Source organism: Parasteatoda tepidariorum, chromosome 11 (genome assembly GCF_982258835.1).
Source record: "Parasteatoda tepidariorum strain Cologne lab strain chromosome 11, Ptep-v5.0, whole genome shotgun sequence".
In the NCBI taxonomy this organism is placed as follows: domain Eukaryota; kingdom Metazoa; phylum Arthropoda; class Arachnida; order Araneae; family Theridiidae; genus Parasteatoda; species Parasteatoda tepidariorum.
The window spans coordinates 62332489-62581465 of record NC_141765.1 but is presented as its reverse complement, the minus strand read 5'-3'; the positions used below and the strand labels follow the sequence as shown (position 1 = coordinate 62581465).

Here is a 248977-nt window from a genome sequence, read left to right as displayed (position 1 = left end):
TAAAGTATGTAGAAAATCAATTTGATAGCTGCAATCATATGGCACCGCTTTTCTCACTTTACGAGCTGCTTTAAGGGTTTCGGATGAATTGATGGCCAATGGTAATGATTAATATAAAGCAACGTTTCAAAATCGATAAATATTTATTCTGGCATCTTTATACGTTATAAATAATGCATATGAAGAAAATACATATAGAATGTATAAGTCAATAAAATATCGACTTTGAAATTTCTTTTTTCAATACGAAAAAAGCTATACATATATTTTATATAATATTACATATAACAAATTCTACTAGAAAACTTCGGTTGTTTATACACTTACGTCGTATAAACAAAAAATTTGAAAGAGGTTGGATACATTGAAAAGGAAAAAAATAAGTATTTAATATTTTTGAAATATCTATGACTTAACAAGCAATAAGAATAAAATACAAGTATAATAAGAATTGAAACATATTAGCTATTAAAAAAAAAACATTTCGTAAAAAAAAGAAAAAACGCAGTCGGTTTATCAAAAAAAAAAAATCCGTGTCATAACACTAATAACATTTGAAGCCAAAGATTGCACAAGCACAGATCAAAGTAACTGCTCTCACCAAAATCTGATGCTTAAACTAATAACAGCCTCTCATGAGTGTTATCAATTAACTACTACATAAAAGAAGATCCTTTAACTGTTCTTGTTAGATTTAATTACAATTTTCAGACATTTTATTTCATTTATCAATTCTCAATTCGATCCAGCCATTTCGCGTAACAGTAAGTTCCAAACTTTCCCCAGAACCAGGCCTCACGATAAGTCCCACAGTAAGACACAGCTCGCAGAAGATCACCAAAGTCAAGCTTCATTTACAGCAGTGAGAGGGTGAGTAACCACTTTGATCAGACTGCGAAGGGACCGAGAGCGTGCGGAATGGGTCCTCGTTAAACTTTTATACCGAAAAGTGCTCGACATCACGCACTAGTCATCAGGCTACTAAAACGAAGGGATCCACCACAATTATTAGCGATGATCTCGGAATGTTGTTGTTGTAGTTCATTTACGTTCCACTAGAGCTGCACAATAGGCTATTGGCGACGGTCTGGGAAGCATCCCTGAGGATGATCCGAAGACATGCCATCACAATTTTGATCCTCTGCAGAGGGGATGGCACCCCCGCTTCGGCAGCCCAACGACCTGCACGCGAAGTTGAGCACTTTACGGTAGCACAGTTTAACGAGGACCAATACCGCACACCCTCGGTTCTTACGCAGACTGATCCAAGTGGGCCACTCACCTGCACACTGACCGCAGCCAGTGATGCTTGATTTCGGTGATCTGCTGGGAACCGTGTCTTAACGATCAGTCTGCGAGACCGATGGTCTCGGAATGCTTACCAGACCATCGCTAATAGTCAATAGCACAGCTCTATTGCGACATAAATAAAGTATTACTAGCCCGATAAGTTATTTTTAATCCGATTAGCATTTATACTAAGTTTCTACTGTTCACATATATTTTTAATAAAAATTTTTTAATCTTCATAAAAGTGATTATCAAATTCGGGGGCATTTTTAAAACTAAAACTTCTCGAAATTAAATTGTCCATTTAAAGCAATTAACTTTTAGTTCTCTAAATAATACATACAATAAGCTCGCTCACAAAAATATCATTGATTTGCTCGGAATAAATTATGGTGAATTTCATATTCTTGTAAAATCAGATTCCAACTTTTCTGAACTGAATAGAAAACTCTGCTAAGCCATAATGGAAAGGCTAATTGATCTACTCTGTTACGTATTTTTAAAACATTTTTCTTTAATGTTAGATTAGAGCTTTTAGGATTTTTAAAAGGAATCATTTTTTTAAAAATTCTACTTCAATTCAAATCTTTGATCGTTAAATAAATGACTTTAATGCATATTTAATTTTTTTCTTACTTCTTCCGGATCATTGTGTCTTAAATTGATTTTCCTAGTATCAGAGGAGTCGGTACTTTTATTCTAGTGGACAATTGGAAAAGTTGTAAAAAATAATGAACTATCGTAACATTCAACTATCGAAAAATAACAACAAAAACGATGTCTTTGGCTTTTTAGATTTTAAAGTAGATTTTAAAGAAAACAAATTACTATCGATTGTCGAGTGTACTTTGCTGTTCTTTTCCCTTCTGATGAGAAAATAAGTGAAATTATATTCTTAACTAATACTAGCGGTGGAAATAGTAAGCATATTTTGAGAATACTTTTACCGACAGAGTAATTAAATAAATCAAAGTTTTAAAAAATACCTTTAACTTATACAGTAAACTGTTAAAAGATACAAAACAAACTGCGATACAAAACAAAATGATGGCTGTTTTTTTTTTTTTAATTTTTATTGAAAACTTTTTATATATTTATTTATTTATTTTGGAAAGGTATATGACCAAACCAGTGACACCCATGATTTTCAAGTGAGGATAAAAAAATGTATTTTTTTAAGATGTATAACAATGGTTGCAAAACTGCATAGGACTTTCCTTAACAATTTTTTTGCAAAAATGGCTCATTTTTTAAAAAATTGAAGTTCTCCAAAAATGGCCTAAGAACTATTTGTAGCAAAAGAAATGTAATAAAATAAAATAATCCAACACATTCCCGTTAAAAAATGTATTTTTAAATATGCTGTTTAAATTTAAAGTCTATGTCTAGAATGTAACCGGACTTTAGATTGCTTTTGGCATTTTTTAACTTTAAAATACTTCAGCAGCATTAAATCTTAATCAATTTTCTTAGCACTTGAAGAATCATTATCATATACAGGGGTTTTCGTTAGCCACAAGAAAAACATTGGCTATTCTCTTAAAAAAAAAGAAGGTAAAAAAAGGTTTGAACTCCAAACAGTAGTAAAAATTGGACATTGAGAGATATGTATCAAATCAAGACTGTTGTTCTTCCCTTTAGTCTGCCCCAGAAGTCTTTCCCTTCAGTGATAGTTTATCAGCATGAAAATAATTAGGCTATAAAGTGACTTGAGCAAGTAATTTCAGCATCTTAATGACGTCCATCCGTGAAAATGATAAGAATAGCTGCTAAGTTCTACACATTATTTTCTATTTGGAATGAATGAAAAAAATCAGCATATTTTGATAATTTTCGAACGAGAAAAGGAATCAGACTTCTGAAAAAGTTACTTTTTATTTTACAACTAGTGAATTATAAAAAAATTCATCCTAAGCGCTACAGAACAAAATAGTGGTGTAAAACTTTTCTTCGATGAAGCCTTTCTTTTTTGAGGGTGTATGGTCAAACCAGCAGCACCTGCACTTTTAAGTCACGTTGAAAAATGCATGAAAAATAAGTTTTCGGATATGTAAGTAAATAACTATATAAATAACTACGACATGTGGGATTCTTTTTTTTTTACAGGTAGAGCATTTAAAAATGAATGTCCCCACAAAAATGTTAGAAAAAAAACTATCCAATAAAATGGTACGTTCATTTGTATTGAATGTAGTTTTAAATATAAAGTTCAAATTTGACGTAAATTGGTGCAAATTTCTTCAAATTATGAATTTGGACTTCTTAAAAAGCGTTTAAATACACTGCTTGATAACTGCTAAGAAACAGTCACATTTTTCGGAATAATGAATAATAGACTTTGATTGAAAAAATGAAGATGAGTACATATTTGGTGGAGACATAATGTACATATTATGTGCATTTATTCTGTTGCAAAATGGTACAAATATCACATCGAAAATTAAGAAAATTAAATGTAAAAAATATGCTAATTAGATGATTTCCAAACAGCCACGAAAAATAAATCTTCTTGCTAGAATGAAACAGGTATGCGGGCCTCTCAGTAAGATGTATGATTACCTTGGACACTTATGCATGTTTTGCATCTGTTATTTATGCTGCCCACTAAACTATCGGGGTGTCCTTGGGGATATGGTCCCACACCACCCTCAAGGCGGTTATCAGCTCTTATACAGTTCGGGAAGGACGTGTTCCTTGTGAAACAAGGTCATCCTAGGTAGGCTACATGGGAATCATGCCTGGGGAGTACGCAGTCTATTACATACGGACAATACCTTCACTTTCTAGTGTGTCCGATACTTCAGTACTCTTGTATGGTAGCGCATTGCCATTTATAGACAAAAATTCTGAATTTATCACACCCCTAAAAAGACGAACTTGGTCCAGACTAATCTCTCTGCAATACCGCTGGTATGCAGCACTATCTCACTCAAAGATGTGAAGCGGTATTCTACCAATGTGCATTATGCTTGTTCACACCAGGACGCCTGGGCCACACCGATTACGTTCATGAACATACTGTCGTACACAACGTGTTCCCCTATTTCTTCACAGTAACAGGTGGTCAGAATAATTTGTCACGGTGAAACGGGATTCGTCGTAGAACATAACTCTGGGCCACTGTTAGTGACCCCAACCAATACATTCTTTATACCAGCGTGGTTGAAGCGAGCTGCATCTAACAGGCTTCCGTGTATGCAAAGCAACTTGATTTAATCGCCGTGAATTTGTTCTGGCAGAAATCTGTGTACCGGTAGTTGTTGCAAGGTCTGCAGCTATCCTACTAGGGGTGATATATCTGTTCCTTTTTGCCACTAGGAATGCATATCGATCCTCTTGAGGTGCGGTGTCTTTACCATGTCACTGGGATGCTTTCGCATAGTATTTCCAGCTTCAGCTGCCTTTTTTAATCGCGAGAGGTCACTTTCTGACACTCTCATTACTGTGGCCACAGTGGAGACACTTTGACATGCTGTCAGTCGTCAAACTGCTCGTTCATGATCGTAAGCACTCACATGATGTCTTGCTAAAATTTTGAACTTAATTACCGCAAGATCACCTTGAACTTCACAGAAATAAGTTCAAGAACCTACGTTGCTATATTATTTAAACACATAACAGCACGAGTTTTCGAATGAATAAAGAGCTTGTATACACTGTCCTTTACACAGGTAAAAGGCCCTCCTCTACCACGCCCTCTGTGCTGTAAATTACGGTTATTGGTGGGCTTTCGAGAACCCAACTTTGCATAAATAATTTGTTCCTTAGCTATTATCAAGCAGTGTACGTTTTGGCCGTTATCGTAACTTAATTAGGGGATCGTGAAGAGAAGAAAGTGTTTTCAGATATTTTTTCAGATCTTAAAACTTTGAATACACCAATTTTAACACATATCAATCAGGCTTATTTTGACAATCAATAAATTAGAGCACTTATGCCAATGAAGAAATTTTGTAGTTCGACTACTGGTGATTGATTGTGAAATGATTGCCCAATTTTTGTCAAGTGGATGGCTATGTGTTAAGGTAATAAAACAACTTTTAAGAAATAAGGAAAACAATTTTTACAAAATTTTACATTTACCGTAATTCTCAAAAACTTGTGCCTCATCATGTTTAATTACATGGAATTTCTCCACTCATATATCCTATCAAATAAATCATTAAATAAAAAAATCATAAAATTAGAAAGTTCTACACAGCTTACAAACTGTTTCTGAAGAATAACCTAAAAATTTTAAAGTTTCAAAACAAAAAGGGTTGCTAAAATTAGAGAATTTAACTTTGATGTTATCTGAATAAATTCTTAATGCATGTTTCTATCTTAATAGATCCTTTTTATATCAATAAATTCTTTAGACTACCACGTTGATAGATATATAGTATAACCACCTGCACTCGGCTAACAGTGACCTTCCATTGAGGTGACTCATGTTCGAATCCCAGCAATGACTGGTCGATTCAGATTCTGCTTCTGGCTCGCACTGCCCATAGTGCTGACATAAAATATCCTAAGTGATAGATAAATCATAGGTAAAAATTTTATTGCTGTTGGGGTAACCGTGGTAGGTCTTAATCTCTGCGTATTGCAAATGCCGGATAGTTCCATCAAAAAGTCCTATAAGAAGGAAAGTTTGTTCGGCTGTTCCCACTGGTTATGAAATAAAGAACATTGTTTTTCATTAGTAAGCTTTTATTTATATCACTAGTATTTATCTAAGCTGGACAAAACCTTAGAACATTTTGTACGGAAGGACTTTCCTTCGGACAGGCTTTCTCTGAAAGACTCTAACGAAATACTTAAGGAGATGCTAGCGCAGACTGACGCCATCCCTGGTGGTGAAAGGATGCCTGAGATCTACAGTAACAACCTTTTCAGAGGAGCGTTGGTACTGCAGTGTAATGAGTACACTGTAGAGTGGATTAAAGGCCACTTTAATAACAGACCCTTGGGCAAGCTCATGCTTAAAGTCTTAAGAGCTGATGAGCTACCCAAGCCTGAGAAGGTGGCCTTCAAGACCAGAGAACAATTCTCTGAGCAAAGCACTTTCTTGTGGCATCTTCAGAGACTAAACCCAGGGTTGAAGTCTATGAGGTGGAAGATTCTGCAAAGTGCTGCGGGACTGGGCACCTCTAGATGGATCTTTGAGGTGGAGCCTGAAGACGTGGAAGATATTGCGAGGGCCAACTTTTGTGCACTCACTGGCGTAGATCGTGGTTATATAAGATCATCCACGATCCTAACAAGAAAAAGGCAGTAGAGGCTCCAACAACATCGGACCTCTCTGTTGAACCTGATGACCAGAAGGATATGGATCAGGAGGATGAACCTTGGAATGCTAATTTCCCTGATTCCAAGGTAAGTTCACTCGGGGCTCTTGATTTTTCAGAGCTAGGGCTGGACTCCGAGTCAAACGTCACCGTATGACCTGACTCGCCAGCTTCTATGCTTTGTGTTGACGAAGCATTAGAGTTGTTAAAAGAAGAAATGTCTTCTAATAATAACCAGGATAGGTAGGTCCCTTTCTGGTTTAACTCATACTACTAACCAATGGTGACAACAATAAAGGTTGGTCAAATTAATCTCCATCATAGCATTGCTGCCTCTAGCCTTATGTCTAAAAGGTTAAATGATGGAGAACTAGATATTGCTCTTATACAAGAGCCTTGGATCCGAAAGGGTAGAATAATGGGTCTCAATGTTAAGGGTTTTAATATCTTTTATGATACCCGTTGTGAGCTTCCCAGGGCCTACATAGTGGCTAGGTCTAATCTAAATGCCCTTAAGCTTGTTAACTTTCTTAACAGGGATTTAGTTGCTGTAAAGCTAAAATTCTATGACAATGAGACAATCTCAGACTTTGTCATAGTTTCAGCCTATCTCCCGTATAAGGAGAAGGGCCCATTAGCTGATATTACTAGGGTTTTAATTAGCCACTTTAGTTCAAGCAGCAGATTCATCTTCGGCTGTGATGCAAATGCTCACCACACAGTGTGGAGTAGCAGTAATTGTACTTATGGAACTTATGGAACATATTTTATATTTTAATTTGTATGTCCTTAATAAAGGCAATGAACCTACCTTTAGTACTAGTAACAGAAGGGAAGTCATTGACCTCACTTTATGTAACTTCATTTGTGTAGATTACGTTACTGATTGGAAAGTATCTGGGGCAGTTACTGCTTCAGATCACCAACTAATTACTTTTCCTATTAAAGGCCTCTCAGGACTGAAGGTCGTAAGGAGGAACCCCAGAACAGCTGATTGGGGCTCCGTTAGAGCAGCTCTGGAGAGGAAGATGGGGAGCTTCTCTGGTAAGTACAAGAATTTTAATGATGTGGAGTGGACTGTTGACCAAGTGCAACAGATCATACTCGATTCATATCATGTTTCATGTAATATTACGTCTACTAGCTCCCCAAGGCGAGTTCCTTGGTGGTTCTCTGAGCTTAGTAAATTACGTAAGAAATGTAAGAAGTTATTTAACAGAGCAAAGAAATCTGGAGCGTGGCAGTCCTACAGAAACGCTCTAACTGCCTATAATAAAGCTATCAGAGCATCTAAACGTCGCTCTTGGCAAACTTTCTGCGATGGCATTAACACTAGTTCTGCCACCGCAAAGATCGCAAAAATTCTTACTAAAGACTTTAACTGCAATTTAAATGCCATCCGTCTTACAAACGGAAGATACAGTGAATCAGGGGAAGAGGCTCTTGGAGAACTACTTGAAGCACACTTCCCTGGATCTCATCATGTGGAAAATGAACATCTGCATATTATTCCCACAACTACTTGTAGTAAGAATGACTGGGAGGCCGCCAAGATGGTGGTCTCCTATGAGAAGGTTGTATGAGCCATAAAGTCATTTAAGCCCTACAAGTCACCAGGCGTGGATGACATCATACCAATGATGCTTATTCAGGGGGTAAATATACTAGCCCCTATTCAATGTAGGATTTTTCGATCCTGTATAGCATTTGAGTATATACCTCACTCTTGGAGGAATACCAAGGTGGTTTTCATATCAAAACCAGGTAAGGAAAATTACTTTGAGGCTAAATCATTCAGACCAATCAGCCTCACTTCCTGTCTGTTGAAAGCTATCGAAAAGCTAATTGACAGATACTTCAGAGACACTGTGCTCATAGATAGGCCACTGTCCTCCACACAGCATAACTATCAACCAGGCAAGTCAACAGACACTGATACGAGCTCTCCTACCTGTTTGAGAAATCAATCACAAATAAGGAGGTGGCTCTTACACTATTCATTGATATTGAAGGTGCGTTTGATAAAGTCCCTCTTGAGACTATCATCAATGCACTTACGAACAGAGGCATAAACTCAATAATTACCATGTGGATAGCTAATTTGCTATCCTCTAGGTATGTTTGTTTCTCTTTATTGGGTGCAAGCATGAAAGTGCTTGCAACCGCAGGGTGCCCCCAGGGAGGGGTTTTGTCCCCTATCCTATAGTGTATAGTAATGGACTCCTTGTTAGTTCAGTAAACTGATCTTGGCATACCCTGTATCGGGCACGCTGATGACGGTGTCATTATTGTCAGATGTAAACATGGTACAACAATCTCTGATATCATGAATAATGCACTTCTAGAAGAAGCTAGATGGTGCTCTGAATCAGGTTTATCTGTCAATCCATCTAAGATAAGCTATATAGCCTTCACACGAAAAAGGCATCTTGATCTAGGTAATGTATACTACCTGGACCATAAATTGGAACTCACGGAGAAAGTCAAATTTCTCGGGGTTCATTTTGACTCCAAAAGTAAACTGGGGTTATCATCTTGAATACTGTACCAACAGGGCAAGAAAGATTTTCTGGTCTTGCAGAAATGCTATTGGTAGAACCTAGGGATTATCCCCCAAAGTAGTTTACTGGATATACTCAATGATTATCAGTCCTATCATCACTTATGGCACAGTTGTCTGGTGGTCAAGGACTAGATTGAGCTCCGCTAAGTCTAATCTTAATAGATTACAAAGAATGGTCTGTGTAGCCTTGTCAGGCTGTCTCAGGACCACTCCTACAGCTGCACTAGAGAGTTTACTTGGGCGTCTTCCATTGAACTTACGCATTGCAGTTGAAGCTCAGACAGGCATAAAGCATCTTATGTACCTAGGCCTATGGAGAGTATTCCAAACACTTGTCATGGGGACATCTTGTTTCACAAGTGATGGATATACCCTCTTTAATTATGCCTAGTGACTATATGTCACTAAGATATGCTTTTCACAAGCCTTTCAATATCCATTTTCCTACTAGAGATGAATGGTTTAATTCTCCACGGTGGCTTAAAAGCAAATATCTAATATGGTACACTGATGGTTCAAAGATTGGTGCCAAATCAGGAGCAGGAATTTACTGCTCCAATGACAGTACCAAACTTCACTTTTCCCTGGGACACTATGCCACCGTTTTTCACGCTGATGTCTATGCCATTATCTTGTGCTGCAAGATATGCTTAGACAAAGGACATCAAAATATGACTATCCGCATCTGTTCCGACAGTCAGGCTGCTCTCCTATCACTGTCAAGGTGTAAATTCACCTCTTTGTTAGTGTGGGAATGCTTCTCGGTCCTCTGCGACCTATCCACCCATAACAGGGTATCCCTGCACTGGGTACCTGGACATATGGGTATCGGTGGTAATGAGCTAGCTGATGAAGCGGCATGGGCTGGCTCTAATGCAATTTTCCGGGGCCCTGAACCGGCACTGGGAATCTCTTTCACCTCATTTACTAAAACTAACTCAGTGGCGCGACAGCCCATTAAGAGGGCCAAGGCCGACTGTGCCCATCTCAGTTTTCTTGACCTTGGGCTCTGGGGTGCAGGAGCATATGTTCCGGTCAGGTGGTCAGCCGAACGCGGAACCCCCAGTGTTAGTTCCCAAGCATGCTTGGTACTCATTTTATCGACCCACTGAAGGGATGAAAGGCTGAGTCGGCCTTGCCCGGCCCAAGGATCGAACCAAGGACCTGTGGCACGACAGCGCGAAGCGCTACCGCTCAGCCACCGGGCGTCTTCATCTCATTTAGGGCATCCATATTCAAGCTCTATGGCAAAATTGCTCATAAGCAATGGCACGCTGCTGACGGTCAGAGAGAAGCTAAGGAGCTAAATCATGACTGTCCTAGTGTACGCCCAAAAGGAGCTTTTAAAGCTTAATAGAAACAGTGTAAGGAAAATCATTGGTCTTCTTACAGGACACTGCATTCTCAGAAAACACCTATACATAATGTGAATAGAATACAATTCTCTTTGTAGGGGTTGCCAACTTGAAGAAGAGACATCACGACACATACTCTGTGATTGTGAGGTCTATTCTGCTCAAAGATTTGAGCATTTAGGGCATCAATAGCATCAATGCCTGTGAACTGCAAGATGTTCCTGTAAGGTGCTTGCTGAACTTAATTTCAGCTATAGGGCTTTCATGCTAATCATAATTTTAGGGTTTGGGTACAATAGACTTCTGCCCTGCTCATCAGAGCTGCCCAACCTCTAAGTCTGAAATCGATCCAGAAGATAAGGGAACTCCTGGATCAACTATTGGGAGATATTTGCTTTCGTGGAGGACTTTTGGAGGAAACTAACACGCATTTGCGTTACATGAAGTAGAAAACTACACTAACATCCAGCAATTAGCCTGACAGCAAGGGGACTCTAATCCATGATTCTGTCCAAAACTGAGGATATTTTACGTCAGCACTGTGGTGAGAACATGATGAGCTCAGATTTCCAATCAACCAGGGATTTGAAACTGGGTCACCTACTTGGAAGGAGAGCATTCTATCTCCTGAGCCACCACAGTTTGAGCGAAACATTAGATAACCCTCTTTGAACCGCCGACCCAATTTTTGGTTCACAACTACTAATGTTCAACGCCCTAACGTTGTAAAGTTGAACCCAATTCCAGAAGACGAGGGAACTCTAGGATCAATTTTAATCATTAAGAGAAATTTTGTCTTCGTTGAGAACTTTTTGATGGAATTATTGCGTTATATGGAAAGGAACACTATGAAGTCCTCCCACAATTTGCTGGACGGCCAGGGAACTCCAACCCATGATCTGTCTACCACCAAGGCTATTTTATGTCAGTCCTGTAATCGGTGCCACCCGGGTGCGGAATTCGTATCGGCCAGCCATTGCTGGGTTTCGAACCTGGTCACCTTATTGGAAGGTGAACGTTTTATTCCGTGAACCACCACGGCTAGCGAATATGTTGCAACCAGCTTCTAGCGGAGTTAGGGTACAGCATCAGAGTTAAATTTGCTTAGGAACCCATCCCCTGAAATGTCTGCATTCGCAGTTAGAGGCGCTTCCCTATTATGACCTGTTCAAAAGCCTACGTAGAAACAGTTTCAGAACAGCACATATAGAGCTATTTACGTGACCTCCTGTTACTTATAATGTTCTTCTTTCGTGTACAATTCAAGACACTTTTAATTTTAACGACAATAAAAACAAAATTATTTTGCATTTGTGCATTGTTTTATGCTACATTTGTGTCTTCTCTACAACAAACAATTTTTATAGTGATATCACATTATAAGCAGCATGAAAATTATAACAGCAAAACAGAATTTCCAATAAATTAAATTTTATTTCATAACAACAAATATGACAAAGTATTTCAAAAATTTACCCTCAAATAACACAATTGTATTCAAAAATATAAACAGTAGCTTCAATAAAAGAATACTCTTATTTTAGTTTAAAACATTTTGTAAAATGCCATCTAAAGAGATAAATAACATTGACATAATTAGACACATAGAGGAATGTGTAGTAAAACATAACTTCATAAACAAAAAAAAGCAGAATTTTCAATTAGAAATTTTATGTTGAAATAGAAATTATGTAAATTAATAAATTAAGTACAGTTTCTAGAAAAATTTTCAAAGCAAGAGAAACTGGAGAACTTTCTCTTGGTGTCAACTGTAAAATTTGATCAAATTGCAAAGATTTAAATAAGTAATAAATATTGAAGTAATCATCACAGATGAGAACAAGTTAGCAAGTAACACTAGTGGCAAGATTTTAAGGTAAAATACTATATCAATATCTACCACGAAAAGTTTTACTAGTTTTAAAACATTGCAAAGTAAAAATATTCAACCATAAAATTTGAACTTTTTATGGCAATTCCAAAGGACTAAAAATATAATATTAATAGATGAAAACTAAACAATCAAGCTTTATAGTTTGAAAGTGACCATAGAAACCATATGCATGCATTAATAATATGTAAAAGAAATTTATAAAATAATTCTGATAAAAAAGAAGCTATCGTAACAGACAAACAGAAATTGTATTTAGATACCTTTATATTTAAACACATAACATTTAAATTAATGCATATTTTATAGTAAAAAGATGTTTAATAGAAAGTCAGAAATAATACTTTCTTAAAATTTAACTGCTGTCACATTTTAAATAAAAGAGTTCTTCCCTGTAACAGACTAACAACTGGAAAAACTGTGTAGTGCTACAACACATTTTTGTACCCCTGAGAGCACTGTGGTAATTGCACATATAGCTAGTACTGTGGTCATCATTAATCATTTACCTCAACTGCCAGTATTAGCAAAATTTTCGATTTTGATGCCTTTGATTGCGGATAAATAGAAGGTATTTGCTGCAAGGGCCATTCACTTCCTAAAAGCATGAGAGCTAAAATTTTCAATGTTACATTTTTTGGTTTGAATGTTGTTTTTTTGTGCTTTAATGTCAAGGTTTGACTTGTATTAAGGCATAGTAAATATAAAAATACAATTATAATGATAAAGATTTTCTCACTATTACATGATGTTGCTGTTAAAATTTTTGTGAATTCAATAAAAAAATAAGATTTGTGATTTTGCAAGAATGATAAATGATGCTTTAAAACTAAGGAGGATTTATACTATGTGAAAGAATGTTAACATAAAATGTACTGCATCTCTGCAAAATAGTTTGAATTATAACATAAACTTTCAGAAATCAGAATATATTAAATTCGTGAAAAAATTTTAAAAAATTTATAATAGTAGTGAAAAATTAAATTTCAAAATGGATATTTTAGGTTGTGGAACCTAAAATATTATTTCATAAAAAGATAAGAGTCAGTGCTTATAACAAACTAATTTAACAAAGAAGCTGAAATTTCAGAAGCAATAAGTGGCAATTATTCACCATCACTTATTTCTCAACCAATCTTGAATTTCTTATATATTCATGACATTCTTTCTAAAAAGCAATTGCTTGATGTTAATGAAAATTAATTCCCAAACAAAAAACAGCAATTTAAAGTTTCACTCTGAGCTTATTTAGGTTTAAATTTGCCTGAAAACCAATATGAGCAATAGAGGAACCAAAAGAAATTTTTTGATTAACTGATAAAAAAATTCTGACACTCTAAACAATGAGTAACATTTTTGAGAAATTTCTCTGCTCTGCACTACTTTTTGCTGAATATCATAGAGAATACCCATTTTTTATTTCAGAAAAACCACAAACTTTAAGTTCACAAAAAGCTAACTGAAGAGTTAAAAATTCAAACAAACATAGCAACAATATAACAGTAATTTGTTAAGACACATGAAAATTTACTCAGCAAGTGATGATGTAGACAACAAAAATATTTAGAAGATTGCTTATTTCTTATTTCAATTGAAATAAGATTCCTAGATCTTAAACAGTAACTTAGGCATACATATACTTTCTATATAAGATATTGCAACAACAAAAAAATAAAACAAAGAATTTCAAAAATATAAATAATTAAGATATAAAGACAAAGTAAATGCATTAAAAATAATATATGAAAAGCATTTGAGTTTCAAAAAAAATCTTATATACTTTTTAAAAAAACTCCATCACTAATGAAAAACTGTGCTCTTTTTCCAGATCACTCACTATTTATATATAGCGCAAAAATCCAAAATTTTATGTATTTCATATGAATTAAATATACTGTCAAAGCTGAGACAAATAAAACTAATGATAAGATTATTATGACTTATCTGATGGCAAAGTTTCATTCAAATCCATGCCATTTTGACTCATTCAGTATTATTAACTGAATGAATCAAAATGACACACATAGTAAATTTGAAGAATTAGTAAATCAGCTTTCATCATAATATTCAGGGAACTTGATTTTAAGCATAAGATAAAAGAGCCCCTACAGGCAAGTTTCTCATTGATTTATAGCAATGTAGTGTGATGTAGATAGCAAGGGGTATAGTAAACAAATATAAGCATTCAAGATGCTGAATCAAATGTGCAGTTCAAAGTCCCACATCATGACACATGTTTTCTGAAAATGCCTGTTTTCCAAAAACTTTATAAAAATCAAAATTAACTAACTTCTTTCCCTTCCCCCCCCCCCAAAAAAATTTCCCCCCTTTTTTTCGCTCTTGATCTGTTTCGAAATCATATGTATAAAAAGAAAATTGTTTTTATTTTTCCCTTACTGTATTACGGATTGCAAAACATTTATACTGCTTTAATGAGTAAGTTGTTGAAAAGACAAGAACAGTTGAAGGAAAACAAACTACAGTTAAAGGAATGAAGTATACATATTAATGAAGCTGAATATTAACATTATTTGAAAGAAACACACGCGAATAGACTATGTTAGGATTTAAATAATAGATATTTTCATTTAAAAATCTACTTAATTCTGTTCCCCATTTCATAATATTCCTTTTCATTTTATTGAACAGAATAATTTTTTTTTGAATTGAAGCCATTTTTTATAATTATTTTTATCGGAATATCTTTGCTACTAATTCTGCATATCAAATGAACAAAAAGAGAAAAATGTATCTTTATTCAAGAAAGACAATTCTTATCCTCTGCTTACTTCATATTTCTTATATATATATATATATATATTGTTAGGGTGATTAGTTTTATTATTTTCAATACTCCTAAGTTAATTAACTTAGTTAATAACAAACTGTTATGGTATAAAAATAGACATTAATTATCATTCAGATAATTTTTTTCATTAAAAAATTTATGTCTTTATCTTTGGTTGTCTTAAAAGCCTATTATCTGGAAAAATGTATTTCCCGGATTTTCCAAAATACCAACAGTTCCAGGTACAGGACAAGAGCAGCAATTGTATTCAAAAACACCATACATAAATGAAAATTTTTAAATATATGACTAGAATTGCATAAAATAGGGAAGAACCTTTTTGGTTCCAATGTGATAATAAAAGTAATGCATAGTCTTTTCCTATCATAAAAAACCGGTTGTTTGATTCAAAATCTATGGTGAAACCATCATGAATATTTACTATAATGAAATCGAAATTAACTTAAAATGCAATATTATTAACATCATATAATTAAATTTTTCTACCACTTTAGAACTTTACTTCAAAAAATTCTATTTAGAACAAAATTTAAAATTAACCAATCAGTTTAACATATAGAACAATTTTAGCAAGATCTATCAAATTAAAAATAAAAAATACACATAATATACTGCATGGAATAAATGCACACATTCTAGAGCATTCAAGGGAATTTTTTTTCTTTAAAAAATAAGTCAAACTCACTTATAATGAGCCCTGATTTAATGTGAACTCCAATTCAATAAAGAAATTGGAAATACTTAGTTGACACAATACAAAGTCTCCTGGAGCATAGCTCACTTTTAACAACCAATATTTTGGGGATTCATAAAATTACTCTCAACTTCCACCTCTCTAACTCAACTAATCTATTCTTGAAATAATTTCTTTAACACTCAGAAGGCAACTGAAATTTAGTGATGAATCATAAATTCATCAGAATTTTGTATAATTTTTAATGACTTTCTCCCGAACACATTTTTTTAAACACTTGGTAATAAGCATATATTACAGTCAATTTAAATCATTATAAGCAGGTTTAGCTGAATAAGGCATATAAATATTAACTGGATAGGAAAATACAAAATAAAACATTTTATTTAAAAAATAACGTATTTTACCGTGTTTCATTGTCATAGGAAACACGTATTAAAAATTTAAGAAGAATATTAAGTCTTAAATGTCCTTGATATTTTTTCTATATACATTATGAAATCTTTCTGAAGAACGAAATTTCAAAAAATGAGACTTATTCAATCCGAGATAAAGAAAAATTATTTATCAAGAAAGTTAAACCCCAATGAATTTTTGAAACAAAGAAAATCTGACTTTATTATAAAAATAGAAAATCAAATGAAATTTTATTTAAGCGATATTTAGTTTGATGGTGAGGATGATCTAGAAGAGATGTTTATTCTAAAAGAACAACTCATTCCTAAACTAGGTTTAAAAAAAGTAATAATAGTTAAAAAATTTACAATGGCTAGATAAACACTTTTTTCCTATCAAATTTTATATTAAATTTTAAAAAATTCTATCACTCGCTCCTCAAAAATATTTTAAGGAAACTAAATTGAAAACTTTTATTTGATTTACCATTTAAGATTTTAAAAAAATAAAAGAAAATTGCAAATTGCTCTTATTTTTCTTTTAAAAAAAACTCTTACACAAAAGATAGCATGCTATTATTATTTGCTTGAGAGAATCAAAACAAGTGCTAAAAAAAATATTGAAATTTTTTTTGCCTCTTTATTAAAAACCCTTTTTTCGCCCCTTAAAAACAAAAAGATATTTTCTTTTGATAATATGCCCAATATACACAAAACTGAAATATTTAAGCATACACAATTTTCTTATTATATATTTTTTATATAATTATTGCTGTAGTTATTTGAACTAGATAATGTGCAGTTGATATTTTTTGAACGTCAAAACAAATCAGAACTTTAAATATGTAAGCATTGTTCAATATATAAGAAAAAACAGTTTTAACAAAATATAAATTAACTACTATTTGTGTAATGAATGTTTATCACAAGAAAATATAGATTCACTGTAAATGTGAATTCATATAGAATGTACCACTTTCAGACTCTTTGTATTAGCAGTGATGGTTGGAGCTACCTGTTTAGCTTTATTGTATCCAAAAACTCCCACAATTACAATTGTTGTTCCTAAACCACCAAGAAAAGTTACCTTGTTTCCAAAAGTTATCACAGACAGCCATATCAATAGTGCCCTCTTAGCAGTGTTAGCAACACTAAAAATAATAATAATTAAGTATGCATGTTGAAAACTAGATTATTACACTACACATAAAAAAAAGTACTAGCAACAAATTATTTAACTAAGTCATTATCGTGTTATTAGAAATTATCATATATATTTATATGTTTACATAGATATTACTACGACTACAATTATTTTTAACGTAAGGTAAATGACAAATATTAAAATTCTTGCATATACATCATACAGTTACAGTGTTTAATTAAATTTTAAAGCTCAACTAATTTATTTGCAAATCTAGATATACATAGTAAACTGTTCCAGAAATGCTTTATGTTAATTTTTTGAAAATAATCTATACCAGCTAATATTGTTTCAAAATGATCTTTAATAACTAAATTCAGGTTTCATAGATGTTCAAAATAAAAATCAGGATAACATTTCACAAAAAAAGCAGGACAACATTTTATTAAAAAAATCAGGTCATTTGATACCATACAAACATTCTAAATAACCATTTCAATAAATTTCGTACTGTGCATTTCTTTTATTATATGCAATCTTAAAAAATATAAAAACAAGGCGCAACATTTAAAGCTTTGAAATAAAAGATTAAGATAGGAACAAGTTCATCAGCAATGATTCTAAAAACTATGCAATTTTGAGGAAATATACATAAGGAAAGAAATCAGGGAATCCGAATTTTTTTTTCTTTGAAAATAGATTCTTCAATAAAAAAATAGATCAAAGTAAGCGTTAAAAAAATTATACTTATAGTTTATTACATACAATAATAAATAACTCCAAAACTGAATCGCATGTAATTTACACATTAAAGAATAAATGCATATTAAACTATATTAATAATAAAACATAATACATAGTAATCTGAAAAATACCAATGTGCCAAGTTCATCAAAATAAAAAGTGTTTAGTGTTCGTGATATATTGAGCTATAAAGTAGCGGACTGTAACAAACATAAACATTTATTTACAAACTTAATAACATAAAATTGACAAGATCATTTTGAGTAACAGGAGATGTTCTCTGTTCTAGAGTTGAATGGCAACTGAATAATAATGTGTTATATGATGAGAGCGCCGCCTCGTGGCAATTCTTAACACTCCCCGCCGATTGGATGTTTAAATCCAATCATTATTAATTACAATGCTTATTACATAATAAAATAAAATGAAAAATTGACAATATTCATACAAAACATCAAATATACATACACGTAATTTCAACTTTACAATTATAATGAAAATTTTAACACAAGAATTAATATATAGGTAAAATACAAATGTTGCGTACTGATCTTTTAAGTATATTGCCTTGTGGCAAACGTATATTTACAACTCTTACCTTCCCATCACTTCCCTTAAATATTTCCTCAATTCTTCCTGTTAACCATTTAGTTGCTGGCAAATTCTCTTCTTTCACCAACACTAAAGTTCCAATTTTAACATTATCTTTACTGAACTGCCATTTGTGGCGTTCTTGGAGATTACTTAAATAATCTCTCTTCCAAAGTCTCCAAATTTTTTGAGAAATTTTAGAAATCTTTTCCCATTTACTGAGTCTATTTTCATTGATATCTGCAAGTTGAGGTTCTGTAATGGAAGTGATGGGTCTCCCAATAAGAAAATGCCCAGGTGTTAGGGTATCAAAGTTTTCGAAATCAGCTGACAATGGAGTCAATGGCCTGGAGTTTAATACTCCTTCAATCTCTGCTAAAACTGTAATGAATTCTTCCAAAGTAAAATTGGAGTTTCCCGCTATCCGTTTTAGATGGAATTTAAAAGATTTAACGCCGGCTTCATATAATCCTCCAAAATTTGGTGATCTTGGGGGGTTATAATGCCAATCAATTTTTTCCTCGGCAAAATATTGAGCCAAAGGTTCATCTGGTGAATTAATAATTTTGAAAAGCCGTTTCAGTTCAGCGTCTGCACCCACGAAATTTCGTCCATTGTCAGTGAAAATTTTAGAGGCCTTACCTCTTCTAGAAAAAAATCTTTTCAAGCTAGCTATAAACCCAGTTGATGTTAAGTCACTTACAAAATCTAAATGTATTGATTTAGTACAGAAACATACATAAATTGCAACATATATCTTATTTAAAACACCTTTCCTTTGTCCTTTAAATTTTATATAAAATGGTCCACAAAAATCAATACCTGTTATGGTAAATGGAGGAGAAGGTTCGATTCGTTCTTTAGGTAACTGACCCATTAATTGTTGCTCTAAAACTGGTTTGTTTTTTGTGCACGTAACACAATTGTGTATTACCAACCTGCACAAATTTCTGCCGTTCACAGGCCAATATTTTTGACGTATTAAGTACAATAAAGTTTGTGCTCCGACATGTAAATATTTCAAATGAAAATAATGTACAATCATATAGGTTAAGGGATGTTTTGCTGGAAGGACAATTGGATGTTTAGTACAATCATTAACACTTGAATTTACAATTCGACCTCCAACACGTATAAGACCCTTTTTATCAATAAAACAATTAAGAGAAGACAATTTACTTTTACCTTTCACATTCTCACCTTTCATTAAAGCATTCAATTCTTCTAAATATTCACTTTGGGCAAATTTTAAGAGAAAAGTTTCGGATTTGTTCAATTCTTCAGAATCTAAATACCTACCTGCCTTGTTCTTTGGATTTTTACAGTTATAGATAAATCTAAAAATATATGAAACTATACGAACAAGTTTAGAAAAATTATTGGTAATTTTAAGTAGGTAATTATAAAACATAACATTTTGATTAGTTAAAGCAAAACACATATCCTCTTCAACAGAGGAACCTTTTTTTAACTCTGAAAGGTAAGAGTTTTCAGCAATAGAATTAGTGCACTCAAACACTGAAATCTCATTTTTTCTTAAAAACTCGGGACCTGACCACCAGGCCTCATTTTTCAGAAGAACTTCTGCACTAACTCCTCTCGTAAGAATGTCAGCAATGTTAAGTTTACCGGGAACGTGTGACCAAGATTCAGGATTGCTAAGGGCTTGAATCTCTTTCACTCGATTGGAAACAAACTGTTTCCATTTATGATGAGATCCTTTGATCCAGAACAATGCGATCTGGGAATCTGTCCAAAAATGAACTGTGGGGGATCCTTTTCGTTTTACAATCTGTTCTATTTCTTTTGCGAGTCTGGTTGCAAGTAATGCACCCATTAGTTCTAGCTTTGGAAGAGTCAGTTTCTTTAATGGAGCAACACGACTCTTTGATGCTATAAGATTAACTGTGATTTTGTCACAGTACTTCACTCTTAGGTACACTGCTGTTCCGTATGCTTTTTGGCTGGCATCCGAAAATACATGAATTTGAAGTACCTTGGCATCATCTAGACTGGAGTCTAGAATCATTCTAGGAACTTGTAATTTAGAAATGACAGCTAACTCAGACCTCCACTGAATAAATTGTTGGCGAATGTCTGGTGGAAGTTCCGTATCCCACGGACACTTTCTAAGCCACAAGTCTTGGAGTAAACACTTGAGTCTTATTGTGTACGGACTAAGAAAACCCAATATGTCGAACAGTTTTCCGATAGTTCTTAAAACAATTCTTTTAGTAATGCTTTCTTTTCCATCGAATTTAAGCAAGTCTTTCAGTTCTACAGAGATGTAGTCTTCATGCACATGCCATGGCAGTCCTAGAACTTTGTGTAAATTGGCTGTAGGATTGGCTTCCGAATGAATGGGATGGGTTTCGAACCCGCAATCCTTCCATAATTGTACTAGTTCCTTGCTGTTTGAACTCCATTTACACAGATTCATGCTTGCTTCTGCCATAATTTTCTTGGCTTCGTCCGACATCTGAAAGGCAGATTTCACGTCGTCGAGAGCTCCTATGAAATCGTCGACATATAGACATTCATTGAGCATACTCGTCGTAGCGGGATGCAACTCTTGATATTTTTTGATATGTTCCTTAATTGTGGCAGAAAGCAAGAAGGGACTGGCGTTGACACCAAAAAGAACTCTGCAAAATCTAAAAATATTTATGTCATACTGCTCACTTGTGGCCGGGTTCGAACTTGGAAAAAGAAATCTCACTGCATTTCGATCTGTCTCATTCAACGATATTTGAAGGAACGCTTTTTCGATATCTGCTAAGATCACCACAGCATTCAAACGAAAAAATATAAGCATGTTAAATATCAGGGGATTTAGGCTAAGTCCTGCGTATAAACAGTCATTTAAGGAAAGTTCACCTTCTTCATGTGAGCTGGCATCAAAAACTATTCGTTTACTAGAACTGACTGATTCTCTGTAAACCATGGAAAATGGTAGATAAAATAGCGGTTTATCTGTTTGTACTTTGTCTTTTGGGACCTTCTCTATGATGCCTTGATTTTCATAGTCTTTCAGAATTTCACGATAATCTTCATACAGTTCTGAGCGTCTCTCAAATTTTCTAATCAAATGATCTAGCCGTCCTCTGGCTACAGTTAAGTTATCGTTTAATTCCCTAAAATCATGTTTCCATGGTAGCCCAACTTGATACCTCCCTTCTTTGTAATCTACAGAATTTTTAAAGAGAGCTAAAGCAGTACTTTCCTCATCTGTATTATTATTTGGAACTATCCCAATTGACTCTAATTCCCAAAATTTATTTAACCCTTCATCAACATTGTCCTGTATGAAATAACATTTGGAATCATGTGGGTGCGTAGAGGGGATCGAACCTGTAACCATCCACCCGAAAACTGTTTCAATTAAAATAATAGAATTACCCCTTAATCGAATTTGATTTCCTTTTAACAATTCATAAAATACGTCTCCTCCTAAAAGAATCGATATTTTTTGCGGTAAATAAAAATTAGGATTAGCGTACTTTACGTTTTCGGGTAAATTCAAATTAGAAATATTTATTTCTTCCGAAGGAACATTTCCGGCTATTTCTGGCAAAATTAACAATTCGAGTTCCTTACTAAATGATTCCTCATCATTACTTATACGCGAATAAATCTTCTCAGTTATCGGAAATACTGTATTTTTTAATCCTATTAAATTTGATCTACAACGCGATCTTTTTAAACCCAATAAATTAGCTGCCTCTTCTGTAATAAGAGATTTCATACTTCCAGAATCGCATAGCCCTGTCAAATGCAAATATTTTCCGTTCGATTGCAATATTTTAACTTTTACTGTAGAAAGAAGAACGTTTTTATTTACATTAAAAGAATATAAACATGGTGCCTCTTGCGGTTTGTTATTAATTTCATTTTGCATTTGTGATTGCGTAACTTCTTGTTCCGAAACTGAATTATTTCTTTCTTCCCTGCTCATTGGCGCCACACCCGCATTTTTGTTTTGATTTTGTCTATCGAAGAAAAAGTTCGCTCCGTGTAACATTGTACTATGATTCTTGTTACAAGATTTACATTTTAAATGAATTTTCTTACATTTAGACATTGTGTGAAATCCGAGACAATTAAAGCATAATTTATTCCTTACAACACATTTTAATCTATCATCTGCGTTAGAATCGATAAACTTTTTACATCTGAAAATAGGGTGGGATTCCATGCATCCTAATAAACAATTATTTTTGTTTTCGTTTTTCACCATTAGAGTTTTGAATTTCGGGGTTGGTTCCCGTTTAAATTCGCCTGAATTTCTGTTTACATTTTCTAGTGCTTGACATCTTTTAGTTAAGAATTCCGTAAATTTTTCCCAACTCGGTAATTCCGAACCCAATTCCATTTCGTATAATTTACGTGAGTCAATATCAATTCTTTGAATAATTATATAAATTAATATTGCTTCGCAAAGCGGGTTCGTTTCTAATTCTAGTTGTTTTAATGATCGCAAATTACTTTCAATTTTATCGAGCATCTGTCTTAAACTAGACGCAGATTCACATTTAACTTTAGAAAAATTAAATATTTCACCAATATGACTCATAATTAGCAACCGTGTATTTTCAAATCGTTTTTTCAATGCTTCGAATAAACTGTTGTACGTATCATTTACCGTAATTAATTGTTTAGCGTTACCCTTAAGTGCCGACTGAAGGTAAAACAATTTTTGTTGTTCTGACAACTGTTTGTTATCGTCAATTAAAGACATAAATTGCGTTTTGAATGACAACCATTCGACATATAAACCTGAAAATTCGGGAAGATTAATTGACGGTAATTTTAGTTTACAGTTACCAGAGGACGAACTATTTTCATTTGAATTAGAATTTGGATTTAAAAGTTTTTGAAAGCTTACCTCGCATGTTTCGAGGTCAATTTGCAGCCCATCTAAACTTTCTTCAAAATCTGGCAAATCCTCATCCGACAAAGTAGAATAGCATTCGCTGCGTAGATCCTCTAACTTTGTTCTAAGTTTATCCAAAGTTGATAATTTTTTAGTGATGTCCGTATTGTCCACAGGTAAATCAGTATTTTGTTGAAGTGCATTTTCAATCCTTGTCAATTGTCCTCGTATATAACCCCGTTTTCGGTTAAATACTGTTATTTGCTCCAAAGCCATTGTTCGTTTCGATTTCGTACTCAATTTCCACAAGCGTTCGGTTTGTCTTCGTGCTCGGCGATGACCACTTTTTGTTTAGTGTTCGTGATATATTGAGCTATAAAGTAGCGGACTGTAACAAACATAAACATTTATTTACAAACTTAATAACATAAAATTGACAAGATCATTTTGAGTAACAGGAGATGTTCTCTGTTCTAGAGTTGAATGGCAACTGAATAATAATGTGTTATATGATGAGAGCGCCGCCTCGTGGCAATTCTTAACAAAAAGAAAACTAAAATTCATTAAACCATTACTTAAAGTAAATGGATATTTGCAGTACAATTGAAGTACTTTGGATCGCAATAAATGAAATGAAAAGTATAAAGAATAAAAAAACAATATTTTCACTGCGATTTCATGAACAGGAGGAAAAAAATTTACTACTTAAAAATGTGAATAAGTTCATCTTTTACTACACTTTTTAATTAGCAATCATACATATAAAGTAAAACATTAAGACAGCAAAAATGCTAAGATTAATTTTTTTAAGATAAAAAAAGCCTGAAACAAAATTATAAATCTTAATGATGAATAATTAGTGGAGGCTCCCTAAGTTCAAAAGATTGAATTTTTACTATTTTTAAAAATTTATAGTTCGTAAGTAAAATAAGAAAGTGAGATAAGCATTCCAAATAACAGATTTGAAGTGCTTTAAAACCATTCTATCAAAAACTGGTGAATGACCCCCAAAATTTAATGATTCAATATAACTGTTTCCATGATTTATAAAAATAAAATAATAGTCGTTAATTGGATTCTCTACAATCAGAAAATAAAGTGTGGCATAACATTATTACTTCACTTTTTAGACGAAGTCCAATTAGTTAAAATTAAGAATTTTTATTTTAAATCAAAATCATGCAAAATTAAAGGCATAGAGGGAAAAAAAAACTTTTTCATTAAGCAAAAATTCCTCACTCTGATGGAAATGAGGCTTTTTCTTTAAGAAATGAGAAGGGAAAAAATCAGCGATGAACTTTAAATTCATCTTTGTCAAAAAAACATAAGAAAACGTCTATAATAGAAAGTAACATATATTGTTAGGTTTTTTAAATAACTTCGGTAGTCACAGATCATTTACAAAATAATAGTTAATTTATAATAGACAATAAATTTAAAAATTAATAAATAAAATTACACAATTTTCTAAAATAGGAGCCATAACATGATTAACATTGCCGTATTTAACTTTTATATCAGGAATAATTAGGAGTTCCACAAGCGCACAGTAAGATTCCTCTATTTTTTAAAAAGAATGAAATATTAATAAAAAAAGGTTTTATTTATTGATTTATTTCAATTCCTTTAGTAGGGTCAGATTTAATACAAAAATTTTTGTTCAAAAACAGATTCAGCAATAATTCGATCTGAGAAAAATAGAGCGTTTTAGTTTTTCACACTACCTACTTTTTATATAATACACATTTAACTTCTTAAACAAAAACATACTGCTTTTTGCATTGATAGGTCTAGTTTTTCTTACTTCTTTTCTACTGAAAGAAAGATTTTTTTTAAAAAATCCAAATAATTCTCTTTTAGACAAAACGAAACATTTTGGAGAAACAAAAAAAAAAACAGGAATATCAGGACAATATGCTAAAAATCATGACAAATAAGGACAAAATATTTTTAATCAGGAATATTAGAACAACTGCAAACCTTGCTAAATTAATAACAAACTGTTCGCAAGCATGAAAGTTTCTTAAATAACACTTAACAATAAACTTACATAACAACACTGTGCAATTTCAAAAAATTATAAATTGGCAACATTTGATAACTATTTCAGTCCTAAAATATTGTACCTTAGAAAATATTTATGTGTTATACAATATGATTTTATCACATTTTTGATTAATTTTTGGAACTAAATATTATTTGAATGTGACATATGATTGATTTAATTTACTTTGTTATGCTATACATTATTCAGTACTTAAACAGAGTACAGCTCAACTAAATCTAGCAAGAGAAAAATAAGTGTATAAGTTACGATATTGTGAAACCTTAAGCCATCACTTGCTGTACCGACTGTATTATTATTCAAGTGTTGAAATATTAATCGTGTAAAAGTACATAAGCATTCTAGAATATGATTTTATCCTTTTATGACTTAGCATTTTAATAGTGCTTACCTATGTGTAACAGGTGATATATAAGTTAGCAAAGAATATTCAGTGATGCTCTGGCAATGAAATGAAATGCCATTAATTATGAGAAGTAAAAGCATTTGAAGAGTAAAAGTTGCTTGAAGAGTAGGAATATCTATCAATAAGACTAAGGCAGGAACTTGAACACACATAGATGCCAAACTTGTGTAAAATTGTAGCTCTGGTGGACTACAAGTAAAAATAATAAAAAGCTTAAAACGTGCGCAAAATATAAAGGAACATTTATCTAATTCATTTCACTAAACAATACACAAATAATATACACAACTGAATATTAAATTTTTAAATTCATACATTTTAGTTATAATTTATAAGTTTATTTATGTATATATAAACTATTATTTTTTCTTTAACAGCAGGCATTGAACTTCTCATTCTTTGCCTCAGAAAATGCTGGTAGTGTTGTTCATTTAATAATATCCAATGAACACCGGTGAATGGAGGCGAGCAACAGAACACAATTTATTAACATATTATGATAAACATTGTACACATATTATCTTTAATTTAAAAATATCTATTGGAACATTCTAAAATCTGTTTCTTTTACTTATAAATCCCAGTTATAGTAAAATTGAGGTAAATTTCTGAGGTGCTTTCCTTAGAATTGCAATAACAAACCACTCAGAAGCACAACATTAGACTTCAAATGAACTAACAAGCAGGATTATTTTTTTTTAGTCAAGATGAGTTTTGGTTTTTAACAATACTAAAAATTGAATTGAATTGAAATAATATTCAAGCGGATTTAAAAGAAGCTTAAGCAATCCTAATTTAAAAGCATTAAAGTAGTTTATTTTTTAAAAAATTAAAAGAAATAACATATGGTTTAATATTCCGATTGTGGAATTACATTTATCTAATAAATTGTGTTTCTTACCTGTAACAATACTTTTCACTACTAATGAGCTTCTTAGAATAGACATTCTGCATACTGAAAAATAGAATAGAATTGTGAAGGTTTATAAGTAATTAAAAAAAAAATTTATGATGTTTGAATAGTAAATGAATATCTGAATTTCAAAAAAAAAAAAAAAGAAAAAAAAAAGAAAAGAAAGAAAGAAAGGAAAAAAGTCAAAGACTAAGCAATCCCACAAATCACTTAGTGCTGTTTGGTTCTTTAATACAGATATGTTTTTTAACTCATTTACATAAATTTGGCATTTTAAAAAAGTACTGACTTACAAAACCAAAGTGACCCCAACTAGTATGGATTCTTCATAGTTCCAGAAAATACCTTTGCTAGTGGTGGTAAGGGGAGTATTTATATTTTAATAAATTAGAATTAAAAAAATTTTCCCCTACTAAACACAAGTAATTTAAACACATATATATAACATCATATAGAAGAATGCTTAAGTTTTTAAGTTCTAATAATTTTTTTAATAAAATTGGTTTGTTTCAAAAATATTCTGCCTTCGCTCACTACCACTGAAAAATTCACAACAGCCTCAAATAGTTAGAGTCTTTAAGTTCTTTGAAAAATATCTTAGTGGGTGTAAAAGAAGATTTTTTTTTTCAATAATCATTTAAATTTGAATAGTAAAGAGGTTTGTTATTTGTAAGAAAAATATGTATAATGTTCTTTAATATCCAAACATAAATCAGGCTTAATATATACTACATGCTAAATGACAGAAGTTATCGTCAACACCATTTTTTGAGGCCCTAAAATACCCACAAAATATATTTTGGTGAAAAACATACTTGGTATGGGGTGGTTAAATGGAACTAATTGTAAGTAGCAATCAGGTTCCTCCATTGGCTAATCTTGATGAAATTACAAAATCAACATGTTGAATATTAAAAAAATCAAAGACATTAATAAAAATAATTAAAAGGTATGAAAACAATGTATAAAATTAAAATATTTAATTAGACAGATTTCAGAAATAATAAAGAAACAGTTATCAGAAATGTATTTTATTTCGGATGATTTTTAAGGATTGCATTTATATTTTTTTAAGAAATTTTTTTTCACAATCACAACAAAAATAAAATTATGAAAATAAGTCAAAAATTAAAAAGAATTAATAAAAATTTTCAAAGAAGTTTCAAAACCATCAAAAGAAGACTCGGATTGTTGGAATTCCTATCGAAACAATATCTAAACACTTATCATTTGCCCTGGATGCAACTCTGATAAATTTTTAATGACGAGAGATGATAGTAAGAAGAGGTATTTGAGGTATCTGGTGTTCGTGAATTTGACAACACAAAAATTTTAACAAATTCAAAGTTGACAAATATAAATGATCCTGTTCTTGAAAACTGGATGACAAAAAAAGACTGATTTTACTAATCTCAGTCTGGGCATTGTATAGAAATTGAAAAAAAATTAAATTCTATCAGTAAAAAATTGGTTAAAGACTTGAATATTCATCTGCAATGTAACTCTTAACAGGAGCAGGCCAGCCTCAAGCATACTTTATGTTATGAATTAGCAATTATTTAATAAGTAAAAATTATTTAAATGTTATTTAAAGTGACAAAAAAACCTGTGAATTGTTTGGAAAAAAATTATAAATGCATACCATTCAGATAAATTTGTTGCCATTGCAGCAACAAATCCATACATGTTAAAACTAAGCTCATTAATACTACATAGAGCTAATCCACCCATAATAGGTAATAGGGACAAACAAACCAGCCAGCTAGTTTGCTCATTCATCAATAACCATGCTAAGAGTACAGTAAAAACAGGAGCAGAACTCTTAACAGTTTCTGCGAATGAAACAGGCACAAACCACAAGGCTATCAAACCCATTAATAAAGTAGAAAACCTGTAAGAAAAAAATAAATAGTTTAATGTTTAATAGAATATATTTAAAAAATTATAAAATTATTGCTCTTGAAACATATAAAATCATAAATACTCTGTATTTTTAAAAATTTATTCAACTAAAAACAGTTATTAAAGAAAAAAATTATGTTATTAAAGAAAAAAATTGCAAACAATGAAACAGGCACTAAATTATTTCTATAGAGGTTTTTTTTTTAACATACATCACAAACAAAATATTTTTCGTTGTTTCGAATCTTTAACCAAGTTTAGACTAGGTAATCATGTGACTAACAACATATTTTAATCATTAAAATCTAAATCAGATACTCAATTTTTTTTTTAACTATTTAAAAGAGAAAATAATAGCTGAAATTATAAGCAATTCTGGTCACATTTTTCGTGACTGACATGATTTAATAAATTTTTGGAGCAAAAGTATTTTGCATTTAACTTTTTTATGGCTACTTTAATAAAAGGATACGAACTGAAAAGCATCTAAAATTGTGAGGAAACAGGACTTTTTTTAAAAACGATACCAGACAAAACTTTAGCAGTTATGGGAGAATCATACTAAGGCTGAAAAAAAAAAGTAAAGAAAGACTAATGATCTTGCTCTGTTTCAATGGTGAGGGTTCAGAAAAACTCCCACTATTAATCATTGGAAGATCAAACTAAAATGTTTTACGAATGTGAAGAAACTTCTCATTTATAAGAGAAACAAGATGGAATGACATATTTTTTTAGATTTCCTACATGAATTTGGCAGGAAAATGGAAAAAGAAAAGTTCTGTTATTCATGGATTGCTGCTCTGCTCACACACAAGATCTACCAACATGAAACTATTTTTTCCCCTTGGAATTGGACTAACAAAATTAAACCTTTTGATCTGAGCATCATTCGTTGTGGGAAAATACTCTATTGCAAAACTTTAATTTTCGACATTTGGCTGTTATAGAAACAAAACTTTAGATGGAAGATAAGCTGAAACAAATAACTGTCCTTGATGCAATTCACATGCTGTGCTGATCACGGGGAAGCATTATGGACAAATGCATCAAAAGTTGCCTTAAAAAAAATTAAAAAAAAGATTTATTTCCAGAAAAGCTAATGTGAGGAGCCAAAAAACGAAAGTGAAAATGAGCTAAGCAAAGGTGAGTGAAATACTGCATCTGGTGGACTCACTAATTGTACTTAAAATGAATCTGTTGACATAGGTAAAAATTTTAATAACAGCTCAAAGGCAGAAAATTGAAGTTGAAATAAAAGGAGGTTACCAGGGGTCTGTCCAGACATTTTGTGAAAGGTCCGGTTTTTGTGAAATAGCGAAAAAATTACTCACATTCTTTCAACCAGGGTCCTGCTTTTATGAACTTGTACAAATAGGGTACGGTTATTGCAAAAACCTTTTTAAAAGAGTTTTTAAACTGTAAATAGATACAAGATTATGCTCAGCACCGTAAAATTATCATAAAAAAAATTTTAATTTTCAAAAGTAAACAGCAATTGCTGCTTCTAAATTAGAGATGCATCATACAAATATTTGGTATTTAGCCTATACTGCTGAAGGCAGAATATTAATTTCGGACGAATAATGGAAGAATCATCGGCCAAAGACAAAACTTAATTTGTTTACATCCATCTTTGTTGTTTTCTGCCCTGGGAAGGGTTTATTCAATTAACAAAACATTAATGAAGATAAACAAATTTATGAAGGGTCCGATTAAAAGAAAAATCATTTTGTGAAGGGTCTGTTTTTAAGTTAAAATATTTCGTGAAGGGTCCGTTTTTATGAAAAGATATTTTGTGAAGGGTCCGTAAATAGACCCAAATTTCTCCTAAACAGACCCCTGGTTACTAAGATGAAAAGAAGGACAACAATGATGTAGAAGATGCTACAAAAGTTCCCCCAACTCAAACAGCCACTTTAGAAACACTAGAAACTCTTCATGATTATTGTAAATTTCATTATTGAAGTGAAGGCACTCTTTCACACTTTGATGAATCTAAAAAGATTTTCTGAAAAATCCCAAAAACAAACTTTGATTGTAAATTATGTCATGAGAAATTAGTAATAGGAATAAAAACAAAATTTGGGAATGAAAACATTCTGATTTTCTTTGTTTTTTTTTAAAAATTGTAATTCATTTTAAAATTAATTCATCACATTTTGAACCTTATTTAAATTTTTCAATCTAGTATACATAGTATTAATTAACAATATAATGTAGTGAAATATATTGATGTTCTATTTTTAAGCTCTTTATTATGACTTTTAACTTGTGTGCATATCTCACTTATACCAATTTTTCCCATTGTTCCCAGCCTCAACCCCTAAATTAAAAGTCACTGTAATTGAATAATGTTTCCTAATTCATCAAGTTAGAAAATTCTACAGTTAATAATTCTGTAATATAAATGTCAAGTGCTCAACAAAACTACTAAAAAAAAGCTTACCTGAGACTTCCAACAAAAAGCATGTTGCGGAAAAACTTTGGGGGTGTTCTCTCCCATTTAACAGTTTTGTATAAGCCACATGGAAAACGTAAATGAAAATAGCCACAAACTCCACACATTAAAAGTTGAGCAGAGCCTATATACAAGCATAAAAACTAGATTCAAAATTATGTACAATGAGTATTTTAAACATTCAATGTTTTCAAAACCGTTCTTAAAAAAGAACAACAAAATAAATATAATTCATTTATCAAACAAAAGAACATTAAATTCAATGTAATTCATTAATTAAAACGAAACAAAAATAAAACATTTCTATTAGTTACTGAAAAAGAAATTTTAGTGAAAACCATTAAAGCTTTCCATTATAAATTATTGATTTGAAAGGATTGATTTGTTAAGCTAATAAGTTATAAATTTAATGTTATTATAATAATTAAGTTTTTTTTAATATATTTAGAATTGTATGCAGATATATGGGAGGTGAGTACATAACAAATTCAGAACCAAACTCTGTAGGCTTGAGAAAAATATCTAATTTTTGGAACTAATAAACCCCCAATAACAAAGGTTTCAATTTTGAATGAAAGAAATTAAGAGTTTTCTCCAAAAACATTACAAAAATAAAAAAATGAGTTAAATTGAAAACAATCATGCATCAAGAAATAAGGAAAACATAAAAATAAAAATTAGTATTTTCTTTAATTTCAAAAGCTTTTTCTTATCCTATAACTGGAACTAAAATCCTTAGAAATTACATAAAATATTAAATATTTGGCATCATTAACAATAGATATATAAAAATATTTTACAAAGATAAAAACATACCTAGAAGAGTTGGATCACCATGTTCATAAGATAATATATACTTATTTAAAAATAAAGTTGTAAAGCTGAAAAAATACCACAGGGCAATACAATAAAAGGCTTCAGATGATAAAAATACTTTGTAATCTTCAAATTTAAAATTATAGTTGGAATGTATCTTTTCATCGTCTTTTTCCTTCACATTTTGTTTCAATTCAGAACAGCCATCTTCACTGACAAAAGAAACTCTGTCATGTATAATCTCATATTGCTCAAGTTCTCGCATTTGATTGGATAAAACTTCAGGATTCATTTATTTTTTATACTTTAATAAATTTTGAAACCTAGAAAAACATTGAGAACATATAAAACTATGCTTATTAATAAAAGCTTTGCAAGAAAAAAAACAGCAACAAAAATAAAAGGAAATAAGGACAATTTTGCAATATTTTTTCTTTACTTATACATTTTCCACATTTAAATTTTCAAAAAAAAAAAATAATAATAATAAATCAATTATAATTATTCATTTATTTCAGTTTTATACAGAATTTCACAATCTATTTAGCTTATAATTATAATTTATTTCTGAAATCCTTATTTCCCTAAATAAACATATACTACACTTAAATCAAGATGTATTATGCGTATTTAAATAACTTTTAGTTTTTATAGCATATTCTATATCAAAAAAAAATTAGTATTAGCTATGTAAAAATAATAATGTACAAAAAAACAAAATCAGCGTTACAAATTTTGATACAGAAATACCTTTAGAATATTATCTAAAAGTAATTTTGTGTATTCATACAGCTGATTTGCATTTTTTCTATTATTAATTCAAAACCTTTTTGTATTACTATTTATTTGTATACTCATTATTAAGTAAAGTCCTCAAAATTTTTCAATAATGTATTTGATTATGAAAATAAGTCTTTGAACAATGTGTGAAAACAATGCGGAATTTATTAGTTGAATTGTATTTTAACATGCCTTTTTTTTTTTTTTTTTTTAAAAAAAAAACTTTTAAATCAGGTTTTATTTTATAATGATGACAAAAGATTGAGATCACTTGTTAATTCATAAAATAGATTTTATTAAAACCAATTGGTACTATAATACCTTTTTAAAAGAATATATAAGACTCATTAACACGTTCGCTGCCACCGACACACTAGCGCGTCAGAGTGGCACCTCCTCGTATGCCGACGACGCGCTAGCGCGTCGATCGACTATGATAAGCTATAAGCTCTGTCTTTAGTGTGGCTTTGGGAGTTGAGCGGAGAGATTGTTTCGGCACGGTGAAGCATTATTTTTTCATTTTTTGTGGTTGGTTCTCAAAACTTTTGTTTGAATTTTTTTATGTGCGTGACTGCCAATATCTGTATATTGTGCTTATTATTTGTAAATATTTCCAGTATTGTTTCATAAATGGTAAAACATATACTTGAATAATATTCCGATTTATTCCTTTTAAGCTGCTATTTTATGCAATATGCCAGTAATTTCTGAGAATATTGATCAGACGCACTGGAGCGTCAGTGGCACTCACGAAGAGAGGTTGAGTCTGTGTGCCACTGACGCTAAAGAGTGTAGGGAAAAAAAACGCTCTCTAAACAGGAAAATATGTTTCTTCGTTTTTCTGGTTTGCCTAGTAAAATATAAGGAACATTTAAACAATTAAAACCCTGTTTTGTAATCCGGCTTCTGAGGATGGAAATATCATTTTTAGTGGCAGCGAATGTGTTAATATAAAATATTTTTTTACCATAATTTAATAATTTTTAAATTTATACAATTCATATTTTTAACACTGTTTTAAAAATAGGCATTGAGAACATTACAGTACCATTAACAAACTTAGTTACATTGCAATCAAAATATTGTAGACTGTTAAATTATTGTGACACTGATGTTAATATTATTATAAGATATATGGTGAGATAAATTTAAACATTATTATGAATAAAGAAAATCTAATCTTCTAATTTAAAAATAAAAATTCGTGAAAGACTTATGTATTGGTACCAGCTCTAAAACAATTGCTACATTTTGATAACAATCCAGCAGAAGCAAGCAACAAATTAAAAAAAAAAGACAACCATATTGGAGGGATCCTGAATGGGGCAAGTCTTTACATATTTTGTTAAAAAAAATTCTAACCATAAGAACACCCTTGTACAAATGTTGTTGTGAACAAGTACAAATATGGGAATATTTGTCATTTTCAATCAAACTTAATAATTCTTAAAATAAAAAATTATATAAAAATTCATTACGTTTTTTTTTTTTTTTTTCAAACCCAGCTATAGTTATTTATATAATTTTGATTACAATAATTTTAATTAGAATAGAAATTTGGCCTTGAGCTATATTTGGAACAATGTTTTGAAAATTAAAAAAACTTTGTTTAGATTTCTGTACTAGAACCTACACTACAATAATCACCAAAGTTTGGCAACTTTCAGAAAGTTCCAAAAAGTCACTAAGAAAAACATCACAGAATGTGGCAAATTTAAAAGGTAAAACCTGCAATCACCCTTGGGCCAATCACTATTTTTCTTCATATTAGAAGTTAAACAACCAGGAAATTTAATTTTTGGCTTGGCAATTTCAATTGGCTCAAACATGTACCAATATGAATATATATTAAGATATTTAAGATTGTGTCACTTGAACTACAATCACCAAGGTGCCAAATAGATTTAAAACTTGTCAATTTGAAAAGAAAGAAAAAAAACTTTTTAAGAGGTTTGTTCAGGGTAGCTACAAGTTACAACCTTCAAATTGGTCCCTTTCTGAGTTTTAATTTTATTTTTTTCATTTCTTAAGGCCACTGCCCAAAAATAGCTAAGACTCGGCAATTCATTTGGTGTAAATTACAGCAAGGAAAACTTCCAAAATAGCTTCTTTTTATTTCTTGTGCTAAATTAAACAGCTTGTTAAAATTTCATTGCAATAATCACATAACATACAATGGAGCCTATTTATAGTGAAAACTAATATGAGATTCCTAGTAGCAAAAAGTCTTCATTTTGAAAATTTTGGTCAAATCAGACTTTACGAGGCTCCTGATTTAAAGAACATATTGCATAAGCTTCTATCTTCTCTTTCATAAAGAGTTTAACTGTAACAGTAAAAAATTATAATTAGAAGCTACCATGAATAACAGCGTTTACTAACATGTACATTAAAAAAAATAATAATAAAATTGAGAGAAAGTCAACACAAACGGTAAAAAAATTCATTTTAAACTCACATATCGATAACTTATTTTAGTATTTTTTAAGAACAATTTGATATCGTCTCTCACGCCAGCAGCAAACACCAAGGAGACAATAAATTTAAACTTTAAAAAAAAAAAAAAAAAAAACCTGTAAAGGTTTACCCATGGGTGGCTTCGAATTATACCTCTAGAGATGGTACCCTTATGCAGTGTTTTCACTACAGCGCGAGAACGCGAGAATCTCGCATATTTTTTTCTTTTCTCGCATTAAAAAATGATAACCGCGAGAAATTCGCGTATTCTATAAACCAATTTCAAAATTGGCGAATTTCTCGCATTTTGAAAAAAATTTCTCATTTGCACCATTTAGAATAAAATCCGTTTCACTTTTCTTCCTGAATCTTTTATTATTTTCCACATCTGCCCCATTATCTAGCTTCCCTATTTACCAGTATTGTTCAGAACCTTTAAGAACACCAGAACACCATCCTTCCGAGCCACGGAACCTCTTTCAGAGCGCATTTCTCTGCAACCACGTGTTTACATGAAGGTAAGGTTTCTTCATGTGAGATGCTCAAATTTTTTGCTCGTTAATGTAAGATGGACAAATACCTTGTAAAGCCAATATCTTCTACTCCGAAACAGACAAATGAAAATGAAACAAATGTAGGTAGAAACGATCAAAACGAAACAAATACGCATTTGAGCAACCTAATGAGAATAGCTGATGAAAAAGTGGATGTAGAACATTTTCCATATGATGATGCTGCAAAAATATTCAATGCTTTAAAAATTAGAAGATATTAAAAATGCATTATGATTAAAGAAATGATTTTTTTTTTCAAGTCTCTTGGTGTTTTTTTTTTTTTTTTTAATTTTTGAAGTCTCACTTAACTTTTTGAAATCTCACCCTGTTTTTGAGAAAGGGTGAGAAATTCTCACCCATTTTTTTTCTGAGATGAAAACACTGCCTTATGTGATGATTTTCTTTTAGAATCTGACTGGAAGTTGCCAAAACTTGGCAAATTATTCTGCCGCAGATCACAAAACGGGTATCTACCCCTTTCTTTTTTAATGTTAATCATTTAGAATTGATATCTAATTTAGTAATATTTTCAACTGTTCCGCGTAGCTTTGAACTTGAAGATAATTAGTTAAATTTTAAACCCAGAACCCCATCAAGTTGGTGCCTGTAGTGAATCCCTTAGCACGTAACTCATTAAAATAAATTTTCTCCTATTGAAAATTGCAAACTTGACTTGTATCGCGGTAGAAATTATGAAGTTTACGGCAGAAAGCTTGCTCCATGTATGCCACTGTTTAAAACATAGCTCCTATGAAATCTTATAATAAAAAATAAAAACAGATATGAAATAGAATTAATTACTGAGAGAAAGTCAGTAACTAAGTTAAATGTAAAAATGTCAATGAGATAATAGCAATGATATTGTGAAAAGGAAATTTGATTCAATAATCGATATTTACAGTAATACATACTTAAAATTGGAAATCAAAAAACTGTATTCTAATTTGTTTTCGTGTGACATCAATGCGAAACCGACAAACAACAACTACCTGCTGAATCGAATTTTATGCTTTGTTGACATAACAAAACTCGTCTCCTACTAAAAAGAGCGAAAGAGTGACAGTTACAAGTTGGTCCTTACTTAAAAATTCTACTAATACCATTACGAGACCATTTTAAGGACCATTCTTGCTGCATACTATTTACACTAGCACACCTCCAGTCTACGTCTAAAAATATCAGAAACTGATTGATTGATTTTATTGAAATTACATACATTTGCTGACTTGTGTGCTCAATATAGGCTTATAAGTCATTGTCAAGTAGAAAACACAGATAGAACAATTCAGAGAAAGACATCACAAAGAATACATCCAGGGTTACGGCGGGATTCGAACCCGCTACCTCCACGCTTAGCAGAGCGTTTGGACCGGCGATACCGCTCGGCCAGGGAGGCCCCTCAAAAACTGTTTCATGAAATATGAATAGGTATTTCAATAAAGAGGTAAGCATAAGCAAACGCCCGGAAATAGATCGAGAATGGTTTCGGTATGAAAGTTGCCACTAGTTTATTGGTGTGATATTTTATAAGTTTTTTTTTTCCGAACATTGTTGTTGTTGTTGATTTACGTCGCACTAGAGCTGCACAATGGGCTATTGGCGACGGTCTGGGAAACATCCCTGAGGATGATCCGAAGACATGCCATCACAATTTTGATCCTCTGCAGAGGGGATGGCACCCCCGCTTCGGTAGCCCAACGACCTGCGCGCGAAGTCGAGCACTTTACGGTAGCACAGTTTAACGAGGACCAATACCGCACACCCTCGGTCCCTACGCAGACTGATCCAAGTGGGTCACCCACCCGCACACTGACCGCAGCCAGTGATGCTTGACTTCGGTGATCTCATGAGAACCGTGTCTTAACGATCAGTCCACTGCGGGACTTCCGAACATAGAAGAAATTATGATTTGGATTTCAAACTTTTTTACCAACATGTGTCAAGCATCACTGCCTGCGGTCAATGTGCAGGTGAGTGTGAACTTTGATCAGCCAGCGATAGGACCAAGGGTGGGCGGTATTGGTCCTCGTTAAACTGTTCTACCGTAAAGTGCTCGACTTCGCGCTCTGGTCATCGGGCTACCGAAGTGGGGGTGACATCCCCTTTGCAAAGTATCAAAGTTGTTATAACTTGTCTTCGGATCATCCATAGGGATGCTTCTCAGACTGTCTCCAATAGCCTGTTGAGCAGATCTAGTGCGACATAAATAAAATAGAACAACTACAACAAACTTTTTTACCATTCATAATATATTTACTGTATCACTTGATAAGTCCCCCAGTGGACGGATCATAAGGTAACGGCTGAGATCAGAAAGCGCGGTTGCCTGCAGATCACCAATGTCAAGCAACAGTGGCTGCAGTCAGTGTGCGGGTGGGTGACCACTTGGATCAGCCTGCGTAGAGATAGAGGGTGTGCGGTATTGATCCTCGTTAAACTGTTCTACCGTAAAGAGCTCGACTTCGTGTGCAGATCGTCGGACTACCGAAGCGAAGGTGCCATCCCCTCTGTGGTGGATCAAAATTGTGGTGGCATGTCTTCGGATCATCCTCAAGGATGTTTCCCAGACCGTCGCCAATGGCCCTTTGTACAGCTCTAGTGCGACGTAAATGAACCACATGAGCTACATTAACATCAGAAAGCGGGTGAATGACCACATTGATCAACCTACGTAAGGACCATGGTTGCAGGAAATCGGTCATCGCAAAGTGCTCGATTTCGCGTGCAGGTCGTGGGGCTGCAAAAGCAGGGAGCCATTCCCTTTGCAAAAAATCAAAATTAAGATGGCATGTCTTAGGATCATCCTCGGGAAATTTTCTCAGACCGTCGTTATATTGAAGATTTGTTAATATTAAAAAATATAATTTATTTTTATTGGTGAGTAAGTGAGTTCTGCCTCTCTTTACTGATGCTGTTTATTATGATTCATCTAAGAAATAATTGTTAATTTTTCACTTTAGATATTGATTAAGTATAACACCTGCATCATAAACAGAGCAAACCAATTTTTTTTTACTGTTAAAATTACTCTTTTATTTTGTTAATAAACTCCTTTGTGGCAGAGCTTCTAATGTAAGGTATTTGTTAATATTTTTACAAATACACATTACTATTAAGGTATTTTGTCTAATAAGAGTAAACTTTATTTATTTTCACATATTTGTTAAACTTTTTGAAATGTTTAAGTCAGGTTTTGATAATATTCTTTTTTTTCTTCTTTTCTTTGAGTCTTATTTTTTTGGGTGAGTCTGCTCTCTCTTTAAAGATAATATTTGTTATAATTTATATCAGAAATTCTTGATTTTTTACTTTAGATATTAAATAAGTATGATGCCTGTTTCATAAACAGAGAAGAAAAATAAACTGAAATTTCTTAATGTACATTAAAATTTAGTAGTGTCTGTTAATAAATTTCTGGGTGGCAGAGTTTCGAATATTAGGATTAAGCTAATATTTTCACAAATACACATTATTTTTTCATAATTTTGTCTATTTAGAGTAGAATTAATTTATTTCATGCATATTTACAATGCATATTTTTTCAAATGTTTTAGTTAGGTTTTGATAATATTTGTGTAAAAATGTCTTGTATTCTGCGGTTAAACGTGCTTCTCTTTAGCAATAATGTTAACAATGCTTCTCTTTAGCAATAATGTATTAAATGAAGTAATTATTTCATTTACTACTCAGAGCATCGATATACGTAAGTATAAGTATATCAATTATCAATAAATGTCAAGTTTACTACTAAGTATTGCATATTTATTCAATTTCTTTTATTCATTATGTAAGTCAATTTCATCAAATTTTGAGAAAATTTTTGTACAAGTATAAATTGAGACTGTTTAAAGATTTAAAAAAATCTTTGCATGCATTTACAGATGTATAAAACCAGTTTTCGGAGAATGTAAACGAAATTTTTTAAAAGTACTTTGGATACGCAGGTATTTGATAACTCCTTTAATTTTTACCTGATTTAGCTATAAATTTGTTATATACAGTAACTATAAATCATAGATTTTTTAAAATTACATTACTTTTTTAGACTAATTAAATTATAGTCCCAAAATACATTTTTTTGATAGCTTCTTAAATATAATTTTTTAGAATATATTTAGTGTGACTAAAACTAATATATATCACGTCATGCTTTAAAATTAAGTCTTTAGGCAGAAGTTAATAAGCTGACCAGTTAATATCTGCTGAAAGGTGTGTCTTCGAATTATTGACTTTGTTTCAAATAATATACTTTCACATCTAGTCAAAAAAATTTAGAGAAGTGCAACAAGAAAAATAAATAAATAAAAATTATGTAATTAAGAAATTTACTACGGAAAAGCAATCCATATCAAGAAATTTATAAAGTAAAAATAAACTGTTTATTGAATCAGGTGTTCATTTTCTCAACTAGACTGCTGTTATCATTAATTTAAAAGATATTTCCCTATAAAATTGTTCCGCAATTAATAATTGTTAACAATTTTAAATTATTTATAATACTAATGATTAACAACACAGAAAATCACGAAAGAAACGATTTGTCCCCTTGCTTTCTAGTATCACTTGGAAACAATCATCTCACAAAGAGTATTTCAATGGATAATGTGATGATCATCCATGGCAAACTGACCATGGACTTAGAACCCATGCTGAAAGTAATAGATCTTTTACTAAATCCATGGAAATATGTTATCAATGTACACCGCGAAGATACGAATAGCTTAATAGTTTGTATTTGTGATAAGATTTTCTAAACACATATATGTGATAGTAACTTTTAGTATTAAATGTGTGACAGAACTTCAGATGTACTTTCGACACTTTATATATTTGATTTACATTTTAATGTGAATAAAGATTTATTCTGATACAATTCGCAATTATTGATTTCAGAAAAGTTTTAAACACCAATGTAAATTAACCCTTAAATAGATTTAAAACATAAAAACACTTTTGTATTAATTCAAAAAAACACTTTTGTATTAATTCAAAAAAACACTTTTGTATTAATTCTGTTTTAATGACTTAAAAACACAAACAGGACAAAATCTTTAATAACATTCATTTTGATATATGTACACTATTTTGATCTATGTATACTAGAGTAGCAAAATCAACATAAATAAGATGTAAGTAAACAACATAAATAACATTGTGATCCCAGCGAAATCCACAATTTACTGAATAAAAATGGAATTAGTGAATCATATCTATCCCGATTCAAAGTTCAGAAGACCAGTTTTCTAACAAAATAATACCATTCAAAATAAAAAGTTCATTAAGATATGCAACGGAATATAAAAAGATTGATTGACTATGATATACTCAAAACTATGTTTAATATATATATATATATATATATATATATATATATATCGGGCCCTTAGAGAGCCTGAAGTTGTCAAGTACGTAAAAATTCAAAGAATTAAATGGGCTGGTCACATCATTCGAATGAACAGAGAGCGTCCGACAAACATAATCTTTTCGGCTCAGCCCATCGGATCAAGGCAAAGAGGTCGACCAAAGCTGAGATGGGCCGACTGCGTGGAAAGAGACTTTTCAGTCCTAAAAGTCTTAAACTGGAAGACAACTGCCAGGCAGAGGCAGGCTTGGAGGAAGTTGATTGAGAAGGCCAGGGCCCACCCGGGGCTGTCGTGCCATTGAGGAAGGAAGGATATATATATATATATATATATATATATATATATATATATATATATATATATATATATATATATATATATATATATGCTTTAAAATATAAATCTTATGCTTTGAAATAAATCAAAACACACAAGCATAAATAAAACACTAAATCTTAAGTAATATTAATCATTTTAATGCAGGTATTAAATAAACATTCATTTCTAATCACGTGGTGACATGACATTACAAATCACACGAAATACTCTTACAGAGATCCCGCAGTGGACTGATCGTTAAGACACGGTTCCCAGCAGATGACCGAAGTCAAGCATCACTGGCTGCGGTCAGTGTGCTGGTGGGTGACCCACTTGGATCTGTCTGCGTAGGGACCGAGGGTATGCGGTATTGGTCCTCGTTAAACTGTGCTACCGCAAAGTGCTAGACTTCGCGTGCAGGTCGTTGGGCTACCGAAGCAGGGGGTGCCACTCCCTCTGCTGAGGATCAAAATTGTGATGGCATGTCTTCGGATCATCCTCAGGGATGCTTCCCAGACCGTCGCCAATAGCCCATTGTGCAGCTCTAGTGCGACGTAAATGAAACTACAACTACAACAACTACGTTTACAGAGTGATCAAATAGATCACATATTAATCCTTAAATTGCAATATTGTAAAGTAAATTTTTAATTAAAACCGCGTCACAATTTTGAGTTTAGCACACCATCTTTCGCAATCTGTATGTAATATTCGAAATAAATTTAGAATATTAGTTAAAAACACTATTTTAAAAATTCGCTATTTTAAATTTGTTGGACCCTTGCCTCCCAGACTCCAACCATTGATTGTTTGTTTACAATCAATGCCTGTGCCCCATAAAGAACTCAAAACTGCGTTTAAACATATTTCTTAAGAAAAGCGACCTGAATATTTTAGAAATTATTTTTGACGGTTAAATACAAAAATTATATGGAAGAGGAAAATGTCGTTGCACATTCTCATAAAACTGGAAAGAGGAGGAGAGTTAAGGGCGGAGGGTCAAAACATGGAACTGATCTTCGGATGAGGCATTCGAGCGTTGCGATCGCTTGAAGTAATAATGCTACTTAAAGGGGTGTTCCCACTAGATGCAAAACACTCGTGGAAGTGAATTTGGAGATGTGAGCGAGAGCCCGATTGGCATGTTTTGCGCAGTTAAATATATTTCATTGAAAGAATTCGCATCCGCTACTTTTTTGCATTCTTTGTGAATGGTCCTAAGAGGGGAGGCAGAGTGGTAAAAGATGATGAAAGGAAATAGCACTACTTTGTCATTACGAAAACTAAAAAGTTCAAAAAATTATAACTAGCACTTTTATAATTTTCTGTTCGATTAAAATATTTCGATGTATGAATTAAATTGCATTGGGGGCCATAAATTTTTTTATTTTTCTTAGCAAAAAAATTCTCAGCATCGAAGTTCCACTATACAATTTCAGAAATAAAACTGAATTTTAGATAAATTGCTGTATTCAAGTGTTTCATACACGCATAGCTTTTAAATTTAGTTTCTTTTCATGCCTGCTTGCAAGATTTGATTGCGTGAATATATTTTAAAAGAAAGCATAGTTTTTTGAAGGATGAAAATCTTCGAGAAAATCTACCTTGCATCCGATGATGACCCACGGAAATTGGTCGCTATGCTGGAAAAAAGTTTAATTGAGCGCCGAAATAAATTGCAGTATTTTATTTACGTCGTACTAGAGAAGTGTGATAGGTCACTGGCGCTAATCTGAAAAACATCCCTGAGGATGATCCAAAAACCTACAATCACAATTTTTATCATCTGCAGAGGGGATTGTTCCTCCATTTCAGTAGCTCGGTGACCTGCGCGTGAAGTTCAGCACTTTATTGTAGAATAGTCTAAGAGATACCGTGCACCGTCAGTCCCGTCACCCACCCGCTCACTGACTGCATCCATTGATAGTTGGGTTTCGGTGACCTACTGTGAACGCATTTCCTTTCTATCGCATATGCGAATAGTAGGCAGTGAGAAAACTCCCTAAGGATCATATCAATTTATTTCGTGTCGCACAAGTCCCGCAGTGGACTGATCGTTTAGACACGGTTTCCAGCAGATCACCGAAGTCAAGCATCACTGGCTGCGGTCAGTATGAGGGTGGGTGACCACTTGGATTAGTCTGCGCAGGGACTGAGAGTGTGCAGTATAGGTCCTCGTTAAACTGTTCCACCGTAAAGTACTCGACTGCGCATGCAGGTCGTCGGGCTACCGAAGCGGGGGTGCCATTCCCTCTGCGGAGGATCAAAATTGTGATGGCAAGTCTTCGGATTATCCTCAGGGATGCTTCCTAGACCGTCGCCAAAAGCCCATTGTGCAGCTCTAGTGCGACGTAAATGAACAAATCGAACAAATCAATCGTGTCGCACATTGAATTGATCGTTAGACGCGGTTCCCAGTAGAAAATCAAATTAAAGCATCACTGCTAAAAAATGCTGGACTTTTAATTTTTACTCACACTTTTATTGAAGTAGTTTCACGTAGCAAAATATTACACCAAGAAATTTCTGCAAGCATTTTTTTGTGCATACATTACTTGTTTTAAGAGCCTTAGATATATCTAAAAAACTTGCATGTCAACTAATTTTAAATTTCTCAAAGGGAAACTTGTTTGAAACAATACCACTAGTCAATATTCATATTTAGTAAAATGAAACAATAAATAAAATGCATCATTTTACTTACTGTCGAAAACGTTTCGACGATCATTGTATTCACAAATAAAATAAAATCGCAACTATAACCGAATGAAATAATTCTCTCCATTCAAAACAAACAGATAAAATCTTTATTTAAAATCTAAAAATAAACTCAAAAGTAGTTTGTTTCTCAAGAATTCCATACACCAGATACACATTTGTTACCACATCCGTCATTGCAGCACAAAAGAGGACTTTTGCAATCTGAATGATTTATACATTCATCAACAGGGCTCCACTGAGTGAAAAAACTGCAGAGTCTATTTGGAACTGGAGGACAAGAGCGAACTAGGATGGAAAAGAAACTATTAATAATTAAAAATCATTGAAATTGAATTCAATGTAGAATTTTATGGCAAAAGCAACTATAATATGAACTAGAAGGAAAAGAAATTGAACTCCTTTGAAATGCAAGACTTTCGAAGTGTTTTTACACTTATATGTTGTTCTATAAAATTATTTTAAAATAAAAGTATACACAATAGAAGTCTCAAATGCATATTTATGTAAGGAAAAAATTATTACGCTCTCAAATTATAACGAATCTCTACTGAGGCAAGGACTGAAATTATCAAAATCAGGTGACCGGATTAAACAGGGGAATTGTAGAACTTATTAGAAACTATCTTTCATCATTCACCAGGCAAATAAACTAGTTTTGATATTTCCCCTTTCACCTTCCTAAACAGCGATCCCTAAATTCACTACCGTTTTATTCTTTAGAATAAATAGTAATTTGAGATCCTTATTGCACACTTTTTTTAAATCATTAAAAAGGATCTAAAAATGTCCATTAAGGGTGATGGTTAAGGAACCCCCTGTATATTTGATGCTTATATAGTTTGACAAACACACTTTAGAATATTTTTGTAAAATATGTTAATCATAATTTTTTTGAGGGGAGGGTGGATCTGGAAAGAACCTTAAGGGCCCTTCTCTAATAGTCTTGGATTTTAGCTTTTAAATTTCCTTATATTACGTTTTTTTCCTTCCCTTTTAAGCTTTATGATCGAATATGATTCGGTAGAAAAATGCTTTTAATCACTATATTTTTTCATTTAAACATACGAAAACAGATTTGATGCTGGAAAATTCTAAACGTGAATTATTTAAACTTGCAAGCGTATGATTCGTAATCTTTCTAAAACTGCTGATTTTAGAATTTTATATTTGTTAGAAGAAAAAAAAAATCAGTTTTTTATTCATTTTTAGAAGAGTGTTTATAAAAAGTGGTAACTTATATTTTACGGGAATTTTCTGATAGCTGCGAATTCTCTTAAAATATAGTTTGATCAGATTACTAAATCTATTTTTAATTTCTATTAGATGGTGAGTCACGGGTACATTAATTCATTTAACATCAGACAAATCAATTCAATTACCACCAAATTTAATTTTTAAAAAGCATTCTAAAAAGTTTAGAACTCAGACCTCTGAAAATATCGGAAATTTCTAGAATAACACCAGATTATCCTCTTTTTTTTTTACACGCCTCATAGGTAATTTCTGAGTTGAGTATCTATCAATCATTTATTTGTTGTGTAGATGAGAAATAATATCTCCCCATTTGGCAATTTAGTTAGCTTACAAGCGAAGATGCCTTACAAATTTAACCAAATGAGCAAATTAGTTTTATGAGCCATTCCGTAAAAAGATAAATTTAGTTAAATCGTTTGAACTAAATTTCGTTTTATTATTCAGGGTAACCGTAATTCAAGTATTTGTTACCACTTTGCTTCAAAAACTATGCAGTAAAATTTGATGAAAATTTGGTAGTGGCATGTAGAAACAATGGTAATTATATTCAACAAAATTTTAAAAAAAACATTGGTTGCTAGTTTTAGTTGTGGTGATCCCATCACATTTTACATTGAAACTAAAATAGTATAGCACTCCATGTGCGTACTATTTCCGTGCTACACTACTTTCCGGCTATAACGACCAAACAACTTCCAGATAACAGCGGGAAGTGGTAACCACCAAGCTGAATGTATTTTGAAAACACAAAATTAAAATTTACATATTTTTTATTTCCACGACCTCTTTGTAAAGCCATTATGGGTGGTGTTAGAATCCAATTTTTTTTGCTAGACGAAATTCCCAGAATTATATAACATTTTCCGATTTTCATGACATTGCATAGATTTTGACAAAGACAGCTCAAAATTCCAACTTTAATTGTCCATTTCTGTACTGTATTTGCTCTTTATTCATGTTCTTTTTATCAAGTCTAAACACACCGTACAATAAAGTAAATAAAAAAATTAATCTAAGAATACAGTCACTTACCCTTGCGCTGTACATCATTGCAATCATTCTCTACAAAACATTGGTGAACACATTTTTGCAGTTTTTCATAACAATTACTGCAGGAAGTGCTCATATTCGCCATCAAATCAAATGCTGTTTGTCTTTTTTGGCCCACATTTGAGATCTTTTCAGGTGGTGCAACTATTCCTTGACGTTTTGTTAATACAGTTGGTTCTGTTGAAGCCACTAAATCTTTTGTTGGCAAAGTAGTTAAGGTAGTTTCTTCAATTCGATTGATCAACATTGTTGTAGCTTCCCATAAGCCATGTTCAATAGCTTTCACAACATGCTCTGTATTTTCATTTATGGCCCCTTCTGACAACGGATCTTTTGGATCAAGAAGGCCTGTTTTGGCATGAGCCCAAAAATTACGTAATGCTGATAATATTGGGGTGCCTTCAGCGCTACTCCAATTAATACCTACTTCCGGTGCTGTTTCGTTTGTTTCATCTTCCAAATGTATCAATTGTTCAAAAACTTCGGAAAACAATGTAGTCATTGCAGTAACCTCTTCTATACTGGTAACATTTTCCTCTATATCTGATGTATTAAACAGAAAAGGAAACTCTAGAAGAAAAAAAAATATTAAATTCATACTTCATGGAGTTCCTTATAACTAAAGATTTTACCCATTGGAACAATAACGTCTGAAGTTTGCATTTCTGGGTTAATAATTTTAACTTTAAACGACTTTTGACCACTCCAATATTTAAAAAAACGTAACCTTATAGACTTTAAAGAATGAATAATAAACTTAATGCTAAAAAGTGAAAGCCAAGTTAGTTCTAACTCATGTAAAATTAATTCAATTTCAGTTCACTACCTCTAAGAAATATATTCCACATATTAGTGTAAAATTTACCACTTACAGTTTAATCAATTTTAAAGCCAGATGCAGGTATCAAAGAAAGTTTAAATTTTCATTTCTCTAGATCAGTTTAAGAGATTCTATTCAAATTCTGTTTTATGTAAAATTTTAAAGTTTCATAATTATGTACAATTTTGAAGCTTAACTAAATTTTTTTTGATAAATAAATTAAAAATAGATTTTTTCTGTAGAACTACTTTTGATAAACAAGCTTTATAATTGGGTAAATAGTTAAGTTTTAACACTTAAATAGTTCAAGAGATGTGGCAAAAAAAGCCAAAATAAAATCAGTATTGAGGGGTTCAAACTTACGATCGCTCTCCACATTGAAGTATTGGGACCATATTTTACAGTAGATAAAAAATCAGATAGAGGATAAAAAAACAGAGCTCATCGGAAAGAGTAAAAGCTTATTCAAAAGAGTCATTTTGCGCACAAAAAAATATATCGCATGCGTTTAATTAACATATTTAAGGTCTACTCTGAACAATTTAGCACTTGACAATCTGATTACTAGGAAAATTTATTCAGTATGTTCCGGTCTTTAAATTTTAGCTTTTTATTTGAATTGCTTCTGATTTTTCAAAAATTCGAATTTACAGAATTCATTTTTCGGGAACTATGCCAATTTCATTTAAATTTTCGAAAATTTAAAGTTATTTTTTTAAAAAAAACATTTGAAATTTGTACTTAATAATTCAGGAATCATCAAATTAAAAACGATGCAACTAAGAATTTAAAAATACGTATTTTGTTTATGGTCATCTTGGGATAAATTTTTTTTTTTTTTAAACTGCATTAGAAAATTGTCAAAATAGTTCCTAAGATATGGAAAAATAAACAAAAAGTGTAAATTGACATAAAAATACGCCAAACATGGTTACTCTCTTCATATTTTGAAGTTGTTTAACATACCAAAAACAAATCAAACATACCATTTTGAAACATACCAAAATTCCATGTTCATCTTTTGAAAAAAAATATTTGTCAAATTTGGAGAAAATAGCTAGAAAAAATTAAGTTGCAGTTAATACCAAAAATCTTTTTCTAGGAGTATCTTAATGTTACAGTTGAAAAAATATAGGTTTATGTTTACTTTTATAGAGAAATTGAGCATTAATAGCCATGAACCAGAGTTTAGAATTTCTTTGATCTCAATGATCAAATTATCAATCAATGATCAAATTATCAATGACTAAATTATCAATTTGGAGTTTCCAACCGATATTTCTAAAGAAATACGAGTTTAAAGATCGATAAATCAAATATATTTAAATTTTGAGAATTCTGAAAACTTTCCTGCTTTATAGATTTGTAGCCCTGCAAATTTATTTTTGTTTTGAATAAAACATTTTAAAATGAGACGTTATATAATTTCTACCACAAATTACAGATAGTTCAAATTTAATTTAAAATTAATAAAATCTAGAAAATTTTCATCATTTTTTTAAAAATTCTAATTTTTAAACAAAATTTTATTGTGAAATTGTATATGAAAGTGAGTGCTTTTTTCAGAATACAATGCATTAGCCATATGAGAGTTTAGTAAAAATAAGAGAAAAATTTCTGAAAATTTAGGAGTGCAAATTTTGATATTATCCTAAGCTATTTTGAGTGACTGACTACATTGAAACTAACTTTTTTAAAAATACAAAACTAAAAATATTGTTTAATGAAAAGTATTATTCAACTAAGTATCAGTAAGTGAAAACCTAAGGAAATTGTAGCAAAACTGATTTCAATTTCTTTAAATCTTTTCTCCACGATCTGGGAACTATGGTCTCCATAGTTTTGTCAGGAGAGAGGTCTTAAGTTTGCGTTCTTTAATAATAATTTTACTTTTTGCGTATTTCATCATATATCGAGAACGTTTTAAGTGAATTTAAAATTTTTTATACAGAATTATAAAATTAGTTTATCCAGAGATAATTCTATGCTAACTTTTAGTAGATAAGTATTTTTTTAATAGCCGAAAAACCTTTAATTGTAGGGTGTATTATTTTTTTGCAACAATTTAAAGTGCAGTTTTAAATGGAAAGTGCAAAATTTGAGCGAAATCGGTTGAATGGTTTGGAAATCAAATTTTCAATATACGATATTTTTAAAAGAAAGTCATATATTTGAAATTTGATTTCTCAGGAACTGTTAAATAGATTTCGTTCAAATTTTGTTTTTTACCACTTAAAATTTCATTCTATAAAATTATGTAAAAAAATGTGTACCTTATTATGTACCTTACAATTAAAATTATGTACCTTACAATTTAAAATTTTTCGACTGTTATTGAAAAAATTATAAATATTCAAATTTATTTTTTGCATAGAATAATCTTTTGACAAACGAATTTTATAATTTTGTGCAAAAAATTTTCAATTCACTTAAAAAGTTCGAGATATGGCGAAATACGCAAAAAGTAAAATTAACATTAAAGGGCCCAAACTTTGGATCGCTCTCATGATCCAAACTATGGGAACAATTTCCCAGATTGCAACTATCCCCATTATTTTAGGGGTCAGAAATCCGAATGCATCGAAAAAAAGGTATGTTTATTCTGAGAAAGTATGTGATTTTGCAACTCAAAATGTCGTCTGCACTTATTAATTAGCATATTTGAGGTCACCACTTTGAGTCATTAAGATGAAGTCTCAGAAAGTGAAGATCCGATCATTAGATCAAAAGTTATTCATTGTGGTCCGGTTTTTTTTTGGCGCACTTCACAATAACACCCTTATGAAACTGAAACACGCTAAGATAAAATAAAATATTTGCTATAAGTTATATTCTGCATGGAATTATGTTGGAATAAACTGATTTCATAATTATGCAAAAATTTTTCAATCATCTTTAAAAGTTCGATGATAGGGTGAAATACGCGAAAGATAAATTTAAGGGTTCCAAACTTTCGACAGGTCTACTGACCAAATTAGTGGGGCCATATTTCGGAGATTGCGGCTACCCGCTATATTTTGGGAGTTAGAAATTCGAATCCATCGAATAAAGGTATGTTTATGCAAAGAAAGCAAGGGAAAAAAAATTAAGCACTTTAATGACGTTTTATCAGAGCACCTTAATCGATTTATCTTGCACTAAAGATGCAATTTTAATGGTTCAAATCAATATGTTCCTCAAATATGCTAAATATTTTGTGTAGACGATATTCAAAGTTACTAAACCAGACGCAAAAATGTATTTTCTCTTAAGAAACATACCTTATTTTTCGACGGAAAATAATTTCTGACTTAAAATATGAAGGGGGATATAGCCGCAATCGGGAAAACTTGTTAAAAAAAATTTAGTCAAGAAAGTGGACGAAGATTTTACCTATTTTATTTTTCGTGCATTTTTCATACCTAGAAAAATTCAAGCGAATCGAAAACATTAGTTCTAAGATGAAAGTAATTATATTTTGCAATTGCTAATTTTCGTTATTTAATTTAATAGTCCAAAAGATAAAGTTTTAAGGAAGAGTTTTAAATTACAAAATCCAAAATATAGACGAAATTAGTCAAATAGTGTCTTCGTAGTAAAATTTCAAAAATAGAATTTTGAAAGACTTTCTTGAGAACCATAGTTTGTTCAAATTTGGAATTTGTAGTTTAAAATTATATAGTTAAGAAAACTTTAAAAATATGTAATACAATTTAATTTTTTTAAAGTGAAAAAAAATATTTTATTTACATGGAAATTTTTTGGGAAAAATTAGTTTTGCAATTGTGTACAAAGTTTTTTTTTTTATTTTTTATATTAGTTTGAATAGTTTCAGAGTTAGGGCAAAATACGAAAAATGTATATCAAGGGAACTAAACTTTCGAACGAATTCCTGACTAAACTACTGGGATCATATTTTCTAGATTATGACTATTCCCTAATTTTGAACGTTTGAAATTAGAATCTAAATTAATATATTTAAGTTTCTCAAACAATTTAACGCAGAAATTTCTGCTTATTAGTTCAAAAGTTTAAGAATTTTTTTTCACTTTGCACATTGTACAAGTTATTTATTTAAAGAAGCGAGTGTAATCAAAGAAATCTTCTATACGAAAGCAAATTGCGTGAAGCTATAAATATTCCTTTCTGAAAAGTTTCGAAACTTTTTGTAAACCAAGGAGCACTGCACTTAAAAATTCAACACATGTACTGAATACTAAATATGCCTTATACTGTACTGTCTGTTTCATTTTATCAGAGTACACATACCTCTTATTACAATGATAACAACAACGGCTGAGAAAGCAATGAAAACAAAATGGACGTATCGCATTTTCATTCAATAATTTACGTTATATTCTATTATTCCAAATCGTATGAAGTCTACAAATGCAGAACAACGTCAGGAAGTTGCGTACATACCTCGAACCATAGCACTAAACACCGTAGTTTGAGGAAACACAAATAGTATTATTAAAAAATTCATTTTGATTAAATTTTACAATAACTTTCTTTTAAAACTACTAACGCGGAGTATCATAAACCACCTTCGCTAAAACCGAAACAACTAAATGAATTTTAGTGAAGAAATGTAGTTGTCTATTCGTGTTATTACTGATTGGTTTAGTGCATTATTGCATGTTTTCCGGTGCCTTATTTCTGCCTTACGGGCTTTTTCCGTTGCGGAAGTTTTGAGCTATCGAACAAAAAGGCGTAAGTTCGTACCTCCAATTCACCGAAGAATAATGACACTTCAATAAAAATAGTTGTTGTTGTTGTTAATTTACGTCGCACTAGAGCTGCACAATGGGCTATTTGCGACGGTCTGGGAAAACATCCCGGAGGATGATCCGAAAACATGCCATCACAATTTTGTTCCTCTGCGGAGGGGATGGCACCTCCGCTTCGGTAGCCCGACAACCTGCGCGTGAAGTCGAGCACTTTACGGTAGCATAGTTTAACGAGGACCAATACCGCACACCCTCGGTCCCTACGCAGACTGATCCAAGTGGTCACCCACCCGCACACTGACCGCAGTCAGTGATGCTTGACTTCGGTGATCTGCTGGGAACCGTGTCTTAACGATCAGTCCACTGCGGGACTCAATGCAAATAGAGAGCATAGGCATTAACATGAAGAACTGTAGAATTTGTACTGATTTTATTCAGAATTAGATGCCGGCAAGAACTCTTCCCTAGATTCAAGTAAGCATTTAGCATGAACATCCAACATTAGAATTTCATCGTTAAAGTTACACCACCAACACGTTGTTAACATGTTCTGCTCTCTTAGTTCTGCAATCAAACACTTGTATGCTATTCCCTTGTAAGCGCTGGTTTTTAAAACAAGCTTTTGTGCTTTATATAAACCCACCATATGTACCAAACCCACCGTATGCATCAAACCCACCGTATTTTTAGTCTGTTAACCATAAAATGAATACTGGGCTAGTTTGCAGGTCGCTTTCGGGAACTAATCTTTTGGGGGACAGGCCATACATTATGACATTAATACTACTAGGCAAGCACTTTTTTTGTGTCTTTAGTACGCAAACCTGCAGATTTATGATTTAATAAATAAAAAGTTTAAGTTTTCATAACACACACTCTTATGTTAATTTATTGGGTCCCGCAGTAGACTGATCGTTAAGACACGGTTCCCAGCAGATCACCGAAGTCAAGCATCACTGGCTGCGGTCAGTGTGCGGGTGGGTGATCACTTGGATCAGTCTGCGTAGGGACCGAGTGTGTGCGGTATAGGTCCTCGTTAAACTGTGCTACCGTAAAGTGTTCGATTTCGCGCGAAAGGTCGTCGGGCTACCGAAGCGGGGGTGCCATCCCATCCGCAGAGGATCAAAATTGTGATGGCATGTCTTCGGATCATCCTTAGGGATGTTTCCCAGACCGTCGCCAATAGCCCATTGTGCAGCTCTAGTGCGACGTAAATGAACCACAACAACAACAACAATTAGTCACATTGATTGATTTATAGCAGTTTATTTGAATAATTATGATATCTAGAATCTTAATCTAAATAATAATTAAAGTAATAAATTTGATGGAACTTATCATATTAACCATTCGTTTGTATGTGTTTATTTATTTTTATTTATGGAAGCACATTCATATAAAGTCTAGTATTTCATTATAAAGTACGGCTTATAAGCTCGTGTAAAGTTGAAGAACAGATAGCATAATTCAGAGAAGAACACACAAATATACAAACTAGGTTACGACGACATTCGAATCCGCTACCCTTGCGCTACAGTGCGTAAGGGCTAAAATTACTAATATACTCCCATAAGGGCTAAAATTACCAATTTGTTTATGTTTTCTGGTGATATTAGTCTCCTTTTCCTGAACAATGAGTCTTCAGGTTTCAAAAACTTTTATTTTTCTCTTTGCATAAACATGATTTTGCTAATCTAAATAAGTCCAACCGTGGACTGATATCGGACTTCAGTCCAGCGGGGCAGGAGTTTGATTCTCTACTCCGTTAAGACTTAGCGGAGTAGAGAATCAAACGGATCGGGGTCTTAACGGACAGTCTTAACGCATATGCAGCACGCGTGCTCGTAAAATCAGTGGAATCGAAAGTCCAGTGGTCGGTCACTGATTTGTACCATGAGTACAGTGACCAGGAGAAAAATATCCTTCCTCTTCAGATCTATGTCTAAATTGAGAAGGTGACATCATGAAAATTGCGATAGCATGTTTTCGGATCATCCTCATAGATGCTTCCTAGATCCTCGCCAATAGCCCATTGTACAGCTATAGTGCTAATCAAATAAAGTACCTACTTACCGTGGATCGATCGTAAGACTAGTAAAATATCGGAGTTAAGCCAGTGAGCGAGTGGGCGACTACTTTTGATCAGACTGAGTAGGGACGAAGGGTGCGTGCTATCGGTCCTCATTAATCTGTTTTACCGTCAAATGATCGACGTCGCGAGCAGGTCACCGGGATACCATACAGGTATAGCCATCTCCTCTGAAGAAAATCGAAATTGTGATGATGGTATGTCTTCAGTATTTTGTATTCGTACTTTGGAAAGAAATTTGAACACAAAATTACATATATATATATATATATATACACTGATGTGCAAAACTTAAGAACAAGTGGTTTTTCGGCCACAGCTCCCCAACAAAGTATAAGATAGACATGAAATTGCAGTATAATATGCACGTAATTCAGTAGAAAGATTATTTGTATGCAAATTTTAGAAATAAAACGTCGTAGGTGATGTAAGTGTACGTAAACCTTGTGGGTCGGCGCGCGCAGGTCAAAGCTGTGATAAAAGGATGAAGAGCATCGTAGTTAAAGACATTCGCTGCAAGTGATTTGTTTTGTAAAACATGTCTTCAAGAAATCATTTAGACGACTTTTCTCGAGGAAAAATGATTGGGAAGCTTGAGGAGGGGCGTAGTGTGACCAGTGTCGCCGAAGAGTTCGGGATCACCAAAAGTAATGTTTCTCGTGCTTGGAATGCCTTTAAAACTACTGGTACAGCTGTTCGGAAGGTTGATGGTGGCCGTCCAAGGAAAACAACAGCAAGAGATGACCGTTACATTGTCCTCCAGGCGAAAAGAAACCGTTTTCAGTCAGCGAGCGCCATATCTCAGCAACTATGCACAGCCACAGGACAAGTATCAAGATTTACAGTGGCCAGACGCCTCCACAAAGGTGGCTTATTTGCCAGACGTCCTGAACGCTGCATACCTTTAAAAGTTAGCCATCGGCGGCACCGTTTAGAGTGGTGCAGAGAACACGAAAACTGGACACCTCATCAATGGAGTCGCGTCCTCTTCACAGATGAGAGTCATTTTAGTGCTACAAGCGATTCTCAACGTCAGTTGATCTGGAGAGAGGTTGGAGCTCGATTTCATCCCAATAACATCGCGAAAAGAGATCGTTACGGTGGTCCTGGAGTTGTCGTCTGGGGTGGCATTATGTTGAACGGGCGGACTGAGCTTCAGATCTTCGACCGAGGTTCTGTAACTGGAGACTGCTACTGCAATGAGGTAATCCTACCCCATGTGCGTCTGTTCCGAGGGGCCATTGGACCAGACTTCATTTTTATGGATGACAATGCCAGGTCACACCGTACTGCTAATGTTCAAGAGCTACTGGAAAGTGAAGATATCACACGAATGGATTTGCCAGCTTACTCTCCAGATCTAAATCCCATAGAGTATGTGTGTGATGCATTAGGGAGACGTCTTGCGACACGACAGTATCCTCCTGGTAACACCCATCAGCTGAAAGATGCGTTAAAGGAGGAATGGAGACGTTTACCCCAAGAACTCCTGGATAATCTGGTGCTTAGCATGGAGAGACGATGCCAAGCAACAATTACAGTAGGGGGAGGGCATATCCATCTGCCAGTTGTACTTGCGCTTCTTCAGGCAATCATGTGTAACGCCACTATATGCCAAATAAAGCCTTTTTTCGTTCCATACCCTACTTTCACCTTTATATTCATTTCTGCTCTATTATTCTTTTACCATCGTTTAAGTACAAAATAATGTACATCATATTCAAATTTCATGCCAATCGGATGATTTCTTGTAGAGTTAAGACAAAAAACGCACTTGTTGCTTAAGATTTGCACACCAGTGTATATATATATATATATATATATATTCGGTGTATAGCATATAATTTTGAAATCCATATCAAAAATGAATACAAAAAAAGTATGAAGTTTAGGGGATCACAAATGAATACTTAAGCAAAGAAAAAGCAAAAACGCTACCGAAATCTATCGAATCAATATATTTAGGAATATTAATTAATACAATATCAAAGTTGAAGAAAGCGAATGCAGCAAACAATAAAACTCGTTTCACAGCTGCAGGAAACAGAGAGAAGTTGAAAGACGAAGATTGGAAACGGCTTCAAGCTTCAAATTACAATTAAACAGTTTTTGATGTACTGTACACCAACCCTCCTTAATTTGTCAGATTTCAATAGCATTTTTTTATTTCTCGTTTAGCATTAATAGGTGATCAAAAGCATGTAAACTTTCATTTCTGCTAAAGTGTTCTTTAAATACACAGTTACTTTGGTCTTTTCGGAACACTTTGCACATAATGATAGAAAAATTTACACACACTATTTGAAAGTGAGACTTAATTTAATTGAGTATACCCCGTCTGGAAAGAGAAAAGCATATTAAAACTTATTAAATGATAAAGGAAGTGGCAATAATAAACTTTCAAGAATGTAATTTAGAGCATGAAAATGCCCTTTCTTCCTTGTTGACATTTAATGATATAAGAATATACATAATGTCAAAAGATCATTCCTAATTGGAAGCTATGAGCAAGGCATTCTCGATCGATAAGATTTCTCAGCCCTTTCGGAAAATCCCCTCTTACTGGACTAGATCCAAATTTTCCAGGGAAGCAAGATCCACTACAAATGCTCCCGGATCTCTTCCATCTGTTTATTTATTCCATAAAACGTGTCTGAAATAATAGTATCTATATCTTAAAGGTAAATTTTTCTGTATGTATATTTGATATTTAAGTGTTAAGTTGACATCTTTTTTCTTTCGCATATAAGTGAAGCATACTGTCACATGTTTTTATTTCCTCTTTTATGATAAGTATTAGGTTTATTTTGTTATAATTTATTAATTGTCAAATAATAGTTTCTTTTGTCTTTAAAGATTATAAGATATTAATTCCTTGAAAAGGTAAAAGGTGTTGTTGCATTTTATTTTCTTCAGATTCGATCAATAATCATTGATTTTTTATCTTTTTTCTCGCCAACTTGACTAGCTGAAGACGTTTATTTTAAGATACTAACGAATTACAGTAGTGATATCAGTAGGATTTGTGTGAGTATTTTAAGCTATTGAATACTGAAGTATATCTATTGTAGCGTAAGTTACAGAGTATCAAAGTATCAAAGTTAATATAACACGTTGTTTGAGACTAATTGAAAACACGTTTTTAGTTTTTTTTAAAGACATTTGATACATTTAATCCATATGCTTATTGAATTATAAAAGAAATCATAGTATTTTACATTTCGGTTCAGACTAAATTTAAAAAAAATTGAGACAGCATTGAAAGTTTTTTCGGATCCAATAGAATAAATTTAAATTCATAAAAAAGAGAAAAAACAGTGAACAAAATAAGAAAGTTCAATTCAAACATGACTTCTCTTGAAGTCATATTTAAAGAGTTTTTTATGTATATAATTCTATTACCTGCAAAAATAAGAGTGAATATTTTTGTTTTCTAATTCATTTACTTTTTAATAATATGTGTCATACTATTATTAGCTACTAAAGAAATCAAAAAGAAGACAGGAATTATAGAAAAATATCAGTTGAAGTGTAGAGAAAGTAGAAGGATTATACTTTGAATTTCGGCAATCAAACTGGTTTCAATTTATGCAATCCTACCTTTCTCAATAGTGATGAACCAGGTTTTCATGAAGTTCATGCTTTTATTTCTTCAGTATTAACTTGCGACTTCTGATGCGTATATAATTTTGACTTCATTTTTGACAGGGATTCTAAAAACATATATTAATTGCGGTGAGTAAAGAGCACACTGTGCATTGCATATACCTAGTAACAGTTTTGCAGTATAAGCCATAAGCCTGTTGCTGGTTTCTGTCCTTGTGAACAATTTATTTCATCTTTGTATAATAAATATTTTTAAAGCATTTCTTGTCATTTAATAACAGAATAGACAGTTTATTTTTCATATAAATTTATTTTTAGAATCACAGAAAGATTAAGAAAAGATAATTAAAACGGTTGTTTAAAATATTCAAAAATGTTACGATGTACAAAAATTCTTTAATATGAACGCTCTCACAAGCTCACACAAGTCCCCCAAAATTGAATTTTTCTTTTTCGTTTTTGTACAAATAATAATAAAAAAAAAATTATTACTGATATAAAGAATGAGCAAATTGCTTTGCTACATCGGGTAGAACAGAATATTTTTGGAACTTTGGGTAGAAATTAAGTTTCGACAATGCTAAAATTCTTTCAACTTTTGTTACATCAGCTCGTTTTAATGCTCAGGAATCTTGTTCTATTCATATACATACCGATTCCCCATTTGACAACACAAGTTCGTCACCCTCACTATAGAGCTTGAAATGCATTTTGTCCCGATTTGCCTCTCTTGGCTTCCGTGGTTTTTCTTGTTTCATCGTTCTCCTTCATTTATTTCCATTTTTTTTGTTAGCAACCGTGCTCTTTATATTTCAATTCTGTTTTGTTTTCCAATTCACGTTTGGTGAAACTTGAGAATAGGCACCTAATTGTGACTGTTCGAGCACTCTTTTCATTATCAAATATAAAGAAATAACTTTCATTTGACTGTAGGCAAAATGGTAACTCAAGAACGTCATAAAAGTATTGCTATTTTTTGATACTTTTGTAAAGACTAAATTTTTAGCTAAAAGTATTTGATCAGTATTGATAAATCTTTTAAACATGGCATTTATTTATAGATGAAAGATATTTCTCTAATGAAAAGAAAATAATAATAAATAAGCATTGTATGCACAAAAGAAGGTGAATTTAGGGCTTCTTTTAATGGATGGTGGACTAAATATAGAAACTAAATAAATATAGACAAAAATAGTGGACGAAGTCAGAACTTTTGTTCACAATATTTTCTAAGGTTTCGATGAAATATTTTCTAAGTGAATATCTTTTCTGATAACAGAAAAAAAAGAGAATTTATGTGCGGAAACGCAATAAATATAAAATATATTTATTATTTCTTTTATGTGTAATTAAACATAACATTTTATCTTTTATTAGGTTTTGATTCTTTTACCTTGTTTTAATCTTCTTAAATGAATTCTACATGGTATGAGTTTACTTTTAAGTAAAATTAAAAATTAAAAAAAAAAGATTTTATGAAACAATTTTTGTTTTAGGTACCCTTCCAATGAATTATAATGCCTTTAATACTCACCATAACAAAAAATACGGCTTTGTTGACCCCTAATTTTTAAAGTGGGTTAAAGCTAATATGAGTAAGTACCATTTTAAACTTAAGTTATATAATATTTGTTGTTAAAAAGCGTTTATATTTCTTCACTATTTCTCCTGGAACATTATTTTTTATTTTATTTATTATACATATTATTTTTATTTACACGATTTTTTTAAATGCATTTTTTCATTTCTGTCCCGTATTATTAACGTTGAAGATCTCAGAATATTGCTTATTTCTTAACATTTAATGGAAGTAGAATAAGAAGTATTCAAATACGCTATAAATTTATAAATTCCTTACTCATTACCTAACTTGATTAGACAAAATAAAAAGTCGTGCTTAATAAAATAAAATGGCTAAATTATAATAATGCCAATAATAATAACTTTTTGGGCTTTCCCATTTATTTGTTTTAAGAAATGGCATTTGTTAGATTTTGGATCTAAATTTATTTTTTGTATCAATAAAGGTTAAAAGCTACAATTTTTTATACACTTGATATTATTGGGAATTGTATCACGATTGTATTATATTCATTGCTTTACGCCATTCTCAAATAAGCAAAAATAACCTCTAGAAAAAAATAGATCCTTATTTATAATTAAGTCTATACAAGTAGCTTTGTTTGGGTTTTCCATTTACTTATTTAAAAAAAAGACAATTGTAAAATTTTAAATCAAAATTTATTTTGTGCCTTAATAAAGACTAGAAGTAGCAAATTTTTTATATACTTGATACTTTTTAGGAGAGGTATTACGGTAGTCATTGCTTTATGTCATAACATAACCGGAAAAATTAAAAAGTAGTGCTTTAAGAAAATAAAAGTCACTGGATACTTTACGATTAAGTTTGTAAAAATTATTTTATATTAGTTTTCTATTTTCTTTCAAAAGAAAAAGCACAGTCAGTAGATTTTAGATTTAAATTTATATTTTTGATGCGTCAGCCGAGAGAATGTTTTGTTTTCTAATTAAGGGCAGTTAACTAAATAGTGAAACCAATTATTCTTACTTTCATGGACATAAAGAAAAAAAGAATCTTTACTTTAAGAATTTGTTATTTTAATACAGGTCAAAAACTGAGTTAATTTCATTTGAATATTTCAGAAAATCATGCAAATCTGATATGAAAAAGAGAAACGCAATGGTTCACGTATTTGCTTTTATGGTTTCATTTATGATGCAAAGGATATATCAAGGTAAATCTTAATTTCAATATCAATGATTGACTGAACTTCATAGAACGTAAGTTATATAAAAATAATAATTAATTCTATATTGTTAATATTGACTGAACTTCATAGAAAGTAAGTTATATAAAAATAATAATTAATTCTATATTGTTAATATTGACTGAACTTCATAGAAAATAAGTTATATAAAAATAATAATTAATTCTATATTGTTAATATTGACTGAACTTCATAGAACGTAAGTTATATAAAAATAATAATTAATTCTATATTGTTATAAGAAAAATCGCTAAAATCACAGTTTTTGAGGGGTAAGGAATGAAATGACTTCACATGAGTGTTAACTGGTTTGGTTCTTTATTACTATTGGGTGTTTCGTAATAATCGTCTCTTAAATATACTTTTAAATTTCTGGTAAAAAAAAAGAATTTTAAAAAGTTTTCCTCATTAGAGATCTCAAATTAATATTTAAAGGAAGGAAAACAAAAGACATTTTCAATCACTACTGATGTAAATAAGATCAAAGGAGCCAAATAAAGAAAGTGATTTTGTGCTATGTTAGAATATAGCTAAATAAGGCAAAAAAAGGAGAAAATAATGTTATACAAATAGACATACTATAATGTTAGTTTAAAAGAGAAGAACCTCACACTTTTAAAAATTTAAACAATGGTTGAGAGGTGAATTAGAAAAGTACAGACAAGTTGCATCAAGTAATCCAATAGTTTCGGATGATGGAAGAGCGTTTAGTACTTTAGTTTGGAACATATATTTCATATTCTTCAAGTCAAATATTAAAAGTACGTTTAATTTGTCTAATATACACAAGATCACTCTGACAAGAAATTTGGTAAGCAACCCAGCAATAAGATGTTAATGTCTATCGTAGGATGTTAATGTTTGGTGATATTTAGTTTGTTAACATGAGAGAGAAAACAACTTTGAACTTAAACTAATTCAAAATTTTAGCAATTTTTGATTGATACTGTGATATTAAAGTAAGACAACATGCTTAAGTTTGATGAATTAGGACTGCGTGGTTAATTTTCTAAAGATACACTATACGATCAAAAGTATCCAGATACCCAATGCTACGGACTCGAAGAGTCCTGATGCATATATGAATATGCTGTTGGTCATCTTTTTGCGTTGAGAAAAGCCCGCACACATCTGGAGAGATTTCTCCTAGTTCTTGATACGTGACTAAAAAATTGTCTTTCAAGCGTCTATTTTAGCTGAAAGTTAGCAGTGATAATTTACATATCCTGCATTCGCTTAAGGCGTTCCATTGTATTTAGATCGGGATTCTGAGAAGACCAATTCAGTTTTTTAACACCCATTTCATCAAACCATGGCTGCGCAAGTCCCGACGTAGGAATAAAGCAGTTATCTTGCTGGAAGTGACATGGGATTTCCCCATAGTATTGTCATAGAGTTGAGCGGGCCAAATTGCCTAGATTGTCCAGTGTCCTAACAAATCTCAGAGTCCATGCTTCTAAATACAGAAATTAAAAAATCCTGGTCAAGTCATGATCAGCCTTCTACACCATGATGCTTTAGGTGAGTGCGCAGATACTACTGAGCAGATAGAGTAGAACAAATAGTATTAGTACGAAATTCGCGTTCCAGAGAATTGCTTTTAGATTAAGAAGTTCTTCATTGAGGTGATTATCATTCAAACAAATTTTAGCTGGGGAAAGTATGATATAAGTAATTAATACTTGTTTTAAATTTAATTAAAATCTCGTGTTTATTTTATGGGTACTTTAAATAATCATGGTATACTAAATTACCTGGCATAAGGAATTATTTGATATCTATAGAACAACTTTGTAAAAATTGTTTCGATAAATTCAGCTTTCATTTTCAGTCAAATGGGTTCAACTGGCAATAGCATTAGTCGTATTTTAAGTAAGTGTGAAAAAACTATGATTTTTGAACCCTCTTTTTGTTTGTCGTAAAGTTAAAAGAGAATCTGAGAATTTCCGTTGTTTTGTCCGAAATCCGTAGCTTTGTGGCATGTTGTTTAAAGCATTTTCATTATTATAGGAGAAGCTATAAGCTGTTACACCTGCAGTTCAAGAAATGGAACAGATCGTAATTGCCATGATCCTTTTCATCCTGCTATGAGCACATACACAGAGGGTTGTAAAGTGCCTAAAGAAGGACACATTGGACAGTTTCCAGCAAATTTCTGCATTAAAGTAATTGGAAAAACAGGTACAATGATTTTTCCGCGATGTGTTTTTCTGGCACAAACTAGCAAAAATGTTAATTCTACAAAAATTGAATAATACATACGGTTACAAATTAGCATGCGTCAACAAAATAATTTGGTACGCATACGTTTAACTTTTCAATGCTCAAGCAAAAAAAAAAAAAAAAAAAAAGACGGGATATTTTAATTTTTGATTTAGTGATTCTACTGTCTCGTACAATACTGTCAAGGGGCTAACATTAAACATGCGAATTTTCTGGTACTGATGATATCTTGTCCCGTAGTGGACTGATCGTTAAGACACGGTTCCCAGCAGATCACCGAAGTCAAGCATCACTGGCTGCGGTCAGTGTGCGGGTGGGTGACCACTTGGATCAGTCTGCGTAGGGACAGAGGGTGTGCGGCATTGGTCCTCGTTAGACTGTGCTACCGTAAAGTGCTCGACTTCGCGCCCAGGCCGTCGGGCTACCGAAGCAGGGGTGCCATCCCCTCCGCAGAGAATCAAAATTTTGATGGCATGTCTTTGGATCATCCTCCGGGATGTTTCCCAGACCGTCGCCAATAGCCCATTGTGCAGCTCTAGTGCGACGCAAATTAACAACAACAACTGATGATATCTTAAGTTATAAAATCACGCACAAAAACGTACCTTCTTTGGATAAATGTGTCTTTTTTCCCAACAAATCTGGAGTTTTGACTCTCCAAATAGGGGGAGGAGGTTACCACAGTCTGGTAAACATAGCTCCAACAGTTTAAAAAGTGGTTAAAAGTTTGGTCCTCCTTAATGTTAATTTCAATTTTTGCATATTTTGCGCTGTTTTAGAAACTGTTTTGTAGAAATTAAACCTCAGGGATAAGAATACAGGAAAAGAACGGTTTATGTCAATTAAACATAATTTGAGGAAGAACGGTTTTGCGGGCGGAAAAGAAGAGTTTTTCCATAGTACGACTCATCTTCACTGCATAATAACTTTCGAGGAGAACTGATTTCCTCCTATTATTTATTTTTCAACACTTACAGAAACTCAAAATGCAATAGATGGTGATAAAATTGTCATTTTTGTAAGATATTGGCATGAACCGTTCTTCCCCTTTGGTCTTCATTTGTTAATCTCGTTATATAAAAAATAATTTACGTTCTTTTTTATTATTTTTTAATTGTTTAATTCAATAAACGTTTATGTTGTAAGTGGTGAAAATCTTCATATAATTTTAACTGTGCAATTTCAAATAAAAATATCTATAATTTGGTCAAAATAGGCTGAATAGCTTTTATGAAATAAAGATTTGAAATTACTAATTTTAAGAAATAACAATTTGAAAGTTTTCCTGCCCCAAAAACTTGTTTAAATTTTTAATTTAGTCACTTGAAATTATGCAGATTAAAATGAAGTAAAATTTCGAGTGCCTGACAATTCAAAATTAAACCGTTAATAAATAAAACAATGAATAACTATAATTGATTTTTTAAACTTGCATTTTACTTGAAATTTTCTTTTTATGAACCAGTATTATAATTGTAAGCAAAATTCTTCTGATTCATTTATATACTTTAAGAGATATTACGGAATACTCAAAAAGTGATATTAACATTGAGGGACTCAAAATTCCGGCATTCGTCTTGCCTCAACTTTTTTTCAGATTGTAGTTAACCCCATGTTTTGAGAATCAAAAATTTAAATCCGTCAGAAACGGGTATGAAAAAGGGTACAAAGTACGTTTTTGTGTCTCATTCCATATTTTAATAGCTATCACAGCATATTTAAAATCACTCTTTTGAACCATTAGCTTGAGCTTTTATGTATGTATATATATATATATATATATATATATATATATATATATATATATATATTTGTTTTTTTTTTTGCTCTTAGTACTCACAGCTTCACAAAAGGTTTTTCTGTGAATTTTTTTTTTTATTGTCATTGGACAAAAATTTCTTTTAATCTGATTTCACCGCTTTAAGCTGATTTCTTGTTAATTTATTAATAAAAATTAGGGATGATTCAAGTACATTTGAGTTTATCTCGAATTATATTTTGATTTCATTATGCTCACTATAAAAACGTATGGTGATCCAAATCTAACCGAAAAATATCTGACAGTAAAATTTTCTAAATTCTGATAATTGCTTACTGATAAAATTTTGAAGTATTCGTTTTAGTTCGAGTATTTTTCTTTTTCTTTCTTTCTTCTTTTTTTTTTTTTTTTTTTTTTTTTTTTTTTTTTTTTTTTTTTACTACAGATTTTAAGGAAATTTTCGAGGGTGACACTATTAATTTTTCATTAGGTTGTCACCTACAACTATTAAAACGTGAAGTGGGTTCACCATCCTGTACATTTTCTTCTGAGAAAAAAATGATATGAAGAAATTTTTTAACATTAAAATTTGTAATAAGAAGGGAGATTTGGAGAAATTTGTCCAGTAAATTTTATTTGGAGTCATTTAAGAGTATACTTTTTTTTCTATTTTTTTCCAATTTTGAATAAAATTCAGCTTCTTTCTAACTTTTTTAATCCGAAGATTGCTATGTATTATGTAATATACGATTGTAATGTATTATATTTTATATTATTCATAGTTCAACTAATTTTTATCTTAAATTAATCGATAAAATAATTCCTCATTTCAAATCAAATTCATGACCATAAAATAGCCACAAAAGAAGTAACGAGACTCAAATTTGGATTCAGTAGGTCATTTTGCGTAAAAACGAGCAAGAATAATGTCAGTACTAGAAAATGAAATTTTTTGCAAATTTAAATGCAAGCGACAAAAAAAAAAATTTCTTTCAAAAAATATGTTACTGTCATAGTAATGAAATGATTTTATATTTTTAGTTCAAACAGAAGAAGAGCATGTAATACGTACTTGCGTATTAGAAAACATGGACAATCAGTGTGGAGTCTTCCGATTTGAAAGTGATACTTTACAAGGTTGCATTTTAACGTGTGATTATGATGGTTGCAATGCCACTAATAAACTAAATGAAAATTGGATTCTGATTTTAATCTTCTTATCTCTTTTCGCCAAATGGTATCGTTAATAATATATAATGTGTTCAAATCAGGAATATAATTTGTTCCATGCAATATTGAGCAATATTTTTTATCGTGTGTGTAATTTTACAATGTTTAAATACGGCATCTGGGTTTAACACTAGCTCGATCTTTCATTATTTTTTTCAGATTAAAGAAAAGTACTAAACTTTATCTTTCTTGAGTTATTTTAATGAAATATTGCTGAAGGAAGAAGAGAGGAGTTTAAAGGTGATTATTATGGAAACACCTTCAAATCTCATCAAGCCTTCAATCTGGGTTGGAGGTTTAGAATCTCGCTTTCCTCTGTAGTGATTTATAAGATTTCAACAATATTGTAATTTTTTTCTTTGTTCTATATATAATTTGCTATCCTTAATATGTAAACATTTATTACCAAGGATTCTAAAAAATATACAGGGTATTTTCGAAGTGTCATCGTATGCCACTAGGAGTATCTCCCCATTATGAACTAGCTGTATGAGAGTATTTGAATCACTATTTTTATTTATCTCAGTTAAATCAAATTTATTTTTCTCTTTTTATTACCAAAAGTTGCATTCAAATAGGCTTAGAAACAACTGCTTTTTTTGTAATTTACTGACTCGACCAACTTGGAAAATTAGTGATAATGTTCGGTAAAAATTCCAGAAAGGGTTAGAGCTGGTTTTAAGACCAAACGTCTCAAATTTTTCTCAAACTCTATTTAAAACTTCTCATTCCTCAAAGAAAGTTGATTGTTAAATGTTAAATATTTATTATCAAACATTTATTATCAAATATTATGAATGTGTAATGACTGTACTATTTTATTTCTCGAATTTTTAAAATATTCTATTTTAGAAATATCTATATAAAGAACTTTTTACTGCCAAGTTCTTTACAATTCAATTGGTTTTCTATGAATTTATTTCAAATGCTCAAAGTGTGAAACTATATCATTTATTTAAAAAATTATAAAAAAAGCGTACAATGTTATATTTAATGATAAGATTTATCTGTGTTTAGAATGTTCCTCGTAATATATATTTATTGTAACACTTATTTTAAAGAAAATATTTCTTTAAGCATGAGAGTTATATAATACTTATTGTTCTTCCTGTTAAAGTAAATAAAAAATTTTCTTCATTTTTATCAATTTCTGATTTCTGCTTCCATTTTTTAATACAAGAATTTTTACATTATTTAATTACATAAAGTACTTTTGTATTTGAAAAAAATAATTACTTAAGTACAATGCCATTAATACAGATTTAATTGGGTTATTGTATTTTAATGATTATAATTTTGGAAGTTTGAATAACTAAATTAGCAACTATAGTAGTTTTATAACTAAAGTATGAAAAATAGTAGTTTTAACATAATAATATTATGACAGTCGATGAACAGCCGACCCAATTTTAAGTTTATGAATACCAATGTTCAACTCCATAGCCTTGTAATTTTGTTGAATCCAATCCAGAAGACACGAGAGCTCCAGCATTAAGTATTGGGAGAAATTTTGCCTTCGTGGAGGATTTTCTGGTTGAACTAACTGGCATTTGCGTTACAAGGAGAGGAAAATCTCGAAAACACAACATGGTTAGTCTGATGGCAAGGGGACTTTTACCCATGATACGTCTACCACTGAGCATATTTTACGTCAGCACTAAGATCGGATCCTGGTGCAGAATTCGCATCAACCTGTCATTGTTGGGATTCGAACCCGGCTCACCTCATTGGCAGGCAAACGATCTATCCCCTGCGCCACCACGGCTTATAGTTGTTTTAATTGTTAAAATCAAGCGATCTCGCTCGCTAAATCGTCTGTAACATGAACGTATCAAGTTCAAATCCCACTGTAACCCTGGTTGCATCGCCGTGATATTTTTCTGCAACTTGTGCTATTAGTTCTAGGGCTTATAAGCTGCACATTGCAATGAGCACACAAGCCTGCATATGTATGCGTAACAATAAGTAAATAAATAAACATATTCAAACTTGTGGGCTAATTACAGATATAGCTTATAAGCGCTTGTCAATTTGAAAAACAGATTGTACAAGTGTATGCGTAACAATAAGTAAATAAATAAACATATTCAAACTTGTGGGCTAATTACAGATATAGCTTATAAGCGCTTGTCAATTTGAAAAACAGATTGTACAAGTTGGAGAAGGACATCACAAACATAACTCCTGCTTTCTGGTGGGATCCGAATACGTTAACTCCATGGTATAGGACGTTTCATGGAACGGTAAAACGGTAATGTAGCTGACTTTATTTACTTTGGGAACTAAGTCGTTGAAGAGTTTGAGATTTGGTTCAATAATTTTTCTTTTAGTTTTTCCTTTGAAAGGCTTTCTAATAATCAGGAGAGAGGATTTGGAAGCATTGATAGCGATCTTCCTCTTCGCGCACTATTCTTCGATAGAAGGAATAATTTCGGTGATGTTGCTAACAGCTTTATTTGGATTGAGAGATTTTATTAGGATGGCCGTGTCATCCTCATAGAATGCTGAAGAAATATTATTTATATTATCAAATTTAGGAAAGCCGGATGAATTGATTAAGTATGCCACAGGTCCCAAGATCGAGCCCTGTGGTACAAACGTCTTGATAATTCTGCTTGTTGAGGTAGCGTTATTAATTTTAACATGAAAAGTTCTGTTGTTGAGATAGTTGTCTAATAAACGAATAAGATTGCATGGGATATTGTTAATACAAAGCTAATAGATGAGACCCTGGTGCCAGACGTGGTCAAAAGCTTTGGTCATTTCTAGCATCAGGAGAGCAGTAAATTCTCTTTTGAAGAATCCCTGGGTAATACTCTCAATGATTCTAACTAGTTGCTTTGTGGTAGAAAGCCTTTCTCTGAAGCCAAACTGTTCGTCTGCTAGAAATCCGAGAAAACATTTCAGTCTTTGAAGAATAACGTTTTCGTAAATTTTTCTGTAAGGAGGCTGATAGGCCTGTGACTTTCCGGGTTTAATAGATTTTTTCCATGCTTCAGGAAAAGAATTATCAGAGCATGTTTCCATTTTTGACGGAAGTAATGAATTTTGATACACGCGCTTGATCTCTTTGAGTTGATCAATGATGTTGGATCGGGAGATTTTTAAGCATAACATTATTTATTTCATCCGTCCCAGGGGCCTTGTTTTTAAGAAATTTGGTAATTATATTGCTTATTTCTTCCAGAGTGGTAGGTTCTAAGGTGTCTTGGTGATTGTCCGAAGAACGAAATTTGTTATAGTAATCTAGGATTTCCATCTCAGTTGTCTTGTCATAAGGTTTGTCGTCAGGTGAAAATTGATTTTCCATAGCATCTGCAAAAATTTTTAAATTTGTCGATAACGGAGTAGGTCTTTCTCCAATGTCTGATCAAGGGCATGTTAGTTGTTCTAAAAGCTTTGAGTGAACGCACCATGTTCTATGCTGACTTGTCCTGTATTGTAAGTCCCCTATATCTTTCCCCCTATATCTTTTATGTATGTCCCCTATATCCTTTTTTAATTCATCAATTTGTCTTTTGATACATTTGATGAAGTTATTGACTTGGATTTTAATAGTTGGATAGCGAGTCCATTCTATTCTTTACTGAGTTCTTTCTTCATTTTAATTTGGCATTTAATAAATAGACAACACTTGGTGATCGAAGCTTTTTAGCTGTTTTGCTTTCAATATCAACTTTCTCCACAACTAAACAAGAGAAGAGGTTTAACCGGTAAAATTACATAATGATTGTTCTTGTATCAGAAAGGAAATCTAGAGAATTGAAAAAAGCTTTTAATACTACGCGCCTCACCGTGTAAGATTTACTTCTTAGAGTATTCGTCACATTTCTAGTTAATTTTGTTTAGATCTAAACAAAATTAAATTGTAACTTTTTGTATTATTTTTCAAACGTGTTTGCAATTAAATCATATCTGATTTAATTGCAAACAAACAATTTTGCAATTAAATCATCTCTTATTTTAGAACACTATAAAAATTCAGAAGTCTCAGTTGAATCTTAGATGAGTCAAAAGATTTTATTCATGGATGCTTTCTCGGTGAAATAAATACTACCTAGATTTCCTCAAAGACAGCACTTTTGGACATGATTTGTGCTTTCTCACTTTAACATTAGTTTGGTGAGGATTCGGTTGATAACTATTTACCACATTTAATTAGAGTATATATGGAAAGGAAGACTAAATTATTATAGTTTTTGTTAGTCTGATTGAATAAAGTAAATGGTAAGGAGTGCTAGGTGTGTACTTTTATTACCAATTACTTTTATTGTAATGCTTTTGATACAATGGGCATTGCAATGAAATTAATTTCTGTAATAGTAATAAATATAATCCGACAATTTTCAGAAATACAATTATGCATTCAAAATTCTTGTTGTTTTTTATTATGTCTTTGCGTTTTCGAAGAATCTTTGTTTTCAAGTAACTAAACTTGACTGACTATTCAATATAAAGATTTTTTTTAACTGAAGCATAAATTTAAGTCATACTACGTTTAAACAATGCAGTATCAAAATGCATATCTAAAAACATCCGGTGGATTATATTTATTTTTAAATTTTTAGGGAATATATATTTTTCTTTTTAAACTGAAACACACAATCTTTAATCTGAACTATATACTAAATTAAATCAGATATATATATTTTTTAATAACGTTTTGATATCGACTCTATTTTATAAATTACTTATTATATCTAATACAAGGAGAAAATTTAATCCCAGATATTCATAATTTCGAATACAGAACTTGTTAGATGCAAGATAAATAGTTTATTAAATGAGTTTCATATTAATCATTTTATGAGACATAGAAGATGACTCGTTATCTACAATCAAAAACTTTCATTGAATGATACTCTTAAATTTCGATATTTGTGTTAAAACACAGTTAAAAGGCAGGTTTTAAAAATAGAACTAGTAATTAATTTAATTTCTTATCTGAATAATAACTATTCACCTGTATGACGATGAATGATGAAAAAAAGTGTGATTGTACATTTATAGCCACATTAGGGGGCAGCTATAGCTTCAGGTAGAAACTGATATTAACCATATAGTCCATTTACAATTCTTAAAGGATATAATTAGCATTTCAGCGAACTCACAAAAAGTGCGCATTAAATTTCATATTTAATACCATGGCTTTAAAATTTATATGGCATTAAAATTTCAAACAGATCACAGTACATTTTATTACTTCTACTAAAAAAAATAATCAACTTTTCATGCGGAGAGAGCTCAATTCAGCTAGTATTTTATATATATATATATATATATATATATATATATATATATATATATATATATATATATATATATATATATATATATATATATATATATATATATATATATATATATATATATATATATATATATATATATATATATATATATATATATATATATATATATATATATATATATATATATATATATATATATATATATATATATATATATATATATATATATATATATATATATATATATATATATATATATATATATATTTATATGTATGTATGTATGTAAAATGCGGATCAAATTGAGGTAAAAATACTGACACTCTGGGTGCCGGAATTTTTTACTGTAAAATCCATTTTTACCGGAACATGTTTAAGAACAAAAATCTGATATACCGTAATTAGTGTAAAACACTGAATCACTCTAATCAAATAAATATTACTGTAAAATTTACGGTATTATATTTACGGTAAAAATGGATTTTAAGAAAGATGTACCCAAAGCTCCTGTAGTTTCTACCTGAATTTTTTTACAGTATAGAGAGGAGAGCAATCTCATTTTTGAAATGCTTCTTTCCATCATAATTCAGAGTCATCTCTTCACTTGAGACGTTATGTCCACTCCTCTTTTTCTTTCCTTGATGAATCAGACTTAGTAATGTTATGGAATAACCACATAGGAGTAGATGTAATAAGTGCACATATTTTTTATCTGTGTCCTAATTTTTACAGTAATAATTATCGTAAAAACACTTAATTACTCTAATTAAGAAAATATTACTGCAAAAATTATGGCATAATATTTTACGGTAAAATAGAATTTACTGTAAAAAGATTTTTGGGATGATTCCCCCAAAGTGCTGGTACTTTACACCGTAATTTCTTCCTGAATATTTTACAAGGTAGAACAACCTAATTTTAAATGCTATTCTAGTATTTCAATGACTCAGTGTCATCCTCTAACGTGAAACGTTATGCTTTATTCATAACTTCATGGATTAGTAGGGTCATGGAATTACCGTATAGGAGTAAATGTTATAAGTGTATAAATGTTTAATTTATGTCAATGGAATAAAAATGTAGTTCAAAATAAAGTCACACAAAGACATTTCAAAGTGATGAATACGAAAATTTAATTTAGTTTAGTAGAATAACTGTAATAATCGATGTAGTAGCATGCATTATTGATATGATGTTTATAACATAATAATCATAATTATTAAAACATATCATTAACATACTTTTTAAAATGTAAGCGTATAACAAACTTCTGAAGAGAACAGCCAAAAAAGCTGCTTTAACAGATGCAGCAACCTCAGTTGCGTTATATATAATCTGAATGAAAAAAATGTAACATGATATGATACTGTAATCACCATGAGCTTAAAGTGTATTCACAGTTAAAAGTTAAATTTCATATTTATCATTTTTGGCTTTCCTATACTTACTCTTAATATTTCAGAATGCTCAAGGTGCAATTCTTAGCTCTTGAATCAACCAGTTTTACAAAATGTAAATCTTTAAAACACAACAATGATGTTAAAAATCATTTTTATATATATAAAAATCTACCTATCATGAGTGTGTAAATAAAACATTTTCATTTTAATTAACACAAGCTAGAAGAATATCTATGTATTTCACATTAAATCATAATATACAGAGTTAAATTAAGACTTCTTCGAATGTTAAAGAACAGGTATATTTTACATTAGCATTCTTAAAAACAAATATGTTAAAATTAGTTTTCAAAGATAATTGCAAAATTGTTATTTTGAAGCATCAATATTTGCAACACAAAAACTTAACAATGATAAAATAATATCGAAAAATTCAATGTTCCGAATAACATTTTATCAAAACAATTTATTTATTTTCCCTCTATTTAGCCCTCTGAACGTTAATTCCAGCTTTTTCCAAACTATCAGATGCAAGCTTTTCCTTATCGAAAAACCGATTTCCTCATGTTATTGAATGGTAAAATAATGCATAACAGGCAAATTCCTATACAAGTTTATCCTGAAGCTCAACGCCTGGAGGGTTAAAGTAGTGTGTTCTTAATGTTTTCGCAATATAGTTTTAAAAAATTATTTAACATAAATTTGTTAATTATTTTATAATCCTTCGATTTGTCAAGTTTTTCATTTTGCTATGAAAAATGCTAGATATTAAATTTATGTCTTTTCATGCAAAGAAGTTGAAAGTAAACTACATTTTTGGACATTATTTTTAGATAATAATTATCTAGTATTTAAATGGTAATTACATAAATACCGCATAAATACCAACCTTATTCTCATAAGGAATTAAATAAACTAGATTTTAGAAAGATAATCTCCATAAATAATAATAGGGTTTGACAAATCCAAGAATTCTGTAAATTAAAAAGCATTCCTGTACATGAAATTAAAATATTTTTTAAGTTTAGCAATGTTTATAGTAGAAAGGCCTTGAAGCTATTCCAGTTGATTTTTATTCAAAATCACCTCTTGAATCTCAATATGACTTCAATTTTTTTCTAGCATTCATTATGTTCTGCATTGATTTTCAATTGATTACAACTTCTTTCCACCCCTAATAATTCTAAACACTAAAAATATGTCATCATAATTTTGTGGAGAAGGATTCTACAACAAGGGAGAGAGATTCAGAAGCCCTTGTTAGAATGTTTAGAAAGGATTATTACATTTCATATTTTATATTATTTATTATAAATTTAACCTTCATTTTTAAATTAATGCCTAAAATAATCTTTTCCCATATCCAAGTCCTACTTTTGGTCATAAAATTATAGAAAAATTATCATGGGTGGAAATTTTCTCAAAAATCAGAGGGTTGAGGAAAAAAGTGGGTGACATATTCGGATTCAGAAGATTATTTTTTTATTAAAATCAACAGGAATGCTGCCAGGACTGATATTCATGGAAAGCAGTGTCATTAGCATTAAAATAGTTTTTCTTTATTCAAATTCTGAGTACGAAAATATTTAGGACACACATTATCATTTTTTTAACAAAATAAAGTAGTAAAAGATTCTTAACAAACATCATCATTTGGAAAGTATATTGTAAAAAATTATTTAAATAAACATAAAGAAACGTCAACATTTTTTTAACAAAATAAAGTACTAAAAGATTCTTAACAAACATCATTATTTTGAAAGCATATTGTAAAAAATAATTTAAATAAATGTAATAAAAACGCTAACATAAATAAAATATCAAGATTCATAACAAACAATTTCAGTTTGAAAATATATTGTAAACAGTATTATATATAGCATTTATAATAAAACATCAGACATCATCAATTTTAGGAATTTCTTTATAACTTTCATGAAATTTTAAGGCTAATTTTAACGTATTTCTAAACTAAGTTTAAATGTAAAGCTACCCTGAACTTTAACGTTAAAGGAAGATAGTCTTAATAAATAAGATATTAATTTTTATTTCTTTCCCTAACTTTGATACAAAAGTAATAATACTATCTAGAGAAAAAACTCGAATTTTTCTCAAACTAAATTCCTTCCATTTCTATAACTCAAGTGATCAATCTTTATATGAACGTTGATATAGTAATATTTACTATGTATATCTCACTGTTTATTCAAGAAAATATGAAGCTTTGTGAAAAGATAATTTACAGTTTTTTTCGTATTTTTCTTTGAAGTATGATAAAAAGATTAATATCCTTTTTTTCAGATTACTATTGTGTTTCATCTTCTATTTTCTCTTTTAATACTAGCAAACAGTATCTTGATATACAGAAGTATATAAAAAGGGGGAAAAGAAAATAGAGGAAAAATTGTTTTCTTCATTTAATCTCTAGTGTTATAATACTAAGTCACAAAATGTCTGCATAGAAACAGTGGTCTTATGAATTGGTAACATTACCAAGATCATTGTTCAAAACAATGAACAAGACCGTTTATCTGGAGTGAGTGACGCAACTTTGTTCTTTTGGCATTTTTTTCCGGAACCAATTTATTGTTTGATGAATTCCAGATGCTGAAGTCCTGAGTGATGATAAACAGTAAAAGTGCTCAAGAAGTTGACACTGTGAAACAGGATATAAAATATTCTTGAAGGAAAGTCAATGAGAATTAGTTCTAATAAACAGGCACTCTTCCCATTAGAAAATGACGGTTTTCTGTGCTTTGACTTCATTGTTAAACTGCTTTCATTAGGCAGCAGCACAAATGGCACTTTGAATCAACAAATCTGTACTAGAAAAGACTAAGAAATGCTGTAGTCAGCCGAAACTATCTACTGATATCATGGAATTTTGTGGCACGCTAGCTGGAAGGTTGATCAATGAAGAATGATGAAAGAGTTTATACCAACTGATCACAAAATTTGATAAGTCTAACTCATCGAGCATTATTTGAGCTACTCCCATAAATACTTTTTTCTCAATTCTTCCATAATCACCCCATACTGTAACCTGAAAAGCAATTAAAGGAGTTAAAGAGAAACATGGAAGAGTTGAATTTGTCTAATTTTAAAAAATATATTTTCTGTTTTTTAGTATAAAAAAGTTAACATTTGTTAAGAGCCTAAAATATATGCTATATGCTAACATTATTATTACTTTTTTATACGTAAAGTTCATTTTTTACTGATGGTCATACTAGGAAACAAATTCTTTGTTGCATTTATACAAATACTTGACCTTGAACGTGGGAATTTCAAATCTGAAATTATTTTTGCTCCTAAAGCTACAGTTTTTCTTTGTTTGTTTAAAGATTACTTTTTTAGTCCATTTTTTGCCGAAATGTGCTAGTTTAAGAACGTCATACATAGCGAGGGGTCATTTAAATGCTGCAGCAAACTTGGAGGGAAGTTAGACCATATCATCAAGATAAAAATTATCTGGAACCCATGACCGGAAATATCACCGCACGCGGCTAGGGGCTCTTTCCTATCTTAACCTGTTCAGAAGCACATTAAGAAGCAGTTCTTAATAGGGAAGCCACCCTAGCGGTTTGTGATGACGTTTCCGTGCATGGGTTCCTATACAGTTTCAATCTTGATTGTGTGTCCTAACTCTCCTAGAAGTTTATCGCCATATTTATGCGACTCCCAGTCATGTATAACGCTTTCAGATTTGCATACATCGATAAAAATAGCCTAAAAATTCTATTAAAAAACTGTAGCTAGGAAAGATAAACTGGCTGCAGATTTGAAATCAGCGATACGAACGTGTGTAGAAATGGTTGAAAAAATCTCATGCAAGAAAAATAAAATAAATTGTTCTTCAGTGTTATTCAATTATATAAAAAATTATTCAAAACCATTTTACTTGAGAGTGATTTGACCCAATGTGAGGAAAGTTTCACCCATGCGAAATTAAAAAAAAAATGTTAAAACCTTTAAGTTATAATTAAATCTCTAAAAAGAAATGTTACAGCTAATTATTTTGACTGTCAAATACTGATGACTAAATAGCAAATCTGTATTGAAACTTCTAAATGTATAAATAAAGACTGAACTATCTGAAGACAATTCGATTATTTATTTATTTTTTGTTTGTTTGTTCTTGGTTTTCTACTAATTTTGAAAAGTTTACTATGGTTTCTTTTATTTAGTGTGTCTAATGGTTTTCCTCTTTGATACAGGTATATTTCAAAATCCTGTACTTGGTAAAAGGAGAAAAACATTCCTTATTTTTGTTGATCATTTCTTTTCATTTAAGAGAAAAAATTTCATATTAGGAAAATTAGCCGCAACACAATTAAAAGGATTACTGTGAGATTGTGATAAGTTACAAAGTTTTTCAAGTAATTAGGCTACTAATTATTTAACTAATTTTAGGTAATTATTTTTTACTAATATAAGTTGAACTTTTCTTGTGAGGGGACACAACACGTTTCCTGCTTAATGACAAGCTACATTAAAATGGCAATAAGAAGTAAAAATTAAGTGATTAGTTCTTCAAATTATGTTTGTGTTTCAGTTAAATTGCGAAACTGAGTCAACATTAGATGACTCAGTTTCTTTTAAATACGATTCCCTATACATTTTTGTAAAAGCTTTATATAAACACTGACAAAAGTTAGTGCTTACTAACTAAAATGCCCAATTTTGGACAGCTATACTGTTAGCTGAGCTAATACAGCATAAAGAAAATGAATTTTTTTAAAGTTTCTAGATGTTTACAAATATAAATAACAGAATGCGGTGTCAATAAAATGAATTACTTTTAAAAATTGCAACAATAGACAAATTATATTTTCCAGTGTAAAAGAATTTTTTTTATTATAAAAATTTAATGGTGCTTGTTCATGTCCGAGTCTAAAGACTGAAACAGCGCTATAGTTTTCACAGAAAGCAGATTGAATGAAATACTAATTAAGTACTTATTTTTCATCCTCAAAATAATTTTCAATTATTTTACAGTATTTTTTATGTTCTTATTAAATATTTCTGTTACAAAATGCCATTTTCTTGCACATAAAATAGCAAAACAATCGTTACATCGAATTAACCCCCCCCCCCATAAATTTACTTTTTAAGATATTTTGATGTCCTTGGATGCAACAGAAATAAATCATTATCGTGTTATTTTTTAAAATAAAAGGTATTTTACGTAAGTAGTGAATATTTAGTGCATATTAATGAAATAATTTAGAATTAACTATAGTTAATATTATTTTACCCACCGTTTGAAAGGTTCTCATATAGTTATGTAAAAAAAAGTTTGCAAGTATTAATCAGAACCCTATTACAAATTAATTATACATTAGATTATTGACAAATTAATTTTTTATCAAGGAAATGAAAAGAAATCTAAATCGAACGTATTATTACTGTGGAAGATGGGACTGAAGGCATGAAACTTGATTCCTGCAGATAACAGAGGGATTTTAAAGGCAATTATTGGAAACACTTCAAAGCTTCGTTAAGCAATAAAACGAGCTTTGATGTTTTCCTTCCCTCCTTCCTAGATAATGATTAGATAGATTTTGATTGCATGTTTGTTTTTACTTCTCTAAAATTTCAACTGTGACGCATGTGCATAATTTTTTGACAAGGATTCAAAAAATTTATATTAAGGGTGGTCATTACGGAACACAATGTATATTTTTATCCATCTATTCTGTATATTAGTATACTATCGGAAGACAAATACTGAAACATCTACAAAACATTTATCAGAATTTGCTAAGTTTTGGAAAAGCAATTCCTTTTAGAGTGATAAATTTTTTTAGCTCATTCACACAATGGCCTTAAATTTCATATAGGGTTGCAATTGTTGAAAATAACATTCTTACTTGTAATATACAGTTTCTGTAGTCCTCTTGGAAAACTAATTGCTGTTGGTATAAAGGATCAAGCGTTTTTCTTGCACTTGCAGTTTTTCGTTTTGCAACACACTTCCTGCCTTTAACAAGATAAACCTTGACATATGGTGCTAAAGTTGGAATGAAATGTTGTTAGAGAAATGTTTTAAGCTTAAATTTTAAAATGAATGCAAAGCAATCTGGAAATTTTAGTTTTGAATTAATTTAATACCACGCATATCTATTTCAATATTGTCGTATACTGTCGTGCAATTGAAAAATCAACGCAAGCGACAAAAAATTCAAAATTGAGATTTTTATATATTTGGTATATTATTATGGTAAGCTACATATTGCAAAAAAATTTTTTTTTCTGAAATAAATTTTGTTTTATCAGTTTTTTGAAATTCTATTTTGGCGTTCGTAGCATTAGCAATATAAGGAAAATAGTTGTCAAGCCACTTTTCACGGAATTAATCACATTGTTATTATCAATTGCACGGTAGTATACCATACCATTTTTAATTAATACAGTGCACAATAGACCTTTAAAATAACAAGAAAATAACCCCAATCGTATCATTAATCCTTCATATAAAATACAACTTTTTTTAAATTCTTCCTGGGGATATGAAATGGAATTTGTTACATATTTTTAAAAATTGAATCCATGCTTTGAATTTTTCTTTGAATGCTGTGAAATTAACGGCAAATAAAATTTTTCATGGGATAAGCTATGTGACTTATTAAATGCGATTTTAAATGACACCATGACTTGTTTAAAATTAAGTAAAAATTTGTATACTGTACGATTTGAAATATTTTTCAATTGTTCATTTGTGTTACAATGAAAAAATGGATTAATATTAAAAATTATCTTATAGGTGGGATTATTTTTAAATAAACAGGTTCTTTTGTTGTTGTTAATACTTTGTTGATACTTTGAAAATCGAAAATCTAACGAAAAAGCTCATTTTTGTGTCTGATTCCATAGTTTAATAAAAAGTTAGCTTCGATTTAATTAGCATATTTGAAATCAACATTTTAAACCATTAAAATTGGTGCCTACTACTTGAAAGGCTGATCATTACAACAAAAGTTATACTGGATATTTTTTTTACTCACTGTTGAGTTTTAAAATGAGGTAGTTTCTTAATTTACAGTAGTTTCTTGGATAAAAGAGAGAGTGGATTCAACCGTAACAATTTAAAAGACGATAGTAAAAAAATGACAGTAAACGAATTTTTGCAGAAGACGAGAAGATTTGAAGATGACAGTAGAAAAACAGAAGCCTTTTATTCGCTGTTGTGCTAGCATGGATATAATTTGAGAAACATTACTTTGCTCGACTTTTTGAGTTTGTCCTTAAAGTGTATTATTTTTAGTCAAATGCGAGATAATACTTTATTTACTTCATAAATTTTTTTTTTGTCACAAAAGTGATCAAACCATGGTCTAAGATTGTAATAATTAGAGCTTACGCATTAATGTGTTATGCTACTATGTTATGATACTATCCCTTATTAGAACATAATTTCTAGATTTTGTAGACTTGTTAACATTTTTGCTTAAGATAACACTGTGGTGCTATTGTGTTTTGCTCATTTGGCCGATATTTAATGATTTAGAAAGGTCACATGTAAAATAGATATAATAATAATGAACTTTTTCGAAATTAAGTTCTAATCTAAATTTTTTTTTCAAAAGTCTCATGTTAGGAACCCTTTCGCTTCAAACTCGTAATTTACAGGTAAGGTGGTCCTGTTTATTTTGTTTATATATTTATGAAGTACCAAGTATAATGTAAAAGCACATTTAAAATAAAATTTTGTTTAATTTTCTCGAAAAAGAGTACCTTTTAGTTTTCCAACATTTCACTATTTCATTTTTTATGTAAATCTGCTTCTCCTTTATAGCAGATGGTAAAAGAGATAACTACTTTTACAGCATTTAAAATGTATTACAGCGCATTGAAAAAAAGTATTAACCATCATTAACTAAGAATGCGAAAGAAGATCAAAAAGTGTTATTTTCTGAAATTAGATATTTTAAAGCTAATATATTTTGCATTTATTCTCATAATGATTTTTAAAGCAATAATTTAAGAAGAAACTGCACGTTTATCCCTGTTATTTAATCAAAACTTAATATGTACTGTATAGTAAAAAAAGTAACATGTGCATTATTAATTAAAAATTTAACGTTTGGTTCTACACTAGTACAATTTTATTAATAAAACAAAATATATTTCAGTACTATTATGAGAATAGTTCTTGATATATTACATAATTATTCGATTGTAGCTATAAAAAATAATTATGTATTTTAGTAAAAAGTACAACAATAGTTTTCATGTTACACACCTGGAACTACCTTTCCTGATTTGGGCTGAAGCCCTCTTGCTCGTATTACTTCAACTTCTAAATTGCCTTTTCTATCAGCAAGACTTAGTTGGATATCACCTAAGCTTGGTGATGCCAAAACTTGCCTTCCAACAAGTTGACCAGCACCTAAACCTTCAACAAAGTTCGAAAATTCACCTTCAGGCACCAGCCTGATTGATGGTAACCACCTGTTTAAAAATATTATTATATGGTATTATTTATGTAACAAATTTTATGTGGTAACATTACTTATTTCAAACATATGTTCATAACATGAGCCCTTTAGAGTATCCTCTTCTTCTCAAACGCTTGTTTATAACAACATTTGCTTGAAAGGGAGTGAATGGGAGCACATATATAATATGCAACTCTACTAAATTATGAGCCTGTTCAAATTTCACCCTGTAAAGAATATTAAGGCAGAGACATGCACAAAAAGTTTTCTGGATTTAGTTCGGTTTTCAAGAAATTTGTTATTGTTTGCTCTGAGTTACTCCTCCATAATTGTTTGCTTACAAAAACTTAAACTCGAAGTATTTAAATATATTCATTATTTAACAAACTTTTAAAAAATGGGTATTAATAAATTACTGACATCTGCCCTCCACCTTATTTTATTGTTAAGTGAATCCTTCTACCAATATTTTTAACATTTACAAAACTATATTTTTTATTGAAGTAAAGAAGAAATATTTTTTTTAAATTTCTTTATCATAAATGACAATGAAATATTCAACTTTAAAATTCCTGGTGTGATTTTTCACTTCTAAATTTGAAAATATATGATGATATGACAGCTCATAAAACATACATACTATCCCGTTTAACGAATCCCTACAAAAAATTCAAATAAGAGATGATGTTATAATTTATTTTTGAAAGGGGAACAAGTAAATATGAAAGTTTCAATTATGTGCGAATTTAAACGGAAGAACATCATTGTGCATATGAGTAAAATTATTATTCAAGTTCATTGGCTTCAGAAGTTTTCAGTATAATTTTAAAACCAAACAGCGTTATATAATAAGCCTGAATTATATAATTGTTAATCAAACTATTCTGCATTGTTTCTACATGTTTCTTGGCTAACTAAAAATTGTTCGAAGCCTAGGAAAGCATTTTGTTTAAAACTCTACGTGGTTGCCTAAATTGAGCCTCATGTGGGGTACAGAATAATACCGATACGATTTGAGAACAACTTATCGATTTTAACTACAGAACAAGTTGTTCTTCAAGGAACTACTAAAGATATTTCCAAAACTGCTAAAGAAGGGTTGAGATCTTTTCTCAAACTAACTATCAAAAATGCCAGTTTTCTCACTTTGTAGGTGAATCCCTGAAAATTGAGAACTTGTTAAAGAAATTAACTTCTCTGGTGCGTGATTCATCACTTTATAAGTCTTTAATTAAACGGAATTTTTGCCTTTTGCTAAAAAACCTCATTCTGGGTGGAAATTACTCGGAAAGATGCAAAATGATTTCAGCAAGTTCAGAGACATTTAGTCTCGCAATGAACTAGGAACAGAAAATAACTTAAAAACATTCCAAGTCATAAACCTCCAGGTGATGCAAGTAATGATCTGTCAGCTAGTTATTAGGCAAACCAATTTGTAGAAACAAGATGTTTCGTGAACAGCGCTTTGATGTTTTGTACATTTAAAGTTAGTTTTTTCGAAATCATTAATGGGTTTTTTAGCATGTTACTTCACAGACAGAGAACACTTCATGGCGTTTAAAGGAAACTTCTGTCAAGTATCCACTGTTGTAGAAAAAAATTATCAAAATCCACAACGTTGTTAGCTGTCTTAAAAAGGTAATATTCCAAGATATTTTATTCACTTTCACTTAAAATATAATCATTTTTTAATCTGTCATAATACTCCTCTATATATAATTTAAATGAAGTCACACCCATGTGTTATTACCAAAAATATTCTATTTTTAAGACTTTAAACCATTTAGTCCAACTTTAAACAATAACAGCTTTACATTTTGGCTAATTGATGTATTTCAAATTCAAAATTATAATTCTTAATTGCGCCTTGCACCAAAATCTAATCATAACCGGACTTTCATGGAGCCATTTCACACTACTAAGCCAATTTTTAAGACGAATGACAACTTGGCTGAAAACATTTTTGTAAAGATTATTTTAAAATTCAATTTCCATTACCTCCAAACTCTGTCTCCGATCAAAATAGAATGAAAGAAGATGATATTATATTTAACTAATTTATCAATTTCTGTTTAAGAAAAAAATTATTTCTTTACTATAATCTTTTAATATTTTATCACTATGTAGAACTTTACATCACTATATATATGGCCATGCAATAAACCGAAAAACATTTTTTTTTTGTTTTCGCTGTCGATACGATAGATTTTGCAATAAAAGGCATTCAATAACGGACTTGATTGAGGGATAAAATTTCCATTAAAAACTATTAAGTGTTGCTCCTTGATAAGTTCTCAATTTAAACACAAAATTAAGACATCCCCGTTACATTAAACATTTGCACTCGACATTTTTTTGATTCATATTAAAATCAATTCAAATAAAAGTAACATGATAATAATAGTGCAGAGATAGCAATAATAATAGACCCCATGAGCTCAGGTTAAAAAATAAAGGTTGAATTATTAGGAAGACTAAATTATCTATTCAATCATTGATATTTCTTTAAAAAATGTATTAAAATTTGACTTATAAAATTGAAAGATTTGTACACATTATCTGACTTACACTGAGCTATCGCCACTTAAACTTCCTTCGCCATCTGAGGAAACACTACTAGCTTGTTTAACAAGATGTCGACATTCCAATGGGGCTACTTCTTCGCTTCGGTGGACGTTGATGGTTGATGATTTCTTCCGACGAAAGCCCATTCTTTTTTTGTGGCCTACAAAAATAAACAGAGTTAAGAACTTTTCTTTAAATAATTTTGATATTAGGCAATCTTATTCCAGTTATATTAAGTGATTTGTCCCTCAAATTAGATAGGGGTCGTAGCAACTACTTTTAAGTATGTGAAGAGTATTACGGCTAATAATTAAAACCGGACCTGGCTATCCGCTAAACCCAATACGAATCGGGAAAGGGCTCGTGATTTCAGAGGAGAAACAAAAGGTCATTAAAATTATTACTATTTCTAATATTTTTTCAAATTTTCTTTTAAAATGAAAAGAAAAATCTTCCCAAGAAAGCAGTATTTGTTTTCCACTTTCTTCGCATCATGATAAATCCAAGCATCCCCCGAAAACAGCACTAATTAGAAATACAGCTTTAAAATACTCTGACAAAAGGCAATAATGGCACTTTTTTATGGTCACGTATGCTTTGAGTCCTTAACTATTTTTATTCACTCATACCTTCGTTTCCTTGCTTTATGTTCAGCTTTAATGTATGTAACTTTAATATGTAGAACAGAAAAAAAATAACATTCAACAGCCTGCTTTCAGAATTTCTAAAAATGCCTTGATTAATTAAAAAAAATTGCTAAAAACTATTGGATAAAAAAAAATCGTTAAAAGAAAGCAGATCAAGAGGTCTTTTTTTTCATGCAGACTGCACTTATTTGAAGTATTTAGTATAATAATTTCCATATATTTAGTGAGGGGCACAGAAAACTTGTAAGGGACTTATATTTGTCTTGGTTGGTCCTTGTAAAAAATATGTATGTTATAAATATGTCTTCTTGCTCGTTTGGGGAGGGTTGTTCAGTATTAAAACACTTCTGTATTGGCAAGTTTAAAAGTTGTTTGTTCTTTCTTCTGATTGGTTCTCTAATATCAGTGATATAATTAAAACATCTCTGATCTTTAAATTAAAAGTAATGATCATAACTAATGTTCTTAATTTGTGAACACAGGATCAAATCTTTTGTTTACATTTTTATTGGGTGATCATCGATATTGTCATTTATATTCTTATAAAACTCGTTGCTAACAATGAGCAATACGAGCACCGTTGATCGTTGCTTTCAAACCATGAGAATAACGACGAGAAGTCAGAACTGTATTAATATCCTGCGATTATGATTTGGTTTATAAGATGAAGCAACCAATGGTTTTCACTACAAATCAGTTAGCAGTAGCGGTACATGAACATTTGAAACCAAACTGTTCAAACATGTAACAACAATACTGCTTCAGAACTACCTGACTGACAAAACATTTTTATCAAATTTAATAAATTAATTAAATAAATATTTGATCTTAATTATTTTTAAGGCATAAATCTGAGTAGACATTTAAATGATATATATGCTATATTAGGATTAATTTTTAGTTTTAAGATTGCTTATAAAATATGACTCTATGGAGTTTGTGTTCATGGCTGGGGTTTAATGGCGTACTGCATTCTCTTATTGAAAAACGATATCCTATTTAGGAAATTTGGCACCTTTCACCAATAGGATTTTTTTTTATTCATTTATGCCCTAAACTATCTTTAGAATCATTTAATCAGCTAAGTGGTTTGAAACAATTGATAACCCACGACAACTGTTACCACTAGCGGGGATTTTCTAACTTCTACTTGTCGTTATGAATGACGTGCCTTACCAGTTACACTTAGCTGGGACGTGCTGTTACTTCTTTTGGCAGATAGACCCCCGAATTGAGTGATCTTACCACCAGTACTTGTTCCTTGTTGTCCTTGTTTGGTCGATTTCTCAGAAGTTCCAGCAAGAGCTGTATCAGATAGGCTACCGTTGTTGGTCTTTTCGTTCTGAGCCCCATCACTGTTACTTCTATTTAGAGAACCTCGAGACGGCCTGGGAGGATGAACTGGTCCATATCCTGGAGTAGGTGAAGTGAACTCTCTGCAAGTAAACAAATATTAAGAATTATTTGAGTGGTAAAACAAATGGTTTACATCATAGAGAAGCAGGCAAAATGTAATTGTGTCAGTATATAATAAAAGAAGGAGATAGACCAGAAAATTGAGCAAAGTCTGAGAAGAAAATGAAGGATTAAGTTACTGGAAATCAAAATTAATCATAGGGCAGATTTACAGATATTTCAGCTTTCTATTGTGAGAATTTTTATTCAGTCGCAAACGACTGCTGTGAAAATTTGAAATGAGATCAATTTTTGTTGTTCTTTTAGGTTTTGATGATAGATATAGAACTATTATTTTAAATAAAAGATTTTTGTATTTATAGCCCAAAATGCAGATAATGAATTATTAGTTTGTAAAACAAAGGCTGTTTGTTTTAAAAATAATGAACTTTTGATCATCATATAAAAGTAAAGAAGATTGAAAAACGGAGCTAACAATACACTAAAGGAATGAAAATTAAGCTTAAAAATTTGGTTTTCGATGATTATAGTTTCTAAGATAGTGAATATTGCTATAATCTCAATTACTTTTTCTTTCTTCAGTTTACGGCTATTATTCACATAACACCAAAAAGTGCACTAATTTGTTGAAACTGAAATTGATACTTTGAATATTTGTGACAAGCATCCACTTCTTTATAAAACGTCCTATGTGAGAAAGTGACGAGAACTTTAATCATATTTTATTTAAATATTAGTTCTACTTCTATTACAAAAGGCATACATCTTATACCTTTTGGCACTCAAGTCAAGTATAGATCGTGTGGGACAACAAACAACGCTCCTATTTTAACTTTGGAAAACGAACTTTCACCCACTTTAATCATGTGAAATTTCTCGTTTCCGTATTCGTAAAATATGTTTGGTTATTTTTGCTCATTACTAGGAACAGTTTTTAAGTCCTTCTGAAATTAAAGATTTGTAATGGCTGTCAAAAGATGGCATCATGAACAACGAGAGGAGCTTTAGCGTCATCAAAATCTTGAAATATACTTGTGAAGCATATTCGCTTGAAACATACTGCTAATGTACGATTTCGGGGGCCCAGCTCTATTGTAATTTATTTTAAGTAATCTATAAATTATAATTTATTGTATGATATCAATTTTATCTCTTCAATAAAGTTAAATCTTTTCAGATTCATAGCAAAAACTATGATAGTTCATAACAAAAATTAAGTGATACATCGAGTAATGTATCTTTTGATCATGTAAGAGCTGTTCTGATGAAGTTACTTTGGAGTCTGTCAGAACTGTTCTCTTGACAACTCAAGACTTAATTAAAGTGGTCAGACATTAATAAAATAAACTGTAAAATGACAATACTTACTTCAAAGTTCTACTGCCCCTAGGATGTTCTGACTGTGAAGAAAAGGCACTGGTGACACTGTATTTGGAAACAGAACTGGTTTCGGATTCGTCACTTTCCAGAGCAGGTACCGTTGTTCCGTCTTTTTCTGTTGCGCCCGGTGTGGCTCGCACTTTACCGGTAGCTTCTGGAGGATGAGGAGATAACCGAGAATTTCTGGCTGGTGGATGAGGATGGACATTAAATTGTTTATCTAAACTATGGCGAGGAGAGACTTCGCTGTCTGAAACTATCATTGTTGACACACCTAAAATAATTTTACAAAGTTAAACATACCTAAAGAAGTTGTTTTTTTGTACATACGTGAGCAATAGAGAACTTCAATGTATTCACACATTACATAAAGTTGTAACAACCTATTGCGAGTTACGTTTATAATGTTATCTGTAATCTTGTAGTATTTGATTGTCCTCAGAAGACAAACTATTGCTTGAATCAAGTACGGGTGCAAAAGCAGAACTTGAGAGAAAGTAACCCATATTTTCATTGTATCTACTCACCACTCACCAGTGTTTTTTTCCTTTCCCAAAATAATTTACAATAAATGTTATAGAAATCACAATTAACAAATTCTTAAATGTGGTCAATAGCATAATACATCAAGGCAGTCTTTCCCAAACTTATGATTTTTGAGTACCCTTTTTAATTTTTTCGTAACGCTGTGTACCACTAATAAAAAAATAAATGCATTTTTTTCAAAAATATATTTATTTTTCTCTTTTGATACTAAGTTTTGTTAATAAGTTTATTTGCATCAGTGAGAAGGATGATATTGTTTTTGCTGCGATAACAGCTGATGTGATAAAAAAAATTGCACAAAAGGTAAAAATTACAACAGGCTGTTCGCGCCACTAATTATTGACTGTTAACTCTGCAAAAAATAGCCAACAGTAAGATACGTAATCTTAGATTTTCATAACTAGCTTTGTTCTTAAATAAAATGCTTTGAAATTTTTATTGTTGCAAGATATTTCGCATAAGAAAGCGTACCCCCACTAAACTGTTCCCGTACCCCTGGGAGTACGCGTACCACACTTTGGGAAACATTGCATCAAGGAAAAGATATTTTTCTCAATTCACAACATGTGACTCAATTCAATTTACATCTCTTTAAGTGTAGAGGAACTTCTTGAACTTTTGGATCTATGTCCATTCTGAATTTCAAAGCATGTATTTAAATAAAAGTAACACACTATGCTCCTTAGAAACGCTAGAAACTATACATGGCTGCAACTTAATATTTACTGAGTTCAATAAAAGCAAATAAAGGATTAAAATTATGTAACAGTCCTTAAAAAATGAAATAAGTAGATTTCTAGTGAAAGCATTTCAGTTACATTTGACCAATAAGGTGACATTTGAGCACGATTTGTGATGATCTTAATTTTTTCTGTGCTCTTTTTGAGCTTCATAATGGTTAGTCGGTTAGTCAGTTGCTATTAAATTTTTTTCCCACTTAAATTCGCGTAACATTTCGTAGGTTTTTTTAAAATTTCCTTTAGCAAATTAAGGGTAATCGTTACAGAACACCCTATATAATTAATATAAAATATTTACCATCTGGTTTTCTTTGCATTTTTAATTTCATTTGTCTAGCTCTTTCTTCTAATTCCAGTGTCATTTGGTCTCTTGTAGCTCTCTTTGGTGGAATTTGTGGAAGTTGGCGTTTCTTTGGAGAAGAAGTACCAGATGGCTGTCTAGGAGTTGTTCCAACACTAGTTAAAAAATAGATATAGTTGAAATCCTTTAATAATTTAACCATAATCCTTATTATTATTAACAAATGCTAGAGTAAAATTATAAATATACCTTGCTTTCAAACTGATATTTTTAAGGATAAATTTCCTTACTCACAAAGTCTATAAAATATCATTTACTATTTTTGCATATTCTTAAGGTGGCTGTCTGAAGTATAGAAGTTCAATGCAATAACAAAATGAGCCTAATTTTTTTAACATTTTCTTGTATTTTAACTGTTGTCAATACATCTGTTTTTGTTAGCGCAGGAAACGGGGGGGGGATATAAAGAAAATAACTCTTTAAACTTCATTTAGCTCTCACCGACAATTGTGCTTTTGTATTTAGTAATTGCAGCAATCCCTGTAATAGGATGTACTGTAGTACTTCAAGTAATCACTTGAAGAACTTTTAAGGGGTGCAAATGATTACTTAAATAAAAAAATTAAAAACTTCTTAAAAATCCTAAATCTAGATCCTTTACTACAAATGTCAGCTAAAAAAATTTAAAAGCTGCTATCTTAGAGAAATGAATCAAAAGGTGTCTTTATTATTTTATATTTATTAGAATAATTAGAAAGGATCAGACATACATACATATATATATATATATATATATATATATATATATATATATATATATATATATATATATATATATATATATATATATATATATATATATATATATATATATATATATATATATATATATATATATATATATATATATATATATATATATATATATTATTGCTAATTAGTTTTTAACTACGTACGAAGCTAATTTTATTTAACTTAGATTTAGCTTTAATCTGAAGGCTGATTTAGTTCAAATTTTGAATTTCACTGCTAAATATTTCATTGAAATTAATCATGTTATTTACATATTTCATGTTAAGTGAAAGATTACAGATCTGTTTACAGCAAATAATATAAAAATATAAGGCAAGGCGATGTTTAGAACGATGCAGCCATATAAATTTAGCATCACTTTCTCCATTGTTTTGTAATTAATGGATATTTCGTTTTACGTAGATGGAAAAGGTATTAAATAGCTATAATACAAAAAAAAAAAAAAAGAATTTTCTTCTCAGTTTTGAAATCAAACTTTTATATTTTTTAGACCTACTGTCGCAGAAATTATTGATTTAATTTTTTTAGGGTGTTGAAAAAACAATATTGTAATTAAATGAAGCAAAATCAACTAGTGCTCTTTGATATTCTGAGAAACATTTTCTAAGAAAAACGCTATTCAGAGAAAACTTTGACAAATTTTATCAAAGGAGAAGAAAGAAAATTACTTTTTAACATTTCGCTTTACTACTTGTAAATTAATGTTTACTACTCTTGAAACCATTATATTAACTAATTAGGTTTTTTAAATTGCGAATAATATTTACACCAATACATAAATTTAATATTTAAGGCTTTTGACGCAGGTGATTTAAAGTGACATCTTATCCACGGTTTAAACCATCAAAAACAAACAAATGACAAAAAATTGCTCACAATGCTTTAAGCACTAAAAGCTTTCAGATATTTTTAATGTTTGGGGGGCGGTATCCACACTCTCAGCAAAAACACCTGTTAGTTACTTTTAGGAAAATTTTGTCTATTCTAACACTAAAAAAGAAGGGCATTCAATCTTCGATTTAAAAAGGGAAAAAAATGAATGTTTTCCCAGATTATTTTAAGTTATCAAGATCTTTATCCAGTTAAAGAAAATACCTTTGATCAGGTGGAGAAGGTGGTCGGTGAACATTGGCTTCTATTACTCTTCTTGGAGGAGATCTAGATCTGGACATTGAACCATCGTCTGGAACAACAGACCGAGATCTAACTCTGCTAGACATTCTATATGGATAATCTAATCCTGAAACAGGTTCTCTTCTTTCAAATTTTTCATAAGAATACATATCTCTGGGATTTACTGGAATTAAAAATATTTATTACTTGACCAGAAATAAAAATATAAATTTTGAAGTTCTGAATGATTGGCAGAAAATAATAGAAATGAAGAAATAAAATTTTGACAAAATGACAGAAATAAAATTTTGCATGGACACAGTTTGGAGTACTATGCGTTGATCAGAGAGTATTAGATAAAATAAATTGTAGAGTCTTAGAAATGAAATGAGAGTAATGAATTTGTAGACTAACGTAATTTACGTGTAGTGATTCATTTTTTTTAATTCTTGGTGTTCTAAATAGATAAACAAATCTCAGTTCTATTAAACTTCTCTCAAAAAATAACTTTACAAAATTAACTTTAAAAAAAAAATAATGAATCATTATTTTAAAATCATTTCTTCGATTAGTTCTATTAAACAATGCTCTAAATGCTTATTTAATTAAATAAAAATTGCATGAATCTGATTCTGGAAAAGTTTCACCAGAAAATGTAAAGTTTTGTTCGTTTTTGCCAAATCGTCAATCAGAAAGTTCTGCTTAGGAAACCAACTATTTTTTCTCAAAAAAAATGCCATAATTAGTAACAAAATTCATCAAAAGATGGCGCTGTCTACTCATAAACACAGTAAAAATAATTGTTAAAAACATCCATCTTTTACATTACTATCATAGTGTAACAAGAGAGACAAAATTAGCAGAGGCTCGTACGAATGTTTCTATTAAAACAGCCTGACATTCAACAAAAAAGCATTGTTTTGTTACATTTGTAGTCAACAGCGCCATCCGTTAATAATTCCAAAATTGGTTTGTCAATTAGTATTAATCTTAATTATTCAATAATCTAATTAGATTACCTGTACTAGATCTTCTTCGATCATCCGGCCAGAGATCTCTTCGAGACCTTCTTTCTCCGGCAGTTATAATATCTTCACCTACAAGTGTTGGACTGCTTCCGACAGAACTTAAACTGCTTCCACCTATGTCGGGATACCTCGACGTTCGTTCTAAAAATATATGAAATTTCGATTATTAATTTGAATGAAATGTAAATAAATACGATATGATGGAACACTTTTATCATTACTACACTGTAAGAAATTCTGGATTAAATTTTGATACCGGCACTTAGGCTAATTGGCATCCATAAATTCCATTTTTATCCTTAAATAATATGCCGAAATTTTTACGGTAATATTTATTTAATCAAAATTTTTTGAATGATTTTACGGAAATTACTACTGTAAAAATTAGGGTAAATTAGTTTTTTTTTAATTCCGCAACGTGTTTCGGTAAAAATAGATTTTACGGTAGAAAGTACCGGCACTCAGGGTGCCTTACTTTTTTCCGGAATTTGATACGGAATTTTTTACAGTGTACAGGGTGTTACAAAACTTATGGTTGTGAAGTGTTTCATCAGAGTTAAGAGCAGTAAACTTGTTTTAATAAAAACTAGATATTGTTTAACAGAAATTGTGAATCAATTAAATTTGTATATAACTAACAGAACAGAATTGTGTACAGCAGAATTTGAGCATAACTAAATCATTACTATTTTAGAAAAAGGAGACAAACTTCGAATTTTTTTTAATAGGAACTACATATTGTCAAAAATGTATAAATTGTAAAAATGAATCTTACCTATTCTAGTAAGAGGAAGTGTTTCATCATAGTCAAGCTCAGAAATATCACTGTCCGATAATCGGGATATGGAAATGGAAGAAGAAGGAGATAGTCGATCAACGGAATTTAAAGAGCCTGATAGCTCTGCTTCAAGAAACATACTGTTTCTTTGCTAGAATCAAAATTAAGTGGAAAGTTTAGAACAATTTACACTATTTTATTTAAGGTTACAAATTACTAAAAATGAATAAAAAAATTTACGTTTCTTTTAAAATAGTGAAACTCTGGATTATGAAATAATTTTTATGGTTTTAAATAAATTCTATAATGTAAAAAAATCTGCTAAATTTACGGAAAAACTGTCAGCTGGTGTGCCAAGTAAAACCGTTTGTTTCACAGAAAAATGCTATTATTTAAAAACAGGCGTCTGTTTTTAAGCAGATAAGTACGGTTATTTTTTTAAAGAAAAAAACTGTTATTTTAACAAAAAAAATCCATAAAATAATTATGCCGGCACTGTGAATGCAGCGAGCCGAGAGCAGATACACTGGGATTCGAACCAGAGTCATCTGATACCTAGGCGAGCGGTCTGTTCCTCGAACCAACACTGCTTGCTGAATGAAGAAAAATCTTATTCTGTTTTTATCTTAGAAGTCTTAAAGCAATATTATTTAAGAGTAGACATTTAAAATTATAGTCGCTCACTATAAAAAAATTTGGCATAAAAGTTTGTAAAAGTGGTAAAAAAGATTGGCTACTGAACTTACCAAAAAATTATATTTGAAGAATTGTTATTATAAGGTATTAATTTAACTATATGAAGCCGAATCACAGTTTTGCTTATATGATGTTCAAAACTATAAAATAAATGCTGAAAAATAAGAGCATATAAAGAAAATAATCGTAAGATTATTTTGAAAACGGTAAAGTTATCGTACGGTAAACAAAACTGCATCGTAAAAACTGGAATTTGACGCGAAGAATTTAATCCGTTTCAGGTTAGGATAAAAACAGAACAAAAGCGCTCTGTCAACTAAACAGCTTTAAGAAGTCAAGTATGCAGTCTGCACAAAAGAATGAGAAATTTTGCAGTGTATATTGGAGGCATACTTAGCCCTTCAGCATTGTTTAAAGCACAACATAAATATTCCCCCACTGTAATATAGTTCGCATTAATATTGTTTATAGTCTTAATAAAAGAGGAGGCAAATAATAAATGTGAATTCTATTAATAAGAATAATAGTAATTATGCAGAATTTAATCAGAAGGAACATGAAAATCAGATAAATTTATGATATGAAAGAACTTTAATACATACATTACACATCTCAAAATAATATTTTAGCGATGAGAAAAGAAAACTTCATCAAAACCTGACAAATCTCTGACCAGAAAAGTGATATTAAAAACATTGAAACCTGTTTTATTTCTCGAGGAAATTTAGAAGAAATGGGAAGGATTTTTAGAAGCTACTTCAAGTTTCATCTGTGAGTCAAAATATTTTTGATATTTTTTATCTCATCTTCCTCATTGATGATTCGCCAGATTTTGATGCTGTCCCTGTTTTTGTCTCCTGTTGATTTTTTCTATTATTATTGATTAAATGCAAGTTTAAAATATTTTATGATCGCAGCCAGGTTTTCGCTTTCAAAACGGCCAGAAAATTCGAAAAGCATAAATTCTAAAATGAAATGCACTTTATTCGTTCACACAATATTTAAATTTTGTTTAGTGTATAGTGCGCAAAATAAAAAACGGGATACCTTAATAACTATTGTTCTTATGATTGGATCATGGTTCGAGGGCCTAACCCTGATAATGCTAATAATGAGGGCAGATGATATTTGAAAATACGAAATAAGATACAAAAACATACTTTTCCAGACTAAGAATAATATTTTTTTGACGAATTCAGATTTTTCATCAAATTATGGGGGAAGGGAGTAGCCAAAATCTGAAAAATATGGTTTTAGGTCAGCTATTAATGCATTCTCTTTTTTTATTTTGCGCACTATACATATACATATACATCTTTTCAACTCTTGTACTAAATACAGAACATTTTCTGAATAAATGAATAGCGTTGGAAAATTGGACTTGCTCTATGCGTATTAATACTATGGTAATTTATTAAAATGAAAAAAAAAATCAGAATGCTTTAGAAATTAAAGATTGTGCTTCGCCTTTATTTTTTGCTCGCAAACTTTAAAATTGTAAAACTTTTAACACCTTAAAACTCATTTAAATAGTTCGCTTTACGCTATTGTTCGATCTTGGCGTCGTGAAGTAATGCCAAACGAAAGACACAGTTATAATCGTTTTTTTTTTTTTTTTTTGATGATTTTGTTTGAGTTTCTTCTCTAAATTGATTCTATGTATTTCATGTTTTTTCCTGGACTTCTATACAAAACCTTCGGGGTTCTGAGGGAGTTACTTTAGGCATTTGCCTCTCCTTTAATAGAAAAAGGTTTTGTTTTATGGCTACCGGGGCCGGTACCCCCTGAAGACGTCGGCTTCGGTGGTCATATTTTTATTTTTATTTCCTTCGTTTCCTTTATTGCTACATTTATTCTTTTTTTTTAAATTTCTGCTGCTTTTAAGCGCGTTTTTTTCAAAGAAGTTTTATTTATTTAGAATTTTAAAAAAAATTTGTTTTCTTTCAGTATTATAATCGTCAGCTTATAATTTTGTTTCAAATTTTTGCTATTGATCTCATGTTATTCAACTTCATATTGATACTCACTTTTTCAAACTTAGTTTGAAGATAATCCTTTCCTATATAATGTTAATATTTTATGTCTTCTTTCACCTGATTTCAACTAACTTATTCACATCGGGGATATACCCGTGTGAAGACGCAGAACGTTTTGGGGTGCGAATTTACTGACCTCTACACCCAATCGTAAACCTTGTACTATGTATACAGGATGTTCCAGAAAAACACTTTTTCGGAGTCTTTTTAGAATATTATTAGAAATGAAAAAAATAGTATTCATATTCATAGTAAATTAATATTTGAACGAGGAAAGCACAAACACGCTATCGAAGTTTGATAAATTACAGAAAAGGAAAGGGGATGTGCAATAAAAATCAAAACAGATTTAATTGGAGTCTTTGTTTCCTCCCACAATCGAACGCGTCTTTTTGCTTATCACGAACACTTTCCTGCACTGTGATTTGTCAGATTTCGATAGCTTTATTGTTTTTTGTCAGCCAGAAATATTAACTTACGATCCCCAATGTGTATACTTTTTCTGTTTTTATTTTTGATAAGGATTGTAACAATACATATTAAGGTATATCTTAGGAATGGTCTGTATATCTTTTATTTTTATTTTAATTTCTCATTATTATTTTGCTTACACATCAACCATAGATAAGAGAGTACAGTTTTCCAACTTGTCGTATGTGCTTCCCATGATTACCCATTTCCTTACTTCCATTACTTACAAGGAAGGTACCAGAAGTGTCACTCGCCAATAAAGCTTCTTTTTTTTAATAGATAGCGTTTTAGTTTCTGAAATCATATATAAAACTTATTCTGTCAGTTTCGAAGTTTTTATTTAGTTATTAATTACTTTGAGTACGTTGTTTAATTTAAGTTAATTTTAAATTAAGTTACCTAAGTTTAAATCATACCGCAGGCGAAGAATATTGGTGGTGCTATAAAAGATTGCTTTAACTTAAGATTTCTCTCTTTGTCCTGTTAACTCAGAATTTCTATTAAGAATATTTTTTATAGTCTTTTCATTATTTTGTATCAATTAATGTAGAAATAACTGAAAAATAATATATTTCGCATTTTTATAATTTATAGTTATGAATCGAGCATACAACGTTGTACAATTGGGCAGCAATTTTGATATTCAATTGTACGTTGTTTCGATCAAATAAACTTTATAATAATTTATATATTTGCAGCCAATGCAAAATATACAAAATTTTTGATATTCATTTTTTCATAACCAAAAAAATTTAACTGAAAAAAAATTCAGCTTGATTTGCGAGTGACACTTTGGGTACGCACACAAATACGCATCTTAGTCAACTACATTACCGATTTTTTAATCAACGATGAATCAGTTAGATATCGGGATTTTGCATACACCGTAAGTTCGCGACTTTATTAAATATCACTTAACATTCGTCTACTATAGCCGATATATATATATATATATATATATATATATATATATATATATATATATATATATATATATATATATATATATATATATATATATCAAAGTTTTCCAACATATATTTCTTAAACTCTCAATCTAAAAGCATCTATCTAACTCACTAGTTGAGCTGCCAAACTCTCTTCCCGTGTTGTCATTCTGTACCATTCAGCTTCATTGTTTAAGCGTGCTGTTGCTAAATCTATTAATACCTGAAAATAAATTAAATATATTTTAAGAAATGTTATTTTTAAACTAAATTAAATTGTATAAATTGTAATCATTTTATGGTAAAATGTCATTTGCTAGTATTAATATTAGGATTTTGTGTGGTTCTATAAAATATAAAAGCGCGGCAACAAAACGGAGCAGAATATTTGTATTCTACACTGTTAAAAAGTTTGAAGGAGCCATCTTTTAATTGATGCAATATTACTTAAGCAGTACAGTGCAGAATTTTGTTTTAGAAATCTTATAAGGGGTGCAAAATTAAAATCAAGTCACGTCGTGAATACACGTCGAACGCAATGCAAATGACTCTATTGTAAATTCTAAGAAAAATTTAATACCAAGATTTTTTTAAACAATTATAACATATAAAAAACACTGTTTGCTTTTTTATTTTTTTTCTTACCGAAGATAAATTTTATAGTGATAATAAAAAATTTGAAAATCGTAAGAGCTTCTTTTACTCCTCTCAAATACTAGATATAAATTAAATGGCTCTGGTATAATTTTTTTTCCATCTAGCTTTCAGCTGTATTACAGATGCATCAAAAGCGAGGAAAAGATTCTGATTCTTACATTCAATTAGTGAACATCTAGGACTCTGTATTTGCCCATTTAATTGCTAACGCAATTTTAATTGCCTACGCAAATCAACACCGACCGTCCAAGTCAGGGATTATAAATGTGATTGGTTTCTGGTTACGAGCCATCTTGTGGCACGCAATGTTAAATACAAAGTAATTTTATTGGTTATACAAAGGAAATATACAACTAAATATTATTTTTACTGTATTTAATTGAAATTTCGAGTTCTGATTGTCAATGTAATTTTTTTTTTACACGACTACTATACGCGTAATATGCACCGCAATAAAGATTTGGACATACGTGTACACGTTAAATGCGCTTAACTGATTAATCCTATCATCTAGTATACTTTTTATCTTGATTACATGATACCATGGTTCAATTGAAAACTTTATTAAAGTTGTCGCAAAAAATTTATGCTATACATATATATATATATATATATATATATATATATATATATATATATATATATATATATATATATATATATATATATATATATATATATATATATATAATATATAAATATATATAATATATATATATATATATATATATATATATATATATATATATATATATATATATATATATATATATATATATATATATATATATATATATATATATATATATATATATATATATATATATATATATATATATATACTCTATAACAAAAAAATCGACGCACCAAGAACTCACTAGGACGCGCAAAATCGACGCTCGATCAGGCTGGAATGATGCCGACTGGGGGGGGGACGTATAGTCCTTAGCGACGAATTCCGCTTCCAACTGTGCCCTGTCGATCATCGAAGACGTGTTTGGAGACGCACAGGGCAGAGGGGGAATCCTGCCTTCACTATTGCACGCCACACCGGCCATCAACAAGGCATTATGGTCTGGGGTGCCATTTCCTTTGACAGCCGGACCCCTTTGGTCGTCATTAGAGGTACACTTACTGCACAGCGGTACGTCGACGACATGCTTTTGCTACCGTTCCTTTTGCAGCCCCCTGGGCTGGTTTTTCAGCAGGACAATGCCAGACCACATACGGCACGTGTTGCTATGAACTGTCTGCAAGCTTGTCAAACTCTTCCTTGGCCTGCCAGATCGCCAGATCTCTCTCCCATCGAGCATGTCTGGGATGTGATGGGAAGGCGATTGCATCTGGCACGGAATGTTGATGACCTCGTTCGACAATTGGATTGAATTTGGCAGGAAATACCATAAGAGACCATCCGGGAGCTTTAGCCACGCCGTGTGGCAGCTTGTATCCAGGCTAGAGGCGGGCCAACACCTTATTGAACTTGTTACTGTAACTCTGAAATAAATTATTCAATTGTTCTGAAATTTTAATCATTTACTATTCTGCACATTGTCTTCCTATCCACCAATTTTTGTTTCAATCGGACATCTTCTTGGTGCGTCGATTATTTTGTTATAGAATATATATATATATATATATATATATATATATATATGTGTCTATATATATATATATATATCAAAGGACGTGCTGTACAGGTCGTAAGGCAGTTATCACAAAAAAGAAAAATGACGCCTGTGTTTCATATCACAGAAATAGAATTTCGATTTTTACTTATTATCTAACACTTCATGCCTCGCAGTAAGTTGCAGTGAGCTGTTTTGGTAAATGCATCTGAGAATTCTCGACAGTGCAAGTAGTTAATTTAACAATGTGTGTTTTTATTTATTATATGTGTCTTAATCATTGAATCATTAGACAAAAAAATTAATAAGTTTTCATTAGTGTCAATTTTTTTTGGGGTCACTCTATTGTGCATGTTGTTTATTAGAAAATAAAATTGTCTTACTTCTCCAATGAAGTCGTTGTCCCCAATTTCATCGTAATCCCAACATATAATATGTAATGTCCGAGACTGCAGTTCTGTTCTTCGTAAACTAGGAAAAATAAATGTTTGATTCCATTTTGGACAAAGAGAATCTAAAACTGTTCTGGAACGTCTTTTCTCTCTATAAAAAATAAGTATACAATAAGATTATAGACTTTTAAATTTAAACTTATTTTATACTGTAAAATATTTCTATAAACAGAGAAAGTTACTAAAAACTTTTTACAGTTTTTGGTTAACTTTTTATTGTATATATATAAATATATATATACGTATAAGAGAATATAAGATACGTATAATAATATACTGAACAACTTATGAAAAGAACAAGAATTTATGAAATAATACATTAGTATTTTCCTATCGAGATTTTCAAATCAAAATAAACTAACTAAATTAGAATAAAATAAGTAAATATGACACCCTAATAAACATTTTAAAGGTTTATAGCAGTTCTTTTAACTTTCCTTTCTAAGTAAACCATAATTCGGATTATTTTATTCATTTTCAGCTGATGTACATTTATACACCATAGACAAATTCATAATTAGACGTGACAGAGCACAAGGACTACAAATTTAACTTTCGGATATAAAAACCTAGTTTTAAATTATAAATGGTAAAACAAGGAAAAATCTTCACTCGTTTAATTAAATATTTTAAAAATAGTCATCTATAGGTTATAACGTTAATATTTACGTTAATAAACTTTATTTAAGAAGTCGGGGTTCCGTCGAAGGAAGGTTGATTATTTAGGGTTTCGTAGACGAAAAAAATATAAAGCCGTTGATCTAATATATTAGGTTTCAGAAGGTAAAACCAAAATGGTAACAGATTTTAAAAGAATGAAACATACCTTTTGTCTGGCAGTAGATATAATTTTAAATATGCGTTTCTTTTTCTAGAATGTGGTCCTTTTTGTAAGTTAGCGCTTAAGATCTCCACTACTAACTGTAAACGACGTACATCATACCACAGTTTCATCTCTATAGAGTTTGAAACATTTTCATTCTTCACCTTAAAAAAGAATCAATTATTGTAATATATTTAATACAGTATGTTTTATTGTATGGTTTTAGAAATATTTAAACTGTTTTACTATTGGAAATATTTAAAGTCTTTTGACTGAAGGAAAATAAAAAAGCAGTTCAAGCGCCTTAAAACTTGAATTTTAACCTTTGTGTACTGCCTTTCTAAAAAGAATTGATGGGATTATAAACCAAATAAATATTTTTATTATTTAAAGAATTATTAATCTTTAAATGAAAAATTGCCATATTGATGAGATCTTCCCACTTTGAAGAAAATTAATAAATTGTTTTAAATTTTTGCATCTGCCGTTGCATGAATGCAAAGACACTCCACCGTTGCATGAATGCAACGGTGGAGTGTCTTTTCAAATAAAAGAAAATCACAGACGTTTTTAGTTTTCGAAAAACCGCACTGAGAAAAAATACTGTCAAGAAAAGTATTTGTACATAGTAAGGACATTTCTGATTAAAGAAAAGGGAAAAATGCATGAATTTTGTAAATTTGTATCAAAACTTTCGGAATTCTTAAAATTTATTTGATATTTTTTTGCTAGCTGTGGTATCAGAAATTTTGGTTTTCAAAATCAAAGTATTTCTATCCGCAAACTTTGTAAAAATAAATGCTGAAAAGTAAAATGCTTTTTATCTTTTTATTTATTCATGAAGATAAAGATTGCTGTCACTGAAATTACTTACTGGCGCAACGGGAAAACGTGTGGATCTCTTGAGTGATGAAGGGTGTCATATAATGATCAGTAAATTTACCAAAGTTGCTACTTAATAGGTTATTTTTTAAATTTACCAAATCTACTATCAAAGTGCCTGATATTAAAAAAAATTTATTGGTAATTTTAACAAATGTCTTTACCTGAGCACTATGGTAAAATTTACCGTACTTCACGGTGTTCCTATAACCAGAAGACACTTACATAATTTATACTAAATGATATCATAACTTAAAATTTAATAAAACATGAACTTTTTTTGCAGCTTGAACTTTAAACTTAAATTATACCATAGTCTAGTAGTTTTGACCATACTTTTTCTCAGCACTTGACTTTTTACATTTTTACATTTCGCATCTTTTTTACAATCAGCAAGAGGATGCTGGATAGATATAGATGAAGCATAGCCTAACATTTATTTATAAAGGTGTTCCGTAAAAATTACCGTCTAATGCGTATTTAAAAACTTTTATAAAATTAAATACACTTTAGATGTTGTAAATTAATATTTTAACCGGTAAAACAAAAATACCAACGAAATCTGCCAAATCAAGAACAGGAAGACAGATGTAATTAAAATCAAAAGGAAATTTAATCGAAGGTTGAAACTTGAAGGTGTTTTTAACAATCGTCTTTCAACTCCTCACTGTTTCCTCCAGCAATCAAACTTGTCATGCTGTTTTTTATTTTATTTTATAACCGTCGTTGAACACAGCCGAGCCAAATTTGGGTTTACAAATACCAATGTTCAACTCCGTAGCCTTGTAATTTTAAACAATCCAGAAGACAAGGGAACTCCTGGATCAAATATTGGGAGAAATTTGCCTTCGTGGTGAACTTTTTGATGGGAATTAGTCCGCATTTACGTTACACGGAGAGGAAGATCACGAGAACATCCCATGGTTAGTCTGACGACAAGGGAACTCTAACCCATGGTCCGTCTACTACTGAGGATATTTCCCGTCAGCAGTGTGGTCGGTGCAAGCCGCTGCAGAATACGTATCGACCAACCATTGCTGGGATTCGGACCCGGTTCACCTCATTGGAAAGCGAAAGCTCTATCCCCTAAGCCATCGCTGTTCAGTCTTGCTGTTTATAATGTTCGCCTTCCTATAATGTGATTTGTCAGATTTCGATATAGTTTTTGCTTCCTTCTTCGCTTAAATATTAGTTTGGGACTCGCAATGCGCATGCTTTTTTGCTTCCGGTTTTTAAAGGATTTTAAAAAATATATTTTAATAGCCGTCTTTATGCAACTTGGAACTATGGAATACTCGTCTTCATGGCCTGCATATTTATGACAGTGGTGAACTTAACTGCCACTATAGAATATCAGGCCATCTTTTTTTCTTTTATCCAGAACTAAAAACTGTTCTTAGATTAATAGCAAAAATTTTAAAATCTGTTGAGTAATAAACGATAATGTTTGAAATGTTACCAGTATCCTTCCACCAACGGAAGAAAGGTGAGGTCTTAGTGGAATACTTTCTGGAGATGTTGGGGACGTAATCAAGACACTTGGTCGCCTATCCTCTTGAAGGCTCATCTGCTTTCGAGGATCTAAAGATGCGAGCCATTCTAAGAAAGAGGGAAAAAAAAGTTTTAAAACAAAAAATTTAACATTTACATAATTGAGATTTTTAAAAATTCGTGCACACCGCAGCACTCAAAATTTAAGAAATGTTTTAACGTCAAGAACTGTCTCACTTTCAAAGTAAGAAATATTTTTATTTATTTTAAATTTAAAATGCAGAACTTTTACTAACAACGGCATAATACTACAATTTACTACATTTTGCTTTGTTTAATATTGCAATGAACTTTTTTTTTCATTAAATAAGTGACAAAAAATTATCAGAATTTCCAAAGATTTATATTTTTTGCTGTCTGAAAAATTAATAGCCAAATGTTTTGAGATATACTCTCAGAACTATTTATTCTTAGACTATTTTTATTGATTGTTTTTACGTTGTCTGTTGTTTGTAGTTAGATAAATAAGACACGGAAGCAAGAAAGGATACAGTTGTGTATAAATCTGTTAATATAAGTAATTTCTCAGAGGATTATTGCGAGACGAGAAAAGAGAGAAATATCAGACAAATTTATTAAAAAAAATTTGAGATAGAAATTTGATTCAAAACTATATTTAATCTTTGACAACAGTCACATTGTTTAACGGTTTTAATATTTTCAAAAAGGAGTTTGGAAAAGCCACTAACGTAGTTAAAAACGAAAACATAAACATACGAACTCAGCTTATAAAATTTTAAAAAAATATTAAAAATCTATTTTGCTTTTAAACCTGTTAATGCTTAAAAATCTACGACTTTTTGCTACTTTTTAAAAACTTTCAATGTAGATAATTTTGCAAAATTCAGACTCTTGAAGGTGTTGCAAAGTTGCGTTACATGTAGTACATAGCAATTTGAAACTTCAATCACATTTTCTATGAAATCCTATTTTTCAACCTCGTTTCATTGATATCCCAGAAGCTAGACATCTAATTCGTATTATGCGTTTATCAAACCTTAGAGATAATCATATTTTCAAAAATATAGCTCAAGAATCGTATATTTATACTTGTATTTCTAAGCTTTACAGGATTTTTCTTTTAAAAATGGAGAAGATAAACTTTTGATGCTATGAAAAAATAAAACATCCAGACATTTAAATTTTCCATGCCACATTGTAAAGAATTTCATTCCATATAATCACATTGAAAGAAAATCGGATTTATGCAATCTAAGATATAGATTCGAAAAAAAAATCAAAAGCAATGGAAGTAAAAAAAAAAGTTCAAAAAATCTGAACTTCTTCAGTCAGATTGAATCCGAATTCATAAGCCTTTAAGCTATTTTCCATGGACATACCATATTTTAATATTTCTCATTGTATAGCAAGTACATTAATAAAGAAAGAAAGAAAGAAAATAAAACTCATTTATTTTTCTTTCGCTGCACAAAAGCTCAAAAAAAGTCAAGTATATTTGGTAATAACATTTATATGGTTAATACATTATTTTTTACTCTCGCAAAAACGTACGTAAAAAATGAAGAAAAAAGTTCTTTTTGAAACTTAAATGCAATTTTTTCCGTAGTAATTTTCAACTTTTTGCGGTTGTTTTAAGTTTATATATCCCTGAAGCTAGACATCTAATTCGTATTATGCGTTAATCAAACTTTAGAGATAATCCTATTTTCTGAAATATAGTCCAAGAAATGTATATTTATGTTTGTATTTCTAAGCTTTACAGGATTTTTTTTTTAAAAATAGAGAAGATAAACTTTTGATGCTATGAAAAAATAAAACATCCAGACATATAAATTTTCCATGCCACATTGTAAAGAATTTCATTCCATATAATCACATTGAAAGAAAATCGGATTTATGCAATCTAAGATATAGATTCGAAAAAAAATCAAAAGCAATGGAAGTAAAAAAAAAAGTTCAAAAAGTCTGAACTTCCTCAGTCCGATTGAATCCGAATTCATAAGCCTTTAAGCTATTTTCCATGGACATACCATATTTTAATATTTCTCATTGTATAGCAAATAAATTAATAAAGAAAGAAAGAAAGAAAATAAAACTCATTTATTTTTCTTTCGCTGCACGAAAGCTCAAAAAAAGTCAAGTATATTTGGTAATAACATTTATATGGTTAATACATTATTTTTTACTCTCGCAAAAACGTACGTAAAAAATGAAGAAAAAAGTTCTTTTTGAAACTTAAATGCAATTTTTTCCGTAGTAATTTTCAACCTTTTGCGGTTGTTTTAAGTTTATATATAATTGCCATACTAGTTTAAGTTAAAATTTTGATGGATGATGAAAAAATATTTAAATAAGAAGTAATGTTAATATTTAGATAGTTATTAATTTTAAGATGGAAAAACGTTATTACTTTGCACAATAGTTTTTCAAACGATATATACATATTTAAAGTCTATTAACATACGTTAACTGTATTTTTCAGCACCTGTAAGATCAGTATGACCTTTTGCTGAGTTTTTGAGGACAGACACGTGACTTGAATGATAAAAAAACCTTGATGTCTGAGAGAAGAGATACGAATGGTAAGTGTAAATATCCATTGAGCAATACATTAACAGCGATGATTTTCTTTTTGGTTTTATTTATATAGGAAAACACAAGAAAACAGCAGTTTGATGATAATAATTAAAAATTTGGAGAAAGTCTCTTCACTTAGAACATCCGTGAACGTGTACATCACCCGTGTCATTCGTGAACACGTTATCCAATAATATGAATCCAACAATAGTTTAAATAATAACTTCTGCTTTCGAAAATCAAGTCGAAATAATTTTTTGGAGATTTATCGACGTATTAGCTTGGTACTAGTCATCTTTCGCAATCCATATTTAGATCTTATTTTAGGTCCAAGCTAATATTTTATTTAATAATTTTCACAAGTAAAGAGAGTCTCTAAATTCTAAGACAGTAAGTAGCTTTGTATCATTTGTGCTATAAAACGTTGCTAATGAAAAAAAAAAACAGCTCACAGTTCAGGGTTATTACAATGGAGAACTGCACTGAAAATTAACTTGTTTTTACTGTTGAGCAATATTTTGATACAAATTAAGTCATGTCATAGTCCAGATATTTCCCGTTTTGTTGGTCAGAGTTAGATGTACAGATCATAGGGTTTTGCACTGTTAGATATTCTTTTTCGGTAGGTTTTGTGAAGTCTAAGGTTTGGACAACAAATACTTATGATGAACTTTTTTAATGATGAAATTGAGTACAGTATGAATGCAATTCAACCACATTTGCACAAAACGTTCACTGAATTTTTTTTTTTTTTAAGTGCGTGCACGTGACCATGCATGCCCATTCTCAAAATCTGATCGGCTGTTCTGTGCATTAGCTACCCCTGTGAACTTTTTGAATTAATTAAAAAATTTTAACTGAAAACCAGATGCACTGTCTAGCAAAATTACTTCACGCGTGAATTTTGGGTCATACTGAATAAACTGATATTCTTGACAATTTTACTAGAAAATTGCACTTTTGTTATTCAAGATGGATTAGAAAAAATATATAATCAGATTTGCATTTATTTGGAATCGTAAAAAAATAATAAATTAATAAATAATAAACTATTATAATTAACTAATATTAAAAATAAATAATAAACTAATACGAAACTTACCTCTATCGGCCATAGAGGATGAAGCACCTATGTGTGTGTGGCGCCTTAATGACTGGTCCCTATCTATTCTTAGATCTCTGGAAGGAAATAAGAAAAACAATTATTAATAAACACGCTTTCAATAAACCAATTAACAATTATTGCAGGACAATTCTCGCACCAGATGACTAATTAGACCAATTAAAAATGCTTCAGACTTCCTTACTCATGTAAGTTTACTAAAATAGGTAGGAAAACAAAAGACTACGAAAGAACCAAAAATGCTCAAAAGTCTAAGCTTAAAAACATAATACAGTTAGCTGTATGCACGAAACATTTTTTTTTCAGTCAAGACATTAAATAAGACAGCTTTTACAAAGAAGAGATGTTTTGTAAACAGCTTCGTGCTGTTTTAAAAGTGGATGTACCTAAATTCACAAAATGCCACATAACAATATTCTTCATAGCGTTTTCGCCAAGTTAAAAGAAAAAGTCATAGTTAAATTGCCTAGCACTTGAAGCAAAGCAATAATTTAAATTATATTAACTACTTACCGTGAAGAATTACCTGGGCTTTAGAACGAACACATTATTTAAATATTTTTAAAGGTTATTAATTTTTTTTTAAATTTCTGATTTGTTGAATCCGGTGGCCCAGTCCGTAAATGTGTCACTCACCCCACTGGTTGAAGAGGTGGGTGTGGCGAGTTCGATACTGACAGCCGTCAAAACAACCGGTGTGTTTACGCAGCATGGTGCACGTTAAATCTGTCGCGCTTGAGAGGCTAGGCTGTGGTGAGGAAGTTTGGGGAGAGGGGTACCAGCTCAGGAGCTGTCCACGACGCATGACACGTGGTAAAAACTATATGGCATAGAGCCCTGAAAAGGGGGTTAAGGACTTGGCTATTGTTGGGTGATGTGTATGTACAGCGTTGAAGTTCGTTTTAAAATAGTTAAAAATTAGATCACAAATTAGTTTTTTTCTTTTTTAGAAAACTAAGCTTTTTTTCCTAATAACAAATATCAATTTGCTTTGTTATAAATAACAACTGTCGGCTAAATTATGAATTTCAGATAAATTTAAAATTCATTTGATGGCAAAAGTTTAATATTGTTTTTACGCACTGAAAGAGAAAACTCAGGACGGCTGGGTGTGCTGCGGTGGAGGGAAAATTGAATAATTGAAAGCTGAAAGCTTTTTTTATTATAGTGAAAGTCTTCTTCTTCTTCTCTTTGGCACGACATACCAGGATGGGCCTTGACCTTCTCAACAAGCCTATGCCAAGACATTCTTCATGGTGAAAGTTATTGATAAAAATTTTTTTTTTTTAAACTTAGTTTCAAATTTAAGCGTTTTATACACAAATAATTCTATTTGCTTGAAGAAATAAAATTTCATATAATTTCTATTAGAATTAGCAGGAATAAAATAATCTCTAAACGTCGATGTTTTTTTTTTAAAAAAATCTTGATATAATGTTATTCTTGCATTACGTAATATTTACTATGAGTTAAAAAAATTAAAATTTTCATTACCTCATTGGACGATTAACTATAAGTTCTATTTGAGGTTCTTGGCGAGATTCTGCAATAATTTCAAATACTTCTTCATAAGATTTATTCTGCAAATTTCGTCCATTCCACTCTAAGACTTCATCACCTTTATAGAAATAAAAAATACATTTTCAGAGAAAAAACTTCGGTTAGTTTCATTTTATTATCTTAATTGTGCCACAAAATTTTTAAAGCCTTTCCAATTGTAAGTAATATTTTGACAATGTAAAAATATTAAATATTAGTATTAACAGGGTGGGCTGGGATAGCCTGGTTGGTAGGACGCTGGACTCAAATTCGTGAGAACGGGAGTTCGAATCCATTCGGCCGAAGACTGGCCATGTAGTAAATGGTAACTGATGCACGTTAAATCTGTCGGGTCACAAAGTCCTCCACTTCCCCATGAAAAAAATTTACCTCAGTGGGTACTGAATTGGAGATTGATCATTTTCTGGTTCAGGTCAAAATTACGAACTGTGGATGAATGAATGCATGCATGAATTGATCCAGGCCATAAACGGGTGTGACGTATAACTGTGGCAGAAGTCGAATTCTTAGGCATAGAAGGCGCCACTGGAAAAAAGAACAATCGCACTCCCTCTATTTTTAATGCTGACGACACCAACAACATTAAAAGGGTAAATGAGTCAATGCCAGCTCTGATGTAATCAGCTAATTACGATATTATATTGCGTCATTGTAGGTAGATAATATGATGCTGACCTGGTGAAAAAAAACATAGTATATATGTATGACATTAAGTAACCGATGTTTAACCATTTCAATTTTTTCCAGTTCCCTTTTTTTAATTTTCCTACACTTTGATATGTTAGGGATGCCAGGCCTCGTTTTCTTTAATCAACATATGATCATGCTTTACGTTTCTTGGGTTGAGAAAATATTCTGATGGATTATTTCCAGTGGGAATAGTCATTAAATTTTCAATTCTTATCATTTCTTAATAACAGTCATGGCAAAATACGCAACGGTCAAAGTAATAAATTAAGGTTGTTATTAATAATAACTGAGAAATATGAATATTAATAGCGTTTTTTTTTTTTGGTTATAGAGGATTATTCATAGTAACCGGTCCTTATTAATATTTACCAATGAAGTTTGGTAAATATTAATTATTTGCTGTTTAATGTGGTAAATTATCAATATATTAATTTTCAACTAACGTAATTGGGTATTATTACTAATCCTTGGTTATTGTTAAAAATAACCGAAAAATCTCCCTTGCATCTAGTTCCTGACCTAGCAACGTTTAAGTATACCTGTGTGTAATTTTTTTTATCTTAAAAGAGCATCACCGTAGAAAATACCGGGTAACGACTTTTAACTTTAATAAAACATCTGTGAAGTAAATAATAGTGTATTGATAAGTGTATACCAGGCAATGGTATTTAAACTTGAAGTAATTATTTATTTTAACCAGTTTATTTAACGCAGACTCACAAATTAACCAGTTTAACTGGCACATTTGGTTATTGTGAATGACTATCGTTTATTACCTAATAAGAACCGGTTAATCAGGTTAATCAAAAAAATGGGATTAAATAATTAGTTCGTTTGATAAAAAAATTTAATTTAAATTGAAGAAACTTTATTTGCTAAATATATTTTATATGGGATAAAATAGAAATATTTTGAGCACTCAAACATGGAATTAAATTTTTAGAAACAAGCAAATGATGAAAACAGAACAGTTTAAAGAGTAAGAAAAAAGCATAGTTGTCAATTAGGAAATGGAAGGGAACATTGTGGGGAAACAACGCAAGAAGAAATCGCGGTGACCGAGAAACCTAAAATACATTTTGATTCAATAACACCATATATTATAATGGCTATAAAAAATAATACATATTATATACCTATTTTGATGCGTCCTAGAGTGTCAGCAATACTTCCAGGAACAACTTTTTCTACAATAGCACCCATTTGACCAGACTCAAGTATTTTCCCTCCAACTATCCTAAGGCCAAGCATAGCTGCTCCTGAAGAAGTATCCATATTCTCCTTACATGGTTTTTTAAGGATCATATGTCCTATAAGTCTATAACCATCTTTAGAATATCGCCAAGACACTGGGTGCTGAAAATAAAAAATGAATAAATTTATTCTTTCAAAAATGAATAGAAAACTTCCTTTAATAAAACACACGAAGTTCTGATCCTTAAATTTTCATATGATACACGGTTAGAAATTTCTCGAAAAAAGGGTTTAACAATTTATTTCATTAGCATTTTAATACATTCAAACAAAACAGTCATAGAACAATAAATAACATGGTAATCAAGCTGTTAACTGTGAGAAACAAAACGATCAAACAACCATAAATAAGATGGTAATTAAGATAATGACTGTGATAAAATCCTTTATTAATTGCTTTCCCCTAATACTGTTAAACAACCAGAATTTTACATCATCAACAATAGCCACCTAATGAAGCCCCTTAGTTCTTTGCATATTGCATATTGCTTGCATATTGTAGCTGAGAGGATCGAGAGTTTGAGTCGTAACATTGACACCACAATATTTCCTCCTTTCTCTTCAAGACAAGAAGAATTGCCAGTGTTCTGCACTCTCCATTGCCCATTACCTATCGAAAAACCCAGTTCCAATATCCAGTAAAAAAATTTTTACGGATTTGAAACTATGCTAGTTGTAAATGGTTAAAAAACCGCATAGTTTGTATTTATGGTTTTATAACCATACTAGTTGCAAACAGTTTCAAATACGTAAAGGTAGAAAATGTTCTTTACCATAAACTTTACGGTTAATCGGACAGATTGCTGCTGGTTATTTTGCAATAATTTTAGAATGAAAATTCTCACAGTGGGTCTTAAAAAGTTATAGTTAGAAGTTTGAGGAATGGTTCCATTTTTAAATATTCCTCTATAAGCTTTATTAGGTTTAGTGACAGTTGTGACAAACACCCTTTAAACATTGAGCACCTAGGAAAAATTGGCAGAAATTATCTTGCTACTCACTATTTTCCCATAGAACAACAACAGAAAACCGGTTTTTTAATATAAGAGGAAAAAAACGATTTCCATGTTTGGAAAAATCTGAGTTTAATACTCAGAGGGTTAAACTCAGATAAAAGACTGAATTCAAACATGGACAAATATTTAAAGTATTAAGTAAACCTATTAAAGGTTCTTTTTTAAAAAAAAGAAAAGCGTCAATTTGGAGTAATTATTTTAGATTAAAATCATTAAGTACGAAAAAGACTATTCTCAAGTCTTGCATTTTTGTACAAGACTGAACATGATGAAGTAACTTTTCAATCGTAAAAGAAAACAAAAAAATATAAGATTATAAAAAATAAAGTAAAAATAAAAAACTATCGTTTTATACTATAACTTATAGGTTTGTTTTTAATATTTTTGCATGATTTTCATTTGAATATAACAAGAGTTAGGCAAGATTTGATCAAATATTTATGGTTAAAATGAAGAACTATTACAAACTTTGCAATTATGAAAATAGACTTTACAAAACTTAACAATTACTGTAGCAATTATGAAAATAGTTTATTACTGGATAGCAAATGTTATTTCAAATCATAAAAGTGTCTTCGAAAAGTAACCCAATGGTTTCTCAATCACCATGTGAAAATCATTCACATATTTTGCTTTCTTTTTTGTTTGAAATTCATTAATTTTACGTTTGGAGGATGATTCTTAAAACTATGATTTAAGTTATACTACCACCAATTAGTTTCAATAAACCGATATCTTTTTATGTTTTGCAAAATAATAACTGCCGCAAGATTAAAAGCTTCAAACATCGAAACTTATTTCTTTACATAACGCAGCAGAAACAACAGAATTTTGTCTTAAATCATTCTAAAATCCCCTTTAAAAGTGATCAAAACCCCCACACACTTGCGCATTTTATTGGTTATTTTGAACAAAGTTGAGGGTTAATGTTATTCCAGTTTCATTTAATCATCTTCGACTTGCAATGCTTTTATCACTAATAAAGTAGATCTAAATTAATTATTTAAGATTATAAAGTGATACGGGGATAGAGTGGATCAAATTTCTTATTTTTTGCTCAAAATTCGCCTGTGTTTGAAGTTTCTTAAACTGTTAAGAATGTGAAAAAATATTATTGCTTATGAAACATCATACTCAACGATATTTGTTTTATGTTTTACAGTGTAATTCTTGAAAGAAAGATATATTTCAGATGCAAACTTTTTAAAACATGTCGAATAAAACAATATTTTTAGAAGATTAAGTTTAAATATTTAATGTTAATAATTCCAAAATGGTTTGTTTATTGGGAAACATTTGAGTTTACAAAACGATAAAATATTGGATCGCTTAGTCCATATCAATACTGCAGCAAGTGCATTTAAGTGCATTTATATTTTAAAAATATTTATATTTTAAATTAATTTTAAGTGCTTGATTTTAAACAGAAATTTAATACTTGCAAAAATTTTGTGCATTAAAATATTAACATCATTCCGAATTTTAGAAGTATGTTTTTGCTATTGGGATATATTTTTAGTTAAACTGAAATCTTTAAATATAAAAAGAAGACATAATTGTATTAAATTTGATTTATAAGAGCGTTTGAAATTAATAATAAAAATGAATTGTATGTTTTCTTCTTGAAAAGCAAAATGGAAAAAAAATATTATATCTAAAACCAAAACGATGAAATCTATTCTTTATTTAGTAATAATAAAAATAAATCCTTATCTACCAGCATGCGTTATTTTAAGATTTTGCTTTCGCGTACCCGTATCAAAATATCATTAAATAAATTAACGCATTGTATCTGATAGCTTCCTTGTTTCAAATCATTATTTATGTTCATTTAACAAACACAATAAAATTTATGAAGGTACTAATAATCTGCAAAAGATCTAGCTTCTCATATTCGAAGGCCATCCATCGTAATAAATAAAAAAGCGCAGATGATACTTATTAAATCAAGATTTATTAATTTAAGATTCTAGAAAATTAAAGATTGCAACAAATTGAAAAAAGTCCGAAGAGATTTTTCGGGACAAATCCTACAACTTAGCACTCATGATTGGATCAAAACTTAATGTTTTTTAAGAAAAAAAAGTGCTGGAATCCTAATATATGAGATGTTTTCTACTGAAATAACCCCATTTCAGTGTGCACTAGAGCTGGAACTAATGATAACGAAACATACAGTGGCGTGCACAAGTCTCCAGCCACTGTATCGTTATTTTAAATTGATTACAATAAAAAAAGAAAAGTATTTGTCTTTTAATACAGAGCAGTTTTTAACGCATCTCTTAAAAGATTTGTGTATCTTTCTATGCATAAGCAGTCTAAAGCTGAATGAAGTTATTAATCTGTACTGGCAGGAGACTTTTGTACGCCATTGTATATATTGAGAAAGACAAATACAAATAATACCAGGTCGGGTCAAAAGAGAGTTATACCCTGTAAATATGTATTTGTATATAACTTTCTTAATATTTCTGTTTTGTTCTTATTAGTTGGCTCTCTGTTAAGTTGTTGAAGTTTCAGAGGGATGCACCTTAATCAACTTTGCAAAGTGACACGCTACTATATATATATATATATATATATATATATATATATATATATATATATATATATATATGTATATATATATATATATATATATATATATATATATATATATATATATATATATATATATATATATATATATATATATATATATATATATATATATATATATATATAATGGCCAAAGCAAAAATATAGAAAATGAAAACCAAGAAAATACTGAATAAAACTCAAAATGTAATATATAAAGAGAGTAATGAATTCAAATGTATTTACACTTACCGGCATTTTTTTCAAAAATGATTTAAAATGTTTTCATAACAAGTTTACGACATTAGAAAATATGAAAATAGAAGCGTAAATGAGGGATGATATACGCGTTCGATTTGTTGATTACCTTGCAGTGGCCCGAATCTGGATGAGCGCAAAGTAATAATATTATTCTGGATAATTCAAAATTTATAATTAATAAGGCTTAATTTTTGTTATTAAATGTTAATATTAATAAGGTAGAAATTTAATTATATATTTTTTTATATTGCTGATTTTAGAGATATTAACATTGAATAAAAATTATAAAAATTTTTTTTTATTATATATTGGAAGATTTTTAGCCACGGATTGCCCGAATTGGATTTGTACACAGTAAAAATATAAGTTTAGTTAACAGAGAAATTTTTAGTTATTACATACAATCAACTCAACGATTTTATATATAATTTAGCGACATCAGTTGAATATCCATTGTTTTTTATGAAATTTTAGAAGAATTCGTCTATTTGTCTGTTCGATAAGCAAACATTGCGGCAAATTCCTTAAATTCTTTAATTTGATTAAAATTTTATTAAAATTTCACGTATTTAAATAAGTGTTTTTCGAAACATTGATTGCATTATTATTGTTAGTAATGGGGAAATTCTAAAAAAAATTTGTAATTGCTTAATTGATCGTTTAATTTTGGAAAAACTTGTGGATTTGTTTCTGTTATTTTTTTTTTATTGTTAAAAACAAAGTTTTTAAAGTAATGGCAAACAGCCCATTTCAATTCTGTTAACATACCTAAAGGTAAAGAGAATCTATTTGATATATTAACACAGAATTTACTGAGATCATTAAAAAAGTATTTTAGAATTCTATTGATAAATGGGGTCTAAATTTTGTGCCTTCACTAATAAAAAATAGTACTACTTATTTTAGATCGCCATTTATATAAATTTTAAAAAACCTTCTTAAAGACAAAATCAATAAAACATGAACAATAGAGGACGCTCATTCACATTTAAGCAAGGAAGAAATAAAACGCTATCGAAACAGTTGCGAGGAAAATAAATTGTTCCTAATAATCGCTTTTAAATTCTCACTGTTTATTCAAATCAACAAACTGTTTTTGATGTTTTTAGTTCCACTTTCATCAGAGGTAATATCAGAGGTAATCATTATATTTAAATTAACGTTAGGTTTTAAATAATTGAGAGAAAAAAATACCAGTAAAAATCAATTTTTGATTTTATGACTTATGAAACAGTGAATTGAGAAACAAAAAGGAAGGTAAAAATTACCGAAATATGGTAAAATGTACTATGTTTCTGGCTATGAGAACACCAAGAAACAGAAAAGTTTTTCTTAAAGCACTTTGATGATGATTTTTAATAAAATTAACAATAAAATATGGCTTCAAAGAATGCTGTTTCAAAGTAAATGTGGTGAAACTTGGCAATTTTGAAATGATCTTAGAGCATGGCATAAGAACGTATCCGCTTTTACTTAAACTTTCAGCTTTTACATTTTTCAACAAAAATTTACTTTGCAGCTTTGTATATTTGCTAAATCTAGGATAATAGGAACAATAATTGTGAAAATCAGAGTTTTTGGTAAACCGCTTTAATACGAAAAGAAAAGTTACGAAATGAATAGTTTAAATACAGTATATTTTGATTTTATTACCAAAACTGTTGTTGTTTTTTTTTACCAGAAATGTCATTGTATGGTATTTTTTCCCGAATTATTTCGTCGTGTGTATACTATTATGTGAAGTATGCTTAAAAAATTCAATTCATGAGGAAAAAAAATGAATTAATGGTTTTATATGATTATTTTGAATCAAATGTTTTATGAAAACAGCAAAACCAAAAGCAAAAAAAAAATCGAATGAAAGATAAAAAAAGAAGAATAAACTACATAAAATCTCATTTTTCAGGAACAGTTAATAATTCTCCTGAATTTTATGAACGAAAAATATTTAGTTCCTTTCGCTACTCAACATTTTTTTCTTAAAGTAAGGTATTTGACATCCAAAATATGAAATTTAAGAACTTTATAAATTTCAAGCATAATTAAAAAAATTTGTATCAGAAGTAATACAGAGAGTTCAATTCATATTTCCCTTATTCGCCGATGAATTTTAATAAAATTGAAAAATTGTTAAAAATGCCTTTTTTTTTAAGTAACATAAAACAATTAATTCGAAAATTTTTGTAAAATTGCTTGTTGTAAAAATACTCAATGTGTAGTTTCGTTTCATCAAAATGTTATTTCATTTTTTATTATTTTTCATTTTATTTATTTTTGCGTAAACAAGCAAATTACCAACCCTTTGAAATTGAGCGTGGTTGGAAAATTTTGTTCATAAGCTTTTGACTGTGGTCGTTGTTAAAATTAAACCGCCTTTTGAAGTAATTATTAGCAATAATTGTTTTTACGCTATCTCCATATTAAATTATTTAATTATAATTTAGTAGAAACAACGTCATTGTGTGTCAGTAGGGGAAAAATGAGTACATCCATCCAACTTTTAGGGTTGATGACCTCTTTAACTATAGTGCTTTGGGAAGCGCGCTTCACCCCATTTAAAATCGATGACAGCTTGTCTATAAGACGAAAGCTACAAACCACTTCCTCAATAAGGATTGGAGTTCAACCTCACTAATGAGCTCTTAGAAGGGATGACATAGGATGAAATAGCATAAAATTAGTAGCTTTAAGTAGAATGGTTTGGACTAAACAAATGCTTCTTAAAAATTTTTGGTACTTATTTCTTCACAATTATGGGTATATTTGAAAAATTTGTCGCTATCTCTTTAATCTGAAATAAGTTTCAAATGAAATCCTCATAGCAAATTCGCAAATTGCTTAATTGCTCTTAACGTCGCATGGTTTAGACTAAAAAGATGATTCTTAAAAATTTTTAGTATTTATTTCTTCATATCTATTAGTATTTTTTTAAAAATTTGAAGCTAACTTTGAAATTTGAAACATGTTTCAATTGAATTACTCATTGCTAAAAATTGCAAAAAATTCGCTAAGTGCCCTCCATTACGTAAATCATATATATGTTCTTAATGCGGTATGATTTAGATAGTGGCAAGGACAAGAAAGCGTCTAATGTTTAAGTAATACCCATGGATGTGAAGAAATAAATACAAAATTTTTTAAGAAGCATTTGCTTAGTCCAGATCATGCTACGTAAAGTGCATATATATATAGTTTAAAAAAAATGGGGGACATCGTGCGAATTTGTTATAATTTTATGAGATGAGGAGTTATTTAAAAACTTTTTCACATTGAAAATTAACTGCCAACTTTTTTCAATTATAGGAATAAGTACCAAAATTTTTAAGAATAAATTTTCAGTTCAACTTATGCGTTATGAGCATGTATATAATTAACATAATGGACACATTTTGAAAGATTTTTTCAATGCGGATTTCATTTGAAACTTGTTTCAGATTACAAAGTAAGCGTCAAGTTTTTCAAAAATACCCATAGCTGTTAAAAATAAAACCCAAAATTTTTAGGAAGCATATGTTTAGTCCAAACCATGCTGCGTTAAGAGCATTGATATAATTACCATAATAAATAATTTTTTTGAGTGTTTTATAGATTTCTGCAAGCAGGAAATATTTTGAAGCTTGTTCCAGATAACAAAGTAAGAGTCAATTTTTCCAAAAAGACCCATATGCGTCAAGAAATAAGTAAACAGAAATTTTAGGAACGATTTGTTTACTCCAAACAATGATGTGTTAAGAGTATAAGTATAATTGACGGAAACGAGGACAATTTGCGAATTTTTTATAATTCTTTGCAATGAGGAACTCATTTGAAACTTAATGTTAAAATATGAGCGTCAATTCTTCCAAAATTACCCGTATTTGTCACAAAATATGAACTCAAAATTTTTAAGAAGCAATTTTTAGTCTAAACAATGCTACGTTAAGAGTATATATATATTTGTATAAATAAAGGAGGACACTTAGAGAATATTTTTTAACTTTTTTCCAATGAGAAAATCATTTGAAATTCATTTCATTGAAAATTTTCAAATGTACCCATAGTTGGGAAGAAATAAATCTCCAAAGGTTTTAGGAACCATTTGTTTAGACTATGCGACTTAAGGAGCTTACATAAAATTATTAATAATGGAGGAAACTTTGTGAATTTTTTTATAATTTTTTTGCAATAATAATTTCATTTCAAACTTGCTTCAAATTACAAAGTTAAGTCAAATTTCTCAAATATACCTATAGCTGGGAAGAAATAAATCTCCAAAGTTTTTGAGAATCATATTTTTAGTCCAAATCATGCTACATAAAAAGTCATGCAACTTCATCCCTTTTAAGAGCTTATCAGTGGGGTTTAACTCTCATCCATACTGATAAAGTGGGATGTAGCACTCATCCTATAGACGAGAGGTCATCGATCCTAAGTGGGGGGAAGCGCTCACCCCCCTCAGTATGATGAGAGTTCAACCCCACTCATAAGCTCTTAAAGGGATGAAGGATCATGGCTCTTTACGTAGCATGGTTTCGACTAAACAAATACTTCTTAAAAACTTTGGGTACTTATTTCTTCAGGTATATTTGGAAAATTTGACGAGAATTTTTGAATCTGAAACAAGTTTCAAAGGAATTCCTCATTGCAAACAATTATAAAAAATATCGGAAAGTGTCCTCCATCATACTAACCATACAGAAGTTTTAACGTCGCTTGGTTGACTTAACAAATGTTTCTTAAGAAACTTTTAGTACTTATTTCTTCACGTCTATGGATATTTTCGAAAAATTTGAAGCTTACTTCGTAATCTGAAACAAGTGCTAAATGAATTTCTGGTAGGAAAAATTTATAAAAAATTCGCAAAGTATCTTCCTTTATTTTTATATATATGATGTTAACGTAGAATTTTTTGGACTAAAAAATGCTTCTTAAAAATTTTGAGTTCATGTGCTTTGAGATATACGGGTATCTTAGAAAGAATTAACGCTCATTTTTTAATCTTAATCAAGTTTTAAATGAGTTCCTCATTACAAAAAATATATTAAAAAATTCGAAAATCGTCTTTCTTTTCGTCTATTATACTTATAATCTTAACACGTCATTGTTTCGAGGAAACAAATCCCTCTTAAAACTTTTGATTACTTTTTTCTTGACACATATGAGTAGTTTTAGAAAAATTGACTCTCACTTTGTAATCTGGAACAAGTTTATAATGATATCCGCTGTGCAAAAAATTATAAAAAATTAGCAATATATCCTTCATTATGTTAACCATATTAATGCTCTTAACGTAGCATGGTTTGGACTAAACATATGCTTCCTAAAAATTTTGGGCACTTATTTTTTAACATCAATGGGTATTTTTGAGAAATTTGACGCTTACTTTTAATCTGAAACAAGATTCAAATAAAAACTTCATGGCAAAAAATTATAAAAAATTTGCATACTGTGCTTCATTAAGTTAATTATACAGATATACTCTCAATTTGAGTAAACAAAGCTTTCTTATGTTTTGAGTACTTATTTCTTGAAACATATTGATACTTTTGGAAAAAAAGGTGCTTACTTTGTAATCTGAAACATGCTTCAAATGAATTCTTCATAGCAAAAAATTATTAAAAATTCACTAATTGTCCCCCAACATGTAAACTATGTACATGATCCTAACGTCATTTGGTTTAGACAATACAAATGTTTCTTAAGAACTTTTCAGTATTTATTTTCGCTTATCTATGGGTATTTTTTAAAAATTGACACTTACTTTGTTATCTAAAACAAGATTCAAATGAATTTTTCATTGCAAAAAGTTATAAAATATTCGCAAAATGTTCTCCATCATGTTAATTATATACATAATCTTAACGCAACATTGTTTGAACTGAAAATAGTTTCTTAAATTTTTTTTTTTTTTTTACACATCTATGGGTGTTTTTAAAACGTCAGATGCTTTATTGGCCATGCCACCATCTAAACCATGCCACGTTAAGAGCATATTTAACAGCATATTTTGGTTATCATGATTGAGGACACTTTGTGAATTTCTTATACATTTTGGAATGAGTAAACTTGTTTCAGATTTCAAAGTATGGGTAACGTTTTTAAAAAATACCAATATGTTTAAAGATATAAGTACTGAGAATTTTTAAGAAGGATTTTTTTTTTTGAAATGATGAAATCATTTTAAAAGTGTTGCAGATTATAAAGGGTCAAGAAATAAGTACTCAAAACTTTTAAGAATTAATTTTTAGTCCAAATAATACTGAGTTATGAGCATATATTTATAATAGTTAAGGAGGACATTTTACGAATTTTTAATAATTTTTCGCAATGAAAATTTCATTTAAAATTTGCTTCAGATTACAAAGTAAGTGTCCAATGTTTTAAAAATGTCCCTGAATGTGAAGAAATAAGTAATAAAAAATTTTAAGAAGCATTTGTTTAGTCTAAACCATGCTAAGTTAAAAGCATATATATGGTAAACATAATGGAGAACAAGCTACAAATTTGTGCTATGAGAAAATCATTTGAAATTTGTTTCATATTACAAAGTGAGCGTCAATTTTTCCAAAAAGACCCATATACGTCAAGAAATAAGTAAGCAGAAGTTTTAAGAAGGATTTGTTTGCTCAAAGGAATTATGTGTTAAGAGTATATGTTTAATTGACGAAAAAGAAGGCAATTTGTGGATTTTTTTTATCATATTTTTCGATGAGGAATGCATTTGAAACTTGATTAAGATTAAAAAATGAGTGCAAATTTTTTTAAAAATGCCTGTATATGTCAAAAATATGAGCTCAAAATTTTAAAGAAGCAATATTTACTCCAAACAACGCTACGTTAAGAGCATACATATAAAAATAAAGGACAAAGGTGCGAATTGTTTGTAACTTTTTCGGATGAGAAATTCATTTGAAACTTGTTTCAGATTGCAAAGTAACTGTCTAATTTTTCAAAAATACCCATAGATTAGAAGAAATAAGTACTGAAAATTTTTTAAGAATCATTTGTTTAGTCTAAACCATGCGATATTTAGAGCATATAGATGTGTAACATAAAGGAGGACACTTAGCGAAATTGTTTTAATTATTTGCAATAAGGAATTCATTTGAAAATTATTTCAGTTTAAGAATTTATCGTCAAATGTTTTAATAACACCCATAGTTATGAAGAAATAAATACTCAAATTTTTTAAAACGCATTTGTTTAGACCAAACCATGCTACGTAAAGAGCCACGCTACTTCATTTCTAAGAGCTTTTCAGTGAGGATGAACTCTTATCCTTACTGAGGAAGTGGGGTGTAACGCTTATCCTATAGCAATATTTTAAGAGAGGTGATTAACCATAAAAGTGGTGTGTAGAGCTCATTTCTCCTCTACTGGTGTCAAATATATAAGGTGTTCTTTAAATACCGTCTTCAATAAATATTTTTAAAATTCTAGATAGGAAAAGAAAACGCGTTAGGGAAAAGCGATACTTTTAAATCTTAACCAATCATTATCATGAAGGATAATATTTAAAATATTGAATCCAGATTGATTGCTCGATGTAACATTAAGGTGGAATAATCTAATATGTTATCGAAATCCTAGTTATTGATAGGTAATCAAACAGGTTTGGAAGTTTTTAATCTCGCCTTCCATGATCCGAGAGGTTCCGATAAAGTTTTCTTTGTTTTTTCACTGAAATATTAATTCTGAAATATCAAACCCTGTACTACTCACTTTATATTTTAAGTGTATATATTTAAAGAGCTGTGATTATGATTTATATTGTACGTTTATAAATTTTTGTAATTTTACATTTTAAATTTATCTAAACTAAAATAATATTGTAGAAATGGAAACTTACAGCAAGGAACTTTTTAATTTTGGCATCTAGAATGTCTTCTTTCTTCCATTGTGCAGATATAGAATCATCACCTGAAGAAAATTCAATGAAAAAATTTTCATGACTAATTTTAAATGTGATAAATATTTATTTTAATGTATTGAATTATAAATTATGAATTGAGAAAACTAAACCCAATTGCGTATTTCATCTTGTAAGCTTTTGAGTACAGAGTTTTTTGATTTAAGTACACTGTTAGAATTTTTATTCTAAAATTATGGTAAAATAACCGGGAGCAGTCTGTCTATCCAATTAACCGTAAAGTTAACAGTGAAGAACATTTTTTACCTTTACTGCTTTGAAAACTTTTACAACTAATCTGATTAAAAAACCATGAATACTAAATGGTTTTTTAACCATTTACAACTAGCATAGTTTCAAATTTGTAAGAATGAAATTTAACAAGACATTGGAGACAGTTTAGCAGTTTTATGGTGCTGTCATCTATGCGTGAATGAGACAATCGTATTCTAACAACCTAGGGTGACAAATAGGGAAGCGTAGGACACTAAAAACTCTTCATGTGTTGAAGGGAATGAGAGAAATATCGTGTGTCAACGTTGCAATTCTAACCCCTATTCTGTCGGTCATAAGACTTCCAGATTAGACCGCTCGGCTATAATATGTACCCCTCTGCAAAGAACTAAATGGCTTCATTAGGTGGTTCTAGTTGGTGCGATAAAATTCTGGTTGTTTAGCCGTATTAGGTGAAAGCAGTAAATTAATGATTTTTCTCCTAGTTAACAGTTTGAATACCATTTTATTTAAGGTTATTAGACTGTTAATTGTTATTTTGTTTGAAAATGGTAAAATAACAATTAAATAAATTGTTATTTAACCATTTTTTCTGAGAAATTTGTTAGAGTGTAATATATGTTTGCAATGTATATTCGGTAAAATTATTTCGTTTGCAGAGACATTATGATTCATCAAAATAGAATAAACTGATATCTCTTGATGTTTTTATTACAAACTGAAGTAAAAAGTCTTATGTAATCTGCTATCGGAATATATATTGGAGAAACCAATGGAGATACTATTTCTTTCTTGTTTTGACGAATCATAACATCCAAACAAACGAATTTTTGCTTTCGTATTTATTTTTTGCACATATCTACCTTTACAAAAAAATAGCGTTTTTGAGAATGTTTTGAGGTCGACAGGTGTAAAAATATACACCTGAATCAGAAATGAGGTTATGCTTTGCACAAAAAATAACCTCGGCCATAAACTTCAATTGCAACCTCATTCACACCTCATAAAACCAACATTATATGTAGCTTACTTTTAAATGAAATTGGGTGAATTTATTGACACCTCAAATATACCTGTTTGCTTGAAGTGTAGAAAAATTAACACGTACCCCTTAAAAACAACCTTTCTAAGCTGCTTGCTCTGAGGTAGATTTCTACTAACCTAAACTGTGATTGAAAACAATTCTTGAACCTTGGTTTTAAACCTAGGGAGGTTGATTTTTTGTGGTTGTTTTTTAAGTCAACTTCAAATAAATCTCAAATCAATATTAACATCTCAAAAAAAAAATTAGCTCAAAAACCTTTAAGTTCTGTCAGAGCGCTTGACACTCAACTTTTTTTTAAAGAAAAAATAAAACAATGGGCATTTTTTCATTTAATAGAAAGCTGGGTCAACGCACTCACCGATTTTGAATTAGAATAGAATGTGGTGGAAAAGCAATAGAGCAAAATGAACGTCTGTGTTGGAAAAATGCGTAATGAAATGTTAAAATATTTTATTATGAGCATAAGATTTAACGAGGAAAATTTGAATAAATATTTAGTTTTATGTTACGGATCAAGTTATTTAGGAGGGTCTGTTTATTTATTATTTATTTATTTATTTCTTACATATGTAAAAGGTGTCACTGTACATATTGCTTAGGTCCCTATCTATTTGTTATAAACGAGATCGACCATATTACGTATACACAAACGTATGGTTTATCATTTTTTTAAAAATAAGTTTTGTTTAAAAAATTTACTTTTGAACAGAACAAAGAAGGACAAAACCACGAAAAACAGAAATAGAAATTGATAATATCAATATTTTGTTAATAAAATATTGTTAAATACTAACTAAAATATTGTTGTTACTAAGTTAAAATAAGTTTAAATTTTATGACATTCATTATCTGTCTCTCAAAGTTCACAATAGCCATAATGTATGCATTGCATATACTTAGAATGTTATGATTTCATGACTACTTATTATTTTTATGAGAAGATCAGCGTATAGATCATATTAATATCTCCATATTCTTATTCTGAAACGCAGGGTAACTTTATAACACTTCTTTAATTTATTTTGTTATTTCTTAAAAATTTCAATGTAAAATTCTGAATGTATTTAAAAAAATATATTAAATATTTTAAAAGTGATATAGATGAAACTTTAGTCAGTAAGGAAAATATTAAAAAAATGTTTTATGAGGGCACAAAATCACCACCTCACGTTAGATGACTTTGTGCCTTAATATCTACAAAAACTTTTATTCCAGCACATGGTAAACTTCCTTGTTATCACAAATGCATTTTTTAAATTTCTCAAACATTATTGCCTTTCAAATTGTAATTTTTTTTAAAACAAATTAGAGGATAAACAAAATAAAATTATTAAATTAGTTGCTGTAATTATGTTTACTAATATTATTGTTATTTATTCTATTATAATAAAAGTTTTATTAATATTGTTAATTAAATTATTATTCATGATGAAGCAGTAAAATCAACATTGAATAACAACTACAAGCATCATACATGAGTACAATTTGCTTATATGTTGAACAAAAACATAGTACGCACAATTTGGTCCTGGTATTTTTGTATCGGATGATACTGTTTCATTTATTTTAATCTCTTTTACTGGTGTTAGAACATCAGAAAAATCTGCATTGTATTCACAATCATCATTACTGATGAACACATAACCAAAACTTGACACTAAGGCAATAAGAATCAAACAGAAAAACAATCAACAGACGAACAATCAAATGACAATTTTATGTGGATCAATAATAAAAAGATATCACAGAAATGACAGCATTTTAACAGTTCAAAAATACTAAGACACTCAAAAACCTTTTCACATTCTTTTCTTTATTCTAGCTATAACAAAAAAAATCATTTAATACGTGAACTTGATTGGCATTAAGTCACTCTAGTTTACGATAATATAATATAATATAATATAATATAATATAATATAATATAATATAATATAATATAATATAATATAATATAATATAATATAATATAATATAATATAATATAATATAATATAATATAATATAATATAATATAATATAATATAATATAATATAATATAATATAATATAATATTGCACAGCATTTTCCGCACTGTTAAATATACAACTGTCTATTAACATTAAGTGAAATTTAGGGATTATTCTTCTATAGCGCTTAAGCTTTGATCTATCTCACAAATACAGTCAGTCGTGTATTAATATGTAAATCAGTATTAGGTGAGAACGATAACGCTTGAGAGAAGTTCTTTACGCTTAGAACTTCCAAGCACACCCTTAACATGCTGACTTCAAACTTCGATAGAACTTGTCATAGGCAGGCACATATTACGTATTCCAAAATTAGATGACAAAGCATCATCTATGGAACTACACATTATCACTATTATTGGGAGAGAATTAAATTTATCAGGATGTTCTTGAAATGAAAACAATTAGTTTTATATGTGAAAGTAAAATGTAAATGAACATTTAAAGAATATTTATTGTATGAATGAACAAAAAAAGATGATAATTTATTGGATCCTTTTCAGATCCTTGGCTGAATAAATGTAAGTAAGAAAGTCTAATATAAATGCCCAATATATTTTTCTAAATACTTCTATTCAAGCTCTACATTGTACAGTGTGTAAAAAATAAGCAACGGGACATATGAATATCTTTTGACCGAATTGATGAATTTTCACTTGCTAACTTTTAATGGTTCGAGGAAATCTGACTTGTGATAAGTGTTTTGAGGAGATGGTATTTCAAAATGAAATAATTAAAATGAATTTTCTCTAAATAAATACACATTTTTCTCACAAAGATACGGATTCTTGAGGCTCTAATGAGGTAAAATAGTTTAATCTTATGAACAGTCGTAAAATAGTTTAATCTTAAGTTGGAACCCTTCGATTTCATTGTATTGTTTTTGCACGTTTCACCAGGTATCTTAAGGTGACTAATGTAAAAACATGATTTGAACAAAATGTTCTAAATTGAGTTTATTATAAATTTCAATTTCGTGTATTTTTAGCTTTCTAAAAATGCTCTACTTTTGTATGTACTTAAATTATTTACAAAGTTATAGCAGTTTTTCTGCGAAATGATGACAGTGGATAGACTAATGATTTTAAGTTTTTAATGCGTTTATCTCAAAATCAGATTTTTTTTCACATTTTGCGCCTTTCACATTTTACATTGTCTACAAGTTTATGATTATAGAACACATGTTTTGAGCTACAGATTTAGAGAAAAAAGTAGAATTTTATTTTTTATGTATGTTTTTTCACAAAGACAAGTGCGGAAATTTTGAAAAATTTCTGCTTTAAAAAATTCTGCAGAAATTTCTGCTTCAGCTACATTGATCCCTAACTCAGTAATATATGCACTTGCTTTCAAGATAATAATTCAAAACATAGTTAATTGCCTTCTAAATAAAATTCTCAAAGAATTTTTTTGTTTTCAGCGATAAAATTTTTTTTACAGTGTTTCGTATATGCAAAAAAATCCCTTATGCATATACCATTTAAGGAAATAATAAAAATACAGATATTTTTTTTACTGGTTTTGTAAGTTTTTACACATAATAAAGCAAATAAACTAGTTTTTAAAAATTTAGATTAATATTTCAAAAAAGAAGTACCTTAAATCATTTAAGTGAAATAAAACCTTTTTGCATAAAATTATTTAACCAACTTAATCAAAACTAAGAGAATACAAAAATATTTTTTTTCGGATTATTTATAACTACTTAATTTAATTATGATCAAAAAGAAATTGATTTGTTAGACATATAAGTTTTTACATCACTTTAAACAGTGTAATTTTAGTGGAATCTAAAATTAGAGTTGAATCATTTGGAAAGTTCTTGAAGAATGAAAACTATTATATCGATAATTATTTCATTTTTTAGAACTATTACATAAAATTTTTTTTGTATTTTGTCGTTTATTACATTGCTTAAAATGAGATTAAAACTTGTATGTCTAAAGAATCAAATATTTAAATTAATTATTAAAAGATAAGTAACATCAAAAAATAATATGAATATTATATAATACTATATTATAATGTATATTATAATTTATATATCTATCTATATAAATTATCCATAGATAATTTATATAGATAAATAGCTGGTCCGATATATAATATCTATATATAATATATATATGGATGGATTATCTGTGGAAAAGTTTTACAGTTGCATGATTTTTCTTAAAAAAGTAGAAAAAAATGGCAAAATACATAAAGAGTTAAATTATTACCAAACGAAAAATAACAAGAACTTGGAATAACTCAACCTTTTTTCAAAATATTGTTTATCAATGACAACAACAATTTTCAAAAAGACAATGTTCAACGTTGTGCTTTCGTGTAGGTTCACTTTTAAAATAATTCAGAATTGCTGATCATCCTGCTGTTTTTTTTAAAATTTAAGTTGGCAATATTTAATTGCATTATTTAAACACTCTTAATACTTGTTACTTGCAGCGTAAGACAATCTATACACTAAAAATTTTTGGATCAAATTACGATATAAAGTAAGTGCATTATCTCTTTAAGTGCATCATCCGTAAAATTCATTATACCTAAAAACCCATTTCTGCAGTAAAATATCATACAGTAATTTTTATGGAAATATTAATTAAATAGAATGGTTCAGTGACTTTACAGTAATTATTGCTGTAAAAATTACGGTAAATCAGATTTTTTGTTCAGCAATATGTTCCTGTAGAAATAGATTCTGTGGTAAAAAGTACAGGCACTCAGGGTGCCGGTACCTTTTACTGTAACTTGAATCGAAACTTTTTATACTACATCGTTACTACATCGGTTATAGTTTTCCAGGTGTACATTTTTTAAAAAAAAACTAATTTCAATGCTTTCAATTTTATATAATCTTTTACAGAAATACGCAACTTAATGTTGCTATCATGAATAACCATAGACTCAAAAAATAATTCCTTAAAAATACTATTTTAACTTTAAAACTGATACTTTTAGTTAAATTTAGGATTCTTAGACTCATAAATTTACTTTATCTTAAAGAATATTTTAGTAAAAAGAGTAGATAACTCAAAGATTCCCTGAAGGTTTTTAGGAAGACGGAGGAAAATTTATTTTTGCATCCCTCTGGAACATAAGAATTTTTATGATGTAGAAGCTACCAGAAAACTTTTTTTTAAAATTATAGTATATATTTGTGAATATCTTTATCAAGGAATTTTTAAATAGATTTTAAAATGGTTGGAAAATCTATGCGTCAGATTGTAAAATTTAGCTTAAATAAAAACTTGTGAATAAAATTGGTAATTCGGAAACATGTCATGTGGTTTTTTACAATGGCCTGGACAGTGTTTTCACTTCCTTTTTACCCTCCATTCACTTCGCATAAGTTTATAATTCAAACAAAGAATATTTATTTCAATGGACGTTTGACTTGATTTTAACAGAAAAAAATTTTAGTTTCTCTTGTTCTGCATTTTCATCTTTATTTTTTTTTTAATTATTTAATTTACTACGGTTACTACTTTAAATTACTGCGGTTTCTTAATATTTTTTTTCACTTTTATTTTCCATTTTTCGTTAGTAACTTTAAGCTTTATATTTCAAATCATTTTTTGTTTCACCTCATTTATGTCTCGCAAGTCTTGAGAATAGGTACCTATTTTTGAACGCTTGAAACAGGTAAACTTTTAGCCAATGAAGCCTTTTAATCGAGTATAACCTTACTACTTCAGAGATGAAGTTTTTTAATCGAGTATAACCTTTTCAATTATTTATTTAATACTTTTGTCTGTTAAGATAATTATTTCCTGAACAAATTCGGTTAAACACTCCAGAAAAAAAATTTACATATAGAAAAACTTATCCAAGGTGAACAAGTCTCTGGTATCTTAGACTATCGTATGTTGTATCATGAATGTTACGTAGTATAACACAAATTTTGAATTATTTTCCTTTAAACTTGTTAGTTGATAGAATTTGAATATTTATGCATTTAATATTTGTTTTTCATGCACCCTGCATAAGCTGAAAGGAATCAAGTTTTTCAAAATCACAATATTTCAAAAATTTATTGCCTAAGTACTTTTTTTACATATTGTGTGTGGCAAAAACGGATATATATTTGTGATAATTGATATTGTATATACCCTATAAACATAGTAGTTTAAACTTTTATGCATTTTAGTCTTATGATTTCTGAAAAAAATATACAATTTTGAAAACTAACTTAAATAAGAATGAATAATGGTGTATCATTTTAGATTTTTTTCGGTCATTTTCAGGAGACATTATCTGACTTAATACATAATTAAAACACTTAATTAATATTTCAGCCTGTCGATGAATTACTTAAAATGTTATATAACTTCCTTTGCAGCTGTCTCTCAAAAGTTAATTTATCAAATAATTAATTACGAGCTTAAATAATTTTTGAATTAATTACTAGACTAATGTTAAAAAGTTCTGGAAAAGTATTTAATGATTGAATTATATCGAAGAGGTTTTGGTTTTTAGATTTTGAATATTATTATTTTCTAAATATAAAGATCTTATAATCTTGAAACTATGGGAGATTATATATATTAAGCTTAGTTTTCAACGTATAATATCGACGGATAAAAATTGTTGGTACATACATGGTATGTAAATATTAAATGCAACCTAAATAAATGTAGAAAAGTGTTGTGCCCTGAACCACATTTACAGTGAGCAAGAAAATAATCGAAAAACCCTTAGTAACTTTTGATCTAATAATCGGATCTTCATGTTAAAGAAATCAATCTTAATGGGCGAAATGAAATATGCTTTTTAGTTACTGCAGGCGATATTTTAAGCTTCGAAATCAGACACCGAAAACACGTTTCTGACTCCCAAAATATAGGGGGTAGCTGCTATCTGGGAGATATGGTTTCTATAAATCATTAGAGCGGATCTATAAATCATTTAGACCCCTTAATGTTAATTATACTTTTTGCGCATTTCAACTTATCTTGAGAACTTTTTAAGCAAATTGGAAAATTTATGCTCATAATTATAAAATTTGTTTATGAAAAGATAATTTCATACAAAATATAATTTTAGTAAATATTTATCATTTTATTTAATAAAAGTAGAAAAATTTTTGAATTGCAAGGTATACAGTTTTTTCATCACTTAACGTATGCAATTTCAAATGGCAGAGTACAAATTTTGAGTGAAATCGGTTTTAATAGTAACTAAGAAAATGAATTTTGAAAAAGTCTCATTTTCAAAATTCTGGAGGGATATACATAATGAAAGATACTGCAGTATGAGTACAATTTAAACGAAAATAATTTTTACAATACTGTATGATAGAAATGATAGAATATTAAATTTTGACAGAATAGTAATGCTACAATTTTAACATTTAATTGCAGCATTTCGATGTTTCAATTCAAACACGAAATTTTTTAAGAGACTATTTTATGATATAAATTATAGAATATATGAAGTTGAGACAGTAGAATAGTGTAACAATTTAAATGAAACTAATTTTAAGGTGACTTTATGATATAAATGATAAATATGAATTTGAGACATTACAGAGTAAATGAAAGTAATTTTAAGAATGCTTAAATTTTTACAAGAATTTAACTGAAATTGTGTTGCATGTTATAGCTTAATAAAACAGGAGAAAGTGTGTATAAGATCTTTGGCTGATTTTAAGTCATAAATAACTTTTCGGTTTTATGTTTAACAATTATTATTTTATTTCAGAAAATGCATTGATAAAAGACAATGGAGTTGAAATGCTACCCATCAGTCGTAAAATTTAGCACATTTTCAAAATTTTCAAGTAGAAAGCTATATATTTTATGGAGTAGGCAATCAATTTAAAATTATATAATTGTCGTAATGGCTGTTTCCAATTGAACTATTTTATGATTACTTTATTTTAGCATAGTTATTTTTCAAATTCTACTAAACGAATTGAACGAAAGATTTTAATGCCATTATTTTACATAAATAAATATAAATGAATATTTCTATTTTATGATTTAACAATTTCTATTTTTTAATGACAAGCAGAAATGAGTTTTAAAATGACAAACTATATCAAAATGCATTTACTTTTGAGTAATATTTTTGTATTGAAATAATCAATTCATTTTAAAAGAATATTAGATGTAACATAAACAAATAAAAAGTTCATTCTTTCGAGGAAAATGATCAATATATATAATATTAGTAATTCAAAATGTTTAGATTTGAATATTTCTTCAAAAAATATGTAGATTGATATTTAAATTTTTAAGAAAAAATCTGCTCTCCTCCGCATCCCACTATATAGTTTGGAGAGAACTTTCTGAAACAACGAATGCTTTAAGAAAAATAGTTCAGAAATGATACATGCCGTATAATTTCATTTTTGAGCCAAATCTGAATTCTTTTTTTGTTGAACAGATTAAGCTTTTTCACTCATTACAAACAACGAGTTTCAGTTGATTATTGTGAACCGTCAACATTGTTTATTTTAAAACATCCCTTGTTAATTCCCCTTAATAATCCCTTGTTAAGGGAAAAAGCACACTCTGAATATTTTTTTTTTAACTAAGCAATTTGATTTCACGTATTACAATGCATAGTTTGAATGAAGTCTGACTAACAAAGAAGGTACCTTGTCATTCGCAAAACAAGCCTTCCTTGTATTATTTTTTTTAGTAATAAATACAAAATATTTTGTCAACTTTGCGTTGGTTGCAAAGTTATAAACTTGTGAAAATGTACGTTAGAGTAATAAAATTTTTAAAAGAAAGCAAAAATTAAAATTACTTGATAATAAATTTTTTTTTGAAAAATTCATTTCATATGGCTTACTGCTAAAATAATTCAGGAAATAAATAATAAATTATTATATATAAATAATAAATTATTAGAAATCTTATAAAATTCAGAATTTTGCTGGAACTTTTTGAATTACTTGATAGATTTTTTTCTTTTTCGATTGAACAATGTTCGAGAAAAAGTTTTTACTCAGGGTGCAGCGTTTTTTGCGTTCTGTACAAACGCAATAAATTTCATTGCAATTTTGTTTAAAAAAAATTCAAAATCAGAAGCATTTCTTTTATTAAAATTAACGTAATTCGAAACATAGTTGATTGCCTTTTAAATAAAAAGTTTTTACTCAGGGTGCAGCGTTTTTTGCGTTCTGTACAAACGCAATAAATTTCATTATAACTCTTTTTAAAAATAATTAAAAATCAGAATCATTTCTTTTATTAAAATTAACGCGTTTAGTTTAAAATACGCGTTAAATAGATATTTTTATTTGGATAGAATATTATAGAATATATAGAAAGATTTTTGAATCCTATTTTTTTTAAAGTAAAAATAAAGTCATTTAAAGTTTTATTATAAAATGGGCCCAAATCTTATTTAATAAGGGTTTAAACCAGTATTTCTTGATTTAAATGAGCGTGAAAAAACATAAATTTTGTATCATTTGGGCCTAAAATGAAATATAGGGAACATTCATTAGTTGTAACAAACTCTGATATTTCGTATTTATTTACTTCAAATTATTAACGAAATATTCTATATTTCCGTTTATTATGTATCGAAAATAAATATTGAAAACAAGTTCAAAACTATTTAGCAGTTAAAAGCTTGGTTTGATTTTTAAAGTGGAAATATATATAGTAAAATGGTTTGAGCTCTCAAACAAGATGCTCATTATCAAGAAGAACAGATACTGAAAACAAAATAAGTAAGAAATAAGGGAAGGAACGAATGCTCGTAGGGGAAAAGATGGAAAATTTAGCTTTTAATTTTTTTCAATGTTATAACTTCCAAGCTATATCATTAAACAATTAAAAAAAGTTGTTTCAATTAGAACTGAGCAATTAAGAATATTGTTTTGACAATTTTTTGTTGTCAAATGTATTATTTTTTTTGCTTCCAGTTTTAAATTTTGGCCAATTAACTTTGTAATTGAAGCTATCAATGTTAAAAGGGGGTATTTTGCAAATTGGCACTTTCCAGAAAAACCAACAAAAAAACTGTGTCAATTGATTAAAGATTGCTTTATATGCTTCCAAATTATTGAATTCTCTTCTTTAGGCAGGCTAGAAAATTACTCGGTATTTGATAATCGGTTAATGATATTTCAAAGCCCACAAAAATTTTATTTTCGTATGAATGTTACAAACCTCCTTTTAAGATTAACCGCTTCAACTTTTTATTCATCTAAATATCTCTTTGATAATGTATTTTCACACGTTTTTTGTTTTAATTTATTCTGCGATAAATTTTTCACGGAATATTATAAATACTCTGCAAATAATAATATTAAAAATATTTCTTGTTTTGATAGTACCGCAGTGCACAAAATAAAAAGATGATCACCAATAAAACTTGAAGTTACGAAAGAACAAATGAACTTAGCTATTTCGTAGTTTAAAGTTTTGAAATCAGACACAAAAACTTAATTTATCTAAATAAGCATAACTTTTTCTGGTGGATTTGGATTCTTAACTCTCAAAATATGGAGAGTAGCCGTAATCTATAAAACACACAATCCTCTTACGAAAGTGGACAAGTCAACTTTTAACAGGCAAAAGTGCTGTTAAAAGTTTGAACCCCTAATGTTAATTTCATGTTTTGCAATATCTCGAGATCTTTTTAAGAGATTAGAAAAAAATTTTCAAACAATTAGAAAGTTCATTTTTACGAAGAAAAATTCATGTAAAAGCTCATTTTGGAAAATTATTTGTTATGCATTATGAAATTATGATACAATAACTAAAGAATTTTGAATTGTTAAGTATAAAAATTTTTTAAATTTTTTGAAGTATGCATTTTTAAATAACAAGAAATAAAATTTAGATGAAACCAGTCAAATAGTTCTTGAGAAATCAAATTTTTCAATATATTATTTTTATTCTAAAACTAATGAACTTCCTTTTGCAATTTATATAAAGGCATTGTATAAACAAAGCACAGATTGTTTTTTTTTCATTTGGTCCTAATTAAAGTGTAATCATAAAGAACATCTTTTATGGCATATTTTTAATGGAAACACAGTTATCTCTATTTATTGATAGGAAAGTTCTTTAACTAAGAAAATATTTTATACTTATTTTTTCCTTATAAAAAAGAAAAGAATAATAATTATTTTAATCACAGATCATTTTTTTTTTCGTATGACGCAAACAGAAAATCTCGAATACCTTTTTTTCTTTTTCTACTTCGCAAGAATGCTAAAAAAAAAACATAATACTAGGTTAAGTTACGAAAAAAAGTGAGAGGGGGAAATATTTCTGCGTAGGTATTTCAAGTGTCTTGCAAAGATACTTAGAAAATATTTTTACTGTATGCAGTTAAATTAATATAGGAGGAGATTCTTAAATTTTAATTCAAAATTCGTTTTCATCGAGAATTTATTTATTTTTTTTTTGGGGGGGGGGAGGAAATAGGATAAAAAGTCTTAATTTGATGCTTTTTTGGGAACAGTGCAGAAATCAATTAAGTATTTTGTCATTATTAACCGTCTATAAAATTTGTTGTTACAAGTATCGGGATGTTTGGTAAACGACATTTTATTTTGAAAATGTCATAATTTTTTTTTTTTATAAATGCAAAAAAAAACAGTTTTATTAGAACAAAATACACATAATTTTTCCCCATTTAAATTATATTTTTTTTACAAATATTAAAAAAAAAATTTATTAACTTTTGATTTTTTAAAATCAAACTCAGGAAAAAAGTGTGGTCACAACTACCAGAAAATGGTAAAACTTGTAGTGATTTCGGTAAAATTACCAATAAAATATGGCATTAAAATATGTAATAAAATTTAGTAAATGCGTTAAAATTTGCTAACTTTATCATGACACATTAGAAAATAGTATAAAAGCTGATAATTCGGTTAATTATAGTTTTCAATTTTGCATTTTTTACGTAATTTGTAGTAATACGAACTTTAATTTTGAGAATCAGAATTTCTAATAAACCGTTACCATATATCTGAAAAATTATCGAACGTATAGTTTAAATACCGTATATTTGGGGTTTTATTACCAGAATTAAGTTCTTTTCTGCCAGAAATATAACTCACTGTAAAAACTGTGATGTAATGCTATCCGAATTTGGTGTTAAAAAACTCGAAAAATTATTTGAATAATTACTTTATTTCAAATTAATACCGAATCAAATGTTCTCACACGCATCAAAGGATGTAGTTAAATTTTAACACTAATAATTGATTAAAGCTTACACCAATTTGCAGCTCATTGATGAAGGAGGTTGTCTTTTGGGAACTCCGTAAGTTTGGCAAATGTATGTATAGTTAAAATATTTGGCTAAATTCTTTTGGGAAAAGATAGAAGTGCCTGTTTTAAGCTTATAGCAAATGCTTTTGGACCATTATTGGAAGTTTAAAGACGAATAATTGTGCAATTTCAAGATAGAGAATCTATGGCAGTCAAGATGGCTGTTTGTATACATGAAGAATTTGAATATCCTCTTTTTACGGTTACATGACAGTTTTGATTGAATATGGTAAAATAGCAATAAAATAAATTGCTATTTAACCATTTTTACCGAGAAAGTTCTAACAGTGTTGAAGATTTTTTTAAGTTTAGTAACTGGAAGTGGTCTGAATATTTTCAATGTGAGTTCTTCTTGTCGGATTGATTTGACAAACTACTCATATAAACTTTTATTTGCATAAACCTATCAATTATATATAAAACAATTTCGTAATATTTAATTTCGATTAGTTTTGGTTTTATTGGAACTTTTATTAATATTCTGTCAGTTCTGAGTGAATATTTGATACACCATCTCATTTTATTTTAAGAAATATTAAAAACATGCAACCTAAATTTATGATTCTTGCTATATATTCAATCGTAAAAGTAACATTCTTTATATGTATCATTACTGTAAGATAAATTTTAGTGTTACCGAATAGCAAACATCGGGGTGGCTACTTTACGCCAACTACTGTAAGAAAACATTCTAGGTGTTACACTACAAGAGGAACTATCCTTGGTTTAAGATGTAGTAGAACAGTTAGTGAAACACCACTTTGGTGTAACGTATTTTCCACCAGTTTTGAATTGCAGACAAGTAGAAATGTTTTAAAATGCATAAGAATACGGTAAGTTTAAAGATTTTTTTCCTTGACGTTCTCACGAAATGTTTTGAAAAAATTACGAAACTTCTTTCTTACACTGAAAATAATACTGCGTGAACTCTTGGTAAAATTCTCAAGTTTGGAAATTGAAGTTCTTTTAATAAATTTGAACTTTTTAAATGAAAGTCGTAAAGTTCCTTTTACAACTCGTTAAGATATTTTTTTTATTTGCAGTTTATTTTTGTTAGTAAACAAAAAAAAATATTTTTAACATAAGCAAGCAGAACCATAAAATTAAAAGCATGCTAAAAGTTAATTAAGACGAAAAAAAACTGAAATGTGATTAATAGCACTTTTCAAAAAGTTGCCTCTTATCTATTTATTGCACGGACTTTGAACATTTTCTTTTTTGCAAAAGCATAGTTAGTGATTTTTACTTCTAATATTATTTTACATTCTTTTAAAAGTAATTGAAAGAATTTGAATTGGAACTTAACTGAATCGGACTACGGATTAAACCATAGTATTATATTAAGATATCTGTCTACAGATAAATTTATCCTATAATAAACTACTAAATGAACTAATTTAATAACGAAACTCTTGAAAATATTCAGGCCACTTCCAGTTACTAAACTTAAAATACCTTCAACACTATTGTAGATTTCTCGTTAAAAATGATTAAATAACAATTTATTTAATTGCTATTTTACCATATTCAACCAAAACTGTCAAGTAACCATAAAAAAAGGATATTCAAACTGTTAAGTGTCAGACATTGATTTTTTTTTTTACCTGCAACGATTAAACAACCAAAATTCTATCCGCGCAGATTAGGCTCACCTTATGATGCCATTTTGTTCCATATCACTGAGTACATACTGTAGCTGAGACAGCTAATCGGTCAATCTCATGACTGACTTAACAGGGACTCGAATCCAAGCATTGATACCACAATATTTCTTCCATTCCTCCAGTGCATGAGAAGTTTCAAGTGTCATACACTCTTCAAGCTGTAACCCTCGACTAATGGAATACTGAACAATCAGTCACGCATAAATGGCGCAGCACCCACAAATCTCAAATGTCCGTTTAAATTTCATTTTTACGGTTTCGAAACCATGCTAATTGTAAATGGTTACAAAACCACATAGTTTTGTATTCAAGGTTATTTAACCACAAAATTTGTAAACATTCTTAAAGCCGTAACGGTAAAAAAATGTTCCTAACAATAAACGTTATGGTTAATTAAATGAATAGACTATACTACCGGTTATTTTACCGTAATTTCAGAAAGAAAATTCTAACAGTGTATATTAAGTTTATAACCAAATTACACTTAAATTGAATATTAATTCATGAATATATAAACAAAATGAAAAACCTCTTGTATTAGGCAAGCATCTTATTCCTTGTATTACAATTCGTGCTTACATAATTTCTGAAACAACATATTTGAAAACACAAATTTGAACGACGTTCTCGACGCCATATCGTGCTGCAAATTCATGCTTTTACTTCAGGCTATCCGTATTTTCGTTTTAGAAAGTCCGAATTACAAAATTCACTTAAATTCAAGTTTCTTCAGTTATTCAGAAAAGAAAAAAAAGCGGGAAACAATGAGGAAATGCACTAAAGTGATGCTTCAAATCATGCGGATTTCAAGAAAAATTTTCCCGTAATTGGAAAAACTGTAAGATTTAGCCGACAAACAGGTTAAAAACAGATTCAGTGATGACATTTGATTTCAACAAGTGTCGATTCACAAGGTTGAATATGATTGATTTTGATCTCATGTTATTTTATTTGACGCATGAATACTCCGCATTTATCTGTCAATTTGGGGAAAATGGATAATCTGTTTTTTCAATTCAATATATCATTTATAAGGTTGTATAAGGGAATGTAGAAAAATAAGAAAACCATTGCGTCTTTTTTATTGATTGAAAAATCAGAAATGATTTCTTAAAAGTCTTATGCAATTATAATTTTTTTCTACATAATGTAATATTTTAACTAAAAACCTTTTAAGAGCAAAATTATATTAGTAAATTTAAACCAAAACCTTTCATTCTACAGAATGATTTTTTAATAAAAAATATTTAGTATATACAAAATTTAGAAAAAAAGATTTCTACAATGGTAAAATTTTCAAAGTAACCATTTTCAAAAATTTTACACTCCTGTATTTCTTGATTTACAACTTAATTTGCATTTACTTAATTTTATATTTGATTGGTTTAAGTTTAGAATGTTTAAAAGTTTTTTTTGCTTAGAAAAAATTATTTGCCATTTTAATTACCTTCTTTAATAAAAAAATTATAAAAAAAATTTTAATCTTGAAAAAATACATGAAAAAGTATATTTATTTCTTTTTTTTTTTAAACTCTATGAGTTCAACGGAAAATGCACCATTTTGCTTTCTCTCTTGATGATTTTATCCAATATTTAAAATAAAACCTTAAGAGAAATTTTTCACAATTATCTAGAATATTGAAACGCATGCAGCTTGAAATTAATAAATATAAGAAGATTTCAAAGCAAAACTGTGAAATTAAAATAATAGGCTTTAAGTTATGTTCTCTCTGAAGTGTGAGTTCCTAATTAAAAAAAATACATCAATATTAAGGATTTTGTTAATATAAAAATTTAAAAAAATCTATACTTCTTTATTGCATAGTTCAAAATAAAATGTACAGAAAAGTACGCGTAAATGGCACAGAATAAAAACTTTTGCTAAAGTAATCGGAATTTCACACATTAAATTGCAATTCTAATAGTTCAAGGATGGTTCAAATGGCTTTTAAAAACTCTAAAAATAAAAATAATTGTTCCAGAACTTCTTTGTTACTCTCAGGGTAGTAACCAGTTGTCATTATTATTAAAGTATTTATTTGTTACACGAAGGAAAAAATTCAGATAAAGTCACCGTACTGTATGGAAGTGACATTTCTGGTAAAAAAAATCATAATTCTGATTAATAAAATTAAAGTATACGGTATTTAAAGTATTCATTTCGTGAATTTTCTGTTTACCTGGTAATGATTTACCAGAAATTCTAGTTTTCAAAATTATGGTTCGTATTACCACACATTTAGTAAAAAATATAAAAATAAAAAGTAAATTTAACCGAATAAATGTTTTTTATGCTATGCTCTTAATTAGCATGATAAAATAATTCAATATTGTTATATCAACGAAATATTAAAAAAAAAACTCAAAACGTGTGTCAAAGTAACTCCACTTCACAATACTTAAAGAATAAATAAAAAATTCACAATCCTTGATTAAAAAAAATCCTATGGTATCAAAATTACTTTTTGCGTGAAATTTGGAACAATTTACATTTTATTAATTATATAATTTGAGTAAGGCAGAGTTTTAGTAAATGCTTAAGAGTACTTTTTTTCTTTGAGTTTTGCATCAAATTAGATTTCTTTGAAGATTTATAGTAATTTTAAAACTTATCAATTTTTAAAAAAAATTTATCGGATTATTTTAATTATTTTTTTAGGTTGATTTCCTGCCATTCTATGCTAAATTTCAAATTTTTCTTAAACAACTCAACATTAATAGGTTAATCTATTTTCTTCGTCATCCTTATAGTTTAAGAATAAATTTTCTGAAAATTTTTCTTAAGCATAACAGCAACTTTCATTACAACTGCACTGACTTCAACATATCCTTTGAATTTTGATACGGAAGCTTCGTTTTGAGTCCAATATTGCGTGACACGCCTTTTTTTAGTGAAATTATGATTAGATTTTTATGCCACAGAAATCCGGTCTGCTTAGAATTATGAATTATTTTATGAGAAATATATAGTGTAAAACACAATGGGGGAAGCACGACACACTATATTCTTTGCATGCAATTCTTTGAAAACGTAAGCGTTCGTGATTAACATAATTTTAAAAGAAATAATTTTCTGATTTGCTACTAATTTCTTTGTTTTGAGATAGTGAATATAATTTTAATAATGAAGTGTAAGAGAAGTAATTAAGGTGAAGTAAAATAAAGATCAGATTGATAAATTTCATGTCGTGTAGCAGTTATCATGCTAATTAGTTTTAAAAATTATTAAACATCTCGATATATTTTGCTTGGAAAACAATATTTATTTAAGAAAGTAATACTTGTTCATGGCAAATTTTACAACAGATATTTTTTCACTTCTGATTTGCTTCCAATTTTATTGCTTCTAAATTGTGAACTTAATTTTAGTAGTAAAGTAAGTTCGGTAATTATAGTAAAATAAAATGAAGATGTAATGATAAAATCTTAAATTTTATGTACTGAAACAGTTGCTAGTCTTAAAAAAAACTAAGCATCTCCCTAAATTTTTATAGTTTGGTAATCAATATTTATTTGAGAAAGTACTTCACGAAGAAAAAATTTTTAGTTACATTACCGTACTTATATAGTAATGACATTTCTGGTAAGAATATCATAATTATGGCAGTAAAACCAAATTAACGTATTTAACTCATTCATTCAGTAATTTTTAAATTTCTTCTGGTAAAGGTTTAACCAAAAATTTTGTTTTCAAAATTGTAGTTCTTATTTTCACAAATTTAGCAAATATACAAAACTGAAAAGTAAATTTAAGACAATAAAGGGCTTTTATGCCATGATCTAAGGAATGATAAACTTACGAAAAATTTCGTCAGAACTGTCATTAATTTTACCATTTATTTGGTAATTTTAACCTTTTGTAGTAGTATTTTATTTACGTCGAGCTACACAATTGGTAGTAGTTTGGGAAATATCCCTCAGGATGATCCGAAGACATGCTGTCCAAATTTTGATCCTCTCCAAACTTTGATAGCTCCCCTACTTTAGTAGCCCGACGATCCGCGCGCTAAGTAGAGCAGAACAGTTTAACAAGGACCCATACTACGCACCCTCTGTCCCTAGGCAGGTCACCCATCGGCTCTCTGACCACAGCCTCTCTGACTTCAATGTTCTACTGAGAACCCCAGATTGAATAGTACCAAATTCAAAAAACCAAAGAATTTTACCAAATTGAATAGTAATCGACTCTTTACACTTCTACGATTTATTTAAAATAACACTTTATTTATAAATGTCAGTTTATTTAAATGACTGATAGGAAGCAGGTGATGATTAATTATTTATTTTCTTAATATAATTCTCGGACAGAAAAAAATAGGCCTGAATTACGCTTTCAAGCGTTTTAAATATAGAACTATACCTGGATCGATCAAGCTGGCTGTAATTTAATTTTTCTTTTCAATTATTATTATTATTTATTCACATGCATATGTGGGTTTCTTCGTAAATACAAAGGACAACTTAAAAAAACTTTTCAATTTGAAAAACAGCACAAGTTTGAGTAAGATAGCCAAAATATGCATCTACTGTTAAAAAGAGATTTAATCCCATGCTTTCGGGAAGTTAGCAAAACAGCGATACCCCACGAATGGGCGGTATCGCTGTATTCAGCGATATCAATACATCAGCGATACAGAGCATAATCTTTCTTAAATTTCTCCAGAAATACTTAAAATATCATTTTTAACTAAAGAGGTTTAGGTCATGCAATTTCTCATACGTATCATTTAAGTTTAAAACTTTCAGAGGTTTGAAAGACCAGTAATAAATTGCAAACGAAAACAAGTATTTTTAAACACCCTATGCCAAAATATGCAGCAATAAACTTTTAACTTTGTGGCTTTTACTTTCAATAATTGCATAAAATTTCGTAAACCTAGCTTAAACATTTATTTAGGTATTGGCATTTTCATAAAAAGCTAATCTTTTTATCTTATATTTTTTTGCTATGACTTTAAAAACATTCAATAAAATCGAGCAAAATTTTTGGAGTAATTTTAAATCAATTACAAATTTGTTATTTTAAAATGTGAAAAAAATGCACATTATATATGATTTTCCACAAATTTTATTTTGTATGCTAAACAAAATTAAATAACAAATGATAATACTTTACAATAATCATCCGTAATGATTATTGTAATACCAAAATGTGATGGTATGAGGAAGAAAAACTAGCGAAAGAAATCATCCTTTTATGGAGGATGAGTCTCTACAATACCGATGTAACCCCATATCATTCAGAGTTTACTTTTAAAAGGTACAAAATCTGCATAGAAAATTGCTAGAAACTTTTTAAATTATCAAAATTCAAATCAATTTTTTTTCATCAGTTACTAAATGCGATTCACTACAAAATTATAAAGGAAAAAAAATTACATTTGTTCACCACATGCACTAAAATAACTACTTCAAATGCTTACGCCATGCTCAATTTTAAACAAATTTCTCCAAAAATTTTGTTTAATTGTAACGAATATTTCATAAGTTATAGCAAAAATATATAAAGCAAAAAAGATTTGGTTTTTTTTTTTTAAATATCTTTATCTACATAAATTTTTAAGCTAGAATTACGATGTTATATAAAATTATTAGGAATAACAACCGAAGTAATCGATGCATGTTACAAGCTTATTGTTATATTGTCTGGCATAGAATGCAAAAAAATAGTTGTTTTCATTCGCGAATAATTAACAGTTCATCAATCTTTTAAAACTTTAAAATTTATTGATAAATATGAGGAATCACTTGGTCTAAATACCTCTAAAGTTTCAAAATAATCCTTGGAGTATTTCTGGAGAAATTCAAAAACATGTCAGAAACTGAAAGTGTCTCTTTCATTATTGTAGTGTAATGTATGTTCAAACTTGAAAATATTGTGAAACATTAAATTTCAACTATTAGATATTTCTTGATACCATTTACAAACTTCGTAATTTCATGGTATAAAATAAATATACTGTTTAAAGGTTTTATAGTTTCTAAAATCATTAAATATAGACATTTAGAAAGTCATATTTATTTTAATAGCATATACCTGTCTAGTTCAATAATCTTATATGACTTGCTATAATGCGTGAAATAATTAACATATTTGTAACAAAGTTACCTGCATACATTTCAGTAACAGATAAACTTTTTAACAACGTTTTTTATGTTATTTGCAATATTTTTTATGGTATTCTCTAATGTGATTGTAAAATTTGAAAGTAATAGACCGATTTTACATTTGAAAAATCAACTGAGGTTTTTGTCTTTATCAAACTGTAATGGAAACAGTCACCAGTTTGCACTCCAAAATCTTTGAAAAACCTTAGTGCTAAAACGCAAAAAAACACGCAAAGAAAAAACTCCTGATAGCAAAACTTATGAAAGCAACAAAACTTATATAGTTATTTATTTAAATTATGAGTAAGCAGAAAATACACTTTTGAGACATCTGCAAAATAACGCAAACATCACTAATCCTTTCAAGCTTTTTAATTATTCTATTTCACTTTTATACCTTTTTTCTCTATCATTTGAACGAAGAAAAAAAATTTTGCTTCAATTTCAACTATCATTGATAAAAATCAAGCAATATTTCGATAATTGCTGTTAACTATTAAGTAACTTTAATTCAGTATTGGCATTCTTATAGAATTTGCCATCATTAAAAAGTGTAATCATAAACAAATACTTTGTGGTCATGCAGGTATTTCAAGAGTAAAAGGGAAACTTTGCATTTCAGGAAATTTTGTTTTGCTTTGTCTTTCTGAAAGAATTCACAATAATCAGAAAGTTTAGCTGTTATTTTATATTATAAGGACATGCAAATATATTTAGCATGTCCATGTGCAATCTTGAAAATATTTGCAGGGAATTCGTACGAAGGTAACCAGTGATCAGTCAAAAAATTGCACTTGCTATCAAATATGCGAAATTTTGGATCTAATCAAATATCATGCAAACTTAAAATTAAGGAATTTTACTTACCTTTCTCACTAATACTTTCACTTTCGGCATCGATTTCTTCGCAACTGGAGCATTCGGGTGTGGACCTTATTTCGTCGTCCGAGCTGCTAAGAGACCGCTGCCGAAGTTTTCGACCTCTTTTATTTTTATGGGGCTTAGGAGGAGGTGGTCGAACACTTTCTGATTGATCTGAGCTCAATGAGTCATTTCTCACCACAGCATCAATTTTCTTTCGATTGTTGTGACCCCTCCCTCGCCCGTCGGAAGCATAATCTGGATCTAAATGTGTCCTTCTGTCGTCATCACTTCGACTTGTTAGCAATCTTAATCGATGATCCTCACCAGAACTATGAAGATCGTAGTCTCTTTTTCTAGGAGATTCTTTCCACTCATCCCCTCGCATATAAGGCATTCGTACATGTCTATCTGAATGATAGCTTAACGATTCTTGGCTAGTCCTTCGATCTAGTGATGAATCTTTGCGATCTTCTTCCTGGCTTATCCAAGGTTGATCCCTACCAAATTGCCTTCGATCGGTACTGTGAATAGACCTTTGAGGTTCTTTCCAGGATATATCCCTATCAGAGGGATGTTTATAATGGTCACCTGTATCTGTAGAATACCGATCTCTTCTCCTGTCATAACTAGGATCAGAAGTACCGTCATATCGTCCACCGCGACTGTCTAAACTACCACTACCATGTAAACGAGAAAAGGCATCTCCACGGGAAGGCATCTCACTAGGTCTAGTCCTTTTGATGTCCCCCGGTGGAGGACTTCTGTCTTTTAACGGTCGATTTCTATCTGAATACCTTAAAATGTCTGTATGGGATTCCTGTTTCGCAGATTCTCTTTCTTGAGAATACTGTCGCCTAAGTTCTCTTTGACTATTTGTCCTATGTATTTGTTGAAGAGATCCCCTCCTACTAATTCCCAATACATAGTGACTGTCCACGTTTTCTTTTCCTTCGCTGTGTGCGCGTTCTAGTTTTGGCCTCTTGTCTTGTTTGGGAGACATGATTTCACCACTTTCAATTTCTCGTTGCTTGGCAGCCATGCCGCTGTGAAGCCATTGTCCCGTTTTTATAAGAAGTTCTTGTTTCTTGCGGCACACAATGCATACCCAAATGACCTAAAAATGGAAGAAATATATTAAATACTATTAAACATTAAGTAAATTTTTTAAACGAAGCAGAACTGTTTGATGTACAGTCCATAAGTAAAGAACCAGGAGCGATTAAACAAAATTATGGAGATGCGCTGAAATGTATTTTGCTGTTTTAAGAAAAAGAATTCGTGCACCTTTTACTCGTTAGATTGTGGGATTTGTCATAGAAACTGTTATAAATGGAAGATAACCGAACAGCTGTCAGTTCCCTCATTTTACTTCTGATTTCGCTTGCTTATTTTCTAAGCCCTTGAAAAGTGGCATGCAAGGCTTTACATACATCCTTTTCCAATATTCCATGAATTTTTGCGACCTCTTCTACATTTTTCGGCTTCAAAAAACACATAACATCTACAGCTTCTCGTTGGATGTCTCAAATTACAGGTCGTTTTAGAAACGGAATGTGCGGGATAGAAACAGCTCAATGATCTTTCAATTATCATTGCTAGCATGACAACTACCACCACTTTGAAACTGGAAATCTAAAAACATATATGAATCATTTTCTTCACATAAACAACCTGCCTTCACTTTTCAAAATACCATGGTTGTAAATTTATGACCGCTGATTGGTTATTGATGCCTGATCGTGATATTATCGTGATTATAAATAGTGCATTCAATTCCAATAAGTGCAATACATTTGCTTATTTATTGTTGACATATAATGTTGAAATAAAATTCTATCTTAACCCGAACTTAGACATGGATAATTTTATTTATTATAATAAACTCATTCCATAATGGTACTTAATAACGCATCTCTCAATTGTGCAGTTTTTACTTTCTTAGTCTGAAGTTTGCAAAACTAAGTTTAAAAGGTCTGTCTCCCTCTCTACTAAACTTCATTATATGTGGTTAAGTCATGAAAGAAATTCGCATAGAAAGTATGATGAATAGAATGGAGTGACGATTTAATGATCAAACGGCGTAAATTAACTAGATTTAATATCATAATTTATATCTTAAAATGTGAAGGATACAATTCGTTCTCTTTAAAGCACATTTGATTTTGTTTAAATGCTAATATTAAATTTTAATCAGTTAGGAGCCAGCACACAAAACACTACATAGAAGCCTCTCATTCAAATAAAGATCAAATGGATGATTTAATACACTTTTACTTTACTCCCAAACTCATCTCTGCACTATAATGCTTTCGTCATCTTTTCAGTTCATTTGGAAACCGAACTAAAAAACTAAAAACCAGGGGCAAATTTAGCAGAAAATTGAATACAATTGAAAAAAAATATATGACTGAGGATTAAAATAATTTCAATAGTGTACAGTTTTAGACCATAGAGGAAAAAACCATTATAAAACAAATGAAAATTGCAAAAACATGAAAAGACTTTGAGACTTCTTTTTAAAGTACGTAAGTTAAAAAAAAAATATTAAAAGTAGTAGTTATTAGTGTTATTGAATTTTGATTAACTGAAACACTTAAATACCATGTAGAAACCGAAAAATATAATAAATTTTGTTTGGAGATTACTTGAATTTTTCTCTGCAATTCAATAGTGAATTTACAAATAAAAAAATTAAAAGTTTAGGATAACAAGAAAAACTTGATGATTAGCAAAATCAGAGTAAAAATGTAACATGTTGCTTTACAAAAATGTGATAGGGTACTTAAAAATTATTTAACATAAAAGTAAGGCAAAGATTACGAACCAAAAATTAAGTAGCTTGTTAAAACATGATGAAACAAAATGTTAAAAAAACGGAGATATGTGCACAAATTAATACATAGAATAAACATTCATGTAAAAAAAAAGTTCAACTAATCGTTGGCAATTTAAATGTATGATTTGTGCAATAAAATTTTGATAACCCTCTTGTAAGAAAAGTAAAAAGCAAAACAAAGAAAACAAAAATAAATAAAAATGTATATAAAAAAGAAAGTAAAAAAAAGGGCAAAACAGAATGACAAATTAGCTTGATGTGTAATTACTCAGAATTTAAACAACTGCTCATTTAGCAGATTTTTGATTTTAATTTTTAACAAAGAAAGTTTTTTCTCCGATTCAATGGGGATGGTTTTCTTGTGTGTCTGGAACTTGTGTTAGGGGACAGTCTGTTACGTAATGATATGGAGAGCCTGTTTCTCCACCGGCTCAGTTTTCTTCTTCAGTCATTCAAAACGTTAAAGGTATTTAGGGAAAGGATCATAACCGGTATAAAAATATATTTCTTCTTTTGAAAGATTTAAATATTTTAAAGGAATATGATTTAATACACCGAAGAGAAACTGAATTAGGGATAGGCAAAACTATAAAAATGTGTAGCGCTGTGTGTGAAAGTGTTGTTGTAGAGGAGCTTGTTGCTAATACGGCTCTTGGTGTTAATCAGTGACTGGTAATTTGAGCTGATGTTTGACTTTGCTGGGTACATACAATACGGCTTGTAGCAGTGCTAAAAACACTGAAGCAATTCATGTAGTTTACGAGATACCACCCCAATTGAGTGGAGATTGTACTAATGTTCTTCAACATACTTCGCGTCTATGTACCATTCCATGTACTATGTACCATTCTTGAGTCAAGCAAACGTATCATTTAATTTACTTTCTAAACTGTACTTTATGTGATATTAATATAAATGCTTAATTACAAATTACCTTTGAAAGGATTCTAAAATGTATGTTGGTATATTGACTGCTTTATTCAAGATTTACTTGAACCTATGATTGGCTTTAAACCCTTGAGAACTCATTTCCTTTATATCTATTCAAAAATACATTCATTTAAAATTCTTTTATAAATTACATCAATTTCAAATGCTGATTTTTCTGTTGAACAATTAGAACTCCATCAGATATGACAAAATATCCTAAACAGAGCCCCTTTAAAACATTCATTAATAACAAATTTATGATTTTTTTTCAGAATTACAATTCATTAATATAAAGAAATATTATATAGTTTGAAGTAACCCAACCTAACGCGAGCTACTTGAGCCTGATATCTATTTTTTTTTATGTATTATCAAATGCAAATATGTTGTAATAATTGTTATAAAGTAAAAACACTACTGTTAGATTGAAAGAAAGTCGGTTATAAAGACCAGCATATTTCTTTACTAGTTTTAAAAAAAATTGTACTTGAAATTTTTAAAAAGTGTGTCCAGATAACCTAGGTTTACAGTGCCTGAAAGAAAAAATTTAAAAAAAGTTTTTATGTACGAGCTTATGGTCAATGTACCTAAATATGAAGAACCTAATATTTTAAATTATAATTCAAGAATCAGCCGTAAATGCGATTTATTGAAACTTTCACAAATCTAGAGCTTAGATCCATTTGAATTTTATTTGTGATGATCATACAACTTCGTCCACGGTACTAACTTGATCACGTTAAAATTTTGATCGTAACCGGGTTGACGGTAAATTTTAGTTGGCAATAATATTACAATAATTTTTATAGCTATCAAAAATTTATTGAAACTTAGGTCCAACGTAGAGCTTCCGTTAAAATATAGTGCTCTGGCTAATCTGAAAGAGGGCGTAATTTTGTTTTAAAAAAATAATAAATTTATTTTGGTAATAATATCACAATAATTTTACATGTAACAATAGGAAATCACTGCCAATTTGTATTGCCATCTAAAACAGAGCTCTAGTTAAAATTTAAATACTTGACTAGTCTTAAATTGATTGAACTTGGGGGACAATAAAAAGATGATTAACTCTGCTTGCATTGCTTAGGAAACGATCGAGGCTTGTATAATTGGAAAAAGGTTGACATTTTGATCAGAAAATTTCATAGTTACATTTGAGCAAACTATCAAAAACGTTGTAAAAAGGCAATGTCGCATTTGGATACCTTGAACATTTCATTTGAGGTTTGATTACCAAAAATGCGACAAACATTTTCTCACTGCGACTCTGGCATAATTTGGCTTAAGTTGCAAATAGAAATTTTATTTTGTCTAGAAAAATTTGTTTAGAATTTAAGTTGCATTTCAGGGCCTTTCTACCAATGTGTCCAATACAATGTCGGATATGATTTAATTGCTACAAACTTATATGAAACTGTACCACATTTAGGCACATTCAATTTAACTTTGACGTGCTTTTTATCCTTTAATTGTTTCAACTATTATAGAATAGTAAATATTTCAAGATTAATTGAATGCAATCTAATAAGACTATAAAATTATTTCTCATCAAGGATTTCTTTAAACATAAAGGAATCAAAGAAATATTTGTTGCTTAGATTCATCTCATTATAATTTAGAATTCGTAAAAAGTTCATTCAATTGATTCCTACACATTTGGAGCGAGTCCAATAATTTGAAAAGACAATAAATTACTGCCCAGCTTTTTAACACCCAGAATTTATGTCGCTATTTCCCTGGCGATAATAATTTGCAACATAAAGAAATTACGATTATCTCTGGACCCGTAACTCGTAACTGTATTTTTGGTAATAAGACCAAATCAATAACTTCTTGCCTGAAATGATGAGATAAACATTATTCGAATTTAATAAGAAAATTATTTTTATTAATGCTCCAACTTTGTAATTTTTCAATGGAAAATTTTATAAACTAAGATTTTTTGAATATTTCGAAAGATTGTTGTAAAAACTGTCTAAAATGATGTAATTTGTGTTTAAGAACAGTTTAATTTATTTAGTAACTTTTATAATTAGCTATTCTTATCAGTTAGCAAATTATTAAATACTACTTATAATCAGCAAAAGTACAATATTAAATTCATTTTATGCTTTGTTTCTATCAACAATTAATTACATCGCTGTTAATTAAAACATTCAGAGCTCAAAGAATAACAAAAATGCGCATATTAACGTAAGAACTTATTTTCAGCGCTAAATTGAACTGCAGTCGAATTCATTTGTAACGAGGATGTGGGGACAGAGACAATTTGCAAGCTAAATCGAGATGATCTGAAAATGTAAAGAATAAAACCTATTACAGATTGTGCGTCGAAAAACGAACACTTGAATAAATTTTGATCCAATGATAAGATTTACATTAAATTACTAAGACTCAATTTTCATGGTTAATTGGCCTAACCTTAAATTTTCCATTTAATTAGAGTAGACGATATTTAAATTACCAAATCATGACCAAAACATTTCTCTGCATAAGCATAGGTTTTTTTTCCGACAGATTTGGAATCTTGACCCTCAAAATAGGGAAGGAAGTAACAGCTATCCATAAAATATGGTCCCAATAGTTTAGGCAGAACAGTCAAGTGTTTAGGACCCCTAATGATAATTTCACTTTTTGATATATTTAACAATATCTCTGCAACTAATGAAACGAATAAAAAAAATTTTACGCAATGATAATTTTATGTAAAAATTAGTTTTTGTAATTATTTATAATTCTTATTCTTTACTATTTTATTTACGAATGGTAATGGTATACAATGGTCGATGGTATACAAATTTTTTCATCAATTCAATCTGCGTAATTTTAAACGACAAAACTCTTAATTTGTAGTGAGTAGGCAGAATAGCTTTTAAAAATAGAAATTTAAAAATATAATTTTTCTGAGATGCTGAAATACACAAAGAGAAAAATGATCATGAAGTGTTCGTATTTTTCTTCTTTAAACTACAGGAACTATATTTTTAGATGAAGACTACTCTTCGTATTTTTAAGGTCAAAAATTCCAATCCATCCAAAAAGTGGTATGTTTATTCGGAGATAATACGTCTCTGTGCACGATTCCGTAACTTAAAACATTATTTGCCTACTATAATCTGTATATTTAAGGTTGGACATTTAGGGCATTAAGATTGTATCTCCATACGTAAAAATCTGATCATTTCATCAAAGGTTATTGAGGTGTTGGCCGTTTTTGCTCGCTGTTCAAAAATGAACTAGAAACGTTAAAATACAGCTCACTTTTTATAATATTTTATTTAAACTGATTAAATTTCGAGGTTTTTTTCTGACTTATAACAGACATGATACGACGTACAGTATCACTACCCTTCATTGATTCCAGAAAATTTATGATTTCTTGGAAACTCCATATCTTTCTGTGAAGGTGATTTCGTTGTTTCTTCCACATCACTGTCATTTCATAAACATTTCGTCAGGAAAATGCAAGCTGACTCACAAGCAACAGCATAGAATATCTTTAATGACTTGCTGAACAACATCTTTTATTAGTTATTACAATATTATGAGTCATAGTCAGATATATGAGGATCATATTTCAAGAAGTTATGGAAAATTTCCTCGTTAAATCCAAGTTATGCTTGCAATATCAAGACTTTATTTAGGCTTCCTAACATTCAAATTTTTCATGTTGATTCAGGGCTCGTAATAAACAATTTTGTCCGTGCTTTCATCCCTATTTTAAATTCAATTTTTACTTTTAGAATGAAAATTTAAAAACAAAAGAAATACATTTTTGGTCACCATGAGTTCAAATATAGTTAGATATATGCTTCCTTCCTGATATTGTAGTTTTATACTGCTCATTTGCAGGATGTTCTATAAGTTATCATATAATATTTATATCGTAAAGTACCATAACATAAGAATGCTGGTGTCTAATAATTTATAAGATACAATTTTATAAATATTTAAAAGCAAATAGATGTGAAGCATTTAATTTTAAAAAAACGCATGGGATATCGTTTGCTATGAAAAAAGAAGGGGGTAGAAAGGATAGACAACAATCTATTATGACATGCTGAAGGTGAGTTTGTCTTCTCCTATTAGAATTTTTTTTTGCTCGGGAACCAGTCGTCTCAAAATGATCGATTATGAACAATTCAGATTCAAGACGTACCTTACGATAAAATCGGTGCTTTCTTTTCAAAGCGTGTACTTAACAATAGTATTGGGATCTTTTCAAAAAGTGATAAATATTTCTGTTGGTTTTCACGGATAAGGGAGCTAATATTTATCCATCAAAATATATTTTAGAGACTTTTTTTTGCCTGATCTCAAAGCTACTCACTCATATGAATATTATAGTAATGGTGCTCTTTTGTACACTACAAGAATTGTTTCAGTGGCAGCCAGGCTGATTTTCTTGATATTAGCTCTCTAAATCTCAATCTGTTGACTATTTTCATAGGTGTTCATGTTAATGAAACTAGATGCTATTATATCCTTAAATTTGAATCAATTTCAGAGAGTTATAAGACAAAAAGGGGAAAGAAAATTCTTTTGGGTGATCTGCGTGCTGCTTGCTTTAGTTCTTCGCAATAACTAACCTCGAAAAAAATCTAAAAGGTGGAATTACGAATCCATTCGTTATACAAAAATGAACATAATGCAGTTAATTTTGCTGTGAATAAAATCAATTGACCACAACTTAGAATTTGGAATGGAAACTGAACGAGAACTTATTGGACACCCTGTAGGCTACAGCTCCTTATAGTTCTGCTGAACGCCTTGGAGAAAATTATTAAATAAACAAATCAATAACTTTCCTGTAAGGAGATTTGGGTCACAAAAATCTTAAAAACTACAAGCCTCTTCAACACTTAATATATCCTCTAGTTAGAAAATGAACTAAAAGTGTTTTAAGCAAAGAAGCACCTTCATTCTAGACTACACGCAATGAGAATCTCCGGCCATGGTGCTTTTACAACAGATTATGTGATTGGACAGATTATGTGATTACAACAGATAATCCCCCGTTAGTAACGCTGCACTGGTTAAAAAAATACCATCGATTAATTATCTATTAAAAGCTGAAAAAATTTATTTTTTAACCTAATACGAAAGCAAGGCATATCTTGGTTTCGTTTTTTTTTTCTTCTTTTCAATATTATTTAACTCAAATGGTGGGGACATTTTGAAAGGTCTTTTCTTCTTCTTATTTTTTCATATCTTCCTTTCCTTTAAAATGATATGTTTCAAAATAACTGCATAAAATTTGTAATAAACATTACAGTTATTTTTCTTTAATTTGATTTACAAAAACCTCACACTTAACTTTTCACGCTTCCAAAATTTTTTTTTCTTTACACTTTTTCACGTTTAGCTCTGAAAATTCGAAACAATAAACTTTTCTTTCGTAAAAACTATAGCTTTATATCTAAAAAAAATTTCATTTTTAAAATGATTTCATACACTAAATAACTCAGATAAAAAGTGCAGAAAGTTTTATTCAAAAAAACAAAAGAAGTTAGTACTGAAGAAAAATATTTTCAGTTTTGTTAAAAATTCGAAACATGAATTTCTTAATAACTTTTAAAAAATAGCCCCTGTAAAAAGTAGCCCCATTTTTAGCATGTTTTTTGTTTGGTTCAACAGCATAGAAAATTCGAAAAATGCATGCATTTTTCAAAGAAAAGTTTCAAAACATTTCCCAGATCTCCTTAATAGCACTTTGAAAGATAACAGAAAAGCTTTTCATTTTTGTTATTTCGAATTGTAACTTGAAAATAATAGTGCAAGCCGTTATTACTTTCGAAAATTAGATATAAACTAGATAATGTTTTTATTAATTCAATGAATTATTTTAATAATTCAGAGAAAATTTATTCTGCCTTCATTTTTCATAACTTAATAAGTTTTAGAGTCAAAATTATTGCTACGAGAAATACCTAATGTGTCACTAAAACTTTGGTTCATAAGTCTTGCTTTTTCTGACTATACCGTAACGTGCTGATAAAACCATCATACCATATACCATATCATGCTAATATCATGCTTATAAAAATGTTTTATCGTAACCCATATATTTATGGGAAAAATTTAACGTTATTGAAAATTGAGACTTGTTTTGCAAGCTCACGGAGAAAAAAATTCTGGTAAAATTATCGTACTGTATGATAATAACATTTATAGAAAAAAGGCCGTAATTGTGTTTATAAGACCAAAATAAACAGTATTTAAACCATTCATTTAGTAAATTTTTCCGCTCACATGGTAACCATTTACTGAAAATTCTAGTTTTCAAAATTTTAGTTCGTATTACCACACATATCGTAAAAAATGCAAAAATGAAAAAGGAATTTTACAGAATAAATATTTTTCATGCCATATTCTAAATTATCATCATAAAATTACAAAATTTTACCACATTTACCAAATAAATTTTATCACATACTATAAAACCATATTTTTTACCGAAATCATTAGTAAAGGGCTTTGGCAAAAAAATTGCCGAGCGTTTAGGTGTTCCATAGACCCAGAAATGCTGTAAATTTTATCATATTCTGGCTGTTTTTCTCCATACTTTTTTTCTCAGTGCATGTATACAGGGTTGTCCATAAGAACAGGATTTAGTCTATATTTTTAGAATCCTTTCAAGAAATGAAATAAAAAAATAAACGTATCAGGGGTAGCAAAGTAACATTAAAATGAAGAAATAATTTTAAAAAATTATCAAAATCTAACGATCCACTATTGAGTAAAGCTGGACTGAAAACATCAATACCTGTTTGACTACAGGTGGAAACGGGGAAGAATTGAAATGTGATTATTCGAAACACGTCGTAGCTTAATGAAGCATTTAAATTGGTTTTGATGATTATATTCTCGCCTTTTTAACTAGAAATTCTACAGATTTTAATGACGTTTTTGTTTCTCACTCTCTAAAATAATTAAATTGGGTCATGATTAATATTTTATTTTATTTTATTACCGGCGTTGGACGGCCGACCCAATTCCGAGGTTACGAGTATTAATGTTCAACTCCATAGCCTTGCAATTTTTAACACAACCCAGAAGACAAGGAAAAGCCTTCGTGGAGGACTCTTTGATGAAACTAACCCACATTTGCATTACATGCGTAAAAAACCATGAAAACCTCTCATGGTTATCCCGACCGCCAGAGGATTCTACCTCCTAAATCATCAACCACTGAGGATACTTTTCATCAGCACTGTGGTCGGTGAATGGGATCAGAATTCTTACCAAACAGCCATCTCTGGGATTCGAACTTAGGTTACCTCATTGGGAGGCGATCGCTCTATCTCCTGAGCCAATGCAGCTCTCTTTGTTAATATTTTATTTTATTTTATATCCGTCGTTAGACAGCCGACCCAATTTTTGGTTCACGACTACTGATGTTCAACTCCGTAGCCTTGTAATTTTGAACCAATCCAAAAGACAAAGGAACTCCTTGATAAGTATCCCCAGAGGTATTGATTTGTTATGGGAACATGGAGGACTTTGCGACTCGACAGATTTAACGCGCATCAGTCACCATCTACTACACAGGGAGTCTTCGACCGGCGGGGATCGAATCCACGATCTCTTGGACATGGGCTCAGTGCCCTACAAACCTGGCTACTCTTTATTTATACTTTATTTTATTTTATTTTTTATTTTATTTTATATTATAATCGTCGTTGAACAGCTGACCCAATTTTCTTTATTTATATTGCACTTTATCACTTCATTAAATATTAATGAGCGCACTTTTTTTTACTTCATTTTTGGGACGAATCCAAAAAATATATTACAGAGTGGCTTGTATAAAATATAAAACTCGGAATTTCAAAGCAAAATAACTGACAAATCAAACATAATAATCAAATCATTAAGTAAGTATATCTTGAGCTAGTTCAATTATTAACTGCATTCTCAATTTTCTCTCTTAATAAGAATAACCCAAAAGCATGTTACAATATACAAGAATATTGCATTTTATCACGCAAAGATATTTTTTTTTGGTCAGCAACAGGAGACATTGCTATTGAAAACAATGTAGAGGGGCACAATAAATGGTCCATCGTATAATCGCTTTCTCAAACAATAATATTCCATTAACGACAAGATAAATCCTCGGGAAATTTATTTATGTTTTTTCGATACATTTTGGGATAGGAGAGACCGAAGCTAACAGTTAGAAAAAAAAACTCTTAGTAATTTTTTATCAACTTAGGTAAATTCTTATTAATATTATTCTCGATAATTATATTACTCCTGAGAAATAAAAATTTGAAAATGCTATTTTATTTCTATATAGAAGAGATGTAACTAAGTATTTTGTCATTTAAAACTGCATAGTTTTATCGCAATATGGAAAAATTTACTGTGTTTCAGGCTCGATAGGAATACCAAAAAGCTTGGCAGTTATCACCAAAACGATTTTGAAAGGATCTTTAGTAAAATTAACAATAAATTATAATTAGGTAATGAAATTTGATAATTTTAGCATGATACACTAGAGCATGTCATAAAAACCGTTTATTTGGTTTATTATTTGCAGTTGATGTTCTTTTACTAAGTGTGTAGTAATAAGAACTATAATTTTAAAAACCAGGAGTCCAGATAAACGGTTACCATATGAACAGAGAAATTACCTAATGAATAGTTTAAGTACAGTATATTTCGGTTCTATTAACTAATATTATGTTTCTTTTTGTTCGTTTATTTTTCAGAAAATTCATTTCCATACAGTAGGCTATTTTTCCTCAATTTTTTTCTCCATGTATTACTAAAGTATGTAGTGTTTAGGATAAAGCAATACCATAACCATCTTCTTAAAAAAATTTACCTTATTAAAAAGTGGTACATATATTGGGCATCATGTGTTTAGATATGCATAAGTAAAACCAGTAGCTCTCAATCAGTAATATGCATATCTTTTGCAGTATATGGAAAGATTACCAACAATTACCCGATTGCCAACAAAGACCAGACATTTTTTAAAAAAAATTTAAACCAAGATAAAAGTCAGTGTAGAAACGGGCTTAATCTTTCATCGGTTAAATTATATAAAGTCAATCTCATTAATTGCGAGCCCCAAATTAGTGAAAACCTGAATGAAAGGAGCAAACTAAAAAAAAATGATTTGTTTAGTGTTAAAAAAACTTAGTTGAATCTTTTTAAGAGCATTACTTCGAATTAACTTTTATAAACTGTGTGAAAATTATTTCATTTTTCAAGACGCCAATATGAAATTATCAGAGAAAAAAAGACTGTTCGTAGTTATTTTATCCATCAAAGCTGTTTATAAATACAATTTCAGTTCATTTTGTCCAAAATTATTATGTAGGTGTGCTTAATCTAGAAAACAATGCAAGATGCCTCACCTATATTTTCATGAATCACAGAACTAGTTAAAGACATCAGTCAAACGCGCAATGAGAAGGCGTTGCTAGCAAACCATTGAAAAGATTCTATGAATGATAATAAAATGCATAATGGGAATGGTGCATAATGAAAATGGAGCAAATGGTAATGGTGAATAAATGATAATTTTATTTACAGAACTTACACCTTCAATCCATAATAAAAACATATGAGTACTCTCAAATGGGATAATTAAACACTTTCAAAATGCCGAATATATCACTAACGTCTCAAATTAAAATTAAAACTAGAACTTTTTTTAAATTTCTCAACAGAAAGTGTTTACTCCAATTGAATTACTACTATTTTAAAGATGTCTTCATAACCCTTAAAATTAGCATAAGAGCAAATTTAGTGAAAACTATGCATCACTGTGTCAATAAAAATGCTTATTGGAATGATGCGTTTACGCACCTTTGGCCTAAAATGGCTTAAGTCTCCAAATAATATCTATTCCGTCATTGCAAATAGGTCATAAAACTTTTCTTTTAGCAAAAATTTTAACATTTTTTCAATGCGTGAATAATTAAACAGTACCTTATTCGACCGTAGTGAAACTTTTCCACCACATCGAGCACAACATCGAACGTTGCAATAGTTACAAACATGCCCAATGCCGTCAGCGAATTTTGTTTTTAGGCAAATTTGACAAGTGGCATCAAGTTCGATTCCTTTCCGCCGCTGCTCCTCATTTCTCATTCGGATTGCCGTTTCCAGGATTCGCACCTCGTCCTGCTTCCGTCTAAAAAAAATACAAATACATATATAAATACAGTCCTTAACAGAGAACAATTTAATGAATTCAGTCAAAAGAGAAAAAAAGTACTAAAATTTTATTTTATGGCCATAAATTTAATTTGCATGAAGCAAATGATCGATAAATTTTTTAAGTTGGGCTACTATGGAGAACATGCATGCCGGTAACAGCAGTGACATTCTGGATGGATTTGACTCTATAATATATAAGAGAACCATCAAAATATTTCGTCTTATATGTTTTTACTAATTTTCTACATATTCTAGCATCTACTCCTTATCTCTCACTTCCCCTAAATACTCCCAAAAAAAAATTATGATCCACAATTTGGCTAAAGTTGAATGAGGGGAGAAAGATCTCTCTCTTGGAAAATTCGCAGTAAGGCAATTAAAAATTACATTTTATATTATTTGTTACTTATTTCTCATTATAAGAGGGGATTTATGAGTTAGCATACAATTTCGATGCGTTATATAACAGGGAAAATATAAGATTTTTACAGAGTTCTATAACTGTATATAAGAGTTCTTTATATAATGCTTAAAGTTTTTTTCAGAGACTTATGAACTTTTACGGTCTTATTCTGAACTTTCTCACGAACCGTATTCATGAATTCAAGAGGAGTTGACTATAGTTTATTATCAATCTAGATTTTGTATTCTTAACTTTTCGAGCTTCGATCCTATAATAAACCGCTGTCGAAGAATCTCGGAAATTTCGAACCAAGTTAATTTGATCTAAGTACCAAATATCGTACATTTTTCAACATTCTTGAAAAATTGTAAGTAAAGGAAAAAGAGTTATATTTTATATAAGAAAAAGGGTTTTCATAAATAAAAGTTTCACTAAATTTTACCTTTTTTACTATTTATATGATTATAAATTTACGTTATTTTTATTTATTAGTAAATAAATATTCTCCCGAAATTATTTTTCATAAAAGTTTAGATATTATTAGAATTTTTTAATTTTGATAATTTTAGTCTTGCTATTTTTCTTTTTTCTTTGCTTAATTCAATATTGATATTTTCGTACTTGCATTAATTATTTTTGCAACTATATTCCCTTTTTTTATATACGAATATCTTGTTTTTAATCTGTTAAATTAGTTTGTGACTTATGTGAGCTAATTTAAGGAAATACAACTATATCACATATTAAATTTGATTAAAATCATTACACTGACTGTAATCTACTGAAAGAATCAAACATTTTCAAAGAGTTAAGATTTTTTTTCTATTTTGTTTTGGTAATAAGTAGTAGAGCTGAGCTCGGACTCACTTTACATGTTCCGAGCCCTACGAGTCCGCGATATGCGTCGAATAACGGAAAAATGCTATGGTCTTGTTACTAATCCTTTGATGTCTAAACACAAGGGAATTAGTAAATTAAAATCTATTTTATTACTAATCTGTGAAAGAAAAAATGGAGGGAAAAACTGAACCAACTAAAACTCTAAGATGACTAAAGCAAAAATTAAAAAAGAAAAATCCAAATCTTTATCTAAATATAAATCATTTGAGAATTAGCGCTAGTCTCACAAAGCAAAAGCACCAAACAAGAGTAGCAAATCGCTGAAATTTATACCTCAAAAATTTACAATTTTAATACTCAAAAACTGAGTCAAATATTTGTTTAAAAAAAGTTAAAAAGTTTATGAAAGTTTTATCATGAGTCTGAGTCTGCCCGAGCTCGAAATCTCTTTTCAGTAAATGAGACTGAAGTCGCTTCAGACCCGGGCTGTGGATGAGCCCGTTTCATCTCTACTAAGTAGCAGCATAGTTATTTATGCTATTATGCATAATTTGCTATTATGCATACTAACTATATATGCATAGCTATTTATGCATAATTTATGCTATTTTATTCATTATACAAATTTTTATATTAGGTAAGATCTGAGGGTAAGGACGTAATTTTAATTAAAGCTAAACATTTGTAATAAACAAGTTATTATAGATACATTCTATAGATTGTAATAAGCAAATATATTGTAATAAACAAATTACTGTTTTTAAAATCATTATGTTTTATCTTCTCTCCATAGAAAGAAATTGTTCAAGTACAATAATTAATGTGCAATTTAAGAAAAATAATATCAAGCACCTAACTTAAATTATTCTTTTATCATTTTGCGCTTCGTACAGTTGCATTTTGTTTTTATTCGGTATATGCAAAATTAGATTGTGAAACTAATATTTTTTTATTCCTAGCAAGTTAGGAAAAGCAAAGCTAATGCCACTTTAGTTTCGTAACCGTCAACACATTTGAGGTAAGATAAAATACAAGGGCTGTTTTTTTAAGTAACGGCGGTTTGAAAATAAAAACCAAAAGAAAGAAAATTTTCGTGGAGCAAATTTATTTTTTTATTCTACATATGTTTCTCTTTTTTTCAAAATAGTTGCCAAGTTTGCGTAAACACTTATCATGCCCTGCAACTAGATTTCGAATACCCTCTTCATAGCAACTAGCCGTTTGCTCTGATAACCAAGAGGTCACGACCATTTTCATGTTTTTGTCATAGTTGTACTGGTTGCAGCCCAAAATGATGTTTGAAACATCGGAAATGATGAAAATCACTTAGCGCAAGGTCTGGGCTGTATTGAGGGATGATCCTAAGCTTCCCAGCCAAAATAGTCCAATAAAGATCTGGACTGAGCTGTGGAGAAAGTCACTGTCATGGGGTAGTGAAATTTCCTGTCAGTATGCCAGGAGGAAGCTTCGTAAACCTCACAAATCTGCCATTAAATGTATGCAGCAGACAGAATTCTTGCCGACTAAAAACGCATCATTGACCGTAACTCATACGCGGCTGGCGATTTGCTAAACTTGAACATTTTAAAGACACAGAACTAACAGTTCAGGTCATCTACACAGCTGTAACTGAGCATAGTTGTTCCCAAGGAATGCCAGGACACCACGCAAGCACTTGTTGCGACTCACGCGTCACCTATCACAATCATTGAGGATATTTCACGATAGAACTGTGGACAGTACGAGACTTGTGCAGAATTCGTACCGACCAGCAATTTCTCGGATTCAAACCTGGATGGCCCAAATGGAAGGCGAGCGTTCCATCTGCTTAGCTACCGTGGCTTATGTCATTCATAGGATTGAGAAAAAACATGCAAAATAGGCGATTTCCTTTAAAAGATTCATTTTTTTTAAATTTTAAAATATTAGACTATTTTAAAGCTCAGTAATTTTTTTTTCTTCAGAAAAATAGCATAATTCGTTTAGAATTAAACTCTTAAGATATGTATGGGTTATTCTCACAAAAAAAGTTTCGTCATGTTCCCCGTATAGTTTATGCTTGCTTTATGACTCATGAATAATTTTTGGTATAGCACAAAAAAATAAAAATAAGATTAGTGTATTTCAATTACAGCTTAGTTTATGTAACAAAAATAAGTTTATAATAGTTAAAATAAGTTAACAAGTTAGTTTGTGGTTTCCTTTTTTGAGTATTTTTTTTTCAATGCCCACCTGGGAAATGACCTACGTCATACAGGCATCTGAAGGGCAGATTTGTTGGCTACTTTTTCAGGGGAGTCATTCTTTTTTGAGCATTGAAATATTAAATTCAGGAAATGAATTTTAAACTGAATTTCTGATTATTATCTAAGTAAATTAAACACTCGGTCATTCCCTCACAACCACGTATCATCATGCCCAAGTCAGCATGGAACTAAATAATTTAATTCAAATTTTAATGATCTACAACTAGTAACATAAAGGCTGTTGTGGCTCAGGTGACAAAACGTTCGAAGCGTGTGAACCAGGTTCGAATGACAATGATGGCTGGTTGATACGAACTCTGCACCCATCTAGCACCGAACAGTGGATCATGAGGTACAATCCCCTTCGGTCGGGATAACCGTAAGAGGTTCTCGTGGTTTCCTCTCCATGTAGCGGAAATGCGGGTTAGTTCCATCAAAAAGAAGTCCAAGAAGGCTAATTTGTCTAGATGCTTGATTCCATGAGTTTCAACGTCTTCTGGGTAGCGCTCAGAATTACAAGGCTGCAGATTTGATATTGATAGTTGTAAACTCAGTCAGTTGTTTAACGCTGGGTATAAAATAAAATAAAACTAGTTACACATACCAAAATTGCAGCATGTTCATTAAAGCTTTTGCCTGTAAAATTCAATTGAATATATCAAATAAGATTTTAAAAAAATTAGATTCATAATTTCCTCTTGTATTTTTTTAAGTAAAATAAAATAGTATCTCAAAAATGGATCGTTAAGAATTGTTTTCCTTTATGAATATATAAATATACAATCTCGTATAAGTATACGATTGATTTCAAAATCATTACCGTACTTTGTGCAGTGGGGACTACTTTGTGCAAATTCGAATTTGACACTTTTCAAGTGCTGCTATTCAGTATTATGTTTTTTTCACGTTAAAAATGCGTGGAATTTAAAGACAGAAGTCTCCTCTATTACTACAAACGTTTTTTCGAATTTTAAAACAATCTCAGAGTGTGTTTTGTTTATCCAATGTCAACAACTTTCCGAGAACGTCGGACGTCGAAAAGTGTGCGTGGAAACTTAAGCTGTGAAATGCAAAGACGTTGATTAAACAATTGTCGCAAATGCAAATTTTTTTATTTTATATATTAATAAACAATTATATCATGTTAGCGTTAAAAAAATTTGAAAATTAATAACAAATAAACGGAAAATGAAAAAAAAAATGCACTGTGGGGCTACTTTCTACAAAGTTTCATTCGTTTTTTTTTCGACAGAAAAATTGTCAGACGTTATAAAATAAATACCTGGAATGTGAAACTACCTTGATTACATTTCAGAAAAGCTACAACAATGTTCGCAAGCAGTGGTAATGGTATGTCGATTGCAGAAGCTTCTAGGAAGTACAAAATCGGCAGAAATACTATCTCTAATAAAATTCACAAGAAACACGTGAAACTATTATTTTTGTTCTACAAAGATTTTTCTAATGAATTAATCAAACGATTTAACACATAAAAATATATTTTATAGGACATCAGGTGATTTTGATAGAAACTGAAGAGCAAGCTCTGTATGTTCATTCAAGCATGTTGTGTTCAAATTTATCAATATTGTAAATGATAATGGATATGTAATAATCATTATTTTAGAAATTTCATCCATTTCAATGTTCAAAAATGTATAGGGTTTCCTTTTAATTAAACTCAAATGTTTTGAAATAAACATTCTTTTTAAGAAAAAAATTCTTTATACACTGAAGAGCCAAAAAAACTGGTATACCTGCCTAATATCGTGTAGGGCCCCCGCGAGCATGCAGAAATGCCGCAACACGACGTGGCATGGATTCGATCAATGTGTGAAGTAGCGCTGGAGATAATTGACAGCATGAATCCTGCAGGGCTGTCCATAAACCAGTGGGAGTAAGAGGGGGTGGGGATATCTTCTGATCATCACGTTGCAAGGCATCCCAAATATGTTCAATAATGTTCATGTCTGGGAGTGGATCCAAGAGAACTCTGAGTTTAGACACTTCCGCTGGCCACCAAAATCCCCAGACATGAACATTATTGGAGATATTTGGGATGCCTTGCAACGTGATGATCAGAAGATATTCCCTTCCCCTCTTACTCCCACTGGTTTATGGACAGCCCTGCAGGATTCATGGTGTCAATTATCTCCAGCGCTACTTAACACATTGATCGAATCCATGCCACGTCGTGTTGCGGCATTTCTGCATGCTCGCGGGGGCCCTACACGATATAAGGCAGGTATAGGAGTTTTTTTTGGCTCTTCAGTGTAAAAAATGGTTTCCTAACGCTGAAAATTATTTTCATACTAATATCTTTACATATCTTAATGTTTTTGTTATTAAAAATGTCAACAATTAACTTTTTTTACAATTTTATATCAATATTTTACTAAAAACATGATTATTAAACTGAATTCCTGTCGCTGCACAAAGTAGCCCCACTTAGGGGCTACTTTGTGCAAGGTATGTTTTGACTTATTATTTATAAATTTTACATGCAAATTAATGCCACTATTGATCAAATTCACTCGTCGGAGTCCAGTTATGAATATAATATCGATAAATTTTACTAAAGTTTGAATTAACATAGTTTTTTTACATGTCAAAGTACAAAAACTGCGAAATCCTGCACAAAGTAGCCCCACATGACGGTATTTTAAAATATTTGCTATTCTCTCGCAAAGGCATCATTAGAGGGAATGAATCTAAAATAAGGTTCCCAATCACTTAAAATGTGTTTTTAATGATTCTAAAAATTAGAAAAAAATTAAGGTCGCAGAAACAATATCTATTACAAAAAAAAAAGCAATATTTATTTTTAAAGCAATTTCATACGTTAAGTAACGCAAATAAACACTTTACCTTACATTTATTCAAATTATTATACTCATTTCTAATTTCTTAAAAAATTTTTTTAAAAAAGCGATTGCCGTAGATGGTAGCTTCTATTTACTAAAAATAAAACCATTATCTGAACACAGCATGCAACTTCAAATAAATTCGGTTCAAATTAAAATCAATAAAAACTGTAAGATATTTTCAAGTTTCTTTCCAAAATATTAAGTAACCGATTTTTATCATTTTTCACTCTAATATCGATGGTTAAAATATAAAGAACACCGAATTAATACATGATGATAGACTAGAAAATGAAATAACTTTTTCAATCATGTTGCTTTTCACGATGATTCCTTACATATTTATTCAAGAAGTTTGAAAAAAAAATTATAAAATTCAAAGAAACATATTTCCGTTCTTTCAAGCAGTCGATTTTTTTTCAAAAAATAAAAATTATTAAACGAAATTTTTTCTTATCAAAGAGCATAAATTTAATAATCCACTTTTCGAAACCCAATCCCTTTTCAGAAATATTTCTGAGCGAAAACATAAAGAAAAGTTTTAATTTCAAACATAACAATAGATAAAATAAACAACATTTTAAAAAACTGATCTTGAAACTACTTTTACAAAACAATATGTTTTCAGCCAATGAATTTCAATATATATGTATATATGCTCCCATTTTTGGAAAGCATGATTAAAATAAAATAATCTTGGGTTGTAAACAAGTTTAAATTTCATTAATAAAGCAACAAAGAATTAGTGAATGATATAAAAAAAGAATTTATCTAAGATCTTTATATAAATTACGAGTATTCTAAATAATTTGTTATAATTTTTCACACTTCATTGAAAAAGTCTTATACAGTTTAAGGAAAAAAATTATTTTAGCTATACAGAAAACTAAAAATATACTATTGCTGGTAAAGTATACTTATGTAGCGTATCTACCACTACAAAATTACAACTACAATTCACTAGTATATAAGACATGTTAACTCGACTCTATGTCGGGGTACCTTTTCATAGATGACGGTTGTCATGGTCTGTAATTACTAGCGCCACACTTATACAATAATTCTATTCGAGTTTAACTGCTTATTTTACAAGAATTACTTTGATGAGTAAATATTTTTTCGAAGCTAATTTTTAATTTTTAAAATAATATTCTTTAAAACAAATGCAATTTTTGTAATTTTAATATCTTAAATAAACCTGAAATATATTCGGTACTTAAAAAATCTGAATAAGCGTAAAAGCTTTGAAAACTACAATTTGGAAGAGTCAGAGAGTCCCTTAAATTTTCAAGATTTGTTTATTTTCATTCCACATTAAAATTACATAGTATCTCAAAAACTAAAACCGATAACTCTATTAAACTTGGAGTAGCATATTTTAGATAATACCTTCAATCTTTTTCTAGCACATAAAAACTATGTTTTCTGCTTCGATGTATAAATGTTGAAAAAAACTAATCTAATGAAAACTATGCCATTAGAATTTGAATATAAAAAAAATTTAAATTAACTAGTTTTTATGCTAATATTTAAAAATTCTGAAAGCAGGTCAGGTAAAGGTTAAATTGTTTTAATAAATTAACAAAAAATATGAAAGCAAAATACCTTTGGTTACATCGAAAATTAATTACGCAAATTTAAGCAAAAATTTCAATTTAATTTTTTTAAATATCTCTCGAAGAAGATTTGTAAAATATTAAATGTTTCACAAAAACACAAAAATTTACAAGCAACTAAGCACTTTTGAAAAAGTGTTTCAAAATAAACACCAAGATCTTCATAAGTCGAATTAACATGTTTGTATTAAGCACATTAATGTCAATTGTCCCTTTCAAGGAACATTTCTGGAAACTCATCGTAAACTCACAATAATTGCTTTTTGCCATAAATGATACGCATAATATTTCATTTTTATAATTTTAAGCATGCATGTAATTTTTCTATTAATTTTATAAATGATATCAAAAATCAATCGACTGAATAACAGTTATTTTATAAAGTATAAAGTATAACTCAAAAGAAATATTTTTAAAGATGCCAGAAGGAAATTGATTGATTAGATCTAATTTTCTAATAATTTGAGTTCTACAAATGTATAAAGCATTAAAATATATTTTTGAACCATACTTAAAGTAAAAGCGAAACTAGTATATTGATTAGAGTGTATAAATAAAAAATGTATAAGATGTTCCATTGTTCATTTTCTACGTCACAAGAGACTTCTATTATAATATTATACTTCTGCTGTAATATTAAAGTAGTTCATCGGTTAATTCACTATTTAGCAAATACTTTAATTTATTAATTAGAAAATGATTGCCAAATTATGCAATTTTAATATTATAATAATATAAAAATATTATAATAATGTAATAATATTATAATTATATAATCATTTTATACATTCAATGTTTTTCAATATTTATCCACCCATTTAGACTGAAATTATCAGGCCTATTATGAAAAGTAAATCAATTGTTTATTATTGTCTATTTCCATAAATAAATGTCATTATCTAATTTAATGAATAAATGTCTATTACAGTGAGTTCATTGTAATAAATAAATATTTTTTTAGTGCAAACTGCGTATAAAAACGATCGATAAATAATAATTGCTTACAAGAATTCATAAACTTTTACGTAAAAACACATAATTTTCATGAAAATGAAACACATTTCATAACATATAATGTGCAGGAAAGTACATGTAAGTCCGAAGATTACATTAAATATTATTTAAACTGTTTGATTTTTTTTTATTTTATCAATGTTCTGGTGTTAAAGCACATCAATACCTTTTTTCGAATTCAAAAATTACATAAACAGAGGGAGATCTGATCTACAAATATCGTTAAAAACGCTCTCATCATTAAGAAGTTAAAAGCGAAACTAAACACCCTCAACACTGAAGAAAAAAATATGGTCAAAGCTTAAAAAATATGTTAAACTTTATCATACTTCTTGCTCTATGGGAACACCAAAAAGCTCCGTGATTTTTATCGAAGCTATTTGATAATGATTTTGGTAAAATAACCAATAAAATATGCTTTATAACATGCGATAAAATTTTATAAATGCGTTAAAATTTGGTCATTTTATTGTGATACCTTACAGCATGGCATAAAAACCCCACATTCGGTTAAATTTACTTTGTACTTTGTTTTGTAATTCTTACTAATTGTGTGATTACAAGGGCAATAATTTTGAAAACCAGAATTTCCGGTAAACCGCAACAACCAAATGAATAGTTTACATATTGTATATTTTGATTTTATTGACCAGAATTACGGTTTCTTCACCAGATATGTCATTATCATACATTACGGTAATTTTAACAGAATTTTTTGTTTCCGTGTTATAGTCCCGTTACGTAACAAAAATAGTTATCGTTGATTTACTCAAATTCACTAAGATGCAACTTAAAACCTTCTATTTTTAAGCGTTTTAATTCTAGAATGGTTTTCCATACTTTACTTTCTGAATTTTATCTGCAAAGCATTGAATATCCGGTCGCTTATCTAGTTATTAAGCAAATCAATAACAGAATAATTCACTTTTGACAGAAATTGATCCAAAAAATTTATCACCATTCTGAATAGCTCATGTTTCTTTGTAACATATTTAAAAAGTATAAAGCAGCTTCTCTTTAAAAATTGGCACAAATTATTACTTATTGATTGCTACAATCCTAATAAAAATCACTAGCTTCAAATTAAAATTATTAGTCCAAACAATAGATTTTTCTCCCCTATGAAATTAAAATAAAATAACAATAAAAATTATTATTTTCCTTATTCTTTCCTCCATTATCAACCGTCAGAAACAATAGTTATGAACTCATTTTTATTTTTATTTTCATTTACAATAAAAATGCGCGTAAACATTTATGGAGATAGTTTTGTGATGAGGAAGCATATTTACCAATAGATTTATGAAGGCGTGATTATGGTAAATGCATGTTGTATGCATTGCTTTTGTAAATAATTGATAGCCCACGGACATACCAAACAATAATTGTTTTTATTTAAGTAGTATTGGACATTATAAAAATAAACAAAATAAATAGTAAGCATCAGACGCCTATAATAGAGATACCTTTTCAAACATAACAGAAAAATTTTAGTAAATTAAAAAGGTCGGACAAAAGGGCAAAACCTCCGTGTCCTAACGCTAAGAATTTAAAATTAACAGTGACCTAATTATTCCCAACGGACACTTACAAGCATGAAAAGAGATCCATAGTTGGCGATTTATCGAAAGATAAAATCGACAAAAACAAAGCCAACCCAGGGTTAATAACAGTAATATTTAAATAATTTGGCTACTGCTTAATCATTAAAAAGATCGTGAGAATTAATATAATTCTATAACTAAAACATTTTTGCGGTTAGAGAATTAAAGTTTCTTGAAGAATAATAAGTTAAAAATAGATTTTGATGTTCGATCTAATCAGTTCAGTTAATGAGTCATACATTTATATTGAATTAAGAGTTAACCGTTACAGTGATCGTTAAGAGGAGAATAAAATATTTAAATTTGCCTTTTATAAAATGTAATAAAATTAAATAGTTGTTTTAATTTAATTAAAATTTCATTAAGAATGATTAAAAAATTAAATTTATGAAATTGAAGAATTTTTAAAAGCTAAGAAATATGTATTGCAAACAATGCCATCACAAAATTCTATTTTGTTTCTTAAGGGCTCTTATAGAATTTCAGCGTTTTAAGGAAAGGTTCATGAAAAAGCCAGTATCGGAACTAAGCAAGAGCAAATTAAAATGTTAAATGTTGGACAATACAAAATTTTTAAAAAAAATTAAGTGTGTTTGAAAGTCTAGATACTTTTTACTTCAACGTAAAATTGAGTTAAGCATAAATATTTATACTAAGTTGTATTTCTTTTTATACTGAAACATTTCCTTTTACTTTCACTTTCTGGTTTGAAAGATTATTGAAATAAGAGTAATTTTTTATTAACGAAAATTAAACGGTAAAAAAAAAATTATCAATTTCAAATTTTGTGAACATTTTGTACATGAGTGCCTTAATTAATGATATTGATTATTTCTAACTTTCAGACTGAGAAACTAAGATGTCAGAGATAAATATCATTAAACAGATTCAAACTGATATGACAAGAAGTGAATTGAAATGAATGTATAAATAAATTGAACAAGAGCAGGGTGCGGCTACGTTGTACCAAATACAAACACTTCAACTTTTTGTACTTAAGATTACAAAATCTAACAGTGTTATAAATTATTTATGACCCCCCGCCAAAAAAAATGAAAGAGAAAATAAATGCGGGGAAGCAAATAAAATAAAGGCGCAAAAATCGTGAGGACATCTGAGAGTCGTGGAACTAGCACTAATCTAAAGAAGATAAACCACTTGGAGAAATGGCAGGAAAAAAATTGAGCTGAAATTTATATTGGAGATGGCAAAACAAAAGGCAAAAGGCTTTAATACATTATAAAGGTGGCATTTTTTTTCCAAAAAATACTTTCCAATCTATAACAATTTAAATAAGAATCATAATAACAATAGTAGTTATTTATAAGTCCTCATGCGTCTTGTTTAGAGGAATGAGTTTTTAGTTACTAAATAAAAATTAAAAATAACACTTTTTTACATGCTAAAGTTCAAACAACAAATTTTATTCATTATCAGAAACTTTTGCATGTAAAATAGCAAAAATGTGTAAAAGTCAGAAAATAAAATGCATAATCTGTGGAACATGAGTTAACAAGTTAAGTGTTCCTGGTTTAACAACTTGATAGATTCTTAGAATATTAGGTTTTTGTACTGCTAAATTCCTTTTTATATTAAAAAAAATCAAAAAATTTTCAAAGTTTTAAGAAATTGTTTTTAAATGCTTTCAAAAATTTTATGTTTCCAAAAAAAAATTTATTAAACTTTAGCACATCTTACGAAAATACAAACGAAACTTACTTCGCATTAAGTTAGATAAAATTTCCATCTTGTACTTCTTTCCGGAAAAGAAAAACATACTTTCTTACAAATCTTAACTTGTTTCGTTTCTTAAAAAATATTAAAGCACGTCAACACGAAACTAATCAAATTTTCGTAACCCCGCATATCTGTCAAAGGAATAAAAAATGCGAACTGGCATTAATATTATCAAACAATTTCTAGGATGTGAACAAAAAAGCGGAAGATGGTCAATTTAAGTGTTTTTTGTGCAATTACTGCATGAATAGTCACGATTCTAAAAATAGAATAAATTGAATTTCCTTTCTCTTCCTTTCTTTTTTGTTATGTTTGATAAACAAATTATTTCCTCAAAACTGGAAGTAATCTTTTAGACTAACACATTGAAAAATTTATTTCATAAGAGAAGGATTTTGTGTTATTTGTAGAAAATAATTTTGCTTTCCGAAAAAAGCTGCAATGTCTTTTTTTTTTAACGGAAAAGTAGTTTTTGGTATAACAATTATATTTTTGCATTCATAGGAATGAGTTAAAGCTTAACTATATAGTTTATTTTTGTTTATTTTATTTTATTTCAATAGAGTATAACCAAAAATTACATTCAGATGTATGTTGTTTTAAAGTTGAAGAAACTTTAAGAGCATGTGGAATCTTTTATGTTTCGTCTAAGTAGGAAAAAAAAGAGTAATCGATAACTCGCTATTTAGACCTGCAACAGTCTCTTCATTTTCTTTCTTCGAATTATAATTTTAATTTTTAAATTGCTTCAATATGACTGAAATTCCTAAATTTTTCGAGCGAGAAAAGTTTTGTGAAGTTACACTGTCGCCCCTGTATAAAGTAGTGTTGTTCTTCTAATCATATTGTAACTGTATAACTGTTACCTTGATTGACCGAAATCTTGAGAATATCGACTTTCACCGATGAATTACAACAATCACATAATCACTTTGGTGAATGACCGAAACATTTGCTATCTTTAATTTGATATTAATTTATTCATTGATAGTTTAATAATTATTCAATATTTTAATATCGAATTAGGATAGATTCGGAAAAACATCAGTGTCCGGAATACCGGGCATGAGCATACCGCAAAGTGGCCCTCGACCTTAAAAAATATCAGTGCAGGAAATACCGGGATATATGTAACGGGCAGTGGCACTTGTCCTTAAAAAACATTAGTATACGGAATACCGGACAAGCGTATATCAGCCAATATTGGTCTAGTATATATTTCGGACATTTACCAAACGACTGTAAGATTTTCTACGAAAGTTAGCAACCACCAATTTCGGTCTTTTACAGTAGCATAGCGAATAAACCAACTTTAAAGAGCAAAACCATTTCAAGAAAGAAAGAGGCGACCTAATTTCGAATCCCAGCGATGACAGGTTGATTCGTACTTTGCTCTCACCTCGCACCGATTACAGTGCCAAAGTAAAATTTACCCGTTGGTTGACTGATCATGGGTTAGAATTCCTCATGCCATCGAGAAAACCTTACGAAGTTTTCAGGTTTCTAATCTCCATGTGATGCAAAGAATACAATCAAAAAGCCCTCCACGAAGGCTAACTCATTCCAATGATTCAGGAGTCCCCTTGTCTTCTGGGTTGAATTCAAAATTGTCAGGTTACTGAGTTGAACAATGATAGCCGTAATTCCAAATGAAAGCCGGCTGCTCAACGCTCTTTATAAAATAAAATATGCGAGCAAAATTATGAAATTTTTTTAAAATTGCTTTTGGTAGTATTAGCGTGTATAAAGCTTTGGTTTACTTACGTAGAAGCTATGGCAGGCTGAATCATACCTTAATACAATTTGATTCGAAAAAGCTGATTACTAAAGATAATATAAGCTATTAAAAATTAAAATTTGGAAATTTGAAAAGCATCCAGGGTTAGATGAATATGGTAAAAAAGTGCAGAAAACAGGTCTGGAGGAGAACTCACCAAAATTATGCTAAAGAAAACAACAATAAACCAATTCGAGAAATTGAAAGCAGTAAAGATAATAATAATCCTAGAAGCATAATGTTTTCGCTAAATAATAAAGGGAGCGCTATAGAAGCAAAATTCCTCATCAATGGATTTAAAGTTCCGAAGTGAAATCGAAATTTATTTGTACGTATTTTATTTGCACGCATTATTTGTATGTGATTTAAATTATAATTGAAATTTCTGAAATTCACAAGATGTGAAAATTCCGAATCAAAAGCAATCTAATTTGAGAAAAAAAAGAGGAATTTTGATTAAAAAAATAAATGTCCTAGAGGAAATATTCAATCAGAGATACCTAATTTGAGAAGAAAAGAATAGTGAATTATAATCACTAAAGATAAATGTGTTACGGAAAATATTTAATCTAAAACAATGTAAAAAAAAGTGAATTTTGATTGCTAAAAGTAATGTATGAGGTGTTTTTCCTTTGGAAGTATAGAGGAAATATTAAATCAGAAACAATAATTAAAAAAATCTTTAAATTAAAGAACAACGATTATTTTGCTTATGATTTTTTAGTTGACATTTTGAACATAATGTAGGTAAAAATTTATCGTGACAAATTAAAAATATCTAAAAATAGGTTTTTATCCACGTTATGCTGGAAGTTCTATTCCTCTTTAACCTAAACATAATTACAGACATTAGTGAAAGAAGGTTTTTAAAAGATATTTTAGAAATTTAGAAACAACTGTTTCTGGAATTGTTTATAAAACATATTTCCCCATTATTGTTTTATTAGCAATATAAAAAATAGGTTTTCATTCAGTTTTACGGTAGAAATGGATTTTACTGATACTGCGTGTAGTGCGCCTGTACGTTTTATTGCGAATGTTTACAGAGCAGCTAATATACTGCACTGAAAAATATAAGTTACCTACATCAAAACAATACTTATATGACTTATATAATAATATATATATAATAATATATATATATAAACTTATTTAATAATATATAAGTTTTATTTTTAAAAATTATATTGAATATTGCTGGATATTTAACAAATAAAAGCTTTTAATTTTCTCATACGTACTATAGTTTTAAAAATTTTAACGAGCTTTTGGTTCCACAACATTGCGTGTAAGGTCCTTCATAAAATGACGGATTTTAGTAGTAAGTATTTTAGGCATTAAAACGTATTGGAACGCATTTATTGTATTAATAAGTATGTTAAAGTCAGCAAAACCCCAAATAATGTTAACTTTTTAAAGTGAGAAATTTATTTTTAACTATCTGCTTTTTTTTAATTTGAACTGCCACTTTAGACATAAAAGTGCACAGTGTAAGATTTCTTGTCAAAATATTTAAAAATTTGCATAATGGAAAAGTTACAGAAGATGAGAGTGCAATTCTTTTGACAATCAATAATAATAAAAAATTATTTGTTTTCGGTATTTAAATGTTTATAATCATAATGAGGTTTTAAAATATTTATAGACATTTTATAGATCCTTAAGTTTTCACAAAATCTATTTTTGTTAATTTCCATATTGTTTTTATAGAATTCCAAACACAGATCATATCAAGTTTTATCAATTTAAGTTAGTAAAAATTTGTGATTATTACAAACATGCAAAAATTATTTTATTCCCTGTAAAATTTATCATTTACCAAAGCATTTAACTTTTTTTTTTTCGTTTTATTAATAGCGATAATATTGTTATCACATCTTTGGTAATTTTGGACTACTGCTTTTACTCACAACGATATCAAACAATACTACTTGAGGGGTAAAAAACTGATTTAACTACTTAGCTCTCTCTCGTAGACTTGCCCCCTCATATCTTCCCTTCAAAGATTTCAAACCATGGATTATGGGAACTTATTAATTAACTAGTTCATTTTAAAGTACTTGTGAAAAAATAAGCGAAACTTTCTTCCCAAAATTAAAAGCTTGACTGTCTCTCCCCACATGCACACAATAAGATGAAAATAAAAACTATAGAAAGCAAATGAACTCCATTGAAAAATTCATTGTGTGTTTGGATCAGTGAAAATAATTTTCAAATAAAAAAAATATCTAAATAAGCATAAAAGGAGGAAAAATCGGAAATTGCTGCCCTGATATTATGCATCTGTTTAACTCTCCATGGAAAAGACTTTTGCAGATGAACTTGGGATTTATCTGAAGCATTTAAACATCTAGTTTACAAGGACAATTTTCGCATTTTTGCTACACAATGAAACAAAACACGGAGAAGCGAGTTGCATGATATTGTAGAATTTTTTTTAAATTTACATTACTTTTAAGTAAGAAAATTTATGGTGGAAATCTATGATTTTTTATGGTTACAATCAGTTTGTGTCAACAAAACCCGTGAAAGTAGATTAAGGTTAAATTTGTACAAAAATATTTCTTTTATTTCTAATGAATTCAATGATCAGAAATTTATTTACAAATTGAAAAGTTATGGAATGATAAAAATAACTTTGTATATAATGAGAAAATTTAATAAAACAAAGATAATTATAAGAAATTCTCGAAAGCTTAAAAGCATTTTTAAACTAAGTTTCAAAATAATTTTTTTTGAGTTCTTTTGACAATTTATATCATACTGACGGATAATTGCTTATGAATTTATTTACATCTTGTAAATCCTTATGATTTTATATACATTTTGGTACACTTTGTTAGATGAATATATATGTTATGACTATACAAAAATTACAACGTGCAATTAATATTACAAGTTTAAATATTATAACTTCTTTTTATTTATTACCAATATGTAATTAGCGATACCTAATTTGGCAACCATAAGTTTAGACAAAACATGCTCAAACTAGTTTAATATCACAAAAAAAAACTTCGTTATTGTAAGTGGTTTAAAATGTAGTCTATTCGATAATTCAATTCTCAATTATTGTCTGATACCCTTTCTGGTCGAAATTTAATCCTCCCTTGCACATTAATTTATATCGACTTAAAGTAGATTACTTTCTAAGCTTCTTTCTATTGAGATCCATTCTAAAACGACGTCAGTTTCGCAGTCATAAAACAGCTGACCTCAATTTTAAAGAAAAAGCCTCAATACAAAACTACCGTTTGATCCACCTTGTCTGTACAGGTTAGTACAGCGCATGCGTGCAAGAGAAAAAGAATCGATGGACTCGACGAACTACGTCTGCTCCTATACATTGAAGTTTGGGGGTCATTTTCAACCGTCCATAAAAATCCTTTTTGACGTGATACAAACGTTTGCTATTGAAGATTATTTTAGTTGACATCGGTTATTCTTATCTCAATAAAAGTGCTGGTAGATATGAAAGAATTACGTCATTATTTTTTGTTTAGCAAAAATCTCGAACTCTTTGTTTACGATGCAGCTCCGTAATTTTGTATTGGATACATTAAAAAGAATCGCTGCAATCAATGAGAATATTTATTTTTAAATTTAAATGAATGATAAGAAAAATTTTATTGGAATAACATAGAATTATGTAATTTAATTAAAACTAAAACTACGCTGTTCAACATTAAAATTGGATCAGGCAGCATTTATGCTGAGTTTTATGTAGACGGACCTCCTGAATTTGAATATGACCCACATTCCCCCCTCCTAATCCCCTTTTCTGGAGTCTTCCCTCCCTTATTGCTTACCTTTTCTTAATAATTTTGGGGCCTCGATGTAGATTTAGATGAGAGGAAGTGTTATTTTAATCGTTATATTTTTTTTTGCTGAGCTAAAAACGTAAAATGTCGCAAAACTTATACATATAGAGTGAAAAAGGGAAATTAAGAGAGATTTACCCAATCAATTGTAAAAATCGAAGTCATTATTTAAAAACTGACGCAATTATTTTCTACATATTCCAACTACTCTATTTCCTAACCGAAATTATCGAAAAATATATAGCCATAATTTCAGATAAAAGGGTCCAAAGGTAGGAAACTTTCTTGCAAACGACTATTATTATATATGGTATTAATTTATGTTTATTTTAAATATTAACTGTTAAAGTAAACCGTTTCTTCCCTCCAAATCAAATTCATCGAAAGCTGATAAAAACAGAGGACGTACCCTGAAAACGGTGGAGAATGGGAAAAGTAAAGTAAAGCATTCCAGTAACAGCTCACATGTGAGCCAATGGGGTTCATGGATATTATAGCTTCAAAATTTAGTGACCAACGACATAATGGTGGTAATATGGTCGCTCTGATAGCATTTACTTCCTACACTAGCTGGTACCCATAGATCTGAAACTTCAAGACGTTGTAGGGGTTTGTGAATCTTAGTTCCTCAATATGACAGTAAATAACAATTCAATATGACAGTTCCTTAACCACTTAGCCATCGGGGCGTGACGACAAAAACGGGAGTAAAATTTCGATCCATGATGTCATTTAACATAAGAATGAACAGAGATTGTTTCAAGCTCGGTTTTTTTTATTCTTTGATTAATAAATACAAATATCTTTAGAACAGTGTAATTAAAGAGTACAGTAGAAAACATATTAAATGGCACGGAAACATATTAATTAAGCACAAAATTTTCCAGATTTATTGTTTTCTAAGGAACACGTCGTTCTGAAATAAAACGGGAAATCATTCGGCGAAATAAAGATAAAACAGTTTTCAATGGAAAACGGCGATTTTCAAGCCTGTTTTAAGATTCTTCTATTACTTTTTCTATTAACTACTTTCTCAAATTTATTAAAATGCCAGTTAATAACCTTTTGACTTATCTCATCATTAGTGTTTTGAAAAGTTCAGTTTCGGAAGTTCATGAAGAGGATTTCTTATAAAATAAAATAAAAATATTGTATTGTTTACCTTTTCGACACTTCGATCAATCATAAGCCCAGTTCCCGCTTCATTAAAAGGGCTTGAAATAGAAATAACTTGAGGAAATTTTATGCAAATTTTATTTTATTGTGGAAATTTTATTTAAATGTTATGTTTTGGCCCACTATGAAAATCTTAACTTTAGAAGTCATCTTGAATTTACTAAGCAGGGAGGTATCCAGGTATAGGAGTTATCTAGACAAGTCAGTTATTTATTTATTTTTTCAATGTCTTACTTTGAGGCCCGGATAGCCTGGTTGGTAGGGCACAGGGCCCATGTCCGACAGTTCTTGGGTTCGATTCCCGCCGGTCGAAGACTCCCCGTGTAGTAAATGGTGACTGATGAACGTTAAATCTATCGAGTCACAAAGTCCCCCATTTTCCCATAACAAACCAATACCTATGGCGGTACTGATCCAGGAGTTTCCTTGGACCAATGACGGATATAATATAAAATATAAAATAAAATGTCTTACTTAACGCTGAATTAAATGACACCAAACTCAAATCAATAAGATTAATAGTTGAGAAGTTAGTGGGAATAGTAGGCATGAAGTGTAAAAAAATAGTAAAATTTTTTATCAAGCCTTTGATTTGATATACAAATTATGTATTATTCATACGCTGGATTGAATTAAACCAACGCAATGTAAACTATATTAATAATTCAAAAATCTATAAAAAGGAGACTCTTGTACTTACACATCTCTTACATTGCGATACAACCAAGCAAAATAAAGAATATAATTATGTTAAATTTGAAAAAGACCAAAACCAACTTACATTTTAGAAATTATAAGAGTTATAAAGGTTTCATGCAGAAAGAGTACAGTTTTCGTACTTAAATTATTTAGGCTTCTAGAATAGTTTGGAGAAGGGAGACATTGTTTCATATACTATTTTTACGAGTAATTCAAAAAAATTGAAAGTAATTCAGTGAAAATAATATTTTTGAAGTTACAGGGGTTTTAAGCGCAAAAATGTGGAAGTGAAAAATTATAATTTTAATGCTTGAAACTCTCATAACTTTCAAACTATTTCTGCAATTGATTTGATTTTAGTGAAATTCAATTAGGCACAAAATAATGCATAGGATACTTTATTTCTCTCACTTATATAATAAAATCAGACTCGTACACAGGTGAGAGTGCAAAACTTTATCCACAAAAACTTTAATAGCTTTTGAACTATTTGTCTTATCGAGATTTTGTTTTAGTTTCATTTCATTAAACGTAAATAATTGAAAGGGAAATAATACCTATCATGCCTGCCTTTCAGACACATAAATAGATGTAATTAAAAATTATACTTTTTTATACTTCATAAATACTAAATCTCTTATGACTTTTGAGCTATTAGTCCTATCGATTTGAGTTTGAAAAAATCAATTCAAGATGAAGAACCACATAGGAAATAATACTTCATTTAACTAGATAGTCATATTGCAATTTTCCTAATTTGACACCCTTTGTTAACTCAAAATGCCGACTAAAGTTCACCATAGAGGAATGGACAAATTTCGGGTATCTTTATTACACTCAAATCCTGCCTTTTAAAACAATTTTCAGCCTTCCTCTAATTATTTTCATAATCAACCATTTAGAAACTGGCTTACCAATAATCACTTTGCAAAAGAAAAAAAAATTATTATTCTTTAAAATTGAGAAGAGATAATTCGAATGTTGTTCAGCATATTAATAATTATAATATTTTAAAAATATTATAAAATGTATGTATATCCCGGTATTTAAGCCAACATTTTAAAACCCCAAAATTTTACGAAAATCAAGAGAGCGACTTATAACCGATAATAATAACAGACATTTGTTGATCTTGAAATGTCGATGAATTATAAACAATAAGATAGATATTAATAACTCTGTGTCAAATTACCCTTTCAAAAACTATTTTTATTGTATTATATACTATTAATTTTGTATAACTCTCATCATGCTTATAAAAAAATTATTTACTTATAAAAAAATTTATTAGAAACAATACTTAAAATTACGCCAGGAAAAAATTATAAAAAATAAGATAATTCATTTAAAAGTATTTTGAAAAAATAGCGTAATGAAAATTTTTAAAAAAAACTCTACAAACCTACAAATTTAAAAATATCAGATCATCACCTGTGTAGGATTTTTTTAGAAAATAGCTTTTTCGTCGAATAGCTTTTACGTCTACTTCGTCCTCATCTGCTGAGTTCCACAAAAATTCGTCCTTATCCCCATCCAAAGAATTCAAAATTCCACACACTTTTTAAAAGATTTTACGATAAATAAATTTCATATTTGGTTTTCTCAACGGATTATTTATATATATATATAGCAGAAAATTTGCTATCTCGTAATCAAAAATAGCATATCAAATTATGCACCGGTATATACGTAAGTTTTTTATGATAAATTATAAATCATCTGTATAATCATTAATGTTTATTTTATTGTATTTTATCATCGTTGATGAGCAGCTCATCCATATAATGGAGTTGAGAACAACAACGTCCGATCATCTTCGTTTTCTTGTTACTTAGTACACTAAAAAAATCCTGAATAACTTACAAGAAAAAAATTACAAAAGCGATTTTTTTTTAAAAAATGGTTAAATTAAAATAAAACATTTACCCTAAATAAAATGATTTGAACTCTATCCCATTCAAAAAAAGTCCACAGTTTGAAAACTCCTTATTATTATATTACTCAAAATCTTTAGTATTAGTCTGATTTGTTTAAATAAATAGTTTCTTACTTATAAATCATAAATGCGAATTTTTTTTCTTTTTTTAATAACGGCAGGCACTGAAATTTCGTACTTCGCCTTAGAAGATGCCGGAGGTGTTGCTCATTTATCGTTACACAGTGGGCACCTGTGAACCAAAGTCACGGAGGCGAGCAACATTACTCACGCCACACACCCGTTCACACACAAATACTCGTTCATAGGGTGGGCCACATTCATACATTCACACATCAGAAGACAACAGAGAGAGAGAGAAACATCCATGCCCAGAGCGGGATTCGAACCCACAGCCATTGGCTTCGCAGTCAGGCACGCTTAACACTCGGCCACCGGGCCGGCATATGCGAAAATCACAAATATGAGCTAGTAGTAGTTGTGAATTAGTAAATTATTCAGTCTTCTGATTACCAAGGAGCTATCTCCAATGTTCAGGGAAATTTTCACCAAAAAATCCGTGTATAACAAAAGTTTGTACGAAAATCCCACAGTTCAGAAAATTTTGTTACTTAACTGCTTTCACCGACCATATGAAAATTGTTCCTATAGTTGATAATCAACGGTCTTGTCTCAGCTGTGAGTGATTTTTGTGTTTTTTTTGTCACATGTATTTATAAAAAATAAAAACAATATATTCAAAACGTGGGCGTTACGAAGTTTTATTGACATTAGCTACAAAAAAAACATACGTTATTTGATTTACATTACGTTTATATACATATATATATATATATATATATATATATATATATATATATATATATATATATATATATATATATATATATATATATATATATATATATATACATATATATATATACATATATATATATATATATATATATATATATATATATATATATATATATATATATATATATATATATATATATATATATATATATATATATATATATATATATATATATATATATATATATATATATATATATATATATATATATATATATATATATATATATATATATATATATATATATATATATATATATATATATATATATATATATATATATATATATATATACGGTAAAGTGTCAAAACCTACAAAACCTAAGTTTTGCGAAATCAAACTCAATTTAACATCCTATTTTTTTAATATCTATCTAATAGGATATAAATACAATCAAAAAAGCTCATATGGAAATCCAGTATAAAATTGGGAATAAAACTAACTTTATATGCGAATGATGTAAATTGAATAGCGGGAATTATCTCAAAATATATCGCATTATCTCTCGATAAAACTTTGTTAAAGTAACTGTTAAAAAGTTAATAAGCAATTTCAACGAACAAAAATGGAATATGGGAAAATGAAATAAGCTTAATGTGTAAAATATGATACATTACTAACATAATAAGAAATTTAAAAACAGTTTAATTCGCCGAAATATTAAATTTTATATCTTATTTAAAGTGCTAAGGTATGATGAGATTTTTAAAAGAATTAAAATCAGTTTAGTTGAACAATCTTGTGGCCGGCTGAATGGGAGTTTGATTCCCAGCTTTGACACCACAATATTTCTACCATGCCTTCAACACATGAAGAGTTTCCCGCGTTCTGCTCTACCTAATCGGTAACCCTGGAATACTTGAGCACGAAACACTCATTCACGCATAGATAGCTACATAACACAAAAAAGACTAGTATTTCCTATTTTTCACGATAGATGGCTCAAACAACAGTTTAAGTCACATTCTACGATTTATTTGATAAAACACTACTCACTCAGAATTTAACTCCAACGTCCATTACCTAAAGAAAACCCTAACCTTACTCCAATGTTCAGTTAAATTTTATTTTCACGGTTTAAAAACCATGTTAGTTGTAAATGGTAATAAAACCGTATGGATTTATATTCCCAGTTTTTTAACCATACGAGTAGTTTTAAAATCGTAAAGGTTAAAAAAATGTTTCTAACCGTAAACTTCAATGTGAATTGGATAGACAGACTGCTACCTGTGATTTTATAATAGTTTTAGAATGAAAATTTCAACAGTGTATAGAATGTAACGTAATTTTTAAAATTTTATTAATTATTATGTTTACTAGAGAACAAATAGTTTTAAAAACTTTTTAAATGAATAACATTTAGAATATTGACTATTACTTGAATTGGTGAACTATGATGATATTAAAAGTATGAAATGTTCTTTATTATCAAGTTAACAATCATTAAATTTCTCTCAAATAATTGAAATGTGTAATGCATTACCACAAACAAAAAAATTATAAATAATATAAATGCAGAAATACCAACTTGCACCACTTTAAGTCAAAAATTGTCTAGTGGTAGCAGCATTTATGATTTGATTCTTCATTTAATAAATTTGATTTAAATTTATTTTTCGCAAAACGTGGTATAAACAATTCAAAAAGTTACATAAAACACCACTTATAAAACACCACTTGGCTCCAGTTATCCCGCGGTGAGCATTCCATAGTGCTGAAAAATGTAACGAAATTCAGCATTTTTTTGTTTTCAATTCTCTTTATAAATCTTTTTGCAGAAAGTGAAAAATTTGGCATTCTTGTAAATGAACAGAACTAGTGGAGTACATCTAAAAACTGTAGCATGATTTTAACAAAAAGAAAGTGAATTTAAGTGAACAAGTATGGAATATCGTTTAAAACTAAAATCTATAAAGTGCAATGTAACTACAACAGAAAAAATAGTTTTTGCTAGTTTAATAAAATGCACTAATGTTTGTGAAAATTGAAAATTGTTAGAAATAAATGAAATTTGTTCCACATATAACTGATTTTGCTAAAAATAAACATTAGCAATAGTTGTACATGCGCTTTGTTATTCTAATCCTCTGCGTGTCTTATTTCACTTTACAGTTCATGTAAGTTGCCTAATTCCTTCATGATGATGCAATATTCACAAACATGAATCATTAAAAAAAACCACTTATTCTTTAAACCAGTAAAATAGGATTGCGATTTATACCAACTTTGTAATGTTTAAGGAACAAAAATGGAATACCACGTTTCACATAATCGATAATATGCGATGTAAATAAAAGAGACAAAAAGTCTCTCGTTAGCTTTATAAAATATAATATAATAACATTTATCGTTTAAACCAACTTTATAAAGCTTAAAAGAATAAAAAATGGATATCAGGTTTTGATTTTATAATAAAAAAGTGGCTTTAAAAGAACAGAAACTGAGTATCACGTATTACTTAAATTGATAAAGTGTGATATAATCAAGGAGACAAATGGTCTTTCGCTTGTTTAATAGAATTAAAAAATTAACACTCATTGTTTAAACCAGAAAATGTTTAAACCAGAAAAAAAGGATTGCAATTAACTCCAACTTTGTAAATTTGAAAAGAATAAAACATGAATGTCAAGTTGATTTTATAATTAAGAAAACTGATTTTAAGAGAACGAAAATCAAATGTTACGAAATACTTAAATCAACAAAAAGTGGTGTAATTAAAACAGGTAAGAAATCTTCACTAGTCTGATAAAATATTTAATAAAATACCTTCATTGGTTTTTACCGTTGAAATAAAATTACGATTAACTCCAACTTAATAAAGTTTAAAAGAATACAGAATGAATATTAGATTTTACTTTTCAAACAATGAAAGTGATTTAAAAAAATGGAATCTTGTATTATTTAAATCGGTAAAGAGTGATTTAGTTATCTAAAGAGAACAAAAATTCTTTCGCTAATTTGATAAAACAAAAAAAATAATAACTCTCATTGCTCATACCAGGAAAAAATATGACTGCGATTAACACAAATATTATAAAAAGTTTGAAAGAAAAAAATAAAAGCCATGCATTAATTCAACCATCAAAAAAAGACCCCGTTCAACTTAAGCGAGATTAGTGTTTGACAAAAAGATCCAACTGATCTGTGAAAAAGACCATCATCATAAATAGAGATATTCCGGGAATTAGTAGCGTCTTTTTCAGTGTCGTGGGCAGAGGAATTGTTAGAGGAAAAGGGTGAGTGGGCGATGACGTATGATTCGTGGGTGGTCACTCAATCTCTTACTTGAAACGCTGGTGATATGTCGGGGGAGAATGGTGGAGGGGAGAAAACTTCATAATATTGCTCTATCACTCGTATTGGGATAGAAGGGTAGTGGAGTTCATGAAGAAAGAAAGGAAAATGAAAATGGAATGCTAATCAGCGGCGGGGATTTATTATTTGTTTGATTGCGAGCAGGAAAAGCTATCACGTTTTCAACAGTGTAAAATTGGAGATATAGGGCATGAGTAAGATTAGATAGAACATCTATCAAAGTAAGATGATATTGTACTGAACCGTAAACTTAATTAAAAATGAAACAGAAATGTTAAGTAGATGAAGCAACACAAATGCACTTTCCGAAATAATTTGTAAATGAAGATTAGTAATATTACAAAAGCCTATAATAAAATTGCAACAAAAGTAAAAAGTGAATAATTAAAATCACTATCAATTAGATTATGTTGAAGTCAAACAAAGGCCTCAAACTAATGTTACAGAAAGATTAAATTTCATTGAAAGTTACTCTTAGAGATTTCATACCCACTCTTAGAAACTTCATTCACAAAAATGAAATTTCATTTCAATAAAATTCGCAAGACATGGGCTACTTCAAAAATTTTCAAAAGATAAAGTTTCTAAGAATTTGGCTACTTTTCCATTAATTGCCATATAAAGTGAAGTATCGTAATCATAATAGCCTGTTGTAAGCCAAGGGATTTATACTCAACAATTTTTTAAAATTTGTGACCAACAGCAAAATTGTGCCAATATGGTCAGCGTTGCACAAAATGTCACATTAACTTCCCAGACAAGCTAGTACCTTTCAATCTAAAGTTTAGTGTGTTTCAAGCTACCACTGAGTATCTAACTCCAGTCTTTAACAATAACAGCTTATTGTCTTTATCCACTAAGCCTTCATGGCTCCTAATAATGATACATATAATTATTTTTACGATAAAGCTTAGACAACTTTACTTTAAAATCATTGTTTAACTCAGTAAAAAGGGTTTGTCAAAATTTAAAAAAAAAGGCCTCTATATAGGTCCAAAATAAGTAATAGCCATACTTGAAGTCTCCCTTTTTCTCACTGTAAATCTTTTTAAAAAATTACGCCATAAAACATAAATAATTGTTAAAGAATGACTCTATATGGCAAACAAGAAACTTAGTCAAATGACATGGAAGAAAGAAATATGAATATTGTATTTATTGTTAATGAGAATTTTTATTTGTGAATATTCTTGATATTATATTAATTTTTTAAGAAATTTATTGTTACAAATAAATATAACATTTAGGAAACTAAACTCGTATACCATCATATTTCATAATATCGTATTAATAAAGTTATGTTCCCAAAGTATCGTGGATTATCATTATATTATTTAAAGTCTTGCAAGTTTAAAGAATTTATTTACGTTTTTTCTTGGGGTTTAGAAAGTCATTATTTTAATTATTGACTTCTATTATTAATTAATAATAACTTATTTTTATTTTAATAACATACGGCTCATAGTAATAATAAGTTACTAATTATTTAATAATATTTTCTTTATTATTTTATTAATAATTGTTCATCGTAGCAGTTGCATGTTTTGCTCGTCTCTAAAAATATCCGGGCTCTAAAGAATGGGATCGTGTCATTTCAAAGATTAGAAACCAGTGAATTAAACTCTTAAGCAACTTCTGAACGAAAGTATGAGATTTATTACGTACAATGTATGTAATAAATCATTTAATCACATAACTAAGCTTATGTAATAAATTGCATAAAGTAAATCACCTCGTATGTAATAGATTAATTGAATTGTATACAAGTATTTTGTAATAAAAATGGTTGATAATATTTTTCAATTGAAATGTTATTTTCGTACCGGATTTATAGAAATTTCTCAGCTCTAAAGTAGAGTGATTCCTAAAAGGTGAAAGTCGAGATTCTAGCTTTTGGAAAACATTCTTATAAAATCGATTATAATTATATTCAAAAGTTGAAAATTCTGTTTAAAGAAAATTAATGCTCAATTTTTTACTGGTATTCACTAAAGTTTACTACCTTTAGTTGAGTTACCAAATCAGACGCAAACTTATGATTCCTCTGAAATAAATGTGCATTTTTTTTAAATAAATGTGATTTCTCTTTCGAAGAACAGAAAAAAGCTTTTTTTAAAATTCTACTATGTTATTATAAAACCAACTAAAGCATATTATGATGAAACATCATTTAAGCAATTCGCATATTAGCGATCATATTCTTAGCGTCTTAATGCTGCAAAAAGAAGTTTTCTAAGGTTCTTATTGACTACTTTCTTGGAGATTTCCATTTAGAAAAATATTCAAAGGCTGGCACCTTCAGTACCTTTTGAGTGTCTTCTTTTATTCATTGAAATCCGAAAATAATGAAGACTTGCCAAGATAAATTAATGTTGCAAAAATAAAATAAGATATTTTCCTGGGAAAACTCAATATTTTCAGAAAATATTCCTTCGAAACTTTATCCGTCTAGCTCATTACTTATGAGCTGATGTTTTGCTGCTAATTTAAAAATCTTTAACAGCCAAATGGCAGATGGCATATGCAAACAAACGGCATACTGTTTTGTCAGGAAATTCATTTTTTTTTCATATTGCTTCTTTTGTAATGTCAAACGATAAATTAAGGTATGACATTAAATTATACTTAGATGGAGGCATGTATTATTCTGTCAAACTATGATATCCGTTTAGCAATTGAATTATTGAAAATAGGGTAATGAAAAAAAAGGCTATCTATACATCACATGGCTGAAACCGTTATGAGTTATTGAAGATAAAAATGCACAAAATAGTTTAAGACTCTTAAAAATGACTCTTTTAATACAATGATATGTAAGAACAAACTTCAATTTAATTTTAAATTTACTGAAAATCAAATCAATAAGAATTTATTATTTTTCTTCTGTGCGTTTTATGTATTCAATTGTTAACACAAAAATTCATTTTGACTTTGATATTGAAACTCATAAACCACAAATTGTGGTTAATGATATCTATAAATAGATACAGATATTGTAATCATAATTTTATGCTAATTTTTGATAGTAGATGCCGATAACACCAGCTCCGCGGAAAAAATGTCGATAAGGAAATTAGCTTAGATTTACGTTATTTTGTTGAAAACAAACGATATTTTAATACATCAAAATTACTTTAGCATAATTTATTTTGCATTTCATTTCCTCTATAACTAATTTCATTTTAAAATATCACTTTTTTTATTATGTACATATCTTGAAAAATTTTGTAGTTCCAAATATTCACTGAGCTACACATTGCACACTGTATAGCTCAGCTTAAACTGAAACATAGTTAAATTTTAAACTTTAGTAAATTTACAGCAAATTTGCTCGATATTATTGTTCACTGTATCGATACACTGTAAAAAATTCCGGTTTAAATTGTGGTATAAACTACCGGAACCTTGGTACATCATTCATAAAATCCATTTTTACCGTAAATTTTGCAGTAGTATTTATTAAATTCAAGTGATTCAGTGATTTTGTAGTAATTATTATTATAGAAATTACGGTGTATCAGATTTTTTTTGTTCCATAACATGTTCCGATGAAAATGGGTGTTATAGTAAAAAATACCTTGAGTATCGGTATTTTTCAATAGTTTGATCCGGAATTTTTTACATCGCATTGTGATTCAATGTTGAGATAAGTCTACATTTCTTAAGAAAGTTATTTGTTAGTATAAAAATAGAATAATGTGATTAACTAAAGAACAAAAATAAGTTTTTAAGAAAAGTAAGAATAAAATTTGACTGAAAGAAATTAATTGCATTCATTCATAAAAAAATATTCTTCTTCTTTAAGTTCTTCTTTAAGACACATAAATATACTTTCTGAAAATACCTCTTTAAGTCCTTCTTTGATTGAAAGAAAATTTTGAAAGAAACATTTTTGCTGATTTTACAGTTTCGATCCTAAATTACAGAAAGAAATAGCACCCAGAGACATATTCAAATTATTTTTATACTCTCTAAAAGTTATCGATTTCCTTTATGGTGTTGCAAGACACTTAAAATGAGGGGTTTGACAAGATAATAAATTTCTATTACATTTATTTATAAATTTTACGATCTTCTGGCAACCCAAAATAGGCGGAAAGTCTTTTATAGGTTACTTTGTTATGTGTGAAAATGTGTGAATAGAAAATCAGAAAGTATTATAAATGAATTTGAAAGGACTAAAATAATATCTTTCTCGGAACTGTAATGTTAAAAAAAGCACTTTAGACAAGCATGGAGGATTTTGTAAGTACAAGAGAGAAAAAAATCATCACTCAATCGAACAACTAACATATTTGTAACTGTTCTATTTGGTCTAATGTTACAAATCTTCCATTCTTAAATCTATTTTATTATTTTAAATTTCCTTTATTTGCTCATAATTTTAATCAGTTTTTGACATTTAAATTTAAATTTCTCTTAATGCTTCGATAAAATCAATGAGTTTTCGTACTTTTAATTATGAAATGCTGGATGCTGTTTTGCTCCTCAAAATTCACTTAACTTATGAGACTTGAAAAATGTGGGTCATTGTATTTGGTATTTCGACGCTTTTTTTTACTTCCCTGTGCGTGTAAATTTTTGATTAGCTTACAGTTGTATCCTGTCAATAATTCTTTTTCGAAAGTCACAGATTTGTGTGCTATTGCTTTATTTTACTCGAATCCTCAGGCTGTAGCCGTGAATTTTATTCCCCCTACTTTGCTTGTTGAGGTTTCCTCATAGCCATTCATGGGCCTTCTTTCTTCCTTTTCTTCTTATTTTTTATTGAACATCGCTTCTTTGGAGGCTTATCCTCAGTTCTTTCTGATTAAGGCTTCTTCAAATTTGCATCACTTGACTTCTGTTAATTCATAGAATAAGCTCTTAATCAATTGATACCATTAATTATTTTCTGAAGTTCTTTTTTTCTTAAAATATATTTATATGTGAGCGAATCTGTTTAAACACACACAAACAAAACGCAATTGAATCTAGATGTACAACTAAGAAATCAAGAATAATGATATTAATAGCAATAACAATTAGAAAATCATAAAAATAAAATTATATAAAATGATTTTTATCATAAATTTTGAATAATTTGAACACAATTTAATATCTAAAGTATTTTTTACCATAATAAATGCACGTTGTTTTCTTTTTCAAACTAATAAAATTAAATTGATTACTTTTATTAAAATTTATGTATTAATTTCTAGTGGGCTGATCTTAAAAAATTACTTATATAGGAATATGTTTTCTATTTTAAAATTTTCTGTAATTTAATATTCTCGTTTGATTTGCATTCAATTTTCTTAAATGTGTGGCCACTGGATGATTTTAAGAGATTGTTAATTGTTTTTGCTAGAATTATTATGTATATGATATTTTTTTAATACTCTTAATTGGGAAACTCGTCCTGAATGCGCTTTTGGTAATACATGAGCACAATTATTTCATTCCAGAATAATTAATAATTTTTTTAGGATGGCATGTGTCCTGAATATGGTCTTGAAAAAACATGAGCGCAACCATTCCATTCATGTTAAATTAGTAAATTTATTAGAGATTGCATACATCCTGAATTTTCTCTTGGTAATACTTGAGCTCTATAATTACATTCGACAGTAATTCATAAACTCATTTAAGATTACTTTGATCCAGAATTGTACTCTTGGTAATACATGAGCAAAGCATTTATTCAGAAAATTTGTTTATTTGTTAGTTTAAATCTGACGATAGCGGACAGTACATTGCATTATATAATATCGATATTCTGTAAAAAATTTGAATAATTTTAGTAAACTTTAAAAAAAAATGCTATAATATTATGTTATATGTTATGGATAGACAAGCCTTTTACTCTAAATAATTTTCTCCTACCGAAAACTGATGTTTAATTAAAAATTATTTACGCGTTTTCTATTCTTTAAATTTATCATTAATGAAATAAAAAATTTCAAAATGTCCTGATCAAAGCCTAATTTCCCCAAATATTTTGCAGACATAAGCATTCTCTTTTTATGATTCTATAACGTTTTTGCTCCGAAAAGGAACCAAGATATATTCCTTTACTTTCGTCTCAGAAATAATTTTAGTTGCATAAAAGAATGCATGTATATGATATAATTCCATTTTTTATGGTAACGAAATAGCAGGAAGCTAAATGCAACTTTATCCGATTTATTTGATTGAAAAATAAATAAATGATCTTGCAATGGTTATGATATCTTTCTATTTAAAGGACACTCAAACTTAATTAAAAAATGAAGCATGGAATTATAAAACACATTTTTCAAGTTTGCTTTTTAATCCAACATTTTTGCTATTTAAAAAAATAATTAATGTTTTTTTTAAAAAAATATTATTCTGCTTATTGTTAATAATTTTTTTTTTCAAACATAAGATCTTATTTGAAATTGAATTAATGTTTTTTTCGTGTAAATTTACTCCCAACGTAAGTTAACAAGCTAAATTTAACTTGTTGTAATTTATATTTTATAAAAATGTTTAAATTTAAGAATTTTTGGCACATTTGATAAATAAATAATACCGACATATTCATAAATACAGCCATTCATAAATACCGACAGTAGTAGCTTGAACTATGTTGTGCCCTAAATAATATAAATTTCTTTAAAATTAAATGAAAATCAAAACTGATTGAAACGATTATATTTTCACCAGTGAGACTTATACTTATTCAGCGAGTGAGACTTATGTCGTGGAACTTTGACGGAGGCCATCAAATCTTTCGTTAAAATAGAAATTATATCTTCATTTAAATATGCTATAAATCTCCCTCTCATTTAGCAAGTATATTATTAAAGATTTTAAAATAATTTGAACTTTAGTACTTAAAAGGACAGAGACGTGGTTTAGTTTAACAACTTCTTAAGACTGAGGCAAATGGGCACCCTAATATTTAACTTTAACTTTAAGCAGATTTTTTTGCGAGTACAATAGTTTAAGAAAAAATTTAGTTTCTTCATCATGTTTTATTCGTCACTTAGCTTCATTCATTCAATTTGATCTTTCTCATTTTGTATACCCAAAATTTTATTTCATTTTAATTTACATTAAATATTTAATAGACAATGCTAGTTTCAAAAAAAAATTTACGAGTCGCGAAAAAGTGTCCATCGTTCGTTTTGGAGTTGTAATTAAAAACAGATCGGTAACTTCTATTGTAGACCTACATGATACGACGAAAAGCAAATAATTTTTAACAACAGACAAACAATTTTTATTATAACTTTATTAAAAATAAATTAAATAACAAATTATAGTAAATAATAATAAGAGAAGACCATTATGAATAAATCAATTTAATTGATTTCAAAGTAACCTTTTGCAGCAGAGACACTAATGCTCTAAATTAAATGATAATATAATTTCCAAGTCATTTAATAAATCGAAAATTAAAAAAATATGATTTTGATTTTTTTCTATAATAAGTATTCAAGTAAATATTCGTTATTTTACTTAATACTGCTCGAAAACATCTTAAATTACAAAGTATTCCTTTATTATATCATTTCAAAGAATGTAATTTTACATGCTAAAGTACAACATTTGAGCGAAATCGGTCGAATAGTTCCTGAGAAATCGAATTTTCAAAGTGTTATATTTTTAAAAATCGATTTCTCAGGAAGGATAATTCGTGTATTACATTATTGAAACTGATTTCCTTTTAATTTAAGGTATAAAAATATTTACACAATTTTACACAATGCAATTCTGAATCAAAAAAATACAAAAAGTGAACGGAATCAGTGGAATAATTTCCGATTAATAGTTTCTAAAATGCCGTATTTTTAAACTTTCATATACCGAGAATTATTTTATTTAATTTGTTCAAATTTTGTATTTTGTCACTATACAGTTTAAAATGGTATAAAATTTATATACCTAACTGCTAAAAACTTTTTCAACCATTGTTGAATAAAATAGTAATATTGAGAATTATTTTTATAGGGAATTATTTTTATAAATCCTTAAATGTTTTATAATTATATGCAAACAATTTTCAATTTACTTAAAAACTTTTTGAGCAATAGAAAAATGCATAAAAAGTAAAATTAACAACAAGGGGCCAAACTTTCAACCACTCTCCCGACTAAATTATTGAGATCATATATTCCAGATTGCTGCTATCCTCCATATTTCGATGATCAAAAATTCAAAGCAGTTGAAAAAAGGTGTGTTTATTCAGAAAAAGTAAGTTTTATGTTTCATTTTGTACCTTAAAATATCATCTGCACTAATTATTTAGCACATTTAAAGTCAATTCTCTGAACCATTAATATTGGCACTTAATAAAACTATGATCATCAGGGAAAAAACTTCTTCAGAGTGATATCTTTTTTCTGCACTGTACACTTAATTTGCTTAAATTAAACTGTCAAATAAGTGTCACCTATTTTACTTTGTTACTGTCGTTAGTTTTAATAGCTCAGGCATCAGAACTTACTTTTACAAAAACAAATTGAAGTCATTATGCATGAGAGTAAAGCAATATGTTCAGTGGCAACATCTTATATTTTATATCTTAAATACATACGTTGCTGCTAAATATCCTCGACTTTTGTAAATGCTTTCCTCTTCATTGTTTTACGATTCGAGCTTCCCATTTCATTTCCATTTTTGCATTTAAATAAGCAAATTCTTATCAACTGAAAAACTAAGTTGATCTTTTAGCAATGTTATTTAAAGCTGCTTGCATTGAGATATATTAGACAATAAATAAAGAAGTATCGAATATTGTCAGGTAGAAGTCATAATGTGCACATTTTAACAACCAGTAGAGTTGATAATCTTAAAAATGGAATTGCTAGAATCTTAAAAAGGGCTGAGGTTTGATTATGTTTTATTTAATGATCCTATTTCTTTGAAATTGTTTCTATCAAAAATTTCTGCAACAACGGCATTTGTATTTAGATTAACTAAAAAGTATGTTAAAGAAACCAAACAGATGGAAATTAGCATTTTTCAAATCTAAGTTTATATTCAACATTAGACATCGAGAGATTTTCTATAGAGAAAATTAAATAAAGAATGTTAAGATACATTAGATTCCTTTTCTATAATTTACCATTACTTCGATAAATCATTTTAAACAATGATTTCTCATGATAATTGGATTCTAGTAAATAGTACATGTCTGAAAAAATTGAATAATCGTTCCATACCAAAAAGCTTTCTTTAAAGTGTTATAAAATGGATTATTTTAGTAGTAATCCGTATTTAAGTAAAATATATTTTCTCTATCTCTTTTGGGAGTCTAATTGGATCATTTAATCAATAAACTTAAACACATTAGGGTCCAGAGTCCCTTTTAAAAGGACGGTTATAAAAACGTGCGCCTCCATGAGTCATAACTCCAACTTTATTTTTTATTTCAAAGTATATTTTTTCCTTTAAATTTTATCAATTGAAGCACCTATCAAGTGCCTGGTTTAAAATGTAGCCTTTTTTATTCGATTGATAGACGAAGAAAAAATTTCTGGCTAAGTTACCTTATTTTATGATAATAACAATTCTGGTAAAAGCCAACCATAATTCTGGTTAATAAAACCAAAATAAATGGTATTTAAACCATTCATTTGGCAATTTTCCAGTTCATATGATCGTGGTTTACTAGACATGTTGTTTTTCAAAATTGTAATTCTTATTACTACATATTTAGAAAAAAATACGAAGCTTGAAAGTCAATTTAACCGAATAAATGGTTTCAATATCAAGCTCTTAGGTATCAGGATAAAATTGCCAGATTTTGCCACATTTTCCGCTAAACATTATGGCAATAAAAGCATATTTTATTGCTAATTACACCAAAAATCATTACCAAAGAGCTTCAGTAAAAATTACCGTGCTTTTTGGCGCTTGCATACAACCAAATATACGGTAAATTTTACCACATTATGTTAGTTTTAACCATACTTTTTTTTCTCAGTGTAGTTAAGTCACTTTTCAAAAAATATACCGTAATTTTATTACACTACATTAAATTTATCTTATACGTTTAATAGAAGCTGCAGTAACAATTGTTACGAAAATTTAAAGTAAATCAAATGAAAAATGAATAAATTATTCATTACGATTAGCACTCATTTACATAGATAAATATTACGTCTAACAATCTACATCCGACTAGTTTTTCTAGAATTTTCTTCTGCATTCTTTTTCTAAATATAGTTTAAATATAAAAATAAATACACATGTATGTTTGTATTTATATAAATGCGTAATAAATTGATTCAAAACTATTACCTGCAAAATATTTGTTCCATAGAAAATTACATGATTGTTATATGGAATATTTATTTAAAAAACTGTATGTCTCGGCGTAACTACACGGCTGGATATAAAATTTTTACCGGGTACCTAAGGGCTGGATACTAATTTTTACTGGGCCGGTAATCGTGCTCCTGTCCCCGAAAACATTTTAAGCCCTTTACACGTCTAATATTCATCAATTAACACTAACTTTTTAATGAATCAATGAACTTACACGAAATAAATGGTAACAATGCCTGACATGTTTATTCAAAGGTTTTAAACATTAATTTATAAACAAATTTTTATGACTCTTAAATGTTATTTATAATAAAAAATATCAGTGCCATCTACTATAACAAACAGTATCAAAGAAAAATCTTTTTTTAATGATATCGCAATCAGTATTTATTAAACAATGGTTTACTTGTTCTTTGTTTTGTATTTTCATCCATCGAACATTCTTTTTGATTTAACAAAATAAAAAGTTTAGCAATTTGAACAAAATTTAATCAAACTTCATATACATGAATTAGTAACTAAATAGTAATGATACTCAAAAGTGCTGGATAGAACTAAACAATACATATCAAATTATGAAAAGAAAATTTGCATTCAATATAAGTTATTACTTAGATAATATTTTTAAGGCATATTATATGGATCTGTCATTTTTTTATTTATTGTGAAGCGAACTAATGGATCAGGATGTTTTAGCATTCAATGTTAGAAACATATTTTAAATTTCTCAATGAAAAATAATTATGTTTGTATATTAACTTTAAGTACGAAATTAAGCTCTAATTTACGAAAAATTGCTAATTTGAGTCTTATTTTCATTTCATTTTATTCATTTATATATAATATTTTTTTTATTTAAGGTCATAAGGGACAAAGCATCAACTTAATTTTAAAAATGATATGTTAGAGTGAATTTGCTTGTATCGATTAATAATATTTCTGCTTAATATTTTATTTTGTATTTAATTGGTATTAGATACATAAAAAACAATGAAAATTTCAGTACAAATAGTGTAATATAAATATTGAAATATTATTATAATAAACAAATAACTCTTGCTCCACTCTTGCTGTTTTCCCAAAACATAAATCATTGAACATTTAGTACACATTTTCAAAAATTATCTAATGCTATGTATTTTTTATTATAAAATAACAAAAACTATTCTTAATAACATAGTAAAATTTGGTCGAAGATTAGTATGCAGAGAGTTCCTTAAACGCCGGCTCTAATATGTATAAATAGAATTATTATCGAAAATAAAAACAAAAGAGTATACGCATTAGGGTCGCAAATTAATATTTAAGTAAGAAAAAAAAACGCTATCAAAATCTGTCAAATTATAGTAACGAAGATTAATATAACAAACATCGAAATTGATCTAATTAAATTTTGAAACTTAAAGGCTAATAATAGTCTTTCTACTCCTCTCTTTATATCAAATTATCAATTTAAAACTTCCCAATTACAATGTTTACTTCTTTAAAAGAAGGGAGGGGGTGGGGGGATTTTCTTAGGCAAGTTCATTATATTTTATGGTATCCAAAGAATATGTTTGAGTACTCATTGAAAATTAAGTTTTTACGCATAAAAATCCATTTTTAGGTTTACGGCTATCATTGTTCAACTCCTTACCCTTGTAATTTTTACCCCGACTCAGAAGACAAGGGAACTCCTACCTTTCATACAGTTGCATTCATTTTTCATCTGTTGTAATTAGGAATATATTAGGAAAATATTTGATAAGAAGGGAAAAGGCAAAGAAATAATATTTTAATTATAATACGAAGCGAACTGATTCCGAACTACACAATCAAACGACGCAATTAAAAAATACATTCTTTAACTTCCATCAATGCATACTAAACACAACACCACAATTCTACGTATTTACTATTCCAGAAAAAGCAAGCCAGGTTAAACCGTTACCATTCTACTTGGTAGAAGGCATAATCAGCAAAGTTACCAAATTAAGGGTAAAATAAATTATATATTCTAAAGAGTACTTTTAAAATTTTATTGTGATTCTTCAAAGTACGGCGTGAAAACCATTTTTATATTAAATTTACTTTACAGTGTAGTATTTTCTAATAGTATAAAAAGGAAATAAGAGCTATAGTTTTGAAAACCAGAATTCCCGATAAACCATTAACTATAGGAACAGTAAAATTAACAAATAAATGATTAAAATATTGTAAATTTTGATGTTTATAAGAGGAATTCTCAATATTTTGTCACCAGAAATGTATACAAATATGGTTTTTTTCAAAATTTTCAGTGTAGTAACAGACAGTTATAATAGAATAATAAATATGTTAAAGTACTTCCATTGGTCATTTAATATGCCATTTCTCAATAGTATAATTAAAACATTATTCACATGTTTTATTCAACTCAATAAGCAACTTATAATGGTAAGATAGTAACGTCGTATCATAGTTTTTTGTCCAAATCCATTTCTGTATTATCGATACATTGAAATTGAATCATCATTAGTATTACGTAATACAAATACTAGATATCAGAAAAAAAGCAATCAAGAAATACCTTACATTCGTGGTTTTCAAAGAAGAAAATATATTTTTTATAATTTAAATTATAAATGTCAAAGAAAAACCATATAAAATTAAAGATACTGTTTGAATGTGCTACGTAACATGTTTCTCGTTTAAACGTTTTCCAAAAAACTTATTAAATTAAAAACATTAGATTTTTAAAGAGACTTATAAAGGCAATATTATTTTATTAAGGAGGAATTTTCTTGAAGAAAAGATTTTGACAAACTTTCCACCTACTTTTTTTGAAGACGTTAAACTAATTTACATGTTTTAAGATTTGCATACTACTGATGCAAAAAAATATGATATACCAGTAAAACTGCCTTTTTTTTCAAATTTAATCAAAAGGATGTGCTTTTTTCAGCAAACTATTTTCTTCGTAACACATTTCAAATGCAATATTCAAAATCGTTTTCTTACGGTTAATTACAAACTTTATTTTAATTAAACAGTATAGTTCATTAAAATTACAATTTGCAAACAACTAATGCAAGAAATATGTCCCAATAAAATATATTTTTTAAATAATAATGTTAATAATAATTATAATATTAAAAATAATAATGTTCCAATTTGATAAAAAATGCCTTTTTTCTGCAAATGATTTTTTTAAATTAATTCACTTCTTGATTGTTCTTCGAAATTAATTTCTTATAGCCGATTATAAACCTTGATTTTAAATAATCCACACTGTTTATTAAAATTCTATCTTCGAATACAGAATTTGAGGACAACATATTGCTTAGAAGTTGTATTAAGTCAATGATGGGATTCAGCCAGAACGCACTGGTATGCACTTATAAATTCTCAAAATTTTCCGAATTTTAAACTATACTCGAAGCGAAGCTAATCTTTTAACATTGCCAAGGCAACGACAGCCGGAATATGCCATTTCCTAATAATTTTGCCTAGTAATTCGTTTTAATGCTAAATTTGAGGACTTTTCAAAATTTAAAATATTTCTTATTGAATTTACTTAATCGGAATATAGAATTTTTACGAAATAATAGTAAAATACAGATTATTATGCGCTGTTTATCGACTTTTATTCTGGTTCACTGGAAGCTGTATTTTAAGATAAATAGCTTGGACGAAAGTAAATAGCTTGGGAAATTAAACTACAACTGACCATAGTCTAACTATTTATTATTAAAAAAAATTATTTGCAGCAATAGTTCTTAGTTATGAAAAGTGCTAGAACTGAATTGGAAAAAAATAATAATTATAAACACAATATTAACACAAACTATTTTGCTATTTCGGAACATTATTATTGTACTTTAAACAATGCTAACAGTTACCCGGAGAAAAACAATATGGTAAGATTACGTTACTTGATAACATTAACATTTCTGATTAAATAAAAGTAAACCTAATTATAGTAAAAAAAAAACAAAATATACGTTATTGAAACCATTCATTTGGTAATTTTTCCGTTCATTTAGTTACGGTTTACTAGAAATTCCGGTTTTCCAAATTATAGTTCTTACTGACACAGATTTAGTAGAAGTTCCAAATTGATAAGTAAATTTAATCGAATAAATGGTTTTTATGCCATGCTAAGAAGTCATGATAAAATTACCAAATTTTACCACATTTATTACTGAACCGCATGATAATAAAACCACATTTTATAGCTAATTTTATTAAAAGTCATTAACACTGTACTTCGGTTAAAATTACCGCGATTTTTGGTGTTCCCATAGAGGCAAAAACATTCTCAATTTTACCATATTCTGATAATTTTGACTATACTTTTTTTTTCTCAGAGTTGGTTTATAATGTGTTTAGTACAATAAATCTAGTACATAAAAACATAAAAAGTGATTCAAAGAGTCAAAATCACATCCTTTATCTGAATTTTAATCGATTTTTGTCTTGTGAAGAGATATTTGAGATCAATATTCTTAAATCATATCCTATAATCATTTCCAATTTCTTATTAAATCAGTTTCAAGAAATGCACTTAAGTTTACAGAGTGTACTGGTTTTTCATATAGAATTATAACAAAATGTATTTAAAAAATACCTAACCTAGAAAAATTACGTTTGAAATAAGCTTCAATCTTGAAAACTCAGAAAAAAACGATTCATTTGGTATTTCTAAATTAATGTTTTCTGTACATTTTTGTAATAATTTGTTTTCTAAAAAAATACCTAGTTTTGAATTGATTGAATCCCGAAACGTTCCAAAATTCATAATTGATTTTTATTTATTTCTTATAACAAAACAAAACGCAAAGTGTGCTAAACATATGTTGAGAACAGGAATAAAGAAAGCTGTGGTGTAAATATTTTTGAAGTCATTATTTTCATTCAAATAAATAAGCGCAAAAAGAAATAATTAGAATTCAATTTTTTTTTTAACAGAAACTAACCAAAACGCCAAACTCAACATACAAGTAAACCAAGTAAACCATAACAAAAAGCACCAAAAGAGATTAAAACATCTCATAATGCCATGTATAATACATTAAGTAAAACAAATTTTAGTTCGCATTCGTGATAGGAATGAAATATCATATCGTAAAACAAGTTTAACTGTCTTGCAACGGGCACTTTGCCAAAAATCCAGCTCGTTTTGTTTAGATTATGATAATTTACAATATTCCTTGTTAATTTGTCTTCTTCAAAGTCAGCTACATTTTTCCTGTTTTAATTGTTTAATCCAGAAATTAAGTATCATAAATAAGTTTTTTTCTTATATTTTTGCAATTTTCATTTTTTTTATGAAAACTGATGTTATAGGCATTATTTTCTTCATTGTGCATTGAAGATAGATTTTATACAAAAAAATTAGGGAAAAAATGTTTACTGGTAGATTTTAAGAAACAAAAATGCTTTATTTTAGAGTCATTATCCCATTTTTATTATTTTAATATATTTAATAGGCCTGTATGTTAAGTCACTCAAATTAAGCATTAAAAAATCAGGCATAATTACATAATAAATAGCATAGTATACAAGAATTGTAAAATTAGCATAGCTTATATTTTATACCGAAAAAAAAATTCTTAAGAAATAACGCCGTTGGGATATTTTCAAGCATTTTTCATCTTCATCTCAAAGGAACAAAAAATTATAAAATCACAACTTGTTGATTTTAAAAAAAAACGTAAACAGCTTTCTTAACGTTTAAAAAAATTAGTGCATAAATAGAAAGAAAAAATTTTCTGTGATAGCTCTCCCGTGCAACCTGGTCCTGGGTTCTATCCCCATACCGGGCAGGGTTAATTCAGTCTTTCATCCCTTCAGTGGGTCAATAAAATGAGCACCAAGCATGCTTGGGGAATAAACACAGGGGGTTTCTGCTCCACTAAAAACCCAACCTGTGCTTCTGCATCAGCACCCCAGAAGCAACACAATAGGGATCAACACAATAGGTCTTTGCCTTACACGGACTGTCTCGCTACTGAGTTTATTTTAGTTCAGCTTAGAAATTATTTCTATATTATATCTTGCACAATAGTAGTGAAAAATTTCTATTTCAAACTTTTCTATTTTATTTTTTATCTTCGTCACAAAGGAACAAAAAATTTAAGAAAAATCTACTTGTTGTTTTTAAAACAAATCATAAACAATTTCTTAATATTTAAAAATTAATGATGATATAATAAATTAACATGAATAAATTGCAAAAACATCAAACATCAAAAAAAAATAATATTCTGTACACTCTGTACTGATCTGTCTCTGCAGTTTTATACGACGGCAATCAACCGAGATATTTCATAAAGTTTAAATTCCTAATTATCTTGGGAAATCAAACTTGCAAATTAAACATCTGAACAGTACAATGCACCAAGAAAAAGTATGGTCAAATATACAGTATATGGTAAAGTTTGCAGTTTTTCTGGCTGTATGAGAACACAAAAAAGTTCGGTAATCTTTATTAAAATGAAATTAACTTTATTGTTAATTTTCCAAAATTAACAATAAATACGGTTTGATAATGCGTGTTAAAATTTGGTGAATTTGGTAAATACGGTAAAATTTGATAATTTTATCGTGATACCTTGCCTTAGAGCATGGAGTGAAAATCATTAATTCGGTAAAATTTATTTTTCAGTTTTACTAAATGTGTAGCAATAAGAACTATAATTTTGAGGTAAATGCAAAAGGATTTACACAATAATGCACACAGAGATATACACAATAAAAACAAAATTTCCCTTAAGCCATTACCATAATAACGGAAAAATTATCAAATGAATGGTTTAAGTACCGTATATTTTGGTTTTATTGATTAGAATTTTTTATCAGAAATGTCCTTATCATACAGTACGGTAGTTTTTCCAGAATTTTTTTCTCCTTGTGTATTTTTGATAGTTAAAAATATTTAAATACTGTACTAGAATAGTACTACGTATTCCACCTGCTCCAAAATTAGGTTTAAAGCACAATTTGTTTTCAATAGATAACAATAAACTTAATTAGAAAACGTGGAATATGCGCACAAATGTAGCATGATTTTAAGAAAGGTTTGAACAGATTGCGAAAAACAAGATTTTGAAGATTTAAAAAAAAATCTAAATATTTTTAATTTTTTGAAAGTAAATATTTTTCAAAGATAAAGAGATTGAATTTCGAATTAATGATTTTAAAAAAATCTTTCTTGAATTTAAAATCCTTATAGTCCTAAATTTTTCATTAAAACTACTTTTTAAGAAAAATTAACATTTCTTATATAAATAGTTTTTACTTTTACTTTGCATCATTTATAAAAATAATTGCTTATATTTGCAATAAAACATTAACATTATTCTTTGAGATAATTACGAGTTAGTTTATTGAATTGCATTGTCCTTGATCCAGTTATCATCAAGCACTTCATCCAATTACATCTTACTTATTGATTCTTAAATAAAGCAAAATTCTATATTTGCTGCAGGAAAAATCTCTGATTCTATCGATAAGTTTACTGTAAAATTTTATTTTTATATTACTATTACTGATTACACAGGGGACAACACTGTAAAAAAATCCAGATCAAATTACAGTATAAAGTACAAGCATTTTGCTTGTATCATTCGCAAAACCCATTTTACCGTAAAATACATTTTTACAATAAAGTATTATACCGTAATTTTTACAGTAATATTTATTTAATTAGAGGGAGTGATGGATTTTAAGGTAATTATTACTGTGAAAATTACTATATATCAGATTTTTTGTTCTGTAACATGTTAACCGGTAAAAATAGATTCTGCCACAAAAAATACAGACACCCTGAGTGACGGTACTTTTTACTGTAATTTTTCACAATGTGAATATACAATACATTCAAAGATGGGATAACTGTTAAAGACATTTTTCTAATCTCTTTCGACACGGAAAATTTCAAAAAGGCTCAAATACTTTAGTTCAAGTTTGAGTTTTTATTATGCATGAGCAAAATGTGCCGTAAAGACCACACTTAATATATATTTTTAAAATACTTAACAAAAAAGAAGACTGAAAATAAGCTTATTAGTTGAAGCAAATTAATGTTTAAGCGAGGAATAAGAAGCTCTAGCGAAATCTAACTAATTGTAGTAAAGAAATGCTTGCGTACTGCATACCAAAAACTGTTTGATTGTAGGTTGAAACTTAAAGTTGCTACTAAAAATCATCATTTATATCCTCTCTATTTCTTTTCTCTATTCTATTTCTTTTCAAACAAGTTTTGGTGTTTCGTGCTTTTTTCAATACTCATTTGACAGATTTCGAAAGCATTTTTGTTTATTCCTTGCTTAAATATTAATTTGTGACACTCGTAGATTTTCTTTCTTACTTCATTTCTGACTAAAGTATACATAAATGGGGTTCTTCACGAAACAACATATATATGTCGTAGGATAAAGCCACGTCATTCAATAGTGTGCTATGCTTAATGGAATTTTTTTTTTTCATTAGCGGGAATTTTTTCAAACTGTTGTGGTGAGCTGATACAGTTTTGGGTAAAGTAAGAAATCTACATTTTTTAGCTTAAGTCTGATATAACACATACTTGTTCGAGGAAATTCACAAAAAATATGGCTTAGTCGTGGTGGCTCAGGGGATAGAGCGTTTGACTCCCAATAAGGTGACTGGTTGATATGAATTCTGCTCCCATCTCGCACCGATCACAGTACTGACGATAAATATCCACAGTGGAAGAGTGATCATGGGTTAGAATCCCCTTGGCGTCGTTCTAACCTTAAGAGTTTTTCGTGATTTTTCCCTCTCCACGTAATGCGTATTTCCTTCGAAAAATCCTCTACGAAAGCCAGTTTGCCCCAAGGTTAGATACAGGGGTTGCCATGTCTTCTGGGTTGGGTCAAAAATTACAAGGATACAGAGTTGAACACGGATGGTCGTTAACTCATAATTAGGTCAGCTGTTCAACACCGGTTTAAAAAAAAAGGATGACTTGTTTAAATAAGTTTAAGTAGAACGGAAAAATTACCAGATTTAAATATCGTATTAGTTTTATTAACCAGAATTATCACTTCACTTGTTACTTTCATGTGATACGGTTATTCTGTCAGATTTTTTCTCCGCGTTCGATGAAAAAAAAGTAAAAACTATGTATGTTTATATTCGCAGAAATAAACATTCTCAGAAATCCTTTAGCTTATTTCGCTATTTTTTATTGTGATTTCGTCACAAAGCCACAGGATTTCTCACGAAATTCACACTCTCTCTTGCTTGACGAATCTCCTTTCTCAATCGTCATCCTATGCCATCTCAGTACATTATCTTAGTTTATGTAGTTTTCCACCTGTTTGTTTTTAATAGTCGAGTACGATGGCAAAATTAATTCTTTATCTGCATTCCTAATAAGAAGATTAATATTTTTTAATATGTCATGATAAAAAAATCACAAGACTTTAAAAAAAAAATTTGAATTTGAAAATTTTCTTCAAATTGAAAACGTATAGATTTGAATATTGGTGATGAGCAAGAAATCATTCCGAATATTCCTTCAATACCAGTCGTAATATACAATAGATATGTATATTACGACCGGTGTTTCTGACGAAATTCATATCCTTAAACAAGTGAATATAGTATTTCGTCAATTAGGAGAAGTATTAGCTCGAAACATTTCCGAGATAACAGCTATGCAAAAAACAAAAAACTTTTCATGAATTTTAAATTTATCTATCTATTTTAAAACTTATATTTATTCAAATGATAGTAAACTGTGAACTTTATTTAATGAGATGACAGTAATTAATACTTTTTACTTCTTTCATTCTCTAATTTTTAATAAAATTAAAAGGCAGAGGGAATTTAAAAACAGATAAATTGTCTTTTACGCTTTTGCTATCCAGATGCATTTTACCACAGTGACATCATAAAAGAATTAACAAATGACACAGCTTACACATCACCCAACCGTGGCTGCAATTTCAGAGCTCCATTTTTTAACGATCATAGCTAGAATGCCACGTAATTTTGACACCAGTCAGACGGCATGGGCAGCGCCTGAGCTGGTACACCTCTCTTCAAGTGTTTACATCACAACCAACAATAGTACTTTCAATCATGACAGATTTAATGTGCCCCTTGATGAGTATTGACTCCGGTTTTTTTGTCTGCTACCTGAATTGAACTCACAACCTCCGACTCTTCACCTGCGGTATGAACGGTTCCTTAACTAACTGTCGGAGTGCATGGCACAGCTAACAAATGATTACAATCAGTTCATCAGTTGTTCATCAGTTCGTCAGATGTTCATCAGTTTGAATAGTCGGGAAAACGACTCAAAGTTATTGTTATGGTCCTTTCTTTTTGTGACCTCACATAAAAGTCCCTTTAACTATTTAATGTGACTTTAATCCCTTGCTACAAAAATAATGAATTAATTAAAAATAATTGAATTAATATTTTTTAAAAAAAAAGAAGTTGACAAATAAATATAGTATTAAAAATTGTTGAGATAAACAAAACAAGCATAATATATCAAATCAGTGTTTCAAAACGTAAGCATGCTGCTTTGTTATTTATCCACCTATTCTTATACATACACTTTTTATCTATTATTTATTAAATTTATATAACAATTCTACTATTTATTTAAAATACTAGCAAAGTTATTGGGTACGTAATTTACATTGTAACTTCATAGAGAAACTCAAAGTATTGGTTCCTATTTGACACATTCAGCACTAAACTTCTTTTTTTATTTCTTATAGAAAAATATCTATAGGATAAATTGGTAAATTTTATCTCTATTATTTTGAATAAACTGTGAGACTTGTGAATCAGAATCATATATTAATTAAAACAATTTCAAGACATGATTTCTCAAAAATTTCTCAAATTCTTACATTTGAACCATAAAAAGAAATATCTTTCTTTTTCGTAAAATAAAAACTTCAATAGTTTTTTTCTTTTTTTTTTCTTTTTTTTTTTGTCTTATACAAATTGTTCAAAATAGATTCTTCTCAACAGCAAATTAATTAAAAAATAACAAAAGACTACAACAAAATTCTAGAGCATATAAAATGCCCAATTTTTAAAAATTTTATTTTATTTAAGATGCTATATTTAACTAATTTTATATATTTTGACATCTGTTTCGTTTGTTTTAAATTATTACTAAGGTAATCAACAATTAAGCATTTCAGCTATGCGTGCTGCATTTTTCCTGTTTAAGATTTTCACCAAGATCAAATGTTTAACATATTTGCTTTAAAATGTTATTTTATTTTAGTAAATCCCAATGAGTTTTACTCTGAATCTATTCATTTGCTTCCAGTTTTCGGCATGCACAAAAATTTATCTAAGTACACTAAACTTTTGAGAAATTTATCTGGAATTGCGTATTATTAAAATAAGTCTTTATTAAAACGGCATGAACAGTACCAGCTAATTTAAATACAAAAAAATTCATTAAATCAAACTTGAATGTGAATACTAATAAATTAAAATATCTAAATTAATAAATCCTTCCAATTCTCATATGATATATATATATATATATATATATATATATATATATATATATATATATATATATATATATATATATATATATATATATATATATATATATATATATATATATATATATATATATATATATATATATATATATATATATATATATATATACATATATATATATATATATATATATATATGTATAATGTCTTTACGAAAGGCTTTTTACGAGAAGCTGGCTAGATATTACTTCACGAGAGGTGGAGAAAACCATTGAAACTCTCATGGTCAACCGGGCCGCTGCTACAAGGCGCTGTCTACTATAGAATGTTGATCAGTAAATCGCTGTGATCGGTATGTTCAAGCTGGGAGCAGAAGATTAAATAACTAGTCACTACCATAAATTAAACCAGTGTTACCCATGCCAGAAACGAAAGATATTTTCCCTAAACCATCTCTATTTTCCACAGCATAATTTAAACTTTTTCTTTCTTTTTTTATTTAAACTTAGAACTATAATTTATAATTTGTTAAAAAAGATCAAAGAATGGGAAAGAAAAGATAGTTTAAATACTTCCACTAAAATTTATAAATAAAGAAAGCAGCCGCAATGGTAAAATATACTTACAACTCATTATTTGTAATTAAATTGGCTCAACAGTATCTGAAATAGAAGCAAGTTCAAGATGCACAAGCAGAAGTTCTTCTAACTTGATTATTTCGTTTTCTTTCCAATTTAACAAAGTTACAACAGAATCAAAGAAAGTCCATAAATATCCTAAGTCTTTAAAGCAAGTGAATTATTATCTGCTAAATAATTGCGTTTTTCACCATCACCAGGACTAAAAGAAACACTCTAAAAGTTACCTTTTCCGTCTTGAAGGTATTAACAATTTCCTTTTAAATCAACATGCTTATTACACGCCCTTCCGCCCAGTACGTTCATATTTAGTCTTTTCTTGGCTTATGAACGCATAATTCAAAGTTAACCCATTCTCAAACTAAACGGTACAGAATGACGTCAGTACGAGAAATAATCGATTTCTCAGCGACATGGCCTTCATTTCGATGCCACTTTGCATCCAAACTTCCAGAATAAGATAAAAATGAAGTGATGTCTACAAGTTTTGGTCTTTCTTCGGTGCTATAATTATTTCTTAATGTTTGCGAATTATTAAGTAATTATTTTAAATCTTATGAAAGAATTCCAAGATATAAGGTATTTAAAGGAATGTTAATAACCCTTTGAAAGAAAATACTTTTCCAAAAATGTGTGATTAGTTGATAACATAATTTTATATCGATTTATTAGATTTACAATGTATAATTCTACTAATTTTGCCAATCTTTTTTATGGTCACATTTTAATGACTGTGAATTGCAAAACTTCAGGGAAAAAAATTTCAATTTCATAGATTATTTACAATGCCCCTTTAAAGGAAAGTATTCTCTAAAGTATACGTGATTTATTGATAGTAATATAATTCTGAACTCATTTCTTATATTTATAATGTTTTATTCTATTAATTTTACTTATTTATTACTTTCTCGGCGAAGTTTTGTTAACTTCATGACTGCGTATTGCAGAGAAGCATTTTTAATTCTTCTACAAAAGTTTAAAGGTATTCTAATCAGATAAGAAATACAGACATACATTTAATGGGTTATGGGACGCAAAAATCGCAAGCTCTTTTAATTACCTATAAAAAACTATGTTTTTATTAATAAATAATTTATTTTTAAAACCATTTCTTTGATTTGTAAGATTTTATTACAATAATTGCATCAATTTTATTTTGTTGAAGGAGACTTGTCAACAAAATGAATATGAACTGCTTGAAAAATTCATTTCATTCATCAATTCAAAATTCATTCTTCAATAGAAAATTTTCAAGATGTGAGTTAACAAATCGCATTACGTTAAAAGTTAGTTAAAGGAATATTAACAAATCCTTTAAAATGCGAAGCTGTCAAAAGCCTGTGTTATTTGTTAATAGTATATATTAAATCCATTTCTACGCTTTATACCATATTATTCTAATAACTTTACCAATCTCACTTTATCGGGAAAAATTTAATCAATTTAATGATAAAAGACAGCTAAAAAAATTATTTCAATTCCTATAGAAGATTTTCACGAAATAAGGTAGTTAAAGGGGTATGATTTTACTAGTTTTACCAATGTGAATAAGCCGACCAGGTTTGTTTTACTTAATGAATGACATGTACAAAAAAAAATCTAAATCTTTTACAGAATTTTAAAATTATGCTTATCAGATACTGTATATTAAGAAATATAGACAAACTTTTACTGGAGTAAGGGGCTCAAAATTCTAGGAAATCACGAATTGTTTCTTTTTCTACTTATAATAATAATTCAATTAATTATAGGTAAGTGGTGAAAAGTTATGCTTTTGTACGTATGAGAAATAAGACTTGATTTCGTTTTTACTATATTAAACTTTATTTATAGTTATTAACTTATTTTTATTATTAAAACTTTATTTCTTTATTCATTTTTTACTATATCAAACTTTACGCGCTGTGAATGCTCTTTTTTCATGATTATTTTTCACATTTTTTTTTTTAACTTTAAAACGATCCAGTCAAAAACTTTTTAAAGGTAATTTCATAAAAATAAGAATATTTTTGTTAAAGTATTTTACTTAAATTTGCTTTCAAGGAGCTTGCAAAACGTTTATTAAAATTAATTTTATATTTTTATTTATAATAATGAAAATTAAATTAATGAAATTAATAATAATGAAAATTATTAACAAAAAATTAGATTTTAATGTTGCAAATTTTCAAATTTTCCCAAGAAAGTAATAGCAAAAATTAAAGTATTGACATTTTTTGACAAAAATTGATAAAAAAAAGTTTTGTATTAAAGCTTAATATTTTTCATTTTATCAAGAACTGGAAATAGCAGTTTTCTTAAATTCCAAATGTTTAAATGAGTTAAAATTAACTTATAGATTATTTGCTAAGCAATTTTTTCACACTTTTTGTATGATAAAATACTCAAATCAATGCAAAAAATAGCTAAAACGTGTTTCGACTCCCTCAAAGAAAATGTATTTCAGCAAACCTGCATAATGTGATTTGTTAATACACTAATGTTTGTGAAAATTGCAACATTATGAAGGCATAGTCAGAAATTTTTAATCTACATATTGCTGATTGTGATACAAATAAACAAGCGCAATAGAGATACATGCGCAATCACTTAATAATTCTAATAATTTGCATTGCTTACCTCACTTTACATTTCAAGTAAATTTGGTTCAACTTGCATAATTCCTTCATGGTGTTTCAATTTTCACAAACATGAGTATAATAAATTAAATTACTCTTATTATCTGGGTTTCAAGGGCTGTACACTTCTCTTGACTCAATTTGAGAGGGTAGAAATTCATGAAATTATGGCAGTTTGTGACAGGGGGGGGGGATATATGGATGGTGTGGAATCCCACATGTTGGTTCAAATTAAACCATTTGAAATCAGCAAATTAAATATTTATTTTTCCCTTCATATATATATTTTTTAATCTAACCTTTAATTTCTTTTCTAATAATTTTCCTTATTATGATTTTTATATAAAAAAAAAACATTGATGCTGTTTTAAAGTTTGAATTAAATCTTATTTACAGTTGCAAATTTAAAAAGAAATTTTGGGCAGTTATACATCAAATTCCATTTCAAATTCTAAAATACTACTGTTTTCGATTGATTTTTTCCATTAATAATTTATTACTATTCAGCACAACTTTTTTGTTTTGTTTTAAGCCTTAAATCTTATTTTAAAAGATAAAATAAATACATGTAAGCATTATTAATGTAATGCTCGCAAATGTCAATAAAGCACATATTTAAAGTTTAAAAATAAAATTTGAAATTTGATCTATAACTAAGGGATTTGTTTCTGAACTGTGAGTATGTCTTCATATAAAATAGAATGAGACATATAATATAGATTATGAGTGGGAAATGGGGGGTATGGTAAAGCGTCTTAGTTTATCACAAAGGGGAGAGTGAAAGTGAAATAGTGAAGAAAATTGCGGCAACATTTATCGACAGTTCTTTACCGAAATCAACAGAATTATTTTCAGAAATTTTCTTTTTAAATAATTGTGGATGACTGTAACAGTAATTATTTGAAAATCTAGTACAAAATTGAAGAATTACAAAGGAAAAAAACTCTTACAAATCCTTAAAATAAACTCTTTTCCCAAATTTCTGACTTGCATGACTGGTTAATAAAATGTAAATTACTTACATTCATTGTAAAAAATACAATGTACACCACATTTCCGAAAAAAAGTTCTGTGAGGATTATCTGAAAGTTACATTATGAAAATCATCTATGATTCGGGATAAATCAAAAGAGCTCTAGAAAAACACGTTATTGAACACTCTAAAAATGTCTTTAATTCAGAAGTGTATAGACCTTCAATTGCTAATCATTTGCTGAACTAACATAACACATTTAAATATAAAGATGTTCATTAATGTGGTAATCATTGTATGTTTTACAATAATAGTCTTACATGGCAAATTTATCTTTTCAGAAAAAATTAACAAAGATACGCTATAAATAAATTTGCAAAAGAGAATTCCACAGAAAACTTCCGTTCTATAAAGCTACACAAATGAATTTTAAAATTACATCTCAATTAGTCAAAATCCACTTTTTTTTGACAGATTAAAGCTGTAGTCATTAATGTAGATTTAATTTATTATGCATATAATTCTTCGCATCAAACTTGAAAAATCCAAATATCAAAACAACAAAAAACAGGAAATTCTGGCAAAGTAATTTACTGTAGCATTCGAAATTCCTTGGGAAATTTGCCGTCAAAAATTGTCGATATTTTAAGTAGAATGTAATAAGATTTAGCAGATACTTAACAGGATTTTATATTCACATTTAGGAAATACAAAAAAAAACTTTAACATTGCTTTCGAAAGCTCTATGGCCAATCAAAATATTAAAAAAAATACAGTTTAAGTGGCTTAGACTCGAAAAAAAGTTATAATTTTCAACTGTATATACAATCTTTTGCCGTTAAGAATTATCTGGGTTTCAGAACGGGAGAATGACTTAAATACTTAAGAATTATTATTTTAAAAAAAATACACACAGACACAAGTTTGGCGACATATTTCCCACCTAGTAGAAATTATTAGAATCAATAAAAATTCTTAATTTTTTAAAGTTTTTATAATGCCAGATAATGCCACAACGGAATAACTTTTTAAACATGAGCAAATTAAATCACAAACGTTTTCCAATATAACAAAATTTGTTTTTCAACATAACAACGTTTTGCCTCATTTTCATAATTAGCATAGATGCCGCTGACTAAAAATAGACAAAAATTTATCTAACAGACGTGAGGACTATTATAAATAGCATATTATTTGTTAAAAAATTTATTTCTTGTGATTAGACATTATCACAGAAAATAACAGCCTTAAAGGGAAATGTTCTAAATAGTTTCTGCTTTGCAGGATTTGTAGATAATTTTAAAATTAATGTGGATTACTACTCGGAGATAAAAATTCTGTTAAACTGTATAGTAATGACATTTCGGGTTAAAATACTATAATTCTTGTATTAAATACCAAAATATACGCCTATTTTCAGATCATATGGTAACAGTTTACCAGAAAATCTGATTTTCAAAATTTTAGTTATTTTCTAAGATTTAGTAAATAATACAAAACTGAAAAGTAAATTTAACTGAATAAATTGTTTTCATACCATGCTCTAGTGCAGGGGTGGCGAACCTTTATACACCAACGTGCCATTTTCTCTAACAAATTGCTTAATGAGGTCATAGACGTGCCGTCAAATAATTTTGACTTCGTGATTATTGGGAAAAGAATAATACTAAATACTATCAACTCAAAACTCTTTATTTACATTGAAAAAAAAGTACATTTTGCAATGTCTCAGTTATACAAGTAATTCAACTTAAAGTAACATCAGTGTGACTTCTGTTGTTGCAGATTAGATGACCAATAACTTATATTAGGTTGTAAGATGTTAGTTTAAGCAGGACTGTTGATTTTTTTTGCTAGTTATTTATTGTTAGCTTGTTTTTTACTGTTAATAATTGTTTTTTAGCATTAATTTTTAATTTTTTTATTAATAATTGTTTGTTATTTTGTTTGTTTTTTGTGAATTTTAATTTAATTGTTACATATGCTTCATAGAGTAATAACATTTGTGTAATAACAATTCATAGTGTAACAACAATTGTGATCGGTGGAGTGCCCAAAATATTGTGTTGCGTGCCATAAATGGCACGCGTGCCATTGGTTCGCCATCCCTGCTCTAGTGTATGATTATAAAATCACCAAATTTTGCCAAATTTTAAATTTCATCAAAATACTATAAAACCATACTTTATTGTAATTTTCCTAAAATCATTACCAAAGTGCTTTGGTAAAAACTTCCGAGCTCTCAGGTGTTCCCATAAAGCAAGAAATATGGTAAATTTTTCCGTATTCCGGTAGTTCTAAACATACTTTTTTTCTCAGCAAAGAATAACATTATAAAAATTTCAAAATTTTATAAATCTTTGAAATACAATATTTTCATCGCTTCTAGGTGATATTATTTACTGAAAACTTAATTACAACCTTTTAATGTGTTTGATTGTATTTTTAACAAATTTAATTTTACATTATACAATTCTTAACAATGCAATTGCTGTTAACTGTTAGAAATTTTATACCATGTTGAACAATATTATCATTCAAATATACTGCAACCTTAATATGTAACCTTAATATAAACCTTAATAACGTATTTATTGAGCTTGGACATACGACAGTATATTTCAATTTGGCTCAACTTAATATAAGGGGTTGTATCGAATTTGCATAAAACTACTGTTTGAAATACTGATATTTAAAGGACTTTTCAAGCCGACATTTTGTTACAAGAAACTATTAAAAAAAATTCAACGTGCAACGTCAATATGAAAACTGTTAATTGTTTTAGTTAAACCTGATAAAAAATGAAAATTTGATCTTTAGAGGATTTTTTTCAGTGTAGAGTTTGACATAAACTATACAGGAATTTTATTTTGCCGACTTTTTACACTAATTAGCTTTTAAAAATATAGCAAAAAAAGATGAAAATGTCTGTTAGTGAAAATGTATATAGTTTAAAAAAATCAATAACTTTACTTAATTCCTTTTTCATGTCTAAAGCAACTGTTCTTTTAAATCTCATATATTTTTCTGATGATTTTCAATTGCTTTTTCTAATTTCAGAAAAAAATAATAAAAGGGAAAAAAATCACATAATTAGCAGAATCAAAAGCTCACCCATATTTTTTCCCCATTCGGTTGATAAATACATTAACTCCGCATTTGGACTTTCTAGACTTATAGCTGCTTAAATTTTTCATCCGTCTTACTTTGTCAGATATATAATATAAATATAAGATTTATAATGTCAGATATAATATATAAATATTTTCTTAATGCTTGCAATCCTTTCGTAATGCTTTCATATTTTGGAAGTAACTCTCTTTGAATCTTAAACAAAGTTTCAAGGAGAGTATAATGCTAAAAAGATTTATTTTAAGAAATTTCAATAACCATTAGCAATACAATATTTCTTGACTGACACTCCTAGACTATATAATTTCCTAAAAAGGTATGGAAAAGTACTTTTTATGTTCATATTTTGCAATATTTAAAATTGTTTTATTCCTAGATTTGTAGTTACTCTATTTCATTCACCTCAAATAAAATAAAAAGGGAGAGTATTATGCCGAGGACCAATTTTAATTTTTTATGCAGAAGTAATAACTCAAATAATTTAAAAATATTTTGAGAAATATATAACCCGTTCGTCCGTTAATATAATTTTTCTTTGGGCGAATTCTATCATTCAGAAAAAAATATTTTTTCGAAGTAAGGAAACTCGATTCCAAGTTCAACATGATATTATATTTGTACCACCACATATTATACATACTTTAAGCCTTTGGAATCTCCTCCTTGTATAAAACTCATTTTGAGTTATTTTCTTTTAAAATTGTTAGTCAAATTAAGTTGAATATCCATGCCATTAAAGCTCGTTTTACCTGTCTTAACTAAAATAAACTAAGTTAAGCATATACAAAATATCAATAAAATATTTCCAAAATATATCAAAAATTTATAGCTTTGCTAATAACATAAAATATTTTATGTATTTTCAGGGGCAAAGTATACAGAAAATGTATCTGCACCTATTGGACCTGTTACACATACTTTTGTACTGATTAAAGGACAATACAGAAACTGATCTAAGACACAGCGTACATTTATTTATTTTTGTGCAACAAACATTAATATCTTTTTTCTTAAAAAATCTTAAAAAGGTTTTGGTACTTATCTACTTTAGTTTTGTTCTCAATTGTCAAATATTATAGGGTTTTGTTTATTTTCCAATTAAATTGAAAGGAAAAAATTACTCAGCTATTAAATAATTAAAAAAGGTTCTCAGATGCATGCCTTGAAAACCTAAAATGGTCATCAGCGCAGCAAATATTACCAGTTGCTGCATGCATCAATTACATTTACTGACTGCACGATTTCTCCGCTTGCTACCTCAAATAATTACACTTGTCCAAGGTACAACACTATTATCTACAGATAAAGTTAAAATTCTAATCGGCATCATGGAACATTTATGTAAGAAACATTCTCAAAGTTATAAAATCGTTTTTAAATAGAATTTTTATGGGGATTCTATAGCCAAAAAAATGACAACCGACAGATTAAAAACACTCCATTCTGAAGAACAATTTCTACTAAAAAGTAAACTTTTTGGGCTAATCAAGCTAAAATAAATATCGATTGATTTTTTGATTTTGATAATAATGCGTGAGAATTGTCTGTTTTGAAGGTTTTTTCTATGCGTCGATTTATAAAAAGAACTAGTGGCTATAAAAAGTTGTTTCAACTCATTAGTGTGTAATGTTTCGATAATATTTTGCATAATTAAGTATCGTTGAATCAACTGAAAAATTACTTAAGGTACAACTTACAAAAGACTTCAAATTTACATTATTTTTCATTAATTTAAAAATTGTACAATTGTTTCACTTTCAAATAATGTAAAGTTTATGTTCTTATTTTATTTAGAACGCGAGATAATATTCAGTTTCGTTTTAATCTAATCCTATTAATATAATTGATGTTGAAACTTTAAATGCTTCTTTTTCGATGATCACATTTTTCAAACATTTTTTTTAAATTTTAAATTGGTATACTACTTTAAAAACTGCTGAAGATAATTGCTCGAAACTTAGAATATATGCTTTTCAAATAATTTAATTTTTCTTCAGGAAAAAAACCAGTTGTATATATAAGTTTTTAGAAAAATAATGGAAAGGGAAAAAAACTAAAATTTCAATGTCGTTTAAAAACATTTAGCATGTCAAGAACTTCTGAAGAAAAATTAAGCAATGGATATTTTTATGCAAAACAAGCCAGTTTTGGATATTTTACAGTACTATAGCTTCCATTATATCAAACTTTAAAAACATCTGTTTTCAGAAATTTTTAGTATTTAATTTCCTTTTTAAATGTGTCACAATAGAGTTATAAACATTTTTAATTTATTTATCATATGATCAGCACAAACAATTTCAAAGGAATACATGTTTTTTCAAAGAAATTGTTAAAATTTATTCCAATCACCTGTAAGACGATATTGTCTTACAACTTTTTACTTTATTTAGAAAGGAATGTCAGATTGACTGTCATTCAAAATGTCAGATTGACTGTTAATGTAAAATTTTATCATATAGCGAAATAAAATATTTCAACTGAATTAAAGCTTACATTTTAGATAGAATTCATAAATTTTACGTATTTATACCTTATATATTTTTTGAACAATTAAAAATTAATGGGTGCATCAAAATTAATGAGCTTGCAAAACATAACTTAAAACGTAGCAAATGAAAAAAAAAATACTTTTTAAACCTTAAATATGTAAGGGTAAAAAAATTGAAACTTTATAAGAAAATTGCAAAATAATAGATAATCTCAGTACTTATGCTTTCCATTGAAGATTGAAAGTGTTCGAAATAACTTTTTAAATTTCAGATTTTAGCCCTGCCTGAATTTGGAACTATATCTAAAAAAGTTATTGCGTTTATAATTTATCAAACTTGCAAGGGTTTAAGGCATATTAAAATCCATTGAAAGCTCACTAACTTTTAAAAACCTAAATGAGAGGGGCGGAAATTTCATGAATTAAATCATAAATTCAAAATATTCGTAAGTCATCTAGTTTTATATTCCATTCAATTCTGCCTATTTTCTATTTTAGGTTTGCTTATAGATTATTGCCATGTAAACTGTTTAGTAATTCGTTTATTATTGTACATTTTGAAAACAGAACTAAGATATGTATAAGTACTAAAACGTTATTATCTTCAAGATAAAATTCAAATTTCTTAATAAAATAATTCGTTTTTATTAGATCCAACAAAAAAACCTGATTGTGTTCATTCTATGACTAATCTCTGTATTGTACCTTAAACTGGTCAAAAGCATGTGCTAGAAATCCTGCTGGTACAAATATATTTCCCTATCAAATAGACCTCTCAGAATATGTAAAAAAAATTATGTTCTGTGCAAAGTTATAAATTTTTGAATTTTTTCATAAAAAAGTATTATTTGTTATTATGTTTATAATTAACTTCATTTGTTTCAGTTTATGCAGGCTACATGCAAAATAAGTCTTAATTGCATGATTATCTAAATTCAATCAACAAAGAAATTTAAAAGAAAAGAACTCAAAATGAATATTATCTAATGAGTAATATCCAAGGTATAACATATGGTGGTTGAAGGCACAACACTTCGGTGTAATTTAGACCGATATCTTTATAAAAAAAGTTCTGAAGTACATCACACAATTCATTTACAAAAACGCAATATTGATAGACAAACGTATAATATATTTTCCAAAGAATTTATTATTTGAATTATTGATTTCTGAATAAACAAATAAAATGTCAGAATTTGTCCAAGGTACTAGTACCAAATTACTTTTTTTCAATCTAAGTTAAAGTACTTCAAACAAAGTCCAAGTTACTTTCTTAGTAAATTAATTAACATACGTCTATGAAAAAAATATAAAAATGTTACATTTATTTACATTAATCTTCACAAGTTAAAATTAAATGTAAAATAATATTTGCAGTTTGTATAAGTACATTTATGTAAAATTATGTAATTCCTACAATAAGTCTTGTATGTTAGATTTTATTAAAAATATTATTTGAAAGAATAAAAATTTTCTTGAAGCAAAGAATGCTATTTTTCCTGTAAACAAATTCAGAAAATGCACAGATACTAAAGCAGTTTATTGTAAACGTTTGAATGAAAAACATCAGCAATCCCATTTCACACTTGTTCAAGTTAATCTTCCAAAATTAATGAAAATATAAAAAGCAAAATAATAATTTCAATATGTTAAAAAAAGTAATGGATAGAAAATTATTTATCTCCTAAAAGAAACTCTGGTATATTTTATTTTATCAAAACTTTTAAAGGTGAGACAATACCAATTGCTTACTATTTAAATCATAAATGGAAGAATTTAATCATTTTATATTCTATTTCTTTTATGCAAATAATCAGCAACTTTTTTTAATGAAATACTTTACATCATTTTTTAAGTAAAATTTAAAATATAATGTAACGTATTTTACTAAAATAATGGATACATATACCGTTAATATTCCAATTTCATAATTAAAAATAAAAAAAATATTTAAATGATACAATTTAAATCAAATATTTTCTTTCTGAAATTCTCTATTATAATCAAACAATCTTTTTTTATTTTTATTTTGAAATGTTAAATATTCGAGCAATCATGATAAGGAAAAATATCCATATGTTAAGTGTACGTTTCACCCCCCCCCCTCCATGTTCCGAGCACGCTTGCATTGCATCATGGGAAACGAGTAAAATAAGAGATCACTTTACTCCAGGTAATTCCAGCTTTCACCATAAGCTGCGCAACTGCGTGTTTCCCATTTTACATTTCTTAAGATGCGCAACCAAAGAAATACAATCGGATCTTAAAATAGAATCTATTCCCAAATTGAGTAAAAGGTTTTAGAAGTAATCGAATTTTTATCCATTCTTAAATTGTGATGGCTGAATAAAGCAAATAACATGAAACTTTTTCAAAATTCAAGATTTTATTCAATGAAAAAGAAAATATTACAAATTTTTCTGCTGTAAGTTTGAAGCAATTTTTTTTTAATTAATTTTAAAGAGAAATTACGTTTCTGGTTAAAAGTGATTTTAAATAAGCAGCAGATATAAGTTTAAAAATAACCCACCAAAATAGAAATAATAATAAAAATGATTTTTAAATCAAAGTTCCTGATTCCATAACTTATTTTAAAAAAATAACTGAGCTTAAAATTATTATAAAAGATAAAATATATTATTAAGTAAGTTTTATTCAAGAAGTCCTTAAAATAGAGATATCATGATTTTTTTTTTTTTTTTAAAGATTTCCCGCTTTACTTTAATCACAAATACTTACTTCAATCCCTTCTTATTAAATATCTACTTATCGACTTATCTACTTAGTAGTACTTATTAAAATTAGATTAAGGGATAAGAGGACACTAATATTGTATTTTCATGACAAAAACAAGTAATTCAGCTTAAAATGAAAAACTGTCATTTTTTTTATCTCATTCAGAACTCAAATCTTATTTTTGTTTTATCTCGTATTGATATATTTCACTCTTATCAGTTTTTACAAATTTGAAATAATAGGTCAATAAAACTAAAAAAACATGGATGTATGACATTTGGAATATGTATGATATTTTTCTTGAATTAGTTTTTAGGAAATTATTTATTTTAAATAGTTAGCCACGATATTTTCAGAAAGTTTTAAAGTCTAAAGACAAATGAAAGTATGGACATTTTTAATCGAAATAAATTTTAAAAAATTTTAACATTAAAGCGTAAGATTACACTTTTCCCAAAAATTAAGTATGGTTTTAATTTTCAAAACTTGTCGCAAAAGATGCGAGAGCAGATTTTGTTTGTTAATTTAAATTTCACGTTTTGAATTGTCATTTCTCAAAATATATTTGAGATATTCTGTTCGAATTTTTCGTACTGATTTGGCAAATTATATTTTATTTTGATATTGTTATTCTAACTGTAACTGTAACTATTTTTATTCATAAGTGGGCGTTTTACTTCTAGTCTTACTATGTGTACATTTAAGTAGTGTTTGCTGATTCATTATTTTTCAGTGCTTTTCAATTCTTGTAATGATTTTCTCTTATTTGTCTATCCATTATGGGGCCTCGGGGCACTGTCAGTTTTGGTTTTTCCACTGACGCAGAAATCCTAAGTGTTGATGGGCAGTGTGTCCCCTGAAGAAGTGCTGTTTCGCCAACACACATATCTTTTATTTTATTTTATTGTCTTTATTGCTTTTTCCTGCTTTAATTGTTTGTTTGAATATCTAAATTAAAATAAAGCAAATTTGTTTTTAGCTGCTTTGGGCGCTTTTCCATTTGATTTAATGTTTTAATTGTTAATTTACCTTTTTGGTTTTTTCTGTATTAGTAAATTAGATTCATTTTCTGATTATATTCGTTGTCATTTGAAACTAGATTGTTAAAATTATGTAAAATTTGTACACCTTTTATCTATTATTAAAATAAACAATAAAAAAACAATATTCCTTATAAAAATAATTTTTTACGAAGAAATATCTTAAGCGAAACGTGTAAAAATTATTTTTATATAATTTTATTATAAATTGCGTGTAAAATTTATTCGACTATCTTAAAATACTTCCGAAGAAGTAAAGAAATGTGCAAAAAGGGAAATTAGCATTAAACGAAACCCAAACTTTCAAACACTCAAAACTGCTAAAATCGATTGGGACCGTATTTTTAAATTGTGGCACCCCCCTACCATATTTTGAAGGTCAAAAGGTTGAAAAAATTGCGTGTTCATTCTGAGAAAGTATGCCTATGTGCCTGGTTGAACTTTAAATATTATTAGCACAAATAGTTTAGCAAGATTACGATTACTCCCTCGAAAATTCTATAATCCGATCAGTACATTAGAAGCTATAAAGTGACCCGTATTTTTTTTTTTACTTTGTGTAAAATACATTTCCGCGTTTGATTTTATAAGTCAATGAGTTAAAATATTTATAATATTTTTCAATCATTAATTTTTTAATTTCGACCATGGAGAAATAAATTCTGGTGAAATTACCACACTGAATTATAAGGACATTTTTGGAGAAAGAAAAACATAATACTGGCTAATAAGAACAAAATATGCGGTATTTAAACCATTCATTTCGTATTTTTCTTATTCAGTTTGTTAAAAATACAGAATTGAAAAGTAAATTTGACCGAATAAACGTATTTTGTACCAGGCTGGAAAAATTGACAAATTTTAGCACATTTATCAAATCTTTTCATATATTATAAAAACCATATTTTATTGTTAATTTTAACAAAATCATTGCCAACTGATGTGAATGTAATAAACAAAGCTGCTTTGATTACAAGAGAAAGCAGAGAAAAGGTGAAAGATGATTATTGGAAACACCTTTAAGTTTCAACCACTAATGAAACCTGTTTTGATGTTTATTACTCCCACATTATTTTATTTCTTAAACATATTTATTGAGAGATATCATTCCACTTTAAATATTTCATCAAAGTTTTCCAGACAATTAAATACATTTGCAAAATGTGTTGATACGAAAAAGTATTGCAGCTTTTAAACTTAAGAGTTAATGATATTTATAATTGTGAGTACATTATTATTTAAATTATAAATCATATATTTATAATTTAAATCAGTTGCAAAATTTTAATGTTCATTTTTTCTTGTAAATAAATAATTGGTAAATACAATTGGTTAAAAAGTCAATTTTAAATTATTACTCTCTAATAACATATTATTCATTAAAAATTCAAGAGCGAATTCCAAATATGTTTAAACGTAAACAATGGAAGTAAGTTATAAGTGTAGAAGATTCGAAAATGATTAAAAACACATTTTTTACCAAATATGTTTAAACGTAACAATGTTATCCAAATTATTCCATACATGTTTAAACATAAACAGTGGAAGTAAGTTATAAGTGTAGAAGATTCGAAAATGATTAAAAACACATTTTTAATGATCCTCATTCGATCTTTAATTTATGATTTACTTGTTGAAATTCTTTAAGTTCCATCATAAATTATCTTACCTATAAAACTCTTGTTCATGTTTTCCTCGAAACACTAATACGTGAAATAAAATTTATTTACAAATTATCGAGTAATATAAAGTGTCAAAACCTCTAGAGTAAATTTTCTTCTCCCACAAATATTTTAGTATGAATAAAATTAATAATATATCATCATGAACTATATTTGTTTAGTTCCTCCATTTTTTAATGTATTATTGATTTAACACAAAAATATTATTTTGGAACAAATTGAAAGCTATTTTAAGTTTTGGTATCCGATAACGTAAATTTTATGTTGATACTAACTGTTACAAAAGTGTTTTAACTCTACAAGACAGTTTAATACAATTAGAAGCTAATTTACATTAATATTTATGAAAACTTAAAATATTTATTTTACTCCAAATTGTCAGTAAAGACCATTTTTATACAAACGCTAATTTAATTTAATGACGTAATTTGATGCGGATTACTTTTTTGTTACTTAAACTGTATTTCGTAAAAGAAAAATTAATTAGACTAAATCAGCTGCACTGCACAAAGGATTTCGGATCAAATTATGATATAAAGTACCAGCACTTTGGGTGCATCATCCGTAAAATCCGTTTATACAGAAAATTCTATGCCCTAATATTTACAGCAATATTTATTTAATTAGAGTGTTTTAGTGAATTTACTGTAATTATAACTGTAAAAATTACGGTGTAATATTTTACGGTAAAAATGGATTTTACAGATGATACAGAAATACCGCATCAAAATACAGAAAAGTACGGTACTTTTTACTGTAATTTGATGAGGAATTTTTTACAGCGTAGAAGGATAAAACCGGGATTTTGAATTTTTGACTAAATTACTATTGCCATAAATCAGAAATCTCATGAAATTTCTATTTAGAGATGAATGAAAAACAGACAAGGCTATTTGTTGGTAGTTTTCCATCGTCTTAAAATATTCATTAAAAAAAGTTATGATTTTTATTCGGAAATTTAATTTTGTTGCTTGTTTTTTATTGAAGATTTACTTCAGATACCTTCAACATTTGATTACGCATCTTTTTAATATTGTTTTCAATTGTTAAAGCAAGTTTTACATCAAATCTAAAATATGCTACGCATTTTTATCAGTTAAATGGAGTTGTCAGAAAAAACTGGGAATTTAACTTGAGGCCATATTTTACAATATTCCAATTAGAGGAATCTGATCGATGTTTTGTTTGTGACCTTAAATCAAATCAACTGACTTAATTTACGATACATTCCAAATATATTCCTTATGATCTCTTATTTTTAAATCCTTGTTTGTTAATCTGTGTAGGAGGGTCATAATATTCGTTTTATGTTATGAAAAAAATTTCAGAAGGAAAATAAAGTTTTTTTTTTCCTTCTATATATATCCGGTTTGATTTTTTTAACACTTCCATAAACAAACTATGTTATATAAAATAATTTACTTGTTTTACGTTAAAGAATTTTCATTTTTGGAACTTAAGAGCTATTTTTGTCATTCAAATAAAAATTAAAAGCAATTTTATTCACCGAATTCCATAACGACACAAAACAAACAGTAAGGATTCGACTTTACGCAACTTTCCCGTACATCAGCTCTTAAATTTGGTCTTCATATCTATAATTAAAGAGCTTTTATTCTAATTTTAATTAATTTAACTTTATTTTGTAGTAATAATAAAAATTATTAATCAATTGTCGAGCAGTTTTGCACAAGAAAAACAATGATTTTAAGGAACTGATTAAAGAATTTTTTCTCATACATGGTACTTTACTACATTAAAAAAAATCTTATTTCTTTTGACTTAAAAACTAATATTTTGATACTCAGTAATGAAGCTACGATGAAATAATTTATTTTACTTTTAGAACTGCTTAAATGAATGATAAAAAAATATTGGAAATGTAAAAATCCCTGACAGAAAGGAGAAAATTATTTTCAAAGAGGATCAATTTTCGATTAATGTTTATCCAGAATGAATTCTAGATAAATAGATTATCTAGAAGAATAATTCTAGATAAATATCACGAATGATAATTTTAGATAAACATTAATCTGAGACAACTTCTATAGTTTATTTCTGAATATCTAAACTTGAAAGTTAAAACTAAAATCATTTCAAGACAAGATAAAAAAAAGAACTATTTTTAAAAGGAAACAAAGTTCAAGCGTTTCCTCTAGAAATGAAGTTTAAAAAAAAGAGTTAATGTAACCTCATGTGTATTGATGCAAGTAAGAAAGAAAATCTTGTTCAATGCCAGTTATTGAATTGACGAATAATTATTTTTTTAATAAAATTCTTTTTTTAACTCAATAGCGTGCTTTTTAGACACTGACATTGCTTTTAAATTGGATGAGTATACTTTAAACTTTTTCTAAAATTTAATTACATTAAGCTTTGTTTTATATTTTCATATGACAATTTAACTTAAAAATAGTCTACATGAATGTTTTAAATATCGTTTGAGTTTGATTGTATGGGATTGGTTGTTACATTACAATTAAAAAATATATAACGTTTAGATCTAGTAAAAAGTATAATTATAATTGTTGAATACAAACAATAAACGAATGAATGAACAAGGTGAAATTATTCATAGTTAAAATTTTTAACTGGCAAATAATTAATTTTAAATATTTTTACAAGCATTTTTAAATTCAATCTGCTTCCTTCATGCAATGTAGAAAACAGTAAGGTGGTTTTGTGATTTTCAAGGGAAATTGTGGTAGTGGCAATGTTTTTTTTTTTCGAAACAGAGGTAGAAATGGATGGAATGGATGTTTTTCGGTATGGAATGAATGTTTCAGCACCAAGTAAGGAAACATCAAGGCATAATAAAACAAGAAAAAAATATCATTTTTATCTTAGAACATAGGATGTTCTAAATTAAAATGATTTGAAACAATAGTTGAAAAATTACTGTTTAATTAATTTTTCAAACTTAATGATTTTACCACGTACTAATAAAAAAAACTTTACATAATTTTTCAGTGGTTTAAAATTAAATTTCGCAATTATTATTGTTATGAATTATTATTATGCATTATTATTGTGTATTATTATTATGTGTTATTATTATGTATTATTATGTATTATTATGTATTATTATTATGTATTATTATTATGTATTATTATTATGTATTATTATTATGTATTATTATTATGTATTATTATTATGTATTATTATTATGTATTATTATTATGTATTATTATTATGTATTATTATTATGTATTATTATTATTGTTATGTATCATAATATAATATTATTATCAAAGCACTAACGATAAAAAGAGCCATTCTTTTTGGTATTCCCATAGAGCCAGAAACACAGTAAGTTTTACATTATTCTGGAAGTTTTGACCGTGTATTTTTTCATTATGCCCTGAAGACCTAAAGCAAGAAAAAAGAAACGTTTTTTCTTTCTTTTATTTGGCATAAATATTTAAATTTCACATTTTTCTTTTGTCTCTCCTTTTGCTTTTAAAAATGTTTTATGAGCTCTTTGTTTTATTTCAACTCTTTATTTATTTTGAAAATAAAAAATATATGAAAATTCGGAGTAATATTATTTTTAATTGGAACAACGGAAAACATCAAAATGCTTTAGCAAAATTTCTGAATTTTACGTGTTCTGGAGCATGCTGAACCATAATATTGTTCACATTTGTTGTCACCTTATTATACTTATGATAGCTGCAAATTTAAACCACATTATCACTCAAGCTATCGTCATTTTATTTCAACGTTGAACTGATTTTTCTGAAATTGTAATTAAAAACATTTTACGTTGGAAATGTTCATTACTATAGTACTATAATGAGCATTTTTTATTTAGTGTGTACAGTAAACTAAAAAAAATACATCTTCCAAATAACTTTTGTTCTATCGTTTAGATTTTCATATACTGAAAACCAATCTTAGTTGTTCAAAGGGTTGATTTCAAATATGCTGTATTATTAGTTCTATTTTTGAATTAAGTTACGAAATCAAACATAAAAACATACTTTTCTTGAATAAATATATCTGGGGAATTTTTTAAGTAAATCGAAAAATATTTGCACACAATTATAAAACTGATTTATGCAAAGATAATCCGATGCAAAAAATATCTTAAAATAATTATTCAATTTTTTGATATTTTATTTAATGATGGTCGAAAAACATTTCAAACTGAAATAAATACAAATTTTGACTTTGTAAACTAAATAGTTTTAAATGATAAAATACAAAATTTGAGCGATATTGGTCTAATATCTATGATGTCTGGTTTATAAAGTTTAAAAAAGTCGTACTTTCAAATTTAAATTTCTCAGGAACTATTTGACCAATTTCATTCAAAGTTTGTATTTTGTTGTTTAAAATTACAAATTTGAGAAAGACGTATGCATTTACTTACCTTGCATTTCTAAATGCTTCGACCATTATTAAATAAAGTAATAAAAAATAATAACTAATTATCATAAATTGTCTTTTTACGTAATAAAGATTTATTGAGTCGCTTATATAGGTCCCAAAATATGGTTAAATACGCAATAAAATGAAATTAACATTAAGAGATCCTAACTTCTGACCTCTTTGTTGACTAAACTATTAGAACCATTCAGCTTTACCAACTTTACCAATTGTCCTTCAGATTTTACCAACAAATCTGACACTCAAGAATCTATATCCATCGAAAAAAAAGTATTTGTTTTTTTAGAGGAAATACGTTTTTGTGTCGAATTTCGTAACCTATTAGATCATTAGCAATAATTAGCCAGCATATTTGAAGCACTTTGAACCATTAAAGTTGGGACTTAGTACATAAAAATCCACGCATTAGAACAAAAGTCGGTTAAAGTAATTCCTTTTTTTTTTATTCGCATCATACTTAGTCAATAAAATAATTTTCCTTTTTTTAGTCATGTCTTAGTTTCTGTTTATAAATTTTTACCAACAAAAATATTATTCAGTTTATCATAGTGATCCAAAAAGAACAATGCTCCCTTTTCTTCAACTAGTGGTAGTGGATTTATTATAAAACGAATTTATTGCCTTTTAATTTAGCTGTTGCAGCTAAATAATAAAAGCTTTATTGTATTGAATTGAAAAAAAATTTAAATTCTTCCACAATTCAAACAAATGTGTCTTGAATCTAATGATGATAAATCATTTAAAAGGGGAGAATTTCTTTTTAAAATAATTAACCGTATATTAGAAATTTTGTGATTGCTATTTTAAACAGACATTATTTGCTAAAAACTTATATATATATTTTTGAATAAATCTCTAAATACTAAGCCCAAATTATAAAAATAAAATTCTTTTCATGACCTGAAAATATACTTTTATCAAAAGTAAAACATTTTAGTATTTTCTATTTCTTAGTTTTATATTTTAGTTAATATTTTCGCCAATCTTTTAGTATTTTCAATATTTAGTGCTTAACGTTTAATAAAACACCACAATCAGTTTCTAAGTATTTGTATTACTTACTCAAACTAAACGAAAATGAAACGTGTACAATGCAGGAAATAATTTGAAGTCTTTGCGACAACATGAAACAAAAAGCAAAATAAAATTCTCATTATTTCTTGATTTAAATCCTACAACATGAAGTCTAGACTCTAACAATAACGCTTAAAACACAGCAATTTTATAGCTAAACAAATCTCCTCATTCTATGGCTACACTGCAGGAAGGGTCGCTTTGTAAGGAAACAGTTTTACAGATTCCTTTTTTTTTCTTCCCCCCTAAGAAAGCCCATTGAAACATTTATGTCTCTTGCAAAGAGTAGCAAACTTGTTTTGTCTCTGGGATTTATTTTTAGAACCAGATAAATTATTTTTAAACTAAAGAAACTATTTTTAAACTTGCTGATTCATTTATTTCTGAAGCCTTAGTTTTTTTTCTGGCTAATGTAAATTTATGTGTTATTTTTTCGCTCATTTGTAACGGCTCAATGCTATATATTATTTATAGTTATAAATATGCATTATAACGAATACTCATTTATTCCCCTAAAAGATTAAAGATTAATTTAATTGCAAGATTACTTGTTATTATTCATTGATGCATCTATCATTATTCGACAACATTTATCAATGGTTAAAATTATATATTGTAACATATACACATTCATAAGAAACGATTTAATATTCAATTTAAATGCAAGATCACTCATCATTATTAGTTAATGCGTATTATATAATTCATTAAAATCTTTTTAAAAGTGTTTTTGGAGAATGCGTTTATTACATTTATGTAATTATATAACAAATTTTATCGTGTTCCTATATGCATTAAACTTGATCAGTAAAACGTTTTAAATTGAACATTTTTTGCATTAGTTTCTAAACAAGAAATATTAAATGTTTTTCAAGATTAAGGCTTGACATAAAAAGCATTATATTTTTCAAATCCTAATAAATTACTAATTATGTTTCTTTTCCGAATACTAAAACTATGATATTTTTCAAATATTCATTTGCAAATCACATTAATAATATTTAACTTTTAGACTCAGTCTGTTTCTCAATTTATTTAAAGTTTATATCCATATTCTTTCTATGTTTATAAACTAATAAAACTTGTTAAAACTAATGTATAAACAATAATTATAAATTAAACTTAACTTAAATTGAACTTAATTGTAAATTAAACTTAAAATATTTAATTAAACAATTGTTAAGCAAGAAGTAAGTTTCGCACATAATTTATTTTAAAAAATAAAACATTTACATTTTAATAATTTACCTTAGATATATTTTATGAAAAAAAAATTATAAATTAATTATTGATGAACTGTTTATAACTTAATTTGTTTAAGATTATAAATTCCATATTATTTTTCTCAAACATGTCTGGTAATTTAAAATATGTGATAAATTATTTTTAAAATAATGATCTAAATAAAGAGTTTATTTTTAAAAAAAAGTATAATTCTGGTGAAATATTCCTTCTAAATATAGTTCTCCATTGAAAACACAGTACTTCAGCAATTTTTATTCCCTTTCCTACCAGCTATTCAAAAATTTATTTTTATCTATAATAATATCAATATGAACTAGATATGTTTACGAAGATATATATGTTTACGACTAACATATAACGAGTAACATATATGTAAACATATATGCTATTATTTGTTTATAAGGAGAAAATAAATCTTAAAAATATACTAGTCTAACAATATAAGATTTTCACTCGATTGAATTTTATCAGTTCACTCTTAATGCACATATAACAAGAATAAAATTTGTCACCATTCGATTACATTGTTGAATTATAACTAAAAGGGCAAAGTTTAGGATGACATTTCGAAATATTTATTCTGAAAGGCTAAATGACATTTGTAAGAAAGTAGAAATCAGCAGTATTAATCCTCTTTATATTTTTTAGTTAAAATTTATTTTATAAAGACTACTGTAAAATAAATACCTGAGAATTTCCATTTCTTTTTCTTCCTCTTTCTGTTGCCTAAACATGACACCTTCGATGATTCTCCGCTCATCTTCAGTCAGGTGGCTGAGATCGGGAAACGGGGGCTGCATGAGGGGAACAGGTCCCCCCGAGTGATCTTGAGACTCAGTCATTGGTGTTAATTGAGTATAAATGCAGAAAATCCTAAGAGGTGCGTCCAAGAGCAGCAGCACACATAGTAGTGTTAGAGCCGCCAGTGCAGCTCCACACAAACAGCGGGAGGTCCGAATCCAATAAAAAGATCGCGTGGCAGTATTACTGTAACATCTCTGTAACTTCTGGTGGGAGACATGGCTGCTTGGGGTTTGAACGGGGATCTGCTGCGCTATTGCATTCTGGGTAACAGCAGTTGTAGTAGTAGTAGTAGATGTGCCTCTTTGCTTCCCGGATCTTTTGGTGAGCCATCTAGGTCATGAGTTTGCGGGCCCGTTCGTCTTTAGATACTAAAGAGAAATGAAGTCACGCACATATACATAAGCCCTACAGTCAGATGGGGAGAGAGGCTTCATGAATAAGTTACGGAAATAACACGCCAGTTGTGTAGCCAATGAGCGACTGCTCAACGCTTGACGTCATAAATGGGCTTCATGAGAGAAGAGAGGGGAAGTGATCGTCTGATAAAAATGTTGTGTGAGACTCAGTGAGATGGCCACTCTAGCCTTTATTCTATTAAGATATTACTTTTATTCTTTTTTTAATAAATGTTTTTTTATCAAATGTTTGATAAGTAAGCGATACAAATAGATACTTTTAAAAGGGAGGGGATACTTGGAATGTAAAGTTAAGGAAAGCTAAGTTAGCAATTAAAAGAGCTAACACTGTGTAAGTGAACGCATATGAATAAATATGTATACAACAAATGATTTTTAAAATTGTTATATTTTTGCATCATAAATATAAATATCAATATAAATACTTTTATTCGAATCTTTTTTTAATGAATTTTTTTTCTATCACATTTTTGGTAAGTAAATGATTCAAATAGATACTTTCAAAAGAAATGAGGTAATTTTAATAAAAAGTTAGAGAAAATTAAGTTAGTAATTAAAAAAAACTTACATTTTGTTATGGAAAACAAGTAAATAATTGTTTATTCAGCAAATGATGTTTTAATACGCGTCTATTCATTTATATTTATATATTTTAATTATTATTTGCATTATTTAATATTTATATGTCTTTATTAACTAATGAAAAGATAAAATATTTTGAAAAGTTTATACGTTATCAAAATAGTTTAAACATAATTTGCAAAATACTAATATATGAATAATATGAAGAAAAAAATTCGTAATAACAGAAGTTTAATTAATATTTTCATTTGCCATTTTTTAATAAATGTTTATCTATCAAATCTGAAGTATGCGATTCAAATACATACTTTTAAAAGAGAAAAATATTCATTTGATGGAATTTAAAAAATAAAAAATAAAAAAATAAGTCAACAATTAGAAAAGCTAACATTGTAACAAGTAAAAACATGAAAATTAATAATTCTAAAAAACATTTTAACACGTTATTTCTGCATCAAATATCTAAATAGCAATTAATAAAGTAATCAAATACTTTGAAAATATTTTTGTTTCTCAAAATAAATTTGACTTATTTTGTATAGTATTAACATCTGAATAAAATAAAGGAACAAAATATTTTGCAATACGACAAGCTTTATGAATTAAAATAAGAAAATTTAATAAAATATTTCTTTTATTCCCCACTATTTTAATAAATATTTTCTATCAAATGCTTGAGTAGCAAGTGATTCTAACAGATACTTAAAGAAAAGGGAAAATTTATTTAATGAAGATACTTAAAGAAAAGGGAAAATTTATTTAATGAAAAGTAAAAGAAAAGTAAATTTAAAAATAGAAAAGCTAACTTTTGGTAAGTAAAAACATGCTTGTAAGAAAAAGAAGAAAAAAATCCTGCTAAAATTACAGTTCTATATGGCAATGACATTTCTGGTGAAATAAAACTAAATAAACTTTATGAACTAAAATATGCGATATTTAAATCATTCACTTGGTAATTCGGTAATTTTCCCGTAACGGTCTCCCTAGGTAACGGTTTACAGAAAATTATAGTATTCAAAATTATAGTTCCTACTACCTTACATTTAGTAAAAAATACAAATCGTATTCAGGAAGTTTCTAGGCTTATAAATACTATGAAGAAACTATCAACAACTTAAAACTATTTGGTAAAGAAGTAAACATGTCTAGGAAGTTACTATCCTTATAATACTATTAAGAAACTGTCAACAATATTTCATTAAGTGGAAACAGTTAACAACAACCTTCATTTGAATTGACGAAGAAGCTCCATTCCTTAAATAGAAACATCTATAGATATTCATTTTCTCATCCACTAAGGCCATTTCTATTGGAATACGAAGAGCTTTTGCGTCTCATTTGCATTTCGAAGCAATGACGACTGCTTCTTCGAACAAAATTGGATCACCCAATTGAGTTTTAGAATACACGTTGGCTGAAATTAGAATTGCTTTGTTTTATTTTGTAAATATAAATGATTTAATTATTCCTTATTCTAATGTTTTGAAATGGAAGGATACTAGGATCATTATATTCTAATATTCTTAGCTTCTCTATATTTTTAATGTTTTCATATGCGTGAAATAGTAGAATTTAAAAAAAGAAATACTTTCATAGCGTAAATATTTTGCTTAAATTTTCATTTCGTTTTATGAATTCAATTTATATCATTTTCCCCTCATCCAGTTGTTTGATGATTTTGTTTGATATGCTATATTCTTTTAATATCCATAACTCCTCTGCATATTTTACATTTTTAAATTCATGAAATTGCAAAATTAGAAAAAGAAGCGTTTTTTTACTGTATAGATACTTTGCATATTTAAAACTTTTTTAATTTTTATTTTAATGTTATTTTCTAATGTAGATCATCATCTTATTAATAGCACCTCAAGACATTCTGCTTTTACGACTGACATTAGTATCGATATTTTTTAAGCGTTTTTCTAATTGAAACGATCACATTTGATTTTAAATTCAAATTATATAAATAGATCTTAAAATAATAGTGAAAACTAAAAGCTTTAATGCATCAGAAACATTTTCAAAATGGGGAAACATCAAGTCCCAGTTATGGTTTTATCTTTTTTCTTACGTATACATTGTAAAAAATTCCAGATCAAATTATAAAGTCAAAGTACAAAGTATTCAGTATCAGCAAAGTATAAAAGTATAAAGTATTAGCACTCTGGATACATCATCAGTAAAATCCATTTTTAACTCAGAATCCATTTTTACAGTAAAAATGAATTTTACTGTAGAAAGTACTGGCACCCTGAGTGCCAGAACTTTTTACTGTAATTTGATCCGAAATTTTTCACAGTCTAGGAGTGCAACGAAGAAACGTTTTCTAAAAATATTATACACTACTAAATTTATTGTAGCAGCTGAGGAATTTAAAATTTCATTAACAACATAGTAATTTCTAAAAAAGGGAAACAACAGAGAAAGAAATGCTTTTTAATAACCAGAAAAACAAATCTAAAAACCATTTTATTTTGCCATTTAAACCATTTTTTATATTTTTTATTTTAAAACCGACTTTGAACAGCTGACTCATTTCTAAGTTTACGACTATCAATGTTCAACTCCAAAGTCTTGTAATTTTGAATCCAGCCCAGAAGATAAGGGAATTTCTGGATCAAGCATTGGGACAAACTAGCCTTTGAGAAGGACTTTTTGATGGAAATAACCAGCAAGTGCGTTACATGAAGAAGAAAGCCACGAAATTCTACGGTTGCCCGGACGGAAGAGGAATTCTAATCCATGATTCGTCTAATACGGATGATTTTTCCCGTCAGCACTGTGGTTACTACGAGCCGGGAGCAGAACTCATATCAACCAGACACCGCTGGAATTCGAACCAGGTCACCTTATTAGGAGACGAATGCTCTATCACCTGAGCCACCTCTGCCTCATTAAAAATAATTGAAAACCTTTGTAGAAGAACATGTTAAATAACGTTTTACTGAATTTGGGAAAACGTTTCAACAATATAAGGGAATTCACATGCTGACTACTTAGACGTAATACAAAAAAGCTTAGCTTAGCTTAAAAGCTTAGAAGGAGCTTAAAAGGAAGCTTAGAAAGAGAAGCTTAAAAAGAGAACATATATTATGTAACATTTTAGTAAATTAAAAAAAAAACGTTTCTAGCACATATTATTCAAACGCATAAAAGCGAATAGTGAGCTAATTAAAAGCAAGTAATTATTACATGAGGCTTATTTTATTCTAAGATATTTTTTGTGGGCCAAATATTTACCTGTTAAGAAACTTATCTTCATTATAAGAAAAGTAGTAAAAAATTAAGCTTTGGTGTTGTTAGTCGTGAATTGGATATCCCCTTCGGCTTTGTACCTTTCACCTCTCTTTTGTGCACCACTTACCTATATATTATAATCTACCTATTTTTCAAGAAACTGAAACGTTTGTAAAACGGAAGAAACTGAAACTGCCGCTCGCACCTCCAACATAGATATTAAGTAACTTCCAACTCTAAAATCCTTTTTTTTTTAAAAAAAGAGTATGTTTTAATACAGTTTATGTGTTTTAATTGATTGATTGATTGATTTGTTCATTTACGTCGCACTAGAGCTGCACAATGGGCTATTGGCGACGGTCTGGGAAGCATCCCTGAGGATGATCCGAAGACATGCCATCACAATTTTGATCCTCCGCAGAGGGGATGGCACCCCCGCTTCGGTAGCCCGACGACCTGCACGCGAAGTCGAGCACTTTACGGTAGAACAGTTTAACGAGGACCAATACCGCACACCCTCGGTCCCTATGCAGACTGATCCAAGTGGTCACCCACCCGCACACTGACCGCAGCCAGTGATGCTTGACTTCGGTGATCTGCAGGGAACCGTGTCTTAACGATCAGTCCACTGCGGGACTTATGTGTTTTAATATATATTTAATGAATTGCTTTATGTTATTTTGAAAAATATTAAACGATTTGCATGACTTTTTGACTTTTTTTTAATTCTTGTGAATTTAAAAAAAGTCGAATTGAAGTAGTATTGAAGCCTCTTTTTTTTACTTTTAATTTGTACTCTCTGCAATACCTTCAATTTAGACATTTTTCTTTTCAATGTAAATTCCTAAAGTTACAAGTATTTAAAATTTTTAGGTCAAAAGTCTTTTTCATAAAGTGTCTACATTACAGGTAGAAAATTGTTAACACAAAGATTTTCAAATTTTTTTTTCCTGTGTTCACCTGGAGAATGACCTTTCGTTATCTGAAGGGCAGATTTGTTGGCCACTCTTTCAGGGGCACCATATTAGGTGGGCCAACATTGCTGCCACAGTAAAGACAGAGAGTACAGAGAATGAAAGAACATCCATGCCTTGCCCGGGACTTGAACCCAAAACCTTTCTGATACAAGGCCAGTTGCCTGAACCCCTACACAGGAGGTCGATTCGAGACTTTAAGTTACTTTTGTATTCAACAACCCAGAATAGACCTAAGACCTGCAAGTCAAATTTGGGTATTTTTAATAGAAAATCAAATTCTGCAATAAAATTTAGAATTTCCACTTAAGGTTTTAAATTCACACCACCTGACCACCGTGGACTTTATTTTTATATATAATACAATAATATGACACGCGAATATCGAATCACGCCTTTAAGTTAAATTACTTTTCAATACTCGATTCGAGGTAATTTCTTTTTCACTAGCTATTAGAAGGAATTTCCAAATAGCATTTAAGATCCCTATATTTAATATTCGATAATACAATAAGGGAATATCGAATCCCGCCGGTGAGTGATCACTTTTTGTTGGACTCGATTTGCGACAATTCCACCGTAAATTTACATAGTATTGTCAGTCACTTTTGCGCGATTCTCACTTACTTATGACTCTTAAGAGGCGAAATGGCAACTATTCATAATTGCTAGTCTAGAGCTCTAACATTAACATACAATTATGGTCTTTTTTATCATTTCGTAACTTATATGTCCTCTTTGTTGTTTACAACAGAGTCGCTTCAATTAGAAATTGATTTTTCGAGAGAGGTAAAATTAGTTTACACATTGATGTATTTTACAAAAGTCCAAAATAAGACAAAAATGACCCTGAATGTGCATATTAATCTCAGTACTCAGCGTTATCATTTGAGCTCAGTATATTTTTTCAAAAAGGTAAATAGTGGTGAAAATATGATTTCATTATCAACATTTATCTCGTATAAGCAAAACATATACAGAATGTTCCGCAATGATCTCACTATATGTATAATTCTCGAATTCTTGTCAAATATGAAAACAGATTAACGGTCACAAATTAATGTTAAAGAGTGGAAATAGCGACAATCCTATCCAAATCTAACGAATCACAATCGAGAAAGACGAGACTGAATGCATGAAAACTTATTAGATCTGCAGTCGGAAACAGAAAGAATTTGAAAGAGATTATTATTAACGCATCCAAGTTTCAACCAAACTAGTTAATATTTTTCATTATTATTATCGTTTCTGTTTGTTCCTTGTGTAAGTATTAATTTGTGGCCACTAAATATATACTATATACTTTTTCTCTTCCTTCTTGAAAAAAAAAACCTATTATATTAAGGAAGATAATTACGAAACAGCCCCTATGATCGCAAAAATATTTTATATATTAATTAAATTACGGAAATGCTCTCTGTTTTTAATCTATAGCAATAACTAATGAAAGAAAATATTCAGTTATTTAAAATGCAAATTTATCAGCACTTTTTAATTTAAAACTTTTTCACATCACTGCAGTACAAAAATTTGGACATAAGTGGGGTAAACTTATCTAGTTCAAATATAGTTCAACTAATATAGTTCAATTTTTTCATCTAAATAAGTCTCATGTATTTCTTTTTAAGTCATGTCATCATTTCTTTTTAAAAATTTAAAAGCAAAATATAAGAAATCTAGGACAAAAGTGTCCTAAATAGTGAATGTGAAAATTTTATCTGAATTCCCCTTAGGAAAACTTTATTAAAAAAATTCTGATCTAAACAGCGAGCGTACTAGACTTACAATTTTTAATTCAGCTTTCATTATTTTCCTCAATTACGTTTAAAACATTTGCTCTTCTATGATAAAGTTACAATACAAAAAGAAAAAAGAAAGAATTATACCGACTAAGCGCAAATAAATTCCCGAATTTTAACTATTTATATTTTCAAAACTATTTCACATATTACAATAAATGATACAGGAAATTAGAGAAAAGCATAATCCAATTTTTGATACTTAATCACTTTATTATACGACGCTCATCTATTCTGTAATCAAATTCGTTGCAATGGTCCCAAATGTTGTATAAACGCGTTATTTAAGTTTTCGTTGTGTTTCCGGCACCAGTAGCTCTTTAATGGTATCTTGGGTGGGCGGTTGAGGAGTGATATATCCTAAATCACGCGGCCACCAGAATTCCCAGACTTAGCGGAACAGGATTAATTTATATGGGATTACTGCAAAGACACTGTTTACAAATCACTGATGTTGAAAACACTGATATTAAAATAAAAAAATGCAGGGAACGAACTGATTACATGTAAGATACTTATTGCGCCACTAAAGGGTCTTACAGTGCGTGAAAAAAAGCAGATCACCCTGAATAACTTGATCTAATGATCAGATCATCAGGTTCTAGGACAAAACGTACTCTCTCTGAATAAACAAATACCTTTGTTTCGATGAATTAGGATTTCTGACCCTCAAAATATTGGGAGTAGCCACAATCTGGAAAATATGGTCCCAAGCTTGGTCAAGAGAGCTGTCGATAGTATGGAACCCTTAATGTTAATTTTACTTTTTTGCGTACTCGTACTTTTGCAAGAACTTGTTAAGCAAACAGAAAAATTGTTGCACGCAATGGTAAAATTCGTTTATGAAAAGATCATTCCATTTTAATGATAACTTTACGCTAATATTTACAATTTCTTATTATTCCATTTAATAATAATCAAAAAAGGTTTAAATTATAAGGTATACAATTTGTTACATTATTTTAAAGAACATAATTTTACATAAATACAAAATTTGAGCCAAATTGGTCCAGTTGTTCCTGGGAAATCAAATTTAATCTTACTTTTTTCCAAGTGAAATCCTAGAACGTGACAATCCGATCATTAGATCAAAAGTTATTCAAAGTGGGCCGTTATTTTTTTTTTTTTCGTGCACTGTACAATAAGCAAAAAAAGAAGAAGAAAAGATATCACCCTGAATAACTTTCGCTGTAATGATCGGATTTTCACGTGCTAAGTGTCGATCTTAATGGTTTCAGGGGGTGACTTCAAATATGCTAATTAATTAGTGCTAAGTATTAATTCAGTTGTGAACGTACATTCCCTGAATAAACTTATATTTTTTATTACATATTTGTATTCCTGACCCTCAAAATACTGTACGGTAGACAAAATTTGGATCAAAATTTAGGGCGCTAGGAAGTTTTATATATTTCCCAAAACGACCCAAAACGAATTCCCAAAATTATCGCCCTAGCAGGATTTGAATTTTAATATAACCATACTCTAGCCATATAATCGACAAGAAAGAAATACTCCGTTGCTAAGCAAACAAGCTGAAAGAATAAGAGAGAATGAAGTGAAAACTGAAATTATTCTTCGTTTTTGTGTTATTTCGGGTCGGAAAGGCTTTTTTTTAGAAAAATAGTTAATAGGAAAATATCTTGAAGTTTCTAAGCAATAGATTAGCTTTTTACTGATAAATACCAAAAAAGCACAGATCGCTTTCGTTTTCATCTCCTTTAAAAATAAAACTTCAGTTAATTTATAATTTATTTATATTTTTCCAAGATTTCAGTATTTGAACACATGAACTTCTTATAAGGCATTGTTTGCATTTAAGAAGTATTTAACTTCTTTAAAAATGAAGATTTTATAGTAAAAAAAAATCTGCATTATTTTAATTATATACAGGGTTGTAGAGCAAATCATGAAAAAGATCCCGTAAAAATTGTGATTGCAAAAATGTACGTTAGAGAATATTAGATGATTAATTTTTTTTTTTTTTTAATCGTTGAATTTACCAAATATGTGAGTTACTTGCCTTTCTTTAGATAAAGATAACTTGCAAATAGCATCCTAGTGTTTTCACACATTCTGAAACGGATTTTCGTAAATTCACCATAAAATGTCGCTCAACATGTTCAACAGTTACGATCACCAAATATTGCAACTGTAATTTCTTTGCTTTTTTTTCCTTTTATTACAAACCTATTTTACGATTCTTACCATCATTATATAGATACATATATATATATATATATATATATATATATATATATATATATATATATATATATATATATATATATATATATATATATATATATATATATATATATATATATATATATATATATATATATATATATATATATATATATATATATATATATATATATATATATATATATATATACCATAATCTCCTTTTAAACAGATTTAATAAGGTCCTTAAAAAATTATAATAGTGGCAGCAAAACTAAGAAGATGAATGTATTTTATTACGGTTATATTCACCATAGTTTTAAATAATCAATTTCAATATATTACTAATATCTGGTTACAAAATCTTAAGTTTTGAGACTTTTTTAAAGGGCGATTCTTTCGTTACGTGTGTTACTTTTTCACGACATATTTCAACTTTAACACTTATTATAATAAACTTGCTAGATATTTTTTATGTTTTTCTTAATTTGTTGTTAAATCTATATGTGTTGTAAGTTTTCAAAACGAAGATTGAAGGCGCAAATTAATTTGATGTTGGAAAAAAAAATTTCTGAAATTTTGTTACGTGTGTTACCCTTTATAATGCTAGATATTTGAAACTTTGAATATATTCATTTAATTCTGTGAAGTATAAAGGCAAAAAATTAAGATATTTTCTTTTATAGAGAGATACAATATCGAAGCTGTGTTTAGTGATTTTTAAAAATTTCCTGCAACAGTAAAAACTTCTTTATTTTGGTGAAATTGGTGCGTTACGTGTGTTAACTGAACGTTACGTGTGTTACCCTCTGTGAATATTTCAACTGAGAAGTCATAAATGTTGCACTAAAACATTTATTTATTTTAATTTAGGAGAGGAAAAACAATTTATTTTAGCAAATAAAATAGTTAATGGTCTGGAAAGATGGTTGTAGCCCTTCTTTATACTGGCTTAGAGAGTAAAACATAGCAAATCTTAGGCACATCTATTCCTTCAAAATCATTTCTGTTTGGAAACAAAAATATGCATATTTTCCAATTATTTTATGCAAATATTGCATTTTAAGTTTACAAGCATGTGCATTTGCGTCAATAATGTTCCCGAGATAGAGCATATGTCGTTTTAATTTCAATTATAGGCGCGGCGCACTTCTGATCAGGAGGGAACAGAAATTGACTTACTGACTATTTGTGTGCCACAATGTGCATCTATACATCTTATTCAAGAATCTAACGATACTTATGCATAGATTTTATGCTTTGTATTACCGTTGCCATGTATTGATCTTTTCAATTAATATCTTTATTTCCTTTTGGCTAATATATAATACTGTTGTATTAGGCATGAGTTGATTGGTTAGCTTTGCAAACAACAGTGGATAGCAAATAAATTTTTTTGTATAACAACACAATGATATAAATAACTTTGCTTTTTGCTTCGCTTTCAAGATTTTGTACTACACACCTATCCCATAGAAGGAACTTCTGCATGTGATATCGTAAAATATTTCCCAAATTAATTTCTTTTTTTATATTTTGATTGACAAAATATGAAATAATTCAACCATATATTTATTTTTAAATTCTTAACTTGACTTATTACTATAGAAGATTTCTGTTAGCTCATCTTCTGAAGTAGAATCGTTTTCAAACAGTCTTAAAATAAAAGTGTATACATTGTTTCACCTTTGTCTCTGCCTTAGGAAAATATTGTAAAGGACTCTATTTTAAACTCTGTAGGAGAGTATCGTCTAAGACAACAGCTGCTGTGAATAACGGAACTGTGGCTGGACAGCATAATGCTGATTGAAATTCGTTTTGATATTCAAAAGAATATGCCATTGCAAAGTCAACTTGAATTTCCCTGGTTTTAATGCTAGATATGTTTGTTTGGAAGGTATCACCTCGGATTCTTTTAACTCTTACGTATTATTGAAAGTTAGTCCAATTTTCAAGAGTTATTTCAAAACATTCTTCTTGCACATTTGCCATTATATATTTTTTATTGTGAGCTATTGTCATCTTTTTCTCATCGTTACCAAACTACAATAAATGATGGTTAGAAACCTATAACAAGTAATGAAAAATTTTTGTAAGTATCAGAAGCACCCTTCCAACAATTAGATCCAAAATTTATTTTACTTTATATACATAAATACTTCTACCATCACCATGTATTGTCATAAACTTGATTTTAGCCTTCCAGTTAAAGAATAAAAATTTCATGATATTTGTTTTGATTCTAAGTTTTACAGTAGCAATAAATTTTTTAGTCATAAAGCACTAAATATGGAAAATTAAACAATGTTTAGGATGCAACTGACAAAAATCAGTATAAGCCTCTCTTAGAAACATTGTTAGACAGTTCTTTCGTTTTATTGCCCGTTTTTCCCCGTAATAATCCAGAGAACCATCTCTTGTTTCAATACAAGCATAGTATAAACAATCTAACTTCTGAAGAAAATCCATTTATTAATAATTAAGTTCATCTGAAATACTTAGTGGTGAACCTTTTACATCATTATCAATCTGTTTTGAAAGTTCAAGTCGAACTTTCATTATTTCCTTATTTTCTTTCCTTTGAAGTGCAGAATCTTATGCTCTTTTCTTTTTTTCTTCATCTTGTTATTCTTTTAAATCCAGATAAGGACACTATTTTAAGCTTATCCATTTTATAATAATCTAGCAAATGCAGTCGAAATATTCTACTTAAACATAAACGTATAACAAATAGAAGTTTGGGAAAACAATTTCCAAAAGTTTCAAAATTATCGTCTTATTATGCTGTTTTTTTATTAATGCTTATACCGACCTGATTTTACAAAAAACCACAATCTTACAATCCCGTATTTGTGGCATTTAAGTTGCGCGGCGGTTATAAAAAATTTCCGAACATGATTTAAATGTTTTATTGAAAATAAATAAATAATTAAAGTGTATAAGTACCTCTAACACACATAACAGTAACGCGCGTAACTTTTCGTTACGTGTGTTACCTTGAATAAAATTAATTATAAAATTTTAACTATTGGCAGTTTTAATTCGAGAATTTTTTCCGTTGCATATCTTGCCTTCTTAATTTATAAAACAAAAAAATTTTAAATTTTCTTTTTTACTAAAGTTTTTACAGAAAAAAATGCAAAATTATGTTACGTGTGTTACTGGGAAATTAGACTATCTTGATTAATCGACTTTCAAACAAGCAAAAAAATTTAGGCCAAATTAAAAAAATACATTAAACAATGATAAAAGAGTAAAATAGTTATATTTATTACCTAAAACTATTTTATTGCTCTTTAATATTTTAAGAACTACATTGGAATATAACATAACAAAGAAGAGAACTCCTGTTAAAATTCATAGTGTTCCACCTTTTGTTAGAATTCACATAAATATTTTTTGTAATTCAAAAAACTATCTTAACTATTAAAAAATGTGCATCTTCTAGATTCCGAAATTGTGTCATTTTTGATTTTACGATAATTTTGAAAATTTAGTCACTCAGGACCACTTTTCGTGGAATCGCCCTAAAGTTAAAAATAACTTCTTTATAGCTTATAACTGCTTAATATCGACGCCCGGTGGTTGAGCACTAGCGCTTCGCGCTGTCGTGCCACAGGTCCCTGGTTCGATCTTCGGGGCGGGCAAGGTTGACTCAGCCTCTCATCCCTTCAGTGGGTCGATAAATGAGTACCAAGCATGATTGTGAACTAAACACTGGAGGTTCCGCGTTCGGCTGACCACCTGACCGGAACATCTGCTCCTGCACCCCAGAGCCCAAGGTCAAGAAAACTGAGATGGGCACTGTCGGCCTTGGCCCTCTAGGAGCTGTTGCGCCACTGAGTTTAGTTTAGTACTTCTTAATATCTTCTATATAGGTTCCATGGTTTTTTTAATGTTTTAAGAACCGCTTGAACCCTGTTGAAGTAATTATTTGCAGATTTCTTATGTTTGCTTCCTTCAGCATAAGATTCTGATAAAGATAATGATGAAGAACTATATACTTGATATAAAAACCTCAGTGGCTTCAAAAAATAGAAGGAAAATAAACGCCCATTCTTAATGACTCGTATGACGAGAAAGAAAAAAAGAGTTATATAAACGAAAAAACATAAATAGAAGTGGAAAATGAAACTGGAAAAACCATGGTACCCAAGAGTAAAATAGAAAATAAAAAATTAAGCAAAAGTATACGCAACGCTAGAAAAACCGAAATAGCCAGGAAAGGCAAATCAGAGCAAAATGCACTTCCACGTTCCGCGGAGAGATGGGTGAAACTAATATCGTTAACAAGATAATCGACATTCATATGAACAAAGCAAGATTCCCGGGTATCAAGATGAGCTGATGTGGCAGGGGTGGTTAGAATTTTTACATTATCGAGATTAAATTTATCCCCTAGATGCAAAGAATAGATTTATCGTATTCGTGAAAAGGGACTTATCAGCCGCGTTCCTTCCGTCTAAATGAGTCCTTTAGTTTATTGAACGTGCTAAACATTTGCTTCAAACGTTGCCATTCTCAGAGCTCGCTAGACGTTAATGACTCGTAACGTGAATTTTTGAGTGCTCAAAACATGTCGACTTTTAATTACATTTTCATATTTTTTGAAGATGATAACACTTTTATCTTCCGGCTTTAGTTTCTGGGGATTATTCATTTAATGACACAGTTTATTAAATTAAAATATTAAATGCGATATTGAAATTAATTTTACGGAAGATAATGGTTATGGCTCTTAGATTGATAAAATAAAACATAATAAATATATAATTCCTCAAAATTTCTAAAAAATTCAAGGAAGTATATTTTTAGTTATTCGTTTATTTATTATTTCATTTCATTCTACATCATTTCTTGTTTATTTTTTATTTTTACTGCTACTTTGAAAATCATTTTTAGGATGTTGAACAATTCCGTCTACATGTGAAATTTCAAAAGTAGAATGAAACAGTGGAATGACTCTTCTCCCCTGGAATCAAAGTTAAGTAGTTACAAGTCAATTATTTCGAACAAGTTAACGGCTCCGCCCTATTCGATATTTTTGGAAAATATATTTTTAATTCATCGACCCAAAATTTATTCTAGATATGTTTAGTGTATACTTAAGGACATATTTCAATAAAATTTAAATTTTACCCTTTATTTAATTTCTTCTTTTTTTTTCCCTTTGCTTGTAAATAGCTCAAATCATATGTTAAAATGTATGAGTAGTAAGTATGATATTAAACAGGTCCTCTCATTTCCTCATTTTTTCTGCAGCTCTTAACAAAATAAAAGAATATGTTTAATTTCTAATAATTTTAGTAAGTGTAAGTGTTGCTAACTGTTTCAAGCAATTAAATGTTACGTCAAAACAGATTTCAATTCTGAAATTAATTAAATCATTGTCACGTTTCAATTGAGCATAAAAGGAACATTAACATTTTTGTCTTTTTGCGGCGAAATAAAAGAACAAATTCTGTTTATAATTTCTAAAGAAAGTATATTAAAACTATTTTCTAAGCATATTAATTACATCTATTAAATATTTTGTTATCAAAAACCTCTTAATATATTTTATTTTAGCATTAAGAAAATTCTAAAGTTAGAAAAATAAAACTTTTTTGAGAGGATAATATTAAATATAGTACGGTTTTGAAATCTTTATACAGTTTTCTATTTTTAGTATTTGCTGTTTGACAAAATAAAGCATATCGAGCATTTTCCTGATATAATAATATTTTTTTTTAATTGTGATATAGTTGAGAAATAATATTAACAACTTTTTAAGCAATTTTTTTTAACGTTATCCTTTTTAAAATGGCAATCTTTTTAAAGTTATCGGGCGAGAATAAGTTTGAACGTCAAAATAAAATTTTATGTCCATAATTTTTTGTTCATTTACAAAACAAAGCAAACTGTTGTATTTATCGTTGTGCACATATATGGATTTGCTTTTCTTTACTCAAATAAATAAGAAACAATAAAAAAGACAATCAACAATTTATCTTCATTTTTCAAAAAAATAGCCTGCTTAGTAGTCAGTTGTTTTGCATCGAATAATTTTGATCAGCAAAATATTTTTAATTTCTTGATAAGATTAAATTCTCAGCTAGATGTGAATAATTCTAAATTTTCTTTTAATGAAAACTTGACTATAATTTAAAAAGGAATTTTACTTAAAAATTGATTAGTATATTAATGGAAAAATAATATACGTCGCAGCGTAAAGAATAAGATTTTGAGAAATACTAAAATTCAATTAAATAGTTGGTAAAATAATTCTGGGAAACACGCGTGTATAGGGGATTAAAAATTTATTTTAAGATTAAAATGATATAAAAGATGTTGAAAAATTTTAAGATGCTTAAAAATGTTAACTACGTATTCACATTAATAATTATAAAATATATTAAAGAAATTGATAAATATATTATTCCAAATCTATGCATAGGTTTGTATATTACTGAAATTTTATCAATTATTGAAAGAACAAACTAAAAGATAAAATGTAATCACATTAAATATAATTATAATCTGATGTATAATCACATTCTATCAGAAACGTGCTTTTATAAAACTCGACATTCGTTGAATAAAATGTTTTTTATTCATTGAAATGTCTTATTAAAATCTCTTTGTTAAGTTACGAATAAATTTTTAGATGACTTAAAAAAAAACATCGCGTTTTATAATTTACAAAAAAGGATTAGCAATCGGTTATTAGCGAAAAAAATATAAATGAAAGTTTTCTCTGTGCTTGCGTAAGTCAAGTGCCTCGTAATTATCTGCATTTAAATATTTCTTCATTGTCGTCATATTATTTTTTTAGAAATAATTAATTTTAATTTTCCTCGGCTTTTACTAAATAAAAACTGTTGAAACATTAAATTAGTATGGTACAAAAAATTAATGCCTCATATTAATGCATCATATAATTTTAAATTTCTTCATCCTCAATTAAATTAAAAAAATATTATTAAAAAATTATTTTTTGATTGAAATTATCTTTGGGTAAACGAGTTACATAAGTGGGTGTAATTTTTTTAAATTGCTTATTTAGTTTTAAAAATATGAGTTAAAACTCAAAAAGGGAAATTAACATGAAGAGATCCGAAATTTGGATCGCTCTCCTGACCAAACTATGGAGACCATATTTCCTAGATTACGGCTAATATATATATATATATATATATATATATATATATATATATATATATATATAATATATATATATATATATATATATATATATATATATATATATATATATATATATATATATATATATATATATATATATATATATATATATATATATATATATATATTTATATATTTATTCAGAGAAAGTACGCTTTTGTGTCCGATTTCGTTACTTAATTAATAGTTAGCACTACATAATTAGCATAACGCCAGGTGGTTGAGCGGTAGCGCTTCGTGCAGTTGTGCCACTAGTCCCTGGTTCGATCCTTGGGCCAGGTAAGGTTGACTCACCCTTACATCCCTTCAGTGGGTCGATAAAATGAGTACCAAGCATGCTTGGGAGCTAAACACTGGGGTTCCGCGTTGGGCTGACCACTCAACCGGAACATCTGCTCTTGCACCTCAGAGCCCAAAGGTCAAGAAAACTGAGATGGGTACAGTAGACCTTGACCCTCTATGGACTGTCGTGTCACTTAATTTAATAGTTATACATAACTAGCATATTTAAGGTCACCCCTAGGAATCACTAAGATTGACACTTAGTACGTGAAAATCCGATCATTAGAACGAAAGTTATTCAGGGTGATATCTTTCTTCTTTTATTTTTTTTTTTTTTTTTTGCACACAGTACATCAAACATTCGTACAAGAAATAAAACTTCCTATATTTTTCTTTAAATTCATGAATCATTTATTGCAATACGCGTAATAGCTTCGAAAATATAAATACAAAACTCTTCATTACAACAATATTTTGAGAACTATATATATATATATATATATATAATCTACTTACTAGTAAACAATTTTGAAAATTGATATCTACAAGTTTTTGTTCAAATGAAACAAAAAGAGAATATTAATAATTTCTTATTACATTTCCCCCGCGAACTCATCTTCTGGTAATCACAGCAATTTTTTGCGTACATTCAATTTGAGTTTTTTCTCCTCTGTGTTCTTCTGATATAATATAAAACATTGTTTCAATATTCTTTGTTTTGAAACTACTCAGAGCTAGCGATAAAAAGTGCTACAAATAGTTATTTTTCTGAAAATGATTCAGGTTACTCCCTTGTTTTGATTTAAGCATAACACTCAAAAATTAAAATTGTATTCTAGTGTGACATTTTATTATAAAAAGTTCGACATATTTCTAGATTAATACTTTGATGGCCGCTCACGAGTTTTCACATATTTCTCGGCTTTTGTGTTTACATATAAATAAAAGACATACTTTATGTTTTAGATCAACAATATTAAATCAACAATACATTATATTGCAATTGCCCCTGAATATAATAAAACAAACTACTATTATAAGTTTTTCTTAATTTAAAAAGAAACGTAAATTTGCAATTGCGCATTTAAAGACCCAAATCGCTCCAATGTAGTTTTTCGATCCCTTTTTGCCGTGATTATCGCAATGAATTTCTAAAGTTTTAAAAATCCCAATATTTTTAATATTACAAAATTATGATGCTTGAATTTTGATTAGTAATCACTTTTGAAACTCTATATTTGTGTCCACTTCAAAGTTAATTCGAGTGACTTTTTGGTCGGATTTCCACGTGTTTCTTAAAATCCCGATCGTTTTAATACAATATTATAACGACTGGCGACTTTGAATCGTGCAATTAGTAATCCTTTTTGACGTGCTTCTTTTGTGTCAATTTTATCATAAATCCAAGCTATTTTTATATATTTTTCTTCGGCATTACACATTTCCACATGGTTTTAAAAATCCCCATATTTTTAATATGTGTTAATTAGGACTGGGCTTTAAATCGATGTATCGAGACATATCGATTTAACGCATATATCGGCAAGACGATACAGCGACTTTTATTCAAGGCGATGCATCAGAAATCTGATTTAAGCCGTCGAGTACAGACAACGAGCGCAAAACGATATAGCGATATAAGACAAGCAAGGATATAAGGTAACGATATAGCGATATAAGACTCTTCTCTTAAGTTCCGATGTCGACTCACGCTGTGGAAGACGATGTTCGTTTCGTTATGTTGAAATGACCTCGATTGCTGAGAGGTAGAATCAGAATCAGAGTTTTGAGAACACATATCTTTAATATCGCGTGTTCCTTTTCGCACCTCTTAGCTTTTCTTTCTTTGTCGCGACTTTTCTTGTAGATTATTTTCGGTGGGACTAACTTCGTGATCGCCGATGCTACCTTGTTCTGAAGGCAATCTAATATTAAAAAGAATATATAAAGAAGAGTTTCTTGAAAAGAATATATAAAGAAGAGTTTCTTCATTAATTAGATAAGTTTTTTGTTTAGAAAATCTTTTTATTTTTATATGTGAAAATTATCGGCAATCTAATTTAGGCGCCCAAATAATTGAATTTGTTAGGTTATTTTTTTACTTTCTTTTAATTTATTAAAAACTTTTTGGATGAACCTTCTAATAATTTAAAGAGTTTTTATTACTGATTTTAAATTTATAAATATTGTTATTTCTATTTTTAGAAATAAAGTTAAAACAAAATTTATTTTTGTCATTTAGATTTGGACATAAGTCAACCAACTTTGTTTATACAAAAAAATATTGAAAGGTTTGCGTATTTTATTCATTTTTTTAAATCACTTAGCACTTCGTTTTATTAGAGAGTATAATAATTTTTTTTAAAAAATATTCTTTTCATATTATTTGCTAATTAGCTAAATATATTATCGAATATCACAATTTTTTTATTTTTAAGAAATTAAATCTTACTTTGTTTTTCGTTCATAACTCGGTCATTATATAATTTAATTTAATTATTTATCTGAAATGATAAGGTCCCGCAGTGGACTGATCGTTAAGACACGGCTCCCTGCAGATCACCGAAGTCAAACATCACTGGCTGCGGTCAGTGTGCGGGTGAGTGATCACTTGGATCAGTCTGCGTAGGGACCGAGGGTGCGAGGCATTGGTCCTCGTTAAACTGTTCTATCGTAAAGTGCTCGACTTCGCGTGCAGGTCGTCGAGCTACCGAAGCAGGGGGTGCCATCCCATCTGCAGAGGATCAAAATTGTGATGGCATGTCTTCGGATCATCCTCGGGGATGTTTTCCAGACCGTCGCCAATAGCCCATTGTGCAGCTCTAGTATGACGTAAATTAACTATAATAGAACTATAATAACTGAAATGATAATAATAAAAAATAGTGTTTTAAAAGCGTTTTTTTTTCTAAAATTTATATAGCACTTTGTTTTAAACATACAAATAATTTTTAACCTTTAATTTAGAAATTGAACATTACGATCGAACTTAATATTTATGTAATTATTTATGCATAATATCACAAGAAAATATTAATTTGTAAAAAACACTTTAAAAAAAGTTTTTAACACTTTGTTTTACGCGTATTATGAATTTCTAAACAAGCATTTCAATAAATATTTTAAGCAAGATTTGTACATTGTAGTCAATTTATTTAATATCCTTCTTAAGCAAAACATATATATCTTCAAATTTATAAATTGATTTAAATCAATCAGAGTATGAAGTTTTGATAGAAATCTGACTTTCTGTGCCTTATAAGTAAATGAAATTCAAAATTACTATATCGCGATACATCGCTATATCGCGATGCAAAACTGACGATGCATCACGATATATAATTTCTAATATCGCCCAGTCCTAGTGTTAATATGACACTCGAATCATGCATCTAAATGTGCTCTTTATTTGTGCCGATTGCATCGCAAGCCTAAGGGAATATTTTTATCGTTCTTGTAACTGTCATTGCCACGCTTTTTCATGAGGTTTCGAAAATCCAGGTATTTTTAATAAGGTATTATAACGATTTGAGAAAATCAGAATAAATGGAAGCACTAAAAGATAGGGTTCCAAGAACACGTCTCTATATTTAAACCAGTAGAAAGACATGCTTTCACTTTTACAATGGTTAATTTCTCGGATAGTGAAGGGTAGGTAAAGGAACCCTGGCAATCTCCACAAAAAAGTACCAACCTAGGACACGTTTCCAGTCCACCCATATCTGAGAAATTGAAGTGATAGCAAGATGACAGAGAAAGAGCATCATGGTAAATAGCCCCCATGTCATTAAAATATGTACTGTTACTGGTTTGAGTTGAAAGATGGTTCTTAAAGTCCTGTGTTAGTTACATGTATGTGATATTTTAGTAATCTAGTTGGTTCTGATTTAATTTTAATTGGCAACAATGTGCTGCCATTATGATTAGAATTTCCTGAGACTTGAATATATTCTCCGAAGGAATTGTGCTTCTTTTGTATCAATTTTATCATAAATTCAAGCAATTTTTATATTGTTTTTTGTTTTCCGCACTGCGCTTTTCCACATGGTTTTGAAAATCTCGACATTTTTACTATGTATTAATACGACACTCGAATCGTGCATGTGCATTTTATTTGCGGCAATGCGCGGCAACATGGTCCTCATCATGAGGAAAATTTTCTGAGATTTAAATATATTCTCCGAAGGAAATGTGCAATTAGTGATCATTTTTGACGAGCTTCTTTTGTGTGAATTTTTTTAGTAAATCCAAGCTATTTTAATATAATTTTTTTTCAGCACTACGCATTTCCACATGGTTTTGAAACTCCCGATATTTTTAATAT

At 29.2% G+C, this 248977-nt stretch overlaps 4 protein-coding genes across 10 annotated transcripts; 1 reads left to right on the top strand and 3 right to left on the bottom strand.

The window, feature by feature from the left end:
* Window positions 1–15831: 15831 nt before the first annotated feature.
* On the bottom strand, window positions 15832–37028 carry LOC107440326 (solute carrier family 35 member E2B). 2 transcript variants are annotated; one of them, XM_016053224.5, is made up of 7 exons: window positions 36882–37028; window positions 32180–32502; window positions 31352–31487; window positions 28646–28894; window positions 26992–27045; window positions 26076–26279; window positions 15832–17418 (listed from the first exon to the last, which is right to left on the bottom strand). In XM_016053224.5, exons 2-7 carry the CDS (start codon window positions 32469–32471, stop codon window positions 17226–17228), a joined length of 1128 nt encoding a protein of 375 aa, XP_015908710.1. In that variant the 5' UTR covers window positions 32472–32502; window positions 36882–37028; the 3' UTR covers window positions 15832–17225. The 2 variants fall into 2 exon arrangements, with proteins under 2 accessions (XP_015908710.1, XP_071043340.1); XM_071187239.2 differs by lacking the exon at window positions 32180–32502 and having other exon boundaries at window positions 36882–37004.
* A 7407-nt stretch (window positions 37029–44435) lies between these two features.
* On the bottom strand, window positions 44436–52105 carry LOC107440327 (uncharacterized). 2 transcript variants are annotated; one of them, XM_016053227.3, is made up of 3 exons: window positions 51898–52105; window positions 46659–47246; window positions 44436–44657 (listed from the first exon to the last, which is right to left on the bottom strand). In XM_016053227.3, exons 1-3 carry the CDS (start codon window positions 51959–51961, stop codon window positions 44500–44502), a joined length of 810 nt encoding a protein of 269 aa, XP_015908713.2. In that variant the 5' UTR covers window positions 51962–52105; the 3' UTR covers window positions 44436–44499. The 2 variants fall into 2 exon arrangements, with proteins under 2 accessions (XP_015908713.2, XP_015908712.2); XM_016053226.5 differs by having other exon boundaries at window positions 51745–52090.
* A 4716-nt stretch (window positions 52106–56821) lies between these two features.
* LOC107440331 (UPAR/Ly6 domain-containing protein bou) lies at window positions 56822–67048 on the top strand. Of its 3 annotated transcripts, none has more exons than XM_016053234.4 (5): window positions 56822–56975; window positions 59397–59495; window positions 60565–60656; window positions 62700–62870; window positions 65713–67048. In XM_016053234.4, exons 3-5 carry the CDS (start codon window positions 60584–60586, stop codon window positions 65916–65918), a joined length of 450 nt encoding a protein of 149 aa, XP_015908720.1. In that variant the 5' UTR covers window positions 56822–56975; window positions 59397–59495; window positions 60565–60583; the 3' UTR covers window positions 65919–67048. The 3 variants fall into 3 exon arrangements, with proteins under 3 accessions (XP_015908720.1, XP_015908723.1, XP_071043640.1); XM_071187539.2 differs by lacking the exon at window positions 56822–56975 and adding an exon at window positions 57285–57321; XM_016053237.4 differs by lacking the exon at window positions 59397–59495 and having other exon boundaries at window positions 56833–56975.
* Window positions 67049–72261: 5213 nt separating this feature from the next.
* Rim (Rab3 interacting molecule) lies at window positions 72262–228477 on the bottom strand. 3 transcript variants are annotated; one of them, XM_021145414.4, is made up of 21 exons: window positions 227872–228477; window positions 157270–157474; window positions 143556–144666; window positions 121312–121382; window positions 109512–109731; window positions 107620–107743; window positions 106105–106181; window positions 102373–102512; window positions 100035–100195; window positions 99140–99299; window positions 96605–96694; window positions 92319–92472; window positions 91535–91684; window positions 90498–90699; window positions 88587–88744; window positions 86991–87276; window positions 85383–85642; window positions 83563–83719; window positions 80799–81007; window positions 78427–78566; window positions 72262–75596 (listed from the first exon to the last, which is right to left on the bottom strand). In XM_021145414.4, exons 1-21 carry the CDS (start codon window positions 228024–228026, stop codon window positions 75405–75407), a joined length of 4422 nt encoding a protein of 1473 aa, XP_021001073.1. In that variant the 5' UTR covers window positions 228027–228477; the 3' UTR covers window positions 72262–75404. The 3 variants fall into 3 exon arrangements, with proteins under 3 accessions (XP_021001073.1, XP_071043457.1, XP_021001074.1); XM_021145415.4 differs by having other exon boundaries at window positions 74616–75596; window positions 85452–85642; XM_071187356.2 differs by lacking the exons at window positions 157270–157474; window positions 227872–228477 and adding an exon at window positions 156693–156756.
* Window positions 228478–248977: the final 20500 nt, after the last annotated feature.

Bases quoted from the DNA above. Each gene is read 5' to 3' on its own strand.
- LOC107440326 (XM_016053224.5), bottom strand. From the start codon at position 32,471: ATGAATCCTGAAGTTTTATCCAATCAAATGCGAGAACTTGAGCAATAT. The intron at 31,488-32,179 runs GTATGTTTTTAT...GCTTGTATATAG, and splicing joins TGGTGATCCAACTCTTCTAG to GCTCTGCTCAACTTTTAATG. The intron at 26,280-26,991 runs GTAAGAAACACA...TTTTACTTGTAG, and splicing joins AGTGAAAAGTATTGTTACAG to TCCACCAGAGCTACAATTTT.
- LOC107440327 (XM_016053226.5), bottom strand. From the start codon at position 51,814: ATGAAAATGCGATACGTCCATTTTGTTTTCATTGCTTTCTCAGCCGTT. The intron at 47,247-51,744 runs GTATGTGTACTC...TTTTTCTTCTAG, and splicing joins TGTTATCATTGTAATAAGAG to AGTTTCCTTTTCTGTTTAAT. The intron at 44,658-46,658 runs GTAAGTGACTGT...TTTCCATCCTAG, and splicing joins CAATGATGTACAGCGCAAGG to TTCGCTCTTGTCCTCCAGTT.
- LOC107440331 (XM_016053234.4), top strand. From the start codon at position 60,584: ATGAAAAAGAGAAACGCAATGGTTCACGTATTTGCTTTTATGGTTTCA. The intron at 60,657-62,699 runs GTAAATCTTAAT...TCATTATTATAG, and splicing joins GATGCAAAGGATATATCAAG to GAGAAGCTATAAGCTGTTAC. The intron at 62,871-65,712 runs GTACAATGATTT...TTATATTTTTAG, and splicing joins TAAAGTAATTGGAAAAACAG to TTCAAACAGAAGAAGAGCAT.
- Rim (XM_021145414.4), bottom strand. From the start codon at position 228,026: ATGACTGAGTCTCAAGATCACTCGGGGGGACCTGTTCCCCTCATGCAG. The intron at 144,667-157,269 runs GTACTGTTTAAT...TTCCATTTTTAG, and splicing joins TTTCACTACGGTCGAATAAG to GTCATTTGGGTATGCATTGT. The intron at 75,597-78,426 runs GTAAGAATGTTA...ATTGCTTTTCAG, and splicing joins ACAGAAACTGTATATTACAA to GTTACAGTATGGGGTGATTA.